Source organism: Dama dama, chromosome 14 (genome assembly GCF_033118175.1).
Source record: "Dama dama isolate Ldn47 chromosome 14, ASM3311817v1, whole genome shotgun sequence".
NCBI lineage: Eukaryota > Metazoa > Chordata > Mammalia > Artiodactyla > Cervidae > Dama > Dama dama.
In genome coordinates, this window is record NC_083694.1 from 65,284,404 (window position 1) to 65,572,761 (window position 288,358).

The window sequence follows — 288,358 nt, forward strand, 5'->3', positions numbered from 1 at the left end:
TCCAGTGAGAGCGTTGCTGGCACAGGGCGGGTGGTAAAGCTGCTTTTGTTGTTGTTATTTCATTCTCGTGTTGTCCATGGCAATACTGTCATCACTGGCATTCACAGGACATCTGGGGGTCAGTAAATCTTGTGATTAGTGAGTTAAATTTGGTGTAATTTGGTGATGGGCTTTTGCATCAAGCATTTTGTAAAGGACCAAAATGAGAATAGGGTGGTTCCCCACATCTGTCTAAATATTTGGTGAGAAAAGGATACAGCTGTGATTTTAAGTACATTAAAGAATTCATGTATTCACTTTTTCTTAAAAAAAAAGTTGCACACTAACTCATCATTAATTACTAATTTATAATTAATAATTGAATGCATATTCATTTCATTTTCTATCATCCAATAATAAGAAAATAGAGTAAATAAGAAAATAAGTATAAATATTAAAAAGAAAGACAAATAATGTTAAAAGAGGAACAAGATTAGATTTTAAGTTCAGGGTCAGTGAATTGCCTAAATTATTGAATTTTTTCCATCTGTAAAATAGAGATTATAAGTCAACACCAGAGAGCTGGTAATGGGATTAAAATGAGACAATATATTTAGAAGTTAAAAAAAGAGTTCAGATTTCACTCCTCCTTTCTTGAGCGGACAGGCTGTATTATGTAACAACCTCAATAGGAAAAGAATTTGAGAAAGGATACACGTATATGTTTAATTGAATCACTTTGTCGTACACCAGAAACTAACAGAACATTGTTAATCATCTATACTCCAATATAAGATAAAAAGTTTATCTAAAAAAGAATAGAGACGAGACTTAAGAAATTTGAAGTTAATGATACTTGAAGCAAACTTTCTGATAGCTGGGTAAAGAGGGGCAATGAGATATAAATATCTTATTGAACTCCAAGTATTGCTGCCCATCTGAGACTTCTCGAACCTTATGGTTACACTGACTTCAATACAAGCTGTTGGGTGGTTTTTATGGAAGGTTGGTTCTCAAGTAAACATGATATTTTATTCACTATGTTTTTCCCGATCATTAAATCTGTGTTCACGACAATTAAAACAGAAAATCAAGAGTAGTCCAAGGAACATTTAAACCACAAAGTCTCTCATAATTCTATTTACCTGAAACAACCATCATTTAAAATATCATGTGTGCACTGAACGAGCTTCCCAGTGGCTCAGAGGGTAAAGAATCCACCTGCTGGCAGGAGACCTGAGTTCAGTTCCTGTGTTGGGAACATCCCCTGGAGGAGGGCATGGCCACCCACTCCAGTATTCTTGCCTGGAGAATTCCATGGACAGAGGAGCCTGGCGGGCTGCAGTCCATGGGGTCACGGAGAGTGGGACACAACTTTCATACATTGAAAGAGATTTTCTTTACCTGCGCTGTCATAAATATTCCGTTTTTAACTCAAGCAGAGTTAATATAGTAACTTTTCCTTCTATCAGCAGTGATCTAGCAGCACACGTTTTGGTTACCTATTTTTCCAATTATAAAAGTGATACTCTGTAAGTAGATTAAGAATAAATCCTTATTAGAACACACAGAAAAGTCAAAGATTTCTCTCCCAAGAAGCAGCCACCCAACAGCTTTCTGGGCATCCTTTCAGAAATATTTAATGTATACACAAGAATATGTCTTTCTCTACATATTTTTAATTTTATGCAACTGGAATCTATGCATACAGTAAGCATTTTGCTTTTTTTTATTCCGTTTAATTCCATGTCCTAGATTGCCACACTAAATACACTAGCTACCTAGCCTAATTCAAACAACTTTGCAAATGATATATTTATCTCAGTTTTCAGGGGTAACACATTTTTACACTCTGTGGGTATAGGACTACTTATGTAACCAATCCTCTGTTGATAGAGAAAATGTTTCAGTTTTATGCTATATGTACATGCTAAGTTGCTTTAGTCATGTCCAACTCTTTGCAGCCCTAAAGACTCTAGCCCACCAGGCTTCTCTGTCCATGATTCTCCGGGCAGAATACTAGAGTGTTACATATAAGCAATTTTTCAGTGGATATCCTTTCCAAACTTGGACAAATGTATCTCTAGAAAATATTTCTTAAAGTAGAAGTTCAGAGAGTAAAAGGATATATACATTTAAAGTTTTATGTATTATTAGTAACCACGCTTTGTTTGTTTTTTTAGCATTTCATCAGTTTACACTCTCACCAAAAAATATTACCCAGCGTTTTCCTCAGTGACGGGTATTACTATTTTTTTTTTTTTTTGGTCTGTGCCTATCTAATAAATGAAATATGATCTCTTAAAAAAATGTGAATTGAAGTTGCATAGACATTGGTTTGAATATGGCTTTGCCACCTGGGTTCTTGGATGAGTCCTTTTAATCCTCTGAACATCTGTGTCTCTAGCCATGAAGTGGATCTTGTCATATCACCCTTGTAAGATGAGGTCAAGTGCATGGGTTCCACCAAGGCGCTTGGGAGCATGCGAGTTTGCAGGCTCTTGAATCTGTGCCTCAGGGGGATGTGCCCTTGTGGGTGGAATGTGTGCCGCCCGGAGCTTTCCTTCCAGCCCTAACCTTGCTGCCACATTTGTGTTTGCAGCGACCCTCCGGAGCGTCACGCCGGGCATGGACGCCTTTTCCCGCACCTGCAGAAGCACGGGTGGTAGCGCCCCGTCACGAAGCTGCTGAGGCCGTCTCAGGGGCGTGGGCGCCAGGGCACGAGGGCGGCATCCCGGGCCTGCGGAGCCATGCCTTTCGGCCTGAAGCTGCGCCGGACGCGGCGCTACAACGTCCTGAGCAAGAACTGCTTTGTCACGCGCATTCGCCTGCTGGACAGCAGCGTCATCGAGTGCACGCTGTCTGTGGAGAGCACCGGGCAGGAGTGCCTGGAGGCGGTGGCCCAGAGGCTGGAGCTGCGGGAGGTAAGGGCGCGCGTGCGAGGAGTGGAGAGGCCACGGCGCGCCCCGGGACCGGCTTGTCGGCCTCAGCCTGGTTTCCAAGCGTCCTGTGATTCCCAGCGTGGCCTCCATCGTAACACCTTTGGCGGATGCGGGGGCCTGCTCTGATGCTGCGAGGAGCAAGGATACCTCCTAGAGCTTGCACGGGGCTGGGGGCGGCGGGGGGCAGGAAATAGGGGTGAGTGTATGGCAGCTCCCCTTTGTTTTCAGCCCATGAGAAGGCTGTAATGAGATTCTCCTCCCCAAAGTCATTTACTCTCTTTAAAACCAATCAAGTGGGGTAGCTGGGGTTTTGATGTTCCAGCTACATATCAAGGAGAAAACTCCCACATACAGGGTGGATGTAGCTGCTTTTATTTTTTGTTTGTTTCTATACTCCCCTCTTCAAAGAGGGTAAAAGAAAAAAAGAAAGAAAAAAGCATTTATAGTGAGCATGACCATTGAAGCTTTTTTTGTGGGAGCTTGTAAAATGGAAGTTTTGTTCCTCTTAAGATTCCTCATGACCCATGTTTTCTTTGGGCTTTAAGCAAACCCAGCATTCACCATTCAGACAGTCACGTTACCTCTCTTTATAAGAGACTCTTAGAGCAATATGCCCTTTGGTAATAAGCAAGCCCTGCTGTTTTGCAGTCTTATAGACATTCAGGAGAAGAGACTTTTGAGAGAGACCCACTCAAGCATTTGTTTCTTGAGAGCTTTGTAGGCTGGTAGGTAAGGGACCATGGTTGAACGGTTGCCAGTGTTGAAATGACGGCAGACCCCTGAGAGTCAAGCCCTCCTTAGGGTAAGGAAGAGCCCGTGATTGTCCTGGGCCCTGGGATATCATTGCCCAGTTCTCAGGGTGGTCCCTCTGGAAAATGATCACATTTGATCTCTTTCCTCATCTCTCAGGATCCACACCCTCTTTCCATTTGCACAGGAGCTGGGGTCAGGGAAGGTCTTCCTGTCCCCTTGGCACCTACTGCAGGCTGCCTCTTGTCCTCTGGAGGATGCTTCACCTGAGCACTTGCTTCCCGACCAGTCCTCATGTTTATACTTTGGTTTTGGTGTTCAGGTCTTCCTTTGACTTTCTTCTTTTCCTGTGGGGGAGACTGTCCCGCCCAAAGCATACATGTAACTTGGTAACTGACACAACTGGATAAGCATATGAAAGGTTCTGACCTTGGTGGTTGATAGTTGGCTCTTTTTTCCTTATTAGTAGCACATTAGGGTGTATGCATTTAAGCATATGTGTGTATATTGGCATAAAGCATGCATGTTTTATAGTTTAGGTGTATCCTAAACTTGATAGTAGCTTTGTATTAGGAAAATAAAATAAATTTTGATTTAAATTTTGATCTACATTAATTACAATTGGTGTTGTATTAGATAACTTAAAAATAGACTATGGCGGGGGGAGGTCCCTGGTGGTTCATTGGTTGAGACTCTGCACCCCCAGTGCAGGGGGCCCAGGTTTGATCCCTGGGCCGGGACCAAGATCTCACATGTGACCACTAAGAGTTTGTATGCCACAGCTAAGACCCAATGCACCCCAAAAATATAAACAAAAAGCCCAAAACATTGTAGGGAATTTCCTGGCAGTCCAGTGGTTAGGACCCCATGCTTCCATTGCAGAGGACACGGGTTCAGTCCCTGGTTGGAGAACTGAGATCCTGCAAGCTACATGCTGTGGTAAAAAAAAAAAAAAACCCAAAAACAGGTTGTGTTTTTTAAGGCAGTTTTAGGTTTATAGCAAATTTGAGTGGAAAGCACAGAGTTCCATATACCTCCTGTCCCACCCGCACTGCTTCCCCCACTGTCAACAACCCACGCCAGGGTGGTCCCCTTGTTAGAGTCAGTGAACCCACATTAGCACATCATATCACTCAAAGTCCATAATTTATGTGAGGGTTCACTCTTGGTGTTGTACGTTCTGTGGATTTTGACAAATGTACAATGATCGCTGTCCATATGGTAAACTTGTTTTTTAATTTAATGAACAATGATTTCTTAAATATACTCAAGCCTTAATGTAAAAGGATACATGTTTTAGTGTTAAGCACATATTCCTCTTCCAACAAAATGAAAGGTCATCCTGAGGCACCTTGGGTCACCAGAGGCCTCACTTGTCTCTCTGGTGGTGTTTGGCTGCGTCCTGTGTGACTTCATCCTCCTGTTACTGAATGCAGGTTCATGTGTTTGACACACAGTGAGGCCAAACCGACATGTCCGAGTTTGGAGCAAAAAAAGAGGTTTATTGCAGGGCCACGCCAGGAGAACAGTTGGCTTCTTCTCAAAAATCCCTGAACTAATATGGTAAACTTTTCGAAGGTCAGATCTGGTTTTGAATGCATGGCTTTGCTGCTGTTTCAGCTCCCAGGCCTGGTTCATGTGATTAGCAACGTCATCTCCTGGGGAAGCAGAATATGACAGGGTCCCTGCTCCCAAAAACCCCAGAGCTGGGAGAATAGGAAAAACAAGGAACAAAGCAAAGGGAACATCCTGTGCCAAGGTATAGAAACAGGAAAGGACATGGAACTTTCAGGGGAGGGCAGAGGGCAGTTTGTACTGATCTGTGCGTGCGTGCGTGCGTGTGTGTGTGTGTGTGTGTGTGTGTGTAGGGGTTAGAGAGGGGAGGAAGGGTTAGTGTGGGTAGGTAGGTGGAGACCACTTTTGAAGGGTTTGATATATCTGACTAAGTACTTTTAATTCTTAATAAATCCCATAGGACATTGTTCCTAAAACGTGTCACAAAAATAATTAAAATAATCACCACCTTTTAATGTACCACGTGCTATGCTGAGCACCTTTTGTCGATCAGCTCATTTAATGCTTCTTACAAGTCTGCCAGGTGGCTACTCTTGCTGTCCACGTTTATGGTCCAGGTAGGCTGACTCCACTGTTCCAATACCCAGGGATGTGTAGCAGCAGAAAAACGGGCCGTGGTAAGATGCTTTGAGAAACACTCTCATAAGTGCTGCGGTTAAAAAAAAAAATGTGTTGAGCTCAATGTTTCAGTTATTTAAGCCTTCTGATAGATACTCTTTGAATACTTTGGGGAATAAAAACACTGCCTTGAAATAGAAAGCTGTCAAAAGATTCCAAGGTGAAGCATGGCACAGTCACCTTGCATTGTAAGAAAAGAATCAAGTGGCAGGAAAATGATGGGGATTGGGGTGATGGGAGGAAGTAAATAAGTGTAAGCGTCAGTCACTCAGTCGTGTCCGACTCTTTGTGACTCCATGGACTATAGCCCGCCAGGCTCCTCTGTCCATGGATGTCTCCAGGCAAGAATACTGGAGTGGGTTGCCTTTCCCTTCTCACAGAGGTGCCACTTAGGTAGACATAATAAGAACCTGGCAAGAGGAAATAAAATGAACCCTTTAAGAAAAAAAAAATTTAATTCTTTTGAATAAGTTCAGGAAAAAATTACGTATGAGTTTCTGACTGGGAATTTTTATTAAGGAGGAGACTTGAGAGATACAGGAGACTCAGAAAATTAGGATTCTGATAATACAGTTACAATATATTTGAATCAATGGATTTTACCCTTTCCATTTTCCCCAAATGAGATCTTGGGTGGAACTCCAATAGATAAGATGGAGCTGCTCTGTTTGCTGAGGGGATCGATAGGATTATCTGGAGTCCCATCTCCTTGTGCCTTTCCCACCTCCCGCAAGGCCTGAAAAATAACTGAGCTAGATTAGGAGAAAAATAGCTAAAAACAATGCTGCCTTATGATTGTGTCTTATATTTGAAAAATAAGCACATGGAGAACAGCAGAGTTTAGTGGCTAGGACTGTGAGCTTGGATCAGCCTGTCCAAGTCTGAATCCCAGCTGTCACTGATTTGCTATGTGACCTTGGGTAGTTTTGTAACCACCCTGTGCTTTTGTTTTCTCATCTGTGAATGGAGAGGGTAAGAGTAGCAGCCTCCACGAGTTGTTGAGAGGATTAAATGAGTTAGTTTTTGCAGAATTGCCACCATATCTCAGTGTCAGGCAGCACTCAATACAGTGGTCTCCTTGACAAGACAAACCACTCAGATCAGACAAAGAGGAATATCCTATGTCGCTTATATGCGGACTCTGAAAACAAATGATACAAGTGGACTTACTTACAGAAACGGACATGGACTCACAGACATAGAGAAGGAACTTATGCTTGCCAGATGGGGATGGGTGGGAGGAAGGGTAATTAGGGAGTTTGGGATGGACTTGTGCACACTGCTATAAAATGGGTAACCAACAAGGACCTGCTCTATGGCATGGGGAACTCTGCTCAGTATTTTGTAACAACCTAAGTGGGAAAAGAATTTGAAAAGAATAGATACCTGCATATGTATAACTGAATCACTTCAGTGTACACCTGAAACTAACATAACATTGTTAGTCAATTATTGTCCAATATAAAATAAAAAGTTAATAAAAAAGGTATCACCCAGGCCCCTCCAGAGATTGGACTCTCACCCTTTCACAAGTCTCCTTGTTGCATTTTTAGGTGGCTTTGATCATAGAAACTATGATCTTCCACTGAGCCAAAATCTTTCAGTTACTTGAACAGTTTCAGATTGTGCTGTCCAGTAGGATGGCCATTGGCTGCATGTGGCTATCGAGCACTTGAAGTGTGGCTCGCTTAAACTCAGATATGCAATAAGTATAAAATAGACAGCAGCTTTTGAAGATCTAGTATGACAAAAAGTTAAAATAATCTCATTAGTCATTTTTATATCAGTTACATATGTAAGTATGTGTTAGTCATTCAGTCGTGCCCGACTCTTTGCGACCCCATGTACTGCAGCCCACCTAGCTACTCTGTCCATGAGATTTTCCAAGTCAGGATACTGGAGTGGGTTGCCATTTCCTCCTCCAGGGGATTTTCCCAACCCAGGAAAGATCCAGGGAAGAAGTTGCATGTTAAAAGCATAAAATTTTGAATGACCATTTTAAATAAAATTTATTGAAATTTGAATTTTACTTCTTTGTACTTTTTAATGTAGCTACTAGAAAATTTTTAATTCTGTATATGGCTCCCATTATATTTCTGCTTAATACTGCTGTTCTAAGAAAAGCAAGGAGACCACTTTAATAGTAATAAGGAATATAAATAATTCCAATAAAATGTAAAAATATGCTGGAATTCTTCCTTTAGGAATAATCTTGACTCTACATTTTTTCGGAGTTTTTTTTAAATTGGAATATAATTACTTTATAATTTTGTGTTAGTTTCTGCTGTACAATGAAGTGAGTCTGCTATGTGTGTGTGTGTGTATATATATATATATATCCCCTCCCTCTTGGACCTCTCTCCTGCCCCCAGCCTCATCCCACCCATCTCGGTTGTCACAGAGCCCTGAGCTGTGCCAAACAGCAGGTTCCCATTGGCTGTCTATTTTGCATATGGTAGAGAATTGACTGTACTTTTCCCCTGGTGGCTCAGAGGGTAAAGCATCTGCCTGCAATGCAGGAGATCTGGGTTCAATCCCTGGGTCAGGAAGATCCTCTGGAGAAGGAAATGGCAGCTCAATCCAGTATTCTTGCTTGGAGAATCCCATGGACGGAGGAGCCTGGTAGGGCTACAGTCCACAGGGTTTCAAAAAGTCAGACACGACTGAGTGACTTCACTTTCACTTTAATTAAAATATAATAAATGAAAGAGGGATAAATAACAAAAGCACCTGAGACTGCTCTTCTTGGCCATATTCTATTCAAGATAGATAACTTTTTAATAGGAAATCCAGCACTTTGTGGAAGGATGGACTTGATAACTCTTAGGTCTCTTCTAAGGCTGGACTAAGAGTCCTGGTTTTTAAAGGAGTCTAAAAAAAATCCATAACCATTTCATAGGGTTGGTGATTGTCCTCTAAGTTATCCCCCTTTTCTTTTACAGATTTATATTTTCATCTTTACTGAACGCTGATTTATCCTAAGCTAGCAACTATGGTAGAAGTGTCTCACATTTTGCTATTTTCATAATGGCTAGAGTTTATAAAGGTGCAGCGTCTTAACATGCATTTCCTTTCATCAAAGTAAAGCTACCCTACATTAAAAACATTGCTATGGCTTGATTTTATGTTAATCTTTTGGGAATTGGAAATTTATCTGTGATAATGGGAGTACTCGAACACCTCATTCCCTGGCCCCGTGAGATAATAGTGGAATTTGCTGTGTTTTATAGCCAGCTTAAACACATCTAGATGTGTTTGTATTTGCAGAGGACTAAAATAATCAACCAAGATTAAGAAACGATTGAAGAGTAGGCTGCTGGGGAGATTTCTGAATTTTGTATTGCGTTTTGTCTTTGTAAAGACTATAATGTGAAATCTTATTAGCTTTATGTCAATTCTGTAAGGTAAATTGGCACCAGTGTCTCTTTTCTAGATAGACGGATTATAGGTGAGGCAATCCCCTGGTCTTCATCTTTTTGTGTATTCCAAGTGAGTGGTATAGCCTCCGAAGGAGGGATTTTTCTTGGCTGTGAGATTTGCTGCTTGGGTCTGTGTTACTCTGCAATTTCTTTTCCTGTACTTTTACGAAGAGATTGCCTAGGAAAATGAAGATGGTGCAGTTGTTAATTATAGACGTGTCAGTTGTAGAAATCCCAGACTTCCAGAGTAGAGGTTGATTGCGCAGAAGTTGTTTTTTGCAGTTATCCAACTGATGTATGCTGGTTTATTTTCCAAAGCCGTTGGAATGTAATTGCGTGAACTGCTATTTCAGAGTCTATGTCCAGTCATCTTTTGAAGTATTTTCCATACCTCAGTGAAGGTTTGAATGCTTGTGTGTAATTCCTCTATATTTTATGTGGAGGCATCTCAACCTCTCTGCTTCTTAATTTACAACCGAACTATACGCTCCTACATAGAAACCCTTACAACCTAATGCAAGGTATTTTAAACTTTTGCTTCTAGATGATTACCTCTTCAAAATGCTTGAGATAAGATCATTGGATTTAATCCCTGGTCCCTAGTAATTGCCAAGACTGTGTCTGTAACCCTTATAAACAGCATTTAAGCTGTGCTGTTGGTCACAAAACTAGAAAAACAAAAACCCTAAAAAAAAAAAGAAACAAACCTTACCCTCATTAATAGCTACTGTGGGGGATAATACCATTTTTACAGATAAATGGACAGCAAATCAGAAACATCTCAAATTGTTTTTAAAGGCCGTCTTCATTACAGTCTTTTGATGATCCCACAAGAGGGATCTCACTTTCACGCTGGCGGATTTACAGGCCAGTCTGCCACTGAAGAATCCTATTTTTTGTGGGCTCACATACACTTATGCTTTCCTGTTAAAATGCAAAACTCCAAACCAAATAAACCAGGAAGCTACTCATATGAAAATGACAGTTTAGGGTGACTCTTCTCCCATTGTTATTTTAGTCGTGCATTTTTAGCAGTTGATTTAGAGATGTGGTTCTTCTCCCTGGGAACTGGTTTTTCTGTCTTCTTTTTCTTATCTTCAGTGAACTCATTGCAGAATTCACGGCACCAGAGCTGTTTTTTTTTTCCTAAAAAAAAACTAGGGAAATAAAATGGGATTTAGAGCTCACACAGAGGTATTGTGAGGCTTAGATGGACCTGGCTTATGTTTGGTGCTTTGGAGATAAACCCAGCAAGTGTCTCAGGCATTTTACTTGGCCAGTGTGGTAGAATCCTTTCGGTCATGGAGGAGGGGGTTTCTGTTCGGAATCCACCACATTTTCTTCAACCACGTGGCCATGTTTAGCAGAGGAGCTCAGCTTTCAGAATTCAGCTGGAGTTGAAATTGGCAGGTGGCTTATGCACAGGCCTGGTGTGGCCTCAGCTAGGCTGGATGGGATTAATGGCCCCTTGGATGATACACAGGAAGTTCACTGGTGCACATGTTAGTTTAAGTGAGAGGTTAGGTTCTGGTTCTATTTCTTGTGATGCACTGTGAGACATGGCTGAGTCTTGTGAGCGTGCAGCCTTGTGAACTTGCATAGAGCAGGGTGATGAGAGGAGACAGGGCCTTTCTCCTCTGTTAGCACTCCAGAGCAGGCATATGACAGAGGAAGAATAGGGAGGGATGAGGTGGGAATGGAGAACCTTACTTGGAGCAGAGCTTTACCAAACAGTGTGCAGATGGGGTGGATAACCAAATTCAGCACTTCAAAAACTAGGTCATTCTGGCCATAGCAGGTAGAAACTGTGTCCTCCAGGTTATCTGCTTCTCCTGCACTGTAACCCCATTTCTTGAATAGTTAAATAATTGTTTCATTGGATAAATGCATGTGAGTCACCCAGAAATACCCTGTGTTTTGTGGAAAAGGTTGTATTGTGGCAGCAAAAGTAACTTATGGCATGGTTTAGGTTTTGACATTAAAAGTGGTTTGCCTTGTTATTTGGAATTCTGTACTATTAATTACAGCTCAAGACTATTTTCACACCATGATTCTCTTATACCTCATCACCTTCCTTTTCTGTGTATGCATGTGTGTATGCATGCATCTGTGTGTATATGTGTGTTCCATGGAATACTTTCTCAGGGTGTTTTTTCTTTCCTTTTTTTTTTTGAAGAGCAGAGATCAGGTCTGGTTTAATGATTGGGTGGGAAGGAGAAAAGGAAACTTAAAAAACTTTAAAGCACAGGAGAAGTAAAAGTTACCTTTTTTTTTTTTTGCAAAATCAATTATAGAATGTTTATGCAGCTATTGTGGACCCTTTATAGTTTAAGTGCTACTGATTTGAGTGAATGTTACAGTTTGAGTGAAGTAGGGACTGTAAAATCATACCTCCAAATGTCAAGACTGCTTTTAATGAAAGGTGATAAATCGTGGTTGGCCTGCTAAGCAATTGCAAAGTTTGCCCTCACTTTCTCCACCCAGGCTTACAAAAGGGCTCTTTTCCAAGTAAAATAATTATCACATAGCCCATCACTGCTTACATGTATTACCTCATTTATCATATACAGACTCACTCTTAGTCATCCAAAATACGGTGGAATACCCTTATACGGCACTGTGCTCCGTGAAGGAATTTGGTGCAATGCAGAACTGCATTGGATCTTTTTCAGATGGTTTATTAAATTAAGTCCCCAGATTGCCTCATTTTCAGGCTAGCCTAAGCCCACATGATAGATCCCCTCGGAAAGCTTCAGAGTGATAGTCCAGTGTCCCATAAACACCTTTAATGAGACGCTTAAAGAAACTCTTTGGGGAGACACTGCTTTGTGAAGTTTTTCCTTATACTTTTTAGATTTTTATGTTACTCGTAGACCTTCCAGCTTCTGATTTTGCCTGCCTGTTCCCCTTTATTTCCAGATAACTTCTGTTTTCTGATTCTGTGGTTGACAGGGATACCAATAGCAGCTGATGACAAAGATGCTTGAGGCTTGTCTGCTTTTTTTTTTTTTTTACTGAGACTGATGATCGTGATGATGCATAGCTGCAACAGAAAGTTCCATTTGTGAAGTAGTTACGTAAGGTGGGCCACGCACATGGTGAATGGTCTTTATCTCATTTATGCCCCTAACAGCCTGTGGCTGATGGGGGTAATCACCACCCCCATTTCAAAGAGGAGAAAGCTCCGAGACTCTGGGAGGCTCCATCACTCATACAGTTACAGAGACAGCGAGTGTAGAAGCTGGGAGATGAACTGACGTCAAAGCCTATTTTCTTTTTCTTTTTTTTTTTGTCTATTTTCTTTCCCCTCAGCCACATTTCATTTCTTCTATATCATCAGTCACACTGGAACAACTAATGGACTCGCTGGAGCTGGGAAATGAACAATAGGGTCAGAATTCACTCAAGCAAGTTGGCCTAAGTTTTAAATAGAAATATAGCCTTGATTCTGTTTGTTGGCATTTTGTTGCTTGAGAAATGCATAAATTTCTGGTGTGGACTTGCCCTGTGAAATATCGTGGAGGAAACGGTCCCATCTGAAAGCTCACACATTTAAAAATATCCTTTAGAATATTTAGATCTGCAGTTTTATATAGGGAAGGATATGTCTGGTTTTCTAGTAAACTCAGAGTCAAGACTTGATTACACATTTTGGTGGTGTGGTGACGGGGATTGATGTACTGTATCGTTGAGGGTGCAGCCAGCTGTAGTGGGAACTTGGGCACAAAAATGCCTTTGGAAATTAAACATTGTAATGAAATCATGCCTTTGAAGGCAGATTTCCAGGTGTGCTGTAAACCATTCTAGGCTATAATTGAAATATAAAGAATGCTTCAAAAGCAGTGATCTATTTTTTTTTTTTTTTGGTTGACTGCTGTGCTAATCCTGAAATCCTAGCATGAATTAATATAAAGACAGGATTGGATGCATAAAAGTACCTGTTTTAATCATTTAGCACGTTGTTCAAAACTCAACCAGTTGAGGCTTCAAGTCCAAGGGTGAAAAACCTCACTTTCATCTATCAAATCCCCCCCACTAATCTGCCAAGAACAGCCACTGGGGGCTCCTGTGGCAGCTGCGAAGAGCAGCTCCTTCCACTCTCCAGTTTAATATGGGGGAGAGACTCGCTGCAGTTCATGTATAATGAAGTGGTCGAGGCTAATGTTTTTTAAAGTACTTCATTAAAGCTTAGAGTGAATCCATCTTCTGTTCAGATCAGGTACCCTATGAAAATATTCTACGCTGCGGACACTTAACGTAGGCAGAAGGGTTCATCTTCGTAGCTGAGCAGGAGGTTACTTTGCAGCAGGTGCAGGAGCTGTCTCTGCCTCTGCCGGCGAGCTCCATGTGAGATCACGAGGCGTTCCGAAAGCACAGGGAAGTCAGCCTCGAGATCTTAGAATAAGCCCGCATGGTCTCCACTCTGTATCACCCACTGCCCTTACCTAACAGAGGTGGATCTGTACCCACGTGTGCAAGTAGCAGCCATGGGTGGGAACACTGCCATCTGGAGACTCGGGGTGGTTTACAGTCCTGTGTGCCTCTGGTTTCAAAGTAAAAGCTGGATCCTTGTGTCCAGGCTGGGGGACCAAAGGTGAGGTTAGACGCCGGAGTCATATTTCCTGTGTGGTCTCAGGATGCCCCTTAGGAGGCCTGAACTGATGCTGTCTTGTCTTTTTACCTAGACACACTACTTTGGCCTTTGGTTTCTCAGCAAGAGCCAGCAAGCACGATGGGTGGAGCTGGAGAAACCTCTGAAGAAACATCTGGACAAATTCGCTAATGAGCCTCTGCTTTTCTTTGGAGTCATGTTCTATGTGCCAAATGTGTCATGGCTTCAGCAAGAAGCCACAAGGTAGGTGCAGGTTTTTCTCCGTGCTCCAAGTAAGGGTGTGGACTGCCAGGCTTCAGAGGAAGTAGATGAGCTGGTTGATTTAGGGGTGTGTGTGTGTGTGTGTGTGTGTGTGTGTGTGTGTGTGTGTGTGTGTGTGTGTGTGTGTGTGTAGTGGAGGAGAGGGTGAGGTAGGTGGGGATTGTGTGTGTGTGTGTGTGTGTGTGTGTGTGTGTGTGTGTGTGTGTGTGTGTGTGTGTAGTGGAGGAGAGGGTGAGGTAGGTGGGGATTGGTTACCAGTCACTTTGCAGCTTTAGAATTTTTGTTTGAATCCGTGTAGCTCATGCCAGTGGTTCCTTCTGCTTGTGAGGTAGCAGTGATCCTGAGACAGGTAGAATTTTGTGTCTAGAAGCATAGAAATATTAGTTGGAGACTGTGAGTAAAATAAATATGCTAGAATTTAATTAAAAAAAATTAATTAACCACCTAATGCTGTTTGGTCCACTCCTTCCCTCTAAATGTCTCCAAACAAAATGCATCGTCTGACTTTGCATTTGAGGATTGAGAAGGTCATGAAGATGGGAGTAGAGTTGAGGAAAGCTCAGACAGGGTAAGAGTTTTGGTTTGGTAGGTTTAATACAAAGAAACTGGATGCCAGGAGGCAGAGAGACCCGGGGATTGGCCCCACCCTCTTGCTCATTGGCTGCTTTACCTGGGAGAAACTGTGCGGCCTTTGAAATGGTATTTCTCCCCCATCTGTAAAGTGAGGGATTTGCATCTAAGTCTGGAATGATCTGATTAGTCCGAAGCTCTGTGAATGAAATGAGTACGTTTTTATTGATGTTCCTTAAAATATGCAGGTGTGTGTGTGTGTGTGGGGGGGGTGTTTTATCAAACAGTTATTTCCAGTAATGAAGGAAATTGCATAAACTCTCTACTTATAAGCCTTTTTCTCAGATCATGGCATTCAAAGTGCTTTGGAAGCAATGCCAGTGACATCTGGGGTGGAAGGAACAGTATGCTACTTGATTATTATATGTGTCATTTCTTAGATTTTCAATTTCTGAAATAAGGATGCAGTTGAAATTTTTATTTACATTTTACGGTGATAGTGTCCATCTTCTTCTTTTTTTAATCCAAACTATTGTTACATAGGTGGTGTTTCTATAAAACAGAGGCTCTGAGAGAGCTGACTGACCCAGGAAACCTATATCAGTCTTTCAGGTGTCATTCATTTGAAGCACTTGATTATATACCATCGTGTGCTGTTTTTGAGTGATTTCATTTAAGTCCTTTCTGTCTAAGAAATTATCTCCTCAAATCTCCTCAAGTCAAATCAGATCAAGATGATTTCCTCCAGCTTTTGAATCCTTCTTGAGTACTTTACACAGTGTTAGGAACACAGCATTACGTTAATAAATACTTGCTGATTCATAGCTCTTGGACCTTTAAATGCAAAACCATGAGTGCCAAGGGTGAAACAGGGACTATAAATTAATGCATACTGAGAAAAGTTCAGCCTCTAAGAAAAAAAAAAAAATGAAGTGGTGTTCCTCTAGACAGATTTATTCTGTAATGTCTGTTTAGGAGGAGCAGTTGAAGTGGTGAGAGACTCAGAAATTATGCTTTATGAAGTTAAAAACACAAAAGATTGTTTAAGCTTAGAAAGATGAAGACTTGCAAGGGTACAGTAGCTGCCTTTGGACTCTCATGGGGAGGGAATTCTGTGTCAGCTCTGGAGAACAAAATTAGGGTCAGTAACAATGAAGTTCAAGGAGTTGAAAGACTTTGGTTATTTGGCTTGACATAAGAACAGAGTTTCTAATAATTAAAGCCACATAAAAGTCGAACAAGCAGACCTACAAAAGAGCAGGCTCCTTGGTCTCTGGAATTGCTGTAGCTCAGAGTGAATAGCCTGTGTGGTGTCTTGAAGAGGAGACTGCCATATTGGATGGGATGTTGGAATCATCAGTGGTTCTCAGACCAGGGCTTGCTGGATCATAATTAGCCCAAAGCATTTATTTGAAATATGGATTCTAGGACTGCACCAGAAGCCTGAACTTGAATGTCTCAGGCTGGGGATCACAAGGATGTGTTGTTTAAAATAAATGATATTCCTCAGGTAGTTCTGATGTTCATCCAGACTTGGGAATCAATAAATTAACCTCTAGAGCTGTTTACAGTTTTAGATTTTCTAGACAAGTAAACTTAATGCTGCATTATTTGATTGTCAATATTTGCCTATGTAAGCTGAAACAAAACATGTTTAAATCTTAAAACTTGAGGTATAGAGTAGGAACTTCTTGCTTGGTTAGTTTGGTTCCTGTAAGAGGTTTGATAAGGAAGGAAAGAAGTGTTTCTCAACATAGGAGTTTGAAGCAGACTCTCTTACTATTGTTTGATCAGGAAAACTAACTGAAAATAATTCAGAACTTTGAAGGACATTTTTTTAGACTTAAACTCTGGAACTAACCTATGTAAATTTCAGGTATAACCTTCTCTCTGTGGAAAAGGATATTTGTGATTAGGAGCTGGGTTTGCATTAGGAGTTTTTTGGTACTCCCCTCCCCACCCCCATGCACCAGCATTGCAGGAATTTTTTTGTTGTCCCAAAGGGCCTGAAAACCGAAATGTGCCAAGGGGTGTCAGAGCAGGTCAAAGACTTATGCTGGAGAGATGGAGAAACAAGAGAGAAAAGTGTTGTAAATAAATAAAGGAACACTGATAGAGGGATAAAGACAAGAAAAAAAGTAGGGAATTCCATCAGGGTTCAGGGCTCAGGGCTGGTGCTCTCACTGTGGGAGCCCTGGGCTCCATCCCTGGTTGGGGAACTACAATTCCATAAGCCACACGGTGTGACCAAAAAAAAGAAAAAGAAGAGAAAAAAGGAATATATATATACTTGGGAAGGTTGAGGGCCACCAACTATGACCCAGATTTGGCTCACTGAGACTCACCCTTAGTTTTGGACATATAGACCAGAGTGCAAAGGAGGCCTGGTTCAGACAGAAGAACGTTTTGGAGTGTTCAAGATTTCTGAGTTTGATGTTAGAGGTGAACAGATGAGCTGAATTCAAGTGGAAGAGAGCTGTGATACTAACAGTCATTAGGAGCCCTCGGGAATATGAACCTTCTTGGGAGGTTTTAGAAGCATCTGGGGTCTCCACTGAATATTGAAACTGTCTTCCAGGCAGAGTGGCCGAGGAGAAGCAGTGGTGGTGGGGGGGAGGTGGAATCCCAGAGGACTGTTTCACCGAAGGCCCCAGCAGCATTCACGAGGAGTCGGTTAGTGACCGGCTCTCCAGTCAGTCCCTGTTTCCTGAGTGACCAGGCGTCTCAGGTGCAGATGGACTTGGGCTTCTGAGAGCACCTGGGATCCGCAGCTTTGACACGGAACAGTTAGTCTTTGTGATGCCCCGCACAGTAAGATGTTTGCGTAGATTAGAACTAGAGATCTGTCTTTCATTGCGGGCAACCCTTTGGAGGAGGCAACCATTCAACCACCTGTGCTTCAAAAATAAGCCTTTGTCTGGAGCCCACCATACTTGTTTTCACGCAACACATGTTTGCAGTGATTTGGCTACCTCTATTTGAGAGTAAAACAGGTTCTATAACATTAGCCATTTCTTCTCTGAATAAGAAAAAAGAAGTTAGAATTCTCTCTCTGTGTGAATCTATATAAAAAAAAATATGCAGGTGTGTGTGTGTGGGGGGGGGGTGTTTTATCAAACAGAGGTGAAATGAAGATATATTTAATGTATATTTCATTATGTGTATTTCATTTCTCGTCTTCAGACAGTTCTACCCTTGAAAACTTGCAGGTTAATATGGTATTTGGAACAATACAACAAAAATTGGAGAAGGATGTTGATTGCGCGCTGTTTAAGAAGGTGATTGACTTTATTAAGATGATCGAAGTTTCTTAAATTAGAAAATTAAGACACTGTTTTTTAAAATTAAAAAAAAATTTTACTTATTTGTCTTCTGCCACGCCGGGTCTTTGTTGCTGTGTGGGCTTTTTCTCTAGCTGTGGCGAGCAGGGGCTCCTCTCTAGTTGCAGTGTGCGGGCTTCTCGTGGTGGCCTCTCTTGTGGACCACGGGCTCTCGGGCGTGTGGGCTTCAGTAGTTGTGGCTCCCGGGATCTAGAGCACAGGCTCGGCAGCTGTGGTCCACGGGCTTACTTGTTCCATGGCATGTGCTATCTTCCCGAACCAGGGATTGAACCTGTGTCCCCTGAATTAGCAGGCAGATTCTTAACCACAGGACCAGCAGAGAAGCCCCTGTTTTTTTTTCCTTTAATTCTGATGTACCGTGTTTCCTCTCATCTCCCAGATATGACTTTTCAAAAACAAGCCTCTTCATAAGTGAGGGAAAAATGCCAAGATAGCTATGGTGGAGTCAGGGATGAAACAGACAGTTCAGAACCAACACTCAGGTGGTGATTGACTAGAAGACCAAAGTTATCAGAAGGAGAATACACACAGAAGTACTCATGAAAGGGGGGAAAAAAACCTCTTAATATTCTTGAAGAAGTGTGAAAAAGCTGGTGAAGAGGACACATTAAGAGACAGATGGAGGATGAGTCATGAAACCATGAAAATGAAGGAGATTAGGGAGAGAATTCTCTCCAAGCTGTAAGATGCATCACCTTGGGGCTTTAAAAATGTTCGTTTTTCCCCCTTTGGTTAAAATGACTCAAGGATGGACCACCATAATTTTTTCCATTTTGCTTGGCTTCTCTTCTGCCTTTTTGCCAGCTTTTCTGTTCAGCAACGGAACTCTGGTTAGGAGTTTATCTTCCCCCGTTCTGCCCTCCTCCTGACTCAAAGGAAAGATTTTTGTAATGTGTTTTAACGATGTGCATAGCAACAGGCTCATTATAAACACATGATGTTCAGAGTTTTCTGGACATGGAATGAAAAAAGATGGTTTGTGAGAGGTGGAGAAATTCTTAGTCAAACAGAAGGATCCCTAATAATAGCCAGGGGAAACCAGAAAGCTGCTGGCCAAGATCACTGCTTTTCTTTTAGGTCTGGGGTTTTTCCAAGTCTTCCTCCAGTGAGGAAGTCCCTCTTTAGTTTTTTCAATACTAAAGAGAACACTTTGTAAGAGAAGAAGTAATTTTTGAAGAGTGAATTGGCTTCGAGGTTGAAGTTCCTTGACTGCATGCATGATTTCTAAAATTTTTGATTCTGGGGCATTTTTCCATTATCAGAACATGTTTGTCTTTGCGTTATCCCTGTTGAATGGTCTATTTGCATATTGCCAAGGGCCTTCTGGGCTTCCAGGATGGTTCAGTGGGTAAAGAATCTGCCTACAATGCAGGAGACCTGGGAGATGTGGGTTCTATCCCTGGGTTGGGAAGATCCCCTGAAGGAGGAAAATAGCAACCCTCTCCAGTATTCTTGCCTGAAAAATCCCATGGACAGAGGAGCCTGGCAGGCTAAAATCCAAGGGGTCACAAAGAGCTGGACACAACTGAGCAACTCAGCAGCAAGCAGCAAGGGGCTTCTAATTGTCCTAAGGCGTCCAGATAACCTTTCCTTCTTTTCCAGGACACATTTGTAGCCCGCTGTGGAGGTGGGGTGGCCCGCGCTCCTAGAGGTGAGCGTCGTTTAGACAAAGCAGTGTGCCCACCGCTGTGGTCAGCACATTTGCTCTGTCATCCAAGGGCAGTCTCGGCACTTTGTAGCACATCTGGTGGAAACCCCAGGTCGGTGGGACCTGTTGCAGGCTCCCTCCACCTAGTGGGCGCAGCCTCTGTATTTTCTGTGCTTCTCAGCCTCTGTGGGGCGCTCTTCTCTTGATATCACTCTTCTCCTGTACATCCCCCACCTTCGCTAAAGTACTGGACGATGAGGCTACATGCTAGTCTGCTTGGTAAAACTGCCTAGCAGTTATTTCCAGAGAGGTTTTGAAAAAAATTCTTAATCTCTTTATGAACTACTAGGGAGCATTCGACAATGTTAAATGCAATTCCTTGTCTGGAAAGAACTAATGGGACAACGTGTCATTCCACCAACTGGAAATACATGGCCACGTCGAAAGCTGTACTGTTCAGGTGCCATAAAGAGTGTGAGTGCCTTTTCTGTTGTGATGCTGAGTGACTAGGGAGTTACAACGATATTACAATGTTAGATGGTGGTGGGGAGTGGTACCCCACTTTTCTTCCAGTTACATGTTTTGGGCTGTTGGCATTTCTATTGATGTTTAAGGTAGATTCGCTGAAGACTTTTTACATCCCTGTGAAGGTCAAACTGGTGTTTTAATTTTTTTGTTTTTTAACTAGGCTTCCAGAAGTGGTTCCAGTGACCTTACAAAAGCTTTCTTCACCTTACCTTTCTTGTAAATACCTCAAGTTTCCTCCTTAGTCTCTTGCCATCTGCCTCGAGTGCTATTGTAAACAAGTCAGCGTTCAACCAGTGTTTAAAATGTCTCTTTTAAAAGCTCTAATTATGGTAACGTTTCCATTTCCTTTTACAACACCATTTATTTTGTTCCTCCGGTTCTCTGAGTTCTTTTATTATTTTGAAATGTCATTTTAATGGCTATTTAAAGTTTACCCGTGGGCTGGGAAATAGGGACTCCCTTCAAGTCAGACTTAAGATTCAGCATGAATTCCCTGTGGATAATATAATTTGCTGAGAATGGCAAATCCTTCTCCTAGCCAGCTCCAGCCAGTGAATGAGAACTTGTTCTCTCTCTGTCTGATGATTGAGAATGAAATTGTTTCTGCCAGATATTTTAAGATGCTGTTGATACTGAGATTTAATCTCAAACATTATACTGTGTGGCCAACATCACGTATGATGAGATGAGAGAGGAGAATCGCTGTGTGCCACAAACAGCCATCTTGAAGGCAAAAAGAATTGATTCCCCAAAGGAGATGAGTTGATGAAAATGTGAGTTGCCATTTGCATTATTTTTTATTTCAACCTTTGTGTTAAGCACCTATTCCACGTTAGACACTTTGCTAGTCAATGGGAGTATATAATGAACAGATCTCAACATGTCCTCTTGCTTCTGAAAGAACTGTATCTCCAAGTGGCGTTTATTTCATTTCCACATATTTGACTTATTGGAAATTGGAGTTTGTCTATAAAACTTACACTGCTCATGTTATTTACTTCCTGGCGTAGGCTTTCTCGCTCTTTTCGTGAATCATGGGGAGCCTGGTAAGTGTCTTCCTAGCCCAGCTTTGTGGGCCTGTGACCTGTGCAGTTATTTGCATGGGGCCCCACCCTCAGAGAGGTACTGAACTTGGCTTTGTGCTCTGCTGTCATTCTTTTGAAATTCTTAATGATTCTTTTTTATTTTTTTTGGCTGTGCCAGGCAGCATGTGGAATCTTAGTTCCCTGACCAGGGATTGAATCTGTGCCCCCTGCAGTGGAAGCTTGGAGCCTTAAGCACTGGACCACTGGGGAAGTCCCAGAAATTCTTAATGATTTTTGAATAATGAACCCCGCGTTTCATTTTTCACTAGACTTCACAAATTTTGTAGCCAGTCCTGCCCAGGACAGCCTGCTGCCTACGTCCCTGTTCGTTCATCTCTGCTTGTTTTATTGTTGCCTTGTGACTCGCTGGGTGGATCTGAGTCTGCTGTTATGGGTGTGATCAAAGAGAAAGAGTAAATAATAATAATAATAAAATCCATAGGCAAACAAAAGTAAAATTTTCACACTGTATGCACACTCTGGCAGATAGTGTGGAACAGGGAGGCCTGATGTGCTGCAGTCCATGCGGTCGCAAAGAGCCAGATACAACTTAATGACTAAACAACAGCAGAATGAAAATATGCAAATAAAATTGAGGTCTTGGTAACCATTTCTGCCCCAGGACTTGACTTACTGGAAAAATCCTGCAGAGTTGGGGGAGCCATTAATATTCTAAAATCAGTCGAATTTCCTTTAGGGAAGCTGATCAATTAGCGTATCTCAGTCCTCAACTAGGATTTCCTTACATTTTTCTGTAAAGAGGATGACTTTCCAAAGTTTAGACTTTTATTAATTAAAGCAAAAGCACACATTAGCGCCTACCTCATCATACCAAGTCTTCCACATGTGTGGATATCCTTTTTATCCTTCTCTTTCCCCTCTCGGGAAAAAGATCTCGTTTGCGAGAATACGTAGAGAGATAGCAATTTAGGCAACGGAACAATGAGGTGTACCCAGATAAAATAAAGTTAGTACTTAAATACAATCTGGTTGTTTCTTTGTTAAAATTATCATTTTCAATCATATGGCTAATGTGTATTTACTAGTATTTGATATCTGTTCTGAAATTCTCAAAAGCAAACAAAATCATGTGTTTCTGTTGAGCTGCTTGGAAATAACTTGATGTCTTAAGCAAGGGTAACAATTTTGTGCATTCCCTGATCTTCAAAGATATACATTTATTCATTTGTTTATTCACTGATTCATTGATTCCAAATGGTTCTTTATCAGAGTTGCATTGCAGAAGACTGGGAAAGATCCAACATTTGACTCATGGAGTAATAAAGATTTATAATAGAGCAGGGATTAAAATTTTAGAATGTTCAATTTTTTCAAAAGCCTAGTAGAACCCAGTGATCCCATGCAGCAGCGTTTACCTTCAGCTAAGAGGTGGAGAGAGGGGAAAGGTAAACAGTAGCGATGAGAAGAGGTGTTTTGTCACGTCAAAGCATGCCAGCTATGCTGTATGGATTTTTTTTTTTTAAAGCATCCACTTCCTTAAAAAGTATTTCTCGGATTTGTTGGGATACCATTATAATGGGTGGGGTTGGGAGGAGTGTGTTAATTTCAATACTGGGGTTTTTAAAAAGTCTTGCAGGGAGAGAGAGGTGGTGGTGGGGGGCGGTGGGGTAGATGTTTTAGAATCTTAAGTTGGGGCAGAATGGGTGGGTAGGGAGGAGGGAAGTGGCAGGCGTGCAAGACTCCCACGTTAAAGAGCCCCACAGTGCCTGAGCCACAGCAGCATCTAGAAAGCATAGAGTCCTATTTTGTGCTTTTTTGGCTGTTTTCTGACCCAATACAAGACTTCCAAGCCTAGCCAGCAGGGCCTGAGAATATAACTCTGTGGGGTTCTGTGGAAGAAGGTAGTTGGTATTCCGTCACTCGACAGAATTTAATAGCAGGAACCATGAGAGTGGCTAGCATCTATGTGCGAGGTGCTGCAGTATTTTCAGTATTTTCTTTTTTGGTCCTCACCTGTGTGCTTAGTCGCTCGGTTGTGTCCCACTCTTTGTGACCCCACGGACTGCAGCCCACCAGGCTCCTCTGTCCATGGGGATTCTCCAGGCAAGCATACTGGAGTGGGTTGCCATGCCCCGCCTCCAGGGGGGTCTTCCCAACCCGAGGGATCAAACCCAGATCGCCCACATTGTAGGCGGATTCTTTACCGTCTGAGCCACCAGGCTACAACCCCATAAAGGGGGCTCTATTATCATTCTCTGAAAAAGGATTGTGGGTTTTTTCCCCCTAATAGAAGTTTTATTACTAATTAAGTGGAGATTTCATCCATCAAATTAGTTGAATCCTTTACATTTCACTGCCAGAGAAATACTTCTGTCCACGTGTCCCCCGACTCCCCAGCTTTACTAGAGAAACAAGAGTGGGGGTTAGTTCCTCCTGAAGGGTCAGCAGAGAAACGTGAGGGCAGCAGTACCTGTGAAGTCAGAGATGATGAACTGGCAGTGTGAGAGCTGGTTCTGGTCTACTGGTGGGTTTTGTTGTACCTGGACCATTTTTTAAAGAGTTGGATTTGGATGCCTTGCAGGTGGGCATGTGCTATCCAGTTTGCCCATTACCCCGACTCCCTGTGGTGCAATATGGACTCCTTCATGTGACCTGCTGGCTCTGTAGGCATTTAGGTTGTGACCGCTCATACTTCTACTTTCTATATAACTGGCGTGCTTCTCAATACTGCGATCAACCCGTATCTCCGCACTGGCCCATCTGGATCTATGGCACTCAGAGTCCAGCTGTCTTCATGCCTTAGCCACCTACCAGAAACTGGAGATGGTCCAGTTGGATGTGGGAGTATCGTTCTCCTTGCATCCTTGTTTGAAAAGTTTCTTTCTATGTCAGATCACTCCAGAGTGCCAGATAACATGTTCTTCTACTTCATGTGGTGGAGATGTGGCTCAAGTCTTTCAGATTTTCCCTCTTTATTGCTTTCAATATCTGCCTCATCTCTGATTACTCATAAAAGATTCCATCCATCAGGAAGGTACCAAATGTTCTGTAGGGCCAAAAAAAAAAAGAAACCACCCAAATTTTAAGCAAACATAGCTTATTTGAAAAAGTAGTTTGCTGTCTATCAAGATAGATTACGCTTTCCCAGAGTCATGGTTTTATATCCAGACGTGAAATGCCACACGTTCTAGAGGCCACTTGCTTTATTGTACAGATGAAGGAGATGAGAACTAGGGAGATGGAGGGGCTTTGCACACAGTCACACCACTGCTTAGAGACAGAAGTCTGGCTCTTCAGCCGGCATGGTTTGTAGGTTAACCAAGGATGCAGACATGGGAGAGGATTTATTTAAATTTCCAAATGCCTTAGCCCATACTCCCCTCTCTTGCCTTGCCACAGCTCAGACACCCTGTGGAACTGGAAGAGTTGTGTTTTGTCCAAGGGAAGGAAGTAGTTTAGACAGAAGAAACAAAGGGCGAGGGAAAACAGGCACTTCTTTGAATGGAGTCCTTTAAATAGTGAGCCTTCTGTCAAGATTGGAACTGAGATGGGTTTTTTTTTTTTTCTGAGATGGGTTTTATTTAGCATTTTTATCAGTGATCTGCCGCCCTGGGCAGAGAGTGAAAGTGCCAAGCTTTCAGATGACACTAAGCCCTTTAGAAGAGTGGAAAATTGAGACATTGGAAATAAACAGTAGAAAGGTGTCAGCCGGTGTCAAGTTCCCAGGTGTGACTGTGAAAGGATGATACTGTGCTTTCTGGGATAATTTGTGAGCAGAGGGGAGGAGTCGTCCTCGTAGGGACGTGTCGCAACATGTTTCAGTTTGTAGCAGCCCAGCTCTCAAGGTTAGCCCATCAATCTTGTGCCTGCAGCTGGCCAGAGTGAGTGAATGTGTTGCCAGTGTAAAAATGTTTCCTGCCAACATGAAAAGGTGTTACTGTTATTCAGCGCAAATCCCAGCAAATTTTACGTAAGCTTCACTAAAATACAAGCCAGACACATGATAATTTACCAGAAAATCAGAGAGATGAAGAAGCAATGTTAGAAACAAATGTTTTTGACCAGGACACCAAATGTTTTGAAGAAGGTCTTCAGAAGACATGAACTGTGATAAATATAAAGAGAGAAACCCATAGACCAAAGGAAAACTCAAAAAGGTCAGTACTTTGGATCCTTGAAATAAATGACCAATTGTGAAAAGATGGATATTGGTGGAAAAATATGAATGCAAGTTAGGTATCTGCCAGACTGCACTGTGTATATATTTTGAATGACTAATAGAATCAGTGAAGAACTGGTATTTGGTGTAATCTTCAAGGAAAATATTAGCTGGAAGTAAAATATAGTTCAAAAGCAAACTCTGCCGTAGTAGATTTGTACTCAGGAAATCTACTTTGCAGTTATTTGTTTCTTGGTCAGGGTCTATAAACTCCCTCAAACTCAGCTTTTGTGTTTATAGTTGATTGGAGATGATGCCAGCATGGCTCCTGTGAGGATTAATTCAGAAAGTGCCCATCACTGTGTTCAGCCCATAGTGGGTATTCAAATAATGTTTGTTTCTTAAATAGCAAAGAGGTGCTGTGAGTAAGGAGAAATTGCTGTGCAGACAGTTGTCAGTCAGCCGTGGCCCTGGTAACCAGAAACGTGCGGGGAAGAGAATCCTGGGGGATGTAGATTAATCTAGTCAAGTTTGACATGACAGTGCCCCCGAGGGGCTTAGTATCTAACTGGTGATTGTGCTCACTGTGCTCAGTTCTTCGGGTGTGTCCGATTCTTTGAGACCCTAAGGACCATAGCCCACCAGGTTCTTCTGTCCATGGAACTTCACAGGCACAAATACTGGAGTGGGTTGCCATTCCCTTCTCCAGGGAATATTCCTGATGCAGGGATCGAACCCATGTCTCTTGTGTCTCCTTTATTGGCAGGCGGATTCTCTACCATTAGCGCCACCTGGGAACCTCTTGATTCTGCTAACTGATGATTAGCAGAGTCCAAATCACTGTAAACCCTACTTTTGTAGAAACTCTTATTGGCTAGAAACTTATTAATAGTATTGACTCATGAGTGCTAGCCCCTTCATGGATCACACCCTTGTCATGGCAAAGGGGTTTGCCATACAGAGCCACCCAAGATGGACAGATCATAGTGGAGAGTTCTGACAAAATGTGGTCCACTAGAAGAGGGAATGGCAAACTACTCCAGTATTCTCGCCTTGAGCACCCCGTGAATAGTATGAAAAGACAAAAAGATATGACACCAGCAGATGAGCTCCCCAGGTCAGAAAGTGTCCAATAGGCTACTGGGGAAGAATGGAGAAATAGCTCCAGATAGAATGAAGAGTCTGGGCCAAAGAGGAAATGATGCTCAGTTGTGGATATATCTGGAAGTAAAGTCTGATGCTGTATAGAACAATATTGCATAGAAACCTGGAATGTTAGGTCCATGAATCAAGGTAAATTGGACATGGTCAAGCAGGAGATGGCAAGAGTGAACATCGACATCTTAGGAATTAGTGAACTAAATTGCACTCATTTTATATGCTAGCAGGGTAATGCTCAAAATCATTCAAGTGAGACTTCAGCAGTACCTGAATTGAGAAATTACAGATGTGCAAGCTGGATTTTAAAAGGGCAGAGGAACCAGAGATCAAATTGGCAACATCCATTGGATCACAGAGAAAGTAAGAGAATTCCAGGAAAATCATCTGCTTCATTGACTTCTCTAAAGCCTTTGACTGTGTGGATCACAACAAACTGGAAAATTCTTAAAGAGATGGGAATACCAGACCACCTTGCCTGTCTTCTGAGAAACCAGTAAGCCAGTCAAGAATCAACAGTTAGAACCAACATGGAACAACAGACTTTCAAAATTGGAAAAGGAGTATGTCAAGGCTGTATATTGTCACTCTGCTTGTTTAACTTCTATGCAGAGTACCTCATGCAAAATGCCAGGCTGGATGAATCACAAGCTGGAATAAAGATTGCCAGGAGAAATATCAACAACCTCAGATATGCAGATGATACCACTCTACCATCAGAAAGTGAAGAGGAACTAAAGAGCCTCTTGATGAGAGTGAAAGAAGAGAGTGAAAAAGCTGGCTTGAAACTCAGCATTCAAAAAATTATGGCATCCAGTCCCAACACTTCATGGCAAATAGATGGGGAAACAGTGGAAATAGTGACAGACTTTATCTTCTTGGGCTCCAAAATCACTACAGTTGGTGACTGTAGCCTTGAAATTAAAAGACGCTTGCTCCTTGGAAGAAAAGCTATGACAAACCTAGATAGCGTATTAAAAAGCAGAGATGTCACTTTGACGACAAAGGTACGTCTAGTCAAAGCTGTGGTTTTTCCAGTAGTCGTGTATGGATGTGAAAGTTGACCATAAAGAAAATTGAGCACCGAAGAATTGATGCTTTCGAATTGTGCTGCGGGAACAGACTCTTGAGAGTCCCTTGGACTGCAAGGAAATAAACCAGTCAATCCTAAAGAAAATCAACTCTGAATATTATTGGAAGGACTGATGCTAAAGCTACAATACGTCCGCCACCTGATTTGAAGAGCTGACTCATTAGAAAAGACCCTGATGCTGGGAAAGATTGAGGGCAGGAAGAGAAGGGGTGACAGAGAATGAGACGGTTGGATGGCATCACTGACTCAATGGACATGAATTTGAGCAATCTCGGGGAGATAGTTAGGGTCAGGGAGGCCTGTCCTGCTGCAGTCCATGGGATCCAAAGAGTCAGACACAACTTAGCGACTGAACAACAGCAATGTAAGTGCTAGAAATCAAATTACCCTCCAAAGATAAAGGGTTTGATGCCATTGAAGTGAAGTTGAACTTTGTCCCTTATTTCCTCTGGCACTTCCTAAAGGTAGAGTTGCAAAAAGTAATTTAACCAAAAACTGTATTGTTATCATCAACATGTATTTCCTAAGTAGATTCCCCACTCCTGCCCCAGTCCCGTACGAGGGGTGAGATCTTGCCCAGAGGGTCCAGGCTGGTCGTGCTTACTGTGCAGAGGTTATCAGGCCAGTGTGAGAAAACAGGATAAGGCAGGCCTGGCCTGCAGCTTCACAGATGGTCGGAGCAGCTGTTCAGGGTCTTGAAGCCAGGTGGGCTGCAGCATGAGGGGCCAGGATGGCTTGATGCTGGTCTTGCAGTACTTGTAACTTGAAGAGAGTGTAGTTTGAAGAATATAAACAGATTTCAGTTAAATTATTTAAGAAAGTGATGACTCTTGGTAAGTGATGATGATGATTATTTTTTTAAAAAAGCAAAACTAAGAAATGGGACTGCTTGTGTCTTTAAGTGTGGTCCTTAGCATGCATCACTCAGAATCACCTGTGGCATTCTTTAAAAATGCATGAAAAAGTGAAAGTGTTAGTTGCTCAGTTGTGTGTAGCCCCAGGCTCCTCTGTCCATGGGTTTCTCCAGGCAAGGATAGTGGAGTGGTTAGCCATTCCCTTCTCCAGGGGATCTTCCTGACTCAGGGATCGAACCCAGATCTCTCGCATAGCAAGTGGATTCTTTACTGTCTGTGCCACCAGGGAAGCTCTTTGCTGTACAGAAGAAAGTAATACAACATTGTAAATCAGTTATACTTCAGCAAAATTATAAAAAAATCTATACCTTAAAAAATTGCATATTTTTGTGCCCCACTCTTGATTGCCTGGTCAAAATCTTTTAATTAATGCCACATTGAGACTTAAACTTTGTTTGGTTAAATGAAAGAAAATTCTATCCTGATGGTCTTTCAGGTGTAGCTAGTGTTTTATGTTAGTAAATAGATTTTAGAGATTCTTAAGATAGATTGGAGGAATTGAGAAGGGATTAAAGGGTTGCAAATTTCATTTTAGGCTGAGGAACCTGGAGGATAGATTATTTTTGCTGTTTAGTTGCTCAGTTATGTCCAACTCTTTGCCACCCCGTGGACTGCAGCCCTCCTAGGCTCCTTCTGTCCATGGGATTTCCCAGGCAAGAATATTGGAGTAGGTTGCCATTTTCTCCTCCAAGGGATCTTCCTGAACCAGGGATCAAACCTGCATTTGCAGGCAGATTATTTATCACTGAGACACCAGGGAAGCCCAGAGGATAGATGGTTTTATTTATACAGTAAGTGGGCATCTTCATGATGCCTGACATGAACACAGTGGAGAAACTGAGGTTCTGCAGCAGTTTTGGTTAGTTTATATTTCTCATGTCTTATAGTCTAAAATTTTAGCCTTTTAGTTAAAATTTGTTAATGCATAACTGATTATACATAATACAATGTATGGTATATCCTTAAATAAGTCATTAAATTTACTTATTGTACAAGAATTTAGCATTATATTGTTCAGTCCCTCAGTAGTGTCCACCTCTTTGTGACCCCATGGACTGCAACATACCAGGCTTCCCTGTCCATCATCTCCCACTGCTTGCTAAAACTGATGTATGTCCATTGAGTTGGTGATGTCATCCAACCATCGCATCCTCTATCATCCCCTTCTCCTTCTGCCTTCTATCTTTTCCAGCATCAGGGTCTTTTCCAGTGATTTGGCTCTTTGCAGCAAGTGGCCAAAGTATTGGAGTTTCTGCATCAGTCCTTCAGTGAATATTCAGGACAGATTTCCTATAGGATGGACTGGTTGGATCTCCTTGCAGTCCAAGGGACTCTCAAGAGTCTTCTCCAACACCACAGTTCAAAAGCATCAATTCTTCAGTGCTCAGCCTTCTTTATGGTCCAACGCTCACATCCATACATGACTACTGGAAAAACCATAGCTTTGACTATATTGGCATTATGTCCATCCTTAAAAGAACTGGCCTAAATTGTAGTACTCTAGGACCCTAAAACCGTATGTGAGACCTTTTCTATTGTTTACTCATGCTTTGAAATTATAAATTTTATTTTAAAAACATTTCAAAACTGAGAATCTGTGTATGGATTTCAGTAATTCTCTTGCCATGCCAATATGTCAACTTCTACTGAATTTAGGTAAATGTAAGATGAAACAATAGATGAATTTAGGAGTGATGATAAAAACATTTCAGCCAAATAAAATTCCCAAGTTGTAAAAACATCAGAGTTTTCATCATTAGTTTTATTAAAGAAGATATTATTTTCTAGACTGGTTTATGGAATCCTTGATTCTAATTACCAACCGGAAGCACAATATATTTAAGTAAAAAAAAAAACAAAAAACTAAAGATGGAAATTCTCAGTTCTAGATTGGAGGTATTTTAATTTTCTAAACTATCTTTTGTGACCTTATTATACTTTGAGAGGTTTTGTGTTGCACGTGCGCGCGCGCGCGCACACACACACACACACACACACACACAATTTCCGAAGTGCTCCCCTTTGTTATGAGTACTGAAAGTTTTATCCTGAGAGCTAATACTCTGACAGTCTTTCATAAGAAAATTTAACTCTTATTTAAAAAAAAATATGGCCTGGAAATGTTTTTATCCACAGGAAGTTGGAAAATACCACATAAAAGAAAGCTGTGTTCTTTACATCTGGTTCATTTTCAAAAGGGTGTCACGAATCTTATAACCATTATACACTAAAGGAGATATTTTTCCTTCTTGATTTAATGTGATTATTTGCCAAATGATTGTAACTACAGTATGGTTGGAAATCTGTTTAGAGTTTTGACCATCTGCAGGAGAGGAATGTTGAATCAGAGTTTCTTATTCATTGCTCTGTGATAGTTGCATTTTTACCTGAAAACACACACACACACACACACACACAGACACACACACACAGACACAGACACACACACACACACACACACACACACCCCAGGACTAAAACATTTTACCTTTCTTACCCTTGACCCAACATATAAATAATTGGCTAGAAAGCATTAAATAAATGAGAGAGAATCAATCTAGCTTTTGATCATCCATAATGAAATACTGTATATATAATTTAATTATCGTGTTTACTAACGTTGTGAATGAGGCTCATTTGGCCATTGTACAGATTCTCCTTTTATGATTTTCATTTAAGAAACACAGAACTTTACCGTGATAAAGGACAGTACAAACCATCAAATGGGACTCTTCTTTAAAGAAACCACCCTGATCAGATCCAGAGCCAAAAGCCCACGCTGGCGTCTACTTCTGGAGTGGTGTTCTGTGCCCACATCTTTGTTTAATACGTTCCAGCTGCTGCTTTTCTTCTTCCACCCTTCACCCGGGTCCCACGACTGGGTGTCTGCTGTCTGCAAGAAGGTTGACCCTTCCGCTTTTTTTCTTGAATGTCATCACTTTCCCCAGGCTAGTCCAGTTTCCAGTAATTTTCAAATATCTTTAATATTTGCTTCTCATAGATTCCTTGCCTTTTTTTTAAAATCAGATTTTCCCCTCTATTTTAAAAACTCACCCCAGATATTCATTTCACACATTATTACTTAATTACTATTTAATATTTCTATTACCTTTAGATGCCTGGTGTTTCTGTTTGTATTCTGTTTGTCTGCTTACTGCTTCCATCATTTTTTGTTTAGCCATTCCATCTTGAGCCCTTGAGAAATTATGTCTATCATTTATTTGGCTCATTTGAGCCCCTTGCAGGTTACCACGGGAACCCACCTGAGAACCAGGGACCTTTTCCTATTCATTTCACTGCTGATCAGCACTAGACATGGAGAGTCCACTCCTGAAATTCTCTCCCTCCTAAACTCCCAGTGCCATTCCCTTATCTGATCCTCCCTTTGCCAGAACTCTGCCCTTCTAATTTTTTCTATATCTGTGATATCTTTATAAAGCTTAAACATCTTCTGCCTTTACAGGTAGTTTCTGACAGATGTGTCTTAATCTTATACCACTTACCTCTTATTCTTGATTCCCTCCTGACAGAGGACCGTCTAGGATACATTCATGCATATATTGAGTATCTACTGTATGCATTGCCCTGGAAGTGTATGCATAATACACCCTTTTTCTTAAAGCACCTGTGTTCATAGGAGCCCTTCTGTTGCCTGTTAGTCTTGCTTTAGGCTCCTCAGGGTGATGATGACAGTACCGTTTGTTGATAACCTCTCCCTGGGGCACTTTGCTCACTCTTGCTCAACCAAATTTTGCAAGACCTAGAAAGCTAGACAGTGATGAACTATTACCCTCCTACTACCTTCTTCTGACCTTAAATCCTTCTCTAAACATCCCATTTTTCTGTAGGTAGCTCCGTCATTCTTTCCCAGTCATAAGTTGACCCTCTTCCAGGGCTCTCTGTCCTTATATCATTTGTCATACCAGGTCCTTGCCATTCCTCCACACTCTCATAGACACTTCCACTTGAAGTCATGTTGTTACCTTATTTTTCTACCATCAGTCATTTTTTTAGGTAAATTTTTATTGAAATGTGACACATTACAAGTGCAGAAATCAGACTGTACCGTTACCAGTCCTTAGATCAAAACTTGGAGCATCACTAGCCCCCTCACATCCATTCTCATGTTCCCTCTCAGTCTCTATGCCCCCAGAGTAACCATTAACCTGACTTCAAACAACATAGTTAGTTTTACTTTATTTTTTTGAAAACTTTTTAAAGTGACTAATATGTTGTCTTTGGTTTCTTCTTTAATCACCATTTTGTGAGAGTCATCCATATAAAAGTGTAGGAGAGTTAGATCTCAGTCCTTTTCATCGCTGCCTGATATTCTAGTACAGACATATACCACAGTTTGCACATCCTACTGTGAGGACATCTGAACTGGTTTCAGTTGGGGACTGTTGTGGACTGTACTGTTGTACATGTATTATAGACGTTCTAGTACATTTTCCATGGACATTCTTCCATGTGGCTTTGACAAGTGGACTTGTTTTCTGAATATGCACATTTGTTTTAGTAAACAGTGCTACAGAATGTATTATTAGTGGCAAAATGAAAATCAGATTTTAAGGCCAGAAAACTTTAGCTACTTGATCTTGCTTTCTCTGTGCTCCGTATATTGAGTTCATTATTAAACAAGCATGTGTTGCATGCCTACTGTGTTTGAGGTCTCTAGGGCACGTCAGTAAACATAAAAACAGGTATTTGGGCACTTAGTTGCAGATCCTTATGATTATTGATCTTTCTAATTATTAACAATAATGACTATTATCATTTATTAAATGTTTAGTATGTGCCAGGGTACAATTCTAACGTCTTTATATGTATTAAGTCTCTTAGACCTTAACAACTCTTCAAGTTGTTTTTACTAAAATACTACTACTTTCGTAATTTTACAGAATAGGCAACAAAAGCCCAGTGAGGCTGAGTAACTTGCCCCAGATGTGAATAAGTGACAGAGCTGTGATTCAAACCTATGCATTGTGGTCCAGAATCCACGGTTACCCCTGTGCTTTCCCACTTTCCGTTTAAATCCGTTCCAGCCTCCTTTGCCCTGCTTTATGTTTTCTCACCTCTGGCCCGAGATACGGGAAAGTGGTGAGGAGCACAGGCCTTTGAGTTGCACAGACTTGGGTTTGAATTCTAGCTCTGCCGCTCGCTCTCTGTATGCCCTTAAGTGAGTTGTTTATCCTTTCTGTGATTTAGTTTCTTCACAACCAGATCTGGTGGGGATTAATCTGGTTAGTAAATGGAAAAGCATGCTTCATAGTGCCTGATACTACTATTGTGATTTTTATTTGGCCTCCTAACTTGTATCTTTCCCACCCATCTGCGTGGTACATGCCACATACATACCAACTTTAAGCGTTTTCCTTAAGGGTGGTTGTTTACATTATTTTCCTTTTCTCAAAAAGGTTTAAGTATCATTGCCTTGAAGATAAAGACAAACATCCACAAGCATTTGAAGCACTGAAAAATTGTATCTTCCTTATTGCCTTCTAATTCCTTCCATTCATCTTTCATACTTGTTCGGCTGGTCCGTTCAATGTTTCCTGATACCTGGGCTGCTCAGCTCTTTCTGTTCTCTGCCAGGACTGGCAGTATCTCCCTCTTCCTTTTTTCTTCCTGCTTTGGAAACCTCCCCTGCCTTCTAGATTCATCTCTAGACATTCCTTCAACCTGTTTAGTATAGTCCCTAAGTAAAAGGCATTCTAAGATGCAGAGTGGTAAGAGATGGCACACTTGTCCTCTGTGACTTTTTCAATCTATTAAGGAAGATTATATGTTATGTAGAAATATCTAAAGGTTGGATATGGTAAATGCCAACTGGAGGTACTTTTCAGGGGTAGAATGGTAAGATGAGACTTTGGGAAGATGTATTTGGGTTCTCTAGAGAAACATAACTAACAGGACATATAGATGTGGAGAGCAGTTTCTTTTAAGGAATTGGCTCACAGGCCTGTGGAGCCCAGCAAATCCAAAATCTGCAGAGTAGGCCTGCAGACTGCAGACCCAGGGAGGAGTTGCTGTGTGTGTCCGGAGGTAGTCAGCTGGCAGGCTTCCCTCTTCTTTGGGCAAGTTCAGTCTCTTAGGGTTTTTCCACTGATTGGATGGGGTCCGCCAGTGCTGTGGAGGGTAATCTGCTTTATTCAAAGTCTGTTTGATTTAAATGTTAATCTTATCAAAAAAATTAGCTTCCCAGAGACTTATTGAATAGTGTTTGACCATACATCTAGATAGGGGCTTCCCTGGTAGCTCAGCTGGTAAAGAATATGCCTGCAATGCAGGAGACCTGGGTTTGATCCCTGGGTTGGGAAGATTCCCCTGGAGAAGGGAAAGGCTACCCACTCCAGTATTCTGGCCTGGAGAATTCCATGGACTGTGTGGGGTTGCAAAGAGTCAGACACGACTGAGTGACTTTCACGCATCAGGATATGGTGGCCTAGTCGAGCTGACACATAAAGGCAACTGCTGCAGGAAGTGTCAGTCGAGTTGGGCTTTGAAGAAGGCATTGGATATTGATAACTGAGTCAGGACTGTTGGGAGGGAAGACAAGGTGGTAAACCATTTTCTCCCCTGTGAACCTAAAGAGTAAGATCACTTCCGTCAGGTTTTCACTGATGGGTGAAGGTGGAGAGTGAAGGGAGAACAGTCCCAGCAGAGGAAATTTTATATGAGTGGAGATGAGAATTGCAGTGTAAGCTCCACAAGGGTGTCACAGAACATGGTAGGAAGCAGCTACCTTGTAGCAGGAAGAGTCTTGGATCTGTATTTTGGCTCCTCCCTTTCACTCCTTGCATAAATTGTGTAAGGTGCCTACCCTGAGAGCCACTTCCCATGTCTGTAGGATAGAGGTGATGAAGTTCATCTCTCCCATCCGCTAACTCAAACATACCCACCTGTTGAATTCTCCTGAATCAGTGCGGTTTCAGCCAGAAGTAGAGAAGCCCAGGAGCTAGCAGCCCTGCGTTGCTTTTGGTGCCGGTGTTAACTTGCTGTGTGGCCTTGGGGAAACTGGTTAGCCTCTCTGTTCTTTTCTTAAGCCGTTAAATACTATCTCCTATACCACAGCAGAAGTTGAAATTTTCTGTCTTATAGAAATAATCATATCTTTTTTAATAACCCTTTGTTTTTTTGGAAAAAAATGTTTGAAGTGCAGGATTTTCCTGTTACTATTGGGTCACAGGTTCCTGGTATGAAATCTGTCTATACATCTGAAACTAATTTATGCTGTTTATTCTATAGAGTTTTAATTTGGTAATCATTAAGGAAAAGTATTGTCTTCTAAATCTTGTCAGTATTTTCATTATAAAGAGACCACTTTTACTTTTTCTTCTCATCAGAAAACCCTATGTTTTGGAAAAAATGATCCACCTTTCAGTTCAGTTCAGTCAGTCTGACTCTTTGCGGCCCCATGAATCGCAGCATGCCAGGCCTCCCTGTCCATCACCAACTCCTGGAGTTTACTCAAACTGATGTCCATCGAGTGGGTGATGCCATCCAGCCATCTCATCCTCTGTTGTCCCCTTCTCCTCCTGCCCCAACCCCTCCCAGCATCAGGGTCTTTTCCAATGAGTCAACTCTTGCATGAGGTGGCCAAAGTATTGGAGTTTCAGCTTCAGCATCAGTCCTTCCAATGATCACCCAGGACTGATCTCCTTTAGGATGGACTGGTTGGATCCACCTTTAGTACTTGCTAAAAATTTCTTATCATTAAATACCGTGTATTTATCCTTAGCATGGAATAATTAATATAACAACACACTTTTTTATTAGCTTAGACCCCCATTTGGGGCAATATACCAGTCAATTGGGCTTTTCATTTATTCATTCATGTGAGCATGTATACAGTCACTAAGAATTTAATGAGCATCTGTTGTGTGCTAGGAATATCCTAGTAATTAGAGATATAGCAGTGAACAAAATAGCCCACTTCCCTGCCCTCCAAAAAGGTCACATTTTAAAAATATTTATAGTAGTTTATGAATGTCTCCTTCCCTTTTATAAAATTCAGGGAATTAGAAGAGGATATGGTACCTAGTTAACTGAATAATTAAAATCAGATACCAAATTCTCTGAAGAAAAATTGTGAAAGTTTCATTCAAGTCTCCCCAAATGGTTTCTTTTCACATAGTTATTAAAAACCTTGCATAGAGAAGATGATAATCATATAGAAGATGTTAAACACACACACACATATATATAATAAATATAATATAAACTATAGAGGGGTCTACGATGTTTGTTCTTCTTTAAATAAGTTTTTGATCTTTAGACTTGACTTAAATCTATGATTATGACTTTGATGAGGAAGTACCTGTTTACAAAGCCAGTCATTTCTTTATGTAAGAATTGATGGAAGTTATACAGAATATACTAACTTGAGACAGTGAAGAAATGCGTGGGACTTAGTTCTGTGTGGAATGTTTTCAGGGCTTAGTTGCAGTGTTAAAGAAGATAGTGGCTCTAGATGAGTCTTCATAAAGATAAAATTTAACAGGAAATGCATGAACTAGTAACTAGGAATTACACAAACTTGTTTTTTTTTTCTCCCTAATCTTTTTAGTGCATGTTTTCCCATCAAGTTATACTGCAAAACATTTTTTTTAGTGTTACTATTCTTTAATTTGATGATGACAATGTTGTTTTTAAAGTATTTTTATAATGGAGTGGTTTATAAAGCAGTTTTATAATGGAGATGAAGTGGGAAGGGCCCATGATTTGGGCTTCCCAGGGGTTTTGCAAAGACAGGGCAAGAGTAGTAGTTCATTTCCCATTTCCTACGTGTCCTTTTGCTCGCTCCATGTTTGCCACGTGGGCCATTTTGCTGTTCTTGATCAGAAGTCAAAATTCAAATCACAGGGAATTTCCTGGTGGTCCATTGGTTAGGAATTGATGCTTTCACAGCCATGGGCCTGGCTTCAATCCCTGGTCTGAGAACTAAGATCTCACAAGTGTCATGCCACGGTTGAGAAATACCTCAACAGTTTAATCATAGAAAACAGGAAGAAATATCTTTGAACTTAATTCATTTCTGCTTTTTTTAAAGAAAAAATATTTTAGCCATGCCACATGGCATATGGGATCTTAGGTCCCTGACCTGGGATTGAACCTGCGCCCTTTACATTGACAGCACAGACTCTTAACCAGACCACCAGGGAAGTCCTTCATTTCTGCTTTTACAGAAATAGAAAGCAGAAGATTTGGGGGGATGAGGGAGAAGAAGAAACAGAAGAATGAGAAAAAAAGTGAATCCATTACTATATCAAAGACACTCACTCCAAACCTAAAAAAAGACTAAAGCAAATGTTTGCAGTGTTTCACTGAACTCATAATAGTAAAAGATAATCTGGTCATAACTGCTTTTTAACTGATAGTAAAATCCATTTCCCTCCAAATCGACTTGTTGAAAAGCAGTCTTTCTGTTTTCCATAAAGGAAAAATCTTTATCTGAAAATTTTAGTTTAGTTGCTCAGCTCAAAAATCTTGCAATCATCCTTAAATTCTCTTTCTCCTATACCCTGTAGCCAGCCAGAATATGTCCAGAATCTGTCTACCTCCCTGTCTACCTCCTGCAATGCAGGAGACTTGGGCTCCACCCCTGGGTTGAGAAGATCCCCTAGAGGAGGGCATGGCAACCCACTCCAATATTCTTGCCTGGAAAACCCCATGTACAGAGGAGCCAGGCAGGATACAGTCCATGGGGTTGCAAAGAGTCAGACAAGACAGGGACTTAACTTTTTTTTTTTTTTGGCTCAGCTCCTCCACTGATTTGCCATCTTCCTTAGAATAGTCAAATCCTGACATTTTGCCCTAGAGGCTGTTTACAGTCTGTAGCACTCCCTGTCTTCGCCCATCTTCCCTGCCTTTTGACTTCTTGCTCACTCCTTGCTACACTGACTGCCTTGCCATTCTTGCACTCATCACAACCTGCACTTTCCGACAAGCCTTCGCACTTGCCGTTTATCTGCTTGGAATGAGAGCATCCTTACCCCTCCAAGTAGCCACATGTCCAGTTCCTCATTTCTTTCAAAGGTCTCTGCTCAAAGTTCGTCTTATCAGCGTTCTTGACCACTTCCACTTTGTTACTCTCTATACTTCTTACCTAATATTATCTCAGTGAGCTTATTTATTTACTTAAATATTGCTTGTTGTCTGCACCAGAATGTAACCCACGTGATTGAGAGCAGGGATGGGGACTTTTTAGCCACTGCTATTTCCCAAGGGCTGAGAACTGCTCTTGGTATGTAGTAGGTGCCCAGTGAGTTTTATTGAATGGGTGAATACATAATTGAATCTATTTGCACACTTCTAAAATTTTACCAGTAAATTGGATCTATGTTGGCCTTACTTGTTTTTTAGAGAATAAGTTGGCTAACAGGTTGAAACTGACCCCTTTTCAAATATAGTTTTCTATGCTTGTTTGTTTTGGGCCGTGCTGGGTCTTCATTGCTCCACAGGCTTTTCTCTAGTTGTGGTTCTCGGGCTTCTCACTGCTGTGGCTTCTGTTGTTGTGGAGCATGGACTCTAGCGTGAACTTCAGTAGTTGCAACTCCAAGGCTCATTAGTTGTGTGCGGACTTAGTTTCTCTGTGGCATGTGGAATCTTCCCAGATCAGGGCATGAACCCGTGTCTCCTTCATTGACAGGCAGTCTTTGCCACTGAGCCATTGGGGAAGCCCTTGACTTTACTTTCGAATAAAGGTGTTATAAGAGGTTAAAAAAAATCATTGTAGTAGTAGAATTTGATGACTTCTATTAAAATTACTCCTCAGTGGATCTTGTGCTGGGTTCATGAACATGTTAACAAAGTATAAGAGGCCATATATGTTCTGCAGTCAAAATTGTTAAGGAGAAGCCCATTGAACTTTTTGCTTAAGAGGGACTTTGAGTGCTTACGTAGTCCTTTTCTGTAGGAATCCTGCCCTTTGAACATGGCCTCAGACCCCGTGTAGCCACTGACTCTCCGTAACTGGCTCCCTTCCTGGTTTTGTGTACCTGGGTTTTTGGTTCCTAAAGAAACATTTGATGTGTTTTTATTCTGGTTCCTAGTGAGATAATTTTAAGTTCTTAAACAGAATAATAAAAAGACATGTGTTTCTAGCAGCTTTCTGCATGAAATGAGGAATGAGGAATTTTCTTTGATGTGGGAATTGCCGTTCTCTGCTTAACAGTCCCCCTTCCCTGTCCTCACACCTAAACAAAGGGCTTCTTTCCACCTGTGTATGGTTTGTTGTCACTTTGGGTCATCATTTTCGTTTCTAAGAAATTAAATTTCCTATCTCTGATAGCTCAGTTGGTAAAGAATCCATCTGCAATGAAGGAGACCCCAGTTTGATTCCTGGATTGGGAAGATCCGCTGGAGGAGGGATAGGCTACCCACTCCAGTATTCTTGGGCTTCCCTTGTGGCTCAGATGGTAAAGAATCTGCCTGCAATGTGGGAAACCTGGGTTCTATCCCTGGGTTGGGAAGATCCTCTGGAGAAGGTAAAGGCTACCCACTCTAGTATTCTGGCCTGGAGAATTCCATGGACTTTGTAGTCCATGGGGTCACAAAGAGTTGGACACGACTGAGCAACTTTCACTCACTCACTCATCTCAAAGTTTACTAAGTTTGGAGGTTTGTGTAGAGATGGGGCAGTTAGTAAACTGAAACTCTAATGGAAGAAAGGACAGTGAAAACTATTTTAAAGTTACATTCACCGCAGGGAGTATCTAGTCCTTCAATCCTAGAGACCCAGAAGGGGCCCAAAAGGAAGAATTTTGAGAGACGTTTTCATGCCTGAAAATATCAGGGACAGTTTTGCCAGGAAGCAACAGGACAGGAAGATGGTAGATTCTTGCCCAGTGAGATGTTTGCTGGTTTGGTATTTTATCTTTGGCCATTGTCGCCACATTGGATATTCTTAGCTGCTTTTGAAGATTCTGCAAGAGAATAGCAGTATTCATTTCCAGCAGTAAAAATTCAGTAAGTGGTCAGTGGATTCATGTTGTAATGTGTTTACAACCTCCTGTCATTTTTTTCTTCCTTCCAGTTTTTCCTTTGAGGTTTAATGCTTCAGTCTCATAGAAGCTACAGACTGCCAGTTTACTACCCAGGCTCAACGTTGTCATGAAAGAGCACTTGACTCTGACATCAGAAGCCTTGGCAAGTCGCCTTGCCTTTCTGAGTCTCTACTTCCTCATGGGTGAAAGGGAAATTGTAGTGACTGTCGCAGAGGGTTGTTGTGAATACGAGGTAACATGTCGCAGTACCCATGATAACACTTGGAAAATAACTCTTCAAATGGAAAGCACTGTTATTATTAAGGATTACTTGAATCTTCTGATTTCTTAACATCTAGAGAATTTCACTTGTGGAGAACGCAAGTTGTCCCTAGGTTTTGATGCACAGAGGTGTGTTTTTATTGTTTCTTTCAGAGAACCCTACGAACAATGTAAAGTTTCTTTCAGCTAGCCTGTAATTAACTGGCTTTTAAGTAAGGCTGCATCGTATATGGCTGGCATGATGTCTTGCTCTAATGAAGAGATGCAGTGAAGACCTACTTTATGTAGATGTTGAGGTGAAATACAAAGATGTACATAATAAGCTTATAAAGTAGCCAAAGAGGCAGAAATAAATCCCCATAATTAAACACATTGCCTGATTAGGCATGTGAGAGTTACCAAATGCTTCAGGAACACAAAGGATGGAATGAATGACTCCAATTCTGTGGCTGGAGAAAGTCTTTATTTTGCAATACCTGGAGAATAGGTGATTTGAGGGTTTTGTTTTGCTGCTGAGTGTAGTATTTTTTTATGCCAACTATTTGGGTGGCTGGCTTCCAAAATTAAAAAAAAAAAGAGTGTTCTATTTTATCCACTGGGCTTCTGTGAGTCAGTAAATGATCATAGTGTTTTTTGGCACAGTTATTAATGTCATGTCTGGGATCAGCTGTGGGTCTGTGAATGATTGAATGATGAGGGGTGGTTCTTGCCCTCAGAGTGCTTCTGGCTTGATGGAGATGGGTGAGCCTGCCATCATTAGAAATGTGTGAAGTCTGTGATAATGTGAAGTACTGTTACTGGGGAGAAGTTGAACATGGAGCTCATTGGCCAGATAGAAAAAGGGGGTGGAATGGGCACGACAGGTCCACACAATGGGAATTTCGACCATCCCCTAGGATTTCAAGGTATCTCCTGTATTTCTGACTTCAGGGCTGAAATTGCAGCTGTTTTTCTGTTTCTGATGAACAATCCATCCAGCTTATGTGGTGGTTTTTTTTTTTTCCCCTGTCAGTGTTTTTAAATATGCTTTTAACATGATTCACTCTGTTAGGTCTCAGACATTTTAAGCAGTGTATATGAGGAAATGTGTATTAAGTGACGAGCGCATGGGGTGAGTGGGGCACCTGAAGAATTTAAGCACTAAAGTCCAAAGCCTAGTGATGAAAAATATGTAAAACTTAATTGGTCAATATGTAAAAACAGCAGCAGGAGTGTAAAATTAGACTTGGCTAGCTCTTAGTTGGAGCTTCCCAGGTGGTGCTAGTGGTAAAGAATCTGCCTGCCGAAATGGCAGCCCACTCCAGTATTCTTGCCTGAAAAATGCCATGGACAAGAGGAGCCTGGCAGTCTATAGTCCACGGGGTCGCCAAGAGTCTGAGTGACTGAGCACCACTGCTTAAGTTACTGACCTAGTTATTGGGTTTCCTAGTAGTTCAGTTGGTAAAGAGATTACCTTTAATACAGGAGACCTGGGCTCAATCCTTGGGTTGGGAAGATCTCCTGGAGAAGGGAATGACTACCCAATACCATATTCTTGCCTGGAGAATTCCATGAACAGAAGAACTTGGCAGGCTAGAATCCATGGGGTTGCGAAGAGTCAGACAGGACTGAGTGATGAACACTTGTGCATACTTAAAGCTCTTAGGGACAAAACCTGAGTGGGGTCATGGTTTTGATGACAGAGATACTGGCGGGGGGGTGGTGTCTTGGTGCTGATCATACAGAGCACTGAGGTAATCAGAGCCCAGAGACGACGCTGGTGGAAGACAGCTAGAGGCAAGGAGGATTCCCAGCCCATCGTTGTGAACAGAAAAAAAACCTCACAATCAGTGACAGATCATTCTCTTCCAACACTTATTTTAGACTAGAGATTCCCATGGCCAGAGGTTCTTGCCTTGGCTTGACTTGTCACTTGCCTTTTGGCCAGTGTAGAATCTTTGTGTGAGAGTTGGATAGACTAGCACATTTCATTTATAAGAACTAAAGAAAGCCTCTTCTTTGTGTTGTCCTGCTCTGATGATAGGAAACTGAGTTGGAGAAGATATTGGTAGAATCCTAGTACTCAGCAGTCTCCCCTTTCTCCTCTATCCATACTGAGTTTCCTGGTCAACCAGTAATGATCAGATACCCTATGGGTCAAACCATGTGACTTAATACAGGGTGGAAACTTCTATTGTTATCATAGTCTCTCAGAATGTGTAATTGATTAGTTACTTTCCTTCCATTGTTCATTCATCAAGCATTTATTAAGCCCATAGTCAGCATGTCCTTCTCATTTCTGGGGCATTACCTCATTGACTGCACTGGCTTCTTTTGACACTTGCAGTGGAAATGTGGGAGCTACCTTTAATTAAGGATTCTCTCCCTAACCATATTATATTTCCTCCTCCCACTGCAATCACTGATCTTTCGGCCATTTTCATAGGTTTGCCTTTTTGAGAATGTCATGTAGTTGGAATCATACAGTATGTAGCCTTTCACACTTCCTTCTTTCATCGAGTTATATGCATTGAAGTTTCCTCCATTTCTTCTCATGACTTGATAGTCTAGCCACTGAGATGATCCTCTTGCCAGCCTCCTGTTCGTTGATTTTTATTCATTTTCTCCTTCAAACCAGGCATATTGCTAACAGCAGTACTGCTTTTCCATCGGCTAGCTCACCAACATTTTCAGGATGTTATGCAAACTTTTTAGCCGCAAACCTGGCTCTTTCCCAGGAAGACAGGTCTTTGGGCAGTTGACTCACCCAGTTTCCAGGTGTAATTGAAGCATTCTTTTTCCCACAGTGGTGTTGTAGGTGATATTATGAACATCTGATTTTTGGGGCAGGCAGATGTGTAGTTGGAGCTGATGAGTCAAGACATATTTATTCCTAGTGTTATAGGGCTGCGACTCCTGTTCTGTAGCGATGGTGTAGAGGAGTCATTTGCCCGTGTAGAGTACTAATTCAAATGGACCTTGTTCCTCCTTGATTTGTGCTGCTTTTGCCACCAGGAGGATTTACTTCATGCTGTTGTTGACCATAGACTGATTCATCCCTAAATTCCTTCTTTGCCTCTTGGTAGCTCAGAAAACAGCATAAATAATTTGCAGGTAAACACAAATGATTCACATGCTAAAAGAGTATTTGTTTATTTTTATTGAGTCTATTTTTTTTTTTTAAGCAGTTTTAGGTTTATAACAAAATTGAAGGATAGGTACTGAGATTTCCCATGTACCCCTCTGCCCCAGCACATGCATGGTCCCCTGCGTTATCAATACCTCTCGGCAGAATTTTTACCACAGACCTAGGTTGACACATCATAATCACCCAAAGTCTGTAGTTTACCTTAGAGTTCACTTTTGATGTTGTGCAGTCTCAGGGTTGGGACAAATGTGTAATAACATGTATCTATCATTATATGGGTCTTACCAGGAGGCACTAGTGGTAAAGAATCCGCTTGCCAATGCAGGAGATGCAAGAGACATGGGTTCGATCCCTGGGTCAGGAAGATAACCTGGAGAAGGACGTGGCAACCCATTCCAGTATTCTTGCCTGGAAAATTCCATGGACAGTGGAGCCTGGTGGGCTAAAGTCCATGGTGTCACAGAGAGTCGGACACAACTGAGCGACTGAGCAGCTTCTGTCATTATATAATCATTGGGGGTATTTTCATTGCCCTGAATCCTGTTCTTTGCCTATTCATCCTTCCTCTGCAACCACTGCCCTTTTTACTGTTTTCTTAGTTTTGCCTTTTCTAGAATGTCTTAAAATTGGAATTGTACAGTATGTTGCCTTTTCAGATTGATATCTTTCACTTAGTGATATGCAATTAAATTTTCTCCATGTCTTTTCATGGCTAGATAGCTCATTTCTTTTTAATATTCTAATAATTTAATATTCTGAATAATATTCTAGTGTGTGGATGTGCCAGAACTTATTTGTTGATTCACCTACTGAAGGACGTCGTGGTTTCTTCTAAATTTTAGAAATTGTGACTAAAGCTTCTGTACACATCTATGTGTAGGTTTTTGTGTGGACATGAAGTTTTCAGTCCCTTTGGGTAGATATCAAGCAGTGCTGTTGCTGGATTGTATGGTAAGAGCATGCTTTGTTTTGTAGGAGATCGCCAAACTGTCTTCCAAGGTGGCTGTGCCATTTTGCAGTCCCCCAGCAATTAATGAAGAGTGCCCATTTTCCCACATCCTTGCCAGTATTGGGTGATGTCAGTGTAGTGGATTTTGGCCATTCTAATAGATATGTAGTAGTATTTCATTATTGTTTTGATTTGCATTTCTCTGATGCTTTATAAGTAGAGCATCTTTTCATGTGTTTATTTGCCATTTGTATATCTTCTTTGATGGGATGTCTGTTAAGGTCTTTTGCTTTTTTTAAAAAATTGAGTTGTTTGTTTTCTTATTATTGAGTTTTAAGAGTTCTTTATGTTTTGGATCAGACTTCTATCAGATGGGTTTGGTAAATATTTTCTCCTGGTCTGTGTCTTGTCTCATAATTCTCCTGTTATTACCTTTTACAGAGCAGAGGTTGTCTTTATTTTATTTTTATTTTTTATGTATTTGGCTACACCAAATCTTAGTTGCAGCATGTGAACTCTTAGTTGCAGCAGGTGGGATCCCGTTCCCTGATGGAATCGAACCCAGGGCCTCTGCATTGGGAGCGTGGAATCCAAGCCACTGGACACCAGGGAAATCCCACAGATCAGAGGTTTTTAAATTCAGTGAAGTCCAGTGTATCAATTATTTCTTTTATGAATTTTTGTCTTTGTCGTTTTATCTAAACAGCCACTCTCATACCCAGGGTCATCTAGATTTTCTCCCGTGTTCTAGGAGTTTTATAGTTTTGCATTTTGCATTTAGGTCCGTCTTTCATTTTAATTTCTGTGACAGGTGTAAGGTCTGTGTCTAGGTTCATCTTGCGTGTCGGTTCACAGTTGTTCCAGCACCATTTAATGAAGCTATCTTTCTTCCATAGTATTGCCTTTGTTCCTTTGTCAAAGATGAGTTGACTGTGTTTACGGGGGTCTGTATCTGGGTTCTGCATTTTGTTCTGTTGATTTATCTTTTGGTAATACCGCACTATACTATTGGTGTAACCCTATAGTAAGTCTTGAAGTCATGTAGTGTCATTGCTCCAACTTGAGTCTTCTTCAGCCTTATGTTGGCTATTCTAAGTCTAAGTCTTTGAAGGAATAATTTTTCCCTTTGCCTGAAAACAGACAGGTGATGGCTTACATTTCTGAAACTTGAGGTGCGTGTTTCATGCCATAGAAACAGCAGCTAAAAATCTTACCCTGAGGTGGTTAATCTCGCTTTCTCCCACTTCCTTTCTCTGTCGGTATTTCATCTACCCAGAAGCACATATTGTGTCTCTCGTTGGCACCAGGCCCTGGCATTAAATGGTAAGACCCATTCCCGAGTCCGTGTGGAGTGGGAGAGATGCTGACAGCAGTGAAGAGGGACCTGGGTGAGGTGCTCTCAGGGCTGGGAGGGAGGTTCGTTAGCTGGTTGAGAGGGTTTGGGAAGCTTTACAGGTGAGATACATTTCGACGGAGCTTTGAAGGATGAGCAGCAGAGTGTCCGAATGGAGAGGGCTGGGTCGGGGCATTCAGACAGAGGAAACAGCAAGAGGGCGATACTGGGAAGCGCAGCACACCCAGGATAACTCAGTGTGTGGGGCCTGCTGAGACATAAAATCAGAAAGAAAGTGGCTCTGAGTGAATCCTGAAGAGCCTGTTGTGCTGTCTCAGGACTTCCTCCTGAGTAGGGTTATTGGATATTTCGTTTTGTGGGGATACAGTTCACATAATGTAATATTTACATTTTAATCATGGTAAAGTATACAGTTCAGTGGTTTTTACTATATATGCAGAGTTACCCACAGCCATCCCCACTATCTAATTTCAGAACATCAGCAGTCATCCCCCCTCCCCTCGTCTCCCAGACTCTGGCAGCCACTAGTCTACTTTCTATCGCGATGGATTTGTCTGTTCTTAGACATTTTGTGTGAATAGAGTCATCTAGTACATGGCCTTTTTTGTCTTGAGTTATTTCACTTAGCCTGATGTTTTCAGAGTTCATCCGTGTTGTAGCAGTGTATCCATACCCTGTTCATTTTTGTGGCTAAATGCTACTCCACTGCATCACTCGACCACACTTTGTTGATTCAGTCACAGGTTGATGGGTGTTGGATTGTTTCCTCTTTCTTGGTTGTCACAAATGATGCTGCTGTTTGTTACCAGTTTCTGTGTGAGTGTGTGTTCTCAGTTCTCTTGGGCGTATACCTCGGAGTGGAATTGCTGGGCCAGATGATAACTCCCATCTTTTGAGGAATTGCTGAACTCTTCTAAGTCGCTGTGTTTTTTCAGCCAGGGCAGAACAGACTCAGGTTCTGTTTGAATATCACACACTTGAGGTCAGTGTGTTTTTTTTTTTTTTTAAGATGGAGTATTTCTACTGCTGTTACCTTGTTTTCCTACTTTAGGGCATCACAGTTCACAGCAGGGAAACATATTTGGCCCTTTAAAATTCCGTTGATATGATTACTGCAGAGCAATCTGTACCCAGTAGCACATAGTGGGACAGAAAGAAGTACTGTCAGGGTATTGACATTCTCTGTCTAGGATGTATTGTAGAGAATGAGTTTTTCTAGTTTAAAAAGAACCCTTGATTAAATTATGGGCTATTATTAGGGAGCTTATTGTACATATAAACTGTACTTGGATTCCCTGTAATTTGTTATAATTAATGCAAGAGTTCAAGAGCAGAAAGCAGGGATCAGGTTGTGGCATGCTTGGCTGTTTTGCAACACCTGGCTATTATTGGCCTTTTTTTCACCAGCAGTTAAGGCCCGTGTGTGTTTGTGTGCATTTAAACAAACATTATCCTTTTTAGGAAGGAATTGCAATCCTTTGACTCATTGAAACTTAAGGAGCCTAGGTAAGAAGTTAGGTGTCTCTGGCAAAATGGAATATTGATCAGTGATTGCTAAGACAGTCTTGTCTGTGTGTGTTTGAATGTGTGCATATGTTTGTATTTTCAGGTATGCGTGTGTGTTGGCTTGTAGTGTAAAAAAGACAAGACGAAAAACTTTCCCTTTTAAGGTTCTCTTTGTCGAGTTATGGTTTTAGCCTTTTCCTTTCTTTTCTCCCTCTCTGTTGGTTTGTTTCAATTTTTCATAATTGCAGGCAGAGTTGAAATCTGTCAGCCATTTGATGATGCAGAGTTTTAATTGACTGTCAACTTGAACATTTCATTAAATAGAAAAGATTTCAGATAGTGCATTGCTCAGGTACCAAACACAGTATTATACGTGAGTAATCACAAACTGGAATCTCCTTGGAGGCTTTGAGGACAGGGGGGCTGAGAGAGGGGAGCCTTCAGATTTGTCGGGTTGCATGCTTACGTATGGGCTTCCCTGATAGCTCAGTTGGGAAAGAGTCCGCCTGCAATGCAGGAGACCTTGGTTAAATTTCTGGGTCGGGAAGATCTGCTGGAGAAGGGATAGGCTACCCACTCCCGTATTCTTGAGCTTCCCTGGTGGCTGAGCTGGCAAAGAACCCACCTGCAATGCGGGAGACCTGGGTTGGGAAGACCCCTTGGAGAAGAGAAAGGCTACCCACTAGAGTATTCTGGCCTTGGAGAATTCCGTGGACTGTATAGTCCAGGGGGTTCACAGAGAGTTGGACACGAGTGAGCGACTTGCACTTTCACGCTCATGTATGTACTGTTTATCTGGTCCAGGCAGACGGAGAGCAGGGTGGGCCACCCTCTCTATTATCTGGACTTACAGCTGTGAACACCCTTCCGAACGGCTGGAATGTGCTGTTCCTCGCGTATTGGTGCCTCTGTCTGTCTAAGAATTAGAATTATGCTTTGCCATCCCATATCCCAGACTTTTAGGGCAGCTTAACTTCAATCCCTTCCTTTTTTTTTTTTTCATAGTAGAGAAATTTGTATGTCTACTTCTTATTGGCCCAATATGATGCCAACCAGAAAGTAATGCGAGTGTTTCAGCACCTATTGCAGTGTCCTGAGAGAACTGGGTTTCTGGGACATTCTCGCAAGATTCTCCTGATATTGCTGATTTTACTAAAGAGAGTTTTCTAATGAGGAGAGGACAATTTAAGTCTTACCCTCTTCTTAATAATAACAGTGGCCGAACAATCTGTCTTTCTCTCTCTCGTCCTCCCTCCCCAGTAGTTTTATGGAAAAGCTTCACAGTTTGAGGATTTTTAGGATGGGTTTTCAGGGCACCGATAATGCCCCGTCTCTCTAGATTGTCACAGTCCTACTGACTGTGCGCGTCGAAGAGGCGGGTTGATGGGACTGACCTTGAACTGTAGAGATGGGAAAGGCATGTGTAGCTCTCTGATGGCGACATTGCACGTGCACAGATCGTTAGGCGAACAGAGTGCTTTTACTGACCTGTTCTTAACTATGAAAGAGCATTTTCTTTCTGTCCCAGATCTCCTTGGGCACTGGGCGGAAAAGAGGTCAATCTGTGGATGGTATGTGCTGATCGGACAGCTTCAAGTGTTATTAATACCTTAATTGAGTGAAGTCTGTGTAACTTTTAATGACCCGTAATAGGAAAGTATCTTTACTCAATGCAAGGCAGTAAAGACTGTATGTAATACTGATGATGAACTCCTGTTTACTCTTTCGAAACATGTTGCATTTAGAAATAAATGCATTTAAGAGACTAGTCTGCATCTGCTTCTGGGGATGGCCTCTCCTTTTAGGCAGGAGCCTGTAATCCGAGACCCCCGTCTCTAGATTTTCCTTTTATCCTTCAGTGCATCTTTCAAGGTTGTCAACGAGTAGTTAGAATGCATAGCTCGGTCTCTTTTTCCTTCCTTCTGCCTCCGGGGGAGGAGCGTGAACTATCCCAGAGGCTACTGCTGGGAGAAAACACAGATCTGAGTAATCCACAGGCCAAACTCTGAAACATGTCGTGTAATGTTTTCTCAGAACAGCTTCCGTGTCAGTGTCTGTCTCATGTGCTGTGGCATAGATCTAACAGAGGGGGGAGGGCAGCATGGTTATGGAAGCCTGGGATCGTGAAAATCACGCGGCAGTGGTGTTTGTATTTTCCTTTCTCTCTCTCTAATGTGGCTGTGCTGCGCGGCTTGCAGGATCTTAGCTCCCCCAGTCAGGGATTGAGCCCAGCAGTGAAAGCTTCGAGTCCTAACCCCTGGACCACCATGGGAGTTCCTGCACTTTTATTTCTGCAATACTTTTCGACTTCAGTGAAATCTATGACTTGACTACAACGGCTGGGAATCCCACCCCACGCTCGTCGCCTTGTGGTTGCCGTGCAGAAACGGATCTCCAAGCTCTGGTCTGTGTGGTCCTGCCTTTAAGGAGCAGTATTACCTTGGACCAGTCCTTCTCCTCCCTCAATGGAGTTTCCTTCTTTAGAAACGAAAGACCCGGACTTGAGTTGTTGAAGTCCTTCCCTTGTTAGATAGCTTAGGCCAACTCACGCTGCCACAGTGCGTGACCTCCAGCTGTCTGTGGCTTTCGAAACCAAAGTCTCATTCCTCACCATCTTCCATGTCCACTGTGTCCACTGCCGTCTTTCTCGGGCTCAGACTCACTGAGCAACAGTACCTACTTGGGTGCTGCACATCTCACAGCAGAGGGAGGCAGAACAGGGAGCCAGACATGGGCTTGGGAGGCTTCTGCTTGGAATCAGCATGTGCCGTTTCTTCCTCCATGTCACTGACCCCAAAGCTAATCACAGAGTTGATTCAGTAGGTAGCTGTGACCCCCTGGGAGAGGCAGCCCCGTGGCGAGTTTTGGCAGACATTCAGAGCAGTGACAGTGACCTTTGACCCCCCGCCTCCACCATCCTGTGATTTCGGCCCAGGCTCTTGCCCTTGTGGGTTGACGCCCAACCAAAATCACATCTTGACTTTATTTATTTTTTGGTGGCACAGCATGTGGGATCTTAGTTCCCTGACCTGGGATCAAACCTGAGCCCTCTGCCTTGGAAGGCAGAGTCTTAACCACAGGACCGCCAGGGAAGTGCCCCCAAGTCACATCTTAAAGCTTTCAGATTTTCATGTCTATCCCACGTTTAAGGCGTTTCTGCTGAACTGGACTTGGGAAGAGTATTTCATTTCTGAGAGGGGTGGCAGGAGCCCTTTAAAAGCAGCACGTACTCTGCCTCTGAGTTCTCTCTTCTTATCTGTGGTTCTGTGGCAGTACAGTCCATACTTTCCAGGCCAACACGTGGAATGTCTCAATCTGAGAAGTATTAATAGATCTGCAAGTGAAATAGGCTTGCACAAGTGCTTAGATAGAGCCCTCATATGTGAATTAAAATGAGAGATGAAAGACCTTAGCAGTACATCTGTAAACATTGAGGCTAATGTTATAGGGTATAATTTTGAAAGAGTCCTTTGACACCACTGGCAGGAGTACTGAATGCTTTATTGATATAACTCAGTGTGGTATTTTTTTAAAACTTCCTTTTCATAATCTTAGGGAGAGGAGGGAACATGGAAAAGTCACTTATTTTCTCGAGTTTGTATAGAAAATATCCTGAGGCTGGGAAAGACTGAAGGCAAAAGGAGAAGGGGATGGCAGAGGATGAGATGATTAGATAGCATCACTGATTCAATGGACATGAATTTGAGCAAACTCAGGGAGATACTGAAGGACAGAGGATCCTGGCATGCTACAGTTCTTGGGGTTGCAAAGAGTTGGACATGACTTAGTGACTGAACAAAAACAAATTCAAGACAGATGAAACCTCTAGGGATAGGTTCTTAGTGACTTCAAGTTTCCAGGTGTGATGTTTAATAGCCCCAGTTACCAGGAAGCCTTTGTTACTTCACCCAGAGAAGCCTGCATTTAATCCACAAATTAATATTCTCTGGAGATTCAAAACAAAAAGCTTTGAAAATAGAAATATTACCCTTATTCAACAAGCACAATTATGTTCACTAATTCTTAGAGAGAAAGCAAAATCTTCACCTAAAACCATTCGTTGGACCTCAGCAGTCAGATGGACTATTTCCAGGTCTTTGAATATAAAAATTATTTAAAAGTTTTCCTTGTGGGCTTGGGTTTTCAAAGAGGATCCCTTTGGAAAGTTGGCAGATACTTACTTTCCTGGCACAAAGATTGGTTTTTTTCTTTTCCCCCTCCACCCAAAGCTATGACAGGGTGGAGTGGAGTATACTTCCATGAAATTGCATGTTTCCAAAATAGGATTCACTGTTACATTTGACTTCTGTTAGAATTGAATCTCTAATCAAAAATAAGCAAAAACCAAACACTCTAGAAATAGAATTTCAGCTCATATTCTCTAATTTGGTCTTCATATAGGATAGAATTATTATATTTTATAAAAGTGCCTTTTGAGCAGAAATGTAGCAAACAATCAATTAACAAAGTGGTTCAGATTCCATTCCCGTGCCTGTGATCTCATGTAGTAATATCCACAATCTCAAATGGCTGTTGTACCATATCATTAACGCTGTTCAGATTCTCTTGTAGTCTGGATGGCTTCCAGGAAAGAGCACTGCATTCTTCTGCTCCTTGGTTTCATTTCCCAGTGTTAGACTACGTTTAACCTAAAGGACCAGGAAAAATCCTGGTGTTCCTGTGTTTCCCTCCTAACTTTCTTCAAGGAGATGAACTAATAGTGTATATCATTAGATTATGGTTTTCGGCATGAATCTGTTATTTAAGTAAGGACTGTAAAACCCTGAGCTTTGCTTGTATTGGTACTTAATAAGGGTGCATGCTCCTTGAAGCAAAGGTGCTAGTGTAGAGCATTTTTGTTGGGGCTCTTGATTTGCTGAATGAAACCATGGAACCTATGATCCTTGGCACTTGCCTTGTGCAGGCTGGCCGTCTGTCCCCTGGGAACAGGAGGCATGCAGGCAGACAGGAGGCTTGTGGATCCTGGGAATGTATGGGACCGCCCTTCTGTGATGGTCACTCTTCTTGGATAAAACATCTGAAAAATATGCCTGAGCTTGGGGACTTGACCTGAGTGAACAGGGAGGAAAAATGAAAGCTAGAAGGTAACATGTAACATATTTTAACTCTGCAGCAATTCAGGTTTCCTTAGTCTTCAATACTTTGATCCTTTCTCATGCTGTTTCTTTTAATTCGTGTATTGTTATTGCTTCAAAATATTTTCATTTACTCCAATTCTCTCCTGTGAAGAATGATCAGGCAGGTCGTGGCTTCCCCTTTTCCCGCCATCATATGTTATTCCCAGAAACTCCGTCAACAAAGAAACACACACACACACACGTTAGGGCGGTGTCTTCAACTTTACAGGGTTTTAAAAAGTATCCTATCTAGTATTTGCTCCAAACTGTGCACATTCAGAAGCAGCAGACCACCACCTTATTACCAGGAAAAGAGTTTCAATCACAAGTTTTTAGATATAACCTCTGTTCCTGTTTGTTGAGATTTAGACTCCATGATGCCTTTAACCAGCTAAGAATACAATGAGTAGGTGAGGGCAAGACAGTGTCCTCTGGACTCAGAGTGGTGAATGGACACAAAGATTTTTTGTCCACATACCAGGGACTTGTCTCTGAAAATCAGCAAAGATACTTGTTATGTACATTAATTGATTTTGGTCAGTTCAGTTCAGTTGCTCATTCGTGTCCGACTCTTTGCGACCCCATGGACTGCAGCACGCCAGGCCTCCCTGTCCATCACCAACTCCCAGACTCAAACTCATTTCCATTGAGTCGGTGATGCCATCCAACCTCTCATCCTCTGTCGTCCCCTTCTCCTCCAGCCTTCGATCTTTCCCAGCATCAGGGTCTTTTCAAATGAGTCAGTTCTTCTCATCAGGTGGCCAAAGTATTGGAGCTTCAGCTTCAGCATCAGTCCTTCCAGTGAATATTCAGGACTGATTTCCTTTAGGATGGACTGGTTGGATCTCCTTGCAGTCCAAGGGACTCTCAAGAGTCTTCTCCAATACCACACTTCAAAAGCATCCATTCTTTGGCACTCAGCTTTCTTTATAGTCCAACTCTCACATCCATACGTGACCACTGGAAAAACCATAGCTTTGACTAGATGGACCTTTGTTGACAAAGTAATGTCTCTCCTTTTTAATATGCTGTCTAGGTTGGTCATAACTTTTCTTCCAAGGAGCAAGCATCTTTTAATTTCATGGCTGCAGTCACAATCTGCAGTGATCTTGGAGCCCCCCAAAATAAAGTCTGTCACTATTTCCAGTGTTTCCCTATCTATTTGCCATGAAGTGATGGGACCAGATGCCATGATCTTAGTTTTCTCAATGTTGAGTTTTAAGTCAACTTTTTCATTCTCTTCTTTCACTTTCATCAAGAGGCTCTTTAGTTCTTCTTTGCTTTCTGCCATAAGGGTGGTGTCATCTGCATATCTGAAGTTATTGATATTTTTCCCAGCAATCTTGATTCTAGCTTGTGCTTCATCCAGTCCAGCGTTTCTCATGATGTACTCTACATATAAGTTAAATAAGCAGAGTGACAATATGCAGCCTTGATGTATAGCCTTAATTGATTTAGTCAGCTGATTTTGACAGGAAGTCAAATTATTGACTCACAAGTGGACCCCCTGAGAGGTAGGGAAAATAGGGGAAGGTTGGTACAAACATTTAGATATAAGATGAATAAGAGCTGAGGAACTAATGTCTAGCGTGACTGTGGTTGATAACACTATACTGTATGTGTGCTTGGTCATGTTTGACTCTGCGACCCCCATGGACTGTAGCCCGCCAGGCTTCTCTGTCCATGGGCTTCTCCTGGCAAGAATACTGGAGTGGGTCACCTTTTACTCCTCCAGGGGATCTTCCTGACCCAGGGTTCAAACCCACGTCACCTGTATCTTCTGCACTGGCAGTCAGATTCTTTACCACTGTGTCACTTGGGAAGCCCTGCTATGTTGTATAACTTTATATAATTGAATTGAAATTTGCTAAGAGAATAAAACAATTTTTAACCAAAAAACAAGTGAGAATAAATAATATTCTTATATATATATAAAATAATGGACCCTATAAAAATGATTATGAATATTTAAGGTGAAAGATAAAATGGTAGTAGGAAAAATAAGTGGCTTTTCTAATAGATATTAAGTTTGACTAGAAAAAATCTTTAGATAACTCAGAGTGTTGGTCTTTCTAATTGTAAGTAAAGGTTTTCCCACCAGAGTCTTCCATAGTGACTCAGATGGTGAAGAGTCTGCCTACAATGTGGGAGACCTGGGTTCGATCCTTGGGTCAAGAAGCTCCCCTAGAGAAGGGAATGGCAACCCACTCCACTGTGCTTGCCTGGGAAAGCCCATGGGCGGAGGAGCCTGGTGGGCCCTAGTCCATGGTGTTGCAGAGTCAGACACGACTGAGCCACTAACACACAGTTTCCCACCAGAGACTGACTTGGGTGTCTTTACCCTGTGCTGTAGACTCAAGAGGAAAGAAGTAGAGACTGTTTTGTAGAGAATACCGGATTCTTCTTCTCAAATAGGAGCTAGGTTGACATGTAATAGGCTTCCCTAGTGGCTCAGACAGTAAAGAATTCGCCTGCCAATGCAGGAGACCTGAGTTTGATCCCTGGGTTGGGAAGATCCCTTGGAGAAGGGAATGGCCACCCACTCCAGTATTCTTGCCTGGAGAACCCCATGGACAGAGGGGCCTGCTGGGCTATAGTGCAGGGGTCACAGAGAGTCAGACGTGACTGAGCGGCTAACACTTCCACTGACATGTAATGAAGTCCATGATATCAAGGTAGAGACAGCAATCATTAGCTCTCACAACTGATTGCCTCTCTCCAAGAGAGCAGGGCTTTGGGTCACTCCTAAGTTCCCTTGATTGACATGCTGAAGTTTTGAAGACATTACAGAGTTGTGGTTACCAGGAGCAAAGAGGTTGTTAGCATTTGCCAAGAATTAATGCCTAAAAAGTGTGACTGTTCTAGAGGTAGTTTGTTTTAAGAGTATATTCAAAGGAAGTAGAGTCCTGGGATGTAAAGGTTTGGCGTGAGGAGATTTCTAAACGCTTAGGTAATTCTAATTATGATTTTATTGGCAAGGTAACAATAGCGCTCTATTAGCTTCTGAGAACAGTGGTCTGGTCTGAGGTTGCTGTTGTATATGGGCACATTCTGTCTGTCTGCACTTTGCTGCTTTGAGGATATACTTTGGGTTGGAAGGCTCAGTATCACATTCGATTAGATTTTTATGAGTCACAGATGTGGAGGGTGAGCCTGCCTCTGAAAGGCTTTATCCTGTCCATTAGCAGAATTCTAAATGATTTGGCCTGTTTGTCTTCTACCCTCTATAACCTTGGGATTTAAAAAAACAGTGTGCTTCCATAATTTTTTTTTTTTTTCAGGAATGTACACTGTTGCGTGGCTTTGGCAGCTGTGTGTTGTGGGTGTCCAGGTGTGCAAGAGTGCCCCCATCCTCAGTCTCTTGTTATGAAGAGCTGGTCCTTATCAGTAGTTCATCCTGCCGGCCTGCCATGAAATGATGTGATGAGAGCACTTTCGAACTCAGAGCGAAGGGGATGTGGCATCTGCCACATCAAACAAAGACAAACAGGCAGAGGTCACTTTCCATCTTTTATAGACCTGACCTTTATCGACATCACCTGTGTATCCTGCTGTGTACCCAAGGGGTCAAATCTAGAGGCATTCATGGCGTGGGAATATATTCCAAGTATGTGTTTTTAAGGTTATTTCTTCTGTTTCCATGAATAGATATCAGTATTACCTGCAAGTCAAAAAAGACGTGCTGGAAGGGCGGCTGCGGTGTTCCCTGGAACAGGTGATCCGGCTGGCAGGCTTGGCGGTGCAAGGTAAGAGTGGGGACTGGTGTGTGACAACCATCTTGTCTTGAATGCTGGCACCCCTAGCCTCTCGGAGGGAGAAGTTAAATTTACTTAAGTGATCCCTTCATAACTCTTTTTACATTTTGAGGCATCTTACATTAAAAGTGCAGAGGCAGTGACTTTTGGTGGCAGGATGGTGGATTCCTCAGAGCTGTTTGCAAATTGCTCAAGCTTGTATAATTTTAGTTTTATTTGAAGAAATAGCAGCTTTCATCCTGCCGCTAATTAAAGCTCCATTGCAGGGCTTGTAGACCATTTTCTTAGAATTTTTCCACTGCCCAGTGTGGTCATATTTTGTGGCTTGATGTTATGACTGTGTGACTTTCACATCAGTTTCAAGTGTGAGAGCTTAAGACCTCATAGTATGCTTTATTCCGACAGTTAAAGAGAGAAATTTAAAATGCAGTGTTGTAATGTGAGATAGCTAATGTGTATTAGAGTCAATTTATCTTTCAACCTACCCTACTTACATCGATCTAGATCCATCAGACAGCTGTTTTTTTTTTAATCTTCTGTAAATTTTTACCCCTATTTGTGTAGTACACTGTGTAATCTTGTACATATATTTATACATTGTTCTTTATTGACTGGTAGCTTCATTGTCTTTAGTCATGTTAAAAACAAGAAGATAAAAGACAAGTTTCTTTTTAAAAAGAAACATGTTTCCCTTGCAGTAGCGACTTTGCTTAAAATCAGATACCATCCAAATGTACGCTGCCAGCTGCAGAGTTCTTGCTGTGTGGATTGTTGTTTTAGAAGCTGCGAACTGAACTTCTCATCCCAAACTCTGCACTGAAGTTAAACCTTTTGGATTTAAAACGCTTAAAGTGGCAGCCTTTCCTTGATAACTTTCATTCCTGGGATATTAATGGGTTAGTAGTTTTGGTTGGCCATATGATACTTAGTAGTTAGCCTCTCCCTGTGGATTGGAAGTCTGCAAAATGCGTTGTTCTCATCTGTTCACCTAAAGAATGGAAGGGGAAGGAGCAATGCCCAGACTGTATAACAGAACCATCAGCGGTTATAATTAAAAAATAATTTAAACAGTAGAGAAGATACCATTAATGGGGAGATGAAAGATCTGGTGGGTCCCTCATCTTCCAATTGGGTCTTTTTCCTTTAAGTGCTTCCTTTTCTTCTTCTTCTTCTTTTTTTTTTTAAACTCTCTTTTTTCCCCTCTCACTCTTCAATCACTGGGCTCATTACAAGCATCCTGGATATTGGAGGACCTCGGTGATCACTTTCAGGCTGAAGGAAGTTGGTGAACTTACTCTGGGGTCCCTTTTACTTGGATCCTTGAAGTTTGCTATTCAATCTGATGAAATCCTCTAGCTATAATATGTGTAGAATAATTTTTCTGAGAACTTTCATTGGGCAGTTAGAAAGGCACATCAACAGATATAAGCTGTGACAAAGTATGGTAACAGATCACCGACTTTGGAAATAGGCAGAGCTCTTGGTCTTTGGTATTTCCAAGTGCCTCACCTTGTAATTACTTGTAGGAATTTACACATATTTGTAGGTGCAACCTTGCCTTCTTGGTAACGTATTTATACTGGCCTTCTGTGTGGATCTGCTTATTCTTGTTACCTTAAAGATATCAGGATCCGTTTCTACCTGATAGTGAACATTTTACATGAAATTTAAATATCATACTGTTTTGATTTTTTTTGTTGTTGTTGAGAGCAAGTTGGATAAGCTGCAAGACACTTATCGATTTATGATTGAGGTTCTCTGTATTCATTTTACGTGTGTTCAGACTTACAATTGTGAGATGAAAACAGGACAAAACAGAATTTGGGCCATCTTGTAACACATGGAGTTGTTTAGGAGGTGTAAAAATTTGCAGCATTGCTTGCCAAGGGTGATTTACAGTGGGAATTTCCAGCTGCAGATATATGAAGAGATGCAGATGGGTTTGGCGCTTCAGTTCTCAAAATTAACCTTGTGTTAAAAAGTCCCCTTGGCAGATAGTCTTAAGATCTGTGTTGGCGCATATTTCATAAAAGATAAATATAGGTTTGTTTTAAATTCTTAAAATAGATTAGGAATCACTTTCAAATGTTTCTATTCTTTCTAGAAAATTATGTTGCAGTGCTTGCATGCTGATATTTACATTATTACTATGTAAAAGTGTTAGTAATAGCAAACCCATCTTGGCACTGTTTGTATTTAATAATAGCGCAGAAGTAGGATGAAGTGAGAAGAGTCAATGTGGTAATAAATTTACCCTATTTTATCCCATCTTTAATGTCATATAATAAAGACTACCCTCCCCCCTTGTCTTTTCAGCTGATTTTGGAGATTATAATCAGTTTGATTCTCAAGATTTCCTCAGAGAATATGTACTATTTCCTATGGTAAGTATATCTTCCTTTTTCTTAATTCATGTTCTGTCTTCTTTGGATATTTAATTCTTCCCTTCGAAGATCTCAGAGGAATTTACACATGTATTTCCTGGGAAGAATGCCCCTGCATTTACGAGATAAGTTTTGTAAGACCCTGAGAAAAGTAAAGATGGCTCTTCTTACCTCTTCAGAACACTTCCCTGCCTCACACACTAGCCTAGAGTACTGGGCACTCTCTTCCTTTTTTCTTTTTTTTTAAAAATATTTGTATGTTTATTTGGCTGCACCAGGTCTTAGTTGCGGCATGTGAGCTCTGGTTGCAGCATGTGGGATCTAGTTTCCTGACCAGGAGTTGAACTCGCGCCCCCTGCATTGGGAGCTCAGAGTCTTAGCCACTGGAGCCCCAGGAAAGTCCCTCTCTTTCCTTCTGTGCCTCTCAGCTTGGCCCCACTCCAGAGCCTTTGTCCTGCCCGTCTTCTGTCTGGAATGCTCGGCCCCGGGTCTTCCTGTGACTGCTCGTTCAGGTCTTGATTCAGATCCACCTCCTCACGGAAAGCTTCCTTGTCCTTGACCGCCTGTAGGATGCCCTCCAACCATCCAGCACTAACTGCTGAATCCCCTTTCCTGTGCATACTTTAGAGCTCTTTCAGGATCTAAAGGTGTTCCTTCTTTCCCTCCTTTTTATTGTCAGCTGAAATGCCTTCTCCGTGGCGCTTGAAGAGGGAGCTTCTCTGTCTGTCCATGGTTGTCTGGTACATAATTTTGTGCTCACGTGGGTTTGTTGAATGAGTCTATGAAGTAAAATGTCCACTCTTGACTTAAATTAGGGATAAGGCTAGGTTTTTATTCTTGGGAAATTTTTGGTAGTTTTGGAGTAATTGAGAAGAGTTTTCGTCAGGAAAGTTAAAATATTTGAAAAGCCATCTTAGGGAAAAGCCATGCCCACTCCAACATTCAGCTCTGATTTTATAAATCATGATCATTCACCACTTTGTGTGTGTGTGTGTGTGTGTGTGTGTGCTCAAAGCACTGACCTGGGTTTACAAAATCTGAATGCAAAGCCACGTATGATAAAATACGATCAGGATTTTATGTGGGGAGAGGTTACCTGTGTTTTGGGCTTGAGGGACTAATGGTATGTGAGCTGCATCTTAAAAGATGGGCAGCATTGTGGCAGGTGGTGGTCCGGGGGAGCAAGGGATGCTCTAGACAGAGGGAGGAGGAGCAGGGGTGAGGTGGATAGGAGTCAGCTGGCCATCCTGACGGCTGCTCAGGGGTACAGAGGGGAGCAGTGGTACAGAAACATAATGCGTCTGAGGAGCTCGAATGGGTGGGCTCCATCCAGTGGTTCACAGACCCCATGCTTGGGAACTGCTGGGTTAGACCAATGAGACTGTTTGCAGGAGGATGTCAGATGAGAGTGTCCTCAGCATGACATAGGAATTAGGTGTTGGTCCGTGTAGCTCAGATGGTACAGAATCTGCCTGCAATGCAGGAGACCTGGGTTCGATTCCCAGGATGGGAAGATCCCCTGGAGAAGGGAATGGCTACCCACTCCGGTGTTCTTGCCTGGAGAATCCCATGGACAGAGGAGCCTGGTACAGTCCACGGGGTTGCGAAAGGTTGAACACGACTGAGCCACTATCACTACTACACTATAGGATAGAAACAAAAAAAGCAACACGAGATATTTTGGAAGTGCAATGGGGAGAGCTTGGCATCTAACCTGAGAGAGTTGAGTGTCTGGAGACAAAGGTATTAAGTTTTGAGAGGCTAGAAATTATCTGTGTCAGGACATGAGAGGAATCTAAATTAGTCCCAAGTTAATTTTTTTAAAATTTTTATAGAATTCTTAAAGGTTAGTTTCAGTTTATAATTATTACGAAATCTTGGCTGTGTTCCCCATATTGTTCAGTACATTCTTGGTCTTTCTGGTGTCCAGTCATCTGTACCTCCCACTCCTCCACCCCCGTCTTGTTCCTCTCCCCTCCCTCGACTGGTCACCACTGGTCTGTTCTCTGTATCTGTGAGTGCTTCTTTTTGTTATATTCACTAGTTTGTCCTATTTTTTTAGGCTCCATATATAAGTGACATCATACAGTGTTTGTCTTTCTCTGTCTGACATGTTTCACTTAGTATAATCCCCTCCCAAGCCATCTACGTTGCAGCACATGGCAAAATTTTGTTCTTTTTATGGCTGCGTTACCTATTTCATGTGTGTGTGTGTGCGTGGACTTGCCACATCATCCATTCATCTGCTGGTGGACGTTTAGGTTGTTTCTATAGTTTGTCAGGGGCTTCTTCCCTGGTGGCTCAGGCACTAAGGAATCCACCTGCAGTGCAGGAGACCTGGGTTCGATCCCTGGGTTGGGAAGATCCCCAGGAGGAGGGCATGGCAACCCACTCCAGTATTCTGGCCTGGAGAATCCTCATGGATGGAGGAACTGTGGTGGGTCCATGGCAAAGAATCGAACGGGACTGAGTGACTGAGCAGAGGACATGGTTTGTCCGCTATAAATATTGCTGCTCTGAACTTTAAGGTGCACGAATCTTTTAGAATTAGTGTTTTTGTTTTTTCCAATGGCTGGGTCATGTAGTGGTTTTATTTTTAATTTTTTGAGGAACCTCTACCCTGTTTCCTGCAGTGGCTACAGAAGTTTGCATTCCCACCTGCAGTGTACAAGGGTTCCCTTTTCTCTAAATTCATCTGAACCTTAACCTAATTCTTCTAAATGAGGGAAATACTGCAAGATCTCTAACTTTTTATGAGTAGCTCTGTATTTAGTCTTATTCCCACTAAGATAACAGCAGTATTATCTGCTGGACCTGCTGTTTTTGATCCCTTGTTAATTCCACTGATTAAATCAGCCTCCGTTCAAAGAGACTGCAGATTACTTCGAGAAGTTCTGCATGGGACTTGGCGTCCATGTCTCTGACATCTCAGAAGTCCACCTCAAAAGTCAGGATGTTTTCCTGTCTGCATGGTGGAAGGGAAAATGAAGCTCATACCTCAGAATTTTAGAGAGTGTGCATAGTTGTGACAAATGAAGGTGATGAACTTGATTATTTTCTAGAATTTCTTTTCTTTTCTTTTTTTTTAACCTTTTTCTCATTAAAGGTCTCTGTCACATAGCCTTTAGGCAGAGACCAGGAGAATATTCAAAGTTGATTTCCAGCATGAGATGTGTGCATTTGTAGATGGTAAAAAATGCTTTGACAGGTTTAACTGCTGTGAAGCAGTAAAGAACTTATTTTGTACATATCATATCTTTTTCAGAATAATACCTGTCTCCACTGGGCTCTAAGCAAATTGGGTATTAAAACAGTCCAGACCTCATTCAGTTTCACTATGGACAGACAGATATTGGTGGTGTTATTCTTGGATCTAAAGCTTCCCCTTTTGAGATAGTAGCTACTTGTGATGGGTGCCTATTTACATTCAGATTGAAATGAATTAACCTTAAATAAAATTTAAAATTTAGTCCCTCAGTTGCATAAGATATATTTTTAAAAAATGCTCAATAGCCACCTGTGGCTCGTGGCTACTGTCTGGAAAACCTGGCTATAGAACATTTCCATCATTCCAGAAAGTCCTGTTGGGCACTGTTGAGGATGAGGTGGCAGAAGCTGATGTCAGCCTGTATGTCTGAATCATGAATATTCCTTAGCTTTTGCCATCAGTCATGTATCCTTTAGGGCTTCCCTGGTAGCTCAGCTGGTAAAGAATCTGCCTGCAATGCAGGAGACCCGGGTTCAATTCCTGGGTCGGGAAGATCCCCTGGAGGAGGGATAGGCTACCCATTCCAGTATGCTGGGGCTTCCCTGGTGGCTCAGAGGGTAAAGAATCCGCCTGCAGTGCGGGAGACCTGGGTTCAATCCCAGGGTTCATCCATATTATTATGATCAGCAGCGTATTTTTCTGTCTCAGGCAAGCACAGGATGCTGACGTGCATGCTTTCTAGGCATGAATACTCTGCGCTCTCTGAAACGTGAGCCGACAGAGGACAGGCAGAGGGTAGCGATGATCATTCAGGAGCTTTGTGTGGGTCAGACTCTCCTCAGCACTCTGTAAAGGCCTATGTGGGAAAAGAATGTAAAAACGAGTGGATATCTGTATATATGCAATGCAGAGGATTCAGGTTTGATCCCTGGGTGGGGAAGATCCCCTGGAGAAGGAAATGGCAACCCACTCCAGTATTCTTGCCTGGGAAACTCCATGAACAGAGGAGCCCGGTGGGCTGCAGTCCATGGAGTCGATAAGAGCTGGACACGAATGAGTGACTAAACAGCAATAACAAAGTGTAAGGAAGACAGCAGGTAGATTCTGGTAAGGACTCTGGGAGAGACACACAGGGCCGAAGATGTAGGTCTGGAGTGGGAAAGGCTCCTGTCCTGCGCGGGGGGGAACATGGAAGCCTTGTCCGGGGAGTGGTGGGTGTGACGGACCTGAAAGATGACGGGGTGAGATGTGAAAGCGGTTTGTGTTGGAATACTTGGCCTGAGGTTACAAACTCGGGAGAAGAGGTCTGCAGGGACGTCTGGGTCGCCCTGACGCGCGGTCTGAATGCCAGGCCCAGGGTGACCTGACCTAGCAGGCCGTGGGGAGCCATGGCAGGCTGTACAGTTTCTGCCGGGCTCCACTGGCGCTTTCAAAGGGAGGAATGCGTTCCTTCGGTGGGGGAGGGAGCCGGGGATGAATGGCTGTGTTTGATCTCATAAAGCCACCGAATTTGTCAAATGGCATTTCTGCCGCTGAGCAAAAGAACAAAGTTAAGTATGCAGGGCGCTCGCCAGGTGTGCTGCTGTGTGCAGGCTCGCTCTCTGCCATTTTTCATCCGAGCTCTGCGCTCTGGCCCAGCCCAGTGGTGGGGCTGCATGCCTCGGGGAGGCCCTGACAGATGCAGATGGCGCTGGTGAGGTTGAGTACAATAGCAGAGGGTCCCTTTGGACTTTTTCTTCTTTCAGAGAGTTGGAGGCAGCGGTTTACTGGAGCACTCTTTGATCTTCACTTAGCTTTATTTTGTCCTGTTGTCCCACGACTTTTATTGGCTTTTCAAAATTAATATCGAGTTATCCCTAGTCCTTGGTAGCCAGATGTGTACCCAGAGCTGGATTTCTAAGCCACGTGGCATCCTTGTGATCCCACAGCGTTAAACTGAAAATGTTGCGCTTTATTTCCTAACGTGGACTTGAGTTGCTTCAAGTAGGTGGCTTAACAGACAACAGCAAATGAAACAGCTCACCTATGAAAAATAAGAGCTGCCAGTAATTCCCTCAGTCTTCTCTAAGGTGTCTCAGGACCATCTGCAGAGCTCTAAGAATTTCCAATATAGAGCTATGCTAGCATTTTCCAACTTTAAAAATATTCTTCTTTTTTTTGCAATTTCATCATTTGAGATGGGATGTTTCTTACAGTTCTGAGGCATACCTTCTTGGGGACAGTGTTTCATGAAAAGTGGTTAAAGTGGAGGTAATCTTTATGTACGTAATATTTTACAACCAAGAGAATGAGGCATTTTAGATGGTTTGAAAGCATCAGCCCTCACCGCCCGCCCCGCCACCGACTCCCAGTGGCTGTGATGAGCCTCAGAGGGCCTCCCCGGGACACACAGCTCACACAGCCCCTGACTGTGGCTCAGAGGAGGATGGAACTTTCCAGGCTTCTGCCTAGGAAGGGCAGAGGCAGCGGGGCTCCTGGCTGGAGCCAGCCCCAGGGGATGGGATAAGCTTTAGAGTCACCATGCCTGTCAGCGTCTCAGCAACTGGCTGGTCTCCCCGTCTTGGATTTATTCCTCCAGACTCCCTCTCACTTTCCCAGTAGGTGTTTAACAAGCTCTGGACTCGCACTGTCTTGGAAGGGGCGTTGAGAAGCCCTGTGTCCAGGTGACGCTACTCCCACGGGAGCTGGTGCAACACTCGTCCAGGGGCCTGGGGTTTATCTGGTCCAGACTCCAGCTGCTTAGCTCCCCAGCTGTCATCTTCTGGAGCCCCCTTGAGGTAGTTTAGCTGTCGTGGCCTCTTTTGCTCCCAAGGCCCGGCCAAGTAGCCTCTGAATGAGCCTACAGTGGCTATGAATTAGTTTGCTGGGATTAGGCCAGTGGATAAGAAGGTCAGGCACTGTCCCTTCCTGGGCTCAACTTTTGAGGGGATGATGGCCTGGAAACTCATTTGCCTGTATATCCTCACATTTTTGTTAAAAATGTGTAGGCACTTACAAAGCTTTTGTTGTTTTTTTTTTTGGCCATGCCAGGTGGCATGCAGGATCTTAGTTCCTCAACCAGGGATCAGACCCGTGCCCCCTGCATGGGGAGTGTGGAGTCCTAACCGATGGACCGCCAGGGAAGTCCCTTACAAAGCATTTTAAATAACAGTCTGAGAGGCAGGCAGATAGGGAAGAAGAAGCTAAATGAAAAAGAGCTATTCTTAGGCCCTCCAGAGTTTAGATGGCAGACCCAAATATGCCTTCAAGTAGCCTAAGTTATAATGCAGAAAGCCCGGTTACAAAAGGGAACACGAACCTCTGTTCTAAAGATGACAACCTTTAATTCAAACGAATAAAAGGAGCAAAACAGAAATAGAGACACAGACACAGAGAACACGCATATGGACACCCAGCGGGGAGAAGGGGGTGGGGTGAATCGGGAGATTGGGGTTGCCATGTACACACTACTGTGTATAAAGTGGATAACTAATGAGAACCTGCTGTGCCACTCAGGGAACTCTCCTCACGCTCTGGCTGACCTCAGTGCGATGGGAATCCAAAAAAAGAGGGGCTATCTGTATGCTGCTATGGCTGCTGCTAAGTCGCGTCAGTCGTGTCCGACTCTGTGCGACCCCGTAGACGGCAGCCCACCAGGCTCCCATCCCTGGGATTCTCCAGGCAAGAACACTGGAGTGGGTTGCCATTTCCTTCTCCAATGCATGAAAGTGAAAAGTGAAAGTGAAGTTGCTCAGTCGTGTCCGACTCGTAGCGACCCCACGGTCTGCAGCCTATCAGGCTCCTCCATCCATGGGATTTTCCAGGCAAGAGTACTGGAGTGGGGTGCTATTGCCTTCTCCAGGGTACCTGCATACATAAAGCTGATTTGGGCTTCCCTGGTGGCTCAGATGGTAAAGAATCCACTTGCAATGCAGGAGACCCAGGTTCGATCCCTGGGTTGGGAAGATCCCCTGGAGAAGGGAAAGGCTACCCACTCCAGTATTGTTGCCTGGGAAATCCTGTGGACAGAGGAGCCTGGCGGGCTACAGTCCATGGACCACAAAGAGTCAGACACGACTGAGTGACTACCACTTTAACACTTTAAGGCTGATCTGCTTTGCTGTCCAGTAGAAACTAACACAACATTGTAAGGCCACTCTACTCCAGTAAAAATTAACTTTAAAAGAAAAAGGAATTGCAGAGGACTCACAGGTGGTTGAGGAAGTGAGGCAGGTCAGGGACATGTTTTAGAAAAAAGGAGCGCGTTCAAGGCTCACGAGCAAAATCACAAGGGACCTGAACTGCTTTCCATTTTGACAGGATTTGGCCCTAGAAGAAGCTGTTCTGGAGGAACTGACGCAGAAGGTGGCCCAGGAACACAAAGCCCACAGGTGAGGTGGGGCTGCCTGGCCCAGCCCACGGCCGCTGTCCTGGCTGAGACGGAGGTGGTGGCCCCCCACCCCGCAGCCGGCGGCTCGAGTCCCCGCAGTTCTGTTTCTAGTAGCAAGTGACTCAGCTCTCTTCTGAGAGTGCATGTAGATTGGAAAACTGTGCTCCCTGCCCCTACTGCCCTTGCTTTTTTTCTCTCTTCCTTTTTTTTTTTTTTTCCTTTCTTCCCCCCCATCCCCCCTTTCTCCTGTTCTTCGACACTAGTAGACCCACACTGATGCGGAGCTGTTGGCCAGAGGAATTCCTCCCTGTGATCTTCCTAAAACTCTCTTTCTGGACTTGGGAAGCCTGGGGCTGCTTGTGCTGAGTGTAGACCTCAAGAGCTACTTTGGGTGGGAAAGTCAAGATCAGGGAGAAAAATGGTGAGATTCAGGTCATCACCGAGAGCTTACTCAGGGCCGCTTGGAGCTCTTTGGGATGAATAGAAAATAAACAGCTTCCCTTCCAACTAAACCACCACCACTTCCAACCTCAGAGGATATGTGCAGCGGTCCTAGGCTCTCTTAACTTGGTTACTTGGCTCCCAAATTATCATCCTCATAATCTTTTTCCTTTCCTCCTTTTCCCCTTCTTTTTTTCTTAACAGTGGAGATTTGTTCCCCCAGGTTGGAGAAAAAAATATTTTTTTTTTCCCCCAGCAGTCAGCATTATTCACCAGGACATCTGGCATAATCTGTGTTCATAGGGCTGTGGCTCTCAATTAAATGCTTTACCTTCCTCTTATTATTCCCTGTTGAGTGAAAGGCTACTGGGGGAAATGTTAATGAATTACATAGTAAAGCACTGTGCCTACAGTTGGGTGATGATGGCTTTTCCCAGAACTAAAGCCACGGTTCTGGAATTTGCTACCAGGAGAGTCGGGTCTTCCACTGATTTTATTGCCCTTAACCGTTTCCTCCTTTGATACTCTTTTGGTTTTAGTGGAATCCTGCCAGCAGAAGCTGAGCTTATGTACATCAACGAGGTGGAACGTTTGGATGGATTTGGACAGGAGATCTTCCCTGTGAAGGTAGCATCCCCTGTCCTTGCTTCAGCTGCCTCAGAACAGCACAGGCATTTGGAAAACTAGTGTTGCTTGGGAGCAGAGAACCAGAAGGCTTGGCTTTCTCATTTCTACATGCCATTAGTTAGCAAGTCCAATTTACTTTAGTGAAAGCAAACCCTTTTTTGTTAATGGAGAGATTTTGAAGCTTTCCATAGTCCTCAGCAGACTGTCTCCATTGTAAGACAACCTTCTGAGTGAGTAGCCAATACCAGCCCATCTGGTGCCGAGAAGTTATCAAGGTCACAGCCGACCTTACCGCGGGACACGAAGCAAACATCACCTGTGCCTTAATACAGATCCTCCCCAGCAGTTTTCCTCCCCAGCCTTTTCTTTTCTCTTCTTGGGGCCAATGCAGTGATAACTGTTTGTGAGGAAGAATGAAACATTTCCTGGATACAATTATACTTTATTTCTCTGGCTCTAGAGAGCCTCTGTTGTGGATTTCCAGCCCCTTTGGTGTTTTCTGGAAAGTATGCCTAGGAAATGGTTATAAGCACATCCCACCCTTTGCAACAAATTCACCTCCTGAAGTGAGGGTGTGGTGGTGGGGTCATGGTGCAAGGTCGTCTATAGAGCTGAGTCCATCATCCAAACTAATTTTCCTTTCTCTGGTGACCCACTTTACCAAAGATGGAGTTTTATCAGAAACCTAAAGCAACTGGCACATTTCAGCAATTTGGGAGACTCCTGCAATTTCAGCATAAACATTTCACTCCAAACTGGCTCCACTGGCTGTTTTATAAGTGTTCTGTTCCCCCTCTGTTGCACGTTTGCAATTTGCCTTAATGAGAACTGCCCATGTGTATCAAGTAGACTCGAGCAGGGTGGCCGCAGCTTGCAAAAAAGGCTAAATGGCTCTTTTTTAGATTTGTTTAATTTTCTTTTGCTTCTCTAATGCCTGCCCTTCATAGGGTTGTAATCCATTTTCCTTGCAATAATGCCTTATGAAGCCATCTGCATCCCACTTACATTTCAGCAGCCCATATATAGTCATGATATTTTGGAAAATCAGAGTAAACTTTTCTCCACTTCTAGAAAACCCGACTTCTTGGGCCCTGGAGATTGGAGGTTTGGTTGTGGGGGTCATTTGCTTGCGTGGTTTTTAAAGTCATTCTGAACTGTGGGAAGCAGAGGCAGTGGAGACGGCGTTGAAATCCGCTCTGCTGGGTTCGGATGCATTTTTGAGTCTGTCCTTTAGTGGGAAAAACTCAGGGAGCTCCCAGAGCTGCTCCGAGTGGGCAGACAGGCTCGGCTGACTCACGGCCCGTGGGTGTAACTCTGCTGGCCTGCTGCTTTTTTTTCCTCCCCCACCGCATATCTGCTCATGACTCAGGTGACCACCTACAGACCGCGTGATTCCGGGTGACCCAAGGATGCGTGGCGGGGCGGTGTTACCCGTGGGGGCTGTGATGGAGTCGGCTGTAAGTGGAAAAGCAGCAAGGGCAGCCTGCCCGTGGTGACGGAGTCCCTCTGGGTCAACCTTCTTGACCAAGGAAGGTTTCAAACAAATGTTATGGCTATGTCCCAGGGACGACCATTTAAGTTTCGTGTAGGGTTTTTGTTTTTGTTTTTTTTCCCAGTGAGTGATTTCTCAAAAAATTTTTCAAGCGTGGGGAGCAGGAATACCAGTGCATTTCTTGAACAGGGCTTCCCCTCCCTGTCCACAAACACGGGGTGCCCGCAGCCTCCGGGGGCTCCTGTACTGTCAGAGCAGGTGGGTATGGGGGGAGGCAGCTTCTGGAATGGGTCACACCGGGTCTGGAGCCTCAACCCGAGCTGCCTGTGCTGTTCTGACGGGTGTGTGGTCCGTGGTTTTTCATCGTCCCACGCTGGTGGCCTGCTCCTCCCATGTCCCCATCTGTCCCCCTCGACCTCTGCACCCACCTCCTGGCAGCATCCCCAGGGAAGTCTTTCCACAGAATTTTCCTTTCTGTTCCCATCTTTACTTTGCTCATCTTCGTTTCCCACATAGATTTTTTTTTTTAATCATGTAACTTACCTTTTAGCTCCTTGTAATTACTGAGGCCCTCTCCCCCATCCCGAGTTCTTTCTCACTCAGCTTTTGCCATCGGCAGTTGTCTTTCCCTTTCTCTCTCTCTCTGAGAAGATTCCCATGTGAGTGAAAAGTTTTGGGGAAGTGGGTTGAGATGAGGTCCTTGAGAAGGAGATCTTTGTGTCTTAGATGGGATCAGGTATTCCGAGGAAGGTTAGGGGTTTATCTTTGCTTTCCTGGGCTGAGTTGGGTGTGTCTCTCCCCTCACTCCACAAAGAGGACGCCTCCCAAGTGAAAGCGGGGGGCCAGGTGACAGTTTGCTCCCTGGATGCTGAGTCTTGCTCCCACTCTGCTCTCAAGAACACTGGAGGCTGGGTTGTGCTTTCCCGGGCAGGAGGTTGGAGGCACCTGACTGGACCAAGAGACCGGCCTGAAGACAAGACCCCTGGCCTCTCCCAGACAGGGCCCAGTGGACTGCCAACAGTGAAGCTTACAGTCCACGTGCCCTCCCTGTGCTCACAAAGGTCCCAGCCAGTGTTTAGCCTCCTACCCTGGAGCGTGAATAGATACTCGATCATCACACCCCCCAGGGTGCCCTGATAGGAATAACAGAGGTCAGCACAATGAGGATGAAGCACCCCTAAAGAGGCAGAGATTCTGCAGGGTGAAGGATTCCCCCATCCCTCATACTGTGAGCTTCAGGGATTTTACATATATATGTATAGGTATATATTTATGTATTATATATTACCTCATTGAAGGAGTAGGTTGCTTTTAAAAGAGAAGATTCAATTTTGTTAATCTGGAAAAGAAAAGAGAACATTCAGAAAATAAAAACTCTCAGAAATTTATAATATGATACCAGAATGGTAAACTTAATAGACAGGTTAGAAGAGTAAGAAAAGTCTTACCAAAACCCCAAAGCTATGGAATGTGGGAGGCAGGAGATAAAATTGGAGGGCCAGCCCAGATGTTCAGCATTTGAATAATGGGAGTTCTGAAAAGAGTGAACAAGGGAAACAGAAGGTAGTAATTTGAGAAAATATCCCAGAACTGAGGAACACGAGGTTCTAAATTGGAAGGCCGAGCATGGTGGATGCAAATAGACACACTCTAGGGCTTTAAGTGGTAGAACTGGATGCCTTTAAAGGAGAGGAAATGGTGACTGCTGGCTGCTTTAAACAAGATCTAAAGAATATTCAATTCCTCAAATTATGTGCCTGTGTAATTGCACATATACAGCATATATAATAAAAATGTATGCACATGTAATTTTGATTTAAAAGAAAAACAAAAACTAGAGTTAAAAAAGATATTAACAGATGCTCATGAAAGAGATCTTAACTGCCAACCAATCTGAGAAAAATCCTAAAATTCTTTCTTAAACAGGAAATGTGACAAATTGAGATAAAAGAAGAAAACGTATCTATGTAGTCTCTTAGGATGTGCAGTGGACGCCTCCCTTCAGGGTGCTTGTTTCCCCAATGCCGTCTGTGACTCATTCCATGTATGGGCGAGAAATGGGGTGTGGTCCCCATGGGGAGGCTACCAGACCGCTGGGATGTTTTTCCTCACAACGATCTCTTGTTGATCTTATGCAGGACAATCATGGAAACAGTGTGCACCTGGGCATTTTCTTTATGGGGATTTTCGTGAGGAACAGAATTGGAAGACAAGCAGTAATCTACAGGTAGTCTGATTTGTCTCCTTTCTCCTTTTTCCCCTGGAGGTGTTCTCCCAAACCCCATGGAGTATGAAAGTTACTCGGATGAGTTAGGAGCCAGACAGTGGATAAGATCAGCCCCCTCTGCAGGGTTTAAGTGGTTATGGAGAAATTCCTGTCACTTTCCCTGGGGGTTTGTTTAGGGGCGGAGGATAGAGAATGCTCTTTGTTTCCACTGACTCCAAGACATTCATAGTTGAACCTCCACTGAGCCAGAAGCGTGGAACCAAATTCTCTGAGTCTGGTTGGAAATGGGCTCTTTAGGCATGAGGCTCCTGCAGGATCTCCTTTGCCCAGATTACCCATGCTGCTGCTGCTGCTGCTAAGTCACTTCAGTCGTGTCTGACTCTGTGCGACCCCATAGACAGCAGCCCACCAGGCTCCCCGGTCCCTGGGATTCTCCAGGCAAGAACACTGGAGTGGGTTGCCATTTCCTCCTCCAGTGCATGCAAGTGAAAAGTGAAAGTGAAGTCGCTTAATCGTGTCTGACTCATAGCGACCGCATGGACTGCAGCCCACCAGGCTCCTTCATCCATGGGATTTTCCAGGCAAGAGAGATTACCCATGACCAGTCATTAAATCCAACCTGGCTTCATCCATTGCCCAGCGCGCCCTTTGCCTAACGTCATGTGCTATAAAGGTGCAAACTAATTTTTCTATTAAAGAGAGAGGGCTCTTTGTAAAAGTATGTTTTGAAAAATCAATGTTTGTTATCATTAATGAAAAGACGTTGATCCTTTTTTATTACTTTGATCCTTCAGCCTTCTTTTCCATTTAACAGGAGTGGAAGCAGCCTAGAGAAGTGACAGGGTGTCCCCTACATTACAGGTCCATGAGCTTGCCTTGTATTGATGCCCACAGATCCCACGCTAGTGTCAAAATCCGAAAAACTGCACGCTTGCTTTCATTTATGAGGGCAGTGTGGCCTATTATTTACAGGAAAAGCAGCTTTCCTGCGTGTGCATCTGATGGGCAGAGCTGCACGCAGTCCAGGGAAGATGATCAAAGACGGCTCTTAGAGGCAGAGCATGGTCCACCTTCTGGAAGTAAATTCTTGGCCAGCCGTGTACTTCTTGGATCAGCAGTTACTGCAGGTCATTTGGAGAAAGTTTTCCCATTAAAAGCTTCCTAATTGGCTTTTGTTTTCCTAGGTCCCCACCCTGCCATTATTTTTGTCCAGTTGTTTCCTTTTGCTCTGTGAATAGAGACATTATTGAAGGAGGAGTGGCAAGAGAGCGCTTTGGGGCTACAAAATAAGCTTTTTGATTTTTGGACATGTTTTTGACTTTGGGACATGTTGCAGGACTCATATACCTGCAACGAATTGAGCAAAATATATAAATGTGGGCAGAGTCGGAGCTGTACATTTTCATGCCCAGGTAAAGCTATCCAGGCCTTTTGTCCCACACAGTTCTCTGTAGCTAAATCAGTGCTTGAGTCCAGAGAAGAGAAGCAAATAGATTTTGCATTCCAGCTCTCTGGATTAAATTGAAAATAGCAGTTTGAAAGTTCACTGATCATAATAAGCCCCTCAAGGGTTTTGTTCAGTTTCCTTGGGAACTGCTTCCAGCCCACTTCCTTTAGCATGTGCCATGAAACCCTTGTAAGATGTGAATTTACTGCTACTGTAGTGTCCTGTTAATTGTGCCGCTAAAGGTGCAGTCATATGGTGGAGTGAGGAGTGGATCCAGAATTTTGGCCGGCGATTTGAGGGAATGGAGCCAGAGAATATAAAATATCTTTTCTCTTTCGAGACCCTCAGTAAGGAGCATGTAGCTGTGAGGCCATGTAGATGTGATCTTATGGAACTATCAGTCAGCAGACAGCTTGCAGAGTACCTATAGATGTATATAAACACAGATGACATTGGTGTAATAGAAGGGTGATGGGAGGAAAACCTGGAAGGGATCGATATAACTCATGCTGATAAGGAGAGTGGATAAGGCTAAGTCCTCCCCTTTGGCCTGAATTGCCTCATCTCCAAAGTGGGAAACTCGTCTACCTAGAGAGCTGATAAAAGAACTGGCCTTTATACAGATAGGAGGCAACATCCTTACTTTTCATTATTTCAGCAAGCATCTAGCGTATGCTCTAAACCAGATGTACTCTGTCCATGGAATACAGAGATAAAGCAAACAGAGTCTCTGTCCAAGGCACGGGTCCTATGGTTGAGCTTGGTTTAGTTAGGAATCTGATCACAGACATAAACCACTGTGATACAATGTGGTGACTGATGAAGGACTGCACCTGGCTCTTTCCTGGCATGTAGGTGGTTGGGAATGAGGAAAGGCTTCCTGGAGAAGGTGGCTGCTTCTGAGTCTTAAAGGAATCATTCAGGCAGAGATGGAAGTGCAGTGAGCAAAAGCAGGAAAGAAGGGAACTTCCATGGCAGTCCAGCAGTTAAGACTCTGAACTTCTACTACAGGGGGTGCGAGTTTGATCCCTGGTTGCGGAACTGAGATCCCTCATTCTGCCACAGCATGGTCAAAAAAATTTTTTTAAGTTAAAAAAAAAGCAGGATGGAGAGGAAAAGGCAGTGGGCAGGGAATTAGAGGTTGGGGAGCAGAGTGAAGGGCAGGTAATGTAAGAGATGATTAGAAACTGGCTCTAAATAGATGGGAAGCAGGAGCTTCCCTTCCCTTCCCTTGTGTGGTGGTTCTGTCTGTGTATCTCATTTTAGGTCAGAGCTCTATAACGAAAGGGAAGGAAATTTGTGTGTGTGTGTTTATATCACAAAAATGTAGACACATTAAACATTCACTCAGCATTTTTTCTAAGTGGCATAATCAAATCTGTAGTGTACCTTGCAACACAGAATCTCTGTGGATTCTTCAGCCTAGGTTCCTGAAAATACATAATTTATTTTATTTTATTATTTTTTTTTTGCTGCCCTATGTGACTTGTGGGGTCTTAGTTCCCAACCAGGGGTGATCCTGGGCATACAGCAGTGAAAGGCTGGAATCCTAGTCACTGAACCTCCTGGGAACTCCACACATGACTTTTAAATGACCTGCTCTCCCAGTATTGAAAATGGGGTTCATGGGAAAGACTTTGTCCATCTGGAAATATGAAAAACTAGGTAGCAGAAGTCTCTTGCATATTTTTCTCCTAGCTCATAAGGGAAAGTGTACTTTATCAAACAGCAGCGTCAAGGTGGTGTGTAGCTATTTAAGTAGATGCATATTGCATTTTATTTCCATTTCTGCTTTGAAGGAAGAAACATTTAGCTTTTAAAAATACAGCTAAACCATCATTTGTAAAGTGAGGCTCAGTAATAGCAGATGACCCTCCTGTACTGTCGTAAATGTCTGGAAAGTCTTTGGGCAAACACGGTGGGATTTCTTCTGCACAGGTGGAATGACATGGGAAACATCACCCACAGCAAGTCGACTATCCTGGTGGAGCTCGTCAACAAAGAGGAGACCGCCCTCTTTCACACGGTAAACCAAACAGACAGTGACGGCATGGCCCCACAGGCAGCTTGCTGTCTGACTTCTCAACTCCTAATATGCTCTCCTTGGTCTCCATGTCATGAGAGAATAAATAGTCTATCAGACCCATTACTTTCCATTACGTGCCCAAAGCTGCCATCACTCATTTCCAAGGAGTGGTGGTGACCTGATGCTCACAATGCCAGGGTTCCAAGCTGAGTTTTACTCTAGGCTTTGCATTCCTCCACCAGCCTCATTTGTACTGGATCACAATGTCTGGCATGCCCTTTACTAGTCAGCTCTGATGATATGGCCTGGTATTTTCTTTCGCTGGCTTATTTGAATTTTCTTTGCTATCACAGCCCAAGCCTGATGTGAAGCAAACTGGTGATTGCCTTTCTGTTGAGTTCCTCCTTGAGAACCAAGGCAGTTCATGCACCTCTCTGCCTCTAATTGAATGATGCTTGATATCCATGCAACACTCTGCCTTGATTCATTTATTGATTTGCAAAGTACTCGGTTTGGCATGATGTAAAGATCATGCCAGACCACCAGTGTAACCCCAGCGCCATGGACATAAAGGATTCTCTAGCAGGCAGATCTAACATCCTTGGGTGGGCTTCATCAACATGACTGCCACTGAATTTCAGCATGTTGGTATGTGACTCAGGGGACTATTTTGTGCCTGACATGAAGGGAGGAAGGGACGTGTCCCTGCCCAGAGGACTCGTAATGAAATGCATATATAAACAAATGTTTATTTTTTCCCCATTTCTTCTTTTCCAAGGATGATATCGAAAATGCCAAGTATATATCTCGACTGTTTGCTACGCGGCACAAATTTTACAAACAAAACAAAATCTGCACCGAGTAAGTAAACATTTCATCCATCTGTTCCCTGGATGGCTTGTTCCAGCTTAATTTCCTATGCTTTTGGAATGTTGTAGATCACCTTTTCTGCTCACTCTTTCGCCTCATTCCTTGTAGAAGCTAAAGGGGCACGCTGAAGCGGGGCGGGAGGGAAAGTGCTTTAATGATGAAGACCGTCTGGTGTCGCCTCTATGCCTAGGGGGAAAATGATTTGCAAATTGACTGTGAATGCTTGACTTCCTGGACGGACTGGCCAACATCAGTGCCTTTCCAACCTCCGCCATGAGTTTGGAGGAGCCAAGCGGTTCCCAATTTGCCAGGGCGCCCCTTCGTGTCAGATGTAGCGTGGGTTCAGAAGCGTGTAGCAGAGTGATGAGCCAACTTGAAAGAGAAGAAGCTGCTGTCATCCTCAGCCCCGTGGCGCTCACACAGTTGGCTAACCCTGTGTGTGCTTCTGGGTCAAGTCACCCGCCTGTAAATGAGAGGCCAGGGTAATTAGAGGAAGACTTGGAAGACACTAATAGATGTCACAAATCCATGTGTGTGTTTTCAATTTAATTTGGAAATGGGGATGATAAAGAGAGTCTGATGAGAGAACTTAACCGTGACCTGACCTTGGATAGAGTGTGTCTGGCTCATGCTATCATTGAATTTCCTCTGGTTGCCTTCAAAAGACGTTCCTCAGCAGAGTACCTCAGCAGTTGGGGTGCCCAAGGTGCTTAATTTTGTTTCAAAGAACTTCAGGGATGTAAATGCAAGAGAAGAACTGCTTTCCCGCTTCCCCAGTGGACACATCCAAGAGTGTGAAAATGCTGTCCTAGAGCAGATCCTGCTGTAGACGGCACTGCTTTAAAACTGGAGGATCAGGTCCTGGTAGAGTTTTTTCCCTACGTGATGGAGACTCTTTTAAGCCAGTCTCTGCCACTGGTCACTCTTGGAGTCTGAAAGTATATTTGATAGTACAGGCAGTCAGCCCTCTGTATCTGAGGTTTCACATCTGTGGATTCAACCAACTGTGGATCAAAATATTTTTTAAAAATTCCAGAAAATTCCAAAAAGCAAAACTTGAATTTCCTATTTACTGGCAGCTATTTACATTATATTAGTTATTATAAGTAACCTGAGATGATTTAAAGTATGTGGGAGGATGTGCATGGGTTATATGCAAATCCTATGCCATTTTACACAAAAGCGTTGGTGGATTTTGGTATCTGAGGGGGTCCTGGAACCACTCCTCCTTGGATGTCAAAGGATGACTCTATTGGGTCTGCAAACAAAGTTTGCAAATGTAAACCAGAAGAGCACTGATTCGGGAGCAGCATTTTAAGCAGCCATATCTATGTGATGAATGCACATATGCATACACGTGCTCTCATGCACACATGCACACCATTCTTGTGCACACACACGATTCTTTTGAATAGATTCCCTATAAGTCACATCTTTGCAATTTTCTGCTACTGCTTTTTATTTGTTGAGATGTCTTTGAATTAACAAGAATTCTATAGTTGACTCCCATAGGATGGATTTAAGAAGAAAACTATTGTGAGAAGTGAATATCACTGTAGTCTTCTTGTTTGACCATTTCTTAGCAAGTGGCTTCATTATAAAACTTTCTGAGTATTTGTATTTCTTTTGTGTCCTTTTCTTCTTATACGAGTGAGCATCATGTATTATACTGAAAATTAAGGAAACTCTGTCCTCCTTCATACTTCTGTAATAATCATTCCTTTCTTCTTCCTAACCGGGTATGGGAGGTTCCTATTCTCATATCTGATGAAAACTGGGACTCTCTAAAAACACCCTTATCCCCCACATAGACAGTAAATTCTGTGTGCAGTTTCAGAGTCTCACCATGGACTACATGAAGGCTTGGATAGCTCTCTGGAGTTTATGAAATCAGCATCATCTGAACAGCATCCATCTCCAGAGGTCTCTGTTCTCTGACCTCTAAAAGATGGTCATTGATTTTTATTTCCCTTGTAATTCATCTTTAGAAAGAAGCCTCATGCTTTTCATATTACTTTGTAAAGCATTATAAAATAGCATATATTCCAAACATTTTGCAAATAAAAAAAGAACAGAAAAGGAAATTAAAATTGTCTTGGCTTCACTAACCAGAAATAGAAAATATTTTTGTTCTGCCATAATTCTTATATATTTGATACATAGGTTGGCTGTATCATCTTTGCTGCTCTCGGGCTTTCTCTACCTGCGGCAGTCTGGGTGCTACTCTTCATTGCAATGCGCAGGCTTCTCTTCGTGGCGGCTTCTCTTTTTGCAGAGCACAGGCTCTGGGTGCACGGGCTTCAGTAGCTGCAGCACCGGGCTCAGTAGTTGCAGCTCGAGGGCTCCAAAGTGATGGCTCAGTAGTTGTGGCGCACTAGCTTCGCTGCTCCTCGGCATGTGGAATCTTCCGGGACCAGGGATTGAATGTGTCTCCTGCACTGGGAGGCGGGTTCTTATCCACTGTACCATCAAGAAAGTCCCTGTTCTACTGTAATTCTTAACCCATTTTGTCTACTTTCCCCTCTTCTCCCTCTCTCATCTATCAGGTCATCTAGAATATGTGGTAAATAAGAATAACCATCCTCATTTTTTTCAACTTTTCATGTAGACAATCCAATTCTCCACCCCCTATCAGACGCCAGCCCACCTGGAGCCGGTCCTCCCTGGTATGTATGACATCTTCAGTTATCAAGTCCTCTGACCGCTGGGGTTCACATGTCCTTCTGTGGTTGATTTTGAGGGGAGGGGTGGCCAGGGCATCATGACCACGTGAGATCTGGTGAGAACGCAGAAGGACATCAGTCAGTCTGCTCTGCGGGTGGGGTGTGCACACCCATGGCCATCACTTCTCTAAATGTGACCCCAGGTTCACCCCTGGGAGTCTTATTCTAGGCTGATGAGATCTTAGTCCTTCAGCATGCAGCTTACTGTGTGTGTGGTTTTTTTTCCCACTTGCTTTATCACTGTTCCTGATTTTTGTACATTTAGATATGTCATCAGTTATAATCTCTGCAAATTCTTTTCTAATCACTGCCATAGTTTAATAAACTAGTCAGAAAATGACTACTTGAAGGAAATATTGAAGGAATCTAGTTGATGGTCTCAGGTAGAATATTTAGTGGGGAAGAAAATTAAGGTTAATTAATTTTCTAATTTTACAGTCAACAGAATTTGAGTTGAGGTACTTTTCTACCTACCATTAGCCTTACAAAAAAACACAAAAAACTGCTCTCCTCTTATAAATAAGGAAACAACTTATTGTCATGTGAATAAGGAAATAACTTATTCTAGGTTATGATTTATTTTACACAAAATCAAAATAAACAGATGGCCTTTAAATGTCTGTAGGTGAAGAGTTCCTTTGAATTGATGGGATAATAAAATTTTTCTTTATACACGATATATATCCTATAGGACATCTTTAACCTGTCATTTAAAAGGAACTATTTAAGGAATTTTTTTTTTTTTTTCTGGAAAATGCATTCACATGAATTCTTAGAATTCTAGAGTTTGGTCATCTTATCATCACTTAATAATTCCTGAGAACCCATGTAAATACTATTAATTCTCTGTGTCAATGCACGATCTTTCACAGAAAGTCCTTGGAGATGTAGTGGGTTGCTTTGGGCTTCTCCCCTGAAGCAGCAACGGATTTCCTCCTGGCATTGTTTTCTTTATTCTTCTCCTTTGTTGGTATTATTTCCCTTTTCCCTTCCTTAGAGGCCACACATCTTTACTAGTGAGATAAATGTTCACTTGTGTCCATGAAATGCCAGGGGAAGCAGAGTGTTTCAGGGCTATCTTGTGATTTGATCGCATCCTGATTATCTGGAGAAGATGCGGAGGCTTTCCTGTTTCATTCGGATGCAGATAATCTGCAGGAAGCCAGGTTCCTGGCTTCTCCCTTTCCTCTGCCCTTTAGGATTAAACCATGTCAGCAAGCGTTTCTTGGGATGAGTGAGAGTAAAACTAGATAACGTCGCCTTTGCCTTTCCCAGCTGATAACCAGGGTTCCCGGTGGTGGTTTTTCTCTTGCTCTTCTGACTACTATACTGTGGCATCTAATTTGTTGTTGTCTTAGCAGATCTGGAAAGAAAAAGCATAATACGTGGAAATATATAAAGAGATAGAATAAATAATGCAATCCTGAAATGGTATTTGGAAGATTACTGTTATTACCTCTCACTTGTATTGCTTATACACTTATGTTGGCTCATAAACAGTGACTGACTTGTAGGATTTTTCTTTTTGAAAAGCTTAAAGCAAGAGAAGGCAGGGTGAGCCAACTTTGCCTTGCTGTGTATTTCTATTATCTTGTATGAATCCTTCCCTGCTGGCTTTTTTTTTGTTTTTTTGTCTTTTTTTGTTGACATGAAAACTGGCTATCCAGTCATGGAAAAAAATGAGTTGAATTAGCTGTTACCAAAAAGCAGAAAAATATTTTTAAACTGCTAGTCAAAGACCAGCCAAAGAGAGATTTGGGAATGTTTAGAAGAACTGATACCCTTAAGTGCTGTATTAGATTGGTTTTAATTCTTTATTTCTTTTCCTCTTTAATTTTTGGATTTCTGGTCATTATATCTTCTTTATTTGCTCTTTTGATACGTAAACATTATTTGCAGAAAAGGAAATAGTAGATGAGTTATCAACACAGGTTCATACTGCCCCGTGTTCTTCAGTCTAGGGATACTAAGAAAGTGTGACCCCTGCTGGCTGTGTGTGGTTTTTTGGCTTGATCTCAACTTCTGTCCCAAAGCAGTAACATTTAAACCAATGTCTATAAGACAAACTTAAAGATAATCAAATAGAAATATAAGAGACCATCTGGTTTGGTGGTTTACAGGCTTAAAGTGTCTTTTTTAGCATTACAAGTCTTTCTTCAAACATATTTTTACTTGGAACCCAATATCTAAATAAAATGGATCATGTTGGAAGGAGGAGACTGATTTGATTGACAGGAAGCTGAGACCTCCTGAGATTAAATGACTTCCTCTAGACCACATGAGCAACTAACCATGTTTCCTTTGTCAGCTCCCCAAATAGCAAAATTGTCTAAGCATTTTGGTGTTTTCTCTAAGAGTTTTACCCTCCCCTGCAACACGCGATTATTCAGATTGAGTGTAAATGGCCATGTTTGAGTCTTACGGCAATTAGTCTTCACTGAAAGGGTAGATGATTGCATCTGTTAGGTTCACTGCAAGACCTTTCCACATGTGGTTCTGCAAGCGGGGGAGGTCAATAAGTGGTCTTGGGAATTGCACACTTACTGTTATGGGTCCCATTTCAGATTTTATATACGTTTGCAAGTGGGCCCAGCTTAACACTCCCCCACCCCTATTTGAGGTTGTTGTAGCAATGCGAACTTGGGTCACAGGTACAGCTATGCCGATAGATACAAGCTTGTGGCTCTAGGAGGGACCCAGTTTTGAATAGAAGGAAACAGACTTCCCCTGGACTCTGCTTATGTTTTAGGTGGAACATCATAATATGCATGTTCTGAGTTATTCCTTTGAAGAACAGCACTGGGAGCTTTGCAAGGGTGTTAGAAAGTAGGCTATAATGAAGTCCCTTCATGCTGATTGTGGCCTCTTTCTCACATTGAACCAGCCTCCCTGTTCCCCGATTGGTGTGTCTCCAGTCCGAGGCTTGGTGATGAGATGAGGGTGCAGATGCGCAGAGGAGGGTGGGCTGAGGGGGAGGGCAGAGAAGCCCTCGCGTGCCTCCTTGCAGGGATGAGCGTGGGGCCCGTCGTGCGCTCAGGCCGGAGCTCGGAGCGCTCCGGCGCGGGGCCTCCCACGTGCGCTGTGTTCTCTGTTTCAGCCCCGGCAGCAGCCCTACATCCTGCCTCCCATGCACGTCCAGTGCGGCGAACACTACTCGGAAACACACACTTCTCAAGGTAACGCTGGCTTGCTGCTGTCCCTTCTTAAGACCTGAATTTGAGTACTGGGGATCAGTGCTGAGATTATTTTGTTTTAGGTGACAGCGATACTTTTATTTTACCTTTGTCCTAGTCTGAATGGCAGCAGTTTGGGTTTTGTGAGAGTCACGGAATACCATTTACCCCTGAGACAAAAACTTCCCCAGAATTGTGTGTGGAAGGAGTTGGGGGAGGACAGAAGGCGAGTTCCTTTCTCTTCCTCCTCATCCTCGAAAGTGAGTTAGAGAATAGAGTGACATCTCAGCCCAGCAGAAGACTCTTCACCTTCCTTGCCAGGGTCAGAGAGCTTGTAACAGTCAGCCAGGTTTTCATGGTGACAGAGAACACAGGCGTCCAGAATAATTGAAAGAAACACACACATAATCCCAGTCCCTCATTTTAGCTCTGCCTCTCCCCCAGTCTCTTTCTCAGTGCACTTGTTAAACTGTTTCATTCCTAGAATCTCTGAACACTCCCCTGCAAAATGTATGAAAAAAAAAAACCCGTTTCAATAATAATGGTCTAACGATGAGCATTTATAGAGCAATTCTTTTCCTTAAGCACTGTTCTAAGTACCTGCCCTGCATTGTCTCATTTCATCCTCAAAATAAACCTAGGAGATAGGTACTATTGATGTCGTTATTTCCATTTGCTATAGAAACTGGGATACAGAAAGGGTATTGGAGGAGCTTGGATATGAAAATCAGTGTCTTAACTCTGGAGCCGGTGCTCCGTGATCATGTCAGTAACTGCATCTTAGAAAACAGATGGGATTAAACACTGGATGTTGACAGTGGGGTAAAGGGTAATTCATTTCTGTGTTATCGTATGCTAGCTCTTCTCAATCTTTGCACTGTCAAAGTGTGAGCCTGGAAACTAAGATCATCAAGATGAGGTAAGCAGACTAGCAAAAGTTACCCTGCTTCTATGGGAAGGCACCAGACCCCATTAGAGGTGGATAAATGCAGTGTGTGTCTCTCCTAGTTTTCCTTGCTTCTATCATTTCATTTTGTCTATGTTCCCACCTCTCCTCTTTAGGCAGCCAAGTATTTTCAGTCACATTTTCTGTTTTTTAACCCTTTCTGCCTTTGAATTCCTCTACTCTGCTCATGCTTAAATTTACAGTGTACAAACAAATATATTTTGCCCACAGAAAAATGTGTTTGTAAGAGCTTGCCTCGAAAGGGTGTGTGTGTGTGTGCGTGTGTGTTAAAGGAACACTGGATGCATAGAATGGTCCTGACTTTAGAAATCCACTTTTTATCTCTTTGTTATTGTTGTTCAATCGCTAAGTTGTGTCTGACTCTTTGTGACCGCATGGACTGTATGTAGCACACCAGGCCTCCCTGTCCTTCACTATCTTTTATCTCTTTAGGTACCTGTTGAAAGTATTAATAATTTTAATGTGAAATTGACCTTGGTGATGAAACCAAGTCTAGAGGCGGGTTTTAGACAGGGGTAAAATTATGCTCCTGGGTCTTATTTTGCCTTCCACTGGTTGCTGATCAGAACGAAGTAGCCATGCCTGCTGACGTCCTGACTGTGTTACTTGCCTTCTGTCTTGAATAATGCTCGGCCGTCCCTTGTATACAGGGAGTTTTTCCATTGCAGTCAAGGAAGATCAGCTCCAAGAACTGCAGGTTCTTCACTTCCTGGCCCAAATATCCAGTTCTGTCACTGAGCCCTGCATAAGAGGGACGAGTCTCCCTGTGTGAGGACCGTTGTTGGTACCTCAGGCCAAATCAAGAACTTAACCCAGCTGACAACAGTTCCATATGTACCTAGCTTCATTTGTTTAGATTCACTTTTTCTTTATAGTGTGCTTTAAAATATTCTTTCAGTATGTTGGCATCTTGCCCAAGAAATTGCTGGTTTTTTCTATGGCCTATGTGGGTGGAGACCATGGGATTTCCCTTTTTATGACTTATGTGAGTTAAAAATGACCCCCATGAATGTGAGGACCAACTCAATGGAAGCAGGATGGTGTGGAGGTTCATGGGCCTCTGTTTGACTTCTTGCAGACAGCATCTTCCATGGGAATGAAGAAGCCTTGTATTGCAATTCACACAACAGCCTGGACTTAAGTTATTTAAATGGCACCATCACCAATGGCGGCAGCGTGTGTAGCGTTCACAGCGTCAACTCCCTCAGCTGCTCCCAAAGCTTCATCCAGGCCTCTCCCGTCTCCTCCAACCTCAGCATCCCCGGGAGTGACATCATGCGGGCGGACTACATCCCCAGCCACCGGCATAGCGCCATCATCGTACCATCCTACCGGCCCACGCCCGATTACGAGACGGTCATGCGGCAGATGAAGAGGGGCATCGTGCACACGGACAGCCAGAGCCAGTCCCTGCGAAACCTCAACATCATCAACACCCACGCCTACAACCAGCCAGAGGACCTGGTGTACAGCCAGCCTGAGATGCGGGAGAGGCACCCCTACACGATCCCTTACGGGCCCCAGGGGGGCTACGTGAACAAACTGGTCTGCCCGTCAGACCAGCTCAACCCCACGAACACCACAGTGCCGAGCCAACCGGGGGGAGCCATTGCCATCTCCCACACGGTGAGCACCCCGGAGCTGGCCAACATGCAGCTGCAGGGCGCCCATAGCTACAACGCGGCCCACGTGCTCAGAAACTATCTCTTCCGGCCGCCGCCCCCCTACCCCCGGCCCCGGCCGGCCACCAGCACGCCGGACCTGGCCAGCCACCGGCACAAGTACGTCAGCGGCAGCAGCCCCGACCTGGTGACCCGCAAGGTTCAGCTGTCCGTGAAGACCTTCCAGGAGGACAGCTCCCCGGTGGTGCACCAGTCTCTGCAGGAGGTGAGCGAGCCCCTCACGGCCACCAAGCACCATGGCGCCGTGCACAAACGTCACAGCCTGGAGGCGATGAGCAGCATCGTGAGGGGCATGGAAGCCATGACCCTAAAGTCGCTCAACATCCCCATGGCCCGCCGCAACACCCTCCGGGAGCCGGGGCCTCCCGAGGAGGGCCCTGGCAGCCACGAGGTCCCCCAGCTCCCCCAGTACCACCACAAGAAGACTTTCTCGGATGCCACCATGCTGATCCACAGCAGCGAGAGCGAGGAGGAGGAAGAGGAGGCTCCTGACCCGGTGCCCCAGATCCCCGTGCTCCGGGAGAAGGTGGAGTACAGTGCCCAGCTACAGGCCGCCTTGGCCCGGATTCCAAACAAGCCCCCACCAGAGTACCCCGGGCCCCGGAAAAGCATGAGCAACGGGGCGCTGCGGCAGGACCAGGCGTGCCTGCCTCCTGCTGTGGCCCGGGCCAGGCTGCTGCGGCACGGGCCCGCCAAGGCCATCAGCGTCTCCCGGGCCGACCAGCTGGCCGTCAACGGGGCCTCTCTCGGGCCATCCATCTCGGAGCCCGACCTGACGAGCGTGAAGGAGCGGGTCAAGAAAGAGCCTGTCAAGGAGAGACCTGTGTCCGAGATGTTTTCCCTGGAGGACAGCATTATAGAAAGAGAGATGATGATTCGGGTAAGTGGCCGCCTCTCCCGGGGGCATCTTTGGAGGGACGGTTAAAGGGGCTGGTCCCCCATCCCGGCCCCCACCCCAGAGCACCCTTCCTGCTCCTTTTGGGTGATTCAGGCACACCTCCCTCCTCTGGGCAGGGAAGAAAGCGCGAGGCTTATCAGGGAACCTGGGAGGATTTAAACATGTGATAGGATTTAAAAGTCACTTGCATTTTAAACAGGTAGGGTTTCGTTTCACAAAACTTTGTTTTTTGCTCCTTCCATTCTCATTCATGGCTTCTCATAGGCCTGCTTGGGGCAAAATGCTGTGACAAAGTTAGGATCTTACAGGTATGTGGTATTGAGATCAGTGTCTGAGCCAGCATTTTGGTGAATATATTCAGGGTCAGATTTCCCATTGCCTGAGCTGCCAGGAGCTCACCTTCCTCCATCTCCTGGCATTTTGTTTTTTTCTGGGGAAAGCAGTTTTTCCCCAGTTAAATATTAAAAGAGCTGCCTCCCTTCAAAGCACAGCTTTCTGTGTAGATCTGGATGTCAGGATTGCTCATCAGTGTTGACCATGATGTGTCCAGTTCATTTTCAGATCTTCTTTCAATAGATGGTCAGCACAAATTTACGAAAATTACAGTAAACTCAGAAGCATACAGTTGAGTTTGAATTCACCATTGAGCTTACTCCATCAAGAACTCACACATTCATACACTCAGCACACACACGTGTAACATTTGATGATGGCTAATATTAGATGTAAGTCATTCTTCTTCAGTATGTTTCTTCTGGAAGCTTAGGTATGTTGCCAGAGCAAAAATATACAGTAAGAGTTGCATACCTAGAGCAACAAAGTGAATTACATCTTACTAATGAGAAAATTGCTGGATTGTATTTGCTACTTTACAAAATGTTTTATAATACCATTGCTACTCCTCCTGGAGCTGTTTACTCCCTTAAAAAAAAAAAATCCTCTCATTTATAAACTACTCAAACCCAGATGGACTTCTCCTCTGCATGTACCACATCTGGGTGATAAGGTAGCCAGCACTTCTTTTAGGAACTCCAGCGCAGTTGTAACTTATATTTTGCTTTGGGAGAATTCATCAGACTTTCTTCATGTATAAGTCTCCCCAATTCTGCAGTGGGAATCAACTTGTAAAGAATAGTAAAGAGCCAAAGTTTTAAGAAAGCCAAGTCCCTCGGTTTAGGAATCTAATCCATAGCAACGTTCCGGCTTTAGACAAACCTCAAGAACATTCTCAGCCTCACAGCTTTAGCCATCCATGGAGTATTGCTAGGAATTTGGTACAGGCATAACTTTTTCCACTTTTCGCAAACCTGGAGGGAAATTGTGAAAGATGTGCTTGTGCCTGTGGCAAATAAAACTGTTTGGCTGGGGGATGGAATGAAGTGCGGGGGTGGGTGCCTTGGGGAGAGCTTTCCACGTTTGGGAAAAATAATCATTGGTAGAAAGGGAGTTTCAGCACTTCTGGGCCTCAGGCCCCTTTCACACAACTCAGCATCAAGAACTCATCAGTGCAAGCATTCGGTGTTGCCATTTCCCTTGCTGACTGGCTGTTTATTACCACCTACATGGTTGCCTAGCCTCACTTTGGTTGTATTCATCCCCTTGTTACCTGTATTAAACAAAAGCCTGGAGCTGATGCTTATGGCCCTGATTCCTCACATAGAGCTTCATGCATTATCACAGAGCAAACAAAGGCCTTTCTCACTGTTCATCCACGTGTCCTCCCATCCCATCCACTGGGTAACAGTGAATAGCCGATTTTACCTCTTAACTAGTTCAGTAACATCATTACCCCAGCCCTATGTCATTTTCCCTAATTTTTTTTTAAAGTGTACCTTTTTTTAAAAAAATTGTTTTTTGGCCACACTGCAGAGCATGTGGGATCTTAGTCCTTGATCAAGGATTGAATTGTGCCCCCCCACATTTTAAGGAGAAAGTCTTAAGTACTGGACCGCTAGGGAAATCCCTTCCCTGATTTTTCCCCAAATCCTACATACTTGTGAGCTCAAGGGCAGCCACCCTTGGTGGTTGTCCCGACCTCAGAGGAGGACTCGGAGGGTCTTCAGTGAGCCAGGCAAGATGGTGACCTGAGCCCTAGCACTGGAGCTTGGGATGGGTCTCCCTGGTCTTTCTGAAGAAACTCACCCCCACGTCTCAGGTGCTTTACTCTGGTCCCCATCATGGGTAGATTTTGCCTGGCTTGTTAGGCATAGCTAAGAGAAGGCTCTCAAGGCCTTCCTAGAAGAGAAAACCAAATAGGAACTGGAAGCAGACAGCTATGGTGAGAATTTGCCCTGCAGGCAACCCTCTCTCTCCCTTTCTGGAGTTGCTTGTCCGCTTGATGGATCATTCAGGCCTGTGGTGTGGATAGCGCCTCCCGCATGCCTCCTGCTGCTGCTTTGAAGGCATTTCACTGTCTGCAGTTAAATCTTTGAATTCATTATTTTTGATCTCTGTTAATAAGCGGATAGGATAAATGAGGAGGAGCTAAGAGAAATAGTTTATCATTGGGGTTTCAGTGTTCCCTGGGTAGTAATCCCTTCCCAAGAAAGACAAGTGAGTTGCTTTTTGTTTTGGGTCGCCTTATGGTGCAGGTGGGAAGGAAGCAGAAGGACTGTCAGAAGGATCTGAGGACCATTTACCAAAAAAAAAAAGAATCATTGCTTTCTCAAAATTTTGCAGAGGACTGAAACATTCTCAACTAAAAGAGATAACAGCAGGCAGGGAGGAAATTCTCCCTTAGAAAAACAAACTAGTAAGTACGTAAACCAACAAAACTCCCCAAATTTAAATCCTGAATGTTCAAAGTCTGCCCAGGGTTGAGAAACCAGGATCATTTTTAAGAGTAGAATATGTTTTGGCCCTTTCTCACTTTCCCACAGTTAATCCTCCTCTGAGATGCTCCTTTGGTTTATCTGATGGGTTAGCCCTGTCACGGGACCCAGCACCTTACTGACAGCATCAGTCACAAAGGCCAGGGCTCCACGCTTCTTTTTTTTAATTGAAGTATAGTAGATTTGCAGTGTGTTTCCTGGTGGCTCAGGTGGTAAAGAATCCGCCTGCAATGCAGGAGATCTGGGTTCGATCCCTGGGGCAGGAAGATCCCCTGAAGAAGGGAATGGCTACCCAATCCAATATTCTTGCCTGGAGAATCCAATGAACAGAGGAGCCTGGCAGGCTACAGTCCATGGGATCAGAAAGAGTTGGACACGACTGAATCAACACACACAATCTATCCTCTACCAATACCATAGCTCCACAAGACACTTCTCTAGGAAGTAAATTTCTAAAGGACAGACTAAGAACAAAATACCTGAAGGTTTGAAAACAAAACAAAACACGGAGTGAGATTACTCCTCCTTCTGTGGCAACCAAAGGGACCTGCAAACTGTGGATGAAAATTGTAAACTCTGTAAAACTCATCTGTTTCTGTGCTTTATAGAGTCCCTCTGTCCTTTTGTCTTCTAAGACAAAACTGTTGGGTGGAAAATGCTCCTGTTTTGCCTGAAGTGATAAACTGGAGATTGGTTCACACCCCAGTCATCTTAGAGAAAGTGGGGAAGCACAGCTGTAGGCAAAATAACAGGGGCCCAACAGTTTCAGAGTGTCTGTGCAGGTGAGCACAGAGAGGAGTCACGAAGTCACAAGCAAGGGCCGAGTGAGGCCTGCGTGGCCCCCAGATCGTGCTCTCCCAGGGTGTAGTCACAGCCAGTGGGGCCCCGCTGTGGTCACTGGGAGCCATGGCGTCCATTCCTGCGAGTCTTCTGGGTAAAGCATGAAGGGTTCTGCCGGGGGGTCATCTCAGGTGGTTCCAGGCTATGGTATTAGCGCGTGTGTTAAACTACATCAGCTCTGTTTCTGGGAATAATATCCCAGGGGCCAGAGAGATTCAATATAGAGTTAACACCTCAGTCCTAGCCCCTCTGAGTGGGAACTTGGGAAGGAAGTTTTTTCTCTACCTCTGTATGTATCCATCCTCTTATCAATGGGACAGTTTTTCTGCTATATCCTTCTGCTTCTCTATATATTCATTCTACTGATTTTTGAGAGTTTGATGTTGAAATTCCAATTAAAAATCTTTAATTTTGCCACTTAAAAAAATAACGGTAATATATAGTGGAACTATATATAACCTAGTTCTGTGTTTTCCACGTTTCCTATAAATGTGTTATCAGACTTTCATAATTTAAAAAATAAAAATCTAAAAAAAGGACGCAGCAGTTTTTATAAGCTTTTTACCATTTAATCTGCATAAAAGGTCCATCGTTGTGACTGGCTCTGATTATTCATGAATCTCTGTTTCTCTTTTCTTTGTCCTGTCTTCCTTCAGTGCTGTCTTCCTAAGGTGACTCATGCATGCTCTTTTTGTGAGCCCTATGGCAGGGTGTATTTGTGTAGAGTCTCTGCTCTTGTCTATTTGTTTCTTTACTGCATTTTTAAAGAAACGCTCGGGAGGCCCAGCGGAGCCGGCTTCCTCGGGCGCAGTGGGAATGAAGGGGAAGGCTGTGTTTGAATTTGCCCTGCTAATGGTAATTGTCTGCATTCCTTGGCTGGGGAGTTATAGATTTGGGGAGATTAAAACACATTCCAGCATTCTCCTGGTATTACAAACAATGAGAACATGCCTTTTCTTGCCGCAAGAATCTAGAAAAGCAGAAGATGGCAGGCCTGGAGGCGCAGAAGAGGCCACTGATGTTGGCAGCCTTGAACGGACTCTCAGTTGCCCGGGGCTCAGGGCGGGAGGAGAGTCGCGTCGATGCCACCCGAGTTCCCGTGGACGAGAGGGTAAGCGCTGGGCTCTTCAAACGCGTGACTCATTCTCTGTGGTCTTAGGATTCTGATGCTCTCTCCTCGCCCAGACACGCCAGCACGAAGGTGTGTTTGACGAATTCATTCTCCAGCTTGAAGATGAGCACGACCTGGGTTGTGCTGCATTAGACTGGATTAGACTGATCCAAATATCTCTTGTTTCTTGGTCAGGTTGGTTCAGTGATGACGCCTAGAGACACCAGCCCTGGCCTCCTGTCTGTGTGGCCTCAGTCAACCCACATTTCTCTGGGCCTGGTTTTTTGTTTTGCAGAGTGAAGAGGTTAAGCCCTTGCCCTAGTGCTCAACTTCTGTGATTTTTGTGAACAAGTACCCTTTATTAGGGAGGAATTATTTTACCCAAGCACTTATAGAATTCTTTAATATGCTGGCCCCTTGCTAGGAGCGTCCCAGGTGGCGCTAGTGGTAAAGAATCTGCCTGCCAATGCAGGAGATGCTAGAGATGCAGGTTTGATCCCTGGGTGGGGAAGATCCCCTGGAGTAGGAAGTGGCAACCCACTCCATTATTCTTGCCTGGAAAATTCCATGGACTGAGGATCCCGATGAGCTATAGTCCATGGGACTGCGAAGAGTCGGACATGACTGAGCAGCTGGGCACATGCTTGGCTATAGAGTATGACTGATATATAATTGTTAGGGTAATGCATTGTGAGAACTTTGGTTCTGAAAAGCAAAGAAAGTTGCATGGTAGTGTTTCAGAGGTGAACAAACACGTTCCTGTAGTCCCTGAAATTGCTGTCAGGTTAAAAAACAGGTTGTGTAAATGTAATAGAGTGCCAGTAAGATTAGGGTTTTAGGTTTTGCCGGCATATATGAAGTATTAGCATGCTCTGAGATCCAGAAGTGTCTTACTTTTTTTTTTTTTGCCACACCACATGGCATATTCCCTGACCAGGGATAAAAAACTATGACCCCTGCATTTGAAGCATAGAGTCTTAACCACTGGACCCCCAGGGAGGTTCCTAGAAGGGTCTTTTGAGGCATCATTTAATCCAGTTATTACCATGTTATTGTAATTAGTATTTTGGTCATGGGAAAAATAAAAGAGGGGGGTGTCTAATCCACATGACTAGAGAACTGTGGGTCAAGTATCACCTTAAAATTTAGCTAAAAACAATTACATAAGTGGAGAAAAGGATTTTTTTGATAACTAAGGTTTAAAAATCTCCTTATCACTAAAACTTGAAGCAGCAGGTGGCTTAGTGGTAAAGAATCCTCCTGCCGATTCAGGAGACATGGGTTGAATCCCTGGGTTGGAAGATCCCCTGGAGGAGGAAATGGCAGCCCACTCCAGTATTCTTGCCTGGGAAATCCCATGGACAGAGGAGCCTGGCGGGCTACAGTCCATGGGGCCACAAAGAGTTGGACACAGCTGAGCGACAGAGCATGCATACACGTTAATAACAAAATGCTAATTTTGAATTTCAGCTCTTGCCTAGTCTGGCAGATTTGTGCTGTTTAAGGTATGAGCGAGGAGGCAATTGGTTATTAGACAAGAGAAATGTGCAATACGGTGAATGAATGAGACCGAATAATCAAGTTTTGATTGTCCATCTTGAAACTACTGATTAACACCCTTGCTGTAAATATTTTGAGAAATCTGGTGGTTTTGTCAGTGTTTGGATCAGATTATTCAGAGAGCTGAAGATCACCTTCTGTTGCAGTTCAGAACCCTGAAGAAGAAGCTCGAAGAGGGAATGGTGTTCACAGAATACGAGCAAATTCCAAAGAAAAAGGCAAATGGCATTTTCAGCACAGCGGCTCTGCCAGAAAATGCTGAGCGCAGCCGAATCCGCGAGGTGGTTCCCTATGAGGAGAACCGCGTAGAGCTAATACCAACCAAAGAAAATAACACAGGCTACATTAACGCCTCCCACATCAGGGTAAGAAGGGGGGTGTGTTGGGAAGGCTGGTCGAAGATTGCTGGGTTAACGGTAAAAAGGCAGGAGGAGCAAACAGACAGGCTGCCACTGCGCAACTTGGCTGGTCCCCAAACCCCGAGGGAGTGTTTTTGAACTCTCGGAGTTTTTCTTAGTCAACTCGAAGGCCATGCCTAACGCCGCAGAGAGAAGGAAGCCCAGTGGCCCCAGGGAAAACCTCAGGTCAGCTATTTCTGAAGCTTGATTGTGTCGGAGGATTTAATTTTTTCTTGTCTCTGTAAGGGGTAACTTTTCAGGAAACTCACAGGTCAAGCTGAGGGTTGTCCCTTTCAGTTTGTGATTTGCAGGCGATGGAGGCTGTGGAAGTTACAGGCGCTGTATTTCTGTCACTGGAGTTTTTATGATGGTCAAGAGTGACAGAGAGTTGTCATTGCTCACTTGTGATACTGGTTATGCATTTTATAGCTGAAGTCCCAACTTTGTATAATATTCACAAGAGTGGACTAATTTAACCATCAACCATAATGGTGACGTTGATAGTGAATTTTACAAGGTTTGCCAACATTATTCAACGTATTTGAGTCATTACATTTTTGTTAACTAGTTCAGATACTCCAAATCTTCATATCTCAGTATTTTATAGACTTCAAAGTTAGTCAGCTTAACTTTACTTCAGTTAGAATTTAGAGTTATAGATACATATGTGGATGCAAACAAGTTTTCCCTAAACAGTTTAATTTCACCAGGGCCCCTAATGACAGAGCATATTTGTTTAGAATGTCACCATTTGCCCTGGCCTCCAAACTAGGGGAATTATTTGTATACTAATGTGAATTGTATCGGGGTAACTCTTACAACTGTTATAGGATGGTTTTCAACAATACCAGGTTCACATTAGTAGTCTGTTGTGGTCAATAACTTTAGAAACCTACCTCTGGCATTATTTCCTTTCTTCATTGAAATTTTCAACTGTAGCCAAATCATAGGTAGGTTCCTTTGAGCCTCTAAAATACAGCCAGTTGTTGGCCTGTGTATCAGTTCAAACAGCTTTGATGCAGAATGTGGAAACTGTACCACTGTTGGTATGGTGTTTTTGTTCACTGAGCATAGAGAACCACATATTTTTCTATTGGAATATAATTGCTTTATAATGTGTGAGTTTCTGCTGTATAACACTGTGAATCAGCCATATGTGTACATATATCCCCTCTCTCTTGAGCCACCCTCCCATTCCACTCTTCTAGGTCATCATAGAGTTGTTTTTTTTTTTTTAATGTCAGAAAGTCCTGTCCAAAGAAATAGGATGGCATAACTCTCATGGATCATAATTGTGTATTTTACTCATATTTTTGAGAGTGAAAACTCTCAAAACAATAATAATGCAATAAAAAACAATGAATAAAAAAAAAAAAACAATGAATAAACTAAAACAATTAAAAAAAAAAAAAAAAGAGCCCCATAGAACTCTGAAGGAAGCTGACAGTGGTGAGTTTCCTGGGCTGAATTTAGATAACAAAACAATGACTGAAAAAATGGACTCAAAGATGCGGATCGCACAGCTGCTTCTTGCTAGAGTATCTCTGAAAATCTTCCACAGCTGTAATATACTATCTTCTTTTGGCCAAATCACCCTCCCGTTTTCCATCTACCCTCTGGAAAAAGCTGTGAGTCTGCATGGGCTGTGCCCATCGGGCGTTGTTAACAGAAACGTGCCTTCCTCCATATTCTCTGAGGCCCACATTTCATCTTGTGGATCTGGGTTAGACATGGGTGCGTTTAATAGACCCAGAGAGCTTGCAAGAACTTGTCCTTGTTTTTTGGAATATAGTTGTATATCTTGCCAGTGTTTCCTCCCTGGATTCCAAGCAGCCATTAACACAGAACAGAGATTTGTTTGCTCCAGAGGTGAAATCACATCTGTGAAACCTACCTCAGTAGCATTGGCGGTTGTGTTTTTAATGCAGCTTTTAATACCCTCCTGTCAATACTTGGGAATATGCTGAAAGGCCCCAGGCAGCAGCATACTCTGGAAGTATTTATGGCTCCTATATGTTGGGTGCCAGAGAGGATAATGTTTAAAAGCATGATTCCACAGATAAGCCAAATTCCTAGCCAGCCAGCAAATACATGAGTGTCATCTCCCACCAGTACTCAGAAAATGGATTTTGCTTGCCAGCATTGACCTAAGCATGTCTTGTGTAACGAGATAACAACTGACATGGTTTTTGTTTGAATCAAGTTAGTATATAGTTTCATAAAACAAATGAGAGAAAAAGTTGCAAACAGTGATCACTCCATTACCCCTAAAGCTATCTTGAGATCCACACCAGTGAATGTGTAAGGAAGCCTGACTTGGCAATATCAAGGCACAGGAATGAAGGGATACCCAGAAAGAGTCCCTCCAAAGGCCCCTGTTTCCCCGTGCTGGCATCACCTCCCACACTTGGGGCGTGCCTTTTTATTGATAAGTCTCCACTGCTGATATTTATCGCTGCAGAATTATCCTCCAAATGTGGGCTTTAAAAATATTCACAACCTAAAAGTTGAGAGTTATGCTTTATTTGGTGGGGATTTTTCAGGATTTAAAGCCAAGGAGACAGCATCTCAAGTGAACCTGAGAGAATTGCTCCCCGGGGGCGAGGGGAAGAGCTAGGTAGGTTATATAGAAGTTTTGCAACAAAGGGCGGGTAGTCAAACATCAGAAGATTATTATTTTTTTCAGATTATTGTTAATTAAAGAAAACCGTATAACCCAAGTTAAGGAATTTAGCACTTCTCTGTGTATGGGAAGATGCAAGAGTCTGGGCTCACTGAAATCATTCCTTTGATACGCACCTCAGCTATCTGGGGCCAGCATGGTCTTTTCACTGCCTGAGCTCCCTGGGGGCTCACCGTGGGGAGTGGCTGCCAGAGGGCAGGTGTTCTTTCCTTCCTGGGTCCCCTCAGGGCTCACCAGCTCACCATCCGTGCTGGTGGTGACGGTGATATCCTTTGTTTCTTGATATGGCAGGAAGTACTCCATTTCTCACTAAGGTCACCCTGAGCTGTTGTAGGGTGATGATTTTATTATCCAAAACCATCTCAGGATTCCAGAGTTCAGTTGGACACTATGATACTGCAAAAGGGGAAGGTGGTGATGAAATATCAAGTACTGTTGGCTTCTGTGCATTCATAACACCTTTCCTGTGTAAGGCACAGAGCAGCAGGTACAACAGAGGTTTACACACACTTCCTATCAGGGCAGTGGTAGAAGGACATTGTTATTCCAAAGGGGTGTTATGCCATGGTAGACTTTTCTATTATTTAAAAGGATGCCACAGAGTACTGTTTCTCAGACCATGAACCACAATATGGTAGTGGAGTATGAAACCAATTTAGTAAAAAAGAGTTTGTGGGTTTTTTTTTTTTTTTTTGGCTTTTTATTTTTCATGGATAGACTATAAAAAGGAGAAAAGAATGGTAGTTATCAATACATTGCATATTGGAAACATAACTATTATATCTGTAAAAATTGTTAGATTATACACATATATATTCATATAATATTATACATGTGGATATATGTGTGTGTGTGTGTGTGTGTGTGTATGTGTGTGTTTTTAATATGCACTGATTTGTACATAATTACTGTGGGTTGAAGACCAAAACCCATGAGGTATATTTTGATAAGCTTGAGTGACATAATGTTTTCATGTGAAACTGTGTCGCTAGCCACTCCTGGTCTCAGGGCTGTTGATAATGGCACTAGCACAGTGGACCTAAAAATGTTATCCAGGGTTTTCAGGTGGCTGCAAAAGGACCTGTGGTCAGCATGGAATTCTGTCCTGGATTTGGGGTTCATTCTCTGATGGCTTCCCTTGGCTTCCAGGTGGTGGTCGGTGGGGCAGAATGGCACTACATTGCCACTCAGGGGCCCCTGCCACACACATGCCACGACTTCTGGCAGATGGTGTGGGAGCAGGGAGCGAACGTGATTGCCATGGTCACTGCAGAGGAGGTAAGCGGAATGGGCACCCCGCCATCTGTCCCCGGGGGAGGGAGTGGCCGGAAGGTGAGCTTTGTGTCGGGACTCCACTGCGCTGTCCTCTTTCCAGCATCGCTTCTCTGCAAATCCTTTTCTCTCTGACGCGCATCTCTTTTCTCTCCTTATTTCTATATAGGTTTGTTTTGTTAAGATGATTTATTGTTAGGTCCCATTTTGATCCAGCTTTTAACTCTTTTCCTTGAATCGCCATGTACTACAATTAAACAAACAAACAAACAAACAAAAAAGAACCAGACTTCAGTCCAGCCAGCTCACTTTTGTTGTGCCTAACAAAGCAATGGTCTTTCCATTGGAGTCTGAGAACTTTGGGGGAGCTCCTAGTAACTCGGCGTATATTCCCACACCCAGGGCATGGCAGCTCACATGCTCTCCTGTTTATCAGCTGAAAAAAGACCAGAAGCTGTTATTTCTGTAGAGGAGGCCTCTATTCTTTGAGGAGAGAGAAAAAAAAACCTTTTTCTTCCTTTGCCAAGTCAAACATAGTTTTTCCATTGTAACTGAAGAAGTCTATGTGGTGTTGCCAAAACTGGCATATACCCCCAGTCCATCTAGCAATTCACTCAGAGCCTGTTGTCTTTAGGGAAAGATGTTTTGTGTTTCTTCTCTTGTCACAGTCTAAATTTTTTTTGTTTTAAACCACTTCCTTTGGTTCCCTCCATTAAATTTTACCTTATGTTTTGAAGTCATTTAAGGGTTAGGCTTCATCTGGGTGTTTGGGTTTTTTTTTTTTTAACCATGTATCACATGCTTCCCTGGTGGTTCAGATAGTAAAGAATCCGCCTGCCCTGTCGGAGACCTGGGTTCGATTCCTGGGTTGGGAAGATCCCTGGAGGGAGGGCACGCAATCCACTCCAGTATTCTTACCTGGAGAATCCCATGGACAGAGAAGCCTGGCAGGCTACAATTCATGGGGTCGCAAAGAGTCAGACATGACTGACTGACTAAGCACATCACAGCATGTTATTGTATACCCATTTCCTAACAAGTTTTAAAGGATAGGAAACAGAAAGAAGTGAAAAACGAGTCATATTCCTTTTATTGACTCTTCTGAGCAGATGCTTTCCAGAACAGCCCATTAGAAGGTAGTGATGAAAGGACTTTGGGCCCTTTCAGGCCAGCTGTATTTCTCTAGGCTGACCTTCTGTCCCCTCAGGGAGTAAATGCTCCTTAAAGCCTCTAGTTTTATCACCCTATTGAATTACATCCCTAGAAGGGATTCATTCCATTGAAAACAATGTCCTTGCCCTCTGTGCTGACCCCAGGCTGGGACTAGGTGGTAAACACAGCAGGTATGATCCTTGTCCCCAGGGAGCTTACATCCTAGTGGGATTTACCATGAAAAGGGAATCAGTAAAGTCAGCTCAGATAGTGGTGAGTGCTGTGAAACCAGTAATGGGCTGGAGGGTGACTGCGGGGCTACTTTAGGTTAGATGGCAGCCCAGGGCCCTCAGGAGGCTGCATTTGAGCTGAAACTTGAGTGACAGGAAGCCTTAGGAACAAAGTCCAGTGATCTCTGAAGCAGCCAGAGGCTTACAGTCTCTTGGAATCTGCAATTGATGTAGGTTGCTGGTGCTGAGTCGTGTTGGACTCTTTGCAACCCCAAGGACTGTAGTCCCCCAGGTGCCTCTGTCCATGGGATTTCCCAGGCAAGAATACTGGAGCAGGTTGCCATTTCCTTCTCCAAGTTGATGTGGGTACTCAGCAAGTTATGTAAAGGCCTCCAGTAAATGCTCTTTCACAGGATGGTTCAATAAAAGAGGCAGGTGTGCTTCAAATTTAAGAAGACTCAATTCAACCAAGAGAGTCAGGGCAGGACTACATGGGTCCCTGAAGACATGTTGCTTTGTGAGCAGACCAACCACCACTTGCGGCTCACTCCCCCCTGCCCTGTATGCTGGGCCTCTCCCCTCTCTCTCCACCCACTTCCTGCCCTAGGTACCCTTCTTTATTTTTATTTTTAAAAATTTTTCATTAAAAAAATTTTTTTTGGCCGCACCATGTGTCATGAAGGATCTTAGTTCCCGGACCAGGGATCAGACCTGTGCCTCCTGCATTGAAAGCACCGAGTCTTAACCACTGGACCACCAGGAAAGTCCCCTGGGTCCCCTTGTAAGCCACCAGCTCATCCACCCCCGCTCCCACCCCTGTGATGTCAAAATTCTGCAAAACTTTAAAACAGAACCTGTTTTTGTAAGTGGCTGAGAATGCATATCCCCAGAAAAGATGATAAAATTAAAGAGAGAGCAAACAGGGGTAGAGTCAGTTTTCCCCTCTGCTTCAGTTGCAATGGGACTAAAACAAATGAATCAGGATGGGGGGAAAAAAGGAGATTGACACCAGATGATGGAGGCAGTGTCCCTGGTTGGTGGGGATAACAGAGAGTAGTACCTGGGGTCAGGCATATGAAATGAGAAGCATGACCTAGAATGGGAGCTTCCCAGGTGGCCTAGTGGTAAAGAATCCACCTGACAGTTCAGGAGACATAGGAGCCGTGGGTTCAATCCCTGGGTCAGGAAGATCCCCTGGAGAAGGGCATGGCAACCCACTCCAATATTCTTGCCTGGAGAATCCCATGGACAGAAGAGCCTGGCAGGCTACGGCCCATAGGGTCACAAAGAGTTGGACATGACTGAAGTGACTTAGAATGATGACTGAGATCTCTCACTCCTCTGCTTAAGGTCACTTCATCACCTTCGGATGGCTTCCCACTGTCCATGGCATCAAATCCCTACTCCCTGCCGTGGACCACAAGGCCTTTCTAACTAGCCTCCTCTCTGCCATCCACACTGAAGGCTTCCTGCACTTCTCACAGTACCTAGTGTGTTCTCATCTCTGGCTCATCCTTACTCTGGCTCCTCTCTCTAACATTCAGCTGCAGCCGGGTTGGGAATCTTTACATTTTTCTGTTGATACAACTGCATGGTACATCTTATTACTGGCCTTAGCTAAAATGTGTGAAATCTGCTCTGTAGGAGGCACTGCATGATGTTACTGAGTCAGTGACTTAGAAGTCATTCAGGTTGTCTGCGGTCCTCAGATTTTAAAACTAAGAGGATAAGAGCTTCCCTTGACTCCTGTCCAATTTTGTTTCTCTGTGTGATTCAGGAAGGCGGACGAACCAAGAGCCACCGATACTGGCCCAAACTGGGTTCCAAGCACAGCTCAGCCACCTATGGCAAGTTCAAGGTCACCACAAAGTTCCGAACAGATTCCGGTTGCTATGCAACCACAGGCTTGAAGGTCAAGCACCTTCTGTCCGGGCAAGAAAGGACCGTGTGGCATTTGCAATATACTGACTGGCCAGACCACGGCTGCCCAGAGGATGTCCAAGGATTTCTGTGTAAGTTTTTGCTTGTCAGTTGGAGTTTTACCAACAGCGTATATGATCTTATCAGTTGGAGGTAAAGAGAAAAGAGAGGATACTTTCTCTTAGGTGGTGAAAGTATTGTAGCATTGAAGTATATAGTACTTTAGATAGTATGTGTAGAGCAGAGAAGATTAATACTTATATTCTCTTTACCATTGATGCAGTGAGCTAAAGGTAAACTAATTGGTTCTACCTTGATTTAGACCTTCAGTACCTATCCTGATACACATCACATCCTTGAACCTTGGAAACATTATGCTAAATAAAATAAGCCAGATACAAAAGGATAAATGCTGTGTGATTCCACTCATGTTGAGTTTCCCAGAATAGGCAACTTCATAGAGATAGTATAATAGAGGTTATCAGGAGCTAGGGGGAAGAGGAATAGGAAATTATAGTTTGATAGATACAAAGTTTCTGTTTGGGACCACAGAAAAGGTCTATAAATGGATAGTGGTGATGTTTGCAGAACACTGATTATACTTACTGTCACTGTATACTTAATGTTATGTACTTTTAGAATGATTAAAATGGTACATTTTATGTTATGCATTAAATATATTTTACCACAATAAAAAAAAACACAGAGCAATAAAGTAAAGGAAAAAAAAAGACTTTAAAAATTTCTCAGGAAGATTTATATCTCAGAAGCCCTGCATTTCCTCCAGCAGTAAATCCCCATCAGTAGTTTCTCATACCTATGATTAAAGATAGGTGGCTAACTAATAGAGAATTATTGAAATATACCTGTAGTGTTTGAAACTGTCATTTTCAAATTCATTCATTTATGTATATTTTTCAAGTTATGATCATCTTAGAAACAAATTCATCCAGATTGTCTGCAGTAGCTATTTGAAAGGCCAACAACTGGGTGTGTGTCCACCACGTGCCAGACACTGAATCAGGCTCTTAGCACGCAGAGATGAAACAGTCTTTGTTTTAAAGGCTCTCTCAGTCTTCTGATGAAGGCAGGCCAGTGATCACAGGCCGGGGTGAGCTCTGATGCTTCTGGTGCTGGCTGTAGCACACTCTTTCCTTTCCACAGACTTTCCTAAACATCCTGCACTTGTGGGAAAGCCCACTGCTGCCTCCTTCCATCTAGAAAGGAGGCCCGAGGGTGCCCTGCAGATTATTGATTATATACCTGCTGAGTTGTTGATTCACCGGCTGGCAGAGGACCCCTGACCACCACAAAGGGAGGATGTTGAATGTCAAAACCTTGATTTTCATTTTGATAACTCATTTAGAATAGGAGGGGTGGGGAAGAGAAGCGAGAATAAGTTTTCAAAAACCTAAAAGTACGATTTCACAAGTCCAACTAGAAAGATTATGATGCGGGTATTTCATTTCCCATTGATGTGCTGATGGTTCTTGAGGAGTTGGACACTGAAAGTAAGAAAGATGATTGGACTCAGAGGACCTAGAACAAGATCTAGAGTGGGTTAGTGGTTTGCCTGAGGCCCGACAGTTACCTATAGCCCAAAATATTAATAAGGAGCATGGTGACCTCTGCAGAATTTTCTTTCTTTGTAACAGTGTGCTTTTTATTCTTTTTTGGTAATCTTTTGCTAATTGCTATTAGAAGCAAGACTTAGAAATTGGAAGCAATAAAAGTAAATCCATCAGATGATTGACTAACAGCTTTGATAAAAGATTGAGTTTATAAGATGGCTAAAATCACAATCAAATCTTTTAAATCTGAGCCAGTTTAAGAAAGGTGAATCTAAATTACTGAAAAAAAAAATAGAGAAAAATTTTAAATAGTATGAATTAATTTGCCTTTCTAAGAAACTCAGGACCAGTGTGCTGAGCAGGGTCTTAGAAATGATGGCTCTTTAGGTCATTAAGAATTTTAAGAGATTTTTGTTTGTGTTTAAATTAGATTGCCTGGATGCAGAGGAACTGGGTCAAACTGTGTTCCAGCATCCAGAGGTCTTCACTGAGTTACAGCTCAAGAAACTTTATTAATATGATTGCTGGAGAAAGAATTCATTGAAATCTAATTTCTCTGTGTTTCATGACATTCCATTTGATAGTGGCATCTGTTTTATTGATCAATATTCTTTTCACTTCTCTCCTTAAATTTAACACAAGAAAAACCTTGTCTCTTGTATGTGAACATTGTCTGCCATCAGAGAACGTTTATCGCCTAATATCTCTGGGGGAAAAAATTGTGAAGGGGATTCCATGCTCAGTATTTAGCTCATGTTGGTACAAATAGCAACTACTTTATGTAGTCACCTCAGATTGCCTTCCATCTTGTTTTGTTCTATCTCATTTTACATCACTGATGGTAGGAAACGTTCATTTGGGTAAAACTACTTCAAATTACTAATTAAATAAGGTTATAAAGGAAAACAGTTCTTAGTCATTGTGTGTAAACTGGTGCTCTAACATTATCAGAATGGTTTGAATGCTGGTTTTTTCTCTAGCAGTCTGAATTTTTCTCCTCGTTTGATTTTACACTGCTGCATTGGAACGAGATTTTCTGAGCATCAAGAACCTTCAAATCTGCTTCTCCCCTGAACTATAAAATCTCAACTACTAATTGATTTTTTCTGATTCTTAGAGTGTATGAGGATTGCAATTATTCTTTCCCCTTTTTTTGTGATCATGAAAAAAAAAAGTCTTTAAGGTTTAGATTGACTAATTTTTCATTTGTGACCAATTAGAATATTAAACAGTCCCTTGCATAACCCTGCGGGGCCAGGCAGATGTTGGAAGCAAAGAGGGAGGTGGCACCCCCCCCCCCAACACACACATTGCCCCCAAGAAAGGGGGGGCCATTACCTTGAGCTACTCACATAACCACAGGGGATCCAAGCTGAAAACCAGGCTCCCCAAAGTCTATTTTAAAGTCTGAAAATGGAGTCAAGCCTCAGCTGATGTTCACTCGTTCAGTGAAGGGAAGGAAGGAAGGGCAGATGGATGCTCTTCCCACCAGAAATTGGCTCTGACAGGCGGGCGTTTCAAGGGGACCTAACTGGTGTTCTGATCCCAGTCTGTTAATAGTAGGAATTGCTGTAAGTAATGTCGAGACTCATCTGCTTGGGGGACTTTGGGATTTGCAGAAGGGAAAACAGAATTTAATTTTTAAAAAAGAACTATTTAATTTAAAGAACAAATTCTCCCATGGACTAATTGACTCCCAGCTGGTCCTTTCTGGATCCAGGACTGTACAGTGGGTACCAGCCAAATAATTAGTGTCTTGTAAGAACTGTAAATTATTGTCACTTTAAAAAAAAAAATCCCTGTCATCCCTCCTCCCCGCCCCCCACTTGTATGCAAAGCCACGGAGGACTTCAGTGACGAGATTTGCATCTTGTCTTGCAGCCTACTTGGAGGAGATCCAGTCGGTCCGTCGCCACACCAACAGCATGCTAGAAGGCACCAAGAACCTGCACCCGCCAATTGTGGTCCACTGCAGTGCTGGGGTGGGCAGGACCGGCGTGGTCATTCTTTCCGAGCTGATGATCTACTGCCTGGAGCATAATGAAGTAAGTCTCTCTGGGCTTCGGAATCGTCCCCCTTGGGGGCCAGTCTACACCACGGCCACCCTTTCACCTGTGCCCTTCCATTTCCACTGCTTAGCTTCCTCTCTTGACGGGAGTTTTCCAGACCTGTGATTCCCACTTGGACTCTGACATTTACAACCTTCCTTATCTGTTTTCCCTTTCATTGCTCTGTGTAGAGACCCAAATGTAAGTGAAAGAGACCCAAATGAAAGTGTAAGAAAGGAAACATTTAGAAAATCTGATCTTCACTGGCATCGACTTCCAAAAGTCTGCAGTGTTTTTTGTAGAAGGTCTGCTTTTATTGTGGGTAATTCTCCATGGTGGGTTATTCAGTCCATATAGTTTAGAGGAATCTTAAGCGTTTCTGGGATGTATTTTGGCTTAACTCCTCCGTGAAAACATGCATACTTTAAAAACATGTTTCATTCTTCAGAGGGAGTTTCATTGAGGAGGCTGTTTGCTCTTGTCTAGGTTGGCAATGGTGTGTAGCAGAGCTGGGTGGATAACCTGAGGGCTAGACGCGTCCAGCTCTTTCCCGCTAGATGCGGGCTGTGGCTATCCATATTTGTGCCCACACGGTGCGTGGCGTTCCCTTCTTGCTGTAGGTCAGAGAGTTACACTGAGGGACTTTTGATTTTGTGGAGATGAGAAAATAGCAATCAAAGGCTAAAGACCAGTTCATCTGCCTTTTATTCTCATGAGGCTGTAGGGGTTTTAAATGGCTTTCACTTTATTTTTTCTTAGTTGGATTCTTCATAGCAGCTTGTGTCAGTTTTCTGATTTTAGAGATGACGATACCAGGGCCAGAAACAATCGAATGACTTGCCCAGGGCCAGGTGGCTCTTAAGCACTGGTGCCAAGGTTTGAAATGAGGTCCTTCACTTCCTGGCCCTGAATTATTTCTTGTCTTCACGCTGCCTCCAAACGCCAAGTGTCATTTGGTTCTTGTTCAATTTCCAAATTGTATAACTTGGCGAATCAAAGGAGACTTTTGAAATGGTAGTTTTAAAATCAGGAGATGTTATCATGTACGTTCTGTGAAGGAATTTATCCAACAATATATGTATTTGCTCAATAGCATCAGTGGTTTGAAAAATGAGATTTAAATATTGCCCCATGAAATTTATTATATTGAAACTTCTAGGAAAACAGTCAATGCTGAGTTTAAACATGTTCAAAGGATGTTTTAAGTTCCCTGCCTATAAAAAGTTAATTTTGGAAACTTTCAGCCTGTACGTATGAAGATTTGTGCTGCTAAAAAGTAGAAGAAGGGTTATATCAATGTGGCCTATTGTTCAAACAAACATTCTGTTGGGGAACGAAATGCCCATCACGGAGTCAGTTGAGTCTACATCACAGAAATCCCATGGTCTTCTGTGAGTTTTTATCCTTTTTTCTCACGGAAGATTTCTGGGTTGTTTGCTTCCCTGTCACTACTAGAAGTCTCTAGGAGTTTCTATTAGAGTAATGGCTTCCCACTAAGTCCCAGACCCACTCAGTGCTGGGAAGATGGATTGAGAGACAGTGGAAACGGGGTACGTGTGGCTGCAGCGTATCCCAGCGCCCCTGGTGGCACCAGTGGGTTCCTGGGGAGGAGAAAGGGCTTCATGGTCCCCTCTGGATCCACTTAGAGATCTTGTCCTCATATCAGTTTCTTTGACAAACTCCCCTTCTTTTCTCCATTCCCCACGTACCCTCCTGTGCTCCCCTTTCCTCCTTTTCAACTTGAGAAGCTATTTTCTCTGTCTTGTCTGACATGAAGGATCGTTCTGTGCTGAGCGCTCTTTGGAGACCCATCAAAGACTGAGCCTCAGTAATGCAACGACATGAAGGCTCATTGATCACCAGATGTCATTGGCCCAGGGGAACACAAATAGCACGTGTCAGAGCCAGCGTGGTGCAGAGCGAGGGATTTGGCCACGAGCACCCAGTGTGGACTTGGTGAAGGCTTGGGGTGATTAGACTCTCCACGGGGTTTTTCCAGACATAGCGGATTTCCTCAATGCCCAGTTGCATGCCAGAACATTCTTTACTGGAACGCGCGGTCAGTCCAAAAAGGACTTCTGTTCCCATTGATATTCCAAGATAGCAAGATGACTCATATTTTTCACTTCCCTTCCCCTAGCACAAATATAGCCAGCCTTATCAGTGCTGTTTCCCATAACTGCTATTGGTAGATGGCTAGGGAGAAAAAAGTTCTCTACTTGTTCTGCTTCAGGCCTGTCTAGTAAAATTCAAACCCTTATTTTAGGAGTGGGACCATGTTGCTTTGTTTTTTAAACAAAAGGTTTTGCTAAATCAGTATAAAATCGGGTGTCCCATTTTTCTCCTGTTGAAACTTTCCCATCTTCTTTGCCTGTCTTCTGGATCTCGGATACTTTATGTTTTAGTCTGTAATCCATAGAGTTTTAATTTCATCAGTAAAACGCTTTTTATCAGAGCGAAGATCCTTACTGTGAAGTTGGGTAGCTGTGAGGTAGGAACAGGAGGGGATTCTCTGGGGCTGCCCTGAGAAGCTTCTGTGTGTCCCATTGCCTTTGGTCACCGAATGTCAGCTATAACATTTCAATGCCCACACATTTTTTTCCTCCAGAATGCACCGTTTTCATGGTTTGTGATACTCTCTCCTGGCTGCCTGTCCCAGATCAGCTAAATTACAAAAGGTCAGGTTCTCACTAGCCACATAGCAAGATGTCTTGATCTTGCTGCTTTTCTGAATCGGTTACCTCCTCCTCCCCCGTTCATAGAGTAGGGGGAGAAAATGTCTCCTAAGCACGGTGGAGAAAGCATCAATGGCCTCCTGATTCCTCGAGTTAGGGACAGTGGACAGCAGAGCCTGTGGGAGTGAATCTTCAAGGCAAGTTGAAGGATTTCATTGAGGACCAGGAGAAACCTTTGTCTTATCTCCAAACAGCCCCATATCAGCTAGCACACCACACTTGAGTGAGCCTCGGGGGCTGAGTCTTACAGGTTATGGAGACAGTAGTGATCATGATGACAGTGGTGGTGGCAGAGGTGGAAATGGAAGTGATGGTGGAGGGAAGAAGGTGGTGTGGTGGTGGTGATGATAGAGGTGGGGAAGCTGGAGGAGGTAGTGGTGGGATCGGAGGAGAAGGTGGAAGTGAAGGAGATGGTGGTGGGGGTGGGGGAGGTAATACAGATGCTGGAGAGGTTGGTGGAGATGATGAAGGGGGTGGTGGTGATGACGAGGAGAATGAAAATGTTATAATAACCACAACTAACATGTGTTTAGCATTTACCATGTGCCAACGCTTGGGACTGCCCTGGTGACTCAGCAGTCAAGAGTCTGCCTGCAGTGCAGGAGACTTGGGTTCAATCCTTGGGTTGGTCAGATCCCTGGGAAGAGAGCATAGCAGCCCACTCCAGCATTCTTACCTGGAGAATCTCATGGACAGAGGGAGCCTGGTGGGCTATAGTCCATGGGGTCCCAAAGAGTCTGACACAGCTGAAGCATCTGAGCCCTTGTGCGTGTACTAACACTGTTTCACGAGCCTTGCAGCTCGTAGCCTTTCCCGTGGCCTTACGAGAGAGGTCCTACTAGTGCTTGCTGAGTCCTTGAGTCACGTCTAACTCTCTGTGACCCCACAGAGGGCATGGCAGCCCACTCCAGTGTTCTTGCCTGGAGAATCCCTGTTAGAACCTGCATCTAACAAAGAGAAGCTGAGGCACGGGGAGATGAACTCTTAGCTCCTATGTGACTCTGCCTCTCTCATCAGAGCCTTTGATGGGCATGAGGTAGAAACAGTCTTATTCTATCCTTATATTCAGGGCCCGCCACAGAGTAAGGCTCAGCATGCAGTATGTTAATTGTCTGTGATAGGTGCTCTGTGTTGGATATTATGTCAGTCACCTTGGAATATAGTTTAGACACAGACCCACTAGTTACCATCAGAAGCTTGTGGTCTAGGCTCTGTATTTTGACTAATAGTTTGAGGATTCATGTGCCTTTCTCTCTTTCCTTCCTACCAGGGACTTGTCCCTTTTAAATCTGTGGTGCGTGTTACTTAACTCGTTGCGGAGAAGCTCAACAAAATAGGACGGCATGTGTGGTATTGTAGCTACACAAAATTTGGAAATAGCTGAAATGACTTTTGACAGTAAAGGAAGAGAAGACATATATGACTGAGTTTTTATTATTCTGTTTTCGATGCTTGCTCAGTGCTTGGTAATTTCCTGGGTGTGGTCGCTTCCCTGGACTAAGGGCTCCCAGAACAGGGGGACGTGTGCCAAGGGCGTGATGGCACATGGACTCCGTGGTGCTTCTGCCCCAGCTGGTCCAGGAGGGAAGTGGCAGGTGGGAAGCACACCAGGGCACCGGTGACCCCTCGTCTTCATTCCTTCCCATTGGACATACTCAAAGAGTTTACATGTAGGCAATTTCATTGAATGCTCAAGATGTTGTCAGTTAAAGGCTATCACTCAAAACATGACTGGTGTCCAGAGACTGTGCTTTGACATTTTAAAGGTTTACACATAAATTATCTCACATGGTTATACCTGAGGTCCTACGAGATGGCAGGATGGGCACAGGTGTTCTTATTTCACCAATACTGAGACACTGAATAGTCTTTATCTAGAGCTCTTGTGTGCGAGACACTGTGCTAAATGCTTTACATGCATTTCTTCGTTTGATCCTGTGAGGTGGGTATGGTTTATCACCCCATGTTATTGCCGAGGAACCATCACTGACTTGGCCAAGGCTACATGGCATTAAAGGAAAGCATCGGTATCCTGACATCACAGAGGAAGAAATGAAGACCCATAAGTGGCTTAAATCCTCCCATTGGGCCATGGTAGCCCTGAGAGGAACCATTTGGGATTAACTCCAGCTTCGTTGTCTTCTCTAACAGACTGATCTGTATTTAAAATCACACCAGTGGTGCGGGACAACCAGCTTCTCCAGCTGTAGGCATGGTCTTTGACGGGGGTAACCGAGAGGGGGCTGTCTTTGGTTTCCTCCCATACCTGTCCAGGGGCCGCGAGTAAATACATTCCTCATTCCAGGTAAGGGAATGAGAAATGACCCAAGGGAAGCCCCCCATCATCTCAGCATCTTTTCTTTTCTTGCAGAAGGTGGAAGTACCGATGATGCTGAGGCTCCTCAGGGAGCAAAGAATGTTTATGATCCAGACCATCGCTCAGTACAAGTTTGTCTACCAGGTCCTCATCCAGTTTCTCCAAAACTCCAGACTCATTTAACCCCCACATCCCCGCCGTCAGTTCCCGGAAGAGGGACCCAGCTCCATCTCGCGGATGGGGAAACACCTCCAGACAACATCTGTTTCCCAGCAGGGCGCAGATGGCCGGAGCAGGCAGGCCACGGACTCCCTGAAGGCGGGAGCCAAGATCACTCACAAACATCGTGTACTATTTTATATGAGATAATTTATTTTTTCCTCCTTTGGGATAACTTTTGTGAATCATCCTAAGGCAGTTTTCACAATAATATAGTCCTTTTCATTTGAACCACATTTTGACTGATCTGCAGTGTAAATAGGGCTGTAGGGAGGGAGGGTTGCCTGGTGCATCCTTGGGGGGTCAGAGGCAGAAGGGAACACATCTCTAGTGAAGTTGCAGCCAGATTTGTGACCAACTCTGAAATTCATCAGCCTAATTGCTCATATCCAAATCAAAGATGGCGAGAAAATGAGTGCATCCTAAAATATAAAGTGCTAAGACCCTATTTCTGAAGGGGGAAAACAACACTATTCTCTTATATTGGGGGTTCCTGTAGCTTGATGGGGGCTTCCCAGGTGGCCCTAGTGGTAAAGAACCCGCCTGCCAATGCAGGAGACATAAGAGATACACGGGTTTGATTCCTGGGTGGGGAAGATCCCCTGGAGGAGGGAATGACAGCCCACTCTAGTATTCTTGCCTGGAGAATCTCATGGGCAGAGGAGCCTGGCGGGCTACAGTCCATGGGGTCACAAATAGTCAGACATGGCTGAGTGACCAAACTACAACAACCTTGGTTCACTGGTCACCGTCCTGAACTTCATATGTTAGTACACAATAGAGCATGTTCTGGATGCTTTCCCTCTTGCTGATTTTGGGGAATTCTTCTCTCTGTCATCTGCCTTTTCTTGGTACAACTTTTCAATTGTGGCTTTGTTCTTAAGATTGACCTTTGTGGGTATTCCATGATGTGTTCCTCCTCTGCTACCCTTTTTTCCCCACCTCCTGAGCTGTAAGTACAAGGAAAGAATGGCATCCAACCCACCAGAAGGAGTGCACCTTTGTGATTTCCAGTCACCACACAGTAGACGGGTGTGGAAGCTGATTCCTGATGGGCTTCTTTGGAGTGTGAATCAACTCGGTTTCACACCTGGCCAGACTCAGTTTCACACCTGAGTCTGTATTTGGACCCAGAGTATCTGGCAAGGGCCGGTTTCTTCCCTTCTCCTCCAAGGACTGAAGAATCAGTCAGGAGTAGAGCTTCTACTGAGCCCCCTAGGGTCTGGAATTTTGCTGAATGATCTGAAAAAGGAAAACCACTAGGATGACATGTATTTTCAGTGGATCAGAGCTCATAACTCTCGCAAGGAGATGCTCAGAACATGGATCATCAGCAGGCAGAGAGGTACTTGTTTCCTTTTCCTTAGAGACTTTCCATCCTTGGGATACTCTGCCGTTAGGGATGTTTTAACGGTTGGTCTGCAGTTACTGGCTTATTGTTTGATGAACCACATCGGCATTCCTCTTTCCTCTCTCAGCGCCCTGCGTGGCCACTGTTGATGTCTCATGTGGGCAGCGAGTAGATGTGCAGTCTCCTTGAGCCCTTCACTCTTGGCCCTCATTTCAGCTCACTCACTGTTGCCGCTTCGAGCTGAGGGAATATTCACGAACGCACAAAATGTAGACAAGAAGTAGGCTCGGTATCCAACTTCCTAGCCAGAGTTTATATTGAAACCCAAAGGAAAACATTTAAAAGTGATTCCCCGTATTTTGTTTTTAAAAACAAATGCTTTTGGTCCTTGAGCCCATTTTGCATTCCTTTGCGCATCTCCAGTAAGTGCCAACCTATCTCCTGTTAAATTAGCAGCAGCCATTTAAAGTCCTTTCAGTGGCATCTGCATCATAATTGCCCAGAGATGCTTTATATCTGGGAAGCAAGCCAAGGAATAAACCTTGAAGCAAAGTGTATTAAATTAGTTATCTAGTTAGAGCTTTTGGAATGAGTTCCTGACGACGTATCAAGTCTGAAGCTGGAGCTGCCGGGGTCTGTTGCTGCAGTGGGGAGAAAATAAAAAATGGAGGGGGAAAAAAAAGATACTATGTCACCACAAGGCCATCCAACACTTTCATGCCTCTGGGTTTGCAGTTTTTCTGGTTGAAATGTCTTGTTTCTTTCATCCATCTCATTTGGATGTATTGACCCAGGGTTCATCCTTGTTTACTGTGGTCCCTGGACCAGGGGGAGCTGAGTTTGATGTCTTCATCCTTGAGCTGAGCTGAGGTTGCCAGCGAAGCCAGACCATGCCCTGCTCTGCTTTACTGGAATCCTTAGGCTCTAAGGGGACACTGCCTTTTGGCTGTATTTATCTTTAGACACATCTCTTTCCCTGGATGGGAAGCAGATGAGGATTTGGTGGCTTTAGGCAGGGATGCCAATCACTGGTCCCTTTATAGGCAAGGAATTGAGTTCCTCCCCTCAGTTGGCGAGAACGGTAAGGTCAGGGCAGGTGAAAACATCTCCACGTGGACTATTTTGAGTAATAAACTTTGGAGAACCCTCAGTAGAGAGAACTTGACTTCTACAACATTTGTGGTCCTAGATTGAGAAGCACGACTATCTGTTGACTGTGGTTAGTCAGTCATTGGCCTCCAAGTCCCTTGGTCCTCTGGCACCTTCCTCCGTCAGCCTGGATAGAAGGTCCTCGTGGGCTCTGCTGGGTCCTGTGAGACTTGTCCGTTGGCTGCCCAGGACACATTTAACCTTTGTCCTGCCTACACTCAGCTCCTTCTGTAAACACTGGTGGCTACAGTAAGTCAGTACTCTGATCCAGCTACCGACCTTCCTTATCCTTTTCCAGGCTGACGCATATGAAATTTCCAGTATTTGGATCATTTTCTTTATTTACAATGACAGCAAATTCACTTGGATCAACCTAATATGTACAGTTTGTTTCTGCCCCTTGATTAGTGTGGATCCCAACACACCATATGTCTTTTCTCAAGAGCTAATGAACATGAAAGTGTGTACCTTGTGTTCTTTCTGTGAACCTATGGCCTTGCTGCAATGACCTTTACCTCACTTGGTGAGTGGGCTGTCTTCCTGGGGCTTGGAGTCACACTTGGCAGAGATGTCAGTGCACTTTGGATTCTCATAAGCAGGGCTGGCCATCAGGCACATGACTGGGGGTTTTCAGCTGTTGTTCTTTCTTGATGTATAGTCCGTATTAGCTGGCCTCAGCCCAGTGGTTATGGAACATAATCTGTGTGCCCAAAGGTGTCCAGAGTGACAAAGCAAAATGTGCTTTCAAGTCTCTTCCCCATTTCCAGTCGTGTGTATAACGGAGAAAGTGGGTAGAGTTATTGCTTTTTTGGGGAGGCAGGAATCTGTCAATCAGTTGAGGTCAAGGGGTGGGCAAGCACAGGGACCTTCTAATATGTTTGCCAAGGAGCTTAGACTCAAGGAATGGGGATTGAGTCACAGGCATATCAGTGTTAATCTACCCTTCATTCCTCTTTCGTGTTGGGAATAACTGGCAGCATCTAGACTAATAACTTCCAGAAGCACCAAGTGATTCCTGTTGGGCTATTAAGGTGGCTCTTTGTGGGAATTCAGCTTCCTCATGTTTTACCAAAGATTATTCTGCAGCTGTGTTTTGTTCTATGGCCTATGGATTTTATCAGATGTTTATCATGCTCTTATTTAGTTATTTCTTTTTGTGAGCAAAGTAACAGTTCATCTAACACTACTTTCTAATGGAGAAATTTGGAGTTTTCATGGAGACTGCACAAAATTTCCATTGGTCTAGAACTTCATGGGTGACAAACTAGTTGGCCCTATAGGGTTGAAATAGTCCTAGTTGGCCCTACAGGGTGGAAATCTCTAGGACATTAAGATTCTGTTTGACACTTCTGAGCTCTGAGCAAGGGAGCAGAGTGGTCCTTCTCTTTGCCTCAGCTTCTAAGACATTTGGGGACAGAAGACCTTACTGTTGAAAGGAACAGCAACATTCCTGGGAGAGATGGGCAGGTGTATTCAGTCAAATTCTGCCAACTCATACATATTACCCTGAAAATCGCTATTCTTCATAGGGTCCTGAGAAACTCGATGACCTGCTTGCCCAATACTCAACCTTTATCCTGCCTGCTCTGAGCTTTTGCATTTCCATTAGAAACTCAGATGGTGGGTGTTCTTACCTTCTCACTACCTTCCTTATTTTTTCCAGCTTATTATAGTTGCATCTTCTTTCTCAAGGCCAAACTGAAAAGTTCTCTATTAAAACGTCCATGAGGCTGGCATTGAATATCTGGCATCCAGTCGATGTCACGAGACTGCATAATTTATTGTTGTTTGCTGCTGTAAAAGGGAGGATGTGCATCAGTTCCTATTCAGCTTCGGTCAGCCTTCCCATTTAAAAAATAAATTCAAGGACGTTTTAAGACAGGATGGCATGAGCTGATGGGCAAGCCTGACTATGATGAGCATCTGTCTAGAAAGTCTGTGTTCCCTCTGCCATGCTTTGGGCCGTCAAGACCATTCTTGGCCCAAAACACCAGGAGCTTGCCCAGAGAAGAGCTGTAAATGGGGGGAGGAAGAGGAAGGCTTTTTTTAGATCAGCTTTGGAGTTGCTGTCAAAACGTTCTTGACTCACAAAGAATTTTTTGAATTCAGGGGTGTCTCTCCTACTCTATCCTTCTCTGTGAGGTCAGAGGGATGGAAATGAGGTGGCACTCCTAGGCGAGACCTCGCTGCAGTGGGAAGATCGGTTTCACCCTTGCTGGTTGTTTTAAACTGTGTCCTCGCTCTTGTGGGAGAGCTTGACGAACGTTCTGGGTGCTGATGCTTGCCTGGACCCACTGCTCAGGAAGACCCTTCCCCTTGCTTGCTAGGGGCCCTGCCTTTGCTGGCAGCCTTTTCAGCACAACATTTTGCTTATCCACATGGCTCCGGAGTGAGCCATCACAGCTCCTGGGCATCTCGACTGAGTCTCTTCTGGGGGCCCCCCTTTCCAGCATGTCGTGTTTGTAATCAGGGCATGAGAACCAGGAAGATGTCCATACATGATGGCAGTTCCCTGTCTCACTTGAGAGCACAGGTGGGAATACTTTTCTGGTGTCGCCCTCCTTTCTAAGAGCACCCCACGTGCGCTTGGGACGGTGCCGACCTTTCCTTTTCTCATTTGCTTTTATGGAGCAGCTCTCGATAGCAACACCTTTTCCTTCCTTACCCTCCTAGTGCAACCCTTACAAAACAGTTGAATCTAGTCACAGGGACTCACTCTTTAAAAATCGTTCCAAATTATAAAATTAGAGAATCTAATTCTTAACATGCTTCTATAGTTTCAAAAAGTAAAATCTGGCATTTGTGTGGTTTCAAGGAATAGAATCTGGGAAATGGAAGCAACCAGAATGAAAATAGTCAGGTGCTGTCAGCAACCAGGAAGTCGACCTTCCTCCCTCTCTTTCCCCTTGGTGATCAACACTATCGTTCAGGACTAGAAGGGATGAAAGAAAAGCTGGATTCGATGATCAGTCCTGTTTGAACAAAGATTGCAGCAGTCTCTCAGGCTTATTTTGAGGTGACCTTCTATGGATTCCCCAGTGGCTGCCTTTGGCATAATGACACATGTGGTCAGATCGTCTCCAGCCCCTTCCTGCAGACCATGTTCCTTTCATCGTGGCTTCTACGCAGCCTGGCCGGTCAGGTGAAATGGGTGAAGCTCTGGGCTCTTTGCGGACTTTTTACAAGCTGCAAAGCTGTCTAGGGAGGGGCAGGATTGCTATTCATCCAGTCTGTGATGGGACCTTTCTTCCCAACCTCCTCCTCAAGGGAAGCTCAGAGGCCACCTTACCTGACAAAGGTCTTGGGGACAAACCTGAAAACATTGGATTGGGGTCTTTTTGTGCCTTGGGGTGGAACTGTTTTGCTAACAGCTCAGGAATCCTGCTCGAGTTGAGCTCGGCTGGCTCTCAGGGCAGGGGTGCCTGGCGTTCTCAGCATTTCTCAGGGCCGCCCACCTCCCTGAATTGCAGTGTTCGCTAATAAATACCTTCAGCTTGGAACTGAGAGCTGTAATTCAGAGCCATTTTCTGCCCCCAACGTGAACGGTGTAAAATGTTACTGCAACTTCCTTTGACTGAACTTTCTTGCCAGTTTGGAATCTTTAAAAGTCTATCAACCTTATCCTTTCAAAAGTAAGGTTACTCTTCATCAGAGATGATTTCCTGTGTATGTCCTTTGTTCCTTCAATAGTCAACTGACTTGCTTGAGGATATATATGTAAATGGGATAAAAAAGGGTTTACATATGCAGATGACTATTAAATGTGTAACCTTATATAACCTGTGTTACATCAAGTAACATGCCAATCTATTTTGTTTCACTGGACTATAATTGTGCTACTTAATTCAGTATTTTGAAGTTTTCCTTGGTCTCTGTCTTTAATATGTTGTCAATTGTTATATCATTCAAGCCAGTTGATGTTTAATAGGTCTCATTTCAGATGTACAGACAAGTCCCTAATGTAGAAACTGGTTTGTTCTTAAGGTTCTTGAGTCAGTCCAGGGAAGCCTTCTGACATCCAACACAACTGAACTGCAGGGCAGTCAGCCGTACGTGGCTGGCTGGCTGGCGTGGGCCGACCTGGACATTTAACCACCTATCGCATTACTGCTGTGAGAAATGCATTCCAGAGTAGGGACTTGGGATCCTGAGAACCCGTTCTTCTCCCCGAGGTGTCCACTGGCTTCCTTGCAAGATGGAAGTCCAGTCTCATTACGACAAGCTAGTTGTAAGGAGGGGGAGGGCGAGACATTTATAGGACATCCCTTGAGTTGGGGAGTGATTAATATTCACATGTCAACTTTACTTTGCTATAGACTCTCTCTTGATAATATTAAAAGCCTTAAATAAATCTATGCATGCTATTCTATGTGCTTTTTTTATATCAGTAAATAAGCTTATGCTTGCCAGTTTTATACACAGTTATGAAGTGTATGAAACTGACTTTTGACAGTATTTTTGCACTGTTTCTTATCTGTTTTTATAAAGTCTTTAGATATTGGTCCTAGTTGTGTATTGTTTTATGTTCTCACTGCCCTTGTCATTGCTGTAAAATGTTTCATATGTGCCTTTACAAATGTGAGATCTTTATTCTAACCTTTTTTGTAAAAGATATCTATTGACTTCCAAATGCAATAAACTTTTTTTTTTTTTTTCAGAGAAAACAGTTGAATCTTTTCTGTACTCTGTATGTTTTGCCTTAGTTGAAAGCATCTGCTTACTTTTAGGATTATTTTCATAGGCAAATGTGCCTGGGAAAAACCTGCTTTTTAACTTCTTTAAAGCCCATTTATTTCTACCCACTTTTCATTCCTGTATAACATGCTGAAGAATTAGTTTGAAATTTCCCAAAGTCATCATTGTTAGAACAAAACATGAAAGGGGTAATTGCTAGGTAAATAGAGTGTGAAGAACCTAGAAATGGAGCTTTCTCACAGCTAGTGATAACCCTTATTAAATGCCAAGAATGTGCTGTCCCCACCCCACTGTCATTTATTCAGATCCGTCTGTCAAGACGGAGAAAAGATAGGCAGAGGCTGCTGTAGAAAACCCTAACTCTTGTTTTTGTCTTTCAAGTTTATCAACAGCATGACTCATCTCTTTAAAAATGGCTTCCCAGGTGGTACAGTGGTAAATAATCTGCCTGCAGATGCAGGAGACGCAAGAGACGTGGATTCGATCCCTGGGTCAGGAAGATCTCCTGGAGGAGGGCATGGCAACCCCCCTTCAGTATTCTTGCCTGGAGAATCCCATGGACAGAGGAGCCTGGCGAGCTGCATTCCAGGGGTTGCAAAGAGTCAGACACGACTGAGTGAGGGCAGAGCCCAGCCCTGGCCCATATTTTCAGCCAACCAATCAACTGCCATAGACTCTCACGGGGAGCCCCTGGGGGTGAGGGTGGACCCTGTCTTCATGTCTCTTCGATAAGTAACAGGGCGCTATAAGCACTTCAGCAACTAACCCACTTTTCAGCCCTATCACTTGTACAAGGAGTCATTTACCCACAGAGGCGTCCCGGCCTGTTTCACATCATAAAGATGGAAGGCACCGTACGCCACACGGGGTGACGGGGTGCAAGCAAACGTCACTAAACACACGGGTCGTGCTGCGTACAAGCTGACCGTGGTAACAAGACAATGATACGTCTTTAACAGAAAAACGACGTCGTGTTTGAAAAGAAAAGCTGATAGGAGATCCCTGCAAGACGGTGGGACAGAGCCTCAGCTCCCCCCCTCTCATGAACACTCCCAAAATCACAGCTGTCTACAGCACCACCACTTATGAACAAGCTGGCACCCACCAGCAAAGATCTACAGTGAAAGACACGAGAAGGAACCACAATAAGGGGTAGCAGGGGCAGACTCAGGACATAATCAAGTCCCACGCTCCCTGGGTCCCGGGGTGACCCACAAACAGGAAAATAACTCTACTGCAGTGGTTCTCCCACAGGAGTGAGGGGTCTGAGTGCCCCCATCGGTCTCTCCCGCCTGGGGGTCTTGCACTAGGAAGATAAGCCCCCTGAGCACTTGGCTTTGAAGGCTCATGGGGCTTAATTTCAGCAGCCCCACACAGAACTGGGGGCAACAGAGGCTTCACTCTTAAAGGGTGCATGCAAAACCTCTCGCACTTTGGGACCCAGCAAAAAGCAGCAATTTGATAGGAGCCTGGGCGAAACCTACCTGCAGGTCTTGAGAGGCAGGGATGGCCGTGGCTTATCCTGCGGATGTGGACACGCGGCAGCCGTACTGAGGGGCGGTCTACCACGTGGACACGAGCAGGTGCCATCGTGGGATCCTGCCTCCAGCTCATTAGTGCCAAAATGGCCCCACGCAACAGCCTGTAGGGGCCAGCGCTGGGCTGCCTCGGGCCAAACAGCTAACTGGGGAGTGACAGCCTCATTCATTAGCACACAGGCTGCCTAGAAGCTTCCTGAGCCCACAGCCACCTCTCGACACACCTTTAGACCGTGCCCTGCCCACCAGGAGTCCAGCACCCACCTCCATCTGCCAGTGGACAGGCCCCAGCCCTGCTCTAGCCTCTAGACCAGACTTACTCACCAGGGGGCAGACACCACACCAAAGAAAACCACAATCTTGCAATGGAATGAGTCCACCCAAAAGAGAGGCCAGACCCTACCCTGGAGTCAGCTGGTCCCTATCACTGCCCACTAGCAGGGCAACGCAAGCTTTGAGACACCCCAGACCCCACACTCAACTGTGTCAGTAACCCGTCTCCAGTAACCAGACCCAGGAACTGGGTCTCCCCCAGCCCTGCCAGCAATCCGACAACAGCTCTGGGCTCTCCGAGCCCCGTAACCAAACTCCAGGACCCAGCTCTGCCTACCAGTAGGCCAGCACTAAATCCAGCACTTGGCTTCAGCCACCAGTGGGCAGGCAACGGCCCTGGCATCTTCTGGGCCCTGACCCTGCCCACCAGTGAGCCAGCACCAACCCAAGGCCCCTAAGGGTTCTGCATTCAGTTGCCTCAAGACCAGGCCCCACTAAGTAGCAGCCAGCAGCATCCATACAAGGCAGGGATGACAACAACCAGACTAGGGGCCAAAGTTACCAGACCACTCACATAGCCCCCCAAAAGAAGGATACACGCAGCCCTCTTAGGGGAAACTCCTAGAGCATACCGCTTGGGCAACGAGAGGGGGAATGTTCTGCTGGGAAACAGGACGTCTCCTCCAGAGGGCCACTTCTCCAAGGTCGAGAAACCTAACTAAGCTACCATACACGTAAAATACAAACAGCAATTCAGACAAGATGAGGTGGTACAGGAAAATGTTCCAGACAAAGGAACCAGACGAAGATGGCAGAAGAACTAAGTGAAGTGGAGAAAGGCAATCTACCAGAGAAAGCGTTCAGAGTAATGACTGTAAAGAACTCGGAAGAAGAATGGATGCACAGACCAAGAAGTTACAAGTTTTTAACAAAAAATTAGAGAACAAAGAAAACCAGAGATGAAGAATACAATAACTGAAATGAAAAATACACTAGTTGTTCAGTCACTAAATCTTGTCTGACTCTTTGTGACCCCATGGACTGCAGCACGCCAGGCTTCCCGGTCCTTCACAATCTCCCGGAGTTTGCTCAAACTCATGATGTCCGTTGTTGCATCAATGATGCCATCCAACCATCTCACCTACTGTTGTTCTCCTCTCTTCCTGCCCTGAATCTTTCCCTGCATCAGGGTCTTTTCCAATGAGTCGGCTCTTTGCAGCAGGTGGCCAAAGTATTGGAGCTTCAGCTTCAGCATTAGTCTTTCCAATGAACATTCAGGGTTGATTTCCTTTGGGATTGACTGGTTTGATCTCCTTGCTGTCCAAGGGACGTTCAAGAGTCTTCTCCAGCATCACAGTTCAAAAGCATCAATTTTTCAGTGCTCAGCCTTCTTTATGGTCCAACTCTAACATCTGTACATGACTACTGGAAAAAACCATAGCTTTGGCTAGATGCACCTTTGTCCATCTAGTGATGTCTCTCATGTTCCCCCAACCAACAGAGGCAGCTTCCTTCGTTACTCAGATGGTAGAGAATCTGCCTGAAATGTGGGAGACCTGGGCTCGATCTCTTGGTTGGGAAGATCGCCTGGTGGAGGGAATGGCAACCCATTCCAGTATTCTTGCCTGGAGAATCCCACAGAGGAGCCTGGTGGGCTACAGTCCATGGGGTGGCAAAGGATCAAACATGACTGAGTGACTTTCACCCAACAGAGGAAAACACAAACTTCAACTACTATTATCTTTTTTATTCTCTTTCATCATTCATGTTTGTCCAGAACATTACAGTAGTCATGAAGGGAAAAATACAGTTTTAAACACAATCTGTCCGAAGTACAATATATGAAACCATGCCATGATGTCTTAGGGGAAACAAAAAGCATTCAAAAATGAATTTGATATTTCAGGTCAAAGAGTAAGACCCATGTCCAAGTAAGCCACGTGTAAGGTTTAAGTGCAAGTCATGATTTCATTCAGCGAGTTTACAGAAATGCTGGCGTGACGTGAATGATTTGAAATAGTCAAATCCTTGAAGGTTTCTGCACTAGGATTTAAATAAAAACTAAAATGTCAGCATAGTTTCAGTGGCTCTCAATTTCCTGTTTGATCTCAGAAATGTACGGATGGTCTTTGCCATGAGCTACTTCCATGATGGCGATGGCCTAGGAGAGAGAGGAACAGGGGTTGAGAGTTTGAAGCCAGCCCCCCGTCCCTCCCCTAGGCTGACTTTAATTCAGGCCTGACTTCTCTGCTTGAAGGTGCAGGATACAAAGTGGCTTTCAGAGCCTGTGTTCTCCTCCAGTCTAGCTTTTTTTTTTTTCCTTTTAAAAATGGAAAAAGACAAGATTGTCTCATATCTAACTAGTCACCCAGTCTCTACTGTTGAGGAAAACATTCTTCAGTATCTGAAGAAATGACAGAGAAATGATTTAGGGACAAACCTTTCTGGTTTTAGTTTACATCACTAATGTGTTAAGACATGACTAAATAATTTTTTCCTTTCGAGAAGTGTATGCTTACCTCTTTTTATGTATTCTTTAAAAACTTAAAAATAGGCACAAGTTTCATATGAGGAATCCAGAGAGAATATATTTAATAAGGTTTCTTTCAAATGAGAGAGCTTGTAGTGGCTCCATCCTTCCTAGCTGTGTGACCTTGGGCAATTTACTTAACTACTCTGTGCCTCAGTTTCCTCATCTATTTGTAACAATAAAACAGGAGCAATACATCCCTCTCAGAGTTGTTGATACACATCAAGTGTTTAGAAAAGTGCCTGGCATATAGGAATTATATATCTCATGTAATCCATAACAATTTATCTTGCTCTTCTGTGTTCAGAAGTATTATTCACAGAAAAACTTAAATTATTCCCATTCCCTCAAATAGGGAATTTTTGATGGCTTGTGACTGTTGACCGGCCTTCCTTTCTGTTCTACTATTCTCTTCCTAGATCTCAAACCAACAGGAGTGCAAGCCTTCAGGAATCACCTGATTTAAATAACCCCCTGCATTCATGTCAGGACTCGTGTTCCTCAGATCCACTCTATCCTTCAGGGATCTTCAATTAGTGTACTTACTCTGCAACTGAGACCTAACTGGTTAATATTCTTCCAACCTCAATGAGGCAATAAACATCATCTTAGAAAAACCAATTCCGTGGTTTAAAAACAGAATATTTGATCTTTAACTCCCACGTCCAGGCTGGGTCGGCCCTGGCACTTCCTTCCCCCATGTGGGACCATACTCCTTCTTCCCGTATAGTGTACCGGGGAGGTTTGGGGAGTCTGGAGGGTTTGGCATCCAGGCCTAGTCCATGACCCCAACTTTTACAAAGGTGTTGCTCTTAGTGGTACAAAGAGACTGTCCCAAAGGTTACAGTTGATCAACTTCTGGCTTCTCCATAAATAACGACTCTCCCAAAGACTGTATTTCATCAGCTATTGACAGCCATAGAAAGAGCAATGAGAAGCGATGCTCAGGATGGTGACTGCTTCTGTAAGGTAAGGGGCACGGCCTGGTGCCCTCACCCACTGGGCACAGGGCAGCTGGCAGACACTGCGCCCAGGGTCTTGGGTCTTCCCGTGTGTTAGTCCCAGCCTGAGTGGGTGGACTTGAAGCTTTCAACTCAGAAAGACCCCAGTTTGAATGAGAACCTCACCACGTACCCTCAACAAATTACTTAGCCTGCTTGAATCTCAATTTGTTCACTGGGAAAGCCTATCTCATTTTTTTTGAGGATTAAAAGAAAAAACCCATGTGAAGGTCCTGGCATGTAACCGTACTCAATGAGCACTGTCAATGATTGTTAAGTTCATCTTAAAAACTGCAACAGCATAATTCCCACACTGAGGGCCTCTCCAGGACCAAATGCCTTGACTTCACCACAATTAGGCATCATGAATCTATAAACCCTGAAGAACAGAAATGCAGAGAATTCCTTCACCACAGTCTTCTGACCTATCCTTGGCCTTCTTTTTTTTTTTTTTCTTTTCTTTTCTTTTTATCTGTTAGAGTGAACCAGAAAAGACATTTTAATAATGCTGGCCTCTTAGCATGGTCATATTTAGCACTGCCATGGCTTCCCAGGGGACAGGGGCAGTACCCGCTTCTCCACAGCCGTGAGCCTGTAGCCACAATGTGGACATACCTTTCTCAACAGGAGGGTCAGGACGCAAAGTTGCCAAAGGCGTAATGACTTCGTCCCCTGCCGCCTGCAAACCCACCTTTGCCCACTCCTACAGCCGGAGGGTGGCTAAGGGCTGGTCACTCTCCGTGACTCTGTCAGTCACCCGCGTCCCGCAGGAAAGGGGCGTGCAGGGCACTGGGCAGCCCTGCCTTGCATCACACACGCACCTTCTTCAGGGCTCTCTCCCCAGCAGCTTTCTTCTCCAGGCCCATGTACAGCCTTCCTAGCTTCAGCCACATGGAGGCCACGTTGAGGGAGTACAGAGGGTAGTGCTTACTGGAAGAAGAGAAGACAATAGGCCGCCTTGTAACGGCCGCGGGGTGTCCACGGCCCCGACACGGGGAGCCCGTGGCTGCCCAGCTGACGGCCACTGTCCCAGCCGCCAGGCTCCGCCAGGCCCTGGCAGGTGCTGGGTGGGGGGCGTGGATGGCTCAACCCTGCCTACTCATTGTGGATGCACTTCCTTTTAAAACGTACTTTGTGTGCTTCTGAAAAACCACATAAAACCTACAGGGGAGATCCTACATAAAGACACAAATAAACACAACATTCAACCCTGGCCTCAGATTTTTGTTTCAGGTGCGCCTGCTGCAGGGCATTGGGGAAAACATCTTTTAAAATAAATTCCTGGGACTTCCTTGATGATCCAGTGGTTAGGAATCTACCTTCCAACACAGAGAACATAGGTTTGATCCCTGGTCGGGGAAGTAACATCCCACATGTCTGGGGGCAGCTAAGCTTGTGTGCCTCAACTAGAGAACCCACATGCCACAACTAGAGAAAGCTTGCACACTGCAATGAAGACCCAGCACAGCAAAAAAAAAAAAAAAAGGTAAATTCCCTCTTTATGAATATGCCCTCACGTTAAAAAGATAGTATCCTTAAAGATACACACACACCAGTGAATCAAGACATCAGCTTTCTGTCACACTCTATGATGTCATTTGGTTTAGCAACATTATAAGCTCTCTAAAGTCAAACCTCCTACTTCTTTTCTCCATTGCCCAAGAGAGGGCTTTGTATACAGGAGGTCTTCTCTTTCTGGTTTCAACCAAAGGCTGACTGATGGGGCCTGCCTAGGAAAGAGCCATCCCCCTATGAAAAGAGCCCAGGAGGCTTTTGGGGATGGGGAGGTATGTGCTGGAGGTGTTTATTTACAGGCTGGTCTGTGTTATCTGCTGTGTCCTCAAAGTCCATAGACGCATTCAAGCTGTATTCCCAGGCCTGGGGAATCCCTGGGGATCCCCACAGTATCAAATTCTTCCCTGGTAGCTCAGCTGGTAAAGAATCTGCCAGCGATGCAGGAGACCCTGGTTGTATTCCTGGGTCGGGAAGATCCCCTGGAGAAGGGAATGGCAACCCACCCCAGTATTCTTGCTTAGAGAATTCCATGGACAGAGGAGCCTGGTGGGCTGCAGTCCGTGGAGTCGAGAGAGTCAGACACGACTGAGCAACTAAGCGTGGCACAGTGACCCAGGGAAGGCAGGGCTGGGCCTCACAGAGGGGCTCCCCTAAGCTAACGGAGGGCGGAGCATGTCACGCCCTGCTGGGAGAGCAAGCACAAGGCCAAGATTCATGCAAGTTCTCTCTCCCCCTACAGATCTCACGGGGGTACTTGTGCGTGGACTTCCTCACGCATCTCAGGAAGGACAGGCTGTGAGATTATCCCCACAGGATCAAATTCTGTTTCCAGGAGCAGATTTTAGGAGCTGGCTGCCCCGTGAGCTCCCCCTGCTGGCTCGTCGCGGCACTGTGGGGTAAGTGGAGGGCCAAGTGGGCGGTGGAGATTCAGATCAGACACAGAGTTACAGCCCCGATCTTAGAACTTGAGGGAGTACTGAGGGCTAAGCAAAAGCACCAGGGTGCCTCTGACACACAGATTTCAGGTGCGATGCCAAGAGACCTGAAGCCGCCTGGTCTTGAAGAGACTCTGTGAAGTTTAACATAAATGTGTTTAACAAGCACCCCGGTGATCTGATCTAGGTCAGCCCGGCCCTGAGGCAGCTAGTCAGAGCCGCCTCCTGTCATCCACTTTAAGGCTTACTAACCCTCTCGACAGGAAACCTCCCCATGATTAACATTCATTATTACTACAGGTTAAAATCCAACTTACTTTAATCAAATCTACGGGAGAATATTAAATAACTGCAACCAGCAGTCCCAGAGTTTCCTCATTTGCAAACTGAGTGAGTGAGTGAAAGTCGCTCAGTTGTGTCCGACTTTTTGCAACCCCATGGACTGTATATATAGCCCGCCAGGCTCCTCTGTCCTGGGGATTCTCTAGGCAACAATGCTGGAGTGGGTTGCCATGCCCTTCTCTAGGGGATCTTCCCAATCCAGGGGATGAACCCAGTTCTCCCACATTGCAGGCAGATTCTTTACCATCTGAGCCACCAGGGAAGCTGGTGCAAACTGAGGCTGCACTTTAAAAAAAGCAAAAGAAGGAGATGGAAAAAAAGCGTTTCCGAGACCACCGCTAACCAATTCCTCAGTGCCATTTAACTTAAAAGGCACAGCAAGGAAAAGAAACCAACTGGTGGCTTTTTCACACTGGTCTAAATTAACTCCAATGAACAGAGCACCCAGGACGGGTCCTCGGAGGGCTCCTGCCCCAGCCCTCCCCCGCCCACCCGGTGTCACCTCAACCTGCCTCCTTGGGTGTCTTTTCCAGGTGGTGCAGGGCTCAGGCTGGGATCAGGGGAAGCACCCAGAGCCTGCACCTGCCGATGTCATGGAGAGGAGAGAAAGCTGCTCCTGGCCCGCTCCAACATGAGCGCGTGAAGAGAGAACGGCCAGCGGACGCGTTCCAAACCACCCAATTCTACTCCGAGCTACGCTGATGTGAAGAGCCAGTGCAATCACCTGTAGGGCTGGATGATTTTCTGTCCGTACCGCAGGGCTCCCTCCCAGTCCTGCATGTACAAGCAGACGCCCATGGCCTGGTACATCATGTGCAGCATGTACACGTTACTGTCCTCGAACACGCAGCTCATCTTCTCCTGGCTGAGCTCGCAGATCTCCAGAAGCTCACTAGGGGGTGCTGTGGAGTCAAGGAACCGACAGGCCTGGCAGTTCAGGGAGGAGGCTTCCCAAGGGCGGGGGCGGGGGTGGGGCCGCAGAAATGGGGCAAGAAGTTACTATTTTGTCCACTCCACCCCCAGCTGCTGCTGCTAAGTCACTTCAGTCGTGTCCGACTCTGTGCGACCCCAGAGACAGCAGCCCACCAGGCTCCCCCGTCCCTGGGATTCTACACCCTCTGAAAAAGTAAATTTCAGAAAACCAAGCAAGTGAAAGGACTCATATATTTTTCTGGCAGGAAAAAAAACTAGGAAAAATGGAAGACCTCAGCTGTTAAACACAACTAAAGAATTTTAGCCACAGGGAACACAGCCTTCCTTCAGCTGTGAACAATGTTGATTAGAATAAAAAAAATCTTCAATCTTCTGGTTAAATCTAAATCCTCACCCAAGCTGGGAACTTTCACTAAAGCTCTTAAGGAAGCTTTCTCCAACATGGGAAAGTTCTTTCTTAGGCTCAGGAAAAAAAAAAAGTGCCTTTCCTTAATCTCCTTTCACTGATTTTCTTTCTTCAGTACAAACGTAACCCAAGAAAACGCTATAATATAGTGGTTAAGAATATGGATTATGCTGGCAAACCTGGGGCAAAACCCTAGACATGCCCTGCTGAACCGTGTGCCCTGGGCAAACGGCCTGCTACCTATAAGCCTGTTTCTAACCTGTTACAGAGCAAAACCCTCAGTGAGGTGCCTTGCCCAAAGGAAGATACCCAATTGGTGAGGGTCTTCAAGGAACTGTTCTCCACTTCTAGAAAATAAAAGCCTTCCACCAGGATGAGCTCCTGAGCAAACTAGTCCAACAAAAAGAAATAAGATGAGAGCAACATTACGAAACACTGACGTAGTTGACTACAGGTCGTGGACGGCCAGTTAAGTCTTCACCCTGGCCATCCTTTGATAGGAAACGTCCTGCCTTCAATACTCAGAAACCCACCCTTCCCCTGCTTCCGGTGCCTAGCTTGCCAATGCCCCCTGTAAGACGGGGAAGGTTGCAAAGGATATATTTGTAGTGCTTGGCTCGCCGGAACTCCTCAATGACATTGCGCGCGTATCTGACCATGTCGCGGATGGTTTCTGGCTTCGGGGGGTCGTTGAGCTTCCGGATTTCCACCTTGGCCTTATCCTGAGGGAAATGTCCACAGGTTACTTCCCACGGAAACCATCCTGATGTGCAAATCTCTCAAATAGCACATCTTCCCACACAGAGGTACAGGCTTGCCCCTTCTAAGGTTACGTAAGAATGAAAGGGAATCAGGCAGCTGGTCTCAGCAAAGTTCAGTATTCACTACCTGCTCACAGAAAGACAAAACTATTCAGTTTGGAGGTGCTCCTTATCGAGGCAGGACACCTGCCTTGATATATTTACTGTCGGCAGATATGTCTGTTCACACATCTATGAAGAGAATAGAATATGGAGGGATGGCACTGACAAGATAATCTGGGTGATGTCCGAGAAAATTCTGTGGAGTCTGGTGAAGAGGTGGGAAAGCTGGAGAATGCTGTCCATCTCCTCGTGGGTGGACCACTCTACCCATCTTTCTCCCTTCCGTCTCTTTGGAGCAGCCGTTTCTTTTAAAGAAATTGCATTCTGGCAAATCCTCCTCTTATTTGTACAATGTGATGGAAATGTTTTCATCAGCTCTGAGAATCAAGTTGGAACAGAGACCTGGTCTGACTGGATCCCCTTGGGCTATGCTAGTAAAGCAGGTTTAAAGGCTCAAAAACACAACAGGAGGAGACGCCCAACTCAGGCAGGGTTACTCGCTTGGCAGAAAGGTCCTGAGAGACAGTCGAGTCAGCATCTGTGCTGGGAGGAGGTGCTGACCTTGTCTTTGGTGGTACACTCCTGGCATTCACAGGTGAAGAAATAAGAATCTCTTAACCGGTCATTCCTATCTTCTGTTGGGTACAGGAGGTCAATGTAGCTGGTAAAAACCTAAAGAGAAACAGTGAAAGCATTAGTTTGCTCAGTCATGTCCAGACTCTTTGCAACCCCAAGAACTGCTGCCCACCAGGCTCCCCTGTCCATGGAATTCTTTAGGCAGGAACAATGGAGTGGGTTGCCATGTCCTTCTCCAGGACCCAGGGATCGAATCCCGGTCTCCTGCATTGCAGGCAGATTCTTTACTGTCTGAGACACCAGAGAAGCCCGATAAAAACCCAAGGGGATCTGAAGGCCTGTTTGCTTCAGGCCAGCTCACACCGCGTCCTCCCTGTTTGGCTCTGCAAACACTCCTGATGGTGACTGTGAGGAGGGCCACAGCTCAGCACACTCTTCACCCTGCAACACACTGAACTCCCAAACTGCCACCGCTAGTGTCCGCCTCCTCTTACAGAATCAAAGGGTCCCTGAAGTGGTGAGTTGGAGGGTTCAGAGCAGCCCTGCCTTCTTCCTCGCAGAGAGTGAGCTGGGCTCTGGCCCAGTAGCAGATGACCTTGTCTTGGGTACAGAAGCAAAGGCCACCATCGGCGAAGAGTCTGATCAGCCTTGGGATGGGTCCTGCGCTGTGTCCTCTTGGCCTTTGTTAGGCGTTTTTTTATCTTACAACCTGGGATGGCTCACATGCACTGTTGGGTGGGTAGCAGGGGAGCATGCACACACATATGTGGACACACACACACACACACACGTTTCCCTGTATCCTGCCATCAGCTGGCGATGGAGCAGGAAGTCGGCTCAGCAGGCCGGGACCGGTCAGTGCAGAAGGACACAGCTCCTAGGCCACCAGCCCGCTGCCGCCTTACCCAGCCGGGTCAGAAAACCTGGAAAAGTCATACCTTTGGGCTCTTCAAGTCATCCTGTCCTTGCTTTTTCCCAACAGTCTCTGTAACTGAGACCTGGAGCATACGGAAGAGGCTGGCATTTAACTGCCCATTATCTACTCCCCGGGACGGCACTGGTGGCTCGTCCCACACCATCAGGCAGACGTCTGACGGAACAGATGGGTGTCCCAGAGCGTCACTGTGCCAGTCACCTCGGGCGCTGGCAGGCAGGCAGGCTGGGGCGGGGGACCCGTGCAGGCTAGGTGCGCACAGGTGCCCCGAGCTCCCCCCAGCCCGGAGCGCAGAAACAGAGGCCCTGTGGCTCATCTGATACCCCGGGAAATGGCTTCCTCCCCTTCGAAGGGCAGGTCACCCCCAAAGCAGCAGCTTCCCCCCAAAAGGCGGAGGCTGAATTTCTGACGTGTGACAGCAGGAGGGCAAAACCACAGGAAGGAGCCCTGTCCCGCCCGGTGGCCAGAGCCCACCTCAGCACTTCCAAATGACTGATGGGCACGGGGTGCAACAGACAGAGGGCCCAGCAGAGGGCGACAGAGGCCGCTCAGCATCACCGCGTGCGGGTCCAGACACAGCCAGGGCAGGTGACAACGTGCTCCAGGCAGTCCACGAGCCGGGGGCCTGGGGACTGGGGTTCTGGCTGACGGGCGTCCACTGTTTTAACAGGAGGCGCTGGGGCAGCCTCCACGAGACAGTCAGAAACCGAGACACCCTGCTCCCTAACAGGGTGCCCCCTTATTGAAAAGATTCTAAATATCCAGACATAAAAAAAAAAAAGGATAAAAAATAAAAAAATAAATAAAAATCAGCAGTAGTGTTAGTCGCTCAGTCATGTCCATCTCTTTGAGACCCCAAGAACTGTAGCCCAGCCAGGCTCCTGGGTCCATGGAATTCTCCAGGCAAGAATACTGGAGTGGGTAGCCATTGCCTTCTCTAGGGGATCTTCCCAACCCAGATTACTTAAAATGAAATGTATTTAAAGGGATTACATTGCCTAAAAATTCAAGTGTCTTGCTGTGGACATCAGGATTTATTTTAAGAACGTACAGCACACGTCTGGCAAGGGCTGGTCAGCGATCTCAAGGGGAGACACCTGACGCAGTGGCCGTGGAACCACACAGCACAGGATGGGAGGAAGGAATCGCTGCGCAGGCTCGCTCCCTGCCCCGAGGCTGGGGAGGGAAGCGCGTGGTGGCCCTGGCCACAGACTGCCTCTCCCCATGCACCAGTGTGCACCTCTGGTCGCCTGAACTCCATCCCCAGGAAGGGAGCTGGCCCAAGTGCAGGTGAGCCCGGGGTGCGATGTGAACGCGCCATGTGTCATCTGGAGCTGTGACGCGTTAGCTGCTGCTGGTTGCTTTCCTCTTTGGGGGGGAAGAAAAACAGGCAGAAATTCACGAATCAAAAGTAAACTCCATTATTTGGCAATGGAAACTCACAGCCTCGAAGGTTTCATCTTGGTCATTTCGGCAATCTCGTTTCTCTATAAATCTCTGTAAATCTTTGTGAGGAACTTTATTCGAATTTCATCTTCCTTGTTTTTTTTTTTTTTCTTGGCCACAGCTTCCCAGGTGGAGCTAGTGGTAAAGAACACGCCTGCCATTGCAGGAGATGTAAGAGACGTGGGTTCAGTTCCTGGGTGAGGAAGATCCCTTGGAGAAGGCCATGGCAACCGACTCCAGTATTCTTGGTAGAGAATCCCATGGACAGAGGAGCCTGGTAGGCTATAGTCCATGGGATTGCAAGAGTCAGACTGAGCAACTAACACTTGCTCAGTTTGGTGGACATGGACACAGTGAGCATGAAATGGGAGCTGAAAGCGTAGACTCCACGCCACAGGTCTGATCCTGAACCCAGGAGGACCCGAGGACGGTACCCACCGCCACAGCCACCCTCAGCCACACACTCACCTCCTCTCCCGGGTGGATTTCCTGCACAGCTCTGACTTCTGCCAGGGTCCCCTTGTAGGTCACAATGACATTGGGGCAACAACTATGATTCATCAGTGCAACACTGTCAATCAGAAGAGAAAACCCAACATTCTCAGGAAGGCAGATGGACTGTTCAGTAACTCCTTGGCCACTTACTTGCTAAGTTATGGAAACTGCATCTTTGCAAGACATTTAAAAAAACACACAAAAAACAATTAAGAGCTGGCCATCAGAGTCTAAGAGGTTGTTCTGCATGCATTGATGATAACAAGATCTAACATCTTAGATTTGAACAATACTGAAAAGTGAAATCTGCAATGGAAAAGAGTGATAGGTAAGCCAAAAACGAAGCAAAAAATAACACATAATAAAGAGTGACAATAACAAATGCCTTCCTGTTAGATGCAGGACTCAAAGCTCAACACCCCCAGTGAACTGCTCCTCCACCGGACACTGTGCAAGACAAATGGGCTGTTGTTGCCAAGCAGGTTTTATGTCAGAGGATGATTTCTAACATGCTGTCTTCAGATATTGAGAAGTCGCCACCGTGGGAGACGCTGGCTTCCCAAGTGAGGGTGTGGGATCCCCCGAGAGACCCGGAGGGGCCTGCCTGACTCTCTGCAACCTCCATTCCCTCATCCAGAAAACTGGGCCGCTGGTCGCTCCTGCTGCTTATGGGCCACTTCACAAGGGGCGGTGGGGACAGTCGCCCACGCGAGGGCTTTGAGCTTTCTGGTTCTATCAAGGTCAAAGTTCTGAGAACAGAAATTTCTAAACTACAGGGGAAGAGTGCTTGATCTCTGAAAACGCTGCCTTTGAAATCACAATGTTGATACGATTCTCAGCAAAAGGAATTTTTCCCCCCCAGTTAAAACTGGAAACTGGGACTCAGAGGGGCACTCACATCCACGTGCATAGTGGCTCTGGGGGCCAGGATCACCTGCCTGAACCTTCCACGACCAGAACCCGTTCTCCTGTTTGCTCCGTGAATATTAACAAAACAAGAGGCAGAAGGAGTCCCCCAGCTTGCTGTGTCTGGGGAAGCCACTAAGAGTCTCGGTGAAGGGTGTGGCTGGCCTGGGGCCAGACACGCAGGGGTTTCCGGTCTTGTCTGCCGGAAGGGTCGTCTCCACCCTACTTCCTGGCCTACCTGGCTTCCTGGAGAGTCACGCACAGGGAATCAGGCCCTAGGAAACATGATAAACAAACGCACCAGACATTGTTCTCAACACTCTTGTTGTTGTTTCAGTCGCGTAAGTCGTGTTCCGACTCTTTGCGACCCCATGGACTGCAGCCACCGGGCTCCTCTGTCCATGGGATTTCCCAGGCAAGAATAATGCACTGGGTTGTCATTTCCTTTTCCAGGGGATCTTTCTGACCCGGGGATCAAACTCCTGCATTGGCAGGTGGATTCTTTACCTCTGAGCCACCAGGGAAGAAGTATTAAGTAACCGAGCTCAAAATAGGCCGCTGGCTATCTTTCTCTTGAAGGCAGAAGACCTGACCTAACTCATGTTCTGGGTGCTGTGTTCTTGTGGCAGCCGCTGGGGTGAAGCCTCACACACCACCACGCTGAGCCTGGCCTTCGCTCTTTCAGATACAAGAGGAGACATTCTGGGGCTCATTTCAGGGCTGAAGTGGTCAATGCAAGCCGTCTAAAGAGGTCCAGTCACCTTTCTCTAGTTCTCCTTCCTTTTCTCAAGGGCAAAAGTCCTAAAGAACCTATCCTGAAACCATTTCTTCCCTCACTGTCGGAATTTCTAAACGCAGACAATTTTGGCCATGGAAACAGTAATATGACGGGAATACACTGTTTCTCTGGATCAAGAAAGCCTGTGTAGCTTCTCAGGAGAGAAGAGCTTTCTCTTTTGGACCCATATGATGCACAGAGCCGGGCAGCAATAGACGTGTAGGCTTCAAGTGCCATCCATGGCCAACGCACGGGTGTTAAGGGTTTCTGGCAACTGCTCCAACCTACAGGCAGAGGTGCCTGTAGTTTATATTAAGCGACATCACTCTAGACCAAACTAATCTCCAGCGTGGATGGGCTCAGATAAGGGGTGCTGGAAGGGCTCCTTTGCTGCATCTGTGAAGCCAGGGCTTGATATTTGGCACTGAGGTATTGGGAGACTACCCTGTCCATTAAACAGATAACGGCAAAGCCATGCCTGGCCGAGCTGTAACGTTAAAGTCAGAGCTATAATGATCTCCACTGGTCAACTGACTGGCCTTTCCTGAATTACTTGTATATTCCTGAGGCTAAGAAAAATCCTATAGGTCTTTGAAATTTATCCCTAGTTCACTGCTTTAGCATACTGTCCTTCCAAAAGGTACTGGTTCTATACTGGTTTATTTCAAAAAAGACAGATGGGGAAGAAGCTTATATAGTCTCTATGTATTTCTACAGTCAATTCCTGGCAATTAATGTTTTCCTTTGAGTGAAAGAAACCCAAAGATTTCCAGAACCACAACTATGCAAAAAAGCACATTTCTCAGCAGGGCCTGGGTTGTTCCTTCTATGCACACTCTGAAATATTCTTTAATAACAGCTCTCTACCTAGCAGGACTTAACAAGCAACTGTTCTCTTAACTACTACCTTCAGATCCTTAAATGCAGGGGAAATATTTTGAAATCTGGCAGAATTAAAAAGGGGATTTAATTCACTCAGAGTTTCATGTCTGCCACATGCAGTTAGGGAGGTTATTGAAAATTAAAAAAAAAATTCAGTGTTAAATAAGTAAAAAGGAAAGATGAAGTCACACTCAGCCTACTCAGGAAATATTGCTGATCCCAAATGAGAAAGTTCTTCATCTTCGATTGTGAAGCCATTACAGTTAACCTGCGGTGAGAAAGGGGAGAGAGAAAGAGGGGAAAAATGAGCTAAAGCTTCTTTCCGGATAGAAATCACCTCTTTAGTTTTGACCGTTAACAAATGAGCTGGGAAGATGTTTGGTTTAGTGATTGGAACACCTTTCTTTTGAACAAGGTATCCTACGTTCAGACCCTACTTACTGATCGGTCTCACATGTAAACAGATACCAGCTGAACTGTCAAGTCTGAAGCATCTAGTCCAGCCCACCTGCCCACCGTGGCTGAAGGTCACAAAGCGCCACTCAGGTTCTAAGGACTCAAGCCTGCAGACCTGCATGGGAGTCAGGACATCTGCACTCTAACCCCAGTTATGTCCCAGATCTGGTGTGGGATCTTGAACCCATCACTGTGTCCCTTTGATGTGGTTTTCTTCCGCTAAAAAAAAAGAAGCCACTGAATCTGGTACCTTGCTCATAAGGTGAGGTGGTAAATCTGAAAGGCTTTACACAGCCAATCTAACTGCTGTCCATCCCCTTGAGAGGCAGGAGGACCAAGACCCTGAATCCATAGAGCTGCGAAGGTCCCTTCCTGCCTCAGACACATCAACCACTGGCCCACCTGCTCACCTGTGGCAAGAAGTATTACCCTGAAAATCACCAAGGGCAGCTCTCAGCATCCTAGAAGTCAAGCTTAGAGCTGGCGGGCTGAAGATGAAGACTATACATCTCCAGTTTTAGGCTGTTTCATAAACTCACTCTTTGCACATTCACCGAGGAAACCTTATATGCTGGGCGCTCTGCAGAGAAGGAAGACCAGGCCAAATCTGCACCCTCCAGGAACACCCAGGCGACTGGGAGACAACTCGGTGAGGGTTTTTCATTTGGACCTACAACTTCACAGCTGGAAGGACACCCCGTCCCTTTACTTCTCAGATGATGAAACTAAGGTCAGAGAAGGGCAGTGACTCGACCAAAGCCAGCAGCAAAGGCTGAGAGCCCGGCTCCTCCTGTGCTGCTTTGAGGCTGTCTGTGAAGTATGCGTGCTGAACAATTCCACCCCAGGAGCTGTAGTCAGGCCCTTCCCCACCAGATACACAGCATGGCTGCATTTTGGGCCAATGGACGAGCTTTTTGAAACAGTACCTGCTGAGTGCTTAGTCCAGGCTAGGCACTGGGCTGGGTGCTGCACGCTGATCCTCTCTTAAATCTTCAATACTATCCCATTTTACAGATGGGGAAATTGAGGCCCAGGGAGGTCAATGATTAAGTAATTCAAGGCCATATAAGTAGCAAGTGGCAGAGGAGGAGTCAAAATTCAAGCTAGGCATTCTGATAGCAAAGCTGTCAGAAACACAAGTGTTTCTTTTCACTATACCATGCTTCTTCTAAAATTGTTCTGATCTCTGTGACTCTTCTGGTTGCAATTTTACTTAAAAGCGAAGGGCCAGTGTCAAAGGCTTGGAAATTTTGGTACATAGAGAAGTAAAGGCTCCGATGGGTTTGACTAACAGCTTTTACCATTCGATACATTTACAATCAGTATTTACAATTTTCAATACAAAAAGAGACGACTGCAGTGAGTAACACAATATACAGTCTTTGGAATCCTGAGGTATCGGGCATTTTTATGTAGAAGACACAGCATACTATTTTTTGTGCTAGCCTGAGATACTCTAGCCTCTTCTGTCATTGGGACATTCACCAACTATCATTCACCAGGGACCGTCAACCAATATTGGGTTAAGAGTAAATTAGTATTTTCTTTCATTCAACAAAATTTACTGAAGCCTGAACTATGCGTCCTGCATCCAACTAGGTACTGAGGAATCTATACCCAGTCTCGGATTGGGATACTAACATGCCTCAGCAGTGTCTGGTTCTCACAGGACAACAACAAATCCTGCCAAGTGGGAGAAGGCGTGTGACCATTTAGCAGTTTTCACGACGGATCTCGGGACCGGCAGCTCCTGACTAGCTCTGAGGGGTGAGGGTACGAGACATTCTCCTTTGCTTTGTAATCTCTTCCTCTACAAGGACTGTCTGCAATTCCAAATTCCTTCAGGCTTGAATGTTACACTCCCACTGGTCCCTTTATTCCCCCTCTCCTGTCCCCTTGCTGTGAGGGAGAGTGCGTTTCTTCACCACAGAGAAAGACTCCTGTGAGCGCAAGTGTCATCACTGTTCCTCTCGGGGAGCTGGCGGTGATGTTTAAGCCTAATCGCCTAGCAATTTGCCTGCCAGCTTTCCCTCCCTTCTGAAATATCCCTAGGGAAGAAAAGTGAACTTGCCTGTTAAGAAAGATGCATAGGCCATCATCTTTTTTTTTTTTTCCTGAGTCAAATCGGGCGGAAGTGCCTTGCTGAAGTTATTCTCATAATTAGCATTTAGACTAGATGTAGGCTGCACACCAAAAATACATTTCCCAGCCACGCATATGCTCCCGGTGATTAAAATGCACCTCGGCGCTGCCGACGGAGTGCAGTCACCTTTTGCTGCCAGCTGCTGCCAGGCCAGGAGTTAACCCACAACAGCCTCCCACGAACCAGAGAGGACAGGTTCGTGCAGGAGGCTGGAGGGGCGGACGTGCAGCCGGGGGCTGAGCAGCAGGGCCGGGGGGCCGGGGCTGGGACGGCGCTTTCCACTTGCGCTTCAGAGTTTTCTTTGGGGATACTGAACGTCCCCTTGCAAATTTATATGTGAGAAGAGACATGAACGTGCGTGTGTATGTACATCGCTGTGTACGCACACCGCCTCAGAGTGGATATTATGATTTGATTAATATGAAAGTCAAAGTCGCTCAGTCATCTCCGACTCTTTGCGACCTCATGAACTATACACTCCATGGAATTCTCCAGGCCAGAATACTAGAGTGGGTAGTCTTTCCCTTCTCCAGGGAATTATATCTCCATTAATTATATTGATTAATATAAAGTCTTTGAAAAAACTAACTACCTATATATTTACATATGTGTGTGTGTGTGTATCTATCTCCTGGATACTCTGAGTCAGTCCAAATTTCAAGGACTCTGAGTCACTTCCAGCACAAATATAACACTTCTATTTGTGACAACAAAGCTCTGTCTAGTCAAAACTATGGTTTTTCCAGTAGCCATGTATGGATGTGAGAGTTGAACTGTAAAGGAGGCTGAACGCCGACCAATTGATGCTTTTGAACTGTGGTGTTGGAGAAGATTCTTGACAGTCCATTGGACTGCAAGGAGATCCAACCAGTCCATCCTAAAGGAAATTAGTCCTGAATATTCATTGGAAGGACTGATGCTGAAGCTGAAACTTCAATACTTTGGCCACCTGATGCAAAGAACTGACTCCTTGGAAAAGACCCTGATGGTGGGAAAGATCGAAGGCAGGAGGAGAAGGGGACGACAGAGGATGAGATGTTGGATGGCATTACTGACTCGACAGACTCATATGAGTTTGAGCAAGCTCTGGGAGTTGGTGATGGACAGGGAAGCCTGGCGTGCTGCAGTCCATGGGATCGCGAAGAGTCAGACATGACTGAGAGTGAGCTGAACTGAGCTGATTTGTGACATCATGTGCCTTGATTTTTGGTAAATATGGTCCCATATCCACTATGTCAACATTGAGAAGGCCCATCAGCGTGCACTACTCTGTTGCCAGCAGTGAAAAGATACCTTATGTTTACTTCATCTCTCTTGCTTTCTCAAAAAACCATGCCTCATCTAATCCAGAAAAGTCATATATCCAGTTTTTCTAAAAATGTAGTAAGAGAAGTCAATTCCTCCACTGTGTACTGTTACCCAAATCCATTGCCTTAGAATGGGTAGGGAAATATGCTGTAATCCCAGGATAATATAATGAAATCAGGAAGGTTTTTCATTATGTCTAATTTAACACTCATGACTTGAACCCATTTTTCTTTCACTGAGAACAGCATTTTTTTTCTGATTATGACAGTCACATAACAGAAATATATCCACATAAAGTCTATCAAGGAACTCATCAAACTGTTCACAGTGGTTCTCACAGGGGGATGATACTCACTGTAGATAATCCAGAAAAATCACCCCCAAAAAAGTAAAAATTTTCCACGACTCATGAGATAACTAATGGTGAACTTCCACAAAGTAAATTTTCATATTACACATTCTGCCCCTGCTTTTACTCTTGATGTTATGTCATCAGCATTTTACACATCTTCGCTCTTTGAAATATAATTTATAAAGGCTACATAAACTTTAATCAAAAATCTAAGCCATAATTTACCAAATGACTACTGCTGACCATTTATAACATGTATTTCCTTTTCTTTTTTTCCCCGATTCTTTTTGTTTTCATGGTTTTAAAAAGAACCACACAGTAAACAATTTGCACGTCAATTTCTGTCCATAATCTCTGACTACTTCCTTAGGATAGATTCCTAAAAATGGAATTAGTGACGCAAAGAGTACCTAGGTGATGCATACTCTATTCTAAGCCGACAGTGTTTAAGTATCTACCCGAGCTTTTTTTCTGTCTAGACATTGAAGGCAGGGGAATGTAGTGACTTGTGCCCACAGAACAGTATTCCAGTATTTCTCCCTCTGCAAAGGTCACCTTCAACTACACATTCGGCTTGTAGGGGAAAACACAAGGGTATGTTAGGGAGAGAAATCCGATCTGGTAAGTCATGCCAGGAAGAGCCACCCTCACAGTAACAGGAAGAAGGATGCGGCCAGACGGTATCCAGCCAAAGGGTGCTGACCGGACTGTCTTCTCCTGTCCTAGCCATGTCCAGCCAGGCCTCAGCCTTTCCAAAAGGCTGGTCATCAGTTCCTTAGTGCCTTTAAGTTGCTCTTGTCTAGAAGTCTAATTTTTTTTTTTTTAATCCTATCTGATTTTGGTAAACCTAGGCTTCCAGTCTAAACAGGATTACTTAGCAATCATCGGGAAAGACCTACTGTACCTAGACCCACTCAGACTCCTCTCTGTGATGTCTGTTCTTCCTGGCCATCTGTATTTGCCTCTGCTTTATCAACACAGTGTTGGTAAGAGTGGAAAAAAAAAAAAGAGTAAAGAAAAAAAACAAAAACACAACCCACTACTGTCGGAAGGAAAGGTTTAAGAGAAGAGTAAAATTGAATGTAGGAATCTCAAATGATCTTTTCTATCCAAAGACGTTCCAGTCTGTCCCAGTCCTGGCACTGGGGCACTGGCAACTCTGTTTTCATAAACTCTTTCTGCAGCAGGAGGCACAGTGAGGGTGGATTTCCTATGCTCCACCATCAGTGAGGGCCAGCACAGACAGGACCCTGATCTGCTCAAGGTCACCTAGTAAGCTTAGGCAAAACATGGACCAAGAGATCAAGAACTGTATCAGGGAGACGCCATCATTCTGTTTTCATTCATCTTTACCAACTATGTGCCGGGAGAGGGACGCTGGCAGGGGAAGGCTAAACTAAGTGTCACCAGACACTTGCACGCTTACCTGGGCAAAGAGCACTACTAGGCTGTCGTTGTCGGGGAACTCAAGGTGCTTGGAGTAAAAGTGATGGAGAGCAGCGATGTCACTCTGAATCAAATCCCTCTTCTCATTGTCTAATTTATCCAGATCTGTGGATAAACCAACCATTATTCAGCAGGGAGAAAACTCTGGATCTCTAGCTATACATTCTTTCAGTGCTATCAATGGCATAAAGAGAAAGAAAACAAACACGTGGAGCCCCCAGGAAATATTATCCCTCCTCCCTTGGTCTAACTGATAAACTCTAGGGCAAAAAGAGCATATGCCATTTCTGCCTTCTCTTCCTCTGACAAATGGAAGTCACTTAGGACCGGGAATTTCAACTGGCTGTTAACGATGAGGTCAGGAATGAGTGGCAGTGACTGATAACCAGCCTCGGTCTAGTCAAGGGTCCCCCAGTTGGCCCAGGAGTCTGTGTCATGATGGAGAAAGTGGACAGCCCCTAATTTAATGCCTCTCAGTAAGGACACCAGCTGTGTACAGGACTGCAATTCAGCGAAGATCCAAAAAATATTCAACATGCCAGGAGAGCCAGCAGGAGATAGCTCAGGATGTAATAATTCATCCTGCAAGTTCCCACTTCCCCTTAATTATTTCCTAGCAATCCTGTCAACTGGGGTGGGGGGGAGGGAGAGTTATTGTCCATTTTTCAAAACAGCATACAAGTCAAAATAAAAACTGATAACTATAAAATCCCCATCACCATGAAGAACCCAGCTATCCCTTCCTTCTTTCAATCCTGTCTAATCCACAGAAAATGTGTGGCTGAAATAATTTCTCAGCCAGTCACAGACAGACTTACGTGACTCAAACTCCTTCACGGCTAACAATTTCTCTGAAGGTGTTCTCTCTGGGTGGATTTTCTAGTAATTGGGGAAGAAATCACACAGTTACAGATTTCAACGACTTGTGCAAAAAACAGTGCTTTCACGCTTATGTCGACATGAAGAAAAAAGCAACAGTTCTAAATGAAGTAAAGAGCTAACCAAGGAGCCTGCCATTTGGGCTCTGAGAGCATTTGCCCAAAGTCCAAACCCAAAGGACTCTTTTGAAAAGCTTTTAAAAACATCGGCTGCGTTACTAACACCCTGATAATGCTATGCACACAGTAGGCTCAAAAATGCTTGTTATGGGAAAGAACAGTGGCTAGAAAACAACTTTTTAGGGCCCCGACTTAAAAGGATCGAGTCTACAGATGAGCCATCCCATTTATTATCTCTCCTTCTAAAAAGGAACAAAATCAAACCCCCCATCCATTTTACACTTTCTTTAAGCATAGGCTAAAATGATCTCAAATTCCGCGTTTCAAAAAGAACACTTTCGGTTGTATCCGTGAGCCCAGATTCACTTGAAACGTGTTGCCGGCTTTGTTCTAGACACCCCAAGAGGAGCTGACAATAGTAAACCCGCCAGGCTTTGAGAACATGAATAAACTTGGTGTTGACAAGAGTTCAAACGCAGAGCTCAAGAGCTGGCCCAAGGCCGTGTCTTTGTAATCGGGCTATTCAACTTGAGGATACAGGTGGTCCACCCAGGCGTGCTCACCTCCCTAGTTAACATGTTACGCTTCCCCTTGGTAGTTGGGTAGCCTGTCCCCCCGAATCCTTTGCAAGCGACTAGAATACAAATGGTCTGTTTTTTTAATCATCAAGCCCTACAGAGATGAAAAGATGGCCAGGTAACTTTTCATTTAATAGACTATTAGTGGTAGCAGTAATTATAATAACAGTTGAATGAAACTGGTATAAACTCATCATAGCTTTCAGACTACCCTCCTGGTGCCAAAACATTTCAATAGTTCTTTTTTGGAGTGGAAATCTTCCCATTCACAGGATCCATTTCTATAAGATTAGTAAGTCATTTTGCCTGGGAAAACTTTTCATTCAGAAAAGGGCACCAGCTCCTTCTGAATTCTTAACCACTACTCTTTCAACAATCTCAGGAGATGGGGCTGGGGGAGAACCAGGAGACTGGTCACTCAATCCTCGCAAGATGCTTACGGATCGAATCTGATGGCTTATTTACCCTGGCACCTTGGTGGCTTAGTCTAAAGAATCTGCCCACAATGTGTGAGACCCAGGTTCGATTCCTGGGTCAGAAAGATCCCTTGAAGAAGGAAATGGCAACCCACTCCAGTATCCTTGCCTGGAGAATCCCAGGGACAGAGGAGCCTGGTGGGGTTACAGTCCATGGGGTCGCAAAGAGTCAGACATGACTGACAACTAACACACACACACACACACACACACACTCACCCAGTCACACCATTTTCTCCTCCCCTTTCCTTCCGACCAAGTACTCGGCCTGTATTTAAACACAACCGTGAGTAAGGAACCAAAAGTTAACCTCCTCCAGCGAAAACAATTCTGACTTTTCGGTCCCACTCTACAGGCCAGCCTTGAATGCCTCCGGTTACCCTGAGCGGGCGAAGTGGCATTTCAGCAAGCACCTGACCCAGGCTGAACATAACAGAACTATGACCTCAGAGGTTGGAAATGTTCTACTTCTGTTTACGAGGTCGAGGAGCCTAACTTGGTCTGGGGACAGATATGAGCTGATCATTATGATCACGTTTGGTTTCGATCAAAAAAAAAAAAAGAACCAGAAAGTTTTAAATGGAGGGAGGTGAGGTAGGGGAAGATAGAAAGAAGAGGCAGATGAAATTTCAGCTTTACGATTTACAGTACAGAGGCCCTGCCCGCAGCTTATCACTGGCAAGCAGCTCTGTGGACATTCGCCTTCGAAGCTCCATGCAGCCTATTTCACTGTGTCACAAGGACACGTCCTATGGCATTTTCCTCCCCTCCATTTGGGCTGGTCCTGTCGAGATCAGGGGTCTTATTACCATGCAATCAGTACGGACTGAGCCAAAAAGGGGTCAGGACAGTGAGCCCTAGCTTCATCTTTGGAGGAAACTGTTGATGGCCACATTGTTCCCACCCCACCTCCCCGGCCCTGATTTTTACTTTTCCACTCCTCTTCTTCCTCTCCCTGCCAGCGCCATGCTGGTTCTCTCACCCCACTCCCTGCCTGCTGAGGTGGGGCAAGTATGGAGATGCGGAGGAGCAGGAGCCAGCCCAGGACAGAGGGTGAGGGGAGGTGGCAGGGGGGTGCACGCTGTAACAGAAGGAAAGAGGGGACCTCCCAAAGCTTTGAAGGCCAGTCTGGTTCCCTAGGATGCTCTCATTACCATCACTCAGGTTTTCATGCCCTGAGAGGTCGTATTTTTCTATGCAAACCTGTCTCATATAAAAGCTCAGAACTTAACAGCAGCAGCTACATTCCTAGCCTGGGATAAGTGACATCCTAGCTGCACAAGGCAGACAAGCCAGCTCACTCCTGGAGCCTTGCTCTCATCTCTATCCACAGGGACGTGATGGGAAATGCGGTCCCAGAATGCTGAGCGAGAGATGATCACCACGGGTCACTCACTCATCTTTCTGACCTCGAAGGAAAAAAAATAAAACAAAACACACTTGAACCTGATCCCAATTCCTCACCTGTTTGGCCAGAATCCTTGCTGTCAGCCTTACGGTCTCGGAGGGATTCCAGTTTTCCCCAAAAACAACCATGGGAGAACATTCCAGCTTGTGCATGGGCCAATCTTCTCTCTGGGAAAGTTAAAAAAAAAATATTACACACACACATTGCAATAAAGTTCGAGACAAGAGGATGCAGTAAGTTCTCCTAGTTAAGGTCAAGTGAAATATGTTTCCTTTTGGAAAACACGACGGTACTCACAAACGTTAGAGATGAAAACATCCTTTAAGGTAGATGTGGCTGTATGACCTTGACTCGGGCCTGGCTGAGCTCGCTGGCAAGGGAAAATCGGCTCTGTGTGGTTTCATCAAGCATCTCACGCCCCTCACTATTCCGAACGACAAGCACACCTTTGCATTATCTGTGGACGCTGTCATGTCGCTCCTGGGGTGAGTGACTTGGGCATCAGCCTCAGGTTTGGCTCTGCTCCCTACGGTTCTGATCTGGCTCTGTTCCCACATCAGGGCAAACAACCGAGACGTGACGTCCACAGCACCTCGTCCCCTTCTATAGGTGATAAAACCCTACCAGAGATGAGGGCTCGGTCAAGGACCCGCGAAGAGTCTGGCCAGGGCAACTCTCGGGCACATTTAGGAACACGGACTCCCTGAGAAGTCACTGGATAAACGAGGAAAACCGGACTCCTCTCTAACACCTGTCTTGATGCTTTCTGCCCCAGGCTGCGGGGTGAAGGGCGTGCGCTCACTCTGGGAAGGGTGGAGATGTGCCTTTCGTGAAGGGAAGGCTGGGGAAGGAGGAGGCTGGGGTGCTGGGGAGGAAGGGACGATGCTGGTGCTGGTGCTGGGTCAGTGGGGGCTGACTGGGAACTGGCTGAACCGCACGGGCTCTGATAAAAGCCAGCTGCGGAGGCGGGGTGGGCTGAGCAGCTGCGGGAGTGGACTCAGTGGGAGTCTGCAGATGCTCCTTGCTGCAACAGGACTGGGTACCATCGTGGTCTTCCCTCCGCCTCTCCTGCCTCAGAAAGGGGCAGGTCTGACCTTTCCGATGCTCAGGCCAGAACCCTGGAGACTTCCCGGCCACCTCTCTCTCCCCCACACTCCACATTCACCTCTCTGGCGAATCCACCCTGTCTGCCTGCGGAATATGCCCAACCTCTGATCATTTCCCACCCGCCACCTTCCCTAGTGGGCGGCAGACCCTACACCCACCCCGTGATGGCTTCCTCTGCCTCCTACCTGGACACCTGCTTCTGCCCCCCTCACCCCCCACCCCACCCCCAACTCCACTCCAGAGAGCAACCAGAATAATCGATTCTGAAACACACAGCTGAGATCCTGCAGTTCATGGCTCAGCACGCTCTAATGGCTTCTCCCCTCAGAGCAAAAGGCCAAGTTGTAACGATGACTCAGGAGGCCACCCGTGGGAGGAGCTGACTCTCCGCTGCTCTGAGCTCATCACCCCCACCACGCTCCCTCACCTCACTCCACCGGGCCACCAGGTCTCCTCGCTGCTCCCTGGACTGACCACACTTGCTCCTGCCTTGAGATCTTTGGCACCTGCTGCATTTCCTGGCTAGATGCCTCTTCCCCAGGCATCCCGTTGGCTCCCTCCCTCCTCCACGTCTCTGCTCTGATGCCCCCTTTCAAGGTACCCTCCCCAAACCAGCACTCTCCCCAGCACTCTCCCTTCTCCTTGCTTTACACTTCTTCTTAGCACTTCCCACCACCTGACGTATGTATAACACACCGATTAGTTGTTTGGTTTACTACGTTTTCCCCCCTGCCCCTGCTATTCATCTGTTTCAGGTAAATCTATTATCCCAGAACCTAGAACTGTGCCTGACATTCACTAGGCACCCAATGAAGTTGTTGAATGAATGAAGATGTCTCCCTCCCCACTGCCAAAAAGAAAGACACACTGTCACCTAACGACTGGACGCAGCCCCCTTGGCACAGACCCTTGGCTCAAGCTCTGGGCCAAGGCGTGTTCTGCAGAGTTAAATAACAGCATGCCGAATATAACCAAGAGCAAGGATAGGTAGAAACGACAAGATATACACCAGGGAGAAGAGGATCTGTTTTTAGCCAGAGCCTAAAACGAGAGCTCGGTGATGCAGCCACAAGGTAGGGACAGGTAGGTCCAGCTCCCAGCAAAACTGGCTCCCCACACAAATGCAAAGCAAAAAGGGAAAGACAAGGGCGTCTGGCCTTGGGGCATCCGAGGGACGTGAAGACCAGCAGCTGGGGACAGACGGGTAACTGACACCTACGAACACACACAGGAAGTTCACTGTGACCCGAGCAATGCCAAGAAAAGGCGTTTGCACGGCTTTAAACACGCTAGTTTCCTGAAGTACAGGCGCTGTCATTGGTGTCTGACAATGAGCTCCGGTGAGAAAGAAGTTTAAGATGAACATTTCTTAATATGACTTCCGTGTTTTTAAGACAACTCAATATCGAATTAATACGAATATAATTAATACACAATGCTGACATCTATTGATGTTAATGTCCTCCAGGGAAGAGAACCTAACTACAGGGCACGCTGTGGGGGAGAGCTGAGTTCTATCCAGCAACAGGAGACTGGCCTGGGGCTCGGGGAGACCTGCATTCTCACCCCGCCCTCCAGGGAAACAGCTGTGTCACACCAGACGGTCCTCTTAATCCCTCTGCCCGTGTATCCTCGGCTGTAAATAACATGATCCCTAAGTTACTTAGCAGGTCCGGAATTCCGAGTCTACGACTGTACGCCTTCCAACAGTGATAATCAGACACAAAGCTTGAAGGCTACCATGATCAGGCATTCATGCAACCACAAAGGGTCGTTGTGAGGCGCCAACAAATAAGCCAACCCACCAGAAGCACTCAGACCAGTGCCTGGCACACAACCTGCTCCCAACAAACACTGATAACTGTTCACATACTGGTTCTCTCATTCATTCAATAGGCCCTTGAGGACCCCAGAGGCAGGGATGGGAGATGGAGTCTTTGACTTCAAGTAGTTTATGACTGTATCAGACCACCAAGGATAGCAAGAGCACCTAGAATGTATCAGAGACCCACACAGAGCAGCGAAATCAGAGAGCTGGGTAAACACTAGGACCGGCAGAATCACGTGAAGTTTCAGCAAGGGAAATCTACCAGATGGTAAGAAGCTTTCCCTTTCTGTCAGAAAGTGGAAATGTCAGAAACATACCACAGTAGCACTACTTAGCTTCTAGTTTTCTTCAAAATTTAAGCTGTTACTGCTTTCCTGATTGCAATTTTTATAAAACTTAATGTAAATTCAGACAGCTCCCATTTTCTAGGAAAGTAATATATTTCAAACAAATGCATAGGAAGGATTCAGAAAGACACATGCCCAAGAGTTACTAGCGGTTTTCTCTGGAAGGATAAAATTATGAAGTATGGATACTCTTTCTGTTCCTCTTTCAGTCTGAAACTTCTGATTTTTCTATAATGAGCACAGATGATTCATGCAATAAATTTAAAACAATTAAATCTATGTAAAAAGTAAGAGAGGGAATTTTTTTGGAACCCTTTTAAACTTCTAGTTCACTTTCAGCCACTGTAACAACAGCTCTGCATGACTTTCCTTTTTGTGCGTGGACCAAAATACTTAAAGATGCATAAAGAGTTGCAGAATTGTCTCATGGTACACCAGCACTCCCAACACTGGAAGAAAAGAGTGATTGTTGTGTCATCCAGTTTTCTGCTGAGCAAATGATACATTGTCTCCCTGCATAAGGAGACTGAATTTTTATTGTGAAGTCCCCTTCTCTAACTCCTGCATTTGGTGTTTCTCTTGTTCTAATGGGGCTTTCAATTTAGACCATGTCTACTTATATACATGCCTATGGGATTTTCTGAAATGCGGAATAGCATGCATAAGTGACTTCTTAAAATGTGGAATAGTAAGAAAATGTCATCGGACTACTCTCCACCACTATTCTTGACGAGAAGAACGCAAAAGGAATTAGGGGCGTAGTGACCACCTCTGTCACTGGGATGACACCAGGGTGACAACCACTGCTGGCCCCCATCACAAGGACACTGCTTTGTTTTCTGTTTCCATAAAACAGTGATGGGACACACTCATTGATTCTTATTCGTGATGTTAAACATTTACTCATAGGAAAAAAACGGTGGCTCCTTTGAGAATGCTTCCCGTGTCTGAATTAAGAGAGCGAAGTGAATTTAACCAGGACTAAACCTCTGACTCTAGCCCACTCACTAATCACCCAAAAAATGACAGGGTCATGGGAGCATTTCTTAGATATTTTCTGCACTTCAGTTACTTTCTGATTGGTGATAAAAGTCGAGAATGTTCTCGCATCTTTGGTCACGCACTCCTCACACATGCTTTCTTCAGTCTTCATCAGAACATGCCCGTTCCTCCTTTCAAAAGCACACTCGTAATCCTAACACCTCCACTTACAACACACAAACCATTTTCTTCTGTTTGTCAATGTTAAGAAATAACACTTTAGGAAGTTCTACTCCACAATGATTCCTCTATGTAATAACTCTAAAACTCTTCTCTTCAATGTGTCATGGTACAATTTAACAAAAAAGTCTGAGCGAACAACACACTTAGTTTTCCAGGCATATTTATAAAAATAAATATAGTTCATTAAAACACACAGCTTACAAACCGAGCCCAACTAAAAAGGAATTTCTATTTCTTTTATATTTTCTCCCATTACCCTTTCATGCATTGTCAATTAAAATCTTTCCTCTGGCAGGATCACACTGAGTCAAATGAACGAAAAGGAGAATAAATGGGACAAGACGTGAGCCAAACTGTATAAAATAAAGCATGATCCTAAAGTCCTGCAATCAGAGAGGAGGGCTGGGGGCAGGAAACAGTGCTGAGAGGCTCCTAACACGCTGCATTCCTGGAAGGACATCCTCAGGGAGAGATTTCTCTTGGAGAAACTCTTGGAGAGGTTTCTGGACAGACCATATGACTGGAAGGGATCTTCCCTTTCACCTCCATGAAAGGCCACTTCTCCCTCTCTGACCCATTCCCACAGCGCCCCTTCTCCTGGAGGGTCCTCAGGACCCCCAGGCGCAGTGCTGGAGGCAGTGAAAGCCCTCCCCAGGGTTTCCGCACACTCTGGCCTCAGTTTTGTTGCTGTGTGACCTTGGGCAAGTCACTCAGCCACTGTGGATGTAGCTTTCTTATCTACTGATAAGCTCCTTTACAACCCTGTAATCTGCTCTGAGGTATGGACCCCCTGCTGACTCCAGGTGGGTGGGGTCTGCCTTTGAAGAAGGCCCAGTGAAGAGGAAAAGACCCTGATGCTGGGAAAGACTGAAGGCATGAGGAGAAGGGGACAACAGAGGGTAAGATGGTTGGATGGCATCACTGACGTGATGGGTATGAGTTTGAGTGAGTCCTGGAAGACACTGAAGGACAGGGAAGCCTGGCGTGCAGCAGTCCAAGGGGTTGCAGAGAGTCAAACACGGCTGAGTGAACAACAGGGGAGAGGGCCATGCTTTCTTAGGTGGAGAATCACCCAATCACCTTCCTCCCTGCTGCCCTTGGTTTGCACCCCTTGTTTGACCCTGCAGCAGAGTCTCCACCTTGATCCCATCCAAGTGTTCCCTTGGGCAGAACTCCGAATCCATTTTCATCTGGAGCAAATGCCCCAGATTCCTCCCTAATGATTTTATGGACGAAGCCCTTCTATGGCCATTTGCTTCTAGGCACTTAACTTGATGACCATCCTACCTCATTGTAATACGATGTCCTGCTCCTATTCAATCCTTCAGACAACAGGACGGAAAACCTTAATGATTATCTGTCTCTCCCTGCCACAACAGGAAAGACACGAAACAGAAATGAAACAGGTCAAATCCAGCCTCACTTCTAGAAACTGGTGGCTTTTGGGAAGTGTGTTACTACTTGTCATCTATGAGAGTACTTTGGTCACAAGATACTTCACAGAGCACGGGGAAACTGAACGGCAAAAGTACTCTCCAGGACCGAGGGTGTCCTGGCCCAGGAGCTGGCGAGATGCAAGGAAGTCTGTACGTGGTGGGGCTGGACACAGCAAGCTGTCACGGCCTGGACCTTTGCCATGACTTAGAATCACAGGACTGTGTTCCCCACCCTGGGGTTCCTTGTTGCAGCAATCACATTACGAAGTGACCTGTAAAATCTGTCTACAGGAGGAGGACAATGCAGCCTGTCAAGCTGCTTGGTGTAAAGTAATAAAAAGGCTCATATTTCAGTGTCATATCTTTTTGCCTTTTCATTCTGTAAGGTGACTGATGCGGAGGCTGCAGCTCCAATACTTTGGCTACCTGATGCAAAGAGCCAACTCACTGGAAAAGATCTGATGCTGGGAAAGACTGAGGGCGGGAGCGGAAGGGGGCGACAGAGGATGAGATGGTTGGATGGCATCACTGACTCAATGGACATGAGTTTGAGCAAACTCTGGGAGATGGTGAGGGACAGGGGAGCCTGGCGTGCTGCAGTCCATGGGGTTGCAAAGAGGTGGACACTACTTAGCGACTGAACAGTAATAAAGAGGCATTCTGGTTCACACAGGTTGATATACTTGGTTGTCGGGAACCTCCCAAGGCCAGGCACCTATCACTGTGAGTCAGCAAATCTGGAAGACGAGGTCCTAAAGGCAAGGGAACCACAGTGGCCACCACAGCACCCCAACCTGGACTACGGTAATGCATCAGTGTAATGCCACCTGGGGGGCCTAATGGAAGACAGCTCAAGAGACAGAGAGGTAGCTCAGCATCTCACAGATCCTCATGTTTCATATCCATGCAGAATTTACAGTTCATCAGAGAAGTTAAAGTTCATTTTGTAACAAGCACTATTCATATAATGTACACCATTAGGGATCTCAAGTTCTTAGAATCCGTCCATCCTCTTTGGTGAAAAAAACCCAGCCCCTTAAATCTAAAGTGTGCTGCCTACTTTAGTCTCTGCGTAAAGCTAAGCTTCAGTCCAACCTGAATTACTATAATGTTATTATTTATAAGCCTTCATGCCTGCATGCAGCATCACAGTTTACATAGAACCTTCATATCTCACATATCATTTGATCCTTGTAATTCATCAAGATAGGGGCCACTGTCCTCATTTACACTTAAAGAACCCGAGAGTCTGAGACATCCTTTGAATTGTCAAGTTCACAGAGGTACGCAGGTACAGGGCTGGAACTGTATCCTCCAAGTCTTCTGTGTTACAATAGTCTGACCTGTGTGTGAGTTACTAGCTGGCTTCTTTAAAGAACCAGAATATCATGAGCTACTTCTTCTAGAAGCATTTAACTTAAATATAGAAACAGCTAACTTATCAGGCCTGGAACCTAACCATGTCATTCCAGGGCTCGCTGACCTCTTCGCATGCCACAGGACTCTCTGTCCACAATCTGGAGGGGCAGGCACTTCTCCTCTTCAGAAGAAGCCACGCTCTCTGAAGAACCAATGACAAGCGCATCTATGTTCTCACTGCCCCGCAGGCCGAAAGCCTGCGTGGAGACACTGGGAGGTGGACCATGCACGTGGCCGTCAGAACCAAGGCAGACCTTCCCAAGCCAATGGCTCAGGGCCCCTGTGAGGGGAGCTCTGTCAGACTAGACTTTGGGGCTTAGCAACCTCTCCCACTGCCGCACAACACCCTTTGGAGACATTCAGAGACGAGCTGTGCAGGGAGAAGACAGAAGGGAAAAAAAAAATGGAACCATGGGTAATGCGGTCGACCAGAGCAGGGGTGGGGAGCAGTTAAAATATGGGAAGAAGAACAAAAACGAGGTGCAGGTATGAAGAGCAGCCTCCCTGTCCTTTAGAACCACTATTTAGTAGCATCATTTCCCAAGCCACATTAGTAGGTTCCCATTTAAAAAATAGATTGGGGAGGATACACAGAGGTTGAAGATCATATCCTCCCCAAATTCAAACCGCTAGAACATGGAGTGCATTTTCTGTCATACCTGTGAACATTTTGTGTAACTATACAGAATTAGTAGAAAAATTTGGGGGAAAAAAAAAAACAGAAACACTTATCCCTTAAAGAGTCTACCAAGAGTTCCTCTAAATACCCTCTTGAAACCCTCAGTCCTGGGTTACAAGACTCTCTCAAGATGCATCCAGCCAGCCAGATGGCCTGTGGCCTACATGCAACCTGCCGCCTAGACACCACCCCCAGGTCTCCAGGTCCAAGTTCAGACCAGGCCACCTCTGGCGGCACAAAAGCTGTGTCAGGGGCCCACCTAAGTCCAGCTGGAATCAGGCTAGATTAGACCAGCCCAAGGGTGACGTGTGGCCTGCTAGGGGAATAGATACAAATTCAGACTTGGTGATGGTAAAGACCAAACAATTTCAAAGACAGCATTTTAACATTTTTCACTGGTTGTCTCTGCACATTCCATCTGTTGCTGGGAGCCGTTGGGGGCAGACTGTATCCAATGTGGCCCCTGTGTCTCTCCCACTTTACCAACCTCTACTTTTGATCCTGTGTGGGGCCCCAAAATGTTACTGCCCATCACCATCAGTCCTGGGTGCCAGCACACAGGGGCATCCAGCCACACCCTATGCCACAAGGTGGCTTTCCAGCTTTGGCTGCGGGAGGGCCCTGGGGTGCAGTGACAAGGATGAGAAGGACGCTGGGGTCCCTATCTTCCGAGGAAACCAGGCCCCCCATGCCAGCTGGCCCAAAGACACCTACCTGACACTCCACATTGCAGTAAAATGCCTGCTTGCATCTTCCGCATTTGGACAATCCTTCTTTCCTTAAAAAACAGAAAGGGCACTGTAGTGGCGAGAGGCAGAGAAACGTGAAGCCGCACATTTCATCATGCAATAAAACAGCCATCTGGTCCGAAGGCAGAGCCAAGAGTCACCTTACCTTGCTCTCCCACTGGTACGTGGCATTTTCCCAAAGGAGAGTTTGACCAGACTCAGCCCTTGAGTGGGAGGGAGTCAGTCAGAGGGGACACGGGCCGACACTGACCGACCCTGACCGCGTGAAGGGCACTTTCCAAAGAGGCGAACGGCACGCTTTCTGACTCGTGAGCCTGGCCTGGGACACCAGAGCTGTTAACATCAACCTGCGCTATGCTTCAGTGGTTTGGGGCAAGTCAGAGGCTCTTATGGCCTGATTTTCTCACCTGCTATAAAGGGACAGAAATAAACAAAGCCATCTTGGAAGCCTGTAAAGACAGAGGACTGGGGTCGACCTACACTGCTGAGAACACAAAGTGGGTGACAATCTTTAGTGTTTAGGGATGCAGAAGACAGGATGGAGCGTGTCAGTCACAAATGCTGTCCAGGAAGCCAAGTTTCAAAACAACGCTACCCAGCAACTGGAGACATATTCTTAAATAAAATACCCCTGGATCTGACTGGTACACACATCTACCTTGCCTGTATCCCACTGAATGATTCTTCCGCTTTGTCATAATTAGGTCAGTCTTCCCCGTTCATTGCCGTAGAATTCATCTTCCCGCTTCTCACAGGGGACAGGGACGTTGCTGTTCCCCAACTGTTAGGTGCTGGTGTGATTGCTGCGTTAGACAAGCCACAGGATTTTTCAAAAACTGTGAAGCCACCGAGTTAAACCACATATGATAGAACCTTTCAAATTTTTCTGAGATGGGGAACAACCACTTCGTTAAATGAGAGTGCGATCTGTAAAGCCTGCTGTCTGCTTCTCACTGACCACCCTGAAGCCAGCTTTCCGACGTACAGAAATGCTGGTGCTGCAAAGGGCACTCTGGTTTACTGCCGGGGTCGCCCCCTGCCCGGCCACGAGCCCCCTCACCCCCACCCCGCCTGCAGTGTGCCCGGAGGGCTGACATTGCAAAGACATACATATCATCACGCTGCAGAGTCCTCCTCCGCGTCTTCTCAGAGAGTGGTAGTCACCACACTACTCCCACGGAATCGGGAAAGGGTTCCAAAAATGCTACTGTTGGAATGAAACTGGCTGCCTTGCAGTTTTCATGACAGTGCTTGGATTCCAAGCAGCAGGCTGAAGAATTGTGTGGGAGGAAAAAACGCAATTCGCAGTTGAGGTATAAATAAATATTCTGAGTTTGCACATCTCAGTGGTTCAAAGAGGAGCCCATTAATTTGGCTGAGTGCGTCCTCTAGCCTGAAATACCCTCCGAGGATACATGTGGATGCAATGGCCGGCCCTGGCGTCTCCTGCATTCTATGCCAAGGGGAAAAGGACAGATGATGTGCTCAAAGACAACTGTGAAGTGACTAGTGAGCAAGTGCTAATTGACGGGGACCGTGAAGGAATGCCAAAGGGATGGAAAGTGCAGACGGGCAAAGCCGCGGAGGGAACTCTGAAAATTCTCTTCCAAAAGACGTGTGTTTGGACATGGACAATGGATGGGTAGATGCCACCCATAACAATGTCCCTCTGAAACAGCCATTTGGTGACGGCTGGTTTTGCAGGGGGCAAGGTCACAAAACCTCTCTGAGAATTTGAAGCTATTAACTCTCCCCAACAACCTACCTTCTCCCCAACCGTCAAAGAACAACAGAAAGTTCTGTGAAATTTTGAGGGCTCACCAGCCACCTAGAATCTACTCACAGACTAGTGAAGTGTCTCTGAAACCAGAATTAAGACCCTCGATATAACGGACCAGGAAACTATCACAAAAAAAGGTCTTTATTAGCTCTATACCATACAAGAAGAAAACAAGGATTATAAACAGAGATCTTCCGCACATAGATGTGAGCAGTAAAGCTAATACGAAACCAAGGTTTGCTTTCAGCTTATTTGTTTTTGGCTTGTTTTGGATATTACCAAGGTAATATCCCAGGAAGGAAAAAAAACAACTGGGCTCTGGTGAACGCAGGAAGAACTCTAGTGGGATTTCATCAGAATAACAGATCTCCCAAAGGCCAGGCTCCATTCAGCCTGGCTAGTCATCAAGTCCACGGCCACAGACAATGAAGACCAGGAAGAAAGAGCCTACTTGTCAGGATTGGCAAGAGGTTACATAATGTCAGCGGTCCTTGAGGTGTGGTCTGTAGACTACCAGAGGCCCAGAGACCCTTTCAGGGAGCCCATGAGATCCAAACTATTTCCAGAATGTACTACTGCCTTTAGTGTCTTGACATTTGTGCTCTAGAAAGTGGAGGGTGCCTGGAGGGTGAAACCTGCAAGGCTTTGAAGTGAAGTGAAGTGAAAGTCGCTCAGTCATGTCCAACTCTTTGCGATCGCATGGACGAGTCCATGGAGTTCTCCAGGCCAGAATACTGGAGTGGGTAGCCTTTCCCTTCACCAGGGGATCTTCCCAACCCAGGGATCGAACCCAGGTATCTCGCATTGCAGGCAGATTCTTTACCAGCTGAGACACAAGGGCTTTAGTACAAATCAAAGCAGTGAGTAGTCACTGTATTCCTCACTTCTACATGCTCACAGCCAGGGGGGAAAAGCCAGTTTCACTTAAGAATACCCCTAAAGAAATCTAAACTATGATACAAAAGAACTTACCTATGAAACAGACTCACAGATTTAGAGAATAGACATGTAGTTGCCAAGAGGTAAGGGATGGACCAAGAGTTTGGGATTAGAGAATGCAAACTATTACATGGTGGTGGTTTAGTCACTAAGTTGTGTCCAACTCTTGTGACCCCATGGACTGTAGCCCACCAGACTCCTCTGTTCACAGGATTCTCCAGGCAAAAATACTGGAGTGGGTTGCCATCTGGATAAATAACAAGGTCCTACTGTACAGCACAGTGAACTACAGTCAATATCCTGATAAACCATAATGGAAAAGAATAAGAAAAAGAATGTGTGTATATATATATAACTAAATATATATATATATAAAACTAAATATATACATATATAACTAAATCACTCTGCTATATAGCAGAGATTAACACAACATTGTAAATCAACTAGAATTAGATAAACTTAAAAAAAGAATGTCCCTAATAAAGCAGTATGTGCATGCTCAGTCACTTCAGTTGCGTCCAGCTCTTTGCAATCCCACAGACTGTAGCCCACCTCTGTCCATGGAACTCTCCAGGCAAGAACACTGGAGTGGGCTGCATGCCCTCCTCCAGGGGATCTTCCTGACCTAGGGATCAAACCTAAGTCTCCTGCAGTTCCTGCATTACACGTAGACTTTTTACCACTGAGCCACTCGGGAAGCCCAATAAAGCAGTCACAAATATTAATGTCCTTGAATTTTAAGTCTTTGGCATGTATCTTCTTGGCACCCTGAGATGAAGGGGGAAGAAGGCAAGAAGTGTTTCTGTTCCTACTGAAGAATGAGGGTTAGCTCAAGGATGAACTCTTGGCCATCCCTGGAGCTATAAACTGAACGTGCCACTATTTTCTTCAAATATCAGTTTTACTAGGAAGAACAACTTTAGACAAATTGGCTGTTCAGACTTGCGTATTTGGCAGATATATTATGGACATAAATGAAGTGAGTCCATCACATCAAGGAAAATAATTGGCAATATTTGTTGCCAATGATAAAATGTGGGCTCTTAAGCAAAAATTAGAATTTTGGAACACATGTATCTGCTGCCCAGAGTTTGACAGCCTCATAAGAAAGATTGGTGATGGTTTTAATAATTGTGGGGTTTTTTGTTTGTTTGTTTGATTTCATGGTTTGATGAAATAAAGTTTTAGGAGGTCTATATAACTGAGTGAACCAATGTTTTCCAAATGACTAGAATATGATGTTTTAAAAATTACACATGGCTAAAAAAGTCATCCAAAGTACAAGACAGACTAAGGGTAACAGAGTACATAAAATGCACACACATGGCTTCAGAGTGCACGTTACAACTAATCTTTAAGACAAAAGCCACTTCACTGAGTTCTAACGGTGAATCAAAGAATATCCACAATTAACTGAAAAGGCTATTAAAATACTCCTTCCCTTCCAATTACACACCTATTTGAGGCCAGATTTCCTTCCCATACGTCAACCAAAACTACATAAGCCAGACTGAATTCAAAAGCATATCTGAGAATCCACTTGTATTCTTTAGTCTCTCATTAAAGAGATTTGCAAAACTGTAAAACACCACTATTCTCATTAATTCTTTTGTTTTGAAGAAGAGTCCTCGTTTTAAAAAACAAGTGCTTTATAATATTTTCTATTTTTAGTTATAAATATGGTAAATATTGATAAATACCTAGGTGAACAGAAAAAAGCTCTTTGGAGTTCTCAATTTTTATGGGTAGAGAGAGAGGGATCTTAAGAACAAAAAGTTTGAAAACTGCTGATCTCTTATAATAATTCCATCAGCTCCATGAAGAAGTTATTATTCCTGCTTTTCGAATGAAGATACTGAAGATCCTAGAGGTGAAATATCTAACCCAACATGGCCATTCAGCAAGTTGGTAGCAGAGTCAGAATTCACACATCAAGGGACATATTTTGTCTCCATCATGCAAAAATATCCTTCCTTGAGTATGGTGACATGATCAAGGAGCATATACTACAGCAAACAAAAATAATCTATGTGCCTAGATAAGGTAATAGCGGTAAGTAAATAAGTGTTAGTTGCTCAGTCGTATCAGACTCTTTGTGACCCCATGGACTGTAGCCTGCCAGGCTCCTCCATCCATGGAATTCTCCAGGCAAGAATATTGGAGTGGGAAGCCCTCCCTTCTCCAAGGGGGTCTTCCTAACCAAGGGACCGAACCTGGACTAGCACTAATGAGTAAATAAAGGCATTCTTTACTCTGGTCTGCATAATGTCCCGCTCCAGTGGAATCCTATTAATGCTGCACCGTGCTGTATTTGGTCGCTCGATCGTGTCCGACTCTTTGTGACCACATGACTGTAGTCCGCAAGGCTCCTCTGTCCATGGGATTCTCCAGGCAAAAACACTGCAGTGGGTTGCCATGCCCTCCTCCAGGGGGTCTTCCCAACTCAGGGATTGAACCCAGGTATCCCACATTGCAGGCAGAATCTTTACCGTCTGAGTCACCAGGCAAGCCCAAGGATAACAGAGTGGGTAGCCTATCCCTCCTCCTGTTAATGTTACTTGGCTTCAAAAATACAATGGGAAGAATCCAGTCATTTCTGAAAATGAGATCTAGGAAGGGGAACATCCCCACAGAAGGTCTCTTGACCAACTATGCCAGAGGAATCAATGTCACTTGAAGTGGACTGGAACTAGAATAAGGACTGATTTTGTATTCAGCCTGTGCAAAGAAGGTCCCTCTGTCTCATTCAGGCAGTAAATCCAGGTGTGTTCACAGACACTGGGCCAATCCACATGGCATTGCGTCCTCTGGGAACTGGGTGATAAAACACTGCAGCTCTCACAAAGGACAGAAAAGCCTTGCCTGGCTCAGATGCAGATGTCACTGTATATGTGCTTATGGAATCATCTACCTGGCTTACCTGTGTGAACATCCTTCGCAAAGATTCTCCCAGCCAGACTGCCCTCAGCGGAGAGGGGGAGAAAAGCTAAGCCAGTTACTGACAGCAAACAGTTTAAGAATCTCCTTTGGTCTATTTGGTAACAGCAGTTCTCGGGGAAATGGGGTAGGGATGGGAACTCTGTTTAAACTACCCAGATACGTGCTTCAGTTCTTCCCATAGCTTACCACCAGGTGAGACACACACGGTCTGTAGGTCTAACGGTGGAAACCCCGATTACAAAGTGCTGAGCTGGCGTGTGTGTGTGTGTGTGTGTGTGTGTGTGTGTGTGTGTGTGCATGCGTGCTTCAGAGAGCAAAAAGTAGAGCTCCTGAGACTGCTGACTGCAAAGTTCAGCCAGAGAGAAACTTCATATGGGATATCCATTTTCACTGTCGGAATACACAAGCCTTTTAGAATAAACTCTGTGCCTGCAGAAGACCCGGCTATAAAGCTTTCATTTGCGATGTAACCCGATCTGAATTGTCCAGGAGGTTTGGAGAAAGACTGCAAAACAAGGAACAGAAAACTGCCCTCCATGACCGAGGAATAAAGGTCATTTGGAGGAATGAAGCGAAATAACTGAAAAGGAAGGGAACTAAAGGAACATTAATGGTGAAATCACTCACAGCCTCTCAGAGTGGTTCTCAGCCTTGGCTGCCTGTGTCTGTCTGGGGTTGGGTACAGCTGGTCTCATCAGACTGGTCTGTGCTGGGAGTTTTAGAAAGCTACCCAGATTGAATGTGCCTCCATAATATACAACCACTGGTCTAGGCCTATGGTCATCCATTTGGGTTGAGTGTTTTTGAGGGCAGAATTTGACCAAGAGTGTTGAAGCATTCTTCAACTCTTGCAGTCCAGACTGCTTACAATGTAACTCTTCTTAAGAATGACTCACACACAGGATGGATTAGGTGGTTTAGCCACCTTGATGATGGATGGATAGGTCAGAATAAAGTGGCAGACACTGTATTTTCTTAGTATGACAAGCAAGTGTTCTGGAAGCCAGGCTCAGCTTGCTTTCTACCTCTTCCTGATTCCTGCTTCACAATGCAAGATGACTGTGTTGGGCTCCTTTTCCTACTTCCCTGTCTCAAATCCTTTTTCCTTCTCATGCTTGAGGTGCTATGCGATCTTGGGCAAGTTATTCATCCTTTCTGAACCTGTTTCCTCCACTATAAAGACACAGTTTCTATCTCAAAGGTCTGTTATGTAAATTACATGAAAAAATATAAGCGAAGCCCACCACTACACTTTTAATTAGTCTTCATTCTTTTGTGGTTTTTTTCTTAAGTGATGTCAACTCCTGAAATATCTTCAGTACCATCTTGCTCAGACTCATATTTAGAGGATTTATGCTTCTAAAGCCTTTGTTTTACAGGCAAATATCTACTCTGCTGTGAATGGAAGGGCTCTTTGAACTTAAGAAATGGTTCCATCCACAAAAGGAGGAAAGAAATGTGACAGGAAAATGCAAGTGTGTGATTATCAGTGGCTGAAACAGAACTCAGAAGACACGCTCCTGTCATTTTCGACGGGAGGAGACACGCGCAGTGATTAATTTTCTTGCTTTTAAAATTCGGAAGCCGGGAAGATCAACAAGTTAGGATTGTAATTAACAACTCCTGCTAGTTAATGCATTGCCGCAGGTGCTGTGGGTCCAGATAAAAAGGATTTGATCCTGTAAGCTCCCTCCTTTCTGCTACTGAAATGAATGCTTTGTGGGTTTTCCCCATGAAAGAGGAGGATACTGGCATGGAGTGGGTTTGCAATAACAATTACTTTTAACTAACAGTGATAGAAGAAGTGACAAGGAGGCTCTGCTGAAGAGAGGCAGCCCCGGCCAAATGAAAAAAGAGAAAAGGAAAAAAGCCCCAGCGGCACAATATAACTTCACCAGGGGTTGAAATAAGACAATCAGAAACAAAGTTAGCCTCCCACCCAGAGTGAGTGGTTCCACTAGCAAATTTTTACTGGAGAGAAATAAAAATTGGAGGAATTGTGGCAGAACCCTATTATAACCCTGGTCAGGGGACAAGGATAATACTCAGGGTACGGGTTTTTGTGTAACCCTGAAGGATGCTCCATGTAGCACTTTAATCCACAATGTAACAGTGAAACAGCACGTGCTGCGGGAGCTTCTTCCCAGAGCAGGGCTGAACCTTCCCCCCAGGCATCCGGCTTTGTTCTGAGGCTTGTTAAAAGTTAGAGCCCAGGGCCTCCAGGGAAGCGGGAAATATTTAGGGCAGTAAGGTAGCAACTAATAGGTTTTCCCAAATATTGGAACAGAAGCTGTGATTTACAAGGAGAAAGAGGGGGCCTGGTGGTCAGCACTGAAGAATTGACCTTGTCATAAAAATGATGACCCTGGGGGAAATGGAGTGACACGGGTCAAAGGGTAGAAAGTTTTGGTTGAAAGAAGAAAAAGGTCTGCGAATCTACTGGATGGCATGGTGACTACAGATAATAATACAGTAGAGGATGCTTGAAAGTTGCTGAGACTTGAGCTTAAGCATTCTTGTCACACAAAAGGAAGTTACCTACATGAGGGGATGGATGTGCAGATTATCTTGATCTTAGTAATCATTCCACAGCCTCTATGTACACCAGATCATCATGCTGCACATTTTAAATAGAGACAATCATACCTGTCAATTCTTCCTCAATAAAGCTAAAAAAAATACTGTAGACATGACTCTTCACATCACTGACTCATGAAAATCAAACTCAGCAATAAAAAAACAGAGAGGATGCTGATTTAAGATTTGTTTCAATGAAGGCTCCAGGGAAGCCTGGCATGCTGCAGTCCATGGGGTCGGAAAGAGTCAGACACAACTGAGCAACTGAACAACAGCAAAGGCTCTAGTTGATATGAAATCTTCCTCTGCCTTAGAAGGAAAAAAAATTCATGAGGCTCATGGATAGAGCAGAGAACTACTCAGCCTATAGAACAGCAGCGATGACTCTTTTCAGCCACTGGACAGCACCTACGATCAAACCTCATCTTGCAGGCCCTGCAAAATCCCCAACAGCTGAAGCCTGCGCGAAGAACAGATGTGTATGCTTTTAAATTGAACATTCTCCTCCGAAATTCTGTATATGAACTTTTGTGGGAGATCACAATGACGCTTCCTTGCAATTTGTCTTTGACTTCTCTGATGCTTACCAATGAGGAAGTCAAAGTGAAAGAAACAACACACTCGTTTTTAACTTAGTTCTCTCCTAAAAGAACTGACCATAAGTAAGAGCCACCATTAGAAGAATGGGGAATGACGCAGCACCATTATGGGGGAACTGGAAAGACCACTTATATTTTGTTTAGGTTTTAAGTGAAAAAAGCAGAAAGGGATAATGCCAGGCAGAGTGGAAAGAGCACTGAATATGGAGGACTTGAGCAGTCAAGATTCTGCCCTGAAGCCAGGGATCGATGAAGTGTTCTCTAAGTGTCTATAAGGATCCATTTCTAAGAACGAACAGAGAAGGTGATGAGGCCTGCCCACAGAGCTGTTAGTAAAATAAGACTGCAGAAATGAGACTATTCATTTGATAAATATTTGCTGAGGTCACAGAGTATCAGGCCTCAGGCTAAGTGCTGGAGCTACAAGGTTGAAGAAGACCTAGTTCCTGTAGTCAAGGAGCAAGTGTGATGAAGGAAGTATGCAGAAGGTGCTGGTGCAAACACACGCATGTATGCATGTACCACCATGAGCACTTTGGAGATGCGGAGTGAAATGGACGCTGCTGAGCAAACTGGACCCGAAGAGCGCTACGCCCAGCCTTGGGGGCATGCCAGCAGGTAGCCTGGACCCTCCAGTGGCCTTCCACTGGGCCACTCTCTGAAGATGCACTGAAACAGGAGTTGGCGGTGGGCTGCTTTGCCCACTCTGTGCCTAGAAAATATTTAGCAGGTAGGTGCCCTAGAAGGCCTGAACACATGCTGAAATCAATTTACTATTGATTGAAATAAGTCAACTGTTAAGTTTCTCAATCTCTACTACTTTGTGACCCTGTAAGTTTCTAAGGTGAAAAAAAACCCTAAAGTTTTTTAAGTTGTATTTAGAAACATGTCTAAATACAACTTAAAAAGCTTTATGGATATGAGTTTGAGTAGGCTCCAGGAGTTGGTGATGAACAGGGAAGCCTGGCGTGCTGCAGTCCATGAGGTCACAAAGTCAGACACAACTGAGCGACAGAACCGAACTGATTCAAGTGTATGAGTAGACCAAATTTCATCAAATTTCAAAAAAATGTCTACGCAAAGTGCTGCTATTTTAACACAACGCAGGGATGCTACAGTTTCATTTGACCCCGTATTATCTGATCAGAGTTCTCCCTTAGTTTGCATAAGTCACGAACTATAGTGTGTACTGAAATTTCTCAGTTAACAGTTTCCTTTATGACATATGTGGATTACCAGTGTTTGATGAAAGAAAGCACTGAACTCAAAACCTTACTGCCTTTAAAAAAAACTCTGCTAAAATGACAAAGTTCAAGGTACTACTGCTGCTGCTGCTAAGTCGCTTCAGTCGTGTCCAACAGCATCAACTAAAAATTGCCCCTTGCTATCTGCTTCTACAAGGATGACATCACTAGCCACTGCAGTCACTGACCTTCAACCATTGTCTGAAAGGAGTCCCGGGCAGAGACGAGGAGTGAGGCACTCTGTGCTCTGGGAAGAACCAGCAGAACGGCCTTCAGATAGCTAGAAATATTCAGACAATTTTATGAGCCCAACTTCTGACATCTCCTCGTATGTAGAAAAGCACTAAAATCACTAGCGGAGGCATTTGCTCCTCGTGACTAGTCGCAATCTTTTTGAAACTCTGCAACCCCACGGACGGTAGCACACCGGGTTCCTCTGTCCATGGGATTCTCCAGGCAAGAATACTGGAGAGGGTTGCCATTCCCTCCTCCAGGGGATCTTCCCGACTCAGGGATGGAATCTGGGTCTCCTGCATTACAGGCGGATGCTTTACCGACTGAGCCACCAGGGAAGCCCCATCTTGGGACTGGCAGTAACCTTCCGCTGTGCGTTTCACCAAAATCAAACTTATGCTGACCTCCCCTACCCACCTCTTCCAAGCAGGGCCTCAGAGCTATCTGAGAAGCTGTCTCTTGGGCAGTTAAGTCCTCATTCTGCCCCAAATAAAACTTAATTCACGACTCTCATGTTCTGCCTTTTCTCTTCAGTCTGCAGTGCGTAAAATAAAGATGAATAAAACCGACTGGAACATAAGCTTCATGGTGGGAGGGACTTCTGTTCCTTTTTTCCATGGGATTCAGAACCTAGTGTGTGCTCAGTCGCTTGGTCGTGTCCGACTCTGTGCGACCCCACGGACTGTAGCCCACCAGGCTCCTCTGTCCATGGGAGTCTCCAGCAGGAATACTGGAGTGGGTTGTCACCTCCTGCTCCAAAGGATCTTCCCGATTCAGGGATCGAATCTGCCTGCAGTGGCAGGCAGATTCTTTTATCACTGCACCACTTGGGAAGCCCAGAACCACAGTGAATGCCCCATAAATATAAGTATTTGCTGAATATATTAAAAACAGAATCCCTGCTCTCAGACAGCTTACCATCTGCCCATCATTAAATGGCTCTTTTTTCAGGTGGCACAAGTGAGGAAAATCAACAGGATCTGAGCCCAGGGCCCACATCCCTTGAAGAGCCTTTCCTGGTCCTCACAGACTCAAGACAAAAAGCTCCTCCGGTCCAACATCTTTTCATTTTGTCACAGATGCAACATAACTCCTTTTAAGTGCCAGGATATAAAATCTTGAGATTTTTATTTGGCTCAGATGAAAAAGTGCATCCTGTTGTCAGCCAGACTTCCTTTGCACCTCCCTCCCCCAGGATACGCCTGTGTCTTCAGGCCTTGGTGTGAAATTCGCTTCTCCTGAGGGAGTCAGCCTTATTCTTCCTCTCCCCCAATGGTGACTGCAGATTCCCTGGGCGATGAGATGTCCTGTTCATCGCAGTGCACTTGCGGATACACAGTGGTGTCTCAGCTCTCACAGCAGGCATTTATTTTGGTTTCTAGGGACTATAAACTTGTGAAACAGAAGCACTTATGGATTCTTGGATGCACTCCTTCTTTAAGAAGCGAACCCAATCCACTTGAATAATGCACATGCCATATTTCCACTCAGTCATCAGAAACCTTCCACTTAGCCCCTAGGTTTTATGTTAATACATTGGCACAAGGAGTCCCACAGTATTTTTAAATTTTTGATGGAAGGAAAATCTGAGACACGCAGCTGGATTCTCAACAAATGCATGGACTAGAAAGATAAGTTGTTTCCTGAACCCTCAAGACACTTTGGTCTTATTTTCCTGCTAAATTGCATATCTCTGGCCTTCAGAGAAGTCTAGAAGAGATCGGATTTCCTTCTGTTCTATTGTGCCGGCGTGAACGCCTTTGCAATTGAAAAGGAGGCCTCCGAGGGTGGTAGGAACAGAGTCAGCAGAAGTTACACAAAGTGAGGTGTGTGGCTTTGTGACTGGTTAGAGCGCCCGTGCTAATGAGGCCAAGGTCGTGGGTTCAGCCCCTGAAAAGGCAGTTACTTCAGTCAATTCCCTGCTGGAGGACTGCACCCCTAAACTCCCACAGATTCACTAGAAATCCAGAGATGCGAGGGTTGGGATGAGAATGGGAGACTGATGGTGATATACAGAGACTGATCACATTAATACAAATCCCTTGAGAGAGGAGAGAGCCCTCTAGTCCCAGAGTGGGCCCCTCTCCAGGGGCAAGGGGACAGCTCCAGAAGCGACTAACCTCCAGGCTGACCAGCGCTCTGTTGTGCTCACTCAGTTGTGTCCGACTCTTTGCGATCCTATGGACTGTAGCCCGCCAGGCTCCTCTGTCCATGGGATTCTCCAGGCAAGAGTACTGGAGGGGGTTGCCATGCCCTCCTCCAGGGGATCTTCCCAACCCAGGGATCGAACCCAGGTCTCCCACATTCCAGGCAGATTCTTCACTGTCTGAGCCACTAGGGAAGCCCAAGAATACTGGAGTAGGTAGCCTATCCCTTCTCCAAGGGATCTTCCTGACCCAGGAATTGAACCGGGGTCTCCTGCATTGCAGGCAGATTCTTTACCAGCTGAACTACCAGGGAAGCCCCTCCAGAAGAGGGCTCAAGGCCTGCATCTGGTCAAATACAATCAGGGTACCCTGCTCCAGGTCTGCCTAGTCCCCTGGTGGTGATCAAGACTATATACTCATGGACTCAAAGGCAAGCAGGCAAAGCAGAGAAGGGCTGCCTTTGAGAGGAACAGGACATGGGAATGCAGAATCAGTAAGAGAGGAGAAATTTCAATCCAGTTGTCCTGGCACAGGTCAAATGAAAGCATTCCTCAAACTGAGAAATGTGATCACTTCCCTTCACGTCTGAAGTACAAAAAGCAAGATGTGCGTATGGTGGGAATGACCTTAGTTATTGATGACTCCAGTTACAGAAGGGATATTTGTAATTACTGACTGCCTCCTCAGGATGCAGAAATACAGCGGCTTAAAATGACAGTGATTTCATGTTTTCTTGATATTGACGAGAAAAAGAAACAGGATATGACCCTCAGGCAAAAGAGTTAAGTCTCAAACACCAAAATCAAGTAGAAACTTTCTTTGCAGTTTTCTATTTCAAGTTCTGTAAGAAAACTCTGCTGTCCCAGGTTCCTACCAATTCTTAGCTCTGTTGAAAATCAGGTGCTGGCAGACTGCAGCCCTGAGCCCTGAATCTTCCCAAAGAAATTTAAGACATTTCTGAGCATCTTTGAAAGAATCTTCGGACAGACAGTGTGCCATACTCTTGTCCTACAGGAACACCATGAGGGGCCTTTCAGCACAGCTGCATCATGAATTCTATTCCCAAACCACGTCTGTTTAACTTTGCACAGAGCAAAGTTCTGAAGAATGGGCCTGTTTAAGAAAAAAAAAAAAAAATAGGCGGGTGTGGTTAATATCCTCATGCTGCCCTACCAGAGCACACAGAAACAATCTCTCTGTATGTACCTATAAAGATGAAGACGACAAACTCCTTTTAAATAATATGAGCATATTTAAAAATATCCCAGGCTTCCCTGGTGGTCCAGTAGTAAAGTGTCCATCTGCCAATGCAAGGGACCTGGGTTCAATCCCTGGCCTGGGAAGATCCCACATGCCACGGGGCAACTAAGCCCATGTGCCCCAGTGACTGAGTGTAAGGACTGCAACTACTGAAGCCCACGTGCCTAGAGACTGCACTCTGCAACGAGAAAGGCACCGCAATGAGAAGCCTGTGCACCTTGGCAAAGAGCAGGCCCCTCACCACCGCAACTAGAGAAAGCCCGCACACAGCAACGAAGACCCAGCGCAGCCAAAATAAACAAAGAAAAATGAAATTAAAAAATAAAAATACTGCAAACTCACAAAAGGACCAAAGCCTCATATTTCTTTTTACATTTTATCAGGTTAATAGTGGATGATACAGAAGAACATATGCAGTTGTTAGGCAAATTCCAAAGCGTTAGAATAAAAAAAAAAATTCTCTGAAACCACAGCAGCATAAGATATAAATCCAAGAAAGATGAATCAATTGATTTTTCTGAACTTTTAGAAACAATGCATTAATCTGTTGAATTATCCACAGGGGCAGGGGGAAGCAAAAGAGAAGAGGTGATAAAAATTGCGTTCACTTGAGAAAGCAGAAGTAACTTAAGTCCTCGTGTCCAGGTGTGAACCACACGGTAGTTTCAGGTCGAAAGGGACAGAGATATACGTAGTTGATTCATGTTGATATATGGCAGAGACCAGCACAATATTGTAAAGCAATGATCGTCCAATAAAAAATTTTGAATTTAAACAAACAAACAAAAAAAAAGGACAGTGAAGGAAAACCACACTCAGAACAGAAAGACACAGTTCCCCTCCATGAAGAGGCTGGCCCTTGGGAGGCACTCAATATCTGCCCCCCAAAATGTGAAATTCAAGGAAACAACTTTTCCAACACTCAGTTACTTCCTACATAACACGGGACAAGGTCTTCTATACACAAGCCATCCTTGGGAGGATCAAAACACAAATGTACCTGGAAACGCTTTATGAGCTGCCAAGAGCAACACAATTTAAAGGAATATCATTTTATATGGGATCTTCAAATTTTTGTGATTGAGAGGATATTGTGCAATTGCTTTTTGGAGGGAAGGGGGTTAGATGGTGGTTTTAACTCACCAGGGTTTGAATTTCACTTAGGATATCTATTCTGCTGCCAGTCTGTCTCTTTCATCTCAAATCACTCCTAATCGTGCAGCTTGGTCACTGGGCCCTAATACGCTAGGACAGAAATGATGCTCCCTGCATGTGAAAAATGTGCGTGTCCTGGCACTGCACACACCTGAAGTCTTGCAGGACTGCTCTTTGCCACAGCTGAATCATGCTGAAGGCAGACAGCAGAGAAGAGCCGTGGTATCCTTGCTAGGTGGAACATTCTGTTTTGCTTCGTCTCTTACTTCAAACATTTGTTTAATTCCAGGGTAAAGAGAGTATTAAAGTCATTAATCATTTTGGAGCTACACAAGGCTCTTTAAAAAAATAACTAAATAAAGCTTTACCTGTGTAGGCGCATCATATCATTTTCATCAGGTTTTGGGAAATACTGAAAATTAGTCTCAGACACCCATTATTTATGCTGTTGAATGGAAGGTTGAGGACTGCTGCTTTCAACTCTGGGTCAACTTGCCATCTGAATGATGATTCCACTGGCCAACAAGGTACAATATTTTCTTCCCAGTATTCCCCAGCTCAACCTGACCGCCATAAAAATGTCCCTGAAATGAGAATATGTTCTCATACTATTTAACATTTAGCCAACAGAACTCATCAAACAAGTCCATAGAAGCGAGACACCGAGCCAATTGTGACACCTCCCGAGCGGTCTGGGTTGTATTGGGCACTTGACTTCCCTGACTCGGGACCAGCTCAGTAGGTAGGTGTTAACGCGCACTGCTTACAGATAAAGGAAGCTGGGAGTCCGTGCGTGCATGCTAAGCTGCTTCAGCCATGTCTGACTTGGTGTGACCCTATGGGTTGCAGACTGCCAGGCTTCTCTGTCCATGGGATTTCCAGGCAAGAATACTAGAGTGGGTTGCCATGCCCTCCTCCAGGGGATCTTCCCCACCCAGGGATCAAACCCGCATCTCTTATGTCTCCTGCACTGACAGGTGGGCTCTTTACCACTAGGACCACCTAGAAAGCCCAGAGGGGCTAAATAATTTGGCTCAAGACAATCCATCAGGAAGGGATGAAACCAGAATTCCAACCCGGTCAATCTGGCCCCAGAGTCCCTCCTTTGCAGTCTCTAAGTAAAAGAAAAACTTAAAATACTGAAATGTTGAAAATGGCAACCCAATATTTCATTATCTACTATACAAATGGCTGAACTTAATATTCTTTAGTGTCACTCTTTAGAGGAAATCTGTTGTGTGTGTGTGTGTGTGTGTGTGTACACATATACCTTTTTGGGGGGAACACCACGCAGCATGAGGGGTCTTAGTTCCTGGACCAGGGATGGAAACCTATGATCCCTACAACAGAAGTGTGGATTCTTAACCACCGGACCACGAGGAAAGTCCTTGTTGGCTATTTTAATCTTCCCACCCATTTCTTTAAGACACATGTAAAAAGATGCAGGGAATCGATTATTGGAGCATGTGCCCATAGAAAGTGAAAGTCACTCAGTCATGTCCAACTCTTTGTGACCCCATGGACTGTAGCCCGCCAGGCTCCTCTGTCCATGGAATTCTCCAGGCAAGAATACTGGAGTGGGTTGCCATTCCCTTCTTCAGGGATTTTCCTGACCCAGAAATCAAACCTGGGTTTTCTGTATTGGCAGGCGGATTCTTTATCACTGAGCTACCCAGGAAGCCCTCTCAGATGGAACGCAGAGTTACAGATTTTTCCCTTTCTGAGACAAATACTAGCAAGTGTTAAAATACATTAAATATCAAGTGAAAAAGTGTGCCACTAAATATTGACCAGGCCAATGTTTGTGCATGTTCACGTGTGTACACGTGTGTGTGTGTGTGTGTGTGTGTGTGTATACCAAAAAAAAAAAAACAAAAACGGAGAGGTCTGATGAGGACAGCTCCCAACTTGAAGACATTTATATTTTTAGGAGCTGCCTCTTAGCAGCTGAGGCAAGATACACATCTTCCCAAGTGTCACCCTGAGAAAATGTGATACAGATGCAAACCTTTGCCTGTGTTTCCCTGACAGTAAGAATTCCACTTCGCTGTGACTTAAGAGATTTCCTATTATTTTTCCATGTACAGAACATACTTATTTCTGAAAAACATTACTTCTTTTCCTTCAAAATAAGTCAAACCCTGATACAATTAATATGATAGGGAGGATCTCTGCAGGCTCATTTGTCTTAAGCAATATTATTTACCTTCAACTTCTGGCACAAGAAACAATACGTGCAGTTTTCTTTTTATGGCAGGGGAGGGGAAGTCACGGATCAGTATTTGAGAATTCTGCTCTTACCCCTGGGGGAAACATGGGGACATATACGTGTACCTCTAGTATAGCTGGACAGAATAATCTATCCTCGGTCTATACAAACAGCTGACAGAGGAAACAGTGCTAAATCTTTGAGACTGATCTAGCCACTAATTCTAAGTGAACTGGATTTAATAGAAACCACAGAGTGAGTACAAAGATATTTCTGATTTCACAGATATCATGATGTCATCATATCTTGTGTGTTATTTTAGCTGATTTCAAATGAATACTCAGGGAGAGAGAGAGGAAAGGAACTATGGGTGTTGACAGAAGTTCACCTAAGCCAGAGAAAAGTGGGGGAAGATGCAGTGGTCCCTCCCCAGTGTAGGGGGCAGTGCCGGAGAGGGGTCTAAGGCAACAGTGACACTAATGAATGTCATTCAGAAAAAGGCAAATGCTGTCCCATAGGGTGGGGTGATTGGCCACTCCGCACCTGACTGCACCTTCCTGTCTGGAGGTGAGGGCGTGTGTAGTAGGTACAGTTCCGAGGCGAAAGAGAACCATCTCTCCGCTCTGCGGCTCCACTGCGAACCCAGCTGGATTTGATCTATAATTCACCGGAGGAGTGGTTTGGTAACAGACATCTGAGCACCTACTAGGAGCCTGGTCTCGCAGTCTTGTCCGCCACGACGGATCCCAGGAATCACCAGGATCCCTGACGGAGGAGGGAGGCCCCTCCGTGCAGGGTGACCCGCTTTGCTCCTGCCACTCCAGACACCCAGGCTGCTTCAGACTCTGAGCCACAGCAAGGCTCAGAAGATCAAGGGACCAGACTCAGCAGCCTTTTTAACTTTGGGAAAACCCAATGCTCACTTCACTCAAACGTCGCAAAGTGGTGCCATGACCCTTTAGCTCTTGGCTCACCAATTCAAAGAGACACATCACATACAGCCCTTAAGCTGCCCACGGCATGATTCTGTGTCTAGTTCCTTTCCAGGTCCCCCCAAAGCGGAAGACAGCTCTGGCAGGGAGTCTGGGCAAGATGACTATAGTATTTAGCTTTTGTCCCTTCTTTTGCTCTGTCTTAACCGTGGAATAAGATGAACATATCTCAGGCACTGAGTTCTTCGGCATGTGCTGGACTGGAGACCTGTATTCAAAAGCTACCTGCAAACCTCAGGTGGGCTTAATCTAGCCCAGGAATCTCCACTTCGAAGATGAAGAAACTGAGGTTCAAAGAAAGTAAAGCAGGGTCCGGGAAGGTCCCATGGCATAAACTCCAATGTCATGCTTCCTGCCTCAGTCCTTTTATTGAAGACTTAGCTGGGTAGGCAATGGGCAGAACTGAGGACATCAGATTTCATTTTCTTAACTATAAAGGTGAATATATATACTTCCTCCCTGGGCAGTAGTTCTCTCCCCCTTCAAATGGAAAGGGTTACATTCATGATTTCTAACAGTGCCTTTCAGGTCTGAAACTGTCATAAGGCTTGAAGATATAATTGTGCGTTGGTGTATGTGAATATATACACATATACACACATACATGATCGGCTCCATTTAAATACCAATTCCAACGGGACGTTTTGCCTAATCCGCCAAGCAACCAGGTTTTCCCAACCCCAAACCAGGGCTAGATCTCGTCCCACCATTGCAGTCCCTCTGAGCCCCGGGTCGGTGTCCCCCTGGCTTCTCCCCAAAGACAAGCGCAGAGGGTGACAGGAAAGACGAGGGGCCACGTACTTCACATGAAATACGAAGTGTCATTAATTTTAAGTTCCTCGGCGGAAACACAGCAAGTCTGCGGCAGCGCGGGGCTGGGGCGGGGCGCAGATCACCTCACAGGAAGCACAAGTGAAAGGTGACTTGTGGATGTGGCCGCTGCGCGAAACCTGGGGCCCCGCCGGCCAAGCGCCGAGTGGCCCGGGCTGGGGAGCAAGCCTGGCTCAGAGCCCACGTGTTGCAGGCACGACCCTGCCCTGGCGGAAACGTGGGAAACGTGGCGTGGTGCAGGGCGTGCGGCGGGAACTTGGCGGGTCTTGCCGAGCGCACGTGGCCCGGCCAGTCCCGGGTTCCAGGGCTGCCCCCCCCCGCCCCCAGCCCCCGGAGCCGCGGGGCGCTAGGACCCCGCGAGGCGCGCGCACTCCCGCCCGCCCGCGCGCGCGCGCGGCGCCCCCGGAGTCCCCGCGCGCCCGCCGGCGCCGCCCTACCTGGCGAAGCAGAACTCGCAGTGGTTGCCGCGCTCGCTGACCGTGAGCACGTAGGCGTAGGCCGGGCAGGAGAAGAGCAGGTCCCCCACCTGGAAGGGCTGCAGGGCCCGCAGCCCCCGGCCCTTGCCCGGGCTGCAGAAGCGCTCCAGCCCACCGTCGCCCTCGGCCCTCATCCCGGCGGCCGGGCTGGCGCGGAGGGGGGCCCCCCGCGGCTGCGGCTCCCCGCGCGCTGTTATTGGAGCAGCGTCACCCGGAGTCGCGGGGGCGGGAAGCCGCCCGCGGACGCGGCGGCCACCGCTTCCCCGGAAGGGACGGCGGCCCCGCCCGGCGCTCGCGCGCCCCCGGGAGGCGGGGGACCCAGCCCCGCGGCCCCGCCCCGCGCGCGGGACCCTCGCCCGCGGCCCCGCACTCGGCCGACTGTCGGCCGCCGTGGCCGCAGCTCGGAGCTGCGTCCCCCCGGGGCGGCTGCAGGCAGGAGGGCGGAGGCGTGTGCGTCCCGGCGGAGGGCGCGGGCCGCGGCCGCGTTCCGGTGGGCGGGATGGGGTTGCGGTGGGGCAGGTACCCAGCGCCTCCCCTGGACCAGCCAGTAGGATGGCCCGCGCTGGGTTAATAGAAGTTGGCGGGGTTGGGGGGCAAGATGCTTCTCAACCTTCAGTTCGGTTCCTCTGTCCTTGTCGAGAACCCTAGAAGGAGTCCTCGGGGAACAACGAAAGGAAACCGCAGTAGGAAACTGATGTGGCGAGGGGAGCCGAGGGTTAAAAGGTGCTTCCCCAAGGTCAAAGGTTTTTAGAGCCCTGTGTGACTCCCAGGGAATCTCAAGTATTGATTGTGAACCTACTCTTTTTTTCCTCTGCCCCTCCGGTGGAAGTTAATTACGTGGACGGAAAAAGGAAGTGCACTGGGTCAGGCTTGCTCACTCAGACTCTCTGCGTACAGGCAACGATGCGGAGGAGGCAGGAGATAGATAACCTTGCAGTCAAGAACTTAAGACTTGCCCGGGGGCAGTGCCGGGCTGTGGCCAGAGCACAGGGCTAGGGATCGAACCGGCTTGACCACTCACTGTCATCTTAAAAAAGTCAATTAGGTTATGAGTCACAGAGAGGATTTTCTGTATGAGAAAGAAGGGTTTAATCTGTTCCGCATAGGAGTGCTGAAAGGCTGCAGTTGATGTGCGGCTGTAAGGACTCCGTGTATGAAGAGAGGATTTAGTAAAAGCACTAACACTTAAAGTGTGATCTCAAACTAGGTTGCCTGTGTAAGTTTAGGAGTAGTTCAGCAAAGGGTAAGATCAATGTGATCTGAGTATGTAATCAGAATTTTTGACCCTTCAATAAAACTCCTAAAATGAATAAGCCTCTGGCCTTCCTGAAGAGAAGAATACATCATGGATACTCTCCCATTTAGACAGTTTAAGAAGCATTCACTGAGCACCCACTGTGGCCAGTCAGTGGGGTAGAAAGAGGGGCAAAATGTAGGCCTGGGCCTTTGCATTCCATACATTCACAATCCTCATTGGATGTTATGGGGTCAAACACTGGGCCAAGTGGCTTACACACATTACAGCCATAAATATGTAATTCTGACTGCCCAGTGAGTTAGGTGTTATATGTTTCCCATTTCCAAAACTAGGACACTAAAACTCAGAATACTTTCCAAGGCTACACAACTAGGTTGCAGAATTTGGTTTCAACCTCCAGTCAGTCTGAATATGAGGCCCGTGCTCTTAGGTGAAATGGCTGTCTGCAAATGAAGGCAGCTCTCTGAGACAAGTGTTGTTATGGTGGCTTCTACAAAGTGGTCTGTGAGAAAACAGGCAGGGGCGGACAAACAGCTTGGAGAATGAAGGTTTGGTCAAGGCAGGTGCCACATTCAAGTAACCTTTGAGCTGGGCCTGAATGATGGATGAGACTTAAGTACAAAAGAAGAGGACAGTTTGCTGGGCTGAAAGAATTGCATGTGAAAACAGGGACTTGAAAGAAAGAATGGTGTGTAGTTGCAACCCGCTGAGGTGTTGAGTGGAGCCTGAGATCTCAGGGAGAGGGCAGGAGGTGAGGCCGGAGCATTGGGAGGGCATCTTCTTAGGAGATGAGTTTCCTCCCAGGGGAGGTGTGGGAGTCACTGAAAATGGTTAAGCAGAGGGGTGCTGTGATCAGTCTAGTGTTATAAGCAGTTCTGTTGCAGCTTTGCCGATAGACTGGAAGGGAGAAGATTGACGAGTACCACCTGTTAAAGAGAGCACTGGATATGGCAGGCAGATAACAGTCAATCTTGTAGGCTCAAGACAGGAATCAGAGACTTCCCTGGTGGTCCAGTGGCTAAGACTTCAAGCTCCCAATGCAGGGGGCCCAGGTTGGATCCCTTTTGGGGGGGGAACTAAATCTCGTATGTTGAAACTAAAGATCCCATATGCTGCAACTAAGACCCAGCACAGCCAAATAAAGAGATATTGGGTTTTTTTAAATGAAAAAACAAACAAACAGGAACCATAAATATCTTAGAATTTGGAGAATGGAAGAGGCATTTTCTTACTAATGAGGAAAATGAGGCAGAGCTAGCAAGAGATTTCATGACATAGTCATTCAATATTTAAATATTTATGATGTGCTTACTGTGTTCCAGCAACAGTGATAAAGGCTGTGATACAATGGTAATGGCAAGAACTACAAAAAAAACTGACTTATTCACTGTCCTCACAGAGCTTTGTACAGTCTGTCTGGCAGAGGAAGCAGACATTAATCAGATAATCACATAAACAAATATAAACTGTCAACAGTCTCAAGTGCTGGCGCAGTGCTTAGAGGACATGACCTAGTCTAGGAACGCTTTTCAGAGAGAGTAATGACTGAACTAATATCTGAAGGATGAACAGAGCTTAATCAAGAGAAGAGGGGGGACAAGCATTGTAAACAGGGGGAACAGCATGTGTAACCCTGCAGGACCCCATGGGGCCTTCTGGAAACAGACCCCAGTCCCTACCATGTCCCCTAGCTGCCTCTTGTCTGTAGAAAAACTTTAGCCTCCCAGGCCTTCCCCAGGTTCAAAAGAGTAAGTTTAATCTGAGAAGTAAGAGAATGTACAAAAAAGGGGAAACAGTCAAGCAAGACAAAATAATAGTTTATCCATTAAATCAAGCCAAAATCATTTAGTTCCTTCTCAGGGTTATAGGTAATATTCTGAGCCATCCTCTGGGCTGCTTTACAGATGCTGAAATCCCCGTCAGGTGGAAGAAGTTAACTGCGTGGTGACCATCAACATATCACAGACCCCAGACAGGTTGGAAACAGAAGGTTGATGATGTAGACTCCAGATTACCTCCCTACCAACTGATCAGAAGAATGTCTGCAAGTTGGTCATGCACCCCACAACCCCATCACCATCTTTGAAAAACCCTTCCCTGAAAGCTGTTGGGGAGTTCAAACCTTGCGGGCCCTAGTTATGTGGACTTCTTGCTTGGCATCCTGCAATAAACGCTGCACTTTCCTCACCACAACCTTGCATCAGTAGATTGCCTTTACTGCGCGTGGTGAGCAGACCCCAGCTTGGTTTGGTAACATGCGTGCAAAGTGTCATTGGTTGGAAGAAGTGTGAGTACGATGAAGGGTGACTAGAGCAAGGCTAGAGGAAGAGTGTTGTTCTAGACGATTTTAGGAGCTAAGTAGGTCTCGTTGGACAACCCACAGGAGTCTCTTCCGATTGAAAAAGCCTCTGACAGATGCCAGATTCTGTTAGATGTCCTTTATGTCAGTTACCATACCTAAATCGTATTCCCAAGTAGTGCAGTGGTTAAGAATCTGCCTGCCAGTGTAGGAGACACAGGAGACGCAGGTTCGATCCCTGGGTCAGGAAGATCCCCTGGAGGAGGAAATTGCAACCCAATCCAGAATTCTTGCCTGGAAAATTCCATGGACAGAGGAGCCTGGCAGGCTGCAATCTATAGCATTGCAAACAATCGGACACAGCTGAGCACACACATACACCTGAATCAATTCTTATTGCTGTGTTTTACTACACATGGATGTTGTATGTTAATGAAAGAATTTTCTTAAACCTCAGAAGCTTTCAGATACACACCTACATAGGCAAATCTTGGATAAATTTGGTGACTCTACATAGTTTTTTAACTTTCTGATTTCTGGCAGCTCTAACCAGCACAAAGATGAAAAGACTGACATGGAAATGAACAAACAATTACAATACAGTCAACAACTTGCCTTTTAAGGATTCCTTATGCAAAGTAATCTGCTTGATAACTTTTTATTGCGAGTCATCTTTTCCTCTTTCACTGAGAAGGATTTCCAACAGCTGAGCAAAACCATCATGTTAACTGCTGAGTTCCAGGTGAGTGGTGGCCGGAACAGCCTTATGGTGAGGATGGGTCTAATTTAAGAACACTGGAAAAGACACCGCCTCATTTCAGAAAAATGCCTGTGCTGAACCCAAATGACTCAAGATGGAAAGATGGTCAGTTAAGTAATAGCCATTAATTTAGGAGCTTAGCTTATGAAGAAAACTGTTTAAAATAAACTGCCAAGGAATGGCAGCTCACCAGTGCAGCAGACCGATGACAGCACTCTTAATGCAGCTCATGCTTGTCAGCCAGCCGCCACGCATTCTCGCATTCCGGGAGAGTCTCCATCCACCTTTTTCACTGCCTGCCACCCCACAGCTTGGAAAGAATGGAACTTGAATGGAGCTTTTTGGGGACTTTGCCTCACCATAGCTCAGGAGAAGCAATAAGAAGTGGTAAGTTCACTTAACTTCTCTAACCTAGAAGGTGCTCTACTGAATAATTTATGACTAAAATATCCTTCCGGCCACAGATTAGCACACGAAAGCAACAGCTCTGGCCTGGGGATATAAAGCCTTAGCAAAGAAGGAATACCAATGAACACTGACAGTGGCCCCCAGCCCATACCACCCTACCTCTGTATTTCGTGTATTTCACTTATTGATTACATGTACTTACCTGGTGCTAAATCCTTGTTGTACCATGGTGAAAAGACCAACACACGTGCAAGCAGATTGGTAGTAGCTGAATAATGGCATCCAAAGATATTAGGCCCTGATCCCCAGAGCCTGTACATGTCACCTCATACGGTTTGAAAGGGTCTTGCATATGTGTTAAATTGAGGATCTTGAGCTGTGCGATTATTCTGGATTGTCCAGGTGGGCCCTCAATGCCATCACAAGAGTCTTCGCACATCTCCAGAGGGGATTTGACACAGACCGACCCAGAGATGGGAGGGATGTGGCCATAAACCCGGGCATGTGGGACCTCCATCAGAAGCTGGAAGAGGCAAGGAGCAGATTTTCCCCTTGGAGACTCCAGAAGGACTGTGGTCTTGCTAAGACCTTGACTTCAGCTCCGGAACACCAATTTCAGACTTCTAGGCTTCAGAACCGTGAGAATACATTTCTGTTGTTTCAAGCCACCCAGACTGCAATAATTTGTCACAGCAACCATAGAAAACTAAAACAAATTTTAATACAATGAAAGTGTTCATAGGGGGATGAACAAAGTGAAGTGGGAAAACTTCACAGAGGACCTGACATTTTAACTCCTCCTAGAAGACTGGGCTTCCCTGGTAGCTCAGATGGTAAAGAATCTGCCTGCAATGCAGGAGACCTGGATTTGAGCCCTGGGTTGGGAAGAACCCCTGGAGAAGGGAATGGCAACCCATTCAAGTATTCTTGCCTGGAGAATCTCATGGACAGAGGAACCTGGTGGGCTATAGTTCATGAGGTTGCAGAGTCAGACACGACTGTTCAGCTAACACTTTGACTTTCAGAAGGAAGATTAAAAATTGACCAAGGGAAAGAAGGGGCCCCACAAATGGGATTAAGAAACTGAAGGTGTAAATTCACTGGGGTAAGAGAGACCTTGACAATCTGGGGAGGTATTTTTGTCTTACTTAGCAGACACTTGCTTAGTTCTGACTATGTACTAAGTGCACTTTTAAAATAAAGTCTCATCTAATCCTCCTAACAACCTTTTATAGATGAAGGATCACTATAAATAACTTGTTCAAGTGAACAGCAGGGTGAGGACTCAAAGCAGGCTGTGTGTAATGAGTCCGTGCCCTGGACCACTACACCTCGCTGCCTTCCTGCTTGGCCCAAGCTGCAGCCTTAGGAAGGAGACCCTAGGTAAAGTGGGACCAGCAGGAGTGGCCCAATGATGAAAGGTTCTATAAAGGTTCTATAAAGCTGTGTGCCTAAGAGCTAGATGCCCTGTATGGTACTACGGAGCCAGAGAAGTTTGGCAAGCATGATTCAATTGTTGCTTAAGGTCATTTTCACAGCTGAATCAAGGATACATTACAGAGGGCGAGGACAGAGCGAGAAATAAGAAGTGTAATGCAGTCGATAGCCCAGAGGAAGATGTCGCTGGCATGAGCAAGGGCAGTAACGGAAAGAAGGGATACGGGTTTGGAGAACCTTTAATTAACAGGACCTGGTGATAATAGTGTATGAAGGGAAAGGTGAAAGGGGAATTTGAGCCATGGAAAAATCTGTCTGATGACAGCTGACATCAGTTGTGTTCAGTCCCTCAAGTTCATTTACATTCTGTGAGTATGCCACAAACAAGATCTTGTTATTTCTTCCTTTCCGCTACTTCTTATTTAATTTCACTTCATTTCTATTCTTACGCCACTCCTTGCTGATGGCTTTATTGCTGGATTATTACAATAGCAGTAGGCAGCCAAAGATCATACACAGCTCTGCACTGCATTTCCTTCTGAACCCCTTCCATCACCATTCAGTCGATGATGCTGGCTCAGAGAAGAAATGATATTGCAGAGCAGGACTGAGAAAACTCTTGGGCTCCAGGAACCTAGGATCTCAGGAAACTCAGGGCTTGCTCCTGAGTCATAGCAAATCCCTGGTAATGTAGGAACAAGGCCTCTGCCCAGTAAGTAAGAGGGAGAACTGGAAAGAAAGCCAGAGGGCAGTTGGAGTGTTTGTGAAGGGGGCATGCATCTTCCTTTCCTCCCAGGCTACACCCTGAAGGAATGGGATAATTCAGAAAGAACCCAGTAGGTTCGAGAGGATTCAAAAGAGAGATCACCAAGGACCAGGGGTTCTGTCCCCTGCCAAACACATCTTGCCCTAGCATCATGGTGCCACCCAAATGCAAGACCCCACTCTCAAAACTGATTAGACATCTCTACCACCCGGGGAAAATGAAGGCTGCTAACAAACTCCGTTCCAGTTTCTTTAAATGTTCTGTGCATTTATAGATGAGCTTCATCTATGGTCTCCCTATTTGTGCCTTGGTTACTGCTATCAAACACATCGTCTCAAAAAAAATTGCTTTTTCTGTTGAAGAACATTCAGTTGCTCCTTACTGGATATCACATCAAGGACAAGCTCTTCTTTCTGGCTTTAAAAACTCTACCTCTGACTGTCATACTCAGCTTGAGGTCTATCTGTTCTGAGAAGTCGTCTCCAAACATTTCTGCCCATAATGATTTCCATTTTCTAAGGTAAGTCTTCATCTATCTGTACTTCTTGACATATAATCAACAACTTTGCATATAACCCTGTGTAAGTTAAAAGGTCCTTAAAGGAAGACACTCTGTTTCATATTTATTTGTAGTATTAATACTTGCTATGTGTTAAATTCTGACACATTTTCTGAGTGACTAGAATCATATGAATTGACTTGGAGTGTTTACAAAGCAGACAGCCAGGGGCATCCATGTATTTCTCATTGGCAAGCAAAGGTGTGGACTCAATAGAAATCAACCTCTGCTTCCAGGCTGGAGTGCAGCAAAAGCTTTCCTAATGCGTAATTTATAGTCCAAACACTCGCACCTCAGTCACACTGCAGCATTTTTACTAGAGGCAGAGTTTCTCCAGAATAAGAATGAGCAGAAAGAAAGCCAGAGAAAAATAATTAACTATTTGAGAATCAGATAGATCAAGTCTCAAACTACCAATCATGTTCTCTTGTATCTGGAGTGAAAAAGAAAGAAAAAGGGGGGGGTGGTGGTGGTGGGGTGTGGAAGGTGAAGCTGGGTTTGTCCTCATGATGCAGGCAATATAGTGATTCTGACTAGATGCTAAAAATTGAATGAAAACGCAGCCCCCTAAAAGGGGTACATTGGGACTTTGGGATTAGCAAATGCAAACTATTACATATTGAACGGATAAACAACAAGGACCTACTGTATAACACAGGGGACTATATTCAATCTCTTATGATAAACCATAATGGACAAGAATATGAAAAAGAATGTGTGTGTATATATATATAACTGAATCCCTTTACTGTACAGCAGAAATGAACACAACACTGGAAATCAACTGTATATATTCAATGGAATAATTTTTTTTTAAAGGCAGCAAAAACCCAAGAAAAATCCCATTACCAACATAGCTGGTTCTGATCTAGACTTGTCAGCTTTTTTCTTTATCTCTAGAAAGTCTTGCTACCTTTTTTTCCCCACTTGAAAAAAGTACTGACAGTAACAGGTAACAGGGTTTAGAGGTTTTACATGCTTAGAGGTCTTGCTGAGAACTATTAGCAACTTTCTTATTTGTGGGGAGGCAGTGTCACTAAATGGCTAGAGGAGGGTGCCGGGTACAGAACTTGATTTTGTTACCGAAGGTACGTGACCTTGAGCATCTCATCTGAGCCAGAGTCCCAGGGCTCTGTGCTACCTTAAAGTCCCCACTGGTTTAGGTGAAGGCAGAAGAGTTCCACAAAAAAGAAAGATGAAACATGATATTTAGGCCTTAAAGCCTGAGTATACCACTTTTATAGACTTAATCTTTACACAGAATTTGAATACATCAGTGTGGTTTATTTTTTCTAATAAGAGGGAAGGAAAAATTGGGAGGAAAAAAGTCAATCACTGTGAATTGAATTCCCGGAGAAGAATCTCTGCAAAAGTGACTGTCATCATCTCAACTGTGAGCAATGGCAACACTTTGAAAAAATCTTTGGTTTAGTTTTCTTTCCTATTAAGGGTGAACAATTAGTAACATTAAATGTTTATTAAATCATGCAAGTTTAAGGTAAATACAATGTATTTTTTTTAAGCTGGGAAAAGAGGATTTATGACTTTGCTTGATAAAAAAAAAAATAAATGTATACAATAGTATTTTAAAATACAGCAAATTTAAGACCCCAAGAGGTTTTTGAATAATTTTGGAGAATATATACTGGTCAAAAATTTTTCTTGTTAAATATATTTTAAAGGCTTCTTTTTATGAAAATTTAAACATTCAGGCATTTATTTCACAGACGTATTTCTGAAATAGAGCACTTTGGGTGCAACAGGTGAAATGTTAATTTTCTTCGCTTGCGTCACTTGCTAGTTTTCCTTCACTACAAGCTCTCTGTTTTTTTCTCATCTTCAGAATTTTATAAATTGAAATCAGGAAAATTAAAAACTGGAAAAAAGGACAGGTTAAGTGGAAAAAGGGGAAAATGATTGGTGTGATTCTTAGGGCCAAAGTATAAATAAACTGAAGGGCTATAGAGACTTTTGTTGTTGAGTTATTTCCTGATAGCAGTGCAGAGGCTCTCTTGTGTGCTATGGGGGAGTCAGAGTTAAATTAGAGCCAGATCTTGTCCTCCAAGGACTTAGAATCTAGAAGAGGAAACATGACATATCCTTAGAGAGCTACAGAAGTCTACTAGAGCGTGAGCCTCCTGGAGGTAAGGGATGTTGTCTGTTTTGCCCACTCAGTGCTTTGCCCAGAAGTGTCAGATACAACGTGGGTGCCCAAGAAATATTTGTTGAATAAGTGAATAATACAAGGAAGAGAGTGTTGAGCCATTTAAGAACAGTTAAAAAAAATTTTGAAATTGGTAATAGGAGAGATAGGCAACTTGCAACATCTGTAAAATTACACAAGTATCTTACAGACAATGAAGCTGAGGGGCCTTGAACAGAATCTCCTATGCATTGCTACTATTTTTCAAATCCATCAACAGCTCTGCCATCCTCTTCAAGGAAGACCGTGAACACATAAGTAAAAAAGGACATTATTTAACACATTGCTCCTCAGTGAAATGAGGAAGTTAGACTATGTGAGTGTTTGTGGAGACAAATATGCAAGATCCTTTAAATGGCAGAATGGTTAAAAGTGTACACTTACCCACCAAACCCCTGATTTCATATGTATTACTGCTGAGGAAAGAGGTTGAGAGGAAAAATATAAATAATAGTAGAGGTGCTCTGCAAATATGACAAAACTTGTAAACATAACACATGAATGATGTTTGGGAAACAGGAAGAAAAGTGATTAAGTTCATTTTAGTTTCAGTTTACCGTTATTTAAATGAAATTCAACAGGAAAAAAACATTGTCCTTTCCTAAATAATGTTAAACAGTTCACTTTCTTAAATCCTCTGAATTGTTTCTTGACAACCTTCTGAATAGTTGACCAAATATACACAGTGTTTACCCTATTTTCTTTTTTTAAACAGAGACCTCTGGACTAGATAACAGACTTAAACAGCAGGGCTAGCACCTGCTGAAGGCTTTACCAGCAAAATGAGACAAACACGAACAAGGTACTGTTTATATTTGTAAACTGAAAGGGACTTTTCTTGAAGAACTTCCAAAAAGATCTGAGATTAGGTAGGATCTTTTCAAGCTCAGAATATCCTTTCTTTTTAAATGATGGTGGCTATAAATGGTAGAATATTTTAGGCAAAGTAAAAATTGTTGGCCTTCTGAGGATCCCATCACCTTTTAAATAAATCATACTATTTTCAGAAATTTAGAGTTGTGAATGTTAAGTAGGGCTTAACAGTTTTACAGAGACTACTTGGAATTATTCCTTAGTGTGGAAAATGGAGAGTCTTCAAATAACCCAATGATAAGTATTCAGAATCATGACACTTTCGTCTCCTTTATTTTCCTCTTGGTCATGGACCTTGGTGATGATCTGCACCATTTAATTTTCAGATTACTGGGGATCAAGAAATATCAGGCCATGTGCAGTTGAAACTATCATTTTTCAAGGGCATTAAAAAATTCATTTCTGTCCTTATTACTGGTTTATTATTTTTGGAAAAGTGATTAGGCACCTTTGATGATTTTACCATTTAACATTACCATTTTAAGCAAGGATTTACTGATACAGTTCTATTGAATCATATATATATATATATGTGTATATATATATATATATATATATTGGACAATAAGTGATTTATTTATGTTATCCAGAGTCCTTGGAACTGTGGGAAAAATCCCTAAGTCCACTAATTGTATTGTTCCATAAACAATGTATATTAACTTCATAAAGTTTAGAAGACACATATAAACCCACTGATTGCCAGGTAAAATTTTTGTTGTAGATCCTTCCACACCTTTATTTATGAATGTATAAATATTTTACAACAAACATACGGGATCACATTATAAATGCTATTTTATAACCTTTTTTCAACTTAAAAATGTGTTGTAAATCTCTATGACAAATATTTTTCTCCATCATTTAATGACTATTGTGATTTTCTATGATGTACAGCAATCCATTTAACCAGTTCCTTGTTGGATACTGTTAATGTCTTTTTTCCCCCTATTATAATGTTGAAATGAGCATCTTTATCAAGTTAAATCTTTATATATATTCTTGAATAATTCATTAGGATAAATCCTAAAAGTAAAATTGCTGGGTAAAGTACATACAAATTTATGAGACCTTTGACAACACTGCATGGAACTGATATAAAAATATATATATATATTTATTTGATGATTTATTATAATGTTCACCATATGTGAAGAGGATAGAAAAATAACTTAAATCACTGTATATCATTCCCTGCATTTCATTTACAAAAATCTCATTACAATTAAGGTGAGACATCTTAGGTAAAACCATTAAATTTTGGCTAAAGGAGTGCTACCTACCATTTGGTCCCTAAGCCTTATTCTATCTAGTGTCCAGGAAATTGAGGCTAAAGTCATTACAGATCCTGGTCACAGGGATAGTTAACAAGGTGAGCGTCCATCCAGTCCTGGCTCCAGATGCTGTCTTTGGCTCCCAAGATGCTGACTGTGGTTCAAGTTGTTCTTCAGATAGTCGTGTAACACTAAGAACTGAGATGCAAAGAAGTATTAGACAGTATAAATAAGTTATACCATTATACTTATCAGTAGAAGTTTTACCATTAATTTTGTTATTGCTGCTTTTAACAAGCTAGACTATTTAAAAATAATTTTGAGAAGAAAGTGTTCAGCTTGGAGAAGTTTTCTAAGAGGTTGGTTTACTGTCTGCAGTTTTATACTGATGGCCACTGAGTGCTGTGTAATTCCATTCAATCAATGTGCTTATATTTATTTATTGCTTAAATATTGAAATAACTCTATTGTTTCCTGTGACTAAATAGATGTATTGGTTGCACAAACAATAATAATCAATCATAAAAACATAAAATACAAAGGCAAAATCATATATAATGGCACCAACCAAAAATAATTACTATATACATGTATGTATCTACTTATCTGTTTAGACAGATAGCATACAAAATTTCACAGTGTTCTTGAATCTACTTTTTCTCACATGTCATTGACATCTTTTAGTGTCAATAAATATTAACCTATATTATAATTTGTAATGGCTACATAGTCTTTTACTGCACCATAATTCATTCAGCCAGCCTCTAAGTTGATGGACATTAGGATTGTTTTTAGTTAGTCTATTTTTAGTTAGTCTAAACAATTGTTTTTAGTTAGTCTAAACAATGCCACCATAAACAATCTTTTAAATAGTTGTTTAAATATCTCAAATAAATAAATTGTTTTCTTTTACCAATTTACTTATTACATGTAGTGTTATTTCTTGGAGATTCACAGTGCACATTCACATATTAAGCAAATATTTATTGGTCACCTACCAACTGTGCTAGGTGCTAGGATTAATGTAGTAAAGGCTCTGAAATTCTCACAGTAAGGAGACCCTTTAAAATTTTTTTTAAGATTTTTTTTTTTAAATAATGGAGATCCCTCCCACTCCCTCCCTCTTTTTAATATAGAGCATCTACTAGTATTTCACTGATTTTATCTGGAGCAGAATTTGGAAAATGCTAATTTTGTTGAAAACTACTAATTAAGTGCCTGTGCCTACCTGTCACTTTTCTGGGAACTCTGAAAAAATCCTGGGAATTATTTAGAGGAAAGATATATTTTAGGCACTTCAGAAGAATACATCTTTGATCTAAATTGCCTGATTAACTTTCAGAATAAATAGCATTTTGGTACAAATATTTCCATGAGACATTGGAGTTGTGTTTCTTTAATAGTATTCATATTATTAGAACAAAAGGGAGACTTGAATGTAAAAGGAGAATGTGGTCCATAAAGTACTTTTTGGCTCATCAGCAGATTTGTTGGGGACTGGAATGAGTCAAGAGATGCAATTATTCAAAGGAATTAAGGGTGGAGGTTATGGAAATTATATGACAACATGTGAAATAATTAAAATAAAACATCTTGTAGAAAAAGGTTACAAAATCCTATACATGGTATGTGAAAACCAATTTAAAAAAACCCTGAGGAATCCAATGAAATAACAGTGTTTGGGCTGGGGGTGCTTTTTTTCCTTCGACCTCTAATTGTCGTTTTCATTTTTATTTTTAAAATATATAATAAAATAGAAAAGAAAGAAAATACTAAAGGATCAGATAAAATTAGGAGAAGAGAGGCTTATGGAGGAGGAGGAAGATAGTGGTTGAGTCGAACAAAGGCAACAAATAGATTAAAGTGAATAAGGGTAGAAGAGCGAACATTCCATTTGTCCTGGAAGAGATCATTAATGGCTCAAGTGCTGTGAAGTGGACAAAAGCCAGACTGTAGTGGGGTCAGATGAGAGAACCGGAGAAGAATAATTTTTTTTAGGACCTAGGATCATAATAATTCACTTAGAGTTTCCCCCCAACCACTATTACTTTAGTTCTGGTTTTATCATGTTGGGATTTTGCCTATACCAGTTTTTTTTTTCCCTAGGAGCTGATAAATGAAAACCATAAAAAAAGAAATCCTATGAGTAACTTTCTTTGCCCTTATATTTGAACTGAATAATAAAGAAATGGTAAATGCTCTTACTGAGCTGTGCTAGAAATGCTACCATATAGAAATCTTAATAATATACCCTGTGTCTGCCATTTAAAAACAGAAGAACTTGGCCTCGCAAGGTCATTTCAGATGCCTTTTTTCCTAAGTGATTTGTGTATATTTTATCCATAAAAGACAAATTACTATGAAAGGATATGAAATATAGGTTTAAGAAACTCAAGGAACAAAGTGCATCCTTTTCTCTTTGAATTTCTTAAAATTAAGTTCTTAAGACTCCTGCTGCTTACCTTCAAACAAGCAACCTTGAAACTACTCCATGAAACCCAGTTAAAGGACAAACCAAAGACTTTTCACTTATAAAGAAAAAGAAAGTAGCACATGGGAGCGAGAACGTTCAAGTCTTCAGTATCCATACTTATTAACTAAATTGAATGCCTGTGGTGGGTCTCCTGGGAGCACACAGTGGCAGCCTCTTTATATTACAACTCAGCCAGAAGCACTTATTCCCTTGTAATTAAGGCCAGGGGTGCAACCAGTGATGCAAATGAAAGCAGTCATGTGGATTATTCAGTTCCCTCAACAATTCTCAAGAGGTTGTGTGTTTGTGGCTTTGTGTTTGTTTGAAGTCCTTGTATGACTCCCTCGGTTCTCCTTGCTACTATAGGTTCAACCTCAGAAGAGAACAATAGCTAAAACTCAAGACAGCACTTCCTATATGCCAGATGCTGTTTTAGGTGTTTATCCTCCTCTATCCTTTCTAAACTCTAAGAGGGCTAAATGGGAAGTCCTGTGTCCCCAGAAGCAGATCCTGAGATGAGGTTCAAATGCAAGGGATTTATCCCTAGGTTGGCCCCAGAAGAGACCAGTATGGAGCCGGGGAAGCACGTCAGGAGGGGAGTTGAGCCAGGTAAGGGTGCATCTCAAGCCAAGGTGCTTCAGGGGCAACGTGGGGGCGTAGGCTAGAAGAGGGAGCTTGGCTTCCATCCTCCCCCAGTGTCATTGGTTAACAACCAGCAGGAGTGGCAAGAAATGTGGGGTGGAGGGGGAATCCATGAAAGAAGAGCATCAGTTGCTTACTGAAGGCAATGAGTCAGAAACACCTACATTGTCTGCTGCAGGTAGGTACAGGCATACCTTGGAGATGTGGCAAGTTCAGTTTCAGACCATTGCAAGAGAGCAAATACGGCAACAAAGTGAGTCACACAAATGTTTTTGTTTCTAAGTGCATATAAAAGTTATTTTTACACTCTCGGTTCAGTTCAGCTCAGTCACTCAGTCATGTCTGACTCTGCGACCCCATGGACTGCAGCACGCCAGGCCTCCCTGTCCATAACCAACTTCCTGCGTTTACTCAAACTCATGTCCATCCAGTCGGGGATGCCATCCATCCTCTGTTGTCCCCTTCTCCTCCCACCATCAGGGTCTTTTCAAATGAGTCAGTTCTTCAAATCAGGTGGCCAAAGTATTGGAGTCTCAGCTTTAGCATCAGTCCTTCCAATGACTATCCAGGACTGATTTCCTTTAGGATGGACTGGTTGAATCTCCTTGCAGTCCAAGGGATTCTCAAGAGTCTCCTCCAACACTGCAGTTCAGAAGCATCAATTCTTTGGCACTCAGCTTTCTTCAGAGTCCAATTCTCACATCCATACATGACTACTGGAAAAACCATAGCCTTGACTAGACAGACCTTTGTTAGCAAGTAATGTCTCTGCTTTTTAATAAGTTGTCTAGGTTGGTCATAACTTTTCTTCCAAGGAGCAAGCGTCTTTTAATTTCATGGCTGCAGTCACCATCTGCAGTGATTTTTACACTCTACTGTAGTCTTTTATGTGTACAACCACATTATGTTGAAAAAGACAATGTGCATACCTTAATTAAAAAGTAACTCTGGAAATAGAACTGCCGTATGACCCAGCAATACCACTTCTGGGCATACACACCGAGGAAACCAGATCTGAAAGAGACACATGCACCCCAGTGTTCATCGCAGCACTGTTTATAATAGCCAGGACATGGAAGCAACCTAGATGCCCATCAGCAGACGAATGGATAAGGAAGCTATGGTACATATACACCATGGAATATTACTCAGCCATTAAAAAGAATTCATTTGAATCAGTTCTAATGAGATGGATGGAACTGGAGCCCATTATACAGAGTGAAGTAAGCCAGAAAGGTAAAGACCAATACAGTATACTAACGCATATATATGGAATTTAGAAAGACGGTAACGATAACCCTATATGCAAAACAGAAAAAGAGACACAGATGTACAGAACAGAATTTTGGACTCTGTGGGAGAAGGTGAGGGTGGGATGTTTTGAGAGAACCCCATCGAAACATGTATACTATCAAGGGTGAAACAGATCACCAGCCCAGGTTGGATGCATGAGACAAGTGCTCGGGGCTGGTGCACTGGGAAGACCCAGAGGGATGGGGTGGGGAGGGAGGTGGGAGGGGGGATCGGGATGGGAAATATGTGTAAATCCATGGCTGATTCATGCCAATGTATGGCAAAAACCACTACAATATTATAAAGTAATTAGCCTCCAACTAATAAAAATAAATGGAAAAAAAATAAAATAAATGTTATAAATGTTATGATTTAAAAAAAAGAAAGAAAAACCTTGGTTTTTAAATTTATAATGGTTATAGTTCACAACAAATTTAGGCTCAAATGAATGCTTTTTCTAAGAACACACACACACACAAAAGTAACTCTGGTGGAAAATGGTGCCAGTAGACTTGCTTGATGAAGGGTTGTCAGAAACCTTCAATTTGTTAAAGAAAAAACACAATATCTGCGAAGTACAATAAAACAAAGTACAATAAAACAAGGTATGTGTGTGTTTTGAGGGCTTTCCTGGTGGCACAAACAGTAAAATATCTGCCTGCAATGCAGGAGACATGGGTTTGATCCCTGGAGAAGGGTCCAGTATTATTGCCTGGAGAATTCCATGGACAGAGGAGCCTGGAGGGCTACAGTCCATAGGGTCACAAAGAGTCAGACAAGACTGAGCGACTTTCATGTGTTTTGAGACGTGTGACTGTTGAGACCACTGAGTCTTGCCCAAGATCTCAAAGCTTGTAAGTGAAACAGCTGGGCTTGAAACCATGCTGTCTGACTCCAGATGTGATGTGTTTAAACCACTGTGTTACAGTGGAAAGATAAAACCTTTACAGTGTGCTGTGGTATTATTAAACTTCTCCAGTTTTCACAATGGACTATAGAGCATAAATTATTTTGATTTTATTTGGTTTCTAGAAATGCTGAAAGTATGTCTGAGGAGCAATCATTAATAATTTGTTGAACTAAGCCTCAGATACCCAAGCCCCCAAGCCCAAGTAAAGCTTAGAGAACAGACTGGAAAATTGGACAGTTGGTATGTTTGCACTGCTCTGAAACCACTCTAAACACTGGCACCCACCCAGTTCTCAGAGAATTATCTAAAAAATGATTCCACAAGTCTCTCTTAACAAGACGTATTCACACAGATCCTGTTTTTATATAAGATAATGTCAGTTTAAAAATGCTGATCCTATTTTCTATATATTCATCATCTTCTTAATCTCCTATTTGTTAAACAACGTTTATTTTCCCTCCAAATCACTCAAGTGATTTTTTTTTTTTCCGGTTTTGGTATAACAATACCTGATTTCTGAAACATTTTTGAATTCTTTTTTTTTTTTTAAATTTTAAAGGAGTTTATTTTATTTTTACTAAAGGAACTCTATTGTTTTGTTTTAATATGGGGAAATACACATAATACTTTTAATATGGGGAAATATGTATAATACACGTCTATCTCTTTCGACTTGGTGAAAAGAGGAGGAAAGCTTGTGCATGGTGGTGGGTGACCAATCAAGTATTCTCCCTAAGAGGTTAGAATGGCTATGCTGGAGCGGGTGATCCAGAGAGAAGCAAGTGATCGCCTCACCTGCGTCCAGAAAATCAGCTGGCACCTTGCTGGTCCAGAGAGGATAATGCAGGGCTGTATTGAAAGGAACTAAATGGGTCAAGGGCCCTTAAATGGGGAAGGCTTAGGTGGTGCAGGAATTGTCCAGATTTTTTCCTGTGTGTTTTAGGTGAAAGGAAGAATGCTCCTTTTTTTGCAGGGTGGCTCAGATGGTGAAGAATCTGCCTGCACTGTGGGAGACCTGGGTTCGATCCCTGGGTCAGAAGATCCCCTGGAGAAGGGAATGGCTACCCACTCCGGTATTCTTGCCTGGAGAATTCCATGGACAAAGGAGCCTGGCAGGCTACAGTCCATGGAGTCGCAAAGAGTCAGACACGACTGCCCCTCACTCACTCGTGTGGAGTAATGCTCTGTGGATGCATTGAATCCTAGTTGCTGCTGTGCCACCGTGGTTATCCAGAAGGGGAAAGGAAGGCAGGGAAAGCTTGAACGCTTGCCAAGGATTCTGAGACCCTAGATAATAAAAGCTAACACTTCTATGGTGCTTATTAAGTAAAGGGCCTGTTTGAAGAGTTTTACACATATTAACTCCTTAAATTCTTCTAGCAACTCTATGAAATAGGTAATATTATTATCCCCATTTTACAGAAGAGGAAACTGAGGTACAGAGAGATTAACTTGTTCAAGACCACCTGGCTAGTAGTTGTGGAGCTGGGATTCACACCCAGGTTATCTGCTTTCATATTCTATGATCTTACCAGTGACCTATACTGTCCATCTGAAGTGTTGAGAATGTGCTAACCATGTTGCTGATTATTATTTATTTGTAGTTTAATCTATTTTTGAATACTCTGAAAAAATTTTGTAGCTGTTCACTCACTAACTCATGTCCAACTCTTTTGTGACCCCATGAACTGTAGCCTGCCAGACTCCCCTATCCATGGGATTTCCCAGGGAAAAATACTGGAGTGGGTTGCCATTCCCTCCTCCAGGGGATCTTCCCAACCCAGGGGTGGAATCTGAGCCTCCTGCATTGGCAGGCAGGCTCACCGCCACTGATGTACCAAGGAAGCCCAGAAAAAAATGTTGGGAGATGTCTATTTCGGCACTTGGTAATAGCTAAGCTATAAGAGAACACTTGAGTCCTGATAGAAACGTTCACCGTAAGGTTTCAGAGTTGACACGAAGTAGAAAAGCCCTGCACCGTGTTTAGACGCCAGAGAAGAGATAGCTGCTGCGCCTCTGTTCCGATGGGACAGGGTGGCATTCCCTGCCCATGGGAGCTGGCACGGGCAGCAATTATACCAGAGTCACTCTCAACACTCAGCTGCTTGCTAAGAATTAAACTGCTGGAACCAGACCTAGTGAGTTTCATGTTACCATGGTTTGGATGAGGCATTGGCACTGGTGTGATATATTTAGTCTTCAGAAACAGTTAAATCTAAGCTTAGCTTTCTTACCAAAACGATAATGTATGCTGGTATTACTTGTGGTTATTTGCTTCATCTCCCAAGTAAGGGATCGCACACCTCTTTTATTCTCTTTGCGGGTAAAGCCAACCGCCAACCCTGATTATGGAGTTGAGTCAACAGGGAATTCATCTGCAACAAGCAGGGAGCCGCTAGTGCCTCTGCTGCCCTCTAGAGGCGTGTCAGAGCATGACCGCTCACCTCGGAACCATTCCCGTGGGTTGCACAGGGCCCACACCCTCACTCTCCGTTTTGAATTTCCAACCAATGCCCTTTGTCAAGAGGGGATGAGGTGAAAACACTCTGAACTTCCAAGAACAATAATGGGACTTAGTTAATTTTAAGCTAGGCCTTTCATAGTTACCCTGTGTCCTCCTCTCAGTCACTAACTGGAAATCAGCCCACATTGTCTAAAAACTATAAATAGAGCTAACACAGAGCATTTGTCAAATGCCAGGTACTGTTTAAGTGTTTCCCGTATACTAAACTGGGGGCTTCCCTCATAGCTCAGTTGGTAAAGAATCCGCCTGCAATGCAGGAGACCCGGTTAGATTCCTGGGTCGGGAGGATCCCCTGCGGAAGGAAAAGGCTACCCACTCCAGTATTCTTGGGCTTCCCTTGTGGTTGAGCTGGTAAAGAATCCACCTGCAATGCGGGAGACCTGGGTTTGATCCCTGGGTTGGGAAGATCCCCTGGAGAAGGGAAAGGCTCCCCACTCCAGTATTCTAGCCTGGAGAATTCCCTAGACTGTATAGTCCATGGGGTCACAAAGAGTTGGACATGACTGAGCGACTTTCACTTCACTTCATACACTAAACTGTATAATCTACATGACAGTATGAGTTGAAGGCTCACCTCCATCTAATAGCGGAGCTGAAGCAAAAAAACCGTTAAATATTTCTCACAGTACATGAGTGATAGAGCTGGATTTAAACCCCGTTACACCTGGCCGTGTGGACTAGGCTTGTAACCAGTTCATTGCACTGACACTATTTTAACTATGAAAACATGCATACACAGCTTGATTTTAAGGGAAAGGTTTTGCTGAAAATCTTTAACCTGAATCCAGTAATGAGGAAATGATTGGCTTGGATGCTTTTGACATGTCAGTGACATCACAGACAAAAAAGGAGAAGGAGAAGGGGAGGGAGGAGAGGAAGATGAGGTGGGAGAAGGAGAGACACAGTAGGAACTGTCTTAGATACATGGTGTCTAATGCATGTATAATGTCTAATGGCGTATAATGCGCCACCTATGATTATATCCTAAATATAAAAAACAAGACCACAAACAACATTATTGGGAAATGGAGGAAATTTCAATACAGACTATATTGGGTGATAATGTTGAATTCCTTGAGTATGATTCACTTATTGTGGACATATAGGATATGTCCTTATTCTTAAGTGATGCTTGATTTAAGTGTTTAGAGGTAAAGTGTCATGACACCAGAAAATTGCTATCAAATAGCTCAGGGAAAAAAAAAAATCAACTATAAATGAGAAACAAAGAAACAAAATGTGACAAACTGTTAAAAACTGGCCACACTAGGTAAAGGCATATATGATGTTCATTATGGTATTTTTAAAACTTTTTGTAGGTTTAGAATTTGGGGAGTAAAAATTAGAGGAGAAATAAACTTCATCTTAAGATAAGAGCCAGCCAAGGGTGTGGCCACAGTATCGACCTGGACTGAGTTAGGGCCAGTGAGAGACATGTGCTGGGGTTGGAACCCATAGGCAAACTTTGAAATCTGTAGACATGTGTGATATATGGGTGTTCGGTTCAGTTCGGTCTCTCAGTCCTGTCCAACTCTTTGCGACCCCATGGACTGCAGTACACCAGGCCTCCCTGTCCATCACCAACTCCTGGAGCTTGCTCAAACTCATGTCCATCGAGTCGGTGATGCCATCCAACCATCTCATCCTCTGTTGTCCCCTTCCCTCCCACCTTCAATCTTTCCCAGCATCAGGGTCTTTTCAAATGAGTCAATTCTTTGCATCAAGTGGCCAAAATATTGTCATTTCAGCTTTAGCATCAGTCCTTCCAATGAATATTCAGGACTGATTTCCTTTAGGATGGACTGGTTGGATCTCCTTGTAGTCCAAGAGACTCTCAAGAGTCTTCTCCAACACCACAGTTCAAAAGTATCAATTCTTCAGCACTCAGCTTTCTTTATAGTCCAACTTTCACACTCATACATGACTACTGGAAAAACCATAGCCTTGACTAGACAGACCTTTGTTGGCTAAGTAATGTCTCTGCTTTTTAATATGCTATCTAGGCTGGTCATAACCCTTCTAAGGAGTAAGCGTCTTTTAATTTCATGGCTGTACTCACAATCTGCAGTGATTTTGGAGCCCCAAAAAATAAAGTCTCTCTCTGTTTCCCCATCTATTTGCCATGAAGTGATGGGACCAGATGCTGTGATCTTAGTTTTCTGAATGTTGAGTTTTAAGCCAACTTTTTCACTCTCTTCTTTCACTTTCATCAAGAGGCTCTTTAGTTCTTTGCTTTCTAGTACAAGTGTGGTGTCATCTGCATATCTGAGGTTATTGATATTTCTCCTGGCAATCTTGATTCCAGCTTGTACTTCATCCAGCCCAGTATTTCTCATGATGTTCTTTGCATATAAGTTAAATAAGCAGGGTGACAATACACAGCCTTGACGTACTCCTTTCCTGATTTGGAACCAGTCTGTTGTTCCATGTCCAGTTCTAACTGCTGCTTCTTGACCTGCATACAGATTTCTCAGGAGGCAGGTCAGGTGGTCTGGTATTCCCATCTCTTTCAGAATTTTTCAGAGTTTGTTGTGATCCACACAGTCAAAGGCTTTGGCATGGTCAATAAAGCAGAAGTAGATGTTTTTCTAGAACTCTCTTGCTTTTTTGATGATCCAATGGATGTTGGCAATTTGATCTCTGGTTTCTCTGCCTTTTCTAAATCCAGCTTGAACATCTGGAAGTTCACAGTTCATATACTGTTGAAGCCTGGCTTGGAGAATTTTGAGCATTACTTTGCTAGCATGTGAGATAAGTGCAATTGTGTGCTAGTTTCAGAATTCTTTGGCATGGCCTTTCTTTGGGATTGGAATGAAAACTAACCTTTTCCAGTCCTGTGGTCACTGCTGAGTTTTCCAAATTTGCTGGCATATTGAGTGCAGCACTTTCACAGCATCATCTTCCAGGATTTGAAATAATTCAACTGTCATTCCCTCACCTCCACTAGCTTTGTTCATAATGATGCTTCCTAAGGCCCACTTGACTTCACATTCCAGGATGTCTGGCTCTAGGTGAGTGATCACACCATCGTGATTATCTAGGTTGTGAAGATCTTTTCTATTAGCTCTTCTGTGTATTCTTGCCACCTCTTTTTAATATCTTCTGCTTCTGTTAGGTCCATACCGTTTCTGTCCTTTATTGTGCCCATCGTTGCATGAAATGTTCCCTTGGTGTCTCTAATTTTCTTGAAGGGATCTCTAGTCTTTCCCATTCTACTGTTTCCTCTCTTTCTTTGCATTGAACACTGAGGAAGATATTTGGGTATATAAGATGCTAAAGTATATTTATTAATGTGTTTCTATTGGTACTAGGTATTACATGCATCAGTGTGTATTTTCAAAAAACATCCACATTTCCATGAATGGATAATAAACAACAGAAATTGTAAAGCCCTTTATAAAGAAAATGGGCTTCCTTGGTGGCTCAGACAGCAAAGGAACTGCCTGCAATGCAGGAGACAAGGGTTTCATCCCAGGATTGAGAAGATCCCCTGGAGAAGGAAATGGTTACCCACTCCAGTATTCTTGCCTGGAGAATTCCATGGATGGGGGGCCTGGTGGTCTACAATCCTTGGGATCACAAAGAGTTGGACATGATTGAGCAACTAACACTTTCAACACTTTATAAAGCTGAAAAAGGTCTAATTTCAGTCTTAAGATTGTTGCATTTTTGTCGGCAACAAATAAGGATGAAGAGCAGTCTACCTTTCCTATTCATTTATTCAGGAAATATGTATTGAATGTTCACTGTGTTTCAGGCACTGATCACAGTGTTTTGAGACACACAAGTGGACAAACCACGATCCCTAAACACACTTATCTTCTGGCAAGAGAGAGACAATAACATGATAACTAAGTGAAGTGCAGAGAATGTGACTGATCATTGCCAAGGAAAAGTAGGAAAAAAAAAACTATGGCAGAAAATTGGAACAGATGGTTGCAGAGAAGAGGGCTTGTGATTTTAAATAGGATCCCCAGGGTGGGTTTCACTCAAATATGACCTCATGATGATCTAGAAGGAAAGTGGAAGAGAACAGGGAAGAAAGACTGTCTAAGGTGAGGGTGTGCCCAGTGTGGCTGGAGCTGAGTGATAAGGGGGGGATACATAGAAAGACATGAAATCACAGAGGAAGTAGAGGGCTAGTCATAGAGGTCATTGTGAAGGTGCTGTTTTTCGTGCTGAATAAAAATAGAAAGCCTTGGGTGATTTTGAGGGGAGTACTAACATGATGTAACTTAACATTTAAAAGGAGTTATCTTGAAGTTACAAGATAAAGGTGGGAGCAGGGTTCCAAGTCAGGAGCTTTTGCCATGATCCAATCAAGAGGCAGCAGTGACTCTGCGTAGGCTAATAGAATTCGTGGTAGAGAGATGTGATCAGATTCTGGGTATGTTTTAATGGGAGAGCCAACAGGAAAGATATTGATAAGTTAGAATGTGGTGTTTGGGAGAAAGAGATGAGTCAAGTGTGACTCAGTGTTTTTATCCTGAGCCACCGGAAAGATGGAGTTGTCTTCCATTAAGATAGGGAAGACAAGTCAAACAGATTTTGAAGGGGGAGAGCAAGAGTTGTTTTGGATGTGCTGAGCTTAAACTATTAGACATCCAGATGGAGATGTCAAAAAGGTATTTGGAGACAGAAGTTGTGATATTGGAGAGAGGTCAAGGGTGGGGTTTTAAAGCTGGTCATAGTTCATGTACAGATGTTATTTAAAGCCATGAACCTGGCTTTAACCTGATCACCAAGATAGTGAGTGTGGATAAAGACAAGAAGAATATTAAGGACTGTGCCCTTGGAATTATTCTGTTTTATGTGTGTATAATTATTTTGTTCTCATTTTGTTTAAAAAGTTATTACACTATACAAACTAAAAGGGAAAATTGACAGTTACTTAAACTACTGAAGATAGTCCATCAAATAATTAAATTTGCAAAATATATTAATTTGCCTCCAGTATCTGGTTTTATTTTCTATAAATGACTGCATTATTCAAGCACTAGGACAGCTACAATTTGAGCTGCTTTATCCTAGTGTTATTTAATCAATAATACATTAATCCTTGGGACAATAAATTTCAAAAATGCTTTCAAGTAAAATCTTGAGGTAAAAATCAAAAATCAAGTAAAATCTCATGGGTATTTGTTTTCTTAATGTAAATAAAATGTTTTGTTGAACTATGATAATAATTTCCTAGTTTTCTGATGCTTATGACTTGACAGGTCTCATTCTGATGGTATAGTAAATGGCTTCTAAAAGTTTTGCCCAAACAGAACTGTTAGTACTAGTCAAGGGGAGGCAGGGGGAGGGAAGTGCTTTCTCCAGGCAAAGATAAAAACATGTAAATATATTTGTTGTTTCATCTAGTAAAGACAATTTGTGAAGATAAGAAGTTCACTTAACTGCAAATAAGCCCATACCATAAATGCATTTTATCAAGATTTGAATTTTAATATCAGAACCATTTTTATACTATCTTTATAGTTAAGTGAGGGTAGAAAACCTCAGAAGCATTTTGTTTTTTTCATCATGAACTATATAGTAGTGGTTAGGCAATCTAGAAATATAGGCATGTGATCATATTTATTAGTAAAGAAAACTCAAATTCAACCAACTTTAAAAATAAAGGCGTTTACTGACCCATATACAGTAGAAAATAGGGAGGTAGTCAAGCTTCTGGGTTTGTTTATCAGGAGTCTAATTTTTTGGCTCTCTGCTCTGGCCGTCCAACGTGTTGTATTCAGTCCAAAGCTGGCTTTCTTGACAGGCCTAGAGAGGCTGCCAAAAGAGCCAGGCTATTTGCTTTCTTGAAAATGCCCCAGGAGAAGGAATGCTTTCTTCGGTTAGCAGGCAAGTGATCCGAGCTTAGTGCCAATCCTTGTGGCCAGTAGAATGCCATGTACTGATGGTCTTAAGGCCTGGGTCCCTCAGTGACCCAGGGATCGGATTGCCTTAACTTGGTTACATCTTTGGAGGTTTCAGTGGAGCCTATGCCCTTGGAAGCATGCGGACTGCTACACAGCAGGGGCAGAGTGGCACGTTGTTGGGGAAACAGTCATCATAGAAAATCCATGGGCCTGAATCATCCATGTGATCCAAACTTCACTGACACTCCGCCTGGATTTGTTGTTGAGACTCAGCTTCCTAATCCTGACCGTTTTCTCTTGCTGAGGGCCTTTCTCCACTTGGTAGTGACAGAAAACCAACTATTGATATATCTAGTTATGAAAATGTTTAACTAGAACTCAGAGGACATAGACAAGAGGGAAAACTTTTACTTTTCCTTATTTACTAGTCAATATAAACAGTTGACTCAAGTTGAGAAGATCCTCTGGAGAAGAAAATGGCAACCCATTTCAGTACTCTTGCCTGGAAAATCCCATGGATGGAGGGGTCGCAAAGAGTTGGACACTGCTGAGAGACTTCACTTTCACTTTATAAGCAGTTGATTCCTTTTTGCATCTCTAGAGAATGTCTTCATTGCATCTATAATGTCCTTTCTTTCCTGTTACTAGAGCAACAGACATAGAAAATCCTTTTTATATGAGCACTTCTCTGTTACTAATGTTGTTTAACAAATTTTTGTGACAAAACTTATTTCTAATGCTTTAAGTTTTCATTATATGAGTGATTTGTAGACAGACATCATATTTATATCACAGATTAATGGGAGACAGGGGGATTCAGCTAGTTGATGAACTGAACATTTGTGATTACCATATCTTCCTCCTAAAATGATGCTAAAATAAAAATAAAGGTTTTTTAAAAGGCATAGATCATCAAGAACAAAAAGAACGTGGGAGCAGGTAACAATGACAACAACACGATACTGGAAGTTGGAAAGGCAACGGACAGATATTAGACATGAAAACTTACAGTGAAAAAAAGCACAGAACTGGATTTGAACTTCCAAACCACAAAAGGCTCAGGAGTACAAGGGTCTTCGGAAGTGAAGGTGTAGATGGGACTGAGAGCAGAATTGCTTGCAAGGCTGTTAAAGAATCGGTTAGGCCCCAGATCAGTATTCTTATACTGGCAATTGCTCCCTTCTCCATTCCTCACACCAGAATATGAAGGGAAGGTATTTTTTTCTGGAGGGGTGAACCCAAGGAACTCTGGACTGGGGAACACCAGCACAGCTGAGGGAAAGAGAAACCTCTAAAAACAGGATGATTAGAATGGATCATAAAAAAGGGAGAATCTCAACTTTATCCCCTCAATAGGCTTCCAAAATGCCCAAAATGAGGCAGGAGATTGGAATCCCTTCTCTGAGTAATTTGACTAGACTAAGAGCACAGACTTCAAGGTACAAACAGCATCCAGTAATGACAAGGCCAAGCAAAATTATCTTAGAGTGAGGTCCATCATTCATGAAACCCTACTCTCTTAGAGCTTCCAATTCATTTTCTCTAGTTCTCCATTATGAGCAGATATAACTGAAGAAAACTTCTAACTGCAAAGACAGACCAAATAACTGAAAAAGGAATTTGAGGAAATAGAGACCATGCGTAGAAAAGAAAATTGTGAGGAGAAAAATTAGCCTCAAAAATATAAGTTATACCTATGAAACAAGAACATGATGCTATAAAACAAGAACATTCAGAAACTATAAAAGAATACTTGAAGTTAAATGTATGATTGCAGAAATAAAAAAATAAAGGAGAAAGATGAAACAGTGGAAATTGTTTAATAAAGTAGAACAATTTAATAAAGACAAGACATAGAAAGAATTTTTTTAATTTAAAAGTTTAAATCCATCTAGAAATTCCTGTATTTAAGTAATAGGAGTTCCAGAAAGAGAAAATAAACAAGCATAAGGAATAGAAATCACCAGAGAAATAGTTTATGAAACTTTCTATTACTAATTGAATGAACGCACCAAGAGCCTCAAGAAATGGATGAAGATAGATTTATCTACATTATGAGAGATCACCAAAAAGTTTTAGTACACTAGAGACAAAGAGAACATCATAAAGCTTCGAGAGAGTGGAAGGTGGGGGCCAAGTCACATACACAGGAGGTCAGTAGCATTTGAGTTAGCAATAACAACACTAGAAGAGAATTTGGACAATGTTGTAAAAATTGAGGGTAAACGCCTTCCAACTTGAAATTTTATATCCTGTCAAAGTATCACCTGAAGATATTTCTTGACATGCAAGGTCTCCAAAAATATGACTCCTATGAATTTATTTCACAGAACTAACTAGAGGATGTGGTATACCAAAATGAGGAAATAAATCAAGGTGAATTATATAGTATGAGGTACACATATTCAAGGAGAAAGAACTTTCCTAGAATGCTAGTGACGGAGGATCATAGGATATCAGCTGCACAATAGACCTCAGAGCACCCAGTTCAGACTGGAACTAATCAAATGAAACTGGGAATATTCCTGATCTTGATTTCTTTCAGAGATTTATACTTTTAGAGAACAAGTTGTGGATGAATCTGTGATAAGCATTTAGAAAACAAGACAAATGAAAAAATAAAATAATAATTAAGAAAAAGCATATTCAAAAAAGTAATCATAATATTATAGATTGGTGCAAAATGTAATATATTACATTTCAGATTTTGTTGACTCTCAGACTATAAATAATAAAATGCACCAACATTTTAGACTACTAAGAAAGAAAAATCTCTGCAATCAAATGATGACAAATCACTTAATGTTAGTCTTGCATGATGTATTAATCAATGACATTAATCTCTTTTTGCTTTGAAACTTTATTCTTCCGTACAGATGGATTTGGTGTATTTTCCTGTCTTCAGTTGCATTGCTGTGATAAGGTACCTTTCCATATTCTTATTAACCAACATAATATGGTTTCCCTACCTTAGGCATCTTCCTTTCTTAGATCTACATGAAGAACTTAGTTATGTTTTGTAAGAAAATAATGAATTGTTATCATTCTTCCATTGAGAGATACTTGCTTTACTAATAACAAGTTTATGCCCTACTACTTTGGGTTTTTTTTTTTCTTTTTAGGTACACAATAACATAGCATACTAATTCAATTCATCATGTAATAGTTTGAAGATATTTTGTATGACTGTTAAACTCAGCATGTGTAGTGCCTGGCATGCACAAACCCAGCTGAAGTGGTAACATTATCAACCACTCTTTGACCAGACTTGTGCATACACAATGGCAACTACAATACAACAGAATATTGTCTTTCTAACCATAAATGAAAGACACATCCAGACTTCAGAGATGTTAAAATGTGAGAAGAAAATTATCTAATAAAGTAGCACATCTATGATTAGGATAAGCATAGTAATAATACTGTAAACACTGAATATAAACTAATCAAAAGTTAAGATGTAAGAATATTGGAGAATTGGGGAGGGAGAATATATATACACACACACATGACTATATATGATGGTGGTGGGTGCAACATTGTTGAAGGAAAGTTAAATCCTGAATTTTTGTAGTGAGAAGACAATTATTTATGCCCAGTCTTGAAAATTTATGAGTTACGTGTAAACATGCTGTGGAAAGATGATATTAATCTGTATTAGCTAAAAGAACTGAGAGAGTTGCCTGTAGATTGCAGTTCTGGGTCAGGGGATTATTAAAAATTTATTTATGTGTGTATGTGTTTATTTGACTCGACTGGGTGGTAGTTGCCACACACAGAATCTTCAGTTTTCGTTGCAACATGCAGGATCTTCAGTTGCAGCATGTGGGATCTAGTTTCCTGGCCAGGGATCGAACCCAGGCCCTCCGCATTGGGACCATGGAGTTTTAGCCACTGAACTACCAGGAAAGAAGGGACTTTTTTAAACAAAATAATGCTTTGTACTATTTGAAATATTAAACTATGTATATGTGCATGCTAAGTCACTTCAGTCATGTCCAACTCTTTGTGACCCCCAGGTACTGCAGGCTCCTCTGTCCATGGGATTTCCCAGGCAAGAATACTGGAGTGGGTTGCCATTTCCTTCTCCAGTGTATATGTAACTTTGATAAATATAATATTTAAATTTGAAATAAATCAACGGCAACACAAGGATTGCTAACATAATTTTCCATTCTTAGCAAACTATTTTGAAGCTTACAAGTCGTATTTGATATTTTAAAAACCTCGGGAATAATTTTCTAGTGGCAAGCATAATATACCAGATGTGATACAGAGTACACTGTAGGCCTATTACTCTTATGGAGCTGGACTGAGCTAAGAGAGAGATCGCCTGTGTTGATACTGAAAGTGAATTTTTGTATTCTGGTTCAGATATAATCTTACTCCAAACATGTGGAAATGAAAATTTTCTGTCTAGATATTTCATTAATGAGAGAATTTATTGTTTGAATTATTTCCACCTCTCTGCATGTTAGTAATCATGACTAGCTGGGTTTTTAGTCATTCCCCCAATTTTCTCCTTCATATAGTTTTCAGAACAATCTTCATTCCTTGTGATAAATCACAAACAAGAACAAAACCCTCTTTGTGGGTTCTTTTTCCTCTGCTCACATCTTAGGTTGCTCGTATGCTGATAAATCAGTTTTCTTATTCAAGGGTAAGTATCTCCCATTTCTTAATTAATCCAAATTCTGTTGATTAGTACCTATCAGGGAAGTATGGTTTAATGGGAAGAACACTGGGCCAGGAATCAGGAGACTTGATTCTTATTCAAGCTGGGCCATCTGAGGGTCTCAGCTCTCTGTACCCTTCTCACTTGTTGATGGAAAGATTTAGGATAGAAGCTCTTGAAGGTATCTTATGGGGCTTCCCTGGTAGCTCAGCTGGTAAAGAAGCCACCTGTGATGCAGGAGACCCTGGTTCAATTCCTGGGTTGGGAAGATCCCTTAGAAAAGGGATAGGCTACCCACTCTAGTATTCTTGGTCTTCCCTGGTGGCTCAGATGGTAAAGAATCAGACTGCAGTGCGGGAGACTTGGGTTCGACCCCTGGGTTGGGAAGATCTCCAGAGGAGTCCTTGTCAACCCACTCCATCGTTCTTGCCTGGAGAATCCCCAAGGACAGAAGAGCTGGGTGGGCTACAGTCCATGTGATCGCAAAGAGTGGACACGACTGAGCAACTAAGCACAGAACAGCAAGGCATCTTATAGTCACCATGTTGTATGATTCTGGGAATATGCATTTATCTAAATGCTTTATTACAAGATTAAATTGTAATATGAGTGAATTGGGACTTTTTTTAAAGTAAAATTCTGCATGACTGTGTGTTGGTAAAGAATTCTCTAGCCAATGCAAGAGACATAAGAGACTCGAGTTTGATCCTGGGTTGGAAAGATCCCCTGGAGGAGAGCATGGAAACCCACTCCAGTATTCTTGTCTGGAAAATCCCATGGCCAGAGGAGCCTGGCGGGTTACAGTTCGTAGGGTCACAAAGAGTCAACATGACTGAAGTGACTTAGCACCTATGCATCATTGTGTGCAACAGGCTGACAAATAAGGACTTAAAAGAAAGTTGGATAGACTTAAGTCACTGGACCAAGGAAATATCTGGGTAAAGAACACACACAATTCTTTAAAGAACAATATTAACATTGCATTCTATCTATATTGGTGTGTCTATCAAGATATTCTAGGGATAAATGCTTGATTAGTTGCAGCTTATTTGTGAATAAATAGGGCATATACCTTATATTTCTAAACATTGCATCTAATCAAATTAACTACTTTAAATAATAATCCATTGGATTTTTTTTTTTTTTTTTTAGTGGAGTGCAGTTTATTACACCGGCGGGCCCAAGGCAGAGTCTCCTCTTAGCCAAGAACCCCGACCAGCATTTGTGAAAATCTGTTATACCCCATGTGTACATGTTCAAACCCACCAGCCCAAATCCCTTGAGGCTTACAAAGGAAGGGTAAATACAATCACAATAACCCCATCATTCACGTGTTATGTGTTCAAACAGTTAATAATCAATAAGTCCGCGGTTATATTGCAACCAGTTAATAACTGATAAAGCCTGTGGTTACATTCCAATAGATACTGTCCAGAGGCAGGGGTGATTAGTGTCTATTTTCCTTAACCTGGATGTGATCTTCAAGATTCCCCTGCCCAGAGGGGGGTCTTATCCTTCCATTGTCATTCCTACAGGCGCTAAGCACAGAGTTCAGAGTCCATTGGAGAGGTGGCCTAGCAAGACCAGCACGGACAGGCCTGAGATGGAGTCCAGGCCCTATGAATTCCTTCTTCATTACCCCCTCTTGATGCTCTTAGTTTCCATAATGAGCATCATTTATTGAGATATATTGTACCTTAGCCCTCCTGCCACCCATATGAGAGAATACTATCAACCTCTGGGTTACAAAATTCACAAGGCATTGTAGGAAGCAGGGCCCACAAAGCAGTATGATCAAGATTACTATAACAACAGTTCATTAGACATGGCTTTCACTTGATTTTGCATATCCTCCAAGGCAGTAGATACATTTTCAGACAGGTCAGGGATGTACACACCATTCGCCAAAGTCCCTCCTTGGGCTGCTGTGAGTATGTCTAATGCCATCCTATTTTGAATTACTGCCTTCCTCATCTGAATCTGTTCTTCGTTCAAAGCTTAAATGGCTTTAGTACTGTCTAAGAGGGCCTGTTTAATGAAATTAGTTAAGGCCTCTACCTTAACCATGATATCTGTTGTCCCTACAGAGGGTACAAACAAGGCAGCAAGATAGTCATACCATTGGAACACGGATCGTGTTCATCTTGCATGTAGATAAGGCAGGTTTACTGGAGGCTGGTGTAGGCTAGGCTTAATTCTGCCATGGGCGAAAGCAAATCCTAATGTGCAACGCCCCACCCAGCCAACTGGTAACCATGGCCATAAGTTAAGCCCACAGAGCCACTGGGTCCCATTGGGGGCTACCCAGCAGATTCCAGGCCAGTTGGAACCGGGCCACTGAGCAGACTGATTGGGGTGATAGGTAACTTCCAAGATTTGTTTACATTGTTCAGGACACAAATAACAATTCTTTTGGGTCTAGGGGAAGGTCTCCAAATCCAACTTTCTGTTCTTTTTGTTCCCAGCAAATAGTAGCAGGGGCAATCAACTGTCCTTTCTCAGGAGTCATCCAGAAATATTCATCCCAGACCTGGTAGTATTGCTCAAGGTACCGGGAGGCCTGTCCCCCTTTTGTAAGGGAGCCCTTTTCCTCTTTAAGTTTCATATATGAGATATAAGCCTTTGTTATCTCCGTAAGGCTGGTGTTCATGTTAAATGTAACCCTATGTCCCTGGCCCATTGATGGCTTCTTCTTACACCAGGAGAGCAAAGAAAGGTTACGGTTGGTGAGAGAGAGGAAAGTTCCTTTCTGTTGTTAAAGTCCCCATAATGGAGTGGCGATACCCACCAGGGGAATCTGTCCATTACTGACAGGGGCATAGACCCACATACCCAAGTTCAGAATTGCATTGGTGAGGCCGAGCAGCAGGAGTCGTTTACCCAGCTCCATCCTGTAGAGGGCTCATCCGGGACCTTGTTTTCTTCTTCCTCCTCAGAATGATCTTGGTTTCCCGTGGGTCGGTGGGGTCCTTCTGGGTGGTCCACTCGGCATCCTCCATGTCAGCGTGGTATGCCTTCTTTGCTCTGGTGTGATGGATCAAGGGACAAGGGCCCTTATGTTATTCTAACTACCCCTACTGCAGTTAAAGTTGCAGGTATTGTCCCTTAATCCACTGGATTTTATTCTGCCACAACTATCACTGCTTGTTTTATGTACTCTGTGAGGTCACCAGTCAATGCAGAAGCTGGTTTTGCAAAATTGGATGAATAACTGCCTTGAAAATATGTCATCTAAACTCAGTTAACTGAAGAATTAGAAACTGTCCTGAAAATGATGTCAAATTAAACATAAAAATGCTTCATGGATATACATAATGCACCATCTAAGAAAAATATCCTTATTTCAGGTATTGTATTTAATGAAAACAGTAATAAATATTTGGAGAAGGAAATGGCAACCACTCCAGTATTCTTGCCTGGAGAATTCCATGGACAGGGGAGCCTGGTGGGCTGCAGTCCATGGGGTCACAAAGAGTCTGACACGACTGAGTGACTAACACACAATAAACATTGCCCCCTGATATTAAGAGTTGTGCTACCTCTAAAAGGCTTTATAGTAGAAGACAGGCCATATTGTGCTTGCTTTATCTGGTGAGTCAAGGCAGCATGAGCTCTGTGCTGCTGGCGGGGAGTTGAGCTATAGCTAAAGGACGACTAGCTCTCCCTTCCTCAGTTCTACCATCTCTACGGAATGTGGAATGTCATGCCATAAACAGGAACCAGGTGAAAATACAGATCAATTCCTTTTACTGTGAAAAGTAACCAGAAATGTCAACCACATGTCCAAGAAATCACAGATGATTAATTATCTAAAGCCTTTAAATTGAACATAGATCAAATCCTTTCCTTAACAGTTTTCACCTTTTGACATATATGACAGCAATCTGAAGATTTTTATTTTCAAATTCATGTTGCCCAGACCTCATCCTTTGATATTTTGCTCTACTGTCTATATGTTTTGAAAACTACATTAAATGTTGGTTCTAATGTCAACCAAAGATGAAAAATGCTGATCTACTTGACAGTTAAATTTCTCAATTTAACATTTTCAACATGACCAATTTACCTTAAAATCTACCCAAATTCTAGACCATTACTCTAGGATCTTTGGGAGGGAAATGTTAGAGATATACCCTATTAACTTACCAAGTCATGGCTGCTTGTTTGTACAATATTTCACTGCTTTAAGGAAAATAACTAATTCTAGTTTATTTTAATTGTCTTTATTCTTTTTCCTTTTTAGGAGGTTTTACTGAATTATTTATTCTGTATTCCTCAAAGTCTTGGGAACAGGGAGATCCTTGTCTTAGGACATAACATATGAAAAAAATAGATAATAAATTATGTTACCACCACTTTTCAATATCTCATTTCCCCCTTTGGCTTTCCCTCATTTGTATGTGGGATCAATACCCATCATATATGGTCATTTCCCAAAGACACTGGACAACTTCAGAATGTCCCACTTTTCTGTAGATTTTTAGGTTCCCTCAACTCATTTATTCCCCATTTTTATGGAGTACAGTAGTTAAGGGAAAAAAAAAAAAAAGTCCAAAGTTAAATGTAAGTTACAAGTAGATTTGCTTGCTTGGCTCCTTTCCCATTTTTGTTTTCTATTATTCATGACCAGAGGTAACAGGGGTATGAGTGATGAATGAGGCCAAGGGAGCAAAGATTGGAAAATTTTGACAAACTCTGTTGAGTAGGAAATTTTTTAAATAAAACCTTCTCCCCAGCAGGTCTTGGTGACTCCCATGTCTTTGACATGGATGAAGACTATGAGGTGAAACTCATTCCATGTGCAGTGAGGAGCCACAGAGTAATTTATAAGCCAGCCAGGCTGACTTGGAAGGTCTTCATGGAGGAGCTACTCAGCAGGGCCCTCTCCTGGCCTTTTGACAGGCCACCTGCAAGTCGTCTTTCTGTTTTCACTTCCGGCCATGGCCAGAGCCCTAGACTCCAGCCCCCAAACTACCTTCATGAGCTTTTGAAACCAAAGTCTTTCTTGGGCTAGGTTTTATCCCATCTTACCCTAGATATATTCTTTAATTCACACACACATGCGCATCCTTTCCTTTCCGATGAACAAGATGAAGGCGAGAGAAAGGAAGGTGATGGATCCCAGAGAACAGACAGATTCTTTTATCTCAAGTCCTTTGCTTCTATGGTTCACGGGACTTTGGTTTTGGAGTCTCAGCCCAATTTTAACGTTCAAGCTGCCTATTACTGGTGGAAAAAGGGGGGGAAGAAAGAGCCGCTTCCCTGTCTCTTTGCCTTAATCTGCCGTGCACGTGGACGTGTGTGCGGCTGACCCAAACCTCGCTGACATGTCAGCGTGCAGCCCGCAGGGCGAGGGGCGTTTGATTTATAAATGGAATGTATAATAGGCACGGTGCCTTCTGAGCCGAACGTACATGGAAAAATCACATGCCGCTCACATGAGGGACCAAGATCTTTTTTTATTATTTTAATGAATTGAGTTTTTTCAGTGCACCAGGGAGATAAGAAGATACCTGCCAATAACCCTCTGATTGTGTCCTCGGCCAATGGGTGGGCTTCAATACCGGTACTCCTCTTGTCAATTGAGTTTGTGTGTTAAGTCAAGGTTTAGCTTTGGATTTGAAGCTGTCCCTCAAACAAAGCCACAGACGCTCTGACGGTGGAAACCATCGCATAATTCTCCTCTTTGTTTCTTTAAAGAGCACGGGGTTGGTTAAAAAAAAAAAAAAATCCATTTTGGGAAGACTGGGTCTGGAGATAATGATAGAGAAGATGAGAAAAGACAGCAGGTTGTAAGTTCTGGCCTAAGTTCGGAAACAGGCGGAAAAAAAAAAAAAAAAGGTTGAAAAGGTAATAAACTACAGCAAGGCCAACAGATCAACCAACACGAGAAAAACCAACAGGTAACAAGGGACCTCTGGAGCTTCTGAAGAATAGGGATCAGTAGGAAGGCATTTTGAATGAGAAATAAAATGCTCCTTCCTGTCAGGGAGGAAGGGAGGTGTCTGGTGCTTGAGAAATGGAACAAAAATGCAATTAAAACCCAGAGATGAATAAAGATCAGGTGGGAGAGGATGTCACCCTGTGGCCTTTGGAACTGTGTTTCTGCTGCTTCCCCAAATTATTTTTTTTCCTGGAACAAAGGAACAACGTTGTGGAAAAGTGGGTGCCAGCTACTTTAGGAAAACAAGACAGCGAAGCGGATAAAGGAGACAAAGACAATTGCCGTCCTAGGCAGTAACTGGAGGCAGCTGAGGCCTGACACAAAAGGTGAACATTTGGAGCCAGCAAGATGACTGAACCATGGGAAGGAAGGAGGGAAAGATGATTCACAATAGCATTTGAAAGACATTGGCTTGAATATTTATTAGTATTGCACACTGCTTGGCCTTGGGGGAACTGCCTTTGTTCGGTGAGCCATTTCCCAGTTTTAAGGCAATAAACAGGAAAAGAGTTTGAAAGATGGCCCTGGACACTTGGTACATCGTGTTGGAGAGGGACGGTGAGATAAGACCTTGGCTCTCAGAGAGCGACGGATGTGGATGGAGGAGCTGTCACTAAGGAGCCTCCTCCATCCCCACACTCTGCCTCTAGGGGGGAATGTGTGATTAAAATGCTATGAAAGGGAGGATTCCTTATCATGAAGCTAAACTTTCCATCACATCTGAGTCTGGGGTAATTTCACTTATGTTTAATTCATCTGGGATACAGAAAAGAATAAAGAAGAGTGCAAAGCCAATGGTAGGATAACTGAACCTCATAAACCCATAAGTCATTCACCTTTGAGAGGGCCCAAAGTCTATATTAGTATCTATATCTCTTCATAGAAACAAGCACATCAGGGGCAATTTTAAGCAAGACTTATGGTCCATTCATCTCAGGATTTTTCTTAGAAAATAAGACACAAGGATCATTTGTAGAAGAGGATGATCATCAAATTTTAGGATGCAATTCTCAAAATGTTAGCAGTGTGCCCCAAATTATAATACCCCTAATGTTCCTTTACTGAGCACTATGGCTGTGTCAGCATGGAATTTTCCTTCTATGTTTTGGTCTTAACTATAAAATGAATTTTTCCTAAGCCAGTCAAGGACCTACTTATCTAACTACTTGATCAGAGTTTATTCTGGCAACAACAACAAAAATCACTCGAAACTCTGGAGTTGCTGGTTAAGCATTTATTAGGAAAATTGTGCCCCAAATGGAAAACAAGAGCATCTACAGATAAATGAAAAAAAAAAAAAAATCCAAAAGTTAGTTGGCTCTCAACCCTGTGGAGCTGAGATATTGTGCCAAATGGCAGGAGAAAAGACAGAAGAGGGAGAAGCGAACTTGGGTAAGAGACTCGTTGGAGGCATCAGTGAGCCCGAGCTGGCTCGCCCGTGTTCCTGTGCAGTTAGTGGAAAATGAATGCCTTTCCTAATCTTCCAGAGCTCTCTCTCAGGGACTGAATGCACCCGCAGTAGCCACGGGAATGGAAAAGTGACTCAAGCATTGTCCAGCTCAATACCCAAAGCAGCATAGTTTCCACTGTGGGGCCCGGATCACTGGCAGACCAAAGGGGTCGAAGAAATGGGGCAGTTGAGATGACGGTGCTGAACAAAAGCAGTGACGTGTGGTTGGAAAGGACATCCATGTTCAGAATCTCAACACATACTGAGGTGGTTATTGTCGTATGTCCTCTGCAGAGGCGCAGTAGAACAGTTCTGGAGACGTTGAAGCCTACAGTCCCTTCATTTGCCCTTCTCTGTGTTTATTTACAAAGGTCAACTGGGACAAGACCTTGGTTTCTGGCTGGTTAGTTCAGCAGATATGCGGAGGTTATTTATCAGTCTTCCCAGATTGGGGATATGGATGCCTTAGGTTGCTCCATCATATGATGAAACTGTTACCATAATTTCCTGAAAAGAAAAAGCAGTGCAGAGGTGTTTGCTTTACATAGAATTCCAGGGTTCAAATGCAGAGAAGCCATAATTACACATTATGTCTCCTTAACATTCATGGTTTGCAAATGCTTTTAAAATATGCTAACTCATTTAATAACTAAAGGATGATTGTTTGCTTTGATGTGGTAAGATGATTGAGGACAAAGCTCACATCTTGTTTATCTTCATCCTGTCATTGCCTAATATAGAGCAGAACACGGGGTTGGCATGTTGTTAAATGCTTGTTGAGTGATGAAAACTTTTTGTTTTGTTTCAGAAGAGATTGAAATGTCTCATTAACAATTCATTTAGCATCTCTGTTTCTCATTTAAAAAAATAAGATGTTTGGACTTGATTTGTCCACCTTGGCTGGATATCAGATCAACTCTGGGGCTTTTTTAAATGAACTCATTCCCAAGTTCCTGTCCAGTCTGCACAATCAGAAGCTCTAGTTGTGGGTCCAGCCAGCAAAAGCAAGTTGGAGGACCAGTGAACTAGATGAGCTCTGCAGACCCTTCCATCTTTAAGGTTCTCTAAGAGAAAAAGCTCCTTAATACTTCTAAGGGCTATTTATCATTAACTTTCTGACAGCTAAGTAAGGACATAGGAGTTTTCAAGTCTTTACCTATTAGAAGTGAAGAGAATGCCTCTTTGAAATGATCACATAAGGCAAAAAAAAATGATGCTTGGGTTACAATATTTTTTTATACTCTTTTCAGAGGAAGCTGTGACTATTGTAATCTCTTGCAATTTGTGAGCTGTGTTGTCAGTGGCTTCGCTTCATTATCTGGTGTGATTTTTCACAATAATTCCCTCCATCCCCGTTGCATTTGTCTTCTGAGACTCACAATGACAGGTCAGAGAGGGGAGAAGTGAAGGACTAAAAGCTCAGAGAGCAAAGATCAATAGAGGTAGAATATTTTATCCTCCTGGTCATTATGGGGTTTTTGTATTGTCAGTTATCTAGTTTACTGCACTTTGGAAACTTGTAGTTGTCTGTCTTACCTGAATGAGCCACGTTGACCCAGCTGCTTTCTTGCCATGGTTGATAATTAAAGAGTGACTTCTGCCCTCCTACAATAGGCAAATTTGGAGTCACACTATCTTGTTTTCACCATGTGGACACTGCAGGGCCCTCTGGGCAGTTTGACAGCTAGAGGGCAAGATTTCAGACAGGACCTGATAGAGTCACATGGGATGGAAATAACTGTTAATGAGAATTTTTAAAAATATACAATCTAAGATGACAATGCCAGTGTTTCATTCCTTAATGAACATGGTATGGACCATTTTGGATTTAAGACCACATTAAATTAAAAGTAAAGACTTAGAAAGAAGCTACAGCCAAGAAGACAAGAAAACCTAGTTTTTATGTCACTGATGGCAAAGTCAAGTGAAGATGTTTCTGAAGGAAAGATGAAGATTTGGAGGGATATTCTCAGAGGCAATTAATTAGACCTTGTCTTGGACAATTAAGGTGTGTGTGTGTGTTTGGAGAGTAGGAAGTGAGCTGAGGAGAGGCTTGATCAGTGTTTCTTAAAGCTCACATAGCTTTGCAGGAGGAGGAAAGAACTAGAGAATTCCTTTGACTGGATGGATCCACGGAAAATCCCTAGGCAGCCCTAAGGCAACTGAAATAAGCTCTTTTCTCTTGATCCTCTGGAGATATGTCTTTATTGAGATATAGTGTTCTGAATGCCACAGGCTGTGGGCGGGTGAACATGAGCCTCTAGGAGGTGTGGAGGGGAGCAGTATCCATCCTAGAGGTGGAGGAGGCAGCCGTGATGGATGAGAGCAACGAAAGGAACTCATGAAGAATACACTTGGAGAAGAAACCCAGAGTCATGAAACCACCTTTGAATTGTAAACAAACACGCTCAATTAGAACCATATGAAAATATGTATGTCTGTATCAGCAAAATGGGGGGATTTAAGAATGGTATAAAAATTTCAAAATTACCATGTGTGTGTGCATGCACATGTACGCAAAGTTGTTAGAAAAGAACATTAACAACCAATGTATCAGAGAGTTAATTCATTCAGCAAATATTGGTTGAGAACATCTTCCGTGCTGGGGACTTTCCCAGCCTTTGGACAGACAGCAGTGCCCAAGCTCCCTGTTCCGTGTCTCCTAGGCAGACACACCAGCTTTTCCCAGGTGGGTCCTCAGCGCTGAGCCCAAAGAGCCTGGAGACACACGCTGTCACCATGGAACTGAAGCCCACAGACGTGTCCGCAGCCGACTTCCTATGTTCTTCCTCTAAGTGAGGTCTGAATGAAGGAAGGGAAACCAACACGTTGTTTTTATTGATATATATATTTTTCAGGTTGTCCTTGGAAAAAGTCATTCTTTCTAATGTAAATTAGCCTGTTTAACTTCAGGAAAGAAATCCTTCCCCTTTGACATCACTCTGAGTTACTAATGTGGTTCTGTGCCTGGGCAATAATGCTTTCATTTCCCTCATCACTTTAAGATGTGTATTTCTCCTCCCGTATCACCAGGGGCAAACCCAGGACAGTCCAAATGTGAAGTCACATAGAACCCAAGTTGAAGGGACTCTGAATAGTTTTTCTTCTGCACTAATCTCTCTCTCTCTCTATGTGTGCGTGCACGTACACACGCACGCTTGCACGCACACACACACACACACATTTTCCTTGAAACTGACATGAGGCCTTATTTAGTGTCTATGGTAAAGATGTTGATTTCCTAAGGTTAAGTTTTACAGATCTGGAAAATCCAAAATGTGGCAAACATTAAGACAGAATGAAATTTAAGAAGGATGCTGTGGCAATGTCTGCAATATTTCTTCAAGAGTTTAGACCATCGGCATCAAAATCACCTGGATATGTTGATTAAAGTACAGATCCCTAGCCCCACTCCAGACCTGAGAAATCAGTAGCTAGGGTTGTGGGGTGAGAGGCAGACAGGGAGTCTAGGCAATCTTGAGTTGCAGTAAGCAGCCTGGGAAATTCTGGTGAGCCCTTTATGATCTAGTGCTTTAGGGCTCATTGGTTCTGGTGCCCGGGCTCAGCTGCTCCGCGACACGTGAGATCTTCCTGGATCAGGGATCGAACCCGTATCTTCTGCATTGGCAGGCAGATTCTTCACCACTGAGCCACCAGGGAAGCCCTTCTTGTACAATTTTCGATCCACTTTCTATTTAACATTATTCTAAAGTCTCTAGAAGATAGTGTTAGAGATCAAAACTAAGATCTCTGGAGGTATGGTGTTATAATTACCCCACAGAATTCTCATTTTGCATAAGCCAGTCAGCACTGATGTTGAAACACTGAAAGAAGACCTGCAAGCTTCCCGTTTGCCTCCATCTGTCCACTTTGTTCCCAGTTCCCTTGCATACCTTTCCTCTGCTCTGCTCTTCCCCCCACCCCCCACCTTTGTCTTCCGTTAGAATTCTCTTGTTCAAAGGATCACCATTCTGATTTGCAAATTCTTTTTTACATCTTCCTGTGTTTTCTCACTTCCCCTCATCTTTCTGGCTTTAACCAGTTCTCAAAGGAGGATCTTTTGAGGCTTTTTCTAAAAACCATGGTGAAGAGGCCTGACTGTAGGGCTGTCTTCTTTTCCATGATCTTTTGCCCCGACAGCCTCCATGGATAGAGGAACACAAATGAACAAAACCGATCCAGATGTCATCCTAGAATAGTCCAGCCCGTGAGTTCCCAGATCACTATATTTGATTGATGATAATGTTGATGGTAAATGTTTATTATCATATCATGTCTGCCTAAGGCCACCAGAGCCTCCCTCTAAATGTCATAGATTTGGTTTAATCTTTGGCACTGGTATTTACTATCCAGAATGGCAACAATAATTCAGTGATGGTTATTTCTCTCTCAACTTGCAGAACATTATTATCCCATGAAAGATGGGAGGGAGGAAGTGATACAATAAATACAGCTTGATAGAAAGCTGGAATAGAAACGTCCCGAAGAACATTTATGAATGAATGATCCTAAATGTAATCTCTGTAAATAACAATGGTCTGGAGGAAAAAAAACAACAACAAAGGAAAGATTTACACCATTGAGATTCATGGGATTAATAATTGAATAAATTAGCCTATTAATATTGTAACATCATAAAAGAGAAAGTAGTTAATGAATATTTGATGACTGACTTAGAAAAAGTTTGTTTTTGTTTTCCTCATTAAAATGTGTGAATAAACAAAGCCAAAAATATATTGCTCTCCATGTGGGAAAGCCATGATCACTAAAAATTAATCTGTTTTAGATATTTCCACAAGTTATCAGCTACTCTTTAAGGATTCAAGGGATTGTTGACATTAACCAGGATTTCCAGGAAATCAAGATTTGATTCAAATTGAGAGATGTAAGATTTTATGAACCCAAAGATTTAAAAGGCATTAAAATAAATGTTGACTAATCCCTGAGGGAAATCAGTCTAGGATTAGATTATGTTCCTATGATAAATTGGAAATTTTCAAGAAAATGGATAAAACACCATGGAGATATTAAAATCTGTGTATTATCTGGAAAATGTGAGGAATAATATATTTATGTTGATGTTTTGTAATATTTGTAATTCTTGTTTGCAAATTTTACTCAATTTTATTTAAACATAATATCATAGAATAATGTCAGGAACATATTGGTTATTCTTTTGATTTTTCAGGGAGGAAATGATGCTGACATCTGCATATATGAAATCATGGCATGACACAGTGGCAAAGATCTTTATAAACTTTGTAGAGAAACACTTTTCCTTTTCATAAGGGGAAACACAGTTCAGAGGGGGACCGAGTCGAGTCAGAGGGGGACTCAGTAAGGTCTGCTCTAAGTCACGCCCGCAGTTCTCAGCAGAGATGGTCTAAGTGCGAAGCCCGTAATTTATATCTTCTTCACCATCACTGTCTTTGACAGATGGTTCTTCAGAAGGAAGAAGCAACCAGCTAAGCTGCCTCTTGAAACTTTTCCTGATTATTTTAAGTCACTTTGTTGCTAAAAATGTGATATTATAGAAGAGGAAGAATTAGTTCCTTGCCATAGGAAAAACCAACTGTTCACTGAAGCCTGAATGGAGTTTAGAAAATAAAACGAAGACTACATTGAGGAGTCTGTGTAGCTACCAACTGACTCAAAAATAACAGCAAAGATAACTGAAATGCATTGACGGATTACCATGTGTTACACATTTTATTCCATTCACTTTGGAGAATCATTATTTCATCTAATCTTCCCAATAACCTCATAATTATTATAGTTATAATGACATGTGTTATTATATGTTGTAGATGAGGAAATAGCTTCAAACAGGGTAAGTATAAGTTGCCTCTTGTTTCATACAGGTAAGCCAGAATTTGATTCCAGGCAGTCTGAGTCTGGATCCTTAAACAGGCTTTATATAGAATTTTTTTTCCTTTTGCATATCTTTAAAATATTGAATATATCTGATTTACAATACTGTATTAGTTTCAGGTGTACACCAAGTGATTCAGTTTTTTATATGTATACATTCTTTTTCAGATTCTTTTCTTGGAGGTTATTGCAAGGTATTAAGTATAGTTCCCCAGGCTATATAGTAGATCCTTGTTGTTTATCTATGCTACAATATATATAGTAGTGTGTATCTGAAAATCGCTGACTCCTAGTTTATCCCTCCCTCCCTTCCCCCCTTGGCTGTTAAGCTTTATATCTTTGTCACAAAGAGGAGGGAAGTGCTCTGTTAGACATCAATGAGGAGGCTCACAAGAACAGCTCATTTGGCATCTCAGTGAGAATCAATGATTCACTGAAAATCAGACATAGTTTTACGTCTGGGAAGCAACCTGTGATTTCTCTTTAACTTTGAAATGAAAAATTCCCTCCACATAAAATACAATAAAGACCCTTGTGTTTTTGTTTGTTTATTTGCTAATTTCTGGTGATACCTTACTGACTAGGTTTCTTTACTTTGATCACTGTTTTTTACTAGGCTACTAAGACGCTGAAGTTGGAGTGTCTTTGATCTGTGGAAGGTAGTCCAATATAATTCTTTGTTCTCAAACTCTCTGATCTCAGAACTGCTTTACGTACTCTTAAAAATTATTGAGGGCTCCAAAGAGCTTTTGTTTATATGGGTTATTTCCATGAATGAATATTAGAAATTAAAACTGATAATTTTTACATACAAAAATACACAAGCCCACATTCTGTTAATATTAGCTGTTCAGAGTACTGTCAATGCATAACTTCTGAAAACCTTAACTGTATATTCATGAGAGAAAGTTAAAAAAAAATAGTATTATGAAAAAGTGTTTGGTCAGGGAGATGCTCACTGGTATAATGAGAAACACTGTTATTGTGGTTCAAATTCTTGTTCTGTTGCTTACTAACTGGCTAAGTTGTTTGGTCTCACTGGGATTCCATATCTTCATCTTAAAATGTGTAGAATAGTGTCTTCTTGTAGGTTTGGTGTTGCTGCTCAATGAATAGTGGACATAAATACAGTCGCATGGGTCCCGTGCTGGTAATTGTTATTAAGACGGGTTGCGTACTTGACTGTGCCCACTAGCATCACTATGTAGCAAAGCAGAAGTTATTTGTATAATACGATATAGCAGTGTGGTATTGTCTGTCCTAATGGAGTCCTCTGCAGCCTGTTCTATCCCCACAATTAACACTCATTTAATTTAAACCATTTAAAACCATATCGCTTTAATAAAAGCCAGTCTTCTACAATAAATGTGACTGACAGAGAAAGAAGGTAACATATCAGTTTAAAGTTGCTTAATACTTTTATAACTGATGAGCAGATTAAAGAGGAAGATTAAAATATTTTATTATCATTTAATTTTCATTAAAAAATATATTTTTAGAGAATGAGCTATTCCATAAAAATGTTATTTGTGCCAAAGAAAAATTCCACTCAAGGGCTATTACATCAAATAGGACTAAAGTTAGCTTCTCTGAGAACCAAAACAGATCTGCAAGTATAAGTTCATGGCCCACTTACTTCAGGACCTCTTTTACATACTAACATTCTAATGAAATAAAGAGTTGGGCATTTGCTGAGACTAATTTGATTTAGTAATTTATGAATAGCAATTGTTTGTGGTACAGAGAATAATCTGTAAGAAATGCCTTGAAAGCATATGGGAAAATATGCATAGGTATAAATTTCATCTTGACTCTATGTGTAATTAAGTGTAATGTGATATTGATTGAAACTGAAATTCCCACAAACTCATTTGTCTTATTCTTGCTATTAATAAAGTAATCCACTTAATATAGTCACCAAAGAGCTATATTTATATTTACTAGGATTGACAAATTCTGATTGAAATGTTCACAGAATTGGTAACTGAATCAAAGGGAAAGGATAAGGGTCAGATAAGTATCTAGGTTTTCCATTTCTGAGAAAGTAAAAAAAAAGACAAGTCAAAAGACATCTGAACTTTGTTCTCTAAAGCAAGGTCTGTGGTGTGTCAACCAAACTTGTGTGTGTGCCTGTATTCAGGGGTGTTTGACTCTCTTGCGACCTCATGGACTGCCAGGCTCCTCTGCCCATGGGTTTTCCAGGTAAGAATTTCCTACTACAGGGGATCTTCCCAACCCAGGGATTGAACCCCATCTCCTGCATTGTTGGAGAAGACTCTTGAGAGTCCCTTGGACTGCAAGGAGATCCAACCAGTCCACCCTAAAGGAGATCAGTCCTGGGTGTTCATTGGTAAGACTGATGTTGAAGCTGAAACTCCAATACTTTGGTCACCTGATGCGAAGATCTGACTCATTTGAAAAGACCCTGATGCTGGAAAAGATTGAGGGCCAGAGGAGAAGGGGACGACAGAGGATGAGTTGGTTGGATGGCATCACCGACTCGGTGGACATGGTTTGGGTGGACTCTGGGAGTTGGTGATGGACAGGGAGACCTGGCGTGCTGCGGTTCATGGGGTCACAAAGAGTAAGACACGACTGAGTGACTGAACTGAAGTTGTGACTAATTGAAACAGGATCTCCACGTGAGATTCGAGAGGACATCTTGTGAATCTTAAAAACAAATGGTAATGTTTGCTCTTATCCCATTGTTTTTAGACAAATCTGCAATAGCAGGAAAAACCAGATCATAGGCCAACGGTGAAGAAGAGTCAATAATGAGTTACTCCCAGTGAGGAGCCTGAAACGACCCCTGCCAGGTGCTCCAGATGTTTCCTCTCAGCTTGTCTCATCTCTTCAGTTTTATCTGTATTGAACTCTTGCCAATTTCTTCTACCTAACTGGTCACTTCCCTCACCCCCAACCAATACTCTGTATAAAGCTTTTAAGTAAGCCAGAGGCTAAGAATTGAGAAGGGACGTGTTGACAAAGTGTTGGGTATACTGCCAGCAGGATCTATTTCACAAGTGTAAATATACATCCTTATCTGACCTCCACTTACTGAATGATATTTCCACACCATCTCCAGAAGATGTTTTGCATGTCTAGTAGTCTTTCTGAAGCTGTGGAATGAAAAAAAAAATTTTCCCCCCTCAGAGGACAGAAGATTATTTATGTTGGAGCCAACCAGATATTTCTCAGGCTCCTATATTGTCACTTCAGCCAGTGATGAGCGGATGTTAACTTCTTCTGATACACAAAGAAGAAGAGTATAATGTTCTCACCATCCTGACATCATCTCCGATTATTATTTTTGTTGTACTTCTAAATAATAGGATTTCTGGCATAAAGATTTATCTCAGGATTCAGCACAGTGGTGTTTTAAGATCAAGGGCTCTGACGATGATGGATTTATGCAGGTTGTGATTCTCTGACTAATTTGCTTTGAATCCAATGAACACTTGGGAAAACCAAAAAGTTATTCCCAAGATTTTACATCCTAACTGGAAAATAACAGGAAATATGGTGCAAAAAATCCCCCCAACTATTTTTCACTTCTGAAAGTCAAAATGGACTTTTTCATTTGTCGCTCAAATGAATTTAAGATATAGGTGATAGATACTTCAGTCTTACTTCTTTACACAAAATTTCGAGACCTTGCAGAACTTCTTATTTTCCTTTTTGCTAATGTAAATTATTTTAAACACTCTCTATGTCACTGGAAGTAGTGACTATTTTTAAGGTTTCCCACTCCATGCTACATACATGTATGTTAGTGCTTTTAACCTCAATGTTGGGGAAGGGAAAGAGTTCAGGGGACAACTGGGATTAGGATTAGTCAGCTAATAACAATGTCATTGACGTCACCAGATGGTCAAGACTGAAATCAGGTTGATTATATTTTTGCAGCCAAAGATGGAGAAGCTCTATACAGTCAGCAAAAACAAGACCGGGAGCTGACAGTGGCCTAGATCATGAGCTCCTTATTGCAAAATTCAGGCTTAAATTGAAGAAAGTAGAGAAAACCACTAGGTCATTCAGCTATAACCCAAATCAAGTCCCTTATGATTATACAGTGGAAGTGACAAATAGATTCAAGGGATGAGATCTGGTAGACAGAGTGCCTGAAGAACTATGGGTGGAAGTTCATAACATTGTACAGGAGGTGATGACCAAAACCATCCCAAAGAAAATGGAATGCAAGAAAGCAAAATGGTTGTCTGAGGGGGATCTACACATAGCTGAGAAAGAAGAGAAGTGAAAGGCAAGGGAGGAAGGGAAATATATACCCAACTGAATGTAGAGTTCCAGAGAATAGCAAGGAAAGACTAGAAAGTCTTCAGTGAACAACACAAAGAAATAGGGGAAAATAATAGAATGGAAAAGACTAGAGATCACTTCAAAAAAATTGGAAATATCAAGAGAATATTTCATGCAAGAATGGGCATGATAGAGGCAGAAATGGTAAGGACTTAAGAGAAGCAGAAGAGATTAAGAAGAGGTGGCAAGAATACACAGAAAAACTATATTAAAAAGATCTTAATAACCTGGATAGCCACAACAGTGTGGTCACTCACCTAGAGCCAGACATCCTGGAGTGTGAAGTCAAGTAGGCCTTAGGAAACATTACTATGAAAAAAACCAGTGGAGGTGATGGAATTCCAGCTGAGCTATTTCAAATCCTAAAAGATGTGGCTGTCAAAGTGCTGCACTCAATATGTCAGCAAATTTAGAAAACTCACTAGTGGTCACAGGATTGGAAAAGGTCAGTTTTGATTCCATTCCCAAAGAAGAGCACTGCCAGAGAATGCTCAAACTACAGTACAATTGTGCTCATTTGACATACTAGCAAGGTAATGCCGAAAATCTTTAATCCAGTACGTGAACTGGGAATTTCCAGATATACAAGCTGCATATAGAAAAGGCAGAGGAACCAGAGATTAAATTGCCAACATCTGCTGCATCATAGGAAAGGCAAAGGAGTTCCAAGGAAACATCTGCTTCTGCTTCAGTGACTATGCTAAAGGCTTTGACTATGCCAAAGCCTTTGATTATGTGGATCACAACAAACATGGACAATTCTTAGAGATGAGAATACCAGATCACCTTACCTGTCTCCTGAGAAACCTGTATGCAAGCCAAGAAGCAGCAGTTAGAACTGTACATGGAATAGCAGACTGGTTAAAAATTGGGAAAGGAGTACATCAGGGCTGTATATTGTCACCCTGCTTATTTAACTTATATGCAGAGTACATCATGTGAAATGCCAGGCTGGATGAATCACAAACTGGAATCAAGATTGCCAGGAGAAATATCAACAACCTTATATATGTGGCTGATATCACTCTAATGGCAGAAAGCAAAAAGAAACTAGAGAGCCTCTTGATGAAGGTAAAACATGAGAGTCAAAAAGCTGACTTAAAACTCAAGATTCAAAAAACTAAGATCATATCATCTGATCCCATTGCTTCATAGCAAACAGATGTTGGAAAAGTGGAAACAGTGACAGATTTTATTTTCTTGGGCTCCAAAATCACTGTGGATGGTGACTCAAGTTACAAAATTAAAAGACGCTTGCTCCTTGGAAGAAAAGCTATGACCAACCTAGACAGCATATTCAAAAGCAGAGACATTACTTTGCCAACAAAGGTTCATTTAGTCAAAGCTATGGTTTTTCCAGTAGTCATGTATGGATGTGAGAGTTGGACCATAAAGAAAGCTGAGCACTGAAAAATTGATGCTCTTGAATTGTGGTGTTGGAGAAGACTCTTGAGAGTCCCTTGGACTGCAAGGAGATCCAACCAGTCCATCCTAGAGGAAATCAGTCCTAAATATTCATTGCAAGGACTGATGCTGAAGCTGAAACTCCAATACTTTGGCCACCTGATGCGAAGAACTGTCTCATTGGAAAGACCCTGATTCTAGAAAAGATTGAAGGCAGGAGGAGTAGGGGGCAGCAGAGGATAAAATGGTTAGATAGCATCACTGACTCAATGGACGTGAGTTTGAGCAAACACTGGGAGATAGTGAAGGACAGGGAAGACTGGTGTGATGCAGTCCATGGCGCTGCAAAGAGTTGGACACTACTGAACTACTGAACAACAACAACAAGGGCTGTTATTCTGAACAGAAGTTTGAACTCGGCTACCTTGTCTCTAGAGATTTCTGGAGCCTCTCTGCACACCTCTACCAAAGAGCCCAGAACAGAACCTGCTTCTCTCTCAAAGGAGGTCACAACAGGGAAGGTCACGGGGGAAAACCAGGTGAAGAGGTAAGACCCTCCACTCCCTGAATGCTCCCCAAGATGTTGCTCAAGGTGACATCTCTGGGTGAGGAATTGTGATTCCAACTTTACAGACCAGGAAGCTTTGACTGGGAGTGGTTTAGAAATGATGGTAAAGCAATTAGTCACAGAACCAATCAGTGTGGGAATGAGGATGGGAACCGCATCTGCCCTCCTGCAGGCATCACTCTTCGCTTGGAGGATTTAATTATAGCCTGAGTGAGAGGCGGTGTGGAGAGTTCTGCGGATGGGGAGTTAATGTTGGCATGGCCGTTCGGATTAAATGAAATAAAACCTTTTGAAGGCTTTGGATGAGCTTTGGAAAAGGCTTCGCTTTCTTCCTTTAAGCCAGAATTCTGTATCTGTGTCTCAGTACGAAGGAAAACAAAGATGTGATAACACTGGGTCATGTGCCCCATTCAACATGCCTGAAGTGGTCAAAGAATGCTAATATGATTGTGAAGAACTCTGTTAGGTCTGTGCTTGGAAAATATCATTTATTCTTTTTTAATTTTTGGCCATACTGCAGGGCATGCCAGATCTTAGTTCCCCAACCAGAGTCTGAACCTGTGCCCCCTGCGTTGGAACTGAGGAGTCTTAACCACTGGACCACTGGGAAAGTCCTTATTCTATTCCCTTAAATAGTATAATTTTTGCACAAACAAGCCACACAAACTCTGCAAGCCTCATAGTTACCTCAACTATGAAATGGAAAGGATTGAATAATGTAAAATTTAGGTTTCTAAAATAAGCGTCTGCAAAATCCAAACTGTGTGAAAAAATATACATGTATAAATATATATGTACATATATGTTTAAGGCAAGACTATAGAAGCAATTTGACCACACAGACCATAAGCTCTTCAAGGGCAGGGACCACCTCTTTAATTTCTTTTGATTCCCCCTAATGCTTGGTACTTAGCACTAAGCAGGTGTCCAGTAAGCCTTGTTGGCTGTCAAGCCAAGTGTTAAGATGCAGAAGCTTTATTTGTCTGCACAAATCTGTTCTGGGGGCCATCCCTGCCAAAGCAGGCCAGGGAATTAAAGACTCTATAATTAGGCCTAGAGTGTTGCACCAGGCACTCTGTGTCCCTGTTTGTCAACGTGTCCCCATGATGATGTAGTGACAGTTGCCAGTCTCTCTGGGGCCTGTATTCAGCTAATAGGAATGTTAATTTCACTTTATTTTTCTTCTTGACAGAGGAAAAGCTTGTCATTCAAGCCCATCACAAAAGCACTATTGTTTTATAACTCAAAAAAAGGGATCTCCCTCCTTCCACCCTTAAACTGCAAGTCACGGGTTGAGGGTTTAAGTTAGAAAAAGGAAACAAAAAAAAGGAAAGTGTGCAAAATAAAACACATGTGGTGTGGATAGTCTGAAAAAGGAAATACATATATGACTTAATCCCATTTATGAAGAATTTATGATATCAGGAATTGGACTTTAGTTTTGCAAAACCTCATGGCAATGCTAGTATATTATTTGCCCTTTTTACAAATGAGAAAATAGGTTCAACAGCTTGCCCACATTCACATAAGTGGTAGCTGGTGTGAAAGATCATGTCTCCGATCCCCAACTTGCTATGCTTAATCTGTCGTCTCTTCCCCCACTCCCACTTACTGTTATCTTTCCTGTTCCCTGTTCCATAGGGAGGGAGGGAGCAGGCCTTGGTGTGTTTCTACAGTTGCTTTCTTCTGCCTTCTCCCTGTCTTCAGTTTGTGCTAAATAGATAAATTAGTAGTCCTCTGAAAAACATGTTATGATTGTTCTGTTTGTAGGCAATTCTCCATAGAGTTCTAGGAGCTGAATGTAATATTTCAAAATTTTTTCAAGTGTTTTCTTCTTCTGTCCCTATTACTTTAGCTAAAAAAAAAAAAAAGAAAGAAAAGAAAAGAAAAAGAGCTAGGGTTAGGAATAATAGCAGTCACAAAGACATATCAGTGTTTACAACTGAGAGTTACTGGTTTACCTGATTCTCATAACAAACCCTTGACGGCAAGTAGGGCAGTGTGGTTAATCTTGAATTGATAAATGAGGAAGGGGAACTCTGTGTTTTAAAGGACTTGCTCAAGATCACTCAGATGGTGAAGAAAGCATGGCATTCAAATCTAGATCATTGACTCTTAACTTAGGATTCTTGAAAGTACAGCGGAGTGCGATTTAAATACTCAGTGCTGCTAGCTTTCTAGGGGATTTGGGGCCAGATGGCAACCTGACTTCATCCCACTTCCCCATCATTCCCAACACTAAACCTAGTTGTCAGTCCTGATTCAGACAGCTGCCGGGCTGGCGGGCGGCTCAGAGCAATTAAGACCTTAGACTCCATGGGAGTTCCAACAACTGGGAGAGGTCCCAAAGAGCAGACAAAGAAAAATGACACAAACAAGGGTGCCCCTCAGCCAGATACGTGATGATCAAACAAGAGAACGGGAGCAAGGCAGAGCAGCCTGGGAGACACTTGCCCAACTTAATCAAGAAAATGAGACCACTTATAGGGATTTAAGGATAGCTCAAAATAGAATTTACATCTAAGAACTGTGACTTGTGAGCGATAATGCTTAGTAAACAATTTGAAGGTGAGGACGGACACTGTTGAGATTCAAATGATAATTTGCAAGACCAGGTGGAAGAAAAAATCTTAAAGCAAAAGATAAAAGCCAACCAACCCAAACAAACAAAAACACAAAAAAGGCAATCATGAGGGAAAAGTTAAAAGACTTGAAGAACAGATCCTGGATGGTTAGCATGTGACATAGGAATAGAAGGAGAAAACAGAAGAAATGGAGGAGAAACAGTAATAAAACAGAGGCTACTAAAGGAATCTAAGAGGAGGTGGTGGGTGACGGGCAGTTCCTCTAACCCATGGGATTCAGACTTTGATCAATAATGATGGTCGCTCAGTCGTGTCTGACTCTCTGGGACCCCATGAAAGAGTCCATGGCATTCTCCAGGCCAGAATACTGGAGTGGGTAGCCGTTCCCTTCTCCAGGGGATCTTCCCAACCCAGGGATAAAACCCAGGTCTCCCGCATTGCAGGCAGATTCTTTACCAGCTGAACCACCAGGGAAGCCCAAGAATACTGGAGTGGGTAGCCTATCCCTTCTTCAGTGGATCTTCCCGACCCAGGAATCGAACCGGGGTCTCCTGCAGTGCAGGTGGATTCTTTACCAGCTGAGCTACCAAGGAAGCCCGAGTAATGATGGAGAGGCTAATATTTTGATTTTCAGTGTATTGAACACTATGTGTATGTATGTGTATAATCTTACAGTCTAAGGTGTAAAGAGATGTATGAAGAGAAATATATTTATAATGTGTATTACTACATGTGAGTGTGTGTATATATATTTGCCCTCCCCTCCCTGTCCCACTTCTGTGTCTCCTCCTACCTTAAACTGTAAGTTTAAAGGCAAGACCTCTATGTTTGTGATCTGTGGTGACTTGTGTCTCTGAATCTAGAAAGTATTTAAGATTGGTGACCCATTCCCTCTCACTTCTACCTTTCCCTTGCACTTTCTCTTTGTTCTCTGGCCAGAACCTTCAGCTTTTAATATGTATTTGTTGAATACTGGTTGCTTCGGGAGGGAAAGAAACCCTGAGAAATGATTTTGGGGAATGATTTTGGGAGAGGCTACCATTTTTTTCCTTAAAATCACAGCTGCCTCCAGACGAAGTTGTGAAGTGGCACATTGTCCCCACCGATCCACTCACCTGTCCCATGTTAGGACTTTAAAAATCCTTTCTCTGTCTTACTCTCACCCTCTGTCAACAGAGGCCCCCAATCCAAAGAGATACCAATCGTTGCTTTCTTATGCAAATTCTTCAAAACCTAATTGTGCCCATTCCTTTGGTTCAAATCTAATAACTTCTAAAGAGTGAAATTTCAGGTATTATCGGATCATGAAACAAAATATTTGGGGTCAGGAGAGCCTTTGATGAGCTCCTCAAATGACAAGGATTGACCCCTGGAAGAGTCATTTAATAGGAAACATTAGCAGGTTTGGAGGGCAGACTTAGTCAACTCACATAAAATGGCAGAGCCAATGGTCTTCAGTTTGAAGCTGGCAGTGTCCTGATGGCTAATCAGGTAGGTTTCAGTATAACTTTTCTTTCTTACCCTGTTCTGAATGACCAGGCCCTAGAGTGGCAAACCAAGTGTAAGATGCTCAGGCGTCTTTTAAAATGGAGCCAAGAAAGGACTGACAGATGAGCACGCAGCAAGGACTGAGAAATATTCAACGGGGACAAACTGAGCGGAAAGGAAAGGAAGCGAACAGCTGAGCCGGCTTCCCAGGAGTATTAACTCAGGCATCAGAGGGAAACCTGATGACAATGAAAGCAGCAGTCAGAGACCTTGTTGTGGGAGCAGAGGACAACAAGGCAGAACTACAGAGCTGCAAGCACACGCTGTCGGTGCCTCCCAGAGCCCGGCCTCCTGGCCCCAGTGGGGGGGGGGGGGCGCAGGGGGGTGAGGAGGAGGCAGATAGAGAGGGGAGCACCAGCGGGAGCGGGCTGGGAGGAAGGAGCAGGAGCTGGGGCCGCGTGGGCGAGGCTGTGACTGAGACGAGAACCTGAGAATCGAATTTCTCCAGATTTCATTTACTCCACATCAACATGGGAAACCGAGAGGGCTGGAGAGGTGAAGGGCCTGCTCAGTTGGGCCGCATGACGTGCTCTGGACCACCCCTCATCTTTTTCTCTTCTTCGCCTGCTTCCCAGATGGTTAAGCGTCCAGCTCGAAGGCAGTGGTGAGCATCTGCCGAATGCCAGTTGTTTGTATGAAGCTGGGTCCACGTTTAGCTGAGTCTTAACTGGAGGGCCTTCTCTGCTTCCTTAGTCTCAAGACAGAGACTGAGGCCGGGTGGGGGGGATGGTCTCTCCTTGATGGAACTTCAGACAGGCTCCTCTGCATTCTCTTCCCAACTAGGCCTGGACTTTTCCTGCCAAGCTGGATCAGCAGAATCCCCCATCTGATTGCATTCCCATATCTACCCAGATTGCTCATTCCCCACCTTTTGCCTGGGTATATAATCTGATTTCTCTGACTTCAGCAAGAATTCCATTAAGTTAACCAGAATCCCCTCTTACCTGTGGTGTTTCCTTGTAGTAAATTTCCATCCACTGACCTCCCACCTCTCCCCCTTCTCATTGACTCTAAAACCCCCACTTTTCCTTATTGTTTTCAGGGCTGAGCTCATCTCTCTCCCCTACTGCAAAACCCCAATGCGGTCGGTAGTCCCTGTGTCTATCCCAATAGTCCCCCTGAATAAAGCTGGCCTTCCTGTTTTAATGAGTGTCATGAATAATTATTTTCTTTCACAGAAGAGAGGGCCAGTTATCTTCTGATAATCTTAGGAAAAAGCAAAAGCAGATGAACTGAAATGAGGCACCCAAGAACTCACTGGAAGTAAAAGCGTAGCGTTCAGACCCAAGGGTGGGTTTTACTCACTGCGGCAGTCTAAATTCCTCTTCTCTCTTTCATGTTCATTCCTCCAATCCTCTCTCTATGCCACCCCCACATTTGCATAATTAATAAATGTGAAGTTTGAAAGATAAGGCCAGGCTTTTGAAGCCCACTTTAGGCTCTCATTGCTTCCCTCCTATGTCAATCCTTTCCAAATGTTAATGTGTATTTAAATTGCATGGAACTCTTTCTTCTTCCATGCAGATTCTGATGTGGTGGGTCTAGAGTGTATTTCAAATAAGATCTCAGAAAATGCCAGTTCAGGTCTTAGATGCTTGTTTATTTCCCCTTGAATCACCTTGAAGAGGTCTGAAAACATATTGATGCCTGGGTCCTACCACAAATGTTTCTGATTTATCTGGTCTGGGTGTGATCTGGGCGTGGAGAATGTCACGTATCTTTTGGAATTGTAGTTTTGTCTGGATATATGCCCAGGAGTGGGACTGCTGGGTCTTATGGTGACTCTATTTTTTGTTTTTTGAGGAAATTCCATACTGTTTTCCCTAGTGGCTGCACCGATTTACATTCCCATCAGTTTTGGCTTCTTAGGGAGAGTAGCAGAACCTGGTGACAGTGTCGCTGGGCCTGCTTGGAGCTGAGCAGCTCCTGTCGGCTTGGAGAGGGCACGGTCTGGGTGCATCCCGCTGTCTCCACCGCACTCTGAGTGTGCATCCCGCTGTCTCCACCGCACTCCGAGTGTGCACGCGCGCCACGGCCCAGCTGCCTCCACTTGCATTGCCTCCCTGGGCCTCACAGACCTGGAGTTCCCCACTGCTGGCCTGCAAACCTGTGTTCCTGTTCCTCACCTTCCAGGGTATGGTTCCAAACCACTCCTCTCTCACGTGGTTTCCTCGTCTTGGCATGTGATACTCTGGGTGTGTCCCTCCTGCCATTTGTCACACCAGGTTTCACACTCTGGTGCTCAAGCTTTCCTCCCTGCTCCCTGTGAGTGAGGTGACCTTGCTTCTTCACATGTTGAAGGACCCCAGTATTCGTTTAATGAAGGAAAAGTGCACGTTATGAATTGAATTATGTCGTCTTCCCACTTCATGTGTTGAAGCGCCAATGCCTAGGTGTTCCAGTACCTCAGGATGTGGGTCTGGAGATCAGACCTTTACAGAGATAATTAAGGTTATGGTTAAACGAGGCTGTTAGGATGGGAAGAGGAAATTTTCATATACAAAGAGACAGCAGGGATGTGAGTACGCAGAGAAAAGGCCACGTGAGGACACAGCAAGAAGGGAGACCTTGCAGGCAAGGAGAGAGGCCCAGAAGTAGCGACCTGCCAACACCTGGATCTTGGATTTCTAGCCTCCAGAACTGTGAGAAAATACAGTTAAGTTGTTTAAGCTCCCTAGTCTCTGGTACTTTGTTATGGCAGCTCTAGCAAACTAATACAGTGGGGAAGAAAGTTTCTGTTTTAAATAGAATCAGTTCTTTCAAAGGGATATCAAGTTAATGATACAGGATGGTCTAGTAGATTTTCTGTGGTTCTGTATTTGGTTTGAAATGGAAAAACTTTATCTAAAGAGATTTTCCTACCTAAAATGACCCTTTATCTGTCACTTTCTCAAGGGGATTCTATCCATTTGTTGTTCTTCTCAGTTTTATTACTTCTACCATCATGGATATTTCCAAAACTACCAGAGGCTTGAGTTGATAGGTAGATGAGATGGCCTGCAATGTGAATCCTAGTATTCTCAAGATGTCATGAAGAAAAATCCTGAAAACCTTCTTAGACAATAAGCCTGTTTTAAAATAAATTTTACGAATAGAGATTTTTTTTTCAATAGACAGACCAGTAAAAGAACCAAGGAATTAGGTCATTTAGTTCTGCTTTGGGTAAAAGTCATCTGAATTACTGTTAGCCATAAACTCCCAAAGGACATTTTTTAAACATCTGTTGGGATAGATATCAACACTTGGTCCAATCTAGAAGTCCACAGTGGCACCAGTCAGGTGCCCACTTCCCTGGAATTGCTCATCTTCCCAGTTTATTGGCAAGCATCACAACTGATCTTGACAACCAAAAGTGTAACATTAAAACATGGCTTATCAACAGTGGGAGGAGTTTGCCTTTGGAGGCCAGGAAAAGGAGACTAAATAGAGAACAAGTAGTGTTGGAGGAAGTCCTAATCACAGAAGTGCCAGCAGGAGAGAAATGTAGTCTTCATAAAGGCCATCAGTTCAGTTCAATTCAGTTGCTCAGTTGTGTCCGACTCTTTGTGATCCCATGGACCACAGCACGCCAGGCCTCCCTATCCATCACCAACTCCCAGGGTTTACTCAAACTCATGTCCACTGAGTCGGTGATGCCATCCAACCACCTCATCCTCTGTCGTCCCCTTCTCCTCCTGCCCTCAATCTTTTCCAGCATCAGCTCAGTTCAGTTCAATTTAGTTGCTCAGTCATGTCTGATTCTTTGCGACCCCATAAACCGCAGCATGCCAGGCCTCCCTGTCCATCACCAACTCCCAGAGTTTACCCAAGCTCATGTCCACTGGGAGAAGGCAATGGCAACCCACTCCAATACTCTTGCCTGGAGAATCCTATGGATGGAGGAGCCTGGTAGGCTGCAGTCCATGGGGTTGCAATGAGTCAAACATGACTGAGAGACTTCACTTTCATTTTTCACTTTCATGCTTTGGAGAAGGAAGTGGCAACCCACTCCAGTGTTCTTGCCTGGAGAATCCCAGGGATTGCAGAGCCTGGTGGGCTGCCGTCTATGGGGTTGCACAGAGTCGGAGATGACTGAAGTGACTTAGCAGCAGCAGCAGCAGCATGTCCATTGAGTTGGTGATGCCATCCAACCTTCTCATTCTCTGTCGTCCCCTTCTCTTCCTGCCCTCAATCTTTTCCAGCCTCAGGGTCTTTTCAAATGAGTCAGCTCTTCGCATCAGGTGGCCAAAGTATTGGAGTTTCAGCTTCAACATCAGTCCTTCCAATGAACACCCAGGACTGATTTCCTTTAGGATGGACTGGTTGGATCTCCTTGCAGTCCAAGGGACTCTCAGAGTCTTCTCCAACACCACAGTTCGAAAGCATCAATACTTCAGCGCTCAGTTTTCTTTATAGTCCAACTCTCACAAAGGCCATGTGCCCTGGCTAAAACTGAAGATTCAATATTAAGGAATAAAAGATATAGTACTTGTTGGCAATTAATGAATTCTGCCCCAGGTACTAAGTCCATGAGTCAGGGGTCCATTGAATTTTCCTTCCCTGTGATTGAACTGGTTCTAGGATATCTGGAGAGGCTTGGGGCTAAGTTGGATACATATATGCATTCATTCACTCATTCAATCATTTGTTCTTCAAATATTCGTTAAGTTCATGTCCACTGAATCGGTGATACCATCCAATCATGTCATCCTGTCACCCTCTTCTCCTTCTTAGTTCCCAAATACCAAATATTCTGAAACTTAACCAGGATGTGCCTTGCGTTTTGTGGGTTATTAGTATTTCCTTCTACTGTCCTAAATTTTCTAAATTGTTTCTATGATAAGTTTCTCTGGAAGAGACTATTTTTCAGAACAGTAGGCTGGAGTTTCTCAGTTTCCATTAGGGCAAAAAAAATTATTTTTGTTTAAATTCACCTTTTTATTGCCAGCATCTTAGCAATAGCCCTGGGCATTTGCTAAAGTGGTACTCAACAATTTCAGTAAATGAATCCAGTTGAAATAAGCTTCTTGAAAAGTCTGAGTCTTTGGATTCAAATTTATGATGATACATCTCACTGTATCAGCAAAGGTACAAGATGATCAAAGTACTGAGTGACTGGCTTGACCGATGACCTCTTATTCCATCTAAGGGTTCAGTTAAGTGAGATTCTGGAGTGACTAGTTGGTAACACGAATGCTCCCAAATGTCCCATATCTTTCCTGTGAAGTGTTCCTCCACAGCTAACTCAACTTTCTCCATCTCTTCCCACAATATATTTTCCACTCTGGGGGCATGGGGGAAAGTGATGGTCAAGGAAGGAGGCAGAACACGAGTCCACCAGTTTCCTGCTGAGTTGATGGAAGCTTTTCCTGTCTGACCTGCCCTTAGAAAGAACTGCCTGCTAAGGCATATGCTGAAGGCTGGGAGACTGGAGTTGAGGGTAGGGCCGGAAATGATGTGCAGTCCTGTCGGGAAAATCCAAAGACATGAAGGTTAAGTGTAGGAACTGCTAGATTTAAAAGGAAATCCTTTGGGATATTTATGAGAAGTAGTTTATCTTTTAACTCAGGATTTAAGTTTGAAATGTATATGGTTACAGAGAAAAGGAATATTCAAATATTTCTTTTAAAAAATGAACAGAAATATCCTCACCCCAAAAGCTCTGCACTTAATTTTAGAATTAGTAATAAGTAAGACATCTGGAAAGGACTGAACAGAAGTGTTTCTAAAGAATGTTGGGATCTGGGCATACTTCCCTGTAAATGAACAGCAGGCTTGGCTTTGAAAAGTTCTTTAAAGAAACAGCCAAGGACTTGTCTCCCATTCTCTTCTCCTTGGGTTACCTTCACCAACCACAAACTTTAAAAAAAAGGAAAAGAGTTTACTTCTTCAGAGAAATTTTAGGTTCACAGCAAAATTGAACAGAAGGCACAGAGATTTCCCATATACTCTTTGCCCCCACAAATGCAGAGCCTCCCCTCTTATGAACACCCCCCCCCATACAACTGATTAACCTACAAGAATACATGATAGTCACCCAAAGTCTGTCATTTACATTAGAATTCGTGGTTGGTGTTCTTCTTCTTATGGCTTTGATCAAGTTTATAGTGACCTGTGCACTGTATGTGTGCTCAGTGGTGTCCGACTCTTTGCAACCCCACGGAATTTTCCAGGCAGGAATACTGGAGTGGGTTGCCATTTCCAACTCCAGGGGATCTTCCCGACTCAGGGATTGAACCTGTACCTCCTGCATTGGCAGGCAGGTGCTTTACCACTGGGCCACCTGGGAAACCCTATAGCGACATGAATTCATTATAGTATCAAGCAAAGTAGTTTCACTGCTAAGAATCCTCTATGCTTTGCTGTTCATCCTTCCTCCCTATAACTCCTGAAAACCACTGACTTTTTTTTTTTTTTTTTACTGTATCCATGTAAATGAATTCCTGAACCCAATTTCCAATGTAGGGGTGGGGGTTCCCATATCAACATGCAGTTCTTGTACACCAGCTGGGTGTCTTACAACTCAACTCATTTCTGCCACTATCGACACAAAGATAGTATCAGATTCCACAGCTTAAGGATTCAGTCCTACAAGTCTGTGCCCAAGCCCCTAGGAGCCGATTGCGAACCCAGGTGGTTACTTGTGCTTCTAATCAACTGGTTATAATAACTTAGAGGTTCTTGTGATTTTCTCCTTTGGGTCAATTAATTTGCTAGAGCAACTCATGGAAGTCAGAGAAGCATTTTAAGTAAAATGCTAGATTAGTGGCTTATTATAAAAAATATGACTCAGAACAGCCAGGTGGGAGAGAGGCAGAGGACGAGGCATGAGGAAGGAGTGCAGAGCTTCCACGCCCTCTCTGGGCATGCTCTCCGCATCTCCACGTGGTCATAAGCCTGGATGTTCTCTGCACCCCACTCTTGGGTGTGTGCTATGGAGGCTTCAATGCATAGGCATGAGGGATTAAATCATTGGCTATTGGAATTGATTCAAGCCCAACCCCCTTCCCCTCCCTGGATGTCGGGACTGTAGGACTGCAAGTTCTAGCCTGGGAATCACAGAACTGGTTCCACTAGCAATCAGCCCCTTTCTTAGGTGCTTTCCCCAAAGTCACCTCATTAAATAACAAAAGACACCTTGAACAGTCTTAACACTCAGGAAATTCCAAAGGTTTTGGGAACCCTGAGCCAAGAACCACGAGAAAGCCCAAATATATATGAGAAATATCTTTTGGTCATCTGAACAACCAAATGTATGTTTTTCTTTTTTTTCTTTTCTTTTCTTTTATTTTTTATTAGTTGGAGGCTAATTACTTCACAACATTTCAGTGGATTTTGTCATACATTGATATGAATCAGCCATAGATTTACACGTATTCCCCATCCTGATCCCCCCTCCCACCTCCCTCTCCACCCGATTCCTCTGGGTCCTCCCAGTGCACCAGGCCCGAGCACTTGTCTCATGCATCCCACCTGGGCTGGTGATCTGTTTCACCATAGATAGTATACATGCTGTTCTTTTGAAATATCCCACCCTCACATTCTCCCACAGAGTTCAAAAGTCTGTTTTGTATTTCTGTGTCTCTTTTTCTGTTTTGCATATAGGGTTATCATTACCATCTTTCTAAATTCCATATGTATGTGTTAGTATGCTGTAATGTTCTTTATCTTTCTGGCTTACTTCACTCTGTATAAGGGGCTCCAGTTTCATCCATCTCATTAGGACTGGTTCAAATGAATTCTTTTTAACGGCTGAGTAATATTCCATGGTGTATATGTACCACAGCTTCCTTATCCATTCATCTGCTGATGGGCATCTAGGTTGCTTCCATGTCCTGGCTATTATAAACAGTGCTGCGATGAACATTGGGGTGCACGTGTCTCTTTCAGATCTGGTTTCCTCAGTGTGTATGCCCAGAAGTGGGATTGCTGGGTCATATGGCAGTTCTATTTCCAGGTTTTTAAGAAGTCTCCACACTGTTTTCCATAGCGGCTGTACTAGTTTGCATTCCCACCAACAGTGTAAGAGGGTTCCCTTTTCTCCACACCCTCTCCAGCATTTATTGCTTGTAGACTTTTGGATAGCAGCCATCCTGACTGGCGTGTAATGGTACCTCATTGTGGTTTTGATTTGCATTTCTCTAATAATGAGTGATGTTGAGCATCTTTTCATGTGTTTGTTAGCCATCTGTATGTCTTCTTTGGAGAAATGTCTGTTTAGTTCTTTGGCCCATTTTTTGATTGGGTCATTTATTTTTCTGGAATTGAGCTGCAGGAGTTGCTTGTATATTTTTGAGATTAATCCTTTGTCTGTTTCTTCATTTGCTATTATTTTCTCCCAATCTGAGGGCTGTCTTTTCACCTTACTTATAGTTTCCTTTGTAGTGCAAAAGCTTTTAAGTTTCATTAGGTCCCATTTGTTTAGTTTTGCTTTTATTTCCAATATTCTGGGAGGTGGGTCATAGAGGATCTTGCTGTGATTTATGTCGGAGAGTGTTTTGCCTATGTTCTCCTCTAGGAGTTTTATAGTTTCTGGTCTTACATTTAGATCTTTAATCCATTTTGAGTTTATTTTTGTGTATGGTGTTAGAAAGTGTTCTAGTTTCATTCTTTTACAAGTGGTTGACCAGTTTTCCCAGCACCACTTGTTAAAGAGGTTGTCTTTTGTCCATTGTATATCCTTGCCTCCTTTGTCAAAGATAAGGTGTCCGTAGGTTCGTGGACTTATCTCTGGGCTTTCTATTCTGTTCCATTGATCTATATTTCTGTCTTTGTGCCAGTACCATACTGTCTTGATGACTGTGGCTTTGTAGTAGAGTCTGAAGTCAGGCAGGTTGATTCCTCCAGTTCCATTCTTCTTTCTCAAGATTACTTTGGCTATTCGAGGTTTTTTGTATTTCCATACAAATTGTGAAATTCTTTGGTCTAGTTCTGTGAAAAATACCGTTGGTAGCTTGATAGGGATTGCATTGAATCTATAGATTGCTTTGGGTAGAATAGCCATTTTGACAGTATTGATTCTTCCAATCCATGAACACGGTATGTTTTTCTTAAGAGTCACAATATTGCAGCACAGTTTTGCTTTTTCCAAAAAGTCATGTAGTTGGAATCATGAAAGGAATATGTGGGCTTCCAAGGTGGCACTAGTGGTAAAGAATCCGCCTACAATGCAGGAGATGTAAGAGACACCGGTTCAATCCCTGGGTCAGAAGATCCCCTGGAGGAGGACATGAAAACCCACTTCAGTATCCTTCCCTGGAGGATCCCATGGACAGAGGAGCCTGGTGGGTTACAGTCCACAGGGTGGCAAAGAGTCAGACACAACAGACTTAGCACAGCACATGGAATATGTAGCTTTTTAAAATTGACTTTTTTCACTGTGATATACATTTAAGTTTTCCCCAGGTCTTCTCATGGCCTGATAGCTCATTTTTTTTTTTTAGTGCTGAATAATATTCCACTGTTTGGGTTTACCACTGTGTATCTATTCTCTTACTGAAAGATATCTTGGTTGCTTTCAAGTTTTAGCAGTTATAAACGCAGCTGCTATAAACATCCATGTTTAAGTTTCTTTATTTTTCCTGTGGATGTAAGTTTTCAGCTCTTTTGGGTAAATACCAGGGAGAGCGATTGCTTGATCACATGGTAAGAGCATGTTGAGCTTTGGGTAAAGCTTGTCGAACTGAGTTCCAAAGCGGCTGTACCACTTTGCATTCTGCCAGCAGAGAATGAGAGTTCCTGACACTCCACATCTTTGCCAGCATTGGTGTTGTCAGTAGTTTGGATTTTAGCCATTCTAATAGGTGTGCAAAATTGTTGTTTTAATTTACATTTCCCTGATGACATGTGGAGTATTTTTTTCCTATGCCATCTGTATGTCTTCTTCAGGGAAAGCATACACCAAATGTGTGTATATCTTATGATTGGATTGTTTATTTTCTTATTGTTGAGTTTTACCTAGCGTCTTTGGGAGTAACTTCCTACATGAGGTGATATGGACTAAACTCATAGTTTGAATTCAGATCCTAAAATGGAGGGAGAAGGTTTAAAACAAAACCAACTTTTGGTGATATCTGGTTTAGTTTAAACCAAAGGTAGAAAAGTGAAAGTGTTAGTCGCTTAGTCATGTCCAACTCTTTGTGACTCCATGGGCTATAGCCCTCCAGTCTCCTCTGTCCCTGGAATTCTCCAGGTGAGAATACTGGAGTGGGTAGCTGTCCCCTTCCCTAGGGGATCTTCCCGACCCAGGGATGGAACCTGGGTCTCCTCCATTTAGGCAGACATAAAGGATACTTCATAAGGAGCAGCAGCTCATGGGATCAGGTTAGTCCTGAAGGGTCATCAGAAGTGGGCAGCAAGAAGCAGAACTTCTTCCTGACTGTCTCCTTCTTCCACAAACACCATCCCAGAATTGTGGGCTTCAATGGCCTTCAATTTAGTCTTGTTCATTCCCCTTCCACAAATATTAAAAACAGGGCCAGCCTTGCTGTTGCTGTGTCTTCTGTTCAGTGCCTTGCTTGAGCAGAAGGTAGTATGGAGAAAACACAGAACAAAGCTCTGGAATGTTTTCTGTGGTTCAAAGGACTTATGTAATTTTTTTTTCATGTCCACTTGTTCTGTTTCCAACATCTACAGATGGCTTTGGGAGCATCCACTGTGAGCACAGTACTGAATTGTTCCCCATAAGAGAAGTCAAAAAAGTCAATCATAGAGATTCTAAGGAAAGTCTTGTGACATGAATGGATGGAGGGTCAGCACAACAAATCCACATAAGCAGATAGCTGCAAATGTGTATGATTTCTGTATGGAGTGAGCTCTTTCAGAGAGGCCAAGTTGGACCTGGGAGGGTACTTGGGGCAGTTTCGTCGAAATTGTATCCCAGTCTGCCTCCCCGCACTGATGCTTCCTCCTTGGGCTGCTGGCTCTTGGGATGTATGGCTCTTTTCAAGTAAATCATGTTCCAGAAGTGTCCATGGGAACCTTGACTCTCGTACATGAGCGTAGCAACAGTGAGTCTTAACCTTCCTTGTAGAAAACCCCTTCTTAGGGAATGGGTTGTGCTGCGCTTAGTCACCCAGTTGTGTCTGACTCTTTGTGACCCCAGGGACTGTAGCCCACCAGGCTCCCCTGTCCATGGGGATTCTCCAGGCAAGAATACTGGAGTGGGTTGCCATGCCCTCCTCCAGGGGATTCCCAACCCAGGGGTTGAACCCAGGTCTCCCACATTGTGGGTGGATTCTTTACTCTGTGAACCATGAGGGAAGCCCAAGAATACTGGAGTGGGTATCCTTTACCTTCTCCAGGGGACCTTCCCAACCTAGGAATCGAACCAGTGTCTCCTGCATTGCAGGCAGATTCTTTACCAGCTGAGCTACCAGGGAAGTTACTTTGCACCGAAAGTGTGGACTTTTCTCCTTAGAACCTTTGTGGTTGTCGTATATGCTACATGAATGGTGCAGAGAACCCGTTGACATCTGCGAAGTATGTTATTTCATCCGAATTACCCTTCTGGAATACTGCTGTTTAGGGACAACTTTCCTGCCATTTCATTGCTCAGGAACACACTTGTGATACAGATTAAGTTTCTAAACTTAAAAGTAGACCTTGAGTTTCTGTCACTCTGTAGACTTAATTGTAGACATAAATCCAACATGATACATAAATAACCAAGCTTCCCTACCCCTGGCTAACCCCGGGAGCCCTGCAGTGGTTTCAGGACTAAGGGAAGACACTCTCCAGAGTGCAAAGCAGAAGTCTGTCTGCCCTGTCCCATACCTGCCCCAGAGCCTTGTCCATAGTGAATGCTCAATTATCAGTGAAGCAAGCAAACAGTAGATGCAGTTTAATAACCCTCTTCCAGTCCTTACACGCTTTCCTCTCTGCATCAGATTCTGACAGGGCTGGTATTTAATGGACACTTGTTGTGTACAAGACTCTGTATTTCAAATTTATTAGTTTACTTAAGCCTCATAGCCATCCTGTGAGCTTCCTTAAAAGTCAAATCTAATAACTACACTTTTCTCAAGCTTTTAGTATAGTGTCAGACATCATCAGTGAAACCTCAGGGCAGGTTAGAGTCAAAACCCCTTTACTAACTTGACTTCAGCTTTCTGGAAGGTCGGTGCAGTTCTCTCTTGCAGCCTAACAACAGAATGCTTCTCTGATAGTCTGAGAAGCTCTGGCTTCTCTGGTTTCCATGTACCACCTTTTTTCAAAGCTAAAACAAACAAACAAACAAAACCTCTGTAAAAGAAGTAAATATGTTTTAAAAAAAACATTCAAAAATGGTACAGAAATATATTTAAATAAAATAGCAATATGCCTGGTTCCTGCTCTCTTCCCCGTGTCTTTCTCTGAGAACTTTATTTGCCCTAGGTAGCTGACCAGTCATCACTGATTTGGGGGCTGCCTGTGTGCTAAGTGGCTTTTGTGATCCCTTTGGACTATAGCCCTTGAGACTCCTCTGTCCATGGGATTCTCCAGGCAAGAATACTGGAGTGGGTTGCCATTTCCTCTTCCAAGGGATCTTCCCAACCCAGGGATTGAACCACATCTCTCACCTGCGTTGGCAGGTGGGTTCTTTTCTACTAGCGCCACCTGGGAAGCCCAGTTCCCAGATATTTTCTGGGCTTCATTCTAGTACTATATTAATATTCATACTGCTTTGCAACTTCAGTTTTTATTTTATTTACAACATGTTGTTCCAATATAATTGACTTCTATAATTTTCACACAACAGTAGGATAAAGATTCTATTCAATTTTCCATAGACTATAAACTAGGAGACACTGGAAGATATCCAGGGACATAAAACAAGGTGCAAAAATTTCATGGTCTAAAGATATTGATGATTTCACTCATTTTTTAAAAAATGACTGCTAAGTAGTGACTGCATTTATTGAGTGTGTCTAGGTACCAATTACTGAGCATCATTTTATTTTATTCTCATAAAAACCACATGAGGCAGGTACTTCTATCCCCTCTATATTCTATATGCAGAAATTGAAGTTTTTAAAAAGATTATCATAGTTCATTTAATTGTTAACTAGTCCCTATTAAGGGTCTCCCCTGGGGGCCCAGCAGTAAAGAATCTGCCTGCAATACAGGAGACATGGGTTTGATCTCTGAGTCGATAAGATTCTCTGGAGAAGGAAATGGCAACCCACTCCAGTATTCTTGCTTGGAAAACCCCATGGATAGAAGAGCCTGGCAGGCTACAGTCCAGAGAGTCACAAAAGAGTTGGACACGACTGAGTGACTAAACAACAGTGGCAAGTCCCTATTAAGGTACATTTAATTAAACATATATTAAATATAATTACATACTATATATACACTACTATAAAACTGAGCTAATTTAACTTATATGCAGAGTACATCATGGGAAATGCCGGGCTGGATGAAGCACAAGCTGGGATCAAGATTGCCGGGAGAAATATCAATAACCTCAGATACACAGAAGACACTTTGCATAAAGTGAAGAAGAACTAAAAAGCCTCTTGATGAAAGTGAAAGAGGAGAGTGAAGAAGCTGGCTTAAAATTCAACATTCAGAAAACTAAGATCATGGCATCCGGTCCCATCACTTCATGGCAAATAGATGGGGAAACAATAGAAACAGTGACAGACTTTATTTTGGGGGGCTCCAAAATCTCTGCAGATGGTGACTGCAGTCATGAAATTAAAAGACGCTTGTTCCTTGGAAGAAAAACTGTGACCAACCTAGACAGCATATTAAAAAGCAGAGACATTATTTTGCCAACAAAGGTCCTCATAGTCAAAGCTATGGTTTTTCCAATAGTCATGTATGGATGTGAGAGTTGGACTGTAAAGAAAGCTGAGTGCCAAAAAATTGATGCTTCTGAACTGTGGTGTTGGAGAAGACTCTCGAGAGTCCCTTGGACTGCAAGGAGATCCAGCCAGTTCATCCTAAAGGAGATCAATCCTGAATATTCATTGGAAGGAGTGATGCTAAAGCTGAAGCTCCAATACTTTGGCCACCTGATGTGAAGAACTGACTCATTGGAAAAGACCCTGATGCTGGGAAAGATTGAAGGCAGGAGAAGGGGATGACAGAGGATGTGATGGTTAGATGGCATCACCAACATGATGGACATGAGTTTGAGCAAGTTCCGGGAGTGGATGATGGACAGGGAAGCCTGGCGTGCATGGGGCCCATGGGGTCGCAGAGTCAGGCACGACTGAGTGACTGAACTGAACTGATGTTTTATTGGCTATTTTCTCTTTGAAAAAAAAAAATCCTATGAACTGCACACCTTTGCCCATATTGCTGATTTAAGAAGGGTTACTGATACACGTTTGATTAATTTACAAGTTCTTAGCCTAAATGTATTTAAGAATATTTGTCCTTTGTCATCTGTTTTGTAGTCTTTTTCTTTTGAATTTTAAAATACTTTTTATAGTTGAGAAGATAAAAATTTTTATATAATCAAGTTTAATAATATACTTTCCTTTATAGATTCTGAATTCTCTCTTTTAATATTTCAAGAGGTAAACACCTCTTATTAGGTGTTTGCCTATCATTTAGGTAACAATTATTATATAGGATGATAATCAAATTCTCTTAGGTTTTTTGCCATTCTTTTCAGGATAGTTTCAGTTTCTCCTATGTTTGTGGCAGAGCTACTTAGGAAATGAACCCACAGAACTAACTTTCCTAGATCATTTTCCAACAGTGAGCAGCGCTGGGAATCAGGAGGAGATAAATTGTGGCGGGCAGACTTTGGGTTGAACCCAGAGCCTGGCATACAGCAGGTGCTTAACACACATTGTTGAAGAAATACACAGATGGCCTTTCTCTTAACTCAACAGGGGTAGAACTCTTCAGACATTGCCAAGGACTTTCCAGACATTATCACTTGCATAGCCCCAAGATTTCCTGCAGCAGAAAGAGAAGTTGGGGATGAGTCCGGGGGTGGTCAGCACCCGCCAGAGCTGGATGACAGCTTTATAGGGGAAACCGCCGGGACGGTCCAGCCTCACGGTCCTGGGACTCGGGGGCTGGAGAATTTCAATCAATCACAGTTTTTACTTGGGAGCCAGCTCACTTTGAGGGAGAATTTGTTACTGGAAACAAACTACGCTGTAGGCAAAATACATTCTGTGATGCAAACTGGGAGCCACCCGGGTGTCCCGCTGTGGTTTCCCGTCCTTTTCTTGTCCGTTTCTGCCATCTACCGGCCACAGTGCAAATTACTCCGGGTTTCTTGCGATTCTACCTAAGAGGAAGGACGTTTTATTTCTGTACCTTCTCAATCTGAAATGCAATTTCTCAGATGGGTTGTGCTGGAATTCACCAAGATCCAAAATGTATTTCTCCCCAAATCATAGTTCTGAGGGGACTGAATTATCTGTTTATTCATTCGCTTTATTAGTTTAGTTTTGTCGGAGAGGCAGTGTTTGAATTCTGCCCACCTGTGTTTAAATCAGGTCACTTCCCCAGTGGCTCAGACAGTAAAGAATCTGCCTGCAATGTGGGAGACCTAGGTTCGATCCCTGGGTTGGGAAGATCCCCTGGCAAAGTGAATGGCTACCCACTCCAGTATTCTGGCCTGGAGAATCCCATGGACAGGGGAGCCTGGAAGAAAGGTTCATGACTGAAGCTGGTCTTCTGGTTCCCATCCCCATCCAAGTCCTACTAAACTGCCAAGTTCTTGATGTCTGCTGTCCTGTTCTGGACTGTCAGTCTCACTTGTCATCAAATGACTAGCGCTTTAGGTCTAGATGTCAAAATATTTATTCCCCCAATTCACATGTAATTTTCAAGAAGCCAAAGGGTCCCATCAGAAGAGCCTTGTTACTTAAAAAATTTTTTTTAAATCATACTTTTTCTTTTCCATTATGGTTTATTACAGTATATTGAATACAGTTCCCTGTGCTATACAGTAAAAGTGAAAGTGTTAGTCACTCAGTCCTGTCTGACTTTTTGTAACCCCATGGACTATAGCCTGCCAGGCTCCTCTGTCTATGGAATTTTCCTGGCAAGCGTACTGTAGTGGCTAGCTATTCTCATCTCCAGGGGATCTTCCCAACCCAGGGATCAAACCAGGATCTCCCGCTTTGTAGGCAGATTCTTTACCATCTGAGCCACCAGTGAAGCCTTACTGCCACATAGGAGAACTTGCTGTTTATCCATCCCAGGTGTAACAGTTTGCATATGCTAATTCCAAACTCCCAGTCCACCCACCCCCACCCCCCTTGGCAGCCACAAATCTGTTCTCTATGCCTGTTTCAGCCATACGTTCATTTGTGTCATATTTTAGATTCCACATATAAGTAATATCATAGGATATTTGTCTCTCTGTCTGACTTAACTTGGCTTAGTATGATGATCTCCAGGTGCACCCATGTAGCTACAAATGAGCCCTGTTACCTTTTTTATTGGGTAGAAATAACCTGGTTGCACTGAGAGGAGACCACATGGGGATCTCTATTCTGTTATCCTCTATCTTCAGTGTATATTTATTAAGCATCTACCGTGCCCCAAGCTATATCATCAAAGTAGTTCAGTTCACCAGTTCAGGAGTCAGAAAGATCTAGGTTTCGATCTTAACCTTTGTCACTTACTAGAGGTGCGATTCGAGGGCATTTACTTAACAAACATTCTGAGTTTGTTTCTGAGTTTCCTCATTTACAGAATAAGATTGTTAATAGTACCTGCCTCATGGATCGCTATGAGGAATAAATGAATTAAGGCACATCAAGGATGTATTAGTAGCAAAATCCCTTGCACACTGTAAGTGCTGAAGGAAGTCAAGTTGCTGTTATCGTCGTCATGATCATCATCACCGCCACCAGTCCCTACGCAGTGTCAGCGATTTAAAAAGATGGATAAGGTGCAGAGCTCTGCGTAGATAATTGGATATCACTGGCCCCCTAGGTCCTGGATGTTGCAGTCTGAATGAGGTGAGTACAGGGGCATAGGGACCTATGCATGCATACATGCTCAGTTGCTCAGTCGTGTCCAACTCTTTGGGACCCCATGGACTGTAGCCCACCAGGCTCCTCTGTCCATGGGATTCTCCAGACAAGAATACTGGAGTGGGTTGCCATTTCCTCCTCCAGGGGATCTTCCTGACCCAGAGATTGAAGCTGTGTCTCCTGCGCTCCTGCATCGTCAGGTAGCTTTTTTTACCACTGAGCCACTGGCTTCCCTGGTGGGACCTGTAATAAGAAAACATTTAAAAATGAAGAAGATACAAATCCTGACCCAAGCACCTTACAGTTCAGCCCATCCTGGGACCATCTCTTCTCTTTGAAGCCTTGCATAGGTGATCCAGGCAGACTATAGCCTATATTCCTAGAAAGAAAAAAATTTTTGCCTGGGAAATTTGCAATACTTTGGCCTAGAGAAGGGTATTTACTCTCCCCTAATGACACCTGACTTGGGAATGTACTTCCCTTGAGCTCCCCGTGAAACTGAGACAGAGATTTGAGTCTTTACTAGGTCTATGGATTTTACGGGGCTGAAACTTCTCTTGTTCAGTCTTTATAATAATACAAACGGACAGATTTAGAGGAGTCCCAACTTGCCGTATCCTTTAATATATATTTGCTGTGTCCTTTAGTATCTATTTCACGCATGTGGCTGTGGTTTGTATACTCCAGGGCATTCTGAAGGTCTGTAAAATAGAATATGACAGAGGTGTGGTTATACTGCACGTGTGCCATGTTCAGTCACTCAGTCGTGTCTGACTCTTTGCGACCCCATGGACTGTAGCCTGCCAGGCCCCTCTGTTCATGGGGAATTCTCCAGGCAAGAATACTGGAGTGGGTTGCCATGCCCTCCTCCAGGGGATTTTCTCAATCCAGGGATCGACCCCAGGTCTCCCATATTGCTGGCGGAGTCTTTACCATGAGAGCTTTACCAGGGACCCTGCATAGGAATCACCTAATTAGGGAGGTAGCATTTTTAGCATTAAAGTGGCATCAAAGTCATGAAGTAGGGGGCTTCAGTAAAAGGAATTTCTTAGTATCTGAGCTTGGGATAAGGCCTTTCGCTCTTGGTTTATGGGAAAGAAAAAAAAAACCTACAAGTTCTTGCTAGCCTCCTTTAATCTAAGAATTTTGAAGGCTAAGGTGTAACTGCCCAGAGGTGAGGGCCAGACCAGTTGACTTTCAAGTTTCTATTGCCTTTTGGTGTTTAGTTCATCTGTGGAAGGATGAGCAGGACAAGGAACAGTTAAACGGGGTCTCCCATCAGTTCCAGGCCGCACAGAGTTCTCTTAAGACTTCTTCCACAGCGGTCCCCTACTATCTGTCGCAAGTCAGCCTCCACCAAAGAGAAGGACATCTGTGTATTTTTAGATAGAAAAGTGCTGTCTCCTTGTTGCTTTGCAGGAAGCGCTTTTCTCTCTGCTTCCCTTCATCAGGCCTGTTGGTATCTCCGAAGAGAAAGGAGCTACCTGGTAAATAAAGATAAGCTGTGCTTATTAGCAGAGATTTGCAAGAGAAGAGGCTGTTTAAAAATGGATAAGGAGGTAATTGTGCTCCCCCGGCTTGAAATCAGGGAGTCGTTTTCCTCCACCAGGGCCGGGCAAGCCAGCGAGGAGCTGAGCGGGTGGGCTCACCACCGCGGGGTGACCTGGAGTTCACGAGCGCGGGCCGCTCTCAGCCGCAGGAACCCTCAGGCCTTTGAAGCTGCCGAGTTGTCCCGACAGTAGAGCTCTTCCACGAAGGACTGATGCTCTGCCAGGAGAGTGAGACGCCGTCGTTCTTCGACTGCCCTTTGGAAGAAAGGGGACAGGCGTGCGGTGCAGCCCCTGTGCGCTTCTGACGGCGCTGCCTCTGTGCGTCTCCCCAGCCTCACCCGCCACGCAGCAAGCGAGGGCTGCAGGGATTGGGTACCGCGTCCCTTGAAAGGATCCAGGTGAACCGTTGGGTCCAGACATGAAGGATGGGGGTAGAGGTTGTGTCGACATAATGTCTAACATCTGGTTCAAACCCGAGTTCGGTCAGCTCTCCAGGTGTTCACACACAAGTTTGCCACTGGGAGGACAAAGCCACCTCTTGGTCGCACTTCCCACCTGACCATTCTGAAAACACCAGTCTTTTCTATCAGCTTTGCATTTAGATGTGAAGCGTTGATCTGGGCCACACCATTGAGACATCCGAGTTTTTCTAACATTCATCTCCCGGGTTCCCCTGCCACCCCCATCAGGGGCATGTCAAGGAAACTGGGGAGCCCTGCGCCCGGGGGACTAAGTCTGTTCTTTGTCTGCCCTGGAGCTCGGCTTATCCCGATTGTGCTGACTCTGTGGGATTCCCAGAAAATCAAAGCCAGGGACAATAGCCGGGAAAATGACCTGGTCCACGCGTGCCTGGCCTCCTTCCCATACCCGCACAGCCTGTGAGTACCCCCGGGGCGGGGGAAGGCGAGCTGGGAAGGGAGTTGTGATGAGAAAGTAGATACCTTTGCAGCCTCCACATTGTCTTCTCAGGCTGATTTCTGAGGCATAATGAATGTGTGTGTGTGTGATTCCCCAGATAGTGTCATAAAGCACAACGCAATGTCTGTTTCCTAGTAGTTGGAGATGAATTATCAACTCTCCACCCCCTACAACATTTTTGCTGAAGGCATTTTAAATATCATCTGGTTATTTGGTTATTTCTGAGGAATAAAGAATAACTGTGAGCTGAATGTTACTGAAATCTCCATTTTCAGCTGTGATTTTAATTGCTTGGCAGTGCGGATGTTTGGTTTTTAAATTTTCAGACTGTCTCACTTCCTGGCACTTTTTCTTCAGGCCCCTGTTGCAAGAACAGACAGAACCCAAATACTTGTAGAATAAATCTGCAACTCAAGAAGTCCCGCAGTCAGAGCAGGATTTACCATGAATGAGTTAAGCTTAAGCTCCAGAGCTTCTCGCTTTTATAGATGGCTTTCAAGGTCCTGAGAGGGGGCCCATTGGTGTATTCACATGGTCTTGTAAATTTGCAAAAATAAGAGCTTTCAAAAATGGAATTTTTCTTAAAGAAGGCCATTTCAATGATATAAGTTTAGATTCCTGAGCAAGCTCTTATAACAGGGTGAATAATTTCTTATAAGCTGTCCATCTTCATCTTAATAAAGCCACATTAATTAGATTAAGAATAATTTAAAGAGGAATTTGGGGGCAATTGCCATGACCCTCTCAATATGCTGAGCACCATTTGTTATACTTTGATTTGTCTTGAGGAAAGAAGCTGCGGATTACAGAAGGGTTTCCGGAGGCTTTCAGAGTGATTACTGCCAGGGAAGAAAATAACAGCCCGCATCTCATGTCAGGAAGGGGCTGCCTCCTTGATATTTGGTGGGACGTTAGCTGTGGGCAAAAGGACTGCATGGCGCATCCTCTGGACCCTTTGTTCATGACTTGGAGAAATGAGAGGGAGGCTTGATGACTTAGGGGGTCTCATATCTCCTTTCATATTTCATCTTCCAATTTTTGGGGATAGCAAGACTTGGGCCTAGATGTTTCCCGTTAATCTTAGATGGCCTCAGCCTGCAGCGGCGTGAGGCAGGGTTTTGGTTCCCGGCCAGAAACTGAATTCAGGTGGCGGCAGTGAGAACGCTGAATCCAGCCGCTGGGGACCCTAGTCACCAGGGACCATGGCCAGTGGCAAGGCCCTGGCCTGTCAGCTATGCAGAAACGAATTTGCCCCATGTATGGGTGCACATCTCTTAGCCAAGATGGATTCTAGTGAAGAGGCCTGTGGGTAGTTGGCATCATTTGCATTGAAGTGGCACTCCCTGCCTTTCTGACCTCCAAGGAGCTTTTCAGTGCCTGTGTAATCAGGAAGGTCTCCTTGACTTGGAGACTGAGGAATATGTGGTCTTTTACCTCTTATCTGGGCAGGGCTCAACTCCTCTCTCACTCCTGCCACTTTGGAGGATCTGTCCACAGGGGAAAAACTGTTCAGCCTGGATTCTGTATTTTTCCTACCTCACTGTGATCAGCTTTGGTGGTTCCAAAGGAGCAGGGAACAAAGAGGGACCTTCGGGCAGTCTGTGGGCTCAGGAGAGGGTTCAAGGAGAGTGTTGCCTGAACCCCAGCTCTGATTCTCGTAATCACAACAGGGGAGCTCACTGAAGCAGAGACAGAGGCAGGACCTAGTTAGTACGGTCCCCATCTTTACCCCTCTCTTTTCTCCCTGCTTCTCCCTATGCGTTTAAAATTAATTCAACAAACCACATGGTTGAAGCATGTTTGCTTGCTCTGTGAGTCTTTCTGTCCTATACTCTCGGAGGTAGTTTGTCTAGGAATACACTTGAAGGCTATCATTTCATCAAAGTAATTTCCCTTTAACCTGACTATGTTCATCAGAGCTATTTAACTCCCCAATTTAAGAGGTCTGACTGACTCTTTGCTCAACAACAGTCCTGCTAACAGGGATGTTCCTCGTCAGGCAGCTTTCCTAGGTAGCTCAAAGGTTTCCTCAAAACTCAAGGGGGACACGAGAACCTTCTATCTTCTGGTTGAATCTCCTTGAGGTCATTGGAATCCTCTTCATTAATTAGGCAGATAGTGTGGACGATTATACATGGAAGGATTTTATGGGCTATAACTAGAAGAAGCACATCGCGCTTACATTCTATTGGCCAAATTAAGTCACATGACTGTGTCCAAGTGCGAGGGAGTCTGGGAAGTGTCGTCTGGCTTGTGACCAGGAGGAAAAGGGAAACAGTATTGTGAAGGTTCAGCTAGTCTGTGCTGAAGTGTGACTACAAACCAGCTATGAAGCAAAGGTGTGGAATCTTCATTCCTCAAAACTAATGCTGCAAGATAATTCTTTTTTTCTTTTCACTTTAGAGCATGGTGGTTGAAGCTGATGGCTTCTAAAACTAATTAAATATGACAAAAATAGTCAGCGCTCATTTTAGAAAAATTAGAAAATACTGATTCAGGTGACTCCTTGATATACACTTTAATCAGTGATGTACTATAGTGGTAGACATCTGCTGAGTGATAAGAAAGGTGTGGCTTGATTTTTTAAAGACTGCTTTGAATCATAGAATAAGGCAAAGAACTAAATAGGTAGAGTTTTAGAAGTAGAAGAAACCTGAGAAATGATTTAATCCACAGCTTTAATAGCTGATGAAACTGAAAGCAAAGCAGAAAGAAGGCGCATTTGCCGAACTCTGACAATGCTCTGAGGTCAAACTCTCTCCTTTCCACAGGGATGCATAATGACATGACTTACCCAAGGTCCCACAGCTACTGAGAGAAGTGAGCCTGGGACCCAGAGCTTCAAATTATGAGTTAATGTGCTTTTTACATATATTTAATAACCACCCCCTCCCCTAGCTGTGTACGCATGTATACATTCATACTCCTCTTCCAAGTCATTCATGTGAGTTTAATTTACAGTCTACTGACATGCAAGGAAGACTATTAATGTGTATTATTCTTGTAATATGAGGCTAACAGGTCTGTGGAGTTCCATCTGTAATAGCGTCGTTTTCACGGCTTGTATGCTATTTTGCAAATAGCGCCGAAGCATTCTGCTTGGTGGTCACCAAGTTCCAAGAGGAACGAGATATTCTTTTCACAGGTCTGGAAAAGAGCAAGTTGCACTGGCTGACTTCAGAATGACCCATTGTCCTGACCCTAACAGGTGCAGGTTTCAACACTAGGGGTCGGATCCCATTACCACTCGAGTGGCATGGATCACTGCCCTTGAAAGGGGTCTGCACACACACAGCAGAGTGGGACCCGTCCTTTAGGAACCGAGGCCACTGATCTGAATGGCTATTTACAGCCGTGAATGGCATTTAACAGGCGCTCCTTCATTCTTCCACGGTCATTGAAGAATCCCAGTGCTTCTCCTCCTGCTCATTAGAACTGACACTTCCCAGGCCAAAGCGATGACCAGTGTGGATCAGAGAGGTGAGGGCTTCACCCTGAAGCACAGGGTACAGTTCGGGACCAGTGAGGGAGGAAAGAATTGGGACTTGGAGCTTATGATGTGTCTCCATCACAACAAGCACAGCTAGGTGGAATATCTCAGATACCTCAGTTTGAAAGTTAAATTGATTCAGTCAAGTCATTTTATAGTAGCCTGAAAAAAAGATTGAATCGTTCAGCTCTCGTGTGTACACCATCTGCCCACTCTTGATATTTCAAATAAACAAGCATTTTCCCTCTGAAGCTAGTTTAATGTTCTGTTTCCATTTTATTTGCTTCATTTAGGGTGTGGTTTGCTCTTGTATACACAGTGGTCACATTTATCACTTTGGCTAATTCCTTGAAATCAAAACATCACAACTACACATGTTTGAACTTTTCAATTGAATTTTGAGGCTGTGTGGCCACTGCCTGGCTATTTCATGGAGCAAATCTGTTTGTTTGCTACTGGGTACAAATTAGGAATTTACCATTCTTGAATCCCATGGTTATAGTCAGTCACTCAATTGATGTTCTACTGATGGATGAATGGCAGGAATATTACACACAAGCACCATTTGGCCTAAAGAGGTGAAATGGAAGTGATTTTCTTGGGGTTTGATTGTCTAGCTAGTTCATCTATTCTGATCAAAATCGATGTAGTTTCCAGGTGTGGATGTGATTATAAGGAATTAGTCAATGAGGAGGAGGATCTCCTTACAGATTTTCAGGGATATTATGAGTAATCTTTGCCAAAGGCAATAGTCTGGACAAAATTTTTATTATTTTGAGAAAGTAGCACTGTAGCTTGCACATAACTATTTTATTATAGTAATTAATTATTTCATCCATTCATTTAACAAACTGTTGAACACTTCTCACATGCAAGATGCTGGAATACAAAGATAAGTGTGACATGCATGATGCCAGCCTTGAAAGGGCTTACAGTTTAGCCGAGGAGACAAACATCTAGCTACTAAATGATGTGATAAGGATTTTTGTGGTCATATATGCAAACCTATGTAGGGGTATAGGTGTATGTGTATATACATGTATATATATTTGTGCCTCCCTTCCCAGCCATTCAGGTGAATTTAATTGAAAGTTTTCTAGGGGGCTAGAGGAGTCCTGCGAGGGGAGTGTAGAGGAGGAGTGATGAGTTTTTCCAGTGAAAGTCAGAGAAGGCTTTGGGGAGGAGGTCTGGGAGGTTTGCTCACAGAGGTAGGGAGGATGTTCTAAGCAAAGGGGGCCCTTGGCACAGAGGGACGGAGGAGTGAGCGAAAGAGGCCTGGAGGGAGGAGTGGGCTTTTTAGTGCAGCCGAAGCATGACGTGCAGGTGGATGGTGTGTGACGTGAAAACACATGGACGTAGAAGAGTAGTGGGAAGAGTGGAAATCTTGGTTCTCATGCTCAGGTGCAAGGGTGTAACTTAGTCTGTTAATCAGCTTATTATTTTTCAGCTGTCATTCTGCTATGTGAAGGAAACTTAATCTACATCATTCTGGAATCCTCTCCAAGCTGGTACCCAAGGAAATGACCACAATCCTGCCTGACCCTTGGTCATCATCTCTTCATGGCTGCTCCTAAGTCATTTTCAAAAGGTTGCCTTGCTATTCCCAGGGTCCCAGGACTCAGCCCCTGATTCCCAGCTCTATGAGGCTGTTGAAAGCCTGCCATGGTTAATCACATGACATCCACTAAGCTAAGCTTTAGCTGCCCACCTGGGACTCTGTTGGGAAACAAGGCATGAGAACTTCCAATCTTAGATCATACCAACTTATTGAGGAGAGGTCTGTCCCCTATCCTCCTAGGAAGATCAGAGTACAGGGTCTCCCTTCTGGGGGAACTAAAGTCTCCGAGGTTTCACTAGCTCCTTTCCTTCTACTTTCCTTACCAGAGCCAGCTTTTGTCATCTTGAAGGTGTAGGATGTGGAGATGGTGGTGGTCATGGTAGAGAATCTTTGCTCTTAGTTGTTCCATATTTTCCAAAATTGTTTGTTTCAGTCCTATGGGTTTTTTTTCTCATTCCTTCTGAAGGCTAAGCTTTTAAAACTTAAAAGCCAATAACATTCCTTTCTTCCTAGCTTGGTAATCCCTGTTCTGAGGTAAGTGATCTAGAAAGGTCTAGATCAGCATTCTTAATCGCAGTTGCATCACTCTGAGTGCTTGGAAAGGAATACATATGCACAAATACAGCTCCACTTACTGAGCTTTTGATTTCATATTCTGGGGCAGAGAATGGACATTGGTATAGTTTAACAGGCTCTCCAGATTCTAACTACAGTCAGGATTGAGAATTACTAGACAAGCATAGTGGTTAATGGGTTTCCCAGGTGGCTCAGTAGTAAAGAGTCCACCTGTAAAGCAGGAGATGTGAGTTCAACCCCTGGGTCAGGAAGATCTCCTGGAGAAGGAAATAGCACCCCATTCCAATATTCTTGCCTGGGAAATCCCATGGACAGGGGAGCCTAGTGGGCTACAGTTCACAGGGTCGAAAAAGAGTCAGACACAACTACAGGATTGAGCGTGCACACATGAGCATAGTGGTTAAGAAAGGCCCAAAATATTAAATAAAATGCAGGAAAAATATCAGCTAATACGGCAAAGTATTTTTCCAGGTTGGCATTTGGAAGAATCTTGAATGCCCTGTAGTGGAACTGTGACTTTATCATGCTGGGAATGCAACATGATATCTTTTCTTTCAAGATATGGTAAGAAAATAGTAAATAAAATTTACTGTCTACGCTGTGCTAAGTGCTATGTTGTAAATATTTGTCTGATTTCAGCCTGAGGAGAATCCTGTAAGGCAGGGCTTTAAAAAATTTTTTTATTGAAACATAATTGCATATAAGCTTTTGTAAGTTTCAGGTCAGTTCAGTCACTCAGTCGTGTCTGACTCTTTGCGACCCCGTGGACTGCAGCACGCCAGGCTTCCCTGTCCATCACCAACTCCCGGAGCTTGCTCAAACTCAAGTCCATCGAGTTTGTGATGCCATCCAACCATCTCATCCTCTGTCGTCCCCTTCTCCTCCTGCATTCAATCTTTCCCAGTGTCAGGGTCTTTTCCAACGAGTCAGCTCTTCGCATCAGGTGGCCAAAGTATTGGAGTGTCAGCTTCAGTATCAGTCCTTCCAGTGAATATTAAGGACTGATTTCCTTTAAGATGGACTGGTTGGATCTCCTTGCAGTCCAATGGGCTCTCAAGAGTCTCCTCCAACACCACAGTTCAAAAGCATCAATTCTTTGGTGCTCAGTTTTCCTTATAGTCTAATTCTCATATCCATACATGACTACTGGAAAAACCATAGCTTTGACTAGATGGACCTTTGTTTGCAAAGTAATATCTCTGCCTTTTAATATGCTGTCTAGGTTGGTCATAACTTTTCTTCCAAGGAGCAAGCTTCTTAATTTCATGTCTACAGTCACCATCTGCAGTAATTCTGGAGCTTCCCAAAATAAAGTCTGTCACTGTTTCCATTGTTTCCCCATCTATTTGCCATGAAGTGATGAGACCAGATGCCATGATCTTAGTTTTCTGAATGTTGAGTTTTAAGCCAACTTTTTCACTCTCCTCTTTCACTTTCATCAAGAGGCTCTTTAGTTCTTCACTTTCTGCTGTAAGGGTGGTGTTATCTGAGTATCTGTGGTTACTGATGTTTCTCCCGGCAATCTTGATTCCAGCTTGTAAGTTTAAACATATTCAAATATCGATACACTTACATTTCAATATGATTATCACCAACATAGCATTATCTATACTTTTATTATGACACACAATATAGTTTCTTTTCTGTGGTGAGAACAATTAAAATCTTTTGGGAACTTTGGGGTTTATAAAACAGTGTTGTTGCCTATAATCAGTATACTGTGTATTAGATCTCTAGAACTTAGTTATTAGTTGTTAGAAAATTGTACCCTTAAATGACATCTGCACCCCATTGATCGCCAGGGTTGGTTCAGTTGATCTGACTGACTAGGTGGGTGTCCCCTTCCTCCCTCACTGCTCCACGTGTGTGCCCTGTCGACCAGAAGGCCCTTCTCTGACAGAGGAGGGTCATTCTTCAGTCAAAGATATATGAGTAGCTGGGCTTCCTGTTAGAACCTCCAAGCACACTCTTAATGTCTCATTAACTCTAGTTTGCATATGGGCAAATGGTGAGGTTATAGAAATTTCTCAAGGTTGTTGAGTAAGATAATGGCAGATCTCTCTTTAGAATCCATCTGCTTCAAAACCTGGGACATTTCATGAACTACTGTTACCTCCCAAAGTGACCTGATAAGACAGTGTATTAATTGAATAAATCAATGAAGAGTTCTGCTAACAGAATAGTAGAAGAGTGAAAGATTAGCCCTAAGGAAAAGAGACTTTCTGGCTGAGATTGTCTCTTCTTTCAGGTAGTTGTCATCATCCATTGAATCGTTATTAGGGCTTAGATCTTAAGCTTTCTTTTAGCATAATTTAGGAAACCAGAGGGGCTTCCCTGGTGGCTCAGTCCATACAGAATCTGCCTGCAGTGTGGGAGACCTGGGTTCAATCCCTCGGTTGGGAAGATCCCCTGGAGGAGGGCATGGCAATCCATTCCATTATTCTTGCCTAGAGAATCCCCAAGGACAGAGGAGCCTGGTGAGCTGCAGTCCATGGAGTTGCAAAGAGGTGGACATGACTGAGCGACTAAGTACCGCACACAGCACAGGAAACCAGAACTTAAAGTATTCACTTGTACTTGTTTTACAAAAATATAATTTTTTACTTAGTGATTTTTTTTAGTCAGTTTCTCCCTATTTTCTTGATTTACTTGAGGTAATCAGTTTTTGTAATTGATTTCAGCATTTGTGGCACTAGTAGACTATAAGATCACTGAACAAAGATAGAAAATTAAAATCCTAAATATAAATAAAGTATCCTTGCTACTCCTCTGAATAGGTTTATATAACTTTTGCTTCCTTTATATGCTTCTGAGGAAGATCATTGCCTTGCTTTCATCTCTAGATTACTTCAGTCTCTTCTTTAAAAAAAAATTATTTATTTATTTGGCTGTGTCGAGTCTTAGTTGTGCCACGAGTCACATGGGACCTTTCGTTGCATCATGCGGGATCTTTTGTTGCATTGCATGGACTCTCTAGTTGTGGCACCCAGGCTTCAGGAGTTGCAGTGAGTGGGCTTTGCCCTCGGGCTTGTGGGATCTTAGTTCCTGCACCAGGGGTTGAACCTGCATCCCATACATTGCAAGACAGATTCTTAACCACTGGATCACCAGGCAAGTCTTGCTTCAATCTCTTTTGATGGCAGCCACCAGCATGATTCAGATAAAAGTTGCTAGTTACTTCCTTACCTGGAATCATTAATTTCTTACTTTTTGCTTTTCATTGTTTAGGGCGCATGGATGTTCATACTGACTGAATCCATTTTTCCTTCTTGAAATGAAGAGGAATAAAACTCCTTCTTCAAAACTTGCTGTTGGATAATTTACTTGTTCAGAGATCATACTCCATTTTATTAAGTGATTTCTTGTTGGAGACATCAGAAAATCAGAATATATTCAAAACATAATTTTGCCTCCACTAGTGATTGTATGTTTACTTTCCCCAATAATCCAGATCTAGCAGAGTATGTGGTACAGTGTAATTATTGTTGACTCTGTTGTGCTCTTCATGTGCTAAACCAGCATGGAATAAGCCAGGTACATTTCATCATCCATTGTTGAGATGCAAATGCCCTAGTTTTGCATCAGGTGTCCAGAAGTGTACGATTATGATTTGAGAGAAAGGCATAATGAATTCTGACCTTTTTCTGATGTTTAAGTCATTTCTGCCCAGCCCTCCCACCTTCAACATGATAGTGAGCTTTCCTTTGATGTCCCCAAATCTCCATATTTGTTTCATTTCCTTTTCCAGAGCCACACACTTATTTATCTTCCCAATGTGTGTTTTGGGGATGTATCTACTTAGTGAAAAAATATTTTCAATAATGTCTTCTGCTTTTATGATGCTTCTTTCAGCTTCCCCTTTTATTACACAAGTTGACTTGGGCCCCATCAAAGAAGCAAGGGGTTTTCAATGAACAAGATCCAGGTAACACAGAGTAGATACACACAGTGGTGGAAGTAAGATTTAATACTGAGGATTGAGCCAGATAGAAAGGTGAGAAACCATGGCTAGTGTGAGAAAAAAATGAATGAGCCCTGGGTGTACTGAGGCTGTGTTTTAGGATGAATATGTGTTTTTGAAAACAAGGTGGGGGCAGAGAGATGACCCAAGAGCTGAAACAAGTACAGTGATTCCTTTTAGGAATTTGGGCTTGAGAGTAATAGGAGCACTGGCTTTCCAAGTTTTAGATGGGTTCCCCAGGCTTGTTTAGATTTTATTTTTATTTATTTTTAAAAATCTACATAAGATGAATTTACATAAATTACAAAAATGTACATAAATCTTTAAAAAAAATTTATTTTTATGTATTTGACTGTGTCGAGTCTTAGTTGCAGCAGGTGGGCTCAGTAGTTGCAGAGCTCAGGCTTAGTTGCCCTGAAGCAAGTGGGATCTTAGTTCCCCAACCAGGAATGGGGCCTGCGTACCCTGCATTGGAAGGTGGATTCTTAACCACTGGACCACCAGGGAAGTCTTAGATTTGACTTTTATTAAAATTTATTATTGTTATTATTTTTTCCTCTTTTTTCTTTTGAAGCCCTCTGTTCTTCTTATGTTATATTAGAATTACATTTGGATGGTGGGGCAGGGGGGTAATTTTAAAAATTGCGTTGTCCTGATTGGAGGTTGTTTCGAAAGTTTCATGGTTAGAGAGGGAGAGGCAAAGGAGAATTCTCCAGTGTTCTCATATTAGGGAAGTTTATTTGCAAGGAGTGAGGTTTCAGCAACTACTCTGATAAAGGGGCAGAGCATGCCAGGGAAGAAGAGGCTGGGAGGCGGGGATGGAGGAGGTGAGTGGAGAAGCTGTGAATGCTGGAAAGGAATTATAAAATGGACGCTTATTTTGTGGAAGCTGCTGCTCTGAGCTGGTCCATATCTGACACTCTTGGTGTTCTCAGAATTGGTCCAGCATCAGTTCTGGATGAAAGTCTGCGTTCCTCTCTTGTCCTGATCGTCTTTCTCTTTTATCTTGACCAATGGCTGTTTCCATTTTGGTGAATGAGGTCTAGGCTAGGTGCACTAAACAACTGAGAGGGTGGCTCAGATGGTAAAGAATCTGCCTGCAATTCAGGAGACCTGGGTTTGATACCTGGGTCTGAAATATCCCCTGGAGGAGGGCATACAACCCACTCCAGTATTCTTACCTGGAGAATCCCATGTTTGCAATGATCTTTGCAATGATCTCACAATGATCTCTTAGTTTGCAATGATCACATAGATATTTCTGTATGGACACACATATGTGTTAACCTTTACATGCATCTGCGTATTTGAAGGCAGTGGTGGGTAGAGGTTCAGCATTCAGGCTCTGGCCCTGCCTCCATGGGCTTTGAATCTTAGGTTTATCACCATCCAGCTGTGTGATCTTGTGCAAGGTTTCAATCTATTCTATTCAGATATTCTGGGATGATACTAGCATCTCTAAGACAGTTGTCAGAATAAAATAATACATATAAAGTCCTTAGAACAATCCCTTTTGCCAGAATACCTGCTAATTATTAGCTATTGATACTATCCTTATTATTATGGTCTCACAAATTCTTTTCATCTGTGTGTCTTATCTCTGATTCCACATTATAAACTTGTGAGTAGAGATTGTTTTGCTCTCTTCTGTATTTCCTAGCTCAATCTTAAGCAGAGAGTAAACTTTTTAATAATTATTTATCTCTTAATTGTTGGAATTAAGGTGCTATTGGAGCCTGGGAGCTCATGGTATTTCAGAACATTTCCCTGAAACATTCCAGGCAGTAAAAGTGTAAAGGTAAATGATAGTTCTGAACCCAGAAGAATCCCATATTTGGTTGGAAAGGCCAGGGCCTCTGGAACTTTCTGAGATGGTAATAAGAAATATTTATAGCTATAGGCAAACCTTTTTCAACAAATATCATTAAAAAGAAGCTATACATTCTCCAAGTTCTAACCAAGTCCACATTTTAGGAGTGAGAAATTCCAAAAGGGCTAAAGAACTTAGGCAATTTTAATTTTTCCTTTGCTCTTGATTTTTTTTTTAAAGTAATGAGATTTGAACTTAAGTTCTGCTTCATTGCTATGTCTTGCATTTGTCTTATTTATGATAGTGTTGATTTCTAGATGGTGCAGGAATTAGCCTGGGAATATTCAATGCACCTTTTTAGACTTTTCTATTCACAGAGGAAAAGGAAAAGAGGGCCAGCAAGATTGTGATATTGGAAAAATATCTTTGTCTCTTTTTCAAACATTTTGAGATGATGAGATTCCTCATACATATTGCTAAATAAATGCCTCCTTCACCATGAAACTGTCAAATAGTCCAAGAGAAATTAAATCCTTTAGACTCTGATTCTTTTACACTTGACTCATCAGAATCTTCTTTTGTAAGAGCAACTTGATAGCTAAGAAACCTCCAGAGCCTTTATTCTTGAACTAGGAGGTCACATTTTTGTTGGTGCTCATTGCAACTTGAACCGAGAGAAGCTCAAGTTCAGCTTCAAATTTGGAAGCCACAACCTTGAGTGAGTCACCAGGCCAGGAAAATCCATTCTCCCTGCAAACTTGCTCTAGGCCATGTTTGAAATAGGATGGCCATCTTAGAAAAAGTATGAGTTCTGAGGAGGGAAGGAACTGCTAAGCCAGTCAAGAAACGTCCACTGAGTTAGGTCATGGGCAGAAATCATCCTATGAGTGTCATTCTGGGAAAGCTGAAAAGTTGGAATTCAAAGAAGTGAACCCATGTGCTAAGATGAGAAAAGAGTAAAACATCAGGGGTTATGGATGGGGTGAATGGGTTTTGTGGACTGAACTTCTCAATGAATGTTCCGCAGTGAATACTCAGTGTATGCGCTCATTCATTCTTTTAACAAATACCCAATCGAGCCCATGTTGGGAACAAACATTGCACAAACATGGGAAATACAGAAGCAGCAAGGCGGAAGTGTCTCTTTTATCAAAGATAAACAAAGTTGGACACTAGCTGAAGTGGAAGGGCAGAATTTCATCAGCAGTGACCATTCCAACAGGGAAGCGAGTCCAGTGTGAACTGAACTCTTGTTCCATCTGTACAGAGGTGACTGGAGATGGTAAAGGGGGAATGGGCGACTAGAGTGGGTAGTGAGTGAGGGCTCAGTAGAGTCAGGGAAAGTGGGAAGAGAGGTTGGTCCGTGGGAAACCCATCTGTGTTTCCTAACTTGCGTTTCTCACAGTTACTCCTACTCTCCCACAGATAGGTTTTGGCTGGAACAAACAGTGAATTCTTTTGGCAGTCTTGAGTTTTCTCAGAAAGGCACTTTAAGGGGGCTAGGGTCTTCTTAGGGATGTGGCCTTAAGCTATTAGAAGCTAAGCTGGTATTTGTTCAAGACTTTTATAGGTTGAGGACTAATTGATAAGAGGGCTCAGAGGAGACCAGTCAGAGTTTGGTCAAGAAGAGGATCTTTATCACTTCCCTTTCAATTCTGCCAGGAAAGTAGAGAATAGCACTTTAGTTAAATGTTTAATTAAATCTTTAATATTACTTTATGGTAATAGTATTTGTTCTACACTCCAGATGTTAATAGCAAGATGGGTATAGAGGCAACTTGTCAATTTTCTATGAACTTAATTAACTTGGGAAATTCATGCAAGAACTCACTCCGAGTTAGGTGTGATGCATGCAGGTCATCTTGTTTGACATGTTTGCTTAATCTTCAAAACGTCTAAAAGTCTACCAAGATGTCTGAGTGGTCTACCTTTCCATTTGGCATACCAAGATGAGCTACGTATACTGTACTCAGAAAGTCTGGACTCCCCCCAAATCAATGATTTGGATCATTTCAATACAGGGACACATCTTTCTTCCCCAATTTTGAGTTTGACAAGATGACTTGGACACTTTCAGAACCAAATGCTACCCCAAGTCTTGAAATCACTTTCTAGCTCAATCAGCCCCTGAGCACTACCTTCTACCACTTTTGTATGTTCAAAGTGGGAAACTCATAATCTCAGGGGACAATATGGGTGAAAGTAGAACCTGAGCTGTTTCCCACCCGCGTCATTCTTTCTCTATGACATGGGACAAGCCAACCTTCCGGGGCTTCAGTTTCCTACTCTCTGCTCAGCAGGACACAATGAGTTGTGCCCAGATGTGCTGTGAAGATGAAAACGTGCTATACACATGCTAGTTCCCATCAACTTCATGAACATGTGTTGTGCGCAGAGCATGTGGTACTAGATCAGGCATAAGTTGGAGGCAGTTTACATGAAAGACTTCATTCCCACCCTAAAGATTACTGGCAATAAGCTCAAGTTGATGACATAAGGAATTAACAGCAAAACAGGGAATGATACTGTGGTTTTGTTGTATTTTTGTGGTTTTTTAGAATAAGGAAGTGAAAGGAGCATTAATGCACTTTTTCCTCTGTCTTAAGCCCTATATATGAGTGACTAGAAAACACAATTATTATTTAACGTGCTGTTGTGATGCATTAGAATATAAGATGCAGAGGTAGTGATCTGGCCACATATACCACAAGGAGATTAGGCACTTGTTTCTCAGATACAGTGTATGATAATCAGGGCCACAGGCCAGGTGATGACTCCCTCCACTGGGTCTTTATCTGGAATAATGACTGATACCTTGATTGGGGAACATGACTGTTCAGAAGAGCCTTTTCTCCTGGAGAGCCAGGATATGTCCAAATGGATCAAAATCTCATTTCTTCTCGCCATCTTTCTTTGAAAGCATCACTGAAGTTATTTGGAAATTTGACAGTGACAAAATTCAAAGTCTTCTTACTCCCCAGGCCTTGACTTCATGTCTATTCTGGCCCCTTATCAATACTCTCTAGAGCTTGGGACTTTTGCTAATAGGAAGAAGCCAGGAGATCTCAATGAGGTGTTTGGTATTCTAGACCTAGGGTTCCAGGGTGCCAGATGTCAGGCTGCCTTCTCCTCCAACCTGCTGCCTCCAGATGAAGTGACGGCTGAAGACTGAGTCACAGCGAAGGCAGAGCTGCTGAGGGGACAGGGCACTCAGTGTCAAAACCACGTCAAAGGTATCAGATACTTTTTCCTTTTGGATTGTTTTGTGAATTATCTCCTGAAAATAAATTTGTACATACAGTTTTGTCACCTGGTTTTAATACTGTTGCACAGGCTACTTGCCATGAAAAGGATGGACTAATTTAAGGTAAAGGCAGGAATCTGATTTATCAGGGAGAAGGGGAGCATGAAGACCAGAGGAGAAGGGGGTGACGGCCCCATAGCCTCTTCACCTCTTGCCCACCTGCTGGCTCCCTCTTGCTGCTCTGGCCTCTGAGGCATTTACGGGGCAGGTTGTATTCAGCGTCTACCAGGGGCACAAGGCTACGGGAATTTCCCTGGGTTGTAGTGAAATGGGCCGGCCCAATGGTTGAAAATTAAGCTTCCTGCTTCTGGAAGCTAAAAATGTTTCTTTTCAGGTTGTTGAGCACTGAAGGCAAGAGGGGATGATACTGAAAGTCAGATATTTAACTGCTACCTATAAGGTTATGTTTCAAGATACACAAGGGAATATATAAATGCTCCTTAAAATAAACAATTTCAAAACTTGCAAGCCATTAGTAACAAATAGGAAATAGGCCAGATTATGGAGTGAACCACATCCTGTGGCTTGACAAACCGAGACCCTGGGTTCATCGGAGTCCTCTCTAATCAGTCAGTCAGTCAGTCCAGTCACTCAGTCGTGTCTGACTCTTTGTGACCCCATGGACCACAGCACGCCAGGCCTCTGTGTCCATCACCAGCTCCCGGAGTTTACTCAGACTCCTGTCCATTGAGTAGGTGATGCCATCCAACCATCTCATCTTCTGTTGTCCCCTTCTCCCAGCTTCAATCTTTCCCAGCATCAGGGTCTTTTCAGATGAGTCAGTTCTTTGCATCAGGTGGCCAGAGTATTGGAGTTTCAGCTTCAGCATCAGTCCTTCCAATGAATATTCAGGACCAATTTCCTTTAGGATGGCCTGGCTGGATCTCCTTGCTGTTCAAGGGACTCTCAAGAGTCTTCTCCAACACCACAGTTCATATGAATCAGTGATTCATATCAATTGATACATATCACTAGTGAGTCATATCATTTGATATATATAGCTAATCACTTTAATAATCATACAGGCTGCAGATAAGCTGAGAGAGTTGTTATCAAATGGCTGATGGAGGGGGTGGAAGTAGCACATGTGACGGAGGTTGTAGAAATTCACTTACTATGAAAAACTTTAATGCACACCAATACATATATATACATACAACATATATTCCTGCTATCTGGTTTGATGATTAAAAAAAACAGTAACTTTGAGGTAAAATCGGAAAGAACAGATCTTCTTGTTTTATAATTGAAGAGAGGTTCTGAATGATGGCTTAGGGCAACTGAGCAGATTAGCAATGTCTGACTTCCCTGAATAGCTTCCTAGGGAGTCTGGGGCTCCAGTCAGGAGCCTGGACAGGGCGGTGAGTGGACAAATGTGGTATATGGTTGCAGGCCATGGATGTCCAGTCTGAGTCCCAGCAAGGGTAGTCTGCAGGGTCAAGTCTAAGAGCTTGGGGGATGTTAGATGGGATGGAGACAGAGCTTGGAGGGATTCTCCAAATGACACTGCAGAAAGACTGAAGACGGAGCGAGAGAATGAGCTTTATACCAGCGACCTGTATGCAGTCTGTAAAGACGGTCAGCCTGTTCTGACAAGTTCAGAATCACACCTAGAGCTTGGGTGTCCTGACTCCCAGGTAATTTCTAAAGGCCACACAAAAGGTCAACACACTGTGCCAGCAGGACGCTCTTCTGAGCATCGTTCCTAAAGCACACACCCAAAGCAAAAGATCAGCGTGGTGGACATGGTGGGCACCACCCAGCTCCCTCCTCAGAAATAGAGGCCCGAGACCCCGGCTGGAAGACCCCAGGCTGTCAGCTGCTTCCAGGCAATTGTCTCCACTGAAGAAACCCTTTCTCAGATGGCCCGAACACAATGACTCAAAGGAGAGTAAAGGTTATGGGCCCCTCTGCTAACTTAGAGTGATTCTGAAAGGTCATCCGAGCTTCAGAGAACCACATATGACTGGTTGGGGACTGTGTTGAGAACATCCCAGCTCATTTCTGCTTCCTTCCTTTTTCTTCCCCAGTTATTGCTTCCTGCAAGCTAACCTCCATCTCGGAGTCTGTTTCCCAAATCTGCTGTTTCTCTGGCTGACAATCAACTTGTCTTCCAGGAGACTAGGCTGTCACCGAACCCAAGTCTATGTACCCAATGCACAGTGAGACCAAATGATACAGAAACATTGGAGTTTGGAGCAGAGAAAGGTTTATTACAGAACCACTCAAGGAGATGGGTGACTCATGCCTTAAAAACTCCAAACTCCTTGAAAGCTTTCAGCAGATCCATTTTATAGGTAAGGTGAGGTAAGGCATGGTTACTTGTTGCAAGCGTCTTGGTGTCAAATCCTTTGTTCTTTCAGCTGTCCACATAGGTCAGGTTATGGTCAGGTCATAATGTTTCTGTAAGTCTCCATCAAGACAAAAGCTATTCTCTGTTCTGCAACTTTCTTTTTAATTAAAAAATTCCTTTTATTGAATTAGAACTGATTTACAATGTAGTGTTAATTTCTGCTTTAAAGTAATGTGATTGTTATAGATACATCCTTTTTAAACATTCTTTTCCATTATGGTTTCTCACAGGACACTGAACATAGTTCTTTGTGCTATATAGGAGGACCTTGTTGTTTACCCATTCTGTGTATAAAAGCTTATATCTGCTAACCCCAACCTTCTGTTCCATCCTTGCAACCACCAATCTGCTCTCAATGTTTATGATTCTGTTTTTGTTTCATAGATAGGTTCATTTTTGTCATATTTTAGATTCCACATATAAATGATGTCATATGGTATTTGTCCTTCTCTGTCTGACTTAATGAGTTTAGTATGATAGTCTGTAGTTCCATCCATGTTGCTGCAAATGACATTATTTTGCTCTTTTTATGACTGAGTAGTATTCCATTGTGTATATATACCACATCTTCTTTATCTGTTCATCTGTCAATGGACAGATTTCCATGTCTTGGCTATTGTAATAGTGCTGCTATGAACATAGGGGTGTTTGTACCTGTTTGAATTACAGTTTTGTCAGAAGTGGGATTGCTGGATCATATGGATCATATCTATTTTCAGTTTTCTGAGGACCCCCATACTGTTTTCCACAGTGGCTGCACCAACTTACATTCCCACCAAAAGTGAAGGAGGGTTCCCTTTTCTCCATACCTTCTCCAGCATTTGTTATGTGTAGACTTTTAAATCATGGCCATTCTGACTGGTATGAGGTGACACCTCCTTATAGGTTTGATTTTCTTTCCTCTAATGATGTTGAGCATCTTTTCATGTGCTTATTGGCTATCAGTATGTCTTATTTAGAGAAATGTTTATTTAGGTCTTCAGTCCATTTTTTGATTGAATTGTTTGGTTTTGCTGTTGTTGTTGTTGAGTGATCTACAACTTTTTACCTAAAGGTGTAATGCTCTTAAAGGTCATAGCCTTGAGAATAAGCAAAGTGGAATCATTACCCCTCGTTTAAGTTGTTCAAGGTCCCAAGGCTCAACTTTTGCCTCTGAGGTCCAAGTCCTGGCTAAGAGGAGCAGCTCTCTCCCTGGTAACCCTGCTCTAGAGTGTTCCTCTAGCACACAGTCTGAGTCCCCCAGCCAGTTCCCAGGCCCAGCTGAAGAGACAGATCTCAGCTGGCCTGCCCTGGAGACCAGGTTCCCAGACCTCGCTCAGCAGTCATCATTGAGCGGGCCAGGTGCCCGGGACTCAGCCAGCCCTCAGGCTCCTCAGGCCACCCAAACAGGGCCAGGTCCTGCAGACTGTGACCCAGGGTGACCGCAACCACTGGGACCCCCTTTGATGGTGACCGCTGGCAGGTGGGACCCCCAGCTGCCCAGCACCCGAAGGCCTGCCGCGAGCAGTTTTGGGTGAACAGTCTCGAGGATACAGTCTTGCGTTAACCTTAACCGTGGTGCACTAATGTCTGGCGCTGATTGGCTGTGAGCCTGCCTCGCCCCTATTGCAAGAATCACAATCGTCAGGACAGTTTGATAACATATTTGGCTCTGTGACGGTATTGTCAGCTCAGTTTAAATTTTCAGAATGTTTTCTACAAGGCTTTAATCATCAGGAGCAGAGGAAAGCATGAGAACACTTGGGCTGGCCATGCTGGGCACCACTGTGCCTGTTGAGGACACACAGATGTGTGTTAGAATTAACTGTCCTCTGAGACTAAGCTGCAAGCGGTCCATGCAGCTACCGCACTGGAAGCTGGAAAGAGAGCTTGCAGGACAGTAACAAATCGTCTCGATGACCTTATGAGGTAGGCAGGACAAGTCGTTTTTCGTTTTGTTTTGTTTTGCTTTTGCCCATTTTACAGATGCAGAAACCAATGCTGAGGGTTACTGACATGAACAAGAGTCCCTGACTAGCGAGTGGCAGAATACAGACTTTGAACTTCACTCTCTTGATGCCTCGTTTACTAACCTTATAAAAAATATGAAAATGAGACTGTCCTAAATAAAAAAAGATAGGGATTTATGGTGACACCGCAAGCAGGGAGGTGGGAGAATTGCTATAAGGAGCTCCTGAAGTACAAACGATGTGTATAGATGTGTAACCACGGAAAAGTGCAGCAGTGGCAATGTCAGCTGAGGGTGGGAAGCTGCAGGGTGGGAGGGGGGCTGGTCTCAGGGATGGTGGAGATGTGGGGAGGGGGTTCTTGAGGATGCTTGCCTCTCTTTGAGGTGAAAAGTGAGAGAGATCTGGGCCCAGTTGCTGAGGTTGGTAGCTCTAGCCCCAAACTGAAAAGCAAATTTTCTGTGTGGGATTTTATGACCCTACATGAATCATACCCTTTCTGTCAGTATGTTAATCTTTTGATAGCAAAGAATAATTCTTTCTTTGGCTACTCAAAATACACACGTATATGTGCTGTGCTTTAGTCTCTCAGTCCTGTCCAGCTCTTTGCAACCCCATGGAATATGTAGCCTGCCACGGTCCTATATGGAGTGGATTGCCATACCTTCCTCCAGGGGATCTTCCCAACCCAGGGATCGAACCAAGGTCTCCCGCATTGCAGGCGGATTCTTTACCAACTGTCAGTTCAGTTCAGTCACTCAGTTGTGTCCGACTCTTTGCAACCCCATGGACCGCAGCACGCCAGGCCTCCCTGTCCATCACCAACTCCTGGAGTTTACTCAAACTCATGTCCATTGAGTCAGTGATGCCATCCAACAGTCTCATCCTCTGTTGTCCCTTTCTCCTCCTGCCTTCAATTTTTCCCAGCATCAGGGTCTTTTCCAGTGAGTCAGTTCTTTGCATCAGGTGGCCAAAGTATTGGAGTTTCAGCTTCAGCATCAGTCCTTCCAATGTATATTCTGGACTGATTTCCTTTAGGATGGACTGGTTGGATCTCCTTGCAGTCCAAGGGACTCTTAAGAATCTTCTACAACACCACAGTTACCAACTGAGCCACCAGGAAAGCCCACAGCCATATATACATTATAAATATGTAACTGTATACCATATATATGTAACTTCCTCCCCCCCCCCCCCCCCCACCCACTGATCACTTTCTGGGGCTACTGTCCTGCAAACTCTCTTCCCAGCCTCCAATGTTGTAGCTGTATGGACTGCTTGCAGCTTAGTCTCAGAGGACAGTTATTTCTAACGCACTCCTGTGTGTCCTCACCAGACACAGTGATGCACAGCGCAGCCAGCCCAAGTGTTCTCACGGTCCCCTCGGCTCCTGAAGCTGCTTTCTTTTTGGCCCCTGAGCCGCAAGTCACAGGCAGACAGGCAGATTTCTTCTGGGATGGACCGCACGGCGTCAGCCTTCTGGTCCAGCCCGGCCTCTCTCCTGCTAACAGACCACACTGGGCTCTAGGCTGATGAGAGCAAGCACGCTGCTTTCTGGAATCTGTGACCCGAGGCGCGACCTCAGAGCGCGGACACCCGCTCCACATTCCTATCAGGCAATGAGCTGATTGCTCAGAGCCCGAGCGGTGCTCGGGGACTGCTCTGCCTGCCCGCCTCTGCTGCAAATACAGGCACATTCTCCGGCTTTGATAGCTCCCTGGGTTCCTGTGAAAAACAACCACAGCCTTTCCATAGAGTATTTCTCAAATACCGGCATCAGGGGATCACAGAATTACAGCAACAAATGTTACGAGGTGCTATTTCCAAATAGACATGTGGAAAAACAATCCAAATAGGACCATTAAATAATCATCCTCATTAAAACCAAACCAAACCCAGTGCAATCGGTCTTCAAAGTGTTTGAGAGGAACACGCTGCAATGTTTTAAGAGAAGATTAATAATTTGCTCATTAATTTCATTGGATAATGACTCATCACTGGTCTTTTCCAGAGTTGTGCATTTTTTTTTTTAAAAAAAAACTAAAAGTGCCTTTTAGATTTCTCCCGTGCAATGTGAACATCAGGTGTGCAGAGAGCTTTTTAACATGCAAAAAGGAACCACAGTATTAGACAATGTGCTATTTTTCTATAACAAGGCAGCCTTTCCTAAAACATTAATCCACGGCACAAAGATGCTCCTAATTTAGAAGAAATTAGAGGCAGAGTCTACTCAACAAACACCTCTGCTAACACTTCATTAGTATGTATTTTCACATAATTCAATTAGCCAAAACACATAGACATGCTAACAGTGCTGTTCCCTGCTCTGGGAGTGTCAGCAAGACTTTAAGCAGATCTGAAACAAAATTGCATAAATGGCATGTAAAGCTCTGTGCATACAAAGATACCTTCAGGGTTCTAATAAATTCATGAAACTTTTTAAAGTATGATTTCCTAGCAGGCAATCACTTTTAATTAACAGGATCACCTACAGCAACACATGTCCTTCAAAAACTTACATTATTTTTTCTTTTTGAATTTCAAAGTTTCTGTAGTAAAAGTTGAATAGCTGAGTAGCTTAACCTCAAAAGGATTCCAGGCTTTTATGACAGTTATAAATCACTGTGGTGCCTTCTTTATAAGAAGAAAAGATTCTTAACACAACAGAGAAAGAAGGAAATCTCTTTTTAGTCATAGCTAGAAGCAAGCATTTTCTCCAAAGGTCAAAAAACTTTTCCTCAGTTAAAGAATAATTTTAAGGACATTGCAGCTACTTGTACAAGTAATCTCTTATAATTTACTTTATGAATTAAACATTCAATTTTCAGGATTGTGGTTTGACATGGGATGGACTCACCTCGTTCCAGAGCTGGCTTTGTGTAGTGTTTCCTCTTTAGTTTTTAGTAAACAAGAGCCCTGGCTGAATGTAGGGTCCTACTTAATGAGCCCTCCTCCAGGAGGGAAATGAGACTCTATATACTTACCAAAGGATTCAGTTGAGTAGTTCTTGCTATTTCTTTTTCAGGCCTTTGTTTGAAAGACAGGGACATGCTCATAGAATGTCTAGGGCTAATGGTAAAGATTACAGAAATCTGATAGAGACCTTGACAGTTGAGTTGAGGGAAGAGTAAGGGACACCAAAGAGAAACTTTCCCTCCCCTTGTCCTTAAGGAACGTGGACAGTTGCTACAGAAGGGTAGATGCCAGCTCCAACAGCACCAGCGGGTGAGGAATCACCCCCTTCAGCTTCCTGCATCCCAGCCCCAACCCCTCTTACTTAGTGCTCTTCTTCGCTTTCCCTTTTGTTTTGTGATTCCCCCAAATATGAAGGGATAGCCAGGTAGGAATTTGAGGCATGGAGAATTCAGATGATGCCTTCTTCTCTTCTGCCAAAGCTGATAAAATACCTGCAGGGTAGAGACTGCAGTCAGGACCATAGGGGACAAGGGTGGGACAGCATGCTTTGTAGGCAGATAACTGCAAAATATCCGAGCTCTTCTCTCCACTGCATGGCCCTTCCTGCAGCCAGCCAGCATCATTTCTCACCTGGGGGACCACAGCAGCTCGCCTGCTGTCCTCCGGCCTCTGATACTGCTCCCGTCAAACCCATTCTCCATAGAGGTCCTTTATTGGCTCTTTGAGTAATTAGCCTGACCACACAGACTGTTTTAGGTGTTAGGAACGCGAGACCTTTACAGAACATAAATCTGATCATTTACTTTCAAACTCAGTTCTTTCAATAGTTTCCTGCCATCTTCAAGATAAAATCTAAATTCCTTAATTTGTTGCTGGATGCTTTCATGGTTTTCCTCTCTGCTTATATTTCCAGCCTCAACATTTGCCCTCTTTTACCATCAATCTGATTTCCAGCTATATTGGACTATTTATGTAGACCCTGACCCTCACCAAAGGGCCATTTTATTCCTCATTTCCTGTCCCCCCCGCCAAACGTGGCTTTTTGTTGTTGCTGTTAAGTTGCTAAGTCAAGTCCAACTCTGCGACCCCATGGACTGAAGTATGCCAGGCTTCCCTTCCTTCACTATCTCCTGGAATTTGCTCAAATTCATGTCCATTGAGTTGGTGCTGCCATCCAACTGTTCTGTACTTGACATTACTTACTCAAATATTTTTTCTTTGGAGAGCTTTCTTGGATATTTATATGTATTTATTTTTGTTTTTCTAAAAAGTCTTAATTTTTCTGTTAAATAATGATTTAACCAAATCCTCGATTATGGCTTGATGCATATTTTCCTTCAGCATTGTTCCACTGATTTTGGTTTCCATTGTTGCTGTTAAAAAGTGTACAAAAGTGAAAGCGTTAGTTTCTCAGTCGTGTCCAACACTTTGGGAACCCATGGACTGTAGCCCACCAGGCTCCTCTGTCCATGGAGTTCTCCAGGCAAGAATGCTAGAGTGGGTAGCCATTCCCTTCTCCAGGAGATTTCCCCAACCCAGGGATCAAACCTGGGTCTCCAGTGCAGATGGAATTTTTACTGTCTGAGACACCAGGGAAGCCCAGATAAAAAGTGTCTGATCAATCTAATTACCATTTGTTTCTGAGTGGTCTGTCCTTTCTCTATGGTTGCTTTTAGGAATTTATTTTTATTTTTCAATTAAAATTAATACTTTTAATTAATATTAATTAGCTAATTAATTAATATTAATTAATTAATATTTTATTGAATTTCAAGAACTTGGTGCTTCTAAAATTTCAAATCTTTGCACACAGATCATCACTATACTTTCTAGACTAGTAGAGGTTAGGACTTGAAGATTGTCATTTGTCTCCTGTGTCCCATAGCACAGAAATCTCAAGTCCTGACACACTCCATCCCCTTCTGACGTGGCCTTGCTTACTTCATTGTTCTAGGAGAGGATGATGTGATGGGTGATGCATTTAAGGAGCTCAGCTATCTGAGTGGAGACTCTACTGGTACAAGAGGAAAATCAGTCCAAAGCCACGCACAGACACCTTGATATGCGTCATATCACTTGGATCACATGTGAGTTTCCCTTTTGTATTTTTGTCTGGTTCAGGGTGAAGCTGCTGAAATGAAGTTTCTAGCCCCTGAGGAAGCTCAGAAGTTTGGCAAAGGTGGAAGCAGAGACTTTTTGAAACGAGACATTTAGGAACCACCAGCAGACAGCTGGGCAAGAGTTAAGTGCAATGTGACTGTTGACATCAAGTGGGACCTCAAGGACACAAGCTCAGTGACTCCCAGGTGTTGAAGGGCACCTGGGAATTCAGAGCTAAATTCAAACATTTTAAAAAACGTCCAGGACATGGTAGTCTGTTAATCTATGTTTGTTTGTTTGTTTTTCCCCCTGCCTTCTTCTGGATATTCTTAAATTTCTGTGTGCCAATGAATGAGCCAACTAAGACAGTAGGAAAAAGGAAAGAGAATGCCCTGCCTTTGAAAAAGGCATGCTCTAGCTCCCAGCAGCATAAACTATCTGTCTCCCTTCTTTAGATTGGAGAACAGGGTGCCTTTCTTACCTATAGACCCAGCAGAAATCCCTCCAGACTCATAAAGTCTACCTTTTAGGCTCAGAAATAATCAACTGATAGACTGGGCTTACACAGGGTAAAGCTACTGGGGTCTTTCTGGCTGGTGGTGGAGATGCATCTCCTGGGCAACACAAGGCATCACTTACTGTCACCCTGGCTGTCTCCCCACCAGGTGGCCTTATCCACTCACCTCCCCAGAGCTCACGGTTGGGGGGCTGCAGTGGCCATGACTGAAAGGTCTGGAGCACTCAGTGGAGTGACCCAACCCCACATACAGCGGGGTGGGGGGACAGGACACCACAGACCCAAATTATTTTTCAAATAATAAACCTTCTGCATAAAAAGGCAAATAAAAATATACCTGCCAAGGTATACATAAAGTGCCTGGGAGATGCAGATTGCTGCCCTGGGGTGCTTTGATCCATCTGTGCTTCAGTCTGCAAGTTAGCTCTTGCTACTGTCCCACACGTGGTCTCATTCACACGATGATTTTATTTTTATTTTTTAAATGGCTGAGTTTAAATCCAGCTAGTGTGCAGTAATTTCGTAATCTCAATATGCATTATCTGCAGTATCATTGTGACATCTCCATACCATGAATTGACACACAATACTTAGAACAGATTTATCATATTTGGTCTTTAGGTAAATAATAAATGCTTTAAAATTGCTTAAATATATCATTCTGAGCCATTCCATTCCATGAGGAAAATACAGGGGTTTTTCCTGTCTTAAAAAAATTAAATATCAAAGTAACTACATATAAATAAATAATGCTATGATGACATTTAAAAATTCACAATAAGGCCTTATTGAGGAACCTGCGCTGAGGCCAAGTGGGCCTCCTGCTCTTCATTCTCTCACCTTGTTTCCATTCCTCTCACGTGATGTTTCATCAGGATTATCTATAGTTGAGGATTTCTTCTTATTTTTGCTGGAGATCGGTTGTGATCTGAATATTCATGTCTATCATCAGAGGGACTATTATTGTCTCTCACATTGTTTCTACTCTCTCTTCTTCTGGAAATCTAATTAGATGTATGAAAGACCTTTTCATTTGATCCTTCATGTCTCTTAGTTTTTATCTGTTTCTCGTCTGGTCTACTTCTAGATTTCAGAGTGTTACAGGACTTAATCACTCTATCTCCTCTTTGTAGGTGAATCCATCTAAAATTCTAACTAGACTCCTTGCATTCACTTATTTTCATAGAATCATTTCTCCACTCAGTCATAGAAATTTCCTTAAGATGTAAAGTAAGTCATACACCTGCTGAATATCCTTGAGTACTTTAATAGTGTACTTAAAATAACCATGAGTATGTCTTATAAGGATTTATGTGATTTTGTGCATGACTCAATTCCTCTAATATCATATAATGTCATTTAACTTTCTTACTGTGTTATATCCTCCCAGGTGGCTCAGTGGTGAAGAATTTGCCTGCCACTGGAGGAGACGCAGGAGACTCACGTTTGATCCCTGGGTCGGGAATATCCTCTGGAGGAGGAAATGGCAACCCACTCCAGTATTCTTGCCTGCAAAATCCCATAGATAAAAGAACCTGGTGGGCTACAGTCCATTGGGTTGCCAAAAAGTCAGACATGATTGAGCAACTGAGCATGCACGCTATGCTACACAGCACATACTGACTTTCTTGGTCACCTTTAAACTTTATGTGCAGGTATCAGTTTCTTGATTCTTAGCTCCAGTGCCACCCTTCATTGCATGCTCTACAAAAAAGGAGAGACAGGTCCTTAAAATATTTTTCCTTGGCCAGTTGGCACAATGTTACATTCTATTAATAGAGGAGACAGGAAGGATTTTTCTTCCTGGTTCCCCCATGCCTTTTCTCCAGGCAAGCTCTTGCAGATCTTTCAGCTAGTCTAGCATTGTACATCTGCAGTTTATGCACCTCCCAAATGCCCTGTATCTACAGTGTGGGCAATTTCAGCACCAGGCTTCTGCACTGCTTCCAGCTTCTTTCCTGCCTGGCTCCTCCTGTGACCAGCGACACTCAGCAGTCAGCAGTTTCTCTTTGAACTTCTTTGGGCAATTCTTTAGTGATGTGCCTCTAAAGAAACACCTCCCCATGGACATCTTTTCTTGGCACTTTAGAAGGTAGATGTCTAGCAAGTTCTACCAGTGTAGCACACAGTGGCTTCTCTACCACTCTATGAGCCACAGACATGCCCTCCCTAAAAGATCTGGATCTCAGCTATGAGTAAACTCCTTGGGCACTCTGTCTCAGCCTTGGGGGGTGGGAGTGGGGTTAACAGCTGCTCTTTACATCTGTTTTTCCTATATTCTTTAAAGTTTCTCTTTATTTTTACTAACCAATGTCTTGTTACTCCAATTCTCAGTAGTAGTTAATTTTTATATTAAACTTTTCTTACTGAAATCACAAGGAGGTTCTCTATTTCTTGACTGGACCCCTGGTTGATACAGAAGTGGTACCAGGAGTGGTCTCAGGAGACAAACTGGCAATATAGGATCTTGAGTTTGCCCTGGTCATATCCTTGGGTTTGAGTGAATTACTGATCTTCCTTGCCAATAGGAAATAGGATGATTGCAGTCTACATCATACAATGACCTCACGCCTGAGCTGTCATCTGTGGTTGATTGTGATGGAATTCCAACAGAAACACTTGCCTTGAGAACCCAAGTGGGTGCAGATGACTGTTACAGCAAGAATGATGACTTGAACAACTGTGGTATGGAATGGATTTTTCTGAGTGCACTTGATTGACAACAAGAAGAAAATGTCAAGCTCAGATCCAATAACTCTCAGCTCAGTTCATGGTCTGAGAATCAGATAGTTCCCTTGATAGCCATAAGAAGACTCATTTATTGTAATTAAGGATAGATATTGCTGAAAATCAAACACAAACTTAATTGTGTGATTTGCTAAATTTCAAAGACCGTTGAATTTGTGTCTCACCAAGTTACTTAAGTGAAAGCTGTTAGGACATTAATTGGTAAAGAGAAGGATCCTGACACATGGAATCTGGTTGGATCCAGATGAAATTAACATTCTTAAAGCCCTAAATTACTATGAGACTCCCTTAACAGTAGAATTAATTTTCTCTGTGTTGGTTTTTATTGCTTAAGCTTTTTAGTAAGTATTGAAGTCAGCTAGTAGAAATCTCCTACTCAGTGTTTTGAATAGTCTAGGTTCTTTGTGTTTTCATATTAATTTTAGATTCAGCTTGTCACTTGAAAAACAAATTTGCTGCAATTTTAGTTGAGTGGTGTTGAATATGTAGATCGGTTTGGGGGTAATATATATCTTAATATCTGTTATGGGTTGAATTCAGTTCAGTTCAGTTCAGTCGCTCAGTTGTGTCCAACTCTTTGCAACCCCATGAATCGCAGCACACCAGGCCTCCCTGTCCATCACCAACTCCCAGAGTCTACCCAAAGCCATGTCCATTGAGTATGGGTTGAATTGTGTCTTTCCAAATTCATAAGTTGAAATCCTATGAAGTCCCTCATGACCTCAAGTTGTGATCTTATTTGGAAAAAAGAGAAATGCAGATTTAATTAGTCAAGATGAGATCATGAGAAAGGCTAAATCAATACGATTGGTGTCCTTATAAAAAGGTAGAAATTTGGACCCAGAGATACATACATGGGAAGAATGCCATGTGAAGAAGGCAGAAACTGGGGTCATGCTTCTGAAAGTCAAAGAATGACACATTGCCAGCAGCAGCAGCTAAGGGAGAGGCAAGAAACAGATTCTTCCTCGCAATCCTAAGAAGAAAACAACCCTGCTGACTCCTTGGTTTCAAACCTCTAGCCTGCAGATCTGTGAGACAATAAATTGTTGTTGTGTAAGTCAACGAGTTGGCTGTTCTTCGTTATAGAAGTTCTAGAATACTAATAGAATAACATTGGGTTTTTGAGTCCATGGACATGGTATTCTTTTCAGGTATTTAGGGATTAAAAAATTTCTCTCAGATTGTTACCTAATTTTCAGTGTATAGGTCTTTTGAACATTTGTTAAACACACCCCTAAGTAGTTCATGTTTTTGATGCTATTATAATGGCATTGATTTTTAAATTTCCATTTCCATTTGTTGCTTATATATAGAAACAAATTGATTTCTGCGTATTGACCTTGTGTTATGTGATCATGTGAAATTTGTCTTATTGTTTCAAGTATCATTTTTGAAAATTCCTTAGAATTTTTAACGTACACAACTGTGGTTCTTCCTCTCATTTTTTTTCTTCCTTTATTGTTCTGGCTAGGCACTCCAGTACAAAGCCAAGTATTTGTGAGAGTGGGCAGCCTTGCCTTGTTCCCAGTCTTATACAGGAAGCATTCATTGTTCTACTATGAAGTAGGATATTAGCTTTAGGTTTTCTGAAGTTATCCATTATCTCAAGTTAGGAAGTTTCTTCTATTTCTCTTTTCCTGATATTTATTTTTAATCATGAATGAATGTTGAATTTTGTCAAATATTTCTATTGCATCTTGAAAAGATTACTTGCTTTTTTCTTTCTAGTTTATTGATGTGGTGAATTTCATTTAGTCATTTTTGAATCTTATATTAATTTAGCAATCCTGGGCATGACCCCAACTTGTTCAGATGTACAATGTATTTTACATATTGTTTGATTTTCTTTGCAAATATTTTGTTAAGGATTTTTATGTTTTTGTAAATGAAAGACATTGGTCTGTAGTTTTTTGTCATGTTTTGTCTCTGGTTGTTGCATCAAGATTTCACAGAATGAGTTGGGAAGTGTTTCTTCCTTCATTTTCTTTAAGAGTTTCTTTAAGAGTAAGGCTGACATAATTTGTTTCTTAAATGTTTAATAGAATTCATTAGAGAAATAAATGGGGTACAAAATTTTCTTGTGTGGAGAGTTTTAGTTATTATTTTAATGCATTTAAGTTATAAAGAGCTATTTAAGATTCTACTTCTTCTAATGTTAGCTTGGTAGTTTTTATCTTTCAAGGAATTTGTGCATTTCATCTAAGTTTTATAGTTTATGGCATAAAGTTATTTGTAATATTCTATTATTGCCCATTTAATGTATGCATGATTCTTAATAATGTTTCCTCCTTTTGCATGATTTCTCTTTTTTTCAATAAGTTTAGATAGAGTTTAATACATTTTATTAATCTTTTCACAGAATGAACATTTGGGTTTATTGATTTCCTGTATTGTTTGCTATGCTAGTTTATTGATTTTCATTCTTGCCTTTATTATTTTCTCTTTCTACTTACATAGAGTTTAGTGTATTCTTCTTTTCTAACTTCTTTTAGTAGAAAGTTAGATAATTGATTGTAGACTGTTTTTCTCTTCCACTGTATGCATATATAACTATATTTTCCCCCTAAACTTTGACTTAATTACATCTTGGAAATTTGGATGTGTTGTATTATCATTTTTGTTTATTCCAAAGTATTTTCTTACTTGTTGTGTGATTTCTTTTTTTGATCCATTGGCATTTAAAGGTATGTTGTTTAGTTTCCAAATATTTGAGTATTTTCTAAGTATCTCTTTGTTATTGATTAATAGCTTGATTTTATTGTGGCAAGAGATAATCCTTTAAAAATCATTCATTTTATGATTTAGCACATGGCCTAACTAAGTCAATAGTCAACATACACTTGAAAAAAATTTGTATTCTGCTTCTGTTAGTAAACATTCTGTACATTTAAATTGTATCAGTTTAGCTAACTGTATTGTTTAAGTAATCTATATCTTTATTAATAGATTTTCTCTCACTCTATCAGTTACTGAGTGGAGTGTTGAAATCAACTATAGGTGTAGATTTGTCTTTTTCTCCTTTCAGTTCTGTCAGCTTTTGCTTTAATGCATCTTGAATCTTGATTGGGTGCACATATATTTAAAATATTGATATAATTTTAGTGAGTACACAAAAATATAGAAAATGGTTGTTATTATAAAATGACAGCTTTTTATCCTAAGCATATTTTTTGCCCAGAGGTATATTTCGTGTGATATTAATATAGCTATTCCAAGTCATTCTGATAGGTATATTCTTGGTATGTGTATTTTTCACTCTTAACTTTTACCTATTTGTGTCTTTATATATAACATATGTTACTGGCAAGCAGCATATACTTGAGTCTTGATTTTTTAATTTAGACTGATTAATCTCAGCACTTTATTTGTAATATGTGGATAATTTATATTAATGTAATTATTAATATAGTTGTGTTTTAATATAACATCTTACTATTTGTTTTCCGTTTGTCAATTTAGCTGATTTTTGTTTCCTCTTTTCTTACCTTCTTTTCAAGAAATTGACTATTTTTGAATATTCCATTTAATCTCTATCATTGTCTTATTATCATCTATGGCTTCCCAGGTGGCTCAGTGGTAAAGAATTTGCCTGCCAGTTCAGGAGACGTGGGTTTGATCCCTGGGTTGAGAAGATCACCTGGAGAAGGAAATGGCAACCCACTCCTGTATTCTTACCTGGAAAAATCCCGTGGACAGAAGAGACTGCTGGGCTACAGTCCGTGGGATTGCAGAGTCGGACACAACAGAGTATACACACATGCATCATTGGCTTATTAGCTACCAGGCTAATTATTAGCTAATTAGCTACCAGGGATCAAACCTAGATCTCCTACATTGCCAGCAGGGTAGCCTCACTTATTAGTTACAGTTCTTCATTTTATTGCTTTTAGTGATTGCTTTAGGCATTGCCCTATGTAATTTAACTTAGAGTCTACCTTCAAATACTATTTCATCATTTCATGCACTATGTAAGAATCCTACAAAAATATGCATTCATTTAATTTTTTCTTTCTTTTTACTATTTTGACTTTCATTTTATGTATAAATATGCTATAAATCCCATAATACATTTTTATTTTTTATGAGCAGTCAATTATGTCATAATGAAATTAATATATGAAAAAATTTTTTATATGTATTCACACACTTATTTTCAAAACTCTGTTCCTCTATTTTGAAATACTTCCTTTAGTAAACTCTTTATTTCATCTTAATTTCTAAAAGTTATTTTCACTGGATATAGAATTCTAGGTTAACAGGTATTTTTCTTTCTGCACAATAAAAATGTCACCTTCCCTGAACCCTTATCTGTGTCTCCTCTGTTCAGTTTGATCTCTGTGATCTCCTTTGGCACCCCTTCCTTGCACTGCAGTCCAGAAAATTCCTCTAGGAAGAAATCTGTTTATTTTTTTTTAACACAAGATCACACATTCGGTGCATGACAGAGTGCACGTTCAAGCCAAGGGCTGTGAGTCTCCAGAGCCTATGCTCTTTTCCCCAACCTCATCACGGGGCAGTTCACATTGGTATTGTGGACTATAGGACTCAAATGGTCACAAGAATGAAATGCCTTATAATCTGAATAAAGTGACTGAGCAAATTATCAAAAGTTCACTGGCCAAAGATCAAAGAATTGAGTTAACAGACAAACACTAAGTGAAAAGATAATAATGGGAAGGAATGGGAACATACGTAATTGGTGGGATTACCTTTCAATAATGTAAATTCAGAGCTTCATGCCTCAACTAATACGCAACATAGATATACTAAGGTAGCAGGTAGGAAAAATAATGCTCTAGATATTTGCTTGGTAGATCAAAACATGCATCCTGAAGTGCTTCTTCCCAAAATGTTTAAGACAACGATGCCATTTTGATGGTCACTGACAATACATATATGCATTAAAAATCATTACTGTTAATTCTCTATAGTTTTGTTGTTGCTGTTATTCTCTGTTTTAGACTGGCTGACTCAAATAGTACCTGAAATAAGTCAGGCAGCCCTAACTGGGAAATTCTGATAATAGAAAAAATGTCTGTGTTCAAGTTTACTTTTATGTTTTTGTGAAGGGTTTGTCAAGCAGGTAGAAGAACCCATTCTCTTTGCTAGCTTCAAGTGATGTTCATCTACTTGTTAAAGTCATTACTCAAATGACTTCTATTTGAACATTTCCACTAGAGCAAGCAACCAAGATATAATTTATTCTTACATGAAGTCTTTTCACTAGGTCCTACTGGGTTTTCTTCCTTGTCAGACCACATCTTGGTGCTTTACTATGTTTAGGGCCCTGCAGAAGTGACTCAAATTTTCATTATAACATAGTTTGTCTCTGAAGGCTGTCACCTCCCAGACAAAACCCCATTCTTCTGAAGGGGAGACTTCGATTGGTAAAGCTTCCCATGGATGTTCAGAGTTTTGTTTTCCTGGCTGTTTCTGGAAGCTTCAGACAGGTATGAGTCTCAGCATCTCCTGTCTCAGCAGAGACTGTTCTCTGTTCCTCATTTCTTCCCTGTCACAATCACCGCATTGAATGTCATGGCCATCCAGCAGGACTCACCTGCTGTGTTGCTGAATGGGCAAGTTTTTCAGAACTTTGCTGCTGAGAATTTCAAAGAGCTCTGGGAAAGAGATTTATCTGACTTTTCAAACTACCTAACAACTAAGACACCAAGTTTGCAGATAGCTGAAGATCCAAAGGTGTTCTAGTTACCAGAAACATTTGATCAAGACATTGGGGGAAAAAGTGAGTAGAAAGAGAGGTCAAAGAAAACATTAGCATTTCTTTCTTTTAAGCTCTAAAGAAATCACTGAAGATCATTTTCTAAATGTAGCTGCCCGTGTTCAAGGTCATGTGACTCATAAATATATCTGGCTTCTGTACCTGTGTTTTCAGATCACTTTGGTTTTACCTTTGTAAGAATTGTCAAATTGTGCTGAAATTGAAAGTGGGGTTTTTATGGGCGAACACTATTTTAAGCAGTATTGTGTGTAGACGGTGAACCATATTACCTACAAGGAAGGTGACCATTTATCTATTCAGTTCAGTTCGGTTCAGTCACTCAGTTGTGTCTGACTCTTTGCGACCCCATGGACTACAGCACGCCAGCCTTCCCTGTCCATCACCAACTCCTGGAGCTTGCTCAAACTCATGTCTATCGAGTCGGTGATGCCATCCAACCATCTCATCTTCTGTCGTCCCCTTCTCCTCCTGTCTTCAATCTTTCCCAGCATCAAGGTCTTTTCCAATGAGTCAGTTCTTCATATCAGGTGGCCAAAGTATTGGAGTGTCAACTTCCGCATCAGTCCTTCCAATGAATATTCAGGACTGATTTCCTCTAGGATGGACTGGTTGGATCTCCTTGCAGTCCAAGGGACTCTCAAGAGTCTTCTCCAATGCCACAGTTCAAAAGCATCAGTTCTTCAGTGCCCAGCTTTCTTAACAGTCCAACTCTCATATCCACACATGACTACTGGAAAAACCATAGCTTTGACTAGACAGAAATGTCTCTGCTTTTTAATATGCTGTCTATTGCTGCATAGCAAACCATCCCCAAAGGTAATATATAAGGAGAGTAATTTATTATTTCTAGTAATTCTTTCATTTAGCAGAGTGATTCTTCTGCTCTGCATGGTCTTCCCCGGGAATCACTCACATGCTTGCATCCCTCAGGGCCTGGACTTCTTTATGGCATGGCTACTGGGTTCCAAGGGAGCAAAGTTGAGTTTGGTTCCCAGCCAAACTCAAGCTGGGCCTGCAAATGATGTTACTTCCACTGCATTCTGTTGGGTAAAGAAAGTTGCAAGGCTAGCCCAGGATTCAAGGGAAGGGGAAACAGTTTCCACCTCTCAATACCAAAGCAGCACACGCATAGACTATGGAAGGGAGGCCATCTTTAAAGGTTTACATTCATACACCCAGGAAACCACCTTGGTTTGCTGAATCATCCTGGTTTAGGTCCATTGTCCAGCAGTAATTAATAGCATCCCCTCCTTTACTCTGAAATTTGTTCAGATGATAAATTATATATGGTCACACTGTCCACAAGATCCACAAGATTATCTTTCAGACCTCAAACGCTATAATACAAACTCCAACTGGTAAGACTGTTCGACTAGGGAATGTACTGTGAGACCCAGGTCTCACCTGTGGTCTAATAAATAGCAAAGGTTTTCCGCAAATAAGGGCAGTGGTGGTTTAGTAAGTTAGTTTTTGTATTTCTGGGTCAACTGCTTTCTAGATGGCAATTGTGAAGAGGACTTTGAATCTGTGAGGGCCAGTCAGAGAATATAATGATCATCACTTGTCTATCTCTGTGAAGTGTTTTAGGTTATTTATATCAAAACTTTCCTATCAGAGATGAATGGGAACAGCAGAAATTGGATGTAAGGTATTTTGAGATTGCCTCTGTTTTAGCTATGCCTTGCTCAAATCACCTGTAACATAACTAAGGGATAAAGCCTTCTAAGATGTTCCTTGGCATGAGATTGTGAGGTGGGCCAAGTGTGTGCTAACATCCTAGTCTCCCACCTCCGCCTTTGTTGTCTCCTGGGCTCTTTGGCCACGTCCACATACACAGAGCTCTCTTGCCATCCTTCGCCCATCACAGCTTTCAGGACAGAGAACACCCAGGTGGGGCTGGCCCTTTTCTCAGGCTTTTGATCTTATCTTGTCTGCTCCCAATAAATGGCAACATTTGCTTGTCATGCCCACCATCACAGGTTTAGGAATTGGTGAACATGAAAATGACTTTGAATATGTGTCATCTCTTAGGAAAATGATTCAGATTTTGACAATAGGCTTCTTGCTAATCAGACCGAATGTTCTTCATTATGCTTTGATTCCAGGTGAAATTTCTCAGTGAGGATCGGCCTTCTTAAAACTGTTTCTTGTCTAAAATCCTGAGGATCCTCAAGTTCTCCACATACCCCCAGGTGTCCTTCGAGTTTCTCTGGGGCACGCTGACTCACTCATTCTCTGTCTCTGTTTCCACTCCTTCACTATAGGCTTACCTCTGCACTCCAGTACTGTCTGAAAACCTTTAGTAGGAGATTTTATCTCCTCAGGGATAGGTCTGGAAATAATCGTGTTGCCCTAATCCAAACATCTGTTTTTGACCCCTGTATTTAAGAGCCACTCGGGTTTATATTGTAGAGAAGTAGAGTCTATGGACGGGTGCCAGCCTACACAATGCTGGCTGCTGGTGAATGAGGAGAATAGTGTAGAAACTGAAGCAAGTGTGCCTTTGATGGGCACTTCTCCAGTCTCAGGAGTTTGTCCTTTACCCGCATCAGTATCTAGTCTTTCCTGCCTGCTCTTAGCCTGAAGGAAGAAAGGAGGGAAGTGAAGTCGCTCAGTCGTATCCAACTCTTTACCACCCCATGGACTGTAGCCTACTAGGCTCCTCCGTTCATGGGATTTTCCAGGCAAGAATACTGGAGTGGGTTGCCATTTCCTTCTCCAAAGGATCTTCCTGACCCAGGGATTGAACCTGGGCCTCCTGCATTGTAGGCAGATGCTACAATTTCCCTGGAAATCCAAGCTGAAGGAACCTAATGTCAATTATATATATGTATACAAAAAACAACAAAACAAATTGTTGCTATCTACAATGGAAAATTCATAATGAGATGATGACCTTAGAGAGACCCAGCATGGTCACAGCCTTGCCTTAGATGTCTGAGAGCAAAACTAAGTGTTTATTCTTTCTAGGAACTGAGATTGGGGGTTGTTTGTTGCTGACTGCTACAAGAGATTATAAGATGAAAAAGAAAATCATACGTGAAACAGAAAAAGAAAATATTATGCAATCAACTAGATTGTGCAAGAAATAAAAATCATGTTGAAGTCTTATATTTATTACATAGACTTATTGAATGATCAAAGGAACAAAACAAGGGAATAAAAATAAATAAACATTTCATTGATTTTATATCTGAAATATAAATTTAATTGAAGAACTGGAGAAAACATCATTTTTTTTCTTCCATGTTTCAACTGGAGCATCTTGTCATATTGTTTATTGATGTGTAGTTGATTTACAATGTTATGTTGATTTTTGCTGTACAGAAAAATCATTTGGTTATACATATATATACATTACTTTCCATGTTCTTTTCCATTATAGTTTATCACAGGATATTGAATACAGTTTCCTGTGCTATACAATATGACCTTGTTGTTTATCCATTTTATATGGAATTGTTTCCATCTGCTAACCCCAACCTCCCACTTCATCCTTCCCCAATCCCTTGGCAACCACAAGCTTGTTCTCTATGTTTGTGAGTCTGTTTCTATTTCATAGGTAGATTTATTTGAGTCATATTTTAGATTCCACATATAAGTAGTATTGTATGGCATTTATCTTTCTGACTTACTTCACTTAGTATAATAATCTGTAGTTCCATCCATATTGTTGCAAATGGCATTCTTTCTTTTTTATGGTTGAGTAGTATTCCATTTTATATGTGTACCACATTTTTTTAATCCATTCATCTGCTGATGGACATTTAACTTGTTTTCATATCTTGGCTCCTGGGAATAGTGCTGCTATGAATATAGGGCTTTAACTTTTTGAATTATAGTTTTGTTTGGATATATGCCCAGGAGGAGGATTGCTAGATCATTTGGTAATTCTATTTTTATTTTCTGAGGAACCGTCATACTGTCTTCTATAGTGATTGTACCAACTTACATTCCAACCAACAGTGTAGGAGGGTTCTCTTTTAGAGAAAACATCTTTTAAAGTTAGGCACTGATTTAAACGATTCACAAGGGGAAGCCCATTATGATGGAACTAACATAGTTTTCTAGGAAAAAGTATACAAACCAGTATTTTTGCAGATTCAAATGCATTCTGTATTGTGTGGTTTATATAGCTTGAATTTGTTTCTAAGAGACATGACCTCAGCTGATGACAATGATATTCTTTGAAACACTTCAAAGATTATGTACTATTACATTTCTAGATCTGTCTGAAGATAAAATATCATGGTAGAAAATATAAAATTTGGCTTTAGATTTACTCTTAGACTCATGAAGGGAATGCTAACCAAATGCTGTTAAAGTAATTTAATTTATACAGAATATGAGATTCACTAGAAGAATTGAGCAAAATAATACAAAATCTTCAAATGAAAAGCAAATTGTAGACTTTGGTAGAAAATGAAATTGATTTGAAATTTTTGCTAGGTATGGTTATTTGGTATATATTATAAATTGCTATCACTGTCATACAAGGTTACAAAACACTGAAATAGATATGTTTGGCTATTTCATTTTTGAAATGGCTAAAAAATATTTTAAATTATGGAGAGGCAATTTTTCTCTATTGAAACTACATGGGACATATGCAACAAAAGTGACATTTCAACTTAAAAGCAGGGAAAATAGAACAAGGAAAGGAAAATGTTTACATGACTATGGAAAAGAAGAAACAAGATACAGTTGCAATTAAGAAATGACTTACATAAGTTGAGCAAAATATCAAAAATCTTTTTTAAATTTCCAAAAAATTTGATAGAACTTGAGAAATAACTTATCACTTTAGATACTACTCTAGGGAATGATGAACATTGCACTATGAGTGATAACAATCTATATGATAAACAACACATTTGATTATATACTCTGCAATGAAGACAGTTTTCATATATGACTCTGTCAAAATGTTTACATGTAATATGTAAAGCCCATGGTGCATCTCTGAATCTAAGTTTGCTTTAAGCAAATTGCATTAAGCAATTCCCCTTACTACTGCACAGTTTCTCCAAATTGAAATTAGTTAAAAAATTATTTTAGAATAACAACGTCTTAAGAAAAGTTATCTTATTTCATAATACTAAAAATAGAACATAGATTATGTGAAAATACTGTTTTAGCAATTTATTATTTTGCTGAAATGATAAAAATAAATTTTAGGGGTGAATATCAAGAATGTATGTAATATATATTTTTATTACTGATGCAAATATTGCTGGCTCCTCATTCTAGACATGATAAAAAATAAGTTCTATCTGATATTTCAACTACGTATGTTTGTGTGCATAGAAATTTTAACTTTACATGTGTTTTTTGATGTCATTGTTATGAAGAAATGTCTGTCAAGAGGCTAGAACAAATTGCACTTAAAAGTTTGTTAGCTTGGGTCTTCCCTGATGGTTCAGTGGTTAAGAATCCACCTTACAATGCAGGTTTGATACAGGTTCGATCCCTGGCCCTTGGGACACTAAGATCCCACATGCTGTGGAGAAACTAAGCCCATGCATCTCAACTACTGAGTCTGCGTGTCACAACTAGGGAGTCTGTGCACCCCAACAAAAGATCCTGCCTGACACAGCTAAGATCCTGCATGCTGCAACTAAGACCTGACCCAGCCAAGCAGATAAATTAAGTGAAAGTTTGTTGCCTTGAGTTATAAAGTTTAAAGTTTAGATTTGTGGTTCAGGGGCCTTCACTCATCCCAGGCCCTGCAGGCAATAGACGTGCCCTTGGTCAGAAGAATCATTCTTGACAGAGTACTTTGCCTCTTACTAGCTGTGTCATCTTGAGCAAATCACTAACCAAATCATTAACCTTCCCTGAATCTCATTTCCTCCGTACATGGGTTTATGTTAATATTCTGCCCACTTGTCTCTTAGGGTTGTTTTGGAAATCAGTGAGATGATGATGATGATGGTGGTGGTAAAGCAGCAACAATAGCAAGTAGCTTTTATGCCAATTGTGTGCTACTTATTAGCTCTTTTAGAACTGCAATGACCCTATGAGGTACCACTATTATGTCCCCATTTTATACCCATTTTACAGATGAGGAAACTGAGGCACATAAAGGTTAGTAACTTGCCCAAGACCACACAGCTAGTCATTGGTAGTGATGTGATTTGAACCCAGGCAGTCTGACTTGTATTTTGTAACCAACAAAGTATATATTGGGTATCTTGCCATGTTTCTTCTATAGTCTGAGAAGGTTTCAACCTGTGGATAGTATAGTGTATGTGGCATCTACGTCATTAGCTTGATGGTAGAATTCTGGTCTTCCAACTCTTTACATAAGAGTTAGGGCTATGTGAATTTATGGTAGAAGCTGTCTTGCTGGAGCTCATGGTATGTATAGAAAATTGATCATGAAAACTTCAGTTATCATTACTGTTTTGTAAAAACTATTCAAAGGCTTTACTGGAGATGAATATGATCTATGTGTTAGAATAAATATCACAGATCATGTTGTTCAACAAGAAAATTCCTTTTAATATTCAAGTGATCTCAAGGTCTACTCATTTGACTTGGTTTGTACAAGAAACAGAAAAATATTACAAGATGAACCAAAGATAAATTAGATAAATACCAATTACAAATCAGATGAGTAGATCAAGAATTGTGAGGGACAGTGATCAGTAATCCTTGAAAAAACCCCAAATGTACACAATACAGTGTGTAATTTTTTGAATAAAATGCAGTAATGAATAACTAAAACATTTACGTTCCCCTTAGACCCTCAATGATTTTAGAAATATAAAAGTAATTTCTAAAGTTGTTTTAAAACTCTGTTCTTACAACTCTACATCACATCATATTGTTAAGAGTAGTAAGTTGAAATATGAATTCATCTTAATCTGAAAATTTCCATATAATTTCTGCCTATGGAAGGAAGTGAAACAAACTTGGATGCTGGTGGTCATTTGGGCTCACTCAGTAGAAATGAGTACATTTCAGTGATTAATTTGTGCAGCTCAGTTATTAACGGGTCTTGGTGAATTGGAAAAGTACTAAATGGCCTGGACCCATGGGGTCCCTTGTGTGTAGTAGAATTTGCTAATCTTAAATCTTGGGAAATTGAATTTGCTAATCTGCAATCTAGTAATCATATCTATATATTGACCATTGGATGTGTAAGTAAAAAGGTGGGTAGAGGCTTTTAGGTAAGTTAACCAGGGTTTATCCCCTGGAATAAAATTTCCCCTTAAGTAAGTATCTTAGGGTACCTATTTGTTACTTAACTTTATTTGAAAGATGTTTCTCCAGGAAAATGATTCTGGAATTCTTCTGTCATTTGGAACCAGGTTTGGGGGACTTATTTTTGCTGATGTTTGAGAAGCTTGGGAAAATTGCTTAGTATTTCAGCCACAGTGCCTCTTTAGACTACAGTTGTTTTGAACAATGACACCATCATGGCAGTAAATGTCTAGCTTCCCAACATGACGGCAGGAGCCACTGGGCTCTGTCAGTGCGGAAGCACTCATTAAAAGGAATTGAAAACATTCCTTCACATTGGCTGGGCTCTAATGGGGAGGTAATGGGTGTTATATGAAAGAAGGGTTTGTATACACTGCTTGAGAACGTCAAATGTGTACATTTACCTATACTAGAAGACTTATCAGAACATTTAGTATGTTCACAGGCACTGTGATCTTGGCAGGGAATTATTCAAAACATCTAGCTGATGAATTTCCTGTGGAATGCACTTTGAGGTTGAGGAATGATGATTTGTAGTAACACTTCACATTTCACAGTCTTTCGCCACAAAACAAAGCTGGCTGCTTGAAAAAACAGGGAGCATAAATATTAAGGCAGCACCTGTATGAGAAAGGGGTGGAAGATAATCACTGAGCCCTGCTGTCTGCCCCTTCCCTTCTCAGATGCAGGAACGCAAGTAACTCCTCTCTCTCCATCACTTTCAGTTTTTCCTCCAAGAACAAGAAGCAGGGCACTTGGAACAAACAAAACTGCTTGTGCAAAGAAGCAGGCACAGTGGTTCCAAGTTGCTCTGAGGCTCTCGCTTGAATTAAAGGCGAGGCCACATAAGAGGAAATGAAAGGGTTTGTGCAGAGATCAAATAGAGCATTTGTATAGAACCTTATTCAAAATGGATACAAATGCATCAATTCTTCAGAATTATAGGTGAATCAAAGGAAAATTACATCCGAGGAGATAAAGCAGCAGCCAGCAGTCTAACCACGTACAGCACAAGAGATGCAACTTTGAAGCTTCGGGCCTGGCGTGCCAAAGAGCCAGATGTGGCAGGTGGAATTACAGCAGCCCCAGCTCAGCATCTGGAGCATATAAATCTGTCCCACAGAAAATTAGAGGTGTGCGAGGAGACGGTGGAAATGACCAGTTGAATATATATTTTTGAAAGGAAAGTCGCTTTGAAGAACATAGAACATTCTTTTTTAAAAAAAATAAAAATTAGATCTAGGCTCAGTACTGCTCTAGGGCTTCCCTGGTGGCTCAGCGGTAAAGAATCCGCTTGCAATGCAGGAAACGCAGGAGACAAGGTTCGATCTCTGAGTGGGGAAGGTCCCCTGGAGCAGGGCATGGCAACCCGCTCCAGTATTCTTGCCTGGAGAGTCCCAGGACAGAGGAGCCTGGCAGGCTGCAATCCATGGAGTAGGAAAATGTCAGACATGACTGAGCGGGCACGCAGACACATTGTTCTGTGTATTGGTGGTGGTGTGAAAGGATCATATATGGGGATTCTTCAAGCTCCCAAATAGCAAAATCCCTAAGATTTCTCTCTTTTCTGGCAGAAACAGAAAGAGAGGAGAGAGAGGGAGAGGGAGGTGAGGGTCCAAGGTAGCATTATGATATCATATAAACCTGAAGAAAGGATGATGCTTTGAGGCTGAGCCAGTCATTCATAATGGGGACCCTGATTCAGCCATGCTAGGGACCTGAAGGTTTTCTGTGTGGCTATATTCCTCAAGGCTTCCTTCTACTAATTGGAAAATAGTGATTATATTTTCTATTACCAAAAGGATATACAGTATCTGAAACAGCTGTGATAGACACAAACAATTTCCTAAAGATGATAGGCTACAATGCAATTACTGCATTACTCAGAAGCATTTATCTAGATCACAGAATCTTCTGGCTTGAAGGGACCTTAGAGATACTCTAGTCAACCCTCTCAGGTTTCGGAAGCCATGATGAAGGAACAGCAGAGACATGACCTGTGTGAGGGAAGGCCCGGTGGGTCAGGGTGAATGTCAGTGGCCCTGACCCCCAGTTTGGTGCTCACTGCATTTGCCATGCTTCCTGTGTTACATCATGATGTCAGAATTCTCGCCTAACATGTAGCTCTTCCACCCCACCCCAAGGTGGGAAGAGATGTGAATACAGGCACGTGATGTCTTCAGCTCCAACAAGCCCTCCTTTAGAGTGGCTGATAACTATTTCCCCTTTTTAAAAAAGATGGTTAGGGGCTTAAATCAAAGGGTTGGGAGAGAGGGTAATTATCAGAACATATTCTCCCAGGGATGTTCTTCTGAGAGGTGACAGTGACTCTTTCCCAAGCCATCTGCCATCACTAGGAAGATTCTAAGTGTGGAGAACAGATAACCAACTAGCTTGATATCTTGCACTAATTCACCATCTCCTTTGTATTTCAGTTCAGTTCAGTTCAGTTCAGTTCAGTCGCTCAGTCGTGTCCGACTCTTAGTGACCCCATGAATTGCAGCATGCCAGGCCTCCCTGTCCACCACCAACTCCCGGAGTTTACTCAAACTCATGCCCATCGAGTCGGCGCTGCCATCCAGCCATCTCATCCTTTGTTGTCCCCTTCTCCTCCTGCTTCCAATCCCTCCCAGCATCAGGGTCTTTTCCAAAGAGTCAACTCTTCGCATGAGGTGGCCAAAGTATTGGAGTTTCAGCTTCAGCATCAGTCCTTCCAGTGAACACCCAGGACTGATCTCCTTTAGGATGGACTGGCTGGATTTCCTTGCAGTCCAAGGGACTCTCAAGATTCTTCTCCAACACCATGGTCCTTCGTATTTAGTGAAGACAAAAAAAGATGGGCCCTCCAGCCCATGAATTACAATTTCGGCCTGTAATCTCATCTGATTCAGTTCTCTTGCTATAGAATCCACTGCTGAAACCCTTAAAACATGCTCACAGTCTGACCTTTTGACCCTCACTACTGATCTGGGAGGTAGGCATATGGGACAGGTGTGATCATGCCCATTTGCAGGTAAGAAAACAGAGATTCTGTGAAGTTAAATGACTTTTCCAGGGCAGGGTGCAAACCCAGTCGTCTGTCCCCCACATGGGTGTTGCCTGTTTCCGTGAGCTGCTCCTGGGGCCGCTAGGTGATGAAGGGTGGCTGGGGACCTTGGGATGGTGCTGGCCCCAAGTAAAGTTCTCTGTGAGTAGGCGGTGGGTTAATAACCTGGCCACCTCTGCTGAAAAAGACTGGAAAAGATGTGTCAGATTATCAAGATGATAGAAGAGGTGGGCAACACGGGGTGGGAAAGTGATGGAGGGCTCTTGGAGACAGCTGAGAGATGGAGACAAGGTGTGACAGGCTGGAGAGGCGGCTGCAGGGGTCTTGACAGCGTGATGAACGCCATGGCACTCGGGGAAGACGATTCCCTCAGATAACAGCCGCGACGCGGTCCACAGCAACATCAACATCCTTCCCGAGCCTCGTCTCTGGGGCTTCCAAATGCCGCCTGTCACCATGAGAAAGATAAAAAGGCTTCTCCGTTGGAATCCGGCCAGCTAATCTCAGAGCTCCAGTTCAAGGAGCAGGCCAGATGTGTCCTAGCAAGGAAACGCTACAATGTTTGGACAAAGGCTTGTTCAGGTATAAAATACAGCTCTGGGGTAGGTGACAATTCCTACCACATGTGTCGGAAAAGAGACTTGCAAGCTGGTTAACGATGGGGCTGCCTTCTCTTCCTATGGGAACAATATGCTTCCTGGCTCTGCACATCCCTCAGGGAGCTTGGTGTGTGCTCAGGTCTCGAAGCATCCAGGGATTAGCACATTTTTATTTGGGATCAGCATCCATTTCTTAACTTCTAGTTAAACCTTATTAACTGCAAGGTACATATATGCTTCCTTGACGTCATCTTATACAGCATGTGGTGCTAAGGACAAAGTATTGAGTTTGGAACCAGATATTCCAAATTCTGGCTGTGTAACTTCTTAGGATTCCCCATCCGTATGATTGTTTTAAACAAAATTCTTATGAGACAGATAGTATTCAATAAATTCATGTATTTGGCTAAGGATGTGGGTAACAATCAACGTGGGAACTTTGTCTACATGTTCAGCCTCATCCTTTTCCTGTCCTTCTGCAAGTGTCCTTATGAAGGATGTTTGGAGTGAGACTGGGTGTCTGTACTGTGACAATACCTCAGGTAATTTCGGTGAACAGCTCTGGCTAAGAACCACTATGAAAATATTGCTGTTATTGCTTTGTGAAGAACTAAGCCCAATAACTTTGTACCTTAAATTGCCTGCATGCAAATACCATAATTGCTGTATATTATGAGGTAGCCTTAGTTATTCATTGAAGCATACTATTTGAAAATCATTTAATATTTAGTTCCTTGCAACCATGGGTATTTTTTAAAAAATCCTATTTATGTCCTATTTCATTCCCCAAAAGATTAGAGGAATTTTGATAAAACAACCTTTGTACCTAAAATCAAATATAATTCATATTGAGCTTTGTATCTATTTCATTTAAAACAAGGAAGTTTTTCCATCTTTGAGTATTAATATTTCCACCAGAGTTCATTTCTCTGAACCTGCTCCCCATCTTCTTTTAATTTCTCTCCAAGGGCAGATATGGCAGAAATGGTGATCCATAATGGGGCTTATTTCTTGGAAGAAAAGTTATGACCAAGCTAGACAGCATATTAAAAAGCAGAAACATTACTTTGCCAACAAAGGTCCATCTAGTCAATGCCATGGTTTTTCCAGTAGTCATGTATGGATGTGAGAGTTGGACTGTGAAGAAAGCTGAGCACTGAAAAATTGATGCTCTTGAACTGTGGTGTTGGAGAAGACTCTTGAGAGTCCCTTGGACTGCAAGGAGATCCAACCAGTCCATCCTAAAGGAGATCAGTCCTGGGTGTTCATTGGAAGGACTGGTGTTGAAGCTGAAACTCCAGCACTTTGGCCACCTCATGTGAAGAGCTGACTCATTGGAGAAGACCCTGATGTTGGGAAGGACTGGGGGCAGGAGGAGAAGGGGACGTCAGAAGATGAGATGGTTAGATGGCATCATTGACTCTATGGACATGGGTTTGGGTTGACTCCAAGAGTTGGTGATGGACAGGGAGGCCTGGCATGCTGTGGTTCATGGGGTTGCAGAGTTGGACATGACTGAGCGACTGAACTGAACTGAACTGAAAGGGACTTGGGATCACCTTAATAGAAAAACAGAAACCTCCAGATTGTGGACTCTGTGTCAGACTCTATCCAAAGGGTTTGGCTAAGAGTCCAAGACCAAGGCAGTAGAAGGTCAGGAATGGGAATACAAATGAGCTCACTATCATGTCAGTTTCACATCCTCTATGACTGCTCGATTTTTGCAGGTGTCCTAGATCCACCAAATGTCCACCTTTCCCTCCTCAGTTGTAGAATAGGTTGCCAGGTAAAGCCATTTTCCCAGAATCTCATCTACCCATCTTTCCTGAAATAACACTCTGGAAGGGAAGAAGAGAAAAAATGACCATTTATTGAGCACCAAGTATTCTAGAGGTTATCTTAATTTGTAAACTATGAAAGAAATTAGAGCTCTTTGAGAGAAAGTAATACAATGGAATGAATCAGGGTAAATTATAAAAAGCAGCTTAAAGACTCAGACAAATAAAAGACTCTGAATACACAGAATTCCAAATAACACTCAGAGCTCATAGAGTGTGTTTTCTCTGATTTCCACTCCCCGCCCCTTTGCATACTGTCAAACCCCTCATCTGGCTATGACCTGCCCCTGTCTCAGACCCATTCATTATTTTGGTTCTGTGTGTGGCTGAACCAC

The 288,358-nt window shown here is 43.2% G+C and overlaps 2 protein-coding genes across 2 annotated transcripts; one reads left to right on the forward strand and one right to left on the reverse strand.

Moving 5' to 3' along the window:
* The first annotated feature begins 2,590 nt into the window (after positions 1–2,590).
* PTPN14 (protein tyrosine phosphatase non-receptor type 14) lies at positions 2,591–115,286 on the forward strand. The gene is made up of 18 exons (XM_061160955.1): positions 2,591–2,903; positions 13,969–14,138; positions 56,605–56,702; positions 59,028–59,095; positions 66,603–66,673; positions 67,653–67,740; positions 71,371–71,459; positions 74,845–74,932; positions 75,711–75,793; positions 78,411–78,468; positions 81,623–81,701; positions 83,744–85,227; positions 89,884–90,027; positions 91,734–91,952; positions 95,818–95,946; positions 99,100–99,334; positions 102,695–102,858; positions 107,968–115,286. Exons 1-18 carry the CDS (start codon positions 2,730–2,732, stop codon positions 108,094–108,096), a joined length of 3,570 nt encoding a protein of 1,189 aa, XP_061016938.1. The 5' UTR covers positions 2,591–2,729; the 3' UTR covers positions 108,097–115,286.
* A 3,578-nt stretch (positions 115,287–118,864) lies between these two features.
* SMYD2 (SET and MYND domain containing 2) lies at positions 118,865–169,194 on the reverse strand. The gene is made up of 12 exons (XM_061160956.1): positions 168,982–169,194; positions 149,600–149,663; positions 140,902–141,012; positions 138,204–138,264; positions 137,366–137,490; positions 131,881–131,948; positions 129,088–129,190; positions 126,225–126,335; positions 125,402–125,522; positions 124,186–124,360; positions 121,491–121,599; positions 118,865–119,299 (listed from the first exon to the last, which is right to left on the reverse strand). The coding sequence occupies exons 1-12, from the start codon at positions 169,152–169,154 to the stop codon at positions 119,219–119,221; spliced, it is 1,302 nt and encodes a 433-aa protein (XP_061016939.1). The 5' UTR covers positions 169,155–169,194; the 3' UTR covers positions 118,865–119,218.
* Between the last annotated feature and the right edge of the window lie 119,164 nt (positions 169,195–288,358).

Excerpts from the sequence above, each read along its gene's own strand:
- SMYD2 (XM_061160956.1), bottom strand. The coding sequence starts at position 169,154 with ATGAGGGCCGAGGGCGACGGTGGGCTGGAGCGCTTCTGCAGCCCGGGC. Across the intron at positions 149,664-168,981 it reads TGCGAGTTCTGCTTCGCCAG|GAAAGAAGGATTGTCCAAAT; the intron begins GTAGGGCGGCGC and ends CTGTTTTTTAAG. Across the intron at positions 137,491-138,203 it reads CGTGAAGGAGTTTGAGTCAC|ATCTGGATAAATTAGACAAT; the intron begins GTAAGTCTGTCT and ends GTTTATCCACAG.
- PTPN14 (XM_061160955.1), top strand. The coding sequence starts at position 2,730 with ATGCCTTTCGGCCTGAAGCTGCGCCGGACGCGGCGCTACAACGTCCTG. Across the intron at positions 74,933-75,710 it reads AGACCGCCCTCTTTCACACG|GATGATATCGAAAATGCCAA; the intron begins GTAAACCAAACA and ends TTCTTTTCCAAG. Across the intron at positions 78,469-81,622 it reads CCTGGAGCCGGTCCTCCCTG|CCCCGGCAGCAGCCCTACAT; the intron begins GTATGTATGACA and ends TCTCTGTTTCAG.